The sequence below is a fragment of the Astatotilapia calliptera genome, chromosome 17 (assembly GCF_900246225.1).
Source record: "Astatotilapia calliptera chromosome 17, fAstCal1.2, whole genome shotgun sequence".
Taxonomy (NCBI): domain Eukaryota; kingdom Metazoa; phylum Chordata; class Actinopteri; order Cichliformes; family Cichlidae; genus Astatotilapia; species Astatotilapia calliptera.
The window spans coordinates 25,158,952-25,367,079 of record NC_039318.1 but is presented as its reverse complement, the minus strand read 5'-3'; the positions used below and the strand labels follow the sequence as shown (position 1 = coordinate 25,367,079).

Genomic DNA, 208,128 nt, shown 5'->3' with positions numbered 1-208,128 from the left:
CCAAAGAGCTTCACAACATGTTTATTATGCATCAATTCTTCATTACCAGAATTTATACATTTAACATAATCGAGGGTAGAAGACTGTGGCAATCAACATTATATCACATATTTAGGCAAGTGTTTTCTTTGTTTATTGTTTACATAAATAGTTTACAGTGTAGGTCATGCTTGCTTGCAGAGCTGGTAATCATATACCAGTTATGCATTATTAAATAGGGAACGTTTATCATATATTACATTAATAAGAACAATAAAAAGGAAGAAATTTGGAGATGCACCATAATGAGAAGGCTGAAAGGGTTTCATATAATTTCAGTGCATAGTAATACTAAAACATGTACAATAAAACACATTCACATTCATCTTATTGAAATACTTTCTTTATAAGGTTGCATATGTCTCACAAGTATAATGCTAAGCTAAAAATCTAAGAAGAAGAGCAAGACAAATGTTTATATAACCCAACTTTTTGCTGTTGCTTGTTGTTTCATGCCAGTAGTGTGTGTTTCTAGTCATACCTTTCAATGATGTGCTTTGGAACAACACAGTGACATCTGGAAGAAACTGATCGAAAGCAGTCATAATTGAATAAACTCTCTAACCAAAGCTCTCGACACAGTGGAAATTAGTACGCACTACTGGGTGTAAAAACAACACAAAATACCAGACAGTAATATTAATCTCTTTTTAAAGCACCAAAACCAGCACAGAGTGATCTCTGAGATGGGAAAACTAAATGAAGTAGATACAAACATCTGTGAGCACAGCCAGACTAAACGATCAAAGTGGAAAACAGCTGGTGAACATTCCTGTGCATTTAGGACTGAGGTGTGCCAGAGGTGAAACGGTCCAAGGATCAAGTATGTAACACAGAGAGGTATATTATTTCATGCCATCATTTAAATATTTCTTAATTAATTCATACAGCAAAAAGGAGAAAATGTCTCACTGTACTGCCACCGGGTGAGATCTGAAGTCTGTTACGCAAACCCAGTTGTTCCTACGCTGTTGCATGTAGCACAAAAAACATTACATGAGAAGACAACCTCCATTATTCATGCTGAGGCCAGTGAGTGTAATACAGCTGCAAAGGCAAAAGTGACGCACAAAAGTAGTAACTTGACTGAAACCGCTGAAGGATAATATAAGAACATCATTAAAGTTGCAATATGCATTTTTTCCTGTAATACTTCATTTTAAAGTAAATATTAACTACACAATGATCAGTTTGGTAATCTATAGAGTGCTCAGGCCCAAGGTATTAAATTTTTCAGGAAAATGCCCGATTTTGCAATGCAAAGAGGAAAAAGAGCATATTGACTTCCCTGGCATCTATCTGTAGCTTCCCTCATCTAGCTGTAAAGAAGGACAGTGAAGGAATTTAAGCAATGTGCTGGATTTCTGAACACAAGTTTGGACCTTTGACTGTTTTGTCAAAGAATCACGTGTCATATGTTTGAGTAACTTTTAGTGTTATATAAGTCCTACAAATTCCTGGGGGTTTTCAAACTTCCCAACTCTATTAAACCCAAATGGCCAATCCACCAGCTAGCCTTATTAATTAAGTATTAATGTGCTACTACACGTCCATGCTGTCTCGGTGCCAGTTTATTGGCTAACAGACAAGCCAGGGCAATGCCTCCAATCTGTGTGAAGGCTAACCCCAGCACAGTAGCAGCAATATGGAAGACATTGTCATTGACCAAGCTGAAGACTTTGCGGAAGCAGCCATGCGGATGGATCCCCGCGGCAGCCACACCGTCACCGTCATCTGCCAGAAGAGGCCGATTCTTGCAACCCTTTCGCCTCACGCAGCAGCTGTCGGGCAAGGACACCGAGGTGCCGTTCTCAATGGGCAGGAAGTTCATATGCTGGATAGCCCAGTCAGACACAAGCCAGTCGCGCCAACCGTCAGCTCCACAACACTTCAGAGCCCTCTGAAGGCTGTCTAGAGCATCAGCACGGCCTTCATCCTCTGTGTAGCCCGCCACTGCTCGCTGTAAACCGCTGCGAAATCCACCGGCAATTTCTTCACGGTAGAAGAGGCCCGAGAGTCCTGCTGCCAAACCGGCTACAAGTGCAGCAAGCTGAAAGAAGCCGTAAGCCCTTAGCACGCAAGGCAGGTTTGCAGCCACCCCCAGGCAACCCAGGAAGCCCCATGCTGTGATGGCCGCACCTGTGGACAGAAGGATGAGCGGGGCATTGGGGTAGCGGTTGGCGGAGAGCATCATGTAGTCTGCCAGGGAAATTTGAGCCCACACGCCCAGTGTGAAGATAGCCAGTCCAGCTGCCCAGAAGAGGCAGCTGAAGGCTAGGAGACCCAGACGCAAGAGGTGCATGACTCCCACGGAATGGCAGCAGGGTGGGCCAGCACCCACAGGTGGAGGAGCAGGGGGCGCCAGGGAGGCTTCTGAGCACACGGACAAGGAGAGACGCTGCTGTTGCTGCTGCTGCAGGCTGAGCTGCTCCTCTTGACCTTGGTATGGAGGCAGCAGGTAGCAAGGGATGGCAGAGGGTCGACGAGGAAGAGGAGGCGGAGTCAGCAAGTCAAGACTCCGTGAAGACAGTCGTCGCACAGCTAGCTGCTCATGCTCCCAGTCCAAAGCTTGTCTGCTGGGACTCGGCCGAGCCGACAGCGAGTCGTAAGGCAGTGCACTCATAATCCTGGCTTTATCTACTCACTTCTCTCTCCGTTACACTCTCCCTCTCGCCTCCTTTTTCTCCTATCAGTGCCTTCACCCTCGTCCTCCTGCAACACACACAGCTGTTCTCCCAAAGCTTTATGACTGTTTATTAATCCGCCACCAGCAAAACCATTGCCAACTGGACTGTAAATCACACTGATGGGTGCGCGTTGAGTCGTTATCTGCATCCGCAGCTGCCTTGTTTCCACCTTATTTATCTGTTTATTCTGAAGGATTTTTCCACCTGCTTGGTCACCAGTCCTCCAAAGTCCTCCGCTGACAGTCACATCCCGACATCTGCCTGCTCGCCGCTGCCCTGATCAAGAGAAGAGGTGATTGCAGGGGGAAATGACCGAGAATCAACCAATGCACACCCTCTCTCGGTGTGGAGGAGCCATCCCTTTGACTTTTACAGTTTTCCATTTGTAGAATAAATGATTCCAGGATAAGTGCAGTAAAAGGTTATTTTTAAAAGCTTAAAAGACCCTTAGATACTACATATTGTTTTTAAAAATACAAACAAGTCTATTCTGCTTCATCAGGACTGCACTGGTGTTATTATTGTAGCACAAAAACACTGATACTTATGTATTTTAATGATGTTCAGTAGAAAAAACAAACGAAAATATAAAGTGAGTAAAAGGCAAGTTAAAAATAGAAACCCACTACCTCACCCACTATTATTCTGCTTCAGTTAGTCTCCCATTAATATGACAGGGACATTTTTATTCTGGTGACTCCTGCTTGGCATGCCCTCTCCACCAATCACCTACCTGCCTAGTCAGAGCTAATGAAAACATCTCGGTTAATTAACCACATTCAACTTCCTCTTTTTATAAGGATAACCATAATACTGACATGATGACAGAGAGGGAATACCCAGAAAAAGTGGCAGGAGAAGACTGATCTCATTTTGTGGCAGTTTGGGATCTAAGCCAGTTTTGCTTTTTCTTCTTTTGTTTTTATTTTATTTTTACACATCATTTCAAACTTCCCTGTTGAGGGTGCTTTTACATAATACAGGCTTATTTTTTTAAATCAAAATTTCTGGAAGAGCCTTGGCCTTTTTAGTAATGAGCCTCTGAATTGTCCTAGAAATCTTTGCAGAGATAATGTTTCCCTAATGCTGATTTTTTTTTTTTTTTAAATTCTTTAAATCTTAGAGAAATTGTTTTGGTGTTTGAAATACTTTTACCAAAGTATAAAAAATTACAAAAGCTGTGGACTACATCCAAAAAGAAAAAAAAAAGATTTGAATATCGTTGAATGTCGTTCTACTTTTATGAAATTTTAGTGGGACTGGGATAAAGTGAGACTGACTGGTGACTTCAAACATTTTGTAATTTATAGGATGTTAAAAATGGCCAAAAATCTACACACCACTTACTTCTTATAAAATATTAATCTTTTCATGTTTTCGACCATCACGCCAAGTGGCCATCTGCACGCAGAGAGAAACATAACACAGCCAATCTCAGATCTCCTGGGATCTGTGGTGAGCGCAGGAATGTGACACATGTTTTGTCACGGCTGCCGAGGCGAGCTGTGTGGTGTTGGAGGAAAGGAGGACCCAAAATGCAGGTGATGACTCATGATTCGAGTGATGTTTATTTACAGGGTGGTGTAGTGGCAAATAGGCAGTGAGGGATGACAGGGAACTAAAGAAACCTAAACTGGAAAAACGAAATAACAAACCTGAGAACATAAGAAACGGGGAGCGAGGCAAAGAGCCGCAGACAAGGGACAGGACAACGTGGAACACAGACGAACTGGCAACAGGCAGGAGAACACACAGGGCTTAAATACACACAGCAGTAATCAGGGGATGAGAGACAGGAGGGCAACACACCTGGAAGAAGTCAGAGCTGACGGGACAGGGGAAACGTAAACTGAACACACTCACACGAGACAGGGACTTTCAGAATAAAACAGGAAACTCAGACACAGAGAACCAGACATGACACTGAACTAACTAAACAGACAGATTCACAAACAGACAGTGTGACACCATAGACCAGGGGTGTGCAATCTCAGTCCACAAGGGCCGGTGTCCCTGCAGGTTTTAGATCTCACCTTGGGTCAACACACCTGAATCACATGATTAGTTCGTTACCAGGCCTCTGGGGAACTTCAGGACATGTTGAGGAGCTAATTTAGCCATTTAAATCAGCTGTGTTGGTTCGAGGACACATCTAAAACCTGCAGGGACACCGGCCCTCGTGGACTGAGATTGCCCACCCCTGCCATAGACAGACAGAACACAGAAGTGGGACCAGGGTAAGCACAGAACAGTAACCTAACAACTGGCAAATCATAACAGAATACATACTCAGGATAAACAAAAGCATAAAGAAACACAAAACACTGAGTCGGCAGACTCAGGACCATGACATGTTTACGCTTTTACAGATACCTTTGTTTGGGAATTATCCACAGACCAAATTAAAGAGGGGCTAGGCCACACTGATTAAAAAACAAAACAAAACAAGTATTAGTGTTCATTTTCAAGTCAAAACTTGAAATTCTATTTTAAGAATAAAGTGGAAATAATGAAATTAGAAAGAAAGTCTTGTCACGGTCTGGGTGCGCAAATCATGTGGAGTAAGGATGAGGACCCAAAATTTGAGTCCCAAATGCAGATAAAGAGGCTGAAACTGAATCTTAACAAAAGGTAAGCTGAGACTAGAGTAACTAACTTCAACTGGGTGAAATTAAACACTAAGGGTGTGGTACATAAAGAACATAGAAAAACCTAAAACCTGGAACATAGAAGGAGCCAGACAGGCAAAAAATGCACTAAAGGACAAAGGAAAACTGACACTATATAACAAATTTCCCACATGTGGGACTAATAAAAGTTATCTTATCTTATATTCACATCAGGGTGATATAGGGAAGTGGAAACACAGGGGAACAAAGCTGGAATTAATAGACATAACGAGATGAGGGAAGCAAAATTGAACACACTGAACACAGGGCAAGAGACTAGCACGATAAAACAGAAAACACACTGAGAAGAAGACACGCTTGACACTGGGGCAGATATAAGAACAAAACAGACGAGAGAAAAGTAGGACCAAACGAGATAAAACATGAAGACATGAGTGTCTAAACATGAAGAGCGGAACACAGGGGAGGTATGGCAACAGAAACCTGAAGATTAGAAAATGTACATTGCTAACATTAGCTAAGCTGGCTAATCAAGTTGTTTCACAAATTCATCTACATGAGGCATTTTGTAGAGCGTATAGCAACCATGGCAGTTGTTTGACTTAGAACATCAGGTTAAATCTCCACATTTGGACTTTTTTCTCAAAAAACTTTCAACCGTATTCTCAAAATGAACACTGTTGTGATATTTTGATACCATGGTAGCATTTACAGGATATTGTTTTATTGTGATATTATACAGAAAAGAGTTACTCAATAAGGCCCATCTACTAGTTGTTTTTCTCTTTCTCTGTGACCCAAGAATTAATGTGTAGGACTCACAGGCTGGTACTCCAAGGTCGAAAACACCACAGAGATGAGACCACTTCCTTACTCCCATCCTCCCTTTTTCTTTATCTCCTGGAAAAGGCTCGTTAAAGGCTAGGTGGTTTGTTTCAGAATTCACTAATGAAAGAACTCTGTATTCTGTGATGATCATAAATTGTAGCTGAACTGATAAACTACACACAGGATACTTCTTTGCTCAGAAGGCAGGAAGACGTTTCCTTATTTAGTCTGTACCGGTTTGAACTGGGAAAGCTGACACACGAACCTTTTTTTCTCTATATAAACTGCTGTGTATCAAATAAACCTTTGAGTCGATTGGGAAGGCAACCTAAAGCAGTCTCTGTTTTCTTGTTCTCCCAAGCTGCTCCCGAGCTCGTACTAACACGCTGAATGGCATACCTGAGTGTTACTTTAAATAATTAGGAATCTTAGAAGGAAAGGACAGAACTCTGCTTATCGCTCGTGCCTTGGAGGGAAAACCGGGATGGACATTTTTTCCTTCAAACACTAAGATTTTTTTTCTTAATTCGGCTCTAATGCTCAGCTGCAGATGTCACTCATTGCTTTTACATATTTCGACTCTTTAGTGTTAGCATTTTAGCTATCACTTTGTTGTGTTTTTGAACCATGAAGTGACCATATTAGGATGAAAGAGTGGAGTGCTATAATACGCGCTAATGCTAGCAATCTTTAACTTTAGCGGTACAAAGCACAGATACACAGACAGCATCTGCTAAGTAGTGCTAGAATTTCACTCACCACTAGTGAAGCTTTTTGGATGGTCTGGACCACAAAGTAAGCATCATATATGCCATTACTAAAGGACGACAACACCACATACAAGTAAGAAAGTTCCAGGTCAGTCACTTAGAGTGTTATATAAACAATTTCTAAATTTACTTTATTTAGAATCACTTGATCAAAGTTAATTATGATCATTTTTTGACCTTATAATGTGAATCTGCTTAATCAATGGTCATGGCAATTTGCATATTAATGATAAAGGAACTGACCTCACAGACCATTGTTCATTGAGTAGACTAGGTTCAGTTGTTGTGCAAATGTCCTGTTTCTAAGATTGGGGAAACCTGCAGTCAGCTGAGACTGAAGAAGATTCTCCCACTGAAAACGCTACATCCAGATGTATAGAACAAACCTTTTGGGATTTACTTACCTGGATGATTGAGCATGCATCAAGACGCGGCTCTGCTTACCAATTCTTCTGTTTTTTTGGTGGGAAAAGAGAGAGAGAAAAAAAGAAGAAAAGAATCAAGAACAAAAAACAGTATAATTAAAAATAAATAAATAAATAAATTAGGTACAACAACATCTCAACAGAGATAAATGGTACTAATATAGCAATATATTATAATGTAATAATATACAGTTCTCCTTTTGAACATGCTTTTTCGAACATCAACAGTTTTCAAGATATCATTGTCAAATTTTATGTGACGGTAGATACAACACTGATTTAATTTTGGGAAAATTGGTCAAAGGTCAAGGTCAAAATCAATAAAAACTTTATATTACCCACACAGAACAAACAGCACACAGCTAGAGGGAGAACACAACAAAGAGCGAGGGAAGTCTGAGACAATATATACACCGAGGGTAATGAGGAAACAGGAAGTTATAAAGCTTACACTAATTACAGACTAAAGAGACAGGGAAAGCAAAATGGAACACGGTGCACATAGGCCTATCAAAATATAACAGGAAGACACTAATACTGAGACCAGCACTAACATATGGAAACTTGACACAAAGACAGAAGTTAAAACAGAAAGAGACGAGACTAAAAAAAATAGAAGAGGAATACCAAAAGGGAATTAACCAATCAATCAACTAAGCAATCAGAAAACTAACGGCACAGAAAACAGGATTCATCATAAGCCCAGGAAAATAAATATAACACTATAACCAGAAGACATAATAATACACAATATAGAGACCACAACATCAAAAATACTAAACCAGAAACCCCCAAATATTCAAGAAGCTCAAAAACAGGGACCAAGGAAATTTCATTATCCACTGTTGCATTGATATGACAGCATATATTTTTCTTGGTGCACAGGAGGGCAAATCAGATTTATGGGAGAGATCAGGCTTTTGCCACACTTAATTTGTGGCAACCCACCCATGACACCCACAAGAACAAAGAGGCTACATGTATGGAGGCGGTTCACAGTCTGAGATTGTGTTCTTAAGAGTTCTTCTGGACTGCATCGATGCAGAGAGCATCCTCACAATCTTCACAACAGCCTTGTACCATAGCAGAAAATTTACATGAAGTTATGGAAAATTTTCCAATGTTTTAAAATAGACACCGAACACCATTAGTTCTCAGTTAGTGTATGAGGAACTCTATCAGAAAATGAAGGGGACAGACTGCTTTTTACCACAGACAGCTGGAGCTGTGTGAAGGAAATTAGGTTATGTTTATCATCTTTATAACACCATAACCATCAGATCAATGAGTCATTTGGTTTTTATGTGAACTGCCGACACAAATAAAGAAGACACATCACCTGACATGCAGAATCATTTTTCAAGGTCACCTCAACAGCACCAAATGTCACCAAGCACGTTTTCGCAAGAGTTCCACATTTAAACAAATTAAGGCTTGCTTGCAGGTCCTAAATGGGCCCCTCGTGTATGTCACAAAACGAGATGGTGATCGGACAAAACTGAATCAGAGACACAAAATCAAACAAAAAAAAAGAAAGAAGAAGAGACAAACAGAACATAAAGGACCTCAAAGAGCAATGAAAAGTTGGAGAGGGTGCATTTATGATCAGTGGTGCAAAATGAGATATGAAACAAAAACCGAGACACAGAAAGATAAAGAGATTAAAAAAAACAATCAAATGATACACAAAGATCCAACATAGGATAAAACATGACTGTAATGAGACAAAATGTTGTAGAACATCAGCAAACTGTCTATTTGGTGAGACAAAACTACCAAAACTCTGCGTGGTTTTCAGCTTCTCTGTGGGATGAGTGAGGAAGATACATGTGCCCAGAGGCCCTAAACTTTCATAATCCGTCCATGCATTTTGCATGTTGTGTATGTTCAGGTCTTTTATCGTCTCAAATTATTAAGGCCTAAATGGAAGAAACTTACCGCAACAAAGCGCTAAGACTTACTAATGAGCAGAATTATCACTACAGATGTAAGGCAATGGCGGTGACAGAAAACCTGTTTCTGTACAGGTATTATAAATAGTCCTGAGGGGAGGATGTGCATGTCTGACCACATTTCACAATAATGCATTCAGTAGCCGCCGAGATATCAACCTCTGATTTCCTGTCATTGTTACTCATCACAACACTGAACTATGTAACCCTTTGAGGTTGCTTGGTTTGGCCTTAAAGTTGAATGCAATCCAACATACAACACTTTCTCAGCAAAAAAAGAAACATTACATACATCATAAAAGGATGATTTATTGCATGATGCTCATTTTAATGTTTGATGACAACAGTTCTCCAAGAAGTCTAGAAAATCATGTTTTTCCTTTCTTTACTACCTGCTGGTAGTATCTTTGGTTTCAGGTGGGCAATAGTACAATGGCAACACAAAGAAGGAAAAAGGCAGTACATGCAGTGAAAAAGTCCACTACAGGAGCAGTTTTTGTTCATCTTCCGTTTGAAAGTATTTTGAATATGATTTCCTTGTTGTGAAGTGAAAAGAGTAAAACTGCCAATATAAAGATTTATTTTTTTAAAAGAAAAAATCGATTTTGCTGACAAGCTGAGGGCCTGTTGTTTCGCTCCTGATCTGCATAAAATATATTTTCTCCAATTATATAAATCTAAACATCTAAACAAAATATTCCTTCCCCACCCTACTTATTTAACCTCTGGGAGTTTCTGTTACAAGTTTCATTCCTTGGTCTCTACAGACTGCACTGTGTCTCCTTCGTCTCTATGTGTCTCCATGTGTTTTTTCAGTTTGGCCTTAGATGCGAACGTCATCATGCACCGCTCGCAGCGCGGCTTCACCCGCTTTAAGCCAGAATGGCTGCGTTTGTGTCGTGCCAGCTCGGACGAGCTCTTGAACTTCAGCTCGCATGTGTCGCAGGGATACGGGCGTTCCCCCGTGTGGATTCTCTGATGCAACTGAGCCTCACTGAGGGTGAGGAAGGACTTCTCACAGTGTCCACAGGGGAATGGCCGCTCTCCTGTGTGGATCAGGTTGTGTCTGGTGAGGGCGTAGGGTTTGGTGAAGCCCTTCCCGCAGTAAGTGCAGGGGTAGGGGCGGGCCCCAGTGTGTGAGACGATGTGCTCTTGCTGTGTTTTCTTGCTCTTAAAGTGCTTCCCGCACTGAGGGCAGGAGTACGGCCTGTCGTCCACGTGTGACCTGTGATGTTTTGAGAGCTCGCCCTGTGACAAAAAGCCTTTCCCGCACTGAGAACAGAGGAAGGGTTTCTCCCCGGTGTGCATCCTCTCATGTCTGGCCAGCACAGACACCAAGGTGAACCTCTTTGGGCAGTGGGAGCACTGGAAAGGGCGCTCACCCGTGTGAACACGGAGGTGTTTGATGAGCATGAAGCGCAGCGAGAATCGTTTGCTGCACTGGTTGCACTGGTAGGGTCGCTCCCCAGTATGGGTGGACAGATGTCTCTTAACGTCAGACCTCCGAGTGTACGTCTTCTCACAATGTGGACATTTAAACTGACGCTTCACCTGATGCATCTGCCTGTGCTGAGAGCGTGCGAGTAGGGTGTCGAAGCCTTCGCCGCACTGCTGGCAGATGTAGCGTTTAGCGGTGACGTGGGACTTCCTGTGCTCCAGCAGCTCAGACGGAGTCGGGAAACTCTGACTGCAGATGGAGCACATTTGAGGCAGCTGGCTCTCCTGCGAGTGAGACTTTTTATGGTGGACAGTCAACGCCCTCAGGTTAGCGAAGGAGCTCCTGCATACCTGGCAGGTGAAGGAGATGGCTACGCCGTGATGTTTGCTCTCGTGCTTCGCCAGATCCCACGAGTGCTGGAAGGTTCGGTCACACTGCGAGCAGTGAAACGGTCTCTCTCCCGTGTGAGTGAGCTGGTGTCTCCTGACATCCGATGTCCGGGTGAACGTCTTACCGCATGTTTCGCATGTGAGTGATCTCTGACGGCCGTGCAACTGAGAAACACTCTCTCTGCTTTGCTCTGGCTGCTCTGCTTTTCTCTCCTCCGAGTTTCCTCTGGGAAAAAGTTTAATAGATGTAAATATTTCATCTGTGCTGGAGGGGGATGGTGTAAATTTAACTCCTGAGAGAGTCCTGTATGCTTCTTTGCGAACGCTCTGCATGTGGAAGTGTGGAGGACTGTTTTCATCCGAGTTATGGAAAGGACACTGCGAGCAGGTGAAGATGATCGACGTCATCTCGTGTGAATCTCCTGCATTAAAATAAAGGAACAGATACATGAGTGGATTTATTTAAGAAGTTCAACATTGTTTTCTTCTTGACATCACATCACCTTTGTCAGATCCTTTGATGGCTATCACAGAAGGGGCAGCTGATCCATCAGCAGTGCTCCTGGAGAAATCAAAACACTGTGTCACAATATTTAAAGGAAAATCTCTCAGACTTCTCACATTTTTGTGATATGAACAAGTAGAAGAAAGTGTAACAGGAAACCATAAATGTTTAATCAGAATGCTAAAGTACATAAAGCACATAAAAATCCTTTCAAAGTCTGTCATCTTGTCCTGGGATACAGCAGTTTATATGCACTCATCATAGGGATTAATATCATGGTAATTTCGAGCTTTTAAAGAATTGGGTGCACAAGTACAACAAATTCTTGCTTTTTAAAGTAATTAAATATGTATGCTGTACAATCATTTCACCTTGGAAAAAGAACAAATCAAGGAAATCATTAAAAGCTCAAAATTACCCCGATATTCATGTCCACAATGACTGCATGCAAACTTGATCTGCAGACGAGAAGCTGCTCATATCTGTGTACTAAATATGCTCCAGTGAGCACAAAGACGTTAAAACCAGGGAATCGTCCAGCCTATAACATGTTAATTAGTGAGGTTTTAGCAGTGCTGACGGGCAGATTTATTTATTTTTTAACATTTGCACCGATCCAGAGCAAGCGTTTAAGGATGCTGGGTGTGGCTTCACATTTACCAACCAGACATGACAGTAATGACCTATTTTCTTATATTATTTTAACCGTGACCAGGAATATTTTAACCATACTTAAATGGATGAGCATGAATTAAAAAGTGCATCTTTAGATTATAATAGCTATACCCAAGATCAACATAACCAAATTAATCAGATTTTTTTTTGTTATTCTAATAAGGTGTACATTTCTGCTAAAGATATTTGGAATGAAAATAATGTTTTTGTACATTTTTGGTTCTTCAGGATTTTCTCTTGTTGTCCTTTTTATTTTACACGTCTCGTTGCAACTCGGCGAAGTCTTTAGTTGCAGACGTGTGGATCTGCGCATGTTTCCTGACGTGTCAGACTCCTGTGCTTCCGACATTTCGGTCTGGATTTCTGCCATTTCTTGAGCAGAAAATGAATTATCTTTCAGGTCTGCGCATATATTTCTCTCTATGCCTCCAAGCTGGAACTCATCTGTCACTTCTTCTGCAATGACTTCCCGTTTCCCTTTAGTCACTTGGTCACTTATTTCAAGCCCTTCATGGCTTTTTCCTTCATCTGTTCCCTTTCCTGGTTCAAGATCGTCATTTATGGATGACTGGTTGTTCTTTTCTGTAAGTACGTCTTGCCCCCTTAATGCAAAGGTTCTCGTCAACGTCTCCAAAGCTTTCGCTACATCCACAGTCTCACTCGTTTCTTCAGCCCTCACAGCAGGAGCCTCTTCGTCGCCAGCGCTATCAGCACTTACAGCCACTATCTCCTCTTCATAGAAATCTGTCTGAACTTGAACTGCAGCCGACTCCATCATTTGCTCATCCACCTCAGCTGCTCCGACTTCCACTTCAGTGTAAACGGTGACCACGCTGTACTGGTCGGTTCCCACTAAAGTGACTGGGTTCAATACGTTAGCGTAGTTATGGATGGCGTCCAGTCCAACTGATACGTTTGTCTTTTGTGAGGGAGGGATTGATAATGCAGACATGATGGAGTTACCAGCAGTGGAAGAAGGACCGTCTGCAAAACAGAGACTCATCAGCTACTGCAGAGAGAGACATATGTGAACAAAATCTCTCAATTCATTTTATTTATATAGTGCCAATCAAAACAGACTCAGGTACTAGGAAGTAAGAGTATAAAGTGTATACTAATAATAGTACACACACACACACACGTATATAATACAAACAAATGTATTTAGGTGCGATGAACACGACATCTATTGTATCTGTTATTAAACATTTAGTTGACGTGTTACAAATATGTGGGAATCAAAGTAGGTTAAAGCCTGGTTACACTATCATTTTGTGGTATCAGTCTAAAACATAAATATATACAATAGAATATGGAATGACTGAGTTCATTTATATGCAAAGTAATATGATGTATTTGATTGTATTTCCAAGCCAATTCAACCTTTTCTCTCAAACCTTCTCTTCAAAACATTGAACCTGAGAGGACACTTAGATATATTCTCAGAAATTGTCATTTAAAGTTTGCTGATAAAAGCATTAGGAAGTCACGAGCACCTCTATATTTTGGTGTCAAAATTATGTTAACATACTGTAATACACAATTCACTCAAACATGGCAAACAAGAAGAGGATTAAATACATTTAGTTTTGTTTATACAACTTGTGTTTTTTAATTTCTTTTGGCATAAAAAAAGATTAAAAATATAATTTATTACATTAGGAAATGTCACTAAAATAGCTTTGTCACTTAACAGCCATCAGGTCACCCCTATCCCACTTTGAGCTAAGGTTGAGTTAATATTCACCTCTCTTCGTGGAATTTTCCCCGTTTAGAAAAACCAAATGGAAAATCCCATCAATGAATAACTGCAAGGCCAAAATGTATGAAGGAGACTTCATTTGAAAAATAACAACTTCTAGTTTCTGGAAATTTATTTGTTTAGCATGTGAGTGAAACATCACCTAACCCCAAATGGTTTGCTGGAGATTTGGTGGGTGTTTAGACTTTAGATAATTCAATTCAATTTTATTCATATAGCGCCAATTCAGTCGCCTCAAGGTGCTTTATATCGTGATGGAAAGACCCTCCAATTTTAGAAAGAAACTGACAATCACGCAACCACCTATGAGGACAAAAAAAAAGTATTTAACAGAATGAAACCTCACGCAGAAATAGGCTGAGGGAGGTGCTGTCAGTGCTGTCACAGTTGAGTTAAGGAAAGCAAACCAGTAGTCTAAGCCTATTGCATCACAATGAGTCCACTAGGGTCTATTTGACATAATCTGGTCATCAGATGGTGATTGTGAGGGTTACATGGAGATGTGATCCTCACATATTGAAATGCACCAACTATACATGCATACCAGGTGGACTTTAAGTGGGCTTTTAACAAGTAAAACAGGAATGAGTGCTCGGCTGTTGGTGCTTTAGCTGTTCCTCTCCATAACAGAGTAAAATCAAGGCCTAAGGGAGGATTCAGAGTCACCTGATCCAGCTCTAACTATAAGTTTTATCAAAAAGTAAAGTTTTAGGCCTAATCTTAAAGGTAGAGAGGGTGTCTGTCTTCAGAATCCAAACTGGGAGCTGGTTCCACAGAAGAGGGGCCTGATAGCCGAAGACTCTACCTCCTGTTCTACCTCTAAAAACTCTAAGAACCATAAGTAAGCCCGCAGAGAGAGGGCAAAGACCTCATTAGGTAATATGACACTAATAGGTCTTTAAACAGGGCCTGTTAAGATAAGCATTATATCTCAGAAAGTTCTGATAAAGTGCATTACTATACACTACAAACCTGTTGCTATGAATTTATCCACTGATCTTGAAATATTAAGAAGTGAGAACTAATTATGCAACTTTAAATCTGACTTTTTAACCCAGCTGTGATGATGCAACATCTTGCTTCATAGTTTTGTTGATTGTGAAAACTGCTGCAGCTCTACTTAAAGTAAAGCGCTATACAAATACAGGCCATTTTACTTACATGCCATTTTCAGTAGTCCTGAACTTTTGTAGTGCTGGTAGATAAAGCTCAGATCTTCAGTTGACAACTGAATGCATTCCCCCAAAACAGAAGGAGCTGAGTCCAGCCAGGCTACAGTCTGTAATCACAGCACAATGTTAATATAACCCGCTGAAAATCACCTGAAACAATTATGTTATCTGACTGAATACCTGCTTTAGGTCTGGTACTGGAAGCAACTTTTCCAGCTTGGAGAGCAGATTCCATAATAACATATTTAGTGCTGAGTCATACTGTGGACCGTATTCCACTGGAAACACTTCCTGTAAGATAATAAGATGTTATTTTTATTCTGAGCATTTTCAAGCAAAGATATGAAATACTAAAATATGTCATACCTGAAAAAAATATGCCCTCTCAATTGGATCTTTCAGCAGACTTTGAACCAGAGCGACAAAAGTAGACTCTGTTGTTTTCACCTCTGCATCCCTATACTGCAACAAATTGAAGTGATATCTTGAAAAAAGTACTGGGCACACTTTATTTTATCCGCTTCTCTTTAACGTACTTACATCTGTGTTTTCAGAGGTTACTGGGAGTCTGTCCAAATGGCTCTGGATTGCTTGAGAATCAACAGAACCGCGTGTCGAGCCTTTGCAAAGCTCCAGTATCAACTGAAATATCAATAAACTGAGTTTTTACAGAATCAACGCAGCAAAATAAACATACATGGATGGCATGTCAGCCAGACTACCTCCTCACCCTCGCTCTGAGTCCGAGGATGAGCTGGGCTCTCTGCCTGTGGCTGATCAGACCAGGAATCGCCTCTGTCACTGTGAACACGAACTCCTGCAGCTTCTGGTAGTTCATCACATCTTTCTGCTTCACCAGCTGCCACATGGAGGCAGACAGAAGCTGCAGAGGTGGCACCAGGAGTTGGAGGGATGAGAGAGACAGGCTTGGATCTAAAACATAAAGGTGTAATGTAACAAATGGTCTTTAGAGGGCAGCAATCAGCTTTAAACTCCAGAACTCACATTATAACAATACATATGTTATTCATTTAATTCAGTGCTGTTCATATATTACTATGGTAATAATTTTCTCAGGTAAAGCAGTGCACACATATGTATTTTTTTTTTGCCCTGCATTTAAACAGCCATAAGCTTGGGAACCCGAATAATTGCTGGGCCGCCCTTAATAAAAGGAGTTTTAAATTGCGATTCTTCAAATATATCATCACCTATGGTTTAGACAATAAATTAAGCATAATACTTGACAGAATAATAAAAAAAACTGAAAATAATTGATTTATTTTTCATGCTAAAGCTTAAATCGTGCGTATCACGATTCCTTTAAATAGACGGCCCCCGCTAACTGTGTAACCGGCATAGACGTAGCTTACTTTATATCGCAGCTGGTTCAGATTGCCACTGTACCCACCGTTTGTTTTCTCTGCAGAGTCGAGAACCTCCATGGGTGCACTGTGCCTCTTGTGGCGCCGAAAATTAGGTGTTAAGTTGTTTTGTTTTAGTTAGCAGCTAACATGCGCTGTTCGGACGCAAGCACCGTTTCCTCAACGCTTATACTCCGATTCCGCTTTTCAAAATAAAAATATCAAAGCTGACAGGCGACTTGTCTCGCTGACATTAATTTCTTACAGTTTTGTTTTTAGTTGGAAGACAAGATAGGACAGACTTTCCTAATCCTACAAATCCTAAAAAATTTGTAATTCAAATGTTACATAAATTAAAAAGTAAGTAAACAAGTAAACATTGCATCTGCATGCCTTTCCCCAGCATGAAGCTATACTGCTGCTTACTGATCGTCACCTCTCTTCTTAACCTAGCTTGTAGAATTCCTTCTCATAGCGTCACGGTTTGGCACATCAGCCTTATCCCTCTGTAGTTACTACAGCTCTGTACATCACCCTTGTTCTTGGCAGTCAGTACCACGATATTCATGTCCATGTAAAAAAACAAAAACAAAACAGTAGACCGTAATAAAGTAAAAATATCTCCTATCTAACAAAGCAAGATTTAAAGAATTAAAATTTGCAACAATATAACTCCAAGCATTCTTTTAACTGAGATTTTTTTAATTTAAAAAGCATGAACATTATCTGATAATGAAGACCTCATTGTTTGAGTTCATTGTTTTGCTTGCCTCCTATAATCTGTTCTTTATTTTTTGTTGTCAAAAACCTATAAATAAATAACTAAATAAATGCAAATTCTATACAACAATGATATTTTCATGGCTAAATTACAATTAGCTCCGAATGTAGCAAAAGTTCAACTTTTACTTTGAAGTAACACCCAACCCACCACCCCCTCTTAACTTTATTTTAACACAAACAATTTACAGAAAAATACAAACATGGCGGTTGACAGTGCATATAATTTAGGTAAAGCGGGGAACAAGAAAAAATACAGGGTTAAAAAAAAAAATACAGGCTCGAGGGTTTTTGAAGTGCGACTTCGAGGCAGACTTCTGCTACGCAGTTGGTGACGTCAGGACGTGATCACGCAACCCAGAGTCACGTGAACCGTTTCACATATGTAAATGTTTTAATAACCTGTTTTCGGTCTTTTTTGCAGTGAAATTTCTTGCTGCTGAATTTGAAAGTGCACTTTAATCTTCAGCCATCCAACATGGACGAGGACGGGCTGCCCATCGTGGGCTCTGGAGTCGACCTTACCAAGGTTGGCGTTGACTAGTTAGCTAACATAGCTATTTGAGTAGCTGGTGAGGAAATGAAAGCAGGCACAAGCAGAGCTGCTTGACATATGTTTTGTTTAAGAAGTAAGATAACACAAAGGCTGTTTATCGGTGATAGAAGCCTATAGCTTGTAAGTCATTAACAGATATGACTGTCGCAAGCGCTTGTAGTTCAATTTCCCTGATAAATGTGGGATTTTTTTTTTCTGAAGTGAATATATGTTGTTTCTACACTTGATCTTCCAGGTTAACAGATTTAACCTTTGCAAAGAGATATACTTACGCTTATCTTCTTTTAAACAGTTTTGTTTAAAATAAATCTATGAAGTGAAAATGTCTGTCTTTTGTATAAATAACTGTTTTTCGGGAAGGGATGCTTTTTATTTTATTAACCGTTCTGGGCAATATTAGCTAATCTAAAATGCTGTTTTGCTCTTGTGAAATATAAGTGGTATATTTTGCATTCAGCATTTGAAGTTGCCTGTGAATGACTGTCAGTATGTTAAACTTGTTCTACTCATTATTTTTTTTCACAAGAATAATAAAAATATTTTTGCATCACGTTTAAAAGCAAGATACTTCACAAAAAACTGATTAAAAGGTTATAAAAGACAGAAAATGAGAAAATAAAAAGAAAGCAAAACATAACAATAAAATATGAAATGGCATATATATCGTTTGGAGACAGCACTACTAAAGAAGTTGTTAAAAAGATGAAAATGTTCAGATTTTGATTGGGAGTGATCAGGGTGGACCTGGAGACAAGGCGGACATGGTTTGGATGTGTAGAGGAGGGATATATTGGACAAAGGGTGTTAAACGTGGAGCTGCCTGGCAGGAGCAAAAGGGAAAGACCACAGAGGGGGTTCATGGATGAAGTGAAGGAGGATGATTTTCAGGGCAGGGTGAAGTGGAGGTGAATGATCTGATGTGCCGACACCTAAAAGGAGCAGGGGAAAGAAGATGTGTGCAGCCTAGGGAGGAGAAGTTGCTTTAAGGGGAGATTGGACTGGGAGTTGTTTCATTTCCTTGTTATATTACACTTATGTTCCTTCTACCTTAAATTCCTTTTCCTGTGTTTCCTTCAGGTTCCTGCGATCCAGCAGAGAAAAATTGTTGCCTATCTCAATCAATTTGTTGCACACACTGTCCGCTTCCTTAACCGCTTTTCCACAGTGTGTGAAGAGGTTTGTTTATCTTTATTTCTCTTCTGTTCTCGTCATGAAACAAAAAATGTCTGTAACACTTAAATCCTGAACTGTTGTATAACATCTTCCCCCAGAAACTTGCAAACATATCTCTTCGCATACAGCAGATAGAAACCAGCCTGTGCATTTTGGAGGCCAAGGTGAGTTCTGAAGCCTCTGCAGGCTGCAGTGCAACATTATCTTAATTTCATGCCAATTTACTTGATATTTATGGAGCAATATTGTGCTCTGTGTAGTTGTCTTCCATTCCTGGACTGGAGGACGTCACAGTCGAAGGACTCAGTAAGCAGCAGCAGACTGCACAGGCCAATGGACCCATCATCCCCAATCAGAGCCAAATCGATGGTCCAGTAGCAGCGCCTCAAGAAGAGGTAGATACACAAACTCGTACACATGGAAACATAGCTCCATCCAGCTTCGCTGAACTGCAAAGTCGAGGATTTTTTTTGACAGTTTTAAAAATAAACCTGTGAGCAGACAAAGGTTTCAAAGCACCCCCAAGACCACCTAATTAGAACTTAATATCTGACCTGTTTAGTCCATTTTCAACTTGACAATCCCACATTGAGAGAGGCTCCTCTAATATATCTTTGACACGATGGGAGCCAGAGCAGCTTTTCTCTTCTGTATTTGTTGTCCAGACATTCAAGTAAAAATTTCCACTGTTTTGACTACAGTGGGATGATGTCCCACCACATGTGGTTTTTGTTTTTCTTCCTCTAGATGAAGAAAGGGAATATTTCCATGGAGCTTTATCTGGCTGAAGTTCAGTTGTTTCCAGAGTAGCTCTTTTAATGCAAGAGAGCCAGTAAAGAGAAAAAACTGAAGTAGTTGAAGACAAATTAAACTTTGGTGTTTTTTCTTTTTGGGAATATAATCAAATTGTAGTGGTTTTGATGACCTCCACCTCTGTTACTGAAGTGAAAATGAAAGAACTTCAAAGCAGGAATCTCCCACTTGTATTATTTATATCTACCAGTGGAGCAATTTTAAAAAAGAGCCACATGAAGATAGTTTAGGGTAAATGAGATGATGAAAAGAGCATAAATGTTATTTGAAAGATCCCTTGCAAAGAGGACCTCAAACAGAAAACTTTTACAGGCTTTCATTTCTCTTATTGTGAAACATTTGCAGAAACATGTTGTGGAAAAGTCAAACTTTTTTATTTAAAGACAAAACATTTATCTTTTTACTAGGGGTGCAACGATACTCGTATCGATATTGAACCGTTCGATACAGTGCTTTCGGTTCGGTACGCATATGTATCGAACAATACAAATTTTTAAATTAATTTTATCAACTTTCCTTCTGACGATGCTGTCTGTGCTGAGCGCTGAGTGGATCTGCGCTCGACAGTGCAGCCTAGGCGGAGTAGTCGAACGCAGATTCACTGAGCGCAGGGCAAGCTAGCGAGACAGAAGTTAAGCTCTCCTTGCAACATGGCAAATTGAACCTCCCCCACCCTCATTCAGATGTGGTGTTTGGAACTATTTTGGTTTTCATGTGACGTATGACCCTGAAGGTAAGCGCGTCATGGACAAAAGAAAAACAGTATGTCGGTTGTGCCACGCAATGCTCAATTACATTGGTGGGAACTAGTGTGTTAGCGCAGTTAGCTCGTTAACGTGTTGACGCCGTCCAGCCCCATGCACGGGGCGATCCGCGGTAGCTCGTTAACGGAGATTTGCCGTGTTGTGGCTTTAACGCCATTTCAACGAGATTAACGCTGACAGCACTAGTGGGAACACAACGAATATGACTGCACATTTACTCCAACAGCATCCTAGTGCAAAGACAAGTGGAAGCAGACAAAAACAACAAGCACGGATGCTACAAACAAGAAGCGTATAGTATAGCTTTTATTTTGGAAAGAGCCATTTCTCTGTAATAAACTCTCCTTTCCAAAGATGAGTGATTCCTCAATCAGATTTTTTTTTATCCCTTTGTTGTTTCAGCAACATTAAATTTAAAAACTGTACTTTTGAGTTAAAATATATATTTATAATTTTAATAAATGACAAATTAAAAAGGCATGAACATTTTTTTTTGTATCGAAAAAATATCGAACCGTGACACCAAAGTATCGAACCGAACCGTGAATTTTGTGTATTGTTGCACACTTACTTTTTACAGTTAACACTTCATGCATTATTCTACCACAAAAGAGAATAGATGAGAGGGGGGGGGGGCAACAAATCTCTGGAAAAGGGGAAAAGGGACCTGTTTAAGTAGAGAAAGGTGTGATGAATGACTGAATGCCAAAGGAGATGGTCTTACAGGGGAAGATTTATTTAAGCTAAATATCATCACTGAAATCCTGTACTATGAGATCCCACAGGGCTCCATCATAGGACCGTTGCTGTTTAGTGTATTCACCAATCATTTTTTATGATCTTGTTGCTGGGAGTGTTGCATGTACATTGTAATGTCTTTGAGCAAGTTGCTGTTAAGTTAGCATTCACCATTCAAAAAGTTATCAAATGCTCTGAGCAAATTTGCAGAGCGATCGGGTCCACCACAAGGGGGCACTGTAGCGTGCCTGAGCAAGGCACCACTTTTTTACAGTCTACTTTCCCTAACAGATAAAATAAAGCTTGGAATTTGCTTCCAAAGGATTTGCAGATTTGCACAGATTCTCTTCTCATGATTTGGATAAAAAAAGGATTTTGAGAATTAATTTCATTATAATTTTCTTTTTGTTTTTGCAAAATCTATTTGTTTTTTATTATATGTGTGTCTATGCACATATTTATTTGGTATTTCATCATGTGCATATCTGTTATTTGGTGATTTCACTGGTTTTTAACTGCCCAGGGCCTGCAGATGGACAGTAGTAGCTAGTAGCTAAATCTAATACAAAGCATCTTTTGCTTTCATGTGACTAATATATTTAGTACATGGTCCCTTAAAGAAATAAACAGGTAGCACTACGCCCCTAAACAAAGTGATGAAATGTGTATGTTTCCAGGTACTTCCAAAATTGTATCACCTGATTTAAAAACATATCTTAAACTATGAAAATGTAAAACCTGTCAGGATATCTACTGTCATCTAAACCGCTTCACTCTGCCTTCGTTTCTGTGCATGTGTCATGTTGCAGCCTGCTCAGACCACACCAGAAGCTTCAGCGACGCAAAAAGCAGAAGCGGCTGCAGAGAACGTCATGACGGTGGCCAAAGACCCGCGCTATGCCCGATACCTGAAAATGGTTCAAGTGGTGAGTTATTATTACTGCTGCTGTGGTTACCTGCGTAACGGTTTAGTTTTGTGCCTTAATGTGATGTTTAATGTGCCACAGGGGGTTCCGGTGATGGCCATACGGAATAAAATGGTCATGGAGGGTTTGGATCCCAATCTGCTTGAGTGAGCGTTTTTTAAATTACTGTTCTGGTTATTACCAGTTTTCTGATAAACTGACAAACAATATGTGACTTGTTCTCTGTTGACCATAGCACACCTGATGCCCCCGTGCCCGACGGAGGAACGAAGACCTCAGAGGACCAAGACGCTGCCGGCAGCAACTCTGATAGTGAATCATCTTTTAGTGACTGAAATTGCTCATTTGTCCTCAACACACAAAGTTTCCTCATCCATCGCTGTCTGCACAGCTTTAGGCCCGTAGCGAGGAAGTATGAGGTACCTGTTAAGGGCTTCGAAGGAAGTGGTGTGAATGTAGGTGCCTGAAACAGGAAATCCAAATTGAGTGACTGTAGTTTCAGTTTAAAAGAGCTGAACTGGTTCTCCTGTTTAGTCATTCAGTGACCTTTATTTTTGAAAAAAAAAATTTTTTCTCATAAATTACTTTTCAAGAGGAGGAGATCATTTTTTCCTCTTAATCATACAAGCAGCAGTCAGAAGATGACAGTAGCAAGTGTTTTAACAAAACCAAACCATATCACATAGAGGTCTTCTGTGGTAGTTGCACCACTGACTAATCACTAATGTCTGAAATGTTGTGTTCACACCAGCTGCAGAGAATATAGCTGGAAACCCATGAACATTCACTCTTAACAACCAGCAGGATGAGAAGGAATCAAGTTACAGTACATTAATTTAGAACTTAACATAATGTCCCAAACATTTACTCATGTTCATCTAAACCTTCTCCTTTTTCCTGTCTCTGTTTCAAAGCAAAGTTCAACTATACAGCTCGAGATTACCTCAAGTTTGTCTTTTATTTCTTATCGGCACTGAGGAGAATCTGAGGTCATGTAGCATGAAGTGAACTTTTTGGTAAAGTTGAAATATTTTAACTACTCCCCTCAGCTCACATCAGTTCTATGGAGGCTTATTACTGCCACTGAATTTTTTCCCATTGATAACTCAGACTTTCGGAACCAAATTAAATTTTTAAAAATGAAATAAAAATTGAAATTAAAATAAGTTTTTTTTTTTTTGAGTGGCAAAAACGAGCTTCCATAGATTTTGCCTCCGCATAAACTTTATTAATAGGAAGAACAAATATGTTGGTATTTTCAATGTTGGATATGTTCATGTGCATTCAGGGGTAAATTAAATCTTTGGATCTTGAAACGCTTTTCTCTCTATTTTTAAAAAAAAATTGTACTGTTGTTTAATTATTTTTAAGTTAGAAGTAAATACGTAACAGTTCTAACACAAAGACTATATATCATTTACATCCTATACTATATACAGTATAGTCTTCACCATGCCTGGTGAAATGTAATAATAAAGGAAAGTCCAGTGCAGCAACTGAACTTGGATATACATCACAGTAGTGACGTGATGTATTTTTTTTTCATTATCAAAGAGATCAGACTTGTGGCAAAAAAAAGAAAAAAACTTATCTCGGTTTTGTTATTTATCCACTCTAAATAAAAGCAGAGGTATGAACTGATCTGATCTGTGGTTTAAATGGGAAGAATTAAATGGGAAGATTCACACTTCTTACATGTGTTATACTATAAATGCTTTTTGTTTTCACTCTAAAGTGCTTAACTATCTCACCTAAGGTTTGTATTACACTCCTGAATATGACTTCCTGATTGTGCTGGCTGATGCGTTCATCAGCCAGGTGTGCTTGCATTTCGAGCTGCCCTCACGTCTGTGTTTACCCAGCCGTCACGGGCAGAGCCAGCAACGTGTCGTACTTGGACGAGGCTCAATGAGAAACCTATGACTGATCTCATTCATGGAGCCTGTCATATCTGCATCAACTCACACAAAGGAAAAGTTGCTCTGCAGCTGCTAATCAGGCTCACGTATAATAATTTCCTCACTCTGTATGATGTATGGGTATGATTTTTATTTTTATTTTTTAAAGAGATGGAGGTGAAAAAAATGATTTTACATTACATAAATTAAATGTAGTATAAGTGTCCACACCACCTTTATTCGAGCAACAAATGTAGGTATCAGAGCGCCGTCTTTCGGAGACATCACAACATAAACACTTGCTGATTATGAGCAAAAGTGGCTAATATTTGCCATGTTATTCAGAAATGGTTTATTCTCCAATAATGGTAAGACTTGTGCAGTAATCTTTTTGATTATTGTGTAACCTTGATGGAAAAAGAGGATGCTGTTCAGACTAAAATATTCTTTATCAAGACTTTAAATCCGTACCTGCAGCACTGCCTAGTGCACTTTCATCCATTTAGTTGAATCTAATAATTTATAACAATAAAACTATTTTCTTTTTGATATTTGTTTGTTGTTTGATATTCAAATTCTTTGAAAAATGTTAATTTCCCAAAGCTGCTTAAGTTTTGATGTTTGATACAGAGAAATTAATTACTGTACTATTAAGACACTGAGTACTAATACACTCTACAGCCAGTCAGTCCAATGACATGCCTCTTGATCTTCACCTGGTTTTGTAGAGTTATGCTCTAGCTTTTGTAGGTGATGTGTGAACTGCAGTCTTTCTTGTGGTGTTTGTTGTTGGTAGGAAGTACGACTCTTCATCGTCATGTGATTCAAAGCTTGTGGGTACAAGCCTGAGAAAGAGGGGCAATCATGTCATCGCTGTCAGGGATAAGATGTCTTTTAACAGATGCTAAATTGAAGTGAGATAAGTGTGGAGTTGTACTGAAAAAACACCATGCTGGATCTGTGATTCTGCCTTAAATAAACACTCGTACACTTTTTCTTTTCTTTTTTTAAATATGTGCTTTTATTATGCATCTCAGCTGTGCATTACAATCTGTGTTGTAACTCATTTTATAAGCAAAAGTACAAAAGTAGTTCAGAAAAAACAAAAATAAAATGTTTCCCTCTTATAAAAACAGTACCTGTAGTGAAATGGTTACAACCTGTATACATCACTGCGCAGGATCCTTTTATTTTCTTTAATGTACAGTACGTTTATTCCAGCTCCACATTAACAGCTCCAGTCGAGAGCAGTTCAGCAGAAGTATGTGCCTGCTGCTCCGCTAAAACTTGACCACTTTTCTCAGTTTGCATGTCTCTCTGTCTGAGAGATTAAAGGTAATGAAACTTTCAAGTAGCCTTCTAGTTTGTTAATATCTTCCGTTGTTCCTTTTATGTAACAATCTCTAAATCACACATTTTTCTCAGAGTTTTACAGCCCTCTTCTAGTCTCCCAGTGATTTTACTTTGCTGATTTTTGGCTAAAACGGTGGCTCTTAATTTTAGATGTTTTCCTCTAAACATCTAAAAGTAAATAAATAAATTACGCCAAATTACACCAGCTGCAATGCCACAAACGTCTCACCCCACCCACCTGCTAAAATCAATATTTGGAAGATGGGTGTAGTCCAACACCCTTTAAGTATGGGGTGTCAAACATAAGGCCTGGGGCCAGAATCGGCCTGGTAAAGACTCCAATTTGCCACTCGGCAGGTCTGGAAAATGTGATGGAGTGCATAGACTTTGTACTTTTAACTGTATTCTGATATGTTTTTGAGCTTGGCAGACATACTACGCCAAAGTAATTCATAGATAAACAAGAAAATGACAGCAAGTTCCTGTTTTTTCACTGTCATCTATATAAATTCAAGCTTTTGACAGCGGACTGGACAAAGACTGTCTGGGTAATAAATTACCAAAAGCTTTTCTATGATTTTACATATTTATCATGTAATTCCACTGGTCCAGCTCATTTAAGATCAAAGTTGTCTAAAGTTTGCCATCCTTACTTTAAAGTCAGCCTGCACACCTAAAATGATCCATGACTCATACCTTACACACTTAAAAAACATATCTTTTTCTTACTAGGTACAAGATCCATACTTGGTACCAGAAACTTCTGCCTAGATTAAAACCGTACGATGTAAGGTTACAAGTGAAAAACCAGCCAGAAGCCCTATTGAATGAACCTCCAGAATTCCAGCTTTACTTTCGGTTCATATTGTATAATTCCTACTAAAAAGTAGCATAATTCCTATTACCTGTATGAAAATCTACATTTGTAGCAGCACCAGAGATGATATTGGAGTGTCTGCTAGCATGACTGAGAACGTGAACAGTATACAGTAACTCATGTCAGTCAGAAACACCATGTTGGACTTTTCATGAGTCAACAATGTGGAGAGGACAGATTCAAATACCGAAACCAAAACTGTGAATCTGAGCATCCACAGCAGGAGGTTTTCCTCCTTAATTTGATGTTGCAATAATGTGGTCATCCAATAAAACTGGGAATTCATAAACCTCTGCACAAAACCAACAACTAGTACACATTTACTGTCAGTCAAAGACAGGTCAGACTGTCAAGTAGCCACAGACATACTGAGTGGTCTGAGTGGTATTGTCATTTAGCCCCGAGTGCACCGATCATGTGCTTACTGTGTGATGAACTTCTCCTATGTAAAGTCAGAGCTCTCACAGAATGTGTCGTGCTGGTGTGGCAACAGCAAAGTGCAAAGTAAGCAGGCAACATTAAGTACACTTGAAAATAGTTTGTGTAAAAACAATGTAATAATACAGTATTTGCATAGTTTTTCCATCTGTCACACGTGACAGACAGCCAGTTGTACTAAAATGCATAAATAGATATATTTTTAAGTATCTACTGTATTCTACCAAAATTTCAGCCAGGGGAAATTGGACAGGAATAAAGATACATACATAAAATGTAAATACTTATTTATCTTAATGTTTGTGGCCCAAAATGTTCCAAGACTAATCCTCAAGTTCTGCTTTCACCCGTAAGGTAAAGAACTGTAGGAGAATAAAAAAAGAAGAATTTTAGCAAATGAATAAATATATATTAAAAAACTATATACTATGTGTGACAGTGAGATACTGACCTTGAAATCATGAATGTATGTGAAGAAGAAGAAGACAAAGGTAAAGGCAACAATCCACTCGCATACTGCACTGGCTACATGGAAGGGATAGTCCTGCACGATGGAAACAGACGCTTAAATCAGAAAATTCTATGCATCTAATAATGATTATTATAATTTTTGGTCCATAAATGTTGGAACTTTCTGTCCAATGATGCCAAATATACTTCGACTAGTTTACTGTTAGAATACTTTTTTGCACAACTTCTCACATTTAGGCAGCGCAGATGAACAATGGACAATGGCAACGGTAAACAGTTCTCACATATTATCTGATATTGGCGTTTGAACATTATTTGCATCACCATTTGTTTTTCTCTGCTGCTTCTTTTCAGACTCTCTTAACTTCCACAAAAGGTTTCTAGTTCTTTTAGCTGACTCATGGCAGTGAGAAGTTTGTGTTATGCACACACTTCCATTTAATGCCAATAGTAAATTTACCAAAAATCATCACTGACATGTTGGGGAATGTTTGTTGGATCTATGTATTAGACCCCCCCCCAAAAAAACCCCCAAACATTTCCCACATTTTGACACTTTATGTCACTATTTTGACACTATACGTTTTATTCCTGATCTGTGCTGTGATCTGATGCAATGTGCTGACACACTGTGGCCTACCTTGTCATGCTTTTGTCTGTGCAGCTCCGTTTGTTTCACGTAAAATGCACAGATGACAGCTGAGTTATCCGTGAAGGAAAACACTGAGTCGATACAGGAAATGACACTAATCATAATATTCTGCAGGTCATACATTTACATATTGCCAAGAGAAAAATAAAGTCAAAAAAAAAAGTTTATATATCAGGTTGTAATAAAAAGTCTGCCGGCCCTCAGCAGGGGTTAAAATTATGTAAATACAGTCTGACTTTGCTTTTATTACTTCTTGTTTAGATTACTGAAACTCTTTATATGTTGGCTCTGATCAGTCTTTATTGCCTGCAAGCTTTTCGAAATGCAGCTGCTCGCCTTTTGACGGGAAAGAAACGACGTGAACACATTACACCTACACTGGCCTACTTAGACTGGTTTCCACTCCATTTCAGTATTCAGTTTAAAATTCTCTTACTTGGTTTTAAGTCTCAAGGGTTTGGTGCCACACTTTTGAAACCCTGCAATCCTACCAGAGCACTGAGGCCTCTAAACCAGCTGCTCTTAAATAAGTCCTAATCCAGGCTTAAAAGCACAGGGGATAGACTCTTTTCAGTGGTGGCTCTTAATCGTTATAACAACTTGCTGTTTCACATAAGAGCTGCCCAGTCTCTCAATCATTTTAAAACCCTTGGCTGTTATTTATACTGCATATTATGTACAACTAAGGTTGTTTAAAACTTTGTCTTGGCTAATTTCAGGTGAATAGAACATAACATGATACACAGTGCTATTATTTATTTTAAAAGTCGATGTGAGGGACTAGTAAAAAAAGTTTCAGTACTACACTGCTTCTGCATTTCAGCTTAGTTTTTGTTATAAATAATATAAATAAATATAAATAAGTAAATAATGACGGTATAATACGTCACATATTATTGTTCATCTAAAGTTGTATTTAAATCATTTTCAAACCTAAGAAGGACCAGATGACTTATTTTTCTAAGTCCTGATATATGAAAGCTTCATCATCGTTATCATGATCACAAAGTTAAATCACACAGACATTTGAACACTCAAAAAGGATACTGGGTACAAATGCAACAGCAGCAAGGGAGGCGATAGCGACCCGCACACAAAACACATACTTGGAGCACCCATACGGATGGGCTTGAAATGATATAAAACACTGGAGGATAATGTACACAATGCCACAGACAAAAAACAGAATTGCTCCAATATCATGGACTATTTGCACTACTGTTTCCTGCAATCAAGAAAAAAGAAAAGAAAAGGCACCACTTGTAATTACACTGAATTAGTTGTGATGTGTTAAATGTGATTTTAATGTGAGTACATACTTGGAAAGTAGCAACAATGCACATGCCAAAACATGAGATCACACCAAGCCAAAGCGCTGCTTTGTTGAGGCGTGCGCTCACATTAGTGGCGTCCTCCCTCAGCAATTCCACGTGCTTGTATCTGGCATAAATTGTGCCCACACCTGTGCAAAAAAACACAGAGAGTCACGAGAGTGTGCAAACCTACACATTTACCCTAATCCATGAGTTGTACTTTCATTTTCTTAAAAAAGGGGAAATGTGAGAAGCATCTTTGGAAAGCATGCTTCCTCCTTAGGGAAAGCCCAGAGTTGCCTAAAAAGAGTCAGTTCACAGAGATGACACTGCAGATGTCCACACTGGAATTTCAAATACCTGCACATGCAGAAATAAAAGTCATCAGACCAAAAATGCAGCTTTCTGGGGGGCTGACACCTGTGTCGCTGAAAAGAAAAAGAAAAAGAGTGAAGACCCGTGCAGATTTTCAGTTCGGGTTAAACGTACAATACGTGGGTTGTGTGACTGTGTTTTGTACAATATTAAACATTTAGTTGCCTCTTCTTAACATAAAAGTCTTCTAATGAAAGCGAAGTGAAAGAACATTTTTCCGCTAGTCTCCTACAATAAACAGATGTGCAGGCTACACGCAGCTGGTGTTTGTTATAGCGGAAGAAACCGAAACTAAGACGTTTTCTCATGAAACGTTTTCCACGGCTCCGAATCAGGTTGAGCATGAGAGAAAGGCTGCTTTGTGTGAGCTCTTCAAATAAACTTACCTTATGTACGGGAAGATTACATCGACGTCGTGCCTGTAAATCGCGATGATATAACAAATAATGAAAGTGGCGGAAGACCAGACGACCAGGAACGCTGGCAGGACGCACAGACCTTGCTCGAACCAGTACATCTCCAGTTTTTGCGCTCAGCTTCAGGCAGACTTTCTCTCACGTATATATGCGCAGAGTAAACAGAGCCATGCGATAAGAAAAGCTGGTGTAGGAACAGGAGTGTCAGCTGCCGTCTGTGGTCTGCGAACGACAGTCACATGCAGCGGTGTGTGAGCAACAATGAACTTGGCCTCTGCCAGTAAGCAGCATATACAGTGTACAGTAACCTCTAGCCCAGAGCTACTCCCCCGTAGGGCGATCAAGCGCTTCCTTCTTCCTTTTGATCTTTGTGAAAACACACACACACACACACACACACACACACACACACACACACACACACACACACACACACACACACACACACACACACACACACACACACACACACACAACAGCAAAATACCAAACTAATGAAGTGTCTTTTAACTTAACTTCAACCGGAGGTGATACTCAGAGTTTCCACAGCAGAGTGAGCAGCAGTTCTACATTTATATGAACAGATTTGAGTTTATAGAGTGAAAAATCTGCATAACTGCCTGCGTTTGTGAAGTAAAAATAACTGTCTTTGAATTATACATTATGACTTGTTATGCGTTTTTTTTTTATTTCACAGCTGTGCAAAACTCTTGAACCGACACTCATTTCTTTGTATTTTTCCTTCTAGACTATAACTTTTTTTTTCCCCTAGACTCATTTTCAGTCCAGTCTAGCTACCTGAACATTTTCAGGGGGATATTTCTTACTTTTTTGGTTTAGTTTAGTTTTTTTGTTAGGTCACTTAACACTGAGGTATGAACGATGGGCCAGTGTTTCGTCTGCTCATAACAGACAACTTAGCAAAGAACCAAATTTAACTTGTATCTTAAGGCCCTTTTTAATCAGCAGTCTGTGGCAAAAACACATGATTTATTCCCATTTCTTTAGTCGAATCTATGAAAATTGCCAAAGATAACAAATTTGGACCTGAGTGATGCATCCGGCCCTTGAGTTGATCCATCTACTGTTGACTGAAGCCTCGTCAACTACTGTCAGGTTTTGATCCACCACGCATTAACATTTTGAAACCATTTGATTGGAAACTGTTTCATTTTCAGCATGGCAGCGAGCCCCAGAAGATTGGCCTCCTCAGAGCCTGAACCTCAACGCTCAACATTATTAAAGCAGCACGGGATTATCTTGACAGAGAACAGAAGAAAAGGCAGAAACACCCAAAGAAGACCTTTGAAGGTCCTTCAAGAGGCGTGAAGAACTATTAAAGAAATTACACCAAAGCTTGTGTTGAAGAATAAAGATGGTCATACCAAACATTGACTTTCAAGTTAATTGTATTGTGCACAGTATTTTCGTGTATGTTTGGATGTTTCAATAAATCCCTGCACATATTTCTCATTTTCATAACAAAATATAAAGAAAAGAGTGGTGGCTGGGGACTTGTTGACACTTATGTAGTTTTGTGGAGGTACTTGTCGTGATCCTTATGTCCTCTCAGGTTGCGTTCTTTCTATCTCTCTGTTGTGTACATGCATGTGTGGGAATGTTCATGATGTAACTGTACTTATGTTTTACAAGTAGTAATTGTAACTGCCAGATTCCAGATTCCACACACAACTGATATGAATCTACGGTTCCAACGGTTCTCCTGCCCTTCCCTTACTGGATCATTCGGCTGCTGATCTTATCCTTGTGTGCCCACCTGCCTCTCCATTCTGGGGAAACATCCCTGTCCACTCTACACACAAAGAAATACTTACCAGCTCCCTGGCCTGTAGACAAAAAGAGTACCCTTAGATGCAGCTGTGGCTGTGAAAACTGAGAAGACGCACCTCCAGCCTCTCCTGTAAAAGCAATTACTGCTTAACTGAATCAACAACCCATGAGAACAGAACAGTTGTGAATCGCACAGTTTCAGTAAATTTCTGAACAACTGCAAATAGTGCAAAAAGCGTTCAATTAAATCTTTAAATCTACATTTGAGTCTTTTCACTTTTCTTGTCCGTGACACAAAGGAATGAAAAGCACTTAAAATGCCTCCTTCTATGTGTGCCGAAGAATTGGATTTACTTTCTAGTTCTTTCCCAGGAATACTCAGTTTCTATGGGGAACCACGTTGTCCTCATGCCAACATTTACAGCATAAATGACAGCAGTGTAAAGCAAGTTAGGTCCGGTTGGTCTGGTAATTCGTGCTTCCTCATATTTTCTTTATATTTTATACTTTCAACTCCCTACATTGAGCAGCCAAACACATCTAGATACAAATTTAATTACTGTGTTATATAACGCGGTACTTCATTTGGTTAAAAGGACTAGATGTTACAGTCCCTGATAATGCATTGCTTTAGATGGGGAGACTCTTTAGGGACGGCTGTTATGAGGAAAGGCAGCTCAGAAACTTTGCCAGCTGCACACATCGTTGTGTGCCTCAACGTTCGCTCTTTTACCCAGGCTAATCTGCCATTTTCCTTCCTTGGTTAGGTTTAGGGATTAAAGATTGATCTAGATTATCATTTTAAATTTGGGACATATCATCAGTAGTGGACCTTGGATTCATTACGTGTTTCAGCCATTATCACTAGACACCTTCATCCAAAGAGGCCCTGCCAGGGTATAAGTAATTAATATATTTTAAGGTTCCTTTGCAGTAATTCTATTTTTAATTCTTTGTGGGAATTATCCTACGAGCATGGCGCATCTTTCTTTTGTTTGTTTTCTTCTTGGAGCGTTCAGCCTTGGTGCACAGGTCTCAGATGCTCTGTTGGCCTCAGGTCTGGACCTGATTTTTTCTAGACTCTGGGTGTCTCTCACAGTAACCACCAGCTTCTTGGTTACTTGCTTGTCTAAGGTCTTTTGTCCTCTGTTACTCAGGCTGGGAGGCTAAATGTATGCATTCGCATGTTCCCAGGGAAATATGGTTTACTGGAACCCCACCCCCCATCCACGCACACTCTCCAACAAGGAAACACTCTCTGAACCAAGAACTGGAAAACATTCCTGACTGCAAACAATTACCTCTGCATTACAATTGCACACACCTGCTGCTATATATTTTTAGTATTTCTTTTAGCACTATTTATATTATTATATTACTATTACTGCTGCTATAGTCTTATGCTGCATTAAAACAAAAACCCCTACCAACCACAACCTGGGACTACCTCAAGTAGACTAGTATACTATTTTCCAGGGAACACTGTTGGAACACTTTATTTTTATTTATTTTTAGGTCTTGTCTATCCTGTTACCTATTTAACATTACCTTATTGTTAGGGTTGTTTTTGTTGTGCATCTGCACTTTATTGTTGTCAATGTCTACGCATGGGACAGTGTGAATTTCAATTCCTTTGTATGGCAAGTACATTTGAAGAAATTGACAAATAAAGTTTTCTATTCTATTTCTATTCTATTCTATTTGCAGCATCTAGCATGACACCTACAGGTGAGGTATAAAAAGGGCACCTGCGTAACCTCCATGCTAGTAGTCAGATAATTTCAAGTGTACCAATATAGTACATTTGTATCTGATACATTCCTTTAGTGCAATTTTAATAATAATATGAGGCTGACACCGAATTTAAAGGAACGCACGAGACTGTCTTGTGGGAACCACTGCTACTTTTTACGTTTCTCAGTAGCTACTCCTGCAACAACCTGTGATGTGCTGTGTCCCTGCCACGAAGACCATCATTTGACTCGCTTTGCATCGTCCTTACTCGTCACGGGACTCTGGAGAATTCTCTTGACCACATGTGGTTTCCACAATTCATTTCCTTCTAACCCGTAACTGTCAGAAAATCCCTACTTCCTGTCTCCCGTTTGTCGTGTTGTTCTCAAACTCCAGCCTCTGTCATTGTTGCATTGTTTTACATTACAGTGGAATCTTGTATTATGGTAATAATAATAATGATGATGATGATGATGATGATGTGGTTTGACTTTCATCAGACAGAATAGAGGAAAGGGAGAAATGACTGAAACGCAGCAGAGATTCCTCCAAAGAAGCTGACATTCTGGTTTCAGGAGTTGCACAATACAGTGTTATGAAGAAACTTTTATTTTCATTTTTACTGTAAGTGGTGGCATGAACAGCAATACAGTCATGAGACTTTTCAATCATATGACAGTATGACATAAAGACAATAATAAAATGACATTATTCAGTTGTTCAGTGATGATGATCAAGGACAAACTGAATTTATTTGAACAACTGAAAAACACGAAAAACTTAATTCTAGTGCATTTTAGTAAAAAAAAGATAAGCTTTCATGTATTCTGTATTTGGTGGATGTTAAGTGAAATCATTTGAGCATTTTTAAACTTTAATTTGAATAATTATGGCATAAAAAATCCATCCAGTATTTCTATTAGATTATTAGAGTATTTTATGAGGTCAAAAAATAACTAGTATTACAGAAATGTTCAACTTCTGTAAGTACTGTATGTTCATTTCACACTGTACTTGGTTTTGGGCTCCTTTACCATGAATTACAGCAGCCTAAGCTGGAGGTGATCAGGTTGTAGTACTGCTAATGTATTACTGATAACCAGGTTGGGTTTTTTTCTAATTGTCTCTTTTGGGCTTTCTAGTCTTTGTTAGACAGATTAGTGAAGAAGAGACAAGAAAGCGCACAGCAAAGACCCTCAGGTCAGAGTCCAACCTGGGCAGCTGCATATCTTCGTTGGCTCGGTCACTGAGCCAAACTGGTAACCGCCTTCAGCTCTTTTTGGTCGAGTGTTTCTTATCTTCCTCGTGATGATGTCTCATATTTGGAGATTCTCTGTGGTGTTCTGATTAGGTGAGTTGGCTGGTCCATTAAGCACAGCAATAACGTGGCCAGCAAATCATTTGGTTGTAGCTTTGGCACTGTGGGCAGCTGCTAAAGAAATCAGCCTGTCAGCAGGTGGAAGCTGACATGCTCTAAAATCTCTTGGTAGAAGCTAAGTTGACTTTGGACTAACCACCACAAACACCAGCAGATGCCATGCACCCAGAAACTTCTCACACCTTGGAGTCTGTGTCTCTCCACTCCTCCATCAGCCTCCAGGATCTTGAGTTCCAAATGAAATGCAAAATTTACCTTTATTTTAAAAGTTTCTGTTTCTCTCTTCAGTCCAGGTAAGACTCTTCTGACACCGTATCTGGTTCAGGAGTGCTTGCTACTAGGACACAACAGTTGGTAGTTATTACAGTTTTTGCCCGTTGCTTGAACACTATAAACCCATGCTCAGACTAAAGTAACACAACGTGAAGCTTTTGTTACCATACCTCAAACACATGTACCCATACCTTAAACAAAAGTGCTGCTTTGCACCCCAGTACCAATTATGCAACACTCCTACTCCTTTATGCAACACACCTACCCCTTTATGCAACACACATGGTCCTGCATGCTACACTCTATGTCATACATAAGACACTTCGCTCACAAAATGAAATGTCAGGGTGCCATTCGGAAAACACATGTATCCAAAATACAAAACACATGGGGTAATTGCAACCACGCAAATACACACCTGAAGGCACGTACTTGCAAAACCGAACACCAATTAGCCAACTACAAAAAGCCCTCAGCGTAGCCATTTCAAGAACTTCGCAAGCATGGATGGAGGGAGAGCAAGAGGTAGAGGTAGAGGTAGAGGAGGAGGAGGAGGAGGAGGAGGAGGAGGAGGCCGCCGCCGAAGAGGCCATGCACGGACCCATATTTCTGATGAAATAAGAGCAACTTTGGTGGACCATGTCATCAACCATGGCCTGACTATGAGGGAAGCTGGGCAGAGAGTCCACCCACATCTAAGCCGCTTCACAGTGGCATCTATAATACGAACATTCCGACTAGAAAACAGGTATGTCTTCACCTCCATACCTTCTGCTCTACTCAGATGGTTCCATAGCACTGTTCTGCAGTATATCACATTACCATATCAAGTGTACGGGGTGCTAATGCTCCTTTTGCAGCCAAAGTGGCTGATTCCTCATATTGAAGTACAGTGTTGTACAGTGGATGACACAGTACGTACAGTAAAGTACTGTATGAAAAATAAGCAAACCGATGACAATATGTGGTTGTATTCCTCCAGAATGACCCGAAGACCTTCTGGGGGAGGACGGCAACGCCTGTTCACACAACAGCAGGAACTTGCCGTTGTGGACCTAGTGAGGGCAGACAATGCCATCCGTCTCCACCAGCTACGACGGAAAATACTTGCAGACAGGCGAGTGTTCAGCAACATAGACCATGTGAGCATCACCACCATCAGACGCATCTTGGGTAAACACAGCATCACCATGAAGCAGCTCTACAGAGTCCCATTCGAGAGGAACAGTGACAGGGTCAAAGGACTTCGAGCTGAATATGTACGGGTACGTGTAACTGTCCCTTACATTTACAATAGAGTATTGGTGAAGTCCAGTAGCAGCTGAATATGTACCATATCAGTACCACATGGATCTATTCTGAGAGCTACACAGGTACCTGTGTGATGGGGTGAGGGTGCTGTATGTGTAGCACTGTAGTACAGTGACATGTTCCCCTTTTTTTCAGAGGATCATGGCCATGGATGGAGCTGCACAGCCTCATGAATACATTTTCATTGATGAAGCTGGATTCGACCTGAGCAAAACAAGACGACGGGGTCGTAATGTAATTGGCCAAAGGGCAGTTGTGCATGTCCCAGGGCAGCGCGGGGGAAACATCACATTATGTGCCGCCATATGCCTTCGAGGACTTCTGCACCATCATGCAATGCTAGGTCCATACAATAGCCAACACATACTCACATTTCTAGATGCTCTCCATAACATAGTTGTACAGAACAGACCAGATCAGCCCAGGTTTGTGGTGATATGGGATAATGTCAGTTTCCATCGGGCTGCTCTGGTCCAGGCCTGGTTCACCGACCACAATCAATTTGAAGTGGTATACTTGCCCCCTTACTCACCATTTTTAAACCCTATTGAGGATTTTTTTTCGGCTTGGAGATGGCGAGTATATGACCGCCAACCACATGCCCGCATGCCTCTTCTGCAGGCAATGGAACAGGCCTGCGGCGACATTGAGGTGACAGCGATCCATGGATGGTTTCGGCATGCAAGAGGGTATTTTCCCCGGTGCCTAGCGGGAGAGGACATAGCTTGCGATGTTGATGAGGTCCTGTGGCCAGACCCCAACAGACGGCGGGATCCATGAGCCCACTTATGCACACTTGTCATGGTTTTTTGTGTTTACAGTATAGTGTTTTTTCTATTGCAGTATTATTGTGTTGTGGTTTTTTTTTTTTTTGCTTCATCTGAATTCATGGTACTGCGATGTACACTATTGAGTAGGTCTATTTGCGTTTTTGGTTGTTTGGAAATGTGTCTCCTGTAAATGTGCCTTCTGAATAAACAATGGAAATCAAGGACTGCAGTGTTTTATGTAAAGAAGACTAGTGTGTTCCCCCTGATCTGTAAGTGTTTGCATATGATGCAAGTATGTGTCATTTTGTCAACATTTTGACAGAGGAATGTTAGGTTTTGACAGCAGAGTTTAGGTTTTGGGAGTGGAGTTTCATTTTGGCACAGATGTGTATGGTATATTTCCCAGTGTTGTGTCGTGTTTACTTGTGTTTAGAGTTTTGGCACAATGAGCGACGTTTTGCCAAATGTGTTCAAGCAACGGGCAAAAACTGTAATGCTCTGACACCAGCCTTAGTCCACTCCCCATGAAGTCCTGAGTAACATGAGTAATTCATTCAAATTGACTTTTGTCTCACGAAAGTTGATTTGAGCCTCTCTAGCCAGCGGATACCGCTGTTGCTTTTGCCTTCCAGTCAGCTTTCCACTAATATGCATTGTTAGAGCACTCTGTGAACAGCCAGTCTTTCCACCAACGACCTGCTGTGGCTCACTTGCCCCTCCTTGTGGAGGGTGTTGATTATCATCATCTGGACGATTGTGATTGTGGATGAATTTACTGAACAAAGGACATGCTGTATTTATGCCTTTTGAATCCCAATCCACTTACATTGAAAATGAATTGATAAAGAAAATAATGCGATTATTAATTAATGTTAATTAATAATTATAACTAAGTGAACTACTGTGTTTCTGGTTTTCATGAGTCATAATCATCTAAATTAGAAGAACAAAATTCTTATAACTTTTCACTTTATGTGTAATTAATATAGATTATATGTAAATTTACCTGTTTGAAGTACATTTAAGAAAAAAAAAATCACCAGACTACTGTCGTTTAACACTATGTCAACAGCTACATGCAGGGTAAAGTTTGATTACGCGGCACAGAGTGGACATGCTACTGATTACATCTAACTTTAAAAAAAAAGAAGCACAAAAACTATTCAGTTTAAAGGTTTGTACCACGTGTTTGGTGAGCACAATTTTGCCAGTCACCACACCCTTTTCTGATCGTGTGTTTCAGCAGATGGAGGGCTTATTTACTACTTGTATTCTTACAAATAAAATCATAAAAACACAGGACTTTTATTTAAATTGAATTTACAGGACGCTGGAGAGCTTTGCTGCATTACAGTATGTTGAATGTTGTTGACATTCCCACAGTAGAAATACACAAATTAGCACATTTTTAAAAATGACCTTAAATCAAGAATTTGGGAATTTGATCTTCCAAATTTCTTGGAGGAGAACCCTCAGACCCATTTTTATTCATATTTTTAGACTTTGGCAAAGTGGTGCCATATTGGATAACTTGTATTTACGCACAGTTATTTGAACAGATGATCTTGTACTGCAGTTGTTCAGAAATGTTCCATTAAGCTCCTGAAATGACATTTCCAAAGCCCCAAACTCAAGGGAGAAATATAATATATATAATATTATAATATACCCCTTTTGTACAATACTAGCAAAACCCCCCAGATAAAAACTACCCTGCACTTTTCATTATAGAATGAAAGTTGCACTTTCAGCATTAGCTCATTGTTTTTGAATTCCTGTCCTTTCTATACACTTATTTTAATAATTAGACTGCAATATGATACATTTTTGTCCAGCAGAAAACTGCTTCCATTTCTTGTGTCCATTTTAGGAGGAATACAAGTTACAGTCTAAGGAAGATGCATATTAAAACTACATATATTGTCATTGTTTTTGTTTACACAGACCCAGTGGTGAAGACAGCAGGTGAAAAATGTGAAGTAAATGTAAAATGAAGTTTTTGGAGTGAAAATAAAGAAACAACAGTTCTGATGCAGTTCCACTGATGAAAGACACTATTATTTAAGTCAACCTCAGTATTGATGCTTTTTATAAATGGTAAAATGGTAAATGGCCTGTATTTGTATAGCGCTTTATGTGGTCCCTATGGACCCCAAAGCACTTTATACTACATTCAGTCCTCCACCCATTCACACACACATTCACACACTAGTGATGGCAAGCTACATTGTAGCCACAGCTGCCCTGGGGCGCACTGATTCAGTAATTCATAAAAAGTTGTGAATATAATATAATATAATATAATATAATATAATATAATATAATATAATATAATATAATATAATATAATATAATATAATATAATACATTTGAAATGTATAAAATGTATTAGGGACAATTGGCATACCGCGAGTTACTCAGTGAGAGAAGGCCGTGAAGGCACCATGCATTCTGCTCCTCGCCGCCAGAGGGCAACAATGAGCTTAAGAGGTGGTGATGGCAGCCGTGCGCGTGCTGCTTCATCAGCGCTGAGGAAGAGTCACAAGCCCGGTTGTCATGTGTCTTGCTCTGTGGCAGGCAGTCAGCTGACAAATCCGGCTCCTGTGTGATGTTTACTTTCTGTTTTCAGCGCGTTTATCTGCGTTTTTTCTGAATGAATGCGGCGCTATGCTTCGCCCAGGAGGACCATGGTAGTCGTGAACTCGGTGTTGAAGCTGGTGCAGAGGCAGACGTACACCTGTCTGTCCCACCGATACGGGCTGTACCTCTGCTTCGGGGGGATCGTGCTCATGATTGTTTCCGCCTTTCAGTTTGGGGAGGTGAGGTTTCTTCTCTTGTTTCAGCTCCTGTCTCTTACAGACAGCCGCTTCTGCTGTCGAGTTAGCTAGCATTTACTTTCTCCTAACAGCTGTTTTCAGCACACCACCTTCCCACCAGAGTCCACTAAAAATTGCTTGTTTGAGCAGATCTTCCTGAAAGTAAACAGAAATGTATTGCATGTCTTTAAACGACACGTCTCCCCAGACTGCCTCTGTTCTGTGTGTATTCTCCATTAAAACCACTACTGTAGCTCTATTTTAATTAAACTGCCTGCCCCTTTTTTTCAGATGTAGTTTAGATTTAGTTACACCAACTGCTACTTGATTTACGTGGAATATCAGATACTAAATCTCCCAAAAATGATTCAGCACTGTAGTGTGCGTGTGATTTTAAAATCGTGAACTACACGGCGTGTTCTTCTGTCCATGCAGGTGGTGGTGGAGTGGAGTAGGGACCAGTATCATGTGCTGTTTGACTCCTACAGAGACAACGTGGGTGGGAAATCATTCCAAAGCAGGTAAAAGAAACCAACCTTGAGCTCATTTCATAGATACATTTTGTGTCTTAGAGGAAATCTATCTTAAGGCATTAGGAACTAGAAATCATAAAAATCTCAAAGTACATTGCACATTTTCTAATCCTAGCAGACAAGAAATGTGAAAGAACCAGACAGGGTTTAGCCATGCATGGATAAAAGTTAATTTACAAAGAAGTGTGTGCTGGGGAGGAAAACGGGGTTGTGGATTTGCAGTTTAAGCGCTGTCTGTTGAATTATGTGTGTGTTTGATTTATTATTTATTTTGGGGTTGTTGTTTTTTTTTGTTTTTTGCAGGCTTTGTCTGCCCATGCCTATTGATGTGGTGTACACATGGGTGAATGGCACAGACATGGCGCTGCTGAGGGAATTGAAGGCAGTCAAAGAGCAACTGGAGGAAGAACAAAAAGCTCAGAGGTAGCTTTATCTCCTAAAGTTCCCAAATACAGTAAAACTCAGCACGAAGGTCAGAGCATCATCAGCTGACATTGATTGGCTTGCTGATGCATGGGAAAAAAAGGGAATTGTGTGATTTTTATCCACCTCTGAAATGTCATCTGGTGTTAAAATAGACTGCAACAGCCCAATAAAATATAAATGCACTGTTCGTTTACACACAGGGAACGCCTGGGGAGAAACACAAGCGAGACAACTGAAGTGCCAAAAGACAGGTGAGTGTGATGATGGTGTACACAGTGGGTGTGTGATCTGTGAAGTTAAATAAGATGAAGTCTTATTTGTTTAGCAGTTCGTTATTTGGAGTACATATTTAGGGCGTGTGTGTAACAATTATGTGGCGACACAGTAGTGCGGGGGTTGGGACTGTTTCCTCACAGCACCTCCAGTTGTGCATGTTAGGTTAACTGTTTATTCTAAACTGACTGCTGAATGTGAGAGTGATTGCATGTTTGTGTAAAAATAATGTGCAAGTTCAGGATTTAGATAAAGTGCTTGTGCTCAGTGTTTGTTGCAACACAGTCCACAAGAGTCTAATGCAATGAGAGATATGGAGAAGAAAATCTGGGAAGCTGGTAGCTGTTCTTGTGGACTTTGCCCTGTGTCCCCCACCTCGGAGGAAAATATAAGTTTTTAGTTTGTTTTGGGAACTTCTGGTGCAGCTAATGAACATTGAAGCCTAGCCTTCCTCTTCTGTGTGTTGGTCTGTGATTACAAATAGAAAAATAAATAAAAATGCACATACACACCTTAAGACACCTGCTGTTTTATGCTGGTTCTACACTATATTGCCAAAAGTGTTCTCTTGTCTCTTGTTTACACAGATTGAGTGACAGCCCATTCTTAATCCATAGGGTTTAATATGATCTCAGCCCACACTTTGCAGCTAAAACAGCTTCAGCACTTCAGAAGGCTTTCCACAAGGTTTAGGAGTGTGTTTATGGGAATTTTGGACCATTTTTCTAGAGGTGCATCTGTGAGTCAGACACCGATGTTGGACGGGAGGCTGCCTGCACTCCAATTCATCCCAGAAGTGTTCTGTCGGGTTGAAACCAGGACTCTGTGCAGGTCTATGTCTTTATCAGCTTTGCTTTGTGCACTGGTCTGCAGTCATGTTGGAGCATGAAGGGGCCATCCCCAAACTGTTCTCACAAAGTTCGGAGCATGAAATTGTCCAAAATGTCTTGGTGTGCTGAAACATTAAGTTTGTCCTTCACTGGAACTAAGGGGTTGAGCCCAACTCCTGAAAAAAACAAAAACCACACCTTAATCCCCCTCCACCAAACTTTACTTTTAACACAGTGCTTTTGTGTTTATCTATGCAGTCTAATGCAGCTAAGTACCACAATTCTGCATCATACTGCTCGTCTGTTAACTTACAGAGAGGTTAAAAACAGGTTGCGTCAGTGTGGGTACATGGTGTGTTGAGTTTATTCTCAGACTTGTAGGTGTTGTGAAAAACCTGCTAAATGACTGTTAAAGTCGCAATGCAGTGGCATTGTGTGAACACCGAGGCTGATGTTGAAACAGGAAACACTGGTGGGTTGCACCACACAGAGGGTGTCAACTGATGGGATACCAGTTAGAGAAAAGCAGTTATTATTTTATTAACCAGAATGTTTACCATTGTTTACCATTTAAAGTTTACCATTGTTTTACTTAGCACTGTGATAATTGGCTTTGTTTGGCTTTTATTTAAGAAAAGGGGTGGTACAAAATTTTTTAAATCTTTTTTTTAATAAAAACGTAAATTCATAATGATATAGAAGTGTACATAGAGGTTTTGAAGAAACAGTATTTTATTATTTTATGTTTTCCTCTTGCTTAAATGATATCAGTTCACTGAACATCTCTTTGGATATTTCCTGTTTCTGCTCAACGCTAAAATGTTGGTAGGAAAAAAACCAGCCCCGTCTTTCTTCTTCCTCCTTATTGTTGACTTTTAACCACAGATACGCGAGGTGCTCAGTGCAACATTTTCATGTCTGCTAAATGCGTAAACTTCATCAATTTTATGCATATGTTTTAAACCACAGTGCAAAGGAAGTAGCTCTCTGAGTGAGTGCACAGGTGTAGATGTGCTTATTAAAGGATTATTTATTTATTATTACCCCTTTTTCTGGCCATTTGTTTGCAGTGTTAAGCCTGAATGCCTGCTGTCCCATTGCATCATCGCGCCCATGCTGGCCCTGGATCCCGCTCTGCCGGCCAACATTACGCTCAAAGAGCTGCCATCCCTCTCTCCCTCCTTCTCCGCTGCCAAAGAGCTGCTGCTCATGAACAAACCCTTCCACCAGCCTACCAGCTTCTCCTTGGTCGTCTTTAACTCGCAAGCTGAAGGTAAAGAAACAAAGAGGATCAGTAAAGGATGCTCTTTGAATGACTTCAGTCAGCCGACTGCGGGTGGAAGTGTAGTAGCTGAGCCTAGCGGGCAGTTCGTCACTACAAAACATGTTATTTTTAACTAATGACGTCAGTGATCAATACAGCCGCTGCAGCTGCCAGCAACAGTTTGATCTGCAAAGATGACAGCGGCCAGGATTGAATTATTCATATTCATGCAAGAGCGCTGACGTCCACCCTCTGTGGACAGTGCTAATAGTGTGACACACCGTACAGCATGAAGAGAGACAACACCAGTGGGAGAGCCTAGTTAACAAATAGTGTGTATAAGTGGACGGATTAAGAGATTTTTCTCATTCTATTTTAGTTTTTCTTCTTTATGTTTTACTTGTTCTCCCGACTCATTCAGGCTGTTTTTACCTTACATAGTTCATCGCACCCTTCTGGATCACTTTAGGCGCCTACACACACACACACACACACACACATTCATTTCAAAGAGGGCGGAGCTGTAAGTGTATACTTTTGTGTGCTTGAAGACATGAAACTATAGCAGGAGTTTAAATTTAATGATAGCGATAACATTAGTGTGGAAGCCAGATTAAATAATCAAGATCGTTGTGCACTGGCATAACACTTGTATTCAGTGCAGTTTCTAACACTAAAACCAGAATTTTGCATTCAGCTTTTGAGGAAACAACTGTGACATAATTCATCTCTAAAATGATGACATTCATCAGTTTTTGTAAAATAATTTAGGGTTTCATTTGCTGACAGGAAACTATTCAGACACAGCATTTAGCAGGCAGTTTGTTTAGTTTGTTGACATAGCCCACACTTTCCCAGAGTTTGTTCCACTTTGTTTTGCACTTCATGCACGCCTGTCAAAGATCGAACTATGGAAACCTGAAGGTGTGTGTCTGCTGCTCACCATTCGTTCATTGCTCCCTGCAGCCATTAAAGCGTATACAGATGTGTCTAAAGAAGATCAGAAATTCTCTGTGTCCAGATGTTACCTGGTAAGTTTACATCTGTTTTAGCACTTTTTAAGAATTTTGCATTTATTCTCTTTGTGCATGTAATTAATTCTGTTAGCTTTTCCATTTATAAGAGAAGGCAATAAAACACCAAAAGGCTTTTATTTTGAACCTTTGTTGTTGTGTGTCACACAGACAACGGATAAAGAGGCTCCGGGTCTGACCCGCATGCAGACTCTGGCGTATCTGAGCGGCTTCCCTGCGTCCTTCAAGGAGACGGAGAGGTTGCGAGCCAAACTTCCATCTGTCATAACCAGCAAAATCAAACAGGTACCAAAAGTCATTCCTTCTGCTCATTAAATAAAAAAATCTTCTACACCACCTTGCTAGAGCATGAAAATAAGGATGTTTTAAAGTTGGTTTTAAAACAGCAGATGGCAGAGTTGCACTTTGGTGAACGTGCAGCAGACGCTGTCACTTTATGTAATTGTATTTCCTACTTTCAAACACTGTATTATTTCCTCCCAATTCCTTGCATTAATTCTTCTTCATCTTATCCCTTATGTGAAATAGTGACATCAGAGCGATGCTAAAGGATGTTTGTATATCACCATCTCAATTACACCAGAGTAGAGAACTATAAGATACTCTCTGATCTTTTTTTTTAAAGCATAGCACCAAATTCTAAGAATAGTCTAATCGCAGAAGTCAAATCCTCCTTGAAGAGGAGATTGCACCTTCCTGCTAAACCTGCGTTTCTCTATTTTAATCGGTGACGTTGTGTTGTGGATAAAGGGCCTCTGTTTAGCTCAGTGTTGTGCTTGTGTATCTAATAATTTTCTCTAATCAGAACTCTGCTTTATATTTTGAGACAGAGGAATGCCACTAACAGGTTGGGATTACTCAGAAATAACCAAGGAAAACAAACCAGGCCAGGGCTGAGTGACCCTGTAGCTCCAGCCGACAGGCTACAGGACAGGCCTGAGTCTTCTGATAATGCCCTCATGTGGCTGATGAGCACTAATGGGTGATGCATTAGATAAGGTCTTTCATAACTGCCTTTGTTTTTAATAAGAATTCAAAACAAATGTGTTATCAGAAAGTCTTACAGTGTCAGAGGACATTAAAGCAAACCGATAACTTCCAAAAATCCTTAGTATAGAAATTAGTATTTTTAATTGAAGTAGTTAAATAAATTAAATGAACTATTTTTATATTAATATATTTCACAATTTCACAACAGGGTACCCATCTTCTGATGATCACAAAGCTCAAATCATCCCAAACTGGTTTCTTGAATGTGACAGTATGCTCACTGTACTCATATAAGCACCTTTGAGATGTGGTAGAACGGGACATGATTACAGATGTGCAGCCGATAAATCTGCTGTTTGATAGTATCGTGCCAATATGCACCAAAATCTCTGAGCAATGTTTCCAGGACTCTGTTGAATCTGTGTCATGACAGTTTGACAGTTCTTAAGGCAAAAGTTGGTCCCACCTGGTATTAGACAGGTACCTGATAAGGACTACACTAATAATGAGCTATAACATGTAGGTTAACTGCATTTAATCTAACTCATCATTATCCAACCCAGCTGTCCCGTCATTCCTTCCATTCGTCTCCAAGTCTGCCACCGTCTTGCCTGGCAGGTCATGTGATAATAACTAGTGGTATTCAGGCTGTAACCTTAGCTGTCCATGCAGGGGTTAACATTAGAGCAACTGTTTTCAGTGGCGCATTGCCAGCCAGCAGGCCAAAAGGTCACCAGGATTTTTCTGACCTCATCTGCACTCTTAAACACATCCTTGCATCTCAACCACACAGGAAAGATGATGGAAATAGTGTGTGTGTGATTGGTGTTTAGTGGTGGAGGGATTCTAGGTACACAGGCCACCACACAATGCTCAGTTTGGATTTCAGCATATTTCCGGGTGCTTCTTGGCCGGTTCTGTGAAAGAGGGATGATGTGCATAGTGTGGAGGGAGCGGCTGAGCGCTGAGGGGTGGCTGGTATTTATAGCTGGTGTTAGACCGACGACTATAGTGATGAAAGCTGGACCACAGCCCCGATCATCTGCCTGTGCTGTTGCCTGTCATGTCCTGCCCACTGTGTTTGTGTACAAGTCTGCTGATGTGATTGTATTAGCGTGCGTTTTGATCTGTAGAAGTGTGTGATTGTCCACGTGGTGTGCTGTCTGCTCCATGAAGTGAGGTTACATACAGTATGTTCACAGAAATACAGAGCAAATAAGACAGTCACAAAAATGTTGAATTTCTAAGACAAAGTAAACCGTTTGTACGTGCTTGGCCAGGACATCCTTGTAAAAGAGATTTTATGATCTTGATGGATAATTTTTTTTCCTGGTTAAATACATATGAAATTAATATACAGATGTATAATATATCAGCCAACTGTCATCTGAATGTGATAGAAAGTTTGAGCTGTGTTTGCTTTTATTACCAAGCAGTCTGACTAGGATTTAAACAACTATAAACACAGAGAAATGCCTTCGGTCACTCAGGCTAAATCAGTTTTCACAACTTCCTTGTTTCATTGACAGAAAGAATCCAGAACCCAGAACTTGAGCTATAGAAAATTTCAAAGTAAAAGTTGTGCCTCAGAACTGTAGCCAACATATTTTTGAAGGTGATCCTTTTACTTTGAAAGCAAAGGGATGTCACATTTTTCACAGGTTTCCTAAACCTTGGACAGTGTTTGTAGACTAAGTCCATCACTTCAATTCAAACTACGACAACAGAAATATGCTAGTGACCGATACAATGACAGCGTAGTTTTCCTTGACGACAGCTAGTTGCAATGTGCCCAGTCTGTAGACCTGGTGTAACCAATGTTTTTCCCAGCAACTGTTGTCAGTCTCCAACAATCACTCATAGACACTTGCAAAATACAAATTTTTCCCTAATAATCAATGGTTGCCAGATGGTTGCAGATCAGTCTCTAGGCCTGTCTGTCTTGGGTCTTATTCAGTTTGAATCACAGTTGTCACAGGTTTGTGGACTGAAATTGCGATGCCAATGTAGCGGTCATCTTTTAGAGCTAAGACTGATTGTGATATGGGTTGAATGCTAGCAACCCTTCAGCAAGGACTGTATAGATCAGGGGTCCCCAATCCCAGTCCACAGGGCTGGTGTCCCTGCAGGTCTTAGATGTGTCCTTGATCCATCACAGCTGATTTAAATGGATAAATTACCTTCTCAACATGTCTTGAAGTTCTCCAGAGGCCTGGTAATGAACTAATCATGTGATTCAGGTGTGTTGACCCAGGGTGAGATCTAAAACCTGTAGGGACACCGGCCCTCATGGACTGGGATTGGGGACCCCTGGTATAGATTCTTGACACAGCGACTGGCAGATAGATGCTAACTGGTATTTCTATAGCAAATCACAAAAACAGCTGCCTCATGGCGCTTTATCTTGTAAGATTGAGACCCTACAATAATATAGAACAAACCCCAACAATGAAACAACCTCCTTTAAGGAAGCACATGGCGAGAGTGGGAAGGGAAAAACTCCCTTTTAAAAGGAAGAAACCTCCGGCAGAAGCAGGCTCATACTTGTGTGCTTCAGTGACCCACAAAGAGAAGGACGATGCAGATCGAGCTGCATGCTGCTGCAACATCCCAGTCCATCTGCTTGAAAAGATCACTCGGCACTGGGTTAATTACTTTATCCACATTGTCAACTTATTTTTCTAGACTAATTACATTGTCCACAGTCCCTGCAGTGACACACGGCCCACAGTGATGAGGGTTTATTATGTGTTGAGAGTATAATACACATGGGACATGTTAATACTGTGGTGTGGAATAACTCGCGCAGCCGCCTGAAGCAGATGAGCTGATGAAATTAAATTTCACGACAACCATTCCCCCTCTACTTCAAAACAAGGAAACCTATCCATATATTTAGTGCCTTTTCTTTTTTCTTTTTTTTTTTTGACAGTCTGTGTTCTCCCAAAATTAAGACAGGAAGTGGTCACATGCAATGACAAGAAAATTGAGGATTTTTCCACCTCTGGGTTAGCCGTTGTTAGCTGTGGAACCAGTTTGGTTTCATGTGTCAAGCATGCTGCTGTAAGCGGACGCTGCTGAACATAGCTCGACTGTTTATGATGAGAAATGTTAAAGCAAGACGAAGCAGTTACTGTATGGGATAGCGCTTAATCCTGAAACCCAGTAACAGTAGCACAAGAAATCATTAAATCACTGAACTGATATTAAAGAAGGATTATGATGTAATATGTTTTGTGTTTGCTTACATTAGTTTTTGTTTTTCAGCTTTATTGACAGATACAATGAAATGAAAAAATATGAAGATTTCCAGCAGTCCTTAAACCAAATGTCCTTATAACCAAATATTGTTGTTCATAATTTACTTAAATTAAAAATGAATGTACAAAATGTTCTTATGACAAGTATCTATAGGTCAAATTACCAAAGTTTGGTTATTTTTTATATTGATTATGATGCATTAGATAAAAAGGTTTGTGGGTATAAATTTACACTTCTTTGGAAAGCGTGTGTCTGTGTAAAGCTGCCACACACCTCTGCTTTTTGTGTATGTGCCAGTGCATTATCATGACTATAAAGAGTGCAACCTGATCTGTGCCTTGTTGTCTCCGGGCTGCGTCCCGCTGGGTTTATAAGTCCCAGCTAATCCGCCTCACCTAAAAACAGGAGCAGAGGAAAAAAAGCGGACGAGTGGAGGCAGAACACGATCTCGTGTGAAGGGACTCAAGAAGTTTTTCCTGTAAAGTAAAATACTCGATTACTTGCTGTTAGCAATATTTTACTATTGCAGCTCATTTTGACTATTATACTTTATACTTAAAGAATTTATTAGCTCACCTTTCAGAAACACAAGAAAATACAAATATCCAAAATATTTGTATTTTGTTGTGTAAGACAAAAAAAGTGTTGTTATTTGTTAGATAAATAAGAAAACTTAATAAGTTTGACCTGGCACACTGGACTTCTCTAAAAAGTCAGAAATTAACCAAACATAACATTTAAACCCTAAAACAAATGGTTTTTGTTCAGGAATGCAAGTAAATACTCAAACAGTTTTAGAGTAAAGTACTTGTGGACACTGGTGGATTTATCAGTGCAGAACCATAAAAGAAATATTTTGGTAAATATCAGCACTGTTAATCTTAGGGAAGCTGTCGCATAAAGCTTCCACTGTATCTTGGTCTAATAAATTTATTAAGCATTGCATATTTATATCTCAAGTTTTTTGCAGTATTTTTATATGGAGTTTATTTGTATATAAACATCCTTACCCTGTAATGCCTGTGCCATGAAGAAAACTTAAAAATTCAAAGTATTTAAAAAAACAGACAAATTCAAAAAAATAAGAAATAAAGTCTTTATTTGCATAAGAAAGTTTTAATTTGTATGATTTTTGTTAAATACAGGAATATTGAGAATTTATTGCTCACAGTTTGTTTATTTTAAGCAAACATATACAGTGGTAAAAATGACTAAAAAGTGTTAAAGGATTAAGAATATTGTTCTTTAATGGCTAAAGTGGTCAGAAAATTATGCAGAGTGAAAAAGGTGCAATATTTTACTTAAAAAAAAAAAAAATGAAGCAGCTGAAAGTTTTTTGCTGTTCATGTTGTGGAGGCGTTTTTTAATGTTTGAGAGAGTAGACAAAAGGTTTTTAATATCCAAGGCTGGGGGCTCACACACTCGCACGCACGCACGCACGCACGCACACAAACACACACAGAGGGCTTTGATGCCACACATAACTCCTCTGAGATCAGACAGAGTCATATTCATGTGACCCTGCTGGAGAAGATGACATCACAGAACTTTCCGAACTCTCACCTCTTTATACGCACGCACGCACGCACGCACGCACGTGTATCTATGACTTCAGAGGACCTTTACTGTGACTAGCTTATCTCTCTATCAGCTAACTTTAACTGTAACTACTGCTTGCCTAACCTTTTGAGGAACTGCTTTTGTCTCCATGGAAAGACTTAGTCAACTGTTTTTTCCAGTCATTTTTGTCAGCCTCATTTATCGCCGTCTTTCAGAATTTTCCCTCTCCTAGTCTCTGCTATAAGCTGCTGCTTTAAATTTAAATCTTTCTCACTGTTGCATATGGAGAGTTTTGATTTTCGGCTTTATCGGGGAGCATTTTTAAGTTGGTAACTCTGTCCAACTAGAGGTTTAGTGCTTTTAGGTTTTAGAAGGAGAATTAAGCCTTATGTAAAATGCTTGTTTTTACTTTTTGTGGATTAATAAAATAATAATAAGCCTATAAACATGTCAACAGCTCTGTGAATTGCAGCTTCAGTCCACTGAGTAATATTTTATGAAAATTTACCACCATTAACAGCTGTCTTTAGTGCTCTAAATCTGTAGGTTTAGCATGCTTGGCACTAAACAGAAGCTACAGCTGAAGATGGTAAACAGGTTTTTAGTCCAAAAGTGTAATTTCAACCAACTTGATAAGTGACATTTGAATAGTCAGAAATGACAAAGTTGATAGACGATGTGTACCAAATGTGACTGCAGATTTGTATTTAAACACCAAAAAATGTAGCCCCCTGGTGGCCGTAAGACAGAACAACATTAAAAGGTATTGTGTGAATTGCAGGATCAAAAGTAGAGCCTAAACATTAGTATATCTTTATCCTTTATCCTCTGCTTCATTTATTTTTACCAGGTCAAGTAACTTATTAAAATGCTACTGCAAACCACTGGACTATTCTTCCAAGCAATTAACACTGTAATTGAAATGTGTTTATTTGTCCCTCAGTTTGAGTTGTACTCAGAAGCCAGCATCGCCCTGCTCCACCTCAACACGCAACAGGATTTCACTGACTTGACTCAGCAGGCCAAGAAGAACCTGACACTGGATGGGAAAGAGTTAACCATCAGTCCTGCATACTTGTTCTGGGACCTCACTGCTATTTCACAGGTAGAGTCTTCTTTTTTTTAATCCTTTAATAATTGGCATTTGGTTTATTTATTTATTTTTTACACAGTATTGCAAAATGTGTGCGGTAGGCACTATATATAAGTAAGATGTTAAGAAAGAAGTGTTGTGTGTTTGCCCTCCAGTCTAAACAGGATGAAGATGTATCAGCCAGTCGATTCGAGGACAACGAGGAGCTTCGTTATTCGCTGCGCTCTATTGAGAGACACGCCCCCTGGGTGCGACACATCTTCATCGTCACCAATGGGCAAATTCCCTCCTGGCTCAACTTGGATAACCCCAGAGTTTCAGTTATTACACATCAGGTAAAACTTGAGCCTCAACTTCTACAACAATAAAGGTCCGGCTGGAATACAGAAGCTATGCTTTTATTCATAGTTTATTGTGTAAATTAGCTAACTGCTCCTTTTGGATTTCCAGGATATCTTCTCGAACCACAGCCACCTTCCCACTTTCAGCTCACCTGCTATAGAGACCCACATCCATCGTATTCCTGGGCTCTCCCAGAAATTTATTTACCTCAATGATGATGTGATGTTTGGCAAAGATGTGTGGCCTGATGACTTCTACAGCCACTCAAAAGGACAGAAGGTGCGAACACAACATGAAAAGTGCTCACAGTGAAGTTTGCCCTGAAATATGAGCCACAGTTTCATTTTTTAAATACTGAAAACTGGCTTTATTTTGCTCAATTCCCTGCAGGTATACCTCACCTGGCCGGTTCCTAACTGTGCAGAAGGCTGCCCAGGATCCTGGATCAAAGATGGGTACTGTGACAAGGCCTGCAACAACTCAGCTTGTGACTGGGATGGAGGAGACTGCCTGGGTAAAGATATCAACACCGTTGCGTCTTTTTTGTAAATGGGCATGTTTGTGCTGTGTATATTAAATTTTTTAATCCTTCTCTAAAAGGTGCAGCAGGGAGCAGTCGATTCCCTGGTGGGGTCGGTCCCGGTGGGGCTGGAGGGGCCGGGGGACAGGTGTGGCAGTTTGCAGGTGGTCTAGGAGGCATAGCGGGGACATCCTACTGCAATCAAGGCTGTGCCAACTCCTGGCTGGCTGACAAGTTCTGTGACCAGGCCTGTAATGTACTTTCCTGTGGCTTTGATGTGGGAGACTGTGGCCAAGGTATGTTTAAAGCAATACATGTAATAGTGTTTGTTTTGTTTGTTTTTTTGGTGTTTCTTTTGGTTTTTACTATTTTATAATATAACCCTCAAAGGTAATCAGGTCTTTCTGTTGTATTATTTTAGGTTCAATACCTGCAAAAGGATTAATAAATTGGTAATATGTACAAATATAACTGCTAATAATATGTAATAAAATATGCTGACAAAAATCCTTTTAAAACGTAAACATTTTAAAATCATAATAGGTAAAATACCAGACTATGGTAAATTATGTTTTAAAGAATAAAAGATTTATTTTATTAATCTACTCACTTAGTTACTTTCTCATTTTATTATTTATTTAGTTACTCATATACATACTTGTTTATTTTATTGATACCAGAATTTAAATTACTCTGTTGCAGATTCAGCACAAAGAATAAAGTAAAAGCAGTAGTCTACACTAAAAACAAAAGACTTTGTTATACTTGGAACAGCCATATTGTCAAAATTGTAAAAATTGTCATATGCAACATGGATAAATGAAGATAACAAAAAAGACATAATAAAAACTATCCCCAAAATTAAAAAATTACTGCAATTAAAGCCCCAAAAATGACATGAATATACAGTAGCTTAGAAACTATGAGCACAGCTAAATAGAGAATGTAGAAAATATTTTTTTAATAAAGGTGAAGACGTTTTTCAGTTAATTACATTTTAAATGAGATGCAATCAGGAGCTGAAATGTAGAATGAACGTATGTATTGTGACATGAACTAGCAAAGACTGTGCGAATCGTTCCGTAAACAGCAAAGCTGTAAGAGATGTTATACAGTGTGTTTAACTGCATGTCCAGCAAATGGTGCAGAGGCTGGTCAGGATCCTGACAGAGGAAGCCGAGCAGTGTGGTGAATCAGTCAGGAACAGTATTGATGAATTTCCTCAGTGAGTAATATGGACGCATTCCAACAGCCGGCAGGTCGATAATCAGGTGACAGAAATGCTCCTTCACGGTAACATATCCAGGATTATGGCACTTTTCACTCACTTCTTCTTACTGCTCAGATTAGTGTCTCTGTCTTATCAGTATAGCCACACAATATATCAATATATCAATCTGTCTGCGTGTTTGTCTCTTTGTCCACCAACTCCTCCTAGACCTTTAGGAGATGAACAACCAAACTTGGCACAAAGGTGCATCGTAGGCCCCTGAATGTTCTGATCTGTATCAGACACCACAGTGTTATCATATTGCCCTCCACCCACCTAACAACAGGCTGAAATGACTTGGTTTTTGACTTTTTGCAGCTATAACATCTTATGAAAGCTAAACTATACATTATATATTGTAACGTCATTATGTTGCCTAGCAAGCACCCTTTTGCATATATGCACCCACAACTCTTTATAAAAGCTTTGCAGCACAGACGATACTGTAGCCAAACATGTATTAATAATATTACTAAGTATCCTATAAGAACTTATAAGGATTGACTTGTTTTTATGTTCTGACACCATAGTTCTTGAATACACAGTCTAAATGTGCAGTGTAATTTGCGTATGAACAATAAACAAGTTTATGTTTTTATTTAAAGTGAACCTTTTTGTTGCTACTAGCACCCTAAACATATTCTTTTGTCGTAGGGGGGAAAAAGACATTCGAAGTGTGTCCCTTGGGGAAGTGAGAACGTTTTGAAAGAACTCTTTTCTTTTTTAGAACACTTTAACGAGCTGCATCATGTGACCCTACTGAGGAACCAGAGCCACTACACGCTCCCTGTGGGTGAAGTCAGGCCGTATTTCAGCTTTGAGAAACTCGCTCACAGAGTCTCCGAAGCCCACATCAGCGAGAACCCCGTGGTGCGTCACACCTCTGTCGCAAACAAGTGGAAGACCATTCACCTGCTGCTCCACCCTGGTTACAACGCGACCCAGATCCACTACAACCTCACTTTTCAGAGAGACGACGACACAGAGTTTGCTATGAGCTTCAGTGTGGCTGTCGACACCCGTGAGGTTTCTCAAACTAACGCGTCCCCGACTTCAAGCAAAGATGCAGGAAAAGAACCGAACGCGACTCCGACCCCGGACCCAGTGTTCCCTTTCTCTGATATTCCTGAAAACAAACGAGGGCCTAAGCTCAAGAAAGGGCGGCCTGGAGATCCTCAGACTATCATAGAGGTTCCTTCTTTAAATGTGTCACTTTTACCAGCTGCTGTGCGCAAAGAGCTTCAAAAGCTGGAGGAAAAGCTTCTGATCGGTGACATTACTATGAAGGGTTACAATCTCACAAAAGCTGAACTTTTAAAGCCTTACAAGAACCTGGCGGAAAAGCATTTGATCCCTGATTCACAGCTAGGCAAAGATGATGCGAGCAGAGTCCAGAAGAAGTCCTATAAAGACTTGGACGGAGAGGATTTGAAAAGAAAAGATGAAACTGGAAATAAAGAAGAAATGTCTAAGAAAGATGTTGCCGTGAAAGACAAACCCGTTACTCCTCTCGTACCAGTCCACATTGATGATAAACTTCTGAAAGATTTGATAACTGAAAGACCTTTCTCTCTGAAAACTGCGATTGAGAGGCCCCTGACATCAAAGCTTTTAAACAGACTTTCCCTCCAAAAAAGTGCGGAGAGTCAGGCTGAGCCGGATAATGCTGCTGCAGTGGGGAGAAGGCTCCAGCACTTCATCTCCTCAGACCGAGGCTTCCTGCCGTGGGAGAGGAGAAAGTATTTCCAAGCTTTACTTGAGGTTTGTACATCCCTGTCTTCAATTTAAAGCTCCACTCAAAAAACTTGATTAAAAATAAATAAATTTGTGTTTACTCCACAGGAAGAGGAGCGTCTTGAGAGCGAAATGGCGTATGAGACCGATGGCACCGCTACCAGGCGAAAGCTTCAGGACACTTTTGCTGACTCGTTGCGCTACGTCAACAAGCTGCTCAACGGCCAGTTTGGCTTCACGTCTCGCAAAGTCCCCGCACACATGCCGCACATGATCGATCGTCTCATCATGCAGGAGCTGCAGGACACGTAAGTGATATTCTGTCTTATCAAATCAGATTTATATAAATATATTTCTATTTCTATACATGCTTAGAAACAGCTCATCTGTTTCTAAACAGTCATTATTTATATCAACCACTCTGCTTGGTCTTCTTCAGATTCCCGCAAGAGTTTGACAAAACATCGGGCCACCGTGTTCGTCACTCTGAGGACATGCAGTTTGCCTTTTCATACTTTTACTTCCTGATGAGCGCTCAGGATCAGCTCAACGTGTCCGAAGTGTTTGATGACATCGACACCGATCATTCGGGTATCTTGTCTGATCGTGAGATTCGAACTCTCGCTACAAGGATCCACGAGCTTCCACTAAGCCTCCAAGTTAGTCAAAACATCTTTCCCAGCGTACATGTCAGTAAACAGTTTCCAACAGTTCCAGTTTTGAGTTTTGTTTTTATTCTTCGTGCCGTTTTTAGGACCTGACAGGTTTGGAGCAGATGCTGATAAACTGCTCTAAGACACTCCCAACTAACCTGACCCAGCTTCACCTGGTCAACCCCACTCAAGAAGCCTACTATGATCCTAGCATGGTGAGATGTACAGCTGGCTTGACAAGGTAATATTTATTCAGTGTTGAATTATTTGGCTGATTTTCTGTTTTCCTAATCTGCAGCCTCCTGTCACAAAAGGCCTCATCCTCCACTGCAAGCCAATCGCAGAACGTATTCACAAAGCCTTCAGAGACCAGAATAAATACAAGTGAGATTTAATTTATTTCAATGTATACGAGTAGTTGTGTATACTAAGCTGACAGAGCGCTTTTGATGGACAGGTTTGAGATCATGGGGGAGGAGGAGATAGCTTTCAAGATGGTGCGGACCAATGTGTCCCACGTGGTCGGCCAGTTAGATGACATTAGGAAAAATCCCAGGTGAGGAGAACTTTATATTCCTTAGAAGCAGATGCTTTTTCATTGTTTTACCTTAATGCGGTGCAATCAAAGTTTACATCTCTGCCATCCTTGTTGTTGAACTGTGTTATTTTCTTTAATTTCACCAAAAGGAAGTTCATCTGTCTGAATGATAACATCGACCACAGTCATAAGGACGCTGCCACAGTGAAAGCTGTGCTGAGAGATTTCTACGAATCAATGTTCCCGCTGCCGTCCCAGTTTGAACTTCCCAGAGAGTACCGCAACAGGTTCCTGCATATGGAAGAACTCCAGGAATGGTATGTTTAGCATTTTTAGCAAGTTATATCCATTAACTGCCATCTAATAAGTGCTAACTTCTAAATAAAATAATATCAGAGTTTAAGTTGTTAGAGATCTGTCGATAGAGTTACACAGGAATATGCACCAATCAAGCAGAAACCGAACCAAGAGATTCAGTTTAGTGGTTTGAATGAGCAGAAATGATGTCTCACAAATAGGGATGGGTATCGTTTAGATTTTATCCGATACCGGTGCCAAATCGGTACTTTTGAAACGGTGCCGGTGCTCAAACGGTGCTCAAACCGGTGCTTAAAGAATGGAGAACACAAAATTGGTCCAAAAACCTCTCATGTTCAGCTGTTTTTTTGTAAAAAGATAACAATGTTAGCCTTTTCTGCAGCTATGGGGCATATATGGTATCACTCTTGGCTGGAAGCAGTGCTTAAACAATGGAAAAAACACAAACTTTGTCCAAAAACCTCATGTTTAACTGTTTTCCACTTTTTCTTTGGTCATTTTAGCCTTTTTGGCCAGGGTGAAGGGAGCATCTGCCATCAAACAAGAAGACAGCCGCATGTAGCTATGATGATGTTTGCTAGTTCACCTTACATGCATTAATGTAATAACGTGGTTAGCTTACTCAGCGTAAATCACACAAGAACAACATTAAGCTACTCACGCAGAGAAGAACGGCTGCTGCTGCCATCAAATACGGCGCATTTCTCGGCTTTTAAAAAAACGCTATGCTTCGCCAGGTGTTTCATGAGATTCGAGGTGTTACCTCCTTTAACAGTATCACAGTATCAGCTTAAAGCACTTGTTGCTGCTGAGTTTGCATATTTTGCTGTGAAGTACAGCCAGACTTTTAACCGCTTCGCCTTGGACATTTTTAATCTGTAGCTCTGTGCTAACAGAACGTACGTACCTGGCCCCGCCTACTATCCTCGGAAACGTAAAACGATTGGCCAAAAGTGTATCACAGCTCAGGAAAAAAAAAGCACCGAAATAAAGCACCGAAATGTGCGCTGCTTTTCGGTCTGGTTACTACCGTTTATGTCAGAACCGGTGCCATCATGGCACCGGACACCGGTACCCATCCCTACTCACAAACAGTTAGCAACTTCTAGCCACCTGTTACAGCACATATCCAGCCTCTGCCTTACCTCTGCCTTTGTCATGGATTACTTCTAAGCCTTAATTAAAAGGGCGAGTTATTTAAAAATTTGCGTCTGTAAAGTTGGTCTGAAGAGGACCAGAATAATTTTATGTATCAGGCTGTAAACAAGCTTATTTTTGCTAGTTTGGCATTTTAAGTGTGGAGGTGGACTCACTTTTGGAGTGAGCATCAAGTGGTCATGCAAGGAACTGCAGTTTTCAGCCCCAGAGGTCGCAGCTGGGCTAAACAACCTTTAGTTTAGACTCCTGAAAATATCAGAGAATTCAAAATTTTCATCTCTCTGATTCAGTGAACACAGATTTGTGGAAGCTGATCCCCCCTGTAACATTGAAATTTATGGATGAACTGCCTTTAGGTTACATTTAAATTGTCTGCTTTGTCAACTGCAGCGAGGAGTAGGTCACCAGAACAGTAGTGAATATTTTTAATCACTTTTGTTACATGGCATATTTGAAAGCTTTGTCTATTAAATATCCATAAATAACAGGAAAATGTGTAGTTTTTTGTCAAATATGGCAACACCTTTTGGCAACAAGAACTGAGATGCTTTAAACTAAGGCATGCACACAAATATAACTTTAAGCTCTGACTCCTTCCCTCACAGTCGAGCTGTTTTCTCCATTCATACTAAGGTATGAATTTGTGTCTGTCACCACGCAGGACAGCGCATTGCCATGTTGGACCAGTGGGAATCCCTCTGGAGAGTTACAGGGCTCTTTGTCAGGGATCCTGCTCCTGCATTCAGGGCGCTTCACCAAGGGAATGCAAGCCTCACATAGAGGCTTTGTAATTAGACCGAGCCGCTTCAGATGAATCACTAGTTTTAAGATGCTTGTAAGATCATTAAATGGTTGAGACTCTCAACTCCACCCCTTCCTTTCCACATCTATTTTCCATGTCTGTTTGTAAGCTTGACAGGCAGATGGTGTTGGGTGATGTCACCTTGTCATTCCATTGCTGGCTGTCCTCTGCGTACTGCATGCTTCCTCCTTGTTACATCACACCTTATCATCCACTGACCTGCCACTGCGAATGTTTACCTAATGCAGAACGATCATTTGACGCCTGCCTCTGTACCTGTTGGAGTTGGATTGAAGTTTTTTGTTAACTGATTGAAATGTGTTGTTTCCCAGGCGGGTGTATCGGGACAAGTTGAAGTTCTGGACCCACTGTGTCCTCGTGACCCTCGTCATCTTCACTGTCATATCCTTCTTCGCCGAACAGGTCAGTGTTAACCATGAACCACGCTCTGCTCATTTAGACATTCAGACAAAGATACACACAGAATTTGCTTGCACACCTCTCCGTTTCCATGATTCACGCTTGAGTTATGATAACGGCCTTCGCTACCGAAATTCCTCTCTGAGGAGCGTCCATCTCGTGTGTCGAGCTAGTATGACCAGCTATGTCGTGACCGGCCTTTATCAAGATGAAAGACCCCAGCAGCCTTTTATGGAAGGCAAGACTTAACTGTCTTTGTTAACTGGGATCAGACAATTCCTGCTATATATTGAACCTTCAGAAAAGTTGCATTTCAAGCTGTAATAATATACAGAAAGTACTTAAAATCATTTTAAAAGCAGGAAAATATTATTGGACACATTTCAAATTCTTCCTCTTTGGTGTTGGAAACGGTTTAAAACAAATGCCACGAGTTGTTTAACAAATACTAGTCGACTGTTCTGAGGTACCTTCCTAATCCAGAGGTTTCCAGTTTCTCCTCAGCGAACTAAAAGAAAGGTTAATAGTTGCAGTGACCTTAGGAGAATTTCCTTCACAGAAACCCACGGGACCGGTGTGTCACACTTGTCTTGTGTCGTTGTCACTGTACACAGACTGACTTCTGATGTCTTTCTGGCACTATCTGAATCTGGCTGCCCTTCTGTTTATGTCAGAGTTTAGATTGGAGAGATCAAATGTGTCTTCACTCCTCAGAGGGAGGTGATTTTACTCGGCTGCTCCATGTCTAAGATTATCTTTGCTTTCTTGAGTTACAAACATCTGAGGGGACTCTGGTATCAAAGCCTTGATTGGTGAAATTAATAGTTTGACATTTTGGGAAATATACTTGCAGTCTGGGCACAGTTACATGAGAACATTGATGCCACTTATAACCCTTTGCTGTTGCTAAAAAAACAAATGAAAAATGGTGCCAATGAGGAGGTCGAGACGTGGAGTCAAACTGCCGACCTTCTGATTTATAAACCTTTGCTTTACCACACACACTGTATCCTTTTGACAGTCGTGAAAAATGAAATGACAGCAATTTCCTGTGCTGTGATTTAAAAGTCGTGTTTTCCTATTTTTAATAAAGAAAAATGTTATTTTAGATACAATAGATCTGCATTTGGCAGCAATAACTTGAGCTAGATATTTTCTGTATGACTTTCCCAGTCTCACATATATTGCTGAGGAATTGGCATTAATTCATGCACAGCTCTCTTAAGGTCTCTGCACAGCATTTAAACCAGGTTGAGGTTCATTCTTCCCTTTTTCAGCCTTTGTGCTGTAGATTTACTGCTGTTCCTGACGCAGTTTGGGCCAAGCTTTAACTTTAGGCCTCACACTTGACTCTAGAATACTTTGGTATACAGAAGAGTTCATGGTTGGCTCTATGCCTCCAAGGTGCCCAGGTTCTGTGGTCACAAAACGAGCACAAATGACTACCCCTCCGCCACCGTACTGACAATTGGCATTAGGTGTTTGTGCTGTGTTTGGTTTTCTCCCGACACGGTGCTGTGCATTATAGCCAAATATCTATACTTTGTGGTTTGTTTGACTTTGCAAACCTAAGCTGTGCTGTCATGTTCTTTAAGACTGAATAACAAGCCATACTTACTCAGTGTTTTTCTAATTCTGCTGTGATGAACTTTAACATTTAACATGCTAACTGATGCCTGTAGAGTCTAAGATGTAGATTTCGGGGGTTTTGTAGTTTCTCCATGAATCACATGGTCTGATCTTGGAGTGAATTTGCTTTGACAACCACTCCTGGGAAGATTGCGGCAATATATTCACACCGGAATTTGCCAGACCTGCAAACTGCCTTGACCTTTTCTTTGCTTTTATAGAGGTGCTCACATTTGCTGATGATCATTTAATTAGGTGCATTATAGATTGGATAGATAGATCTCTATCTCCTCCATGTCTGTTCAGAAGGAAGTTAATGACCTTTATTGCCACCCCTTTCATATTCAATCAGTTGTTCTCCAGGTTTAGTAGTGACATTTCCTCTTTCCCCTGTTCCTGCAGCTCATCCTGCTGAAGCGAAAGCTGTTCCCCAGACGCAGGATGAACCGGGAAAGCAACCCGGAGCGGGTGTGAAAGCGGAAGACTTCCCTCTCTTCATTTTATTGAACAACAGCCTTGGCGCCTCCTCTCCACCTCCACAGTGAGCACAGGAGAAGGATGCAAGCCAGCTGGAAAAAGCAATCCAAGATCCTCGGCGCAGAATTGCATCACCGTGGATTTGAGGAGAGACTCGTGTGAAATGTTAATGAAACATTTTTCAGAAGATGATAGACAGGGCTGGCCGGTGAGGAGAATAGCAGCCAGACAGGAGGTGCTCATAAATCTTCTTCTCTTCCACTGGAGGCACCCGAGACTTTTTACACACCACGAACAAGCAAAACTCCTTCCACCCTGCACCACCCTCCTCACGTCCTGCCCTCAGCATGCCACTGATTAGTATTCTGTTAAAGTGGGAAACACTTGATATCAGCATGTCAGTGTCTGTCGAGACAAATTTAAAGGTTTTTTTGTTTGTTTGTTTGGTTGGTTAGTCAGTTAAATCTGGTGGTAAAAGTCTCTTTACTGTTTTTTAATCTGTTTTATATCACTGTAAGTTTTTGGAGGGTTTTGTTTGTGTTTGAGGATGCTGCCTTTGCTGCTGGGATGCTGACAGACTCATAGAGTCAAATGATAATCAACACAGTCATTACTTCTAGTTCTTTTGTGTTTATGTTATAGCTAATTTTAAAAAGATTGAGGATCAAATTTATACATATAGGACAAATAGGAATAGGTGATTAAAGTGTTGGACGCCATATCTTCGTCTGCCATATTTGAAACAAGAAAACTTCTAGTGCCTTCGTTGTTCATTCCTGCTTGTTTAAATGTTTTTGTTAATCTCCCTTTGGGATTTTAAAAGGTCTTCTTGTAAATGCTAATGATATCTTACTCTAATCTTGTGGTTTACAGTAAGAATGAATGGGATGCAGGATAATATGAATATAATTCTCTGCGTGGTACAAATGTAAGTGATTGGTGGAGCTATATTAGAAGTAATACTACAGCTTTCAAAGCTGCCTGTACGTGTGTCCCTGTGGGACTCAGCAGGCTCGCTGCTGTCTGAAATTCAGACCTCCTCAGCATGTTCTCTAACTTATTTTGATTGTATTGTTGTGACAGTGAGCCCCGTGACTGACACAGCCGATTTGAGTTCTAGAATGTAAACGATACGCAAGTGTTTTCCTCTGAACGCCAGTTTTATAGTGTTTCTTATTATAGTGACAAAAATGGAAATGAGCACTAGCAGCTGTCAGCATTTTGCCACTGTGCTCTGGGTTCATAGGATGTGTGTCAGCAGATGAGACGCTGAGAGCCATATTTGGAAGATGAATTTACTCTAATTGCACCAGTTTCGTTGGTTTAACAGAAATAAATGTGATTTGGTTCGGTCAGCTTGGTGTTTTTGTCAGTACTGTTCACATTACTCTTTCCACACTTACTACAATTTTATTCCTCAATTCCTCACCTCAGACTAATAATCAGGGCTCGTCAGATTTCAGACGTCAATAAATTTACTTTTACAGGCATGTTTAAGGGACTTTCAACATGGCATGGTTGTTGGCTGTATACCTGTGATGTGAATCTCCCGTTCCACCAAACCCCTTAGTGCGCTACTTGGTTGAGATATGATAGCCGGTGTTTTTTTTATTGTCATGTTCAAGAAACAGTTTGAAATAATCTAAACATTAAGAGATGTGTATTCCTGCTGGAAGCTGTCATCAGAAGATGGCTACAGTGAGGTCATGAAGGGTGGACATGCTGTTCTTCTCTGACATCAAGGCATACGCTTTATTTTTTGCTGACCATTCTCTGGAAACTCAAGATGGCTTTGTGAGAAAATCCTCCTTAGATCAGACCAGCTCATCTGGGAAACCAAAAACTATGCTGTGTTCAAAGCCTGAGTCACTTTGCAGTATTTTTACAAGGTAGTGTTGCAGTACTTTTTTCCACCAATGACAGGAACAATCAAAATGGATGAAAAATATTTTCTTTATTACAATCTTTTCCACTCATGTCTGTTAGTAGAAAGGTGTTTCACTGCATTACAGTGCAACAAAGTGATTTTGAACCATAGTTGTACCTTTGAAATGCATAGCTCTAAAGTCCATCCATAAATAAGCTTCTCGAGACAGGAGTATAGTGTCAGAATCTAAGGGGACGACAATGGCAATTTTCAAAATAAAATAAAAAATACACGCCCTCAAATCTTTTACCGGCTCTACAGAAATGTCCCTTTTTACCCAAATGATCCTGAATGATGTTTCATTCTGATTACAACCCTTCATTGAGATTCACTACACAATTACTAATAATCCAACAAAACTTAATTAAAAAAAGAAATCGGTCACATATACATAACAATTATGCATAAATGAACATGAGTGAATAGTTAAAAAAAAAAAAAAAACCTTCCAGGATAGTGTTCTATTATTACTGTATCTGGTGTGATACTGAGTGGGAAAAAAATGTACAAAGCTGCTTTAAATATTCACAAGTTAAACAGTAATTACAACAAAAATATTTAAGGCATCTTCAGTTCAATTCTGTACAATCACACAAAATCATTAGCCCTTCAGGGAGAAGAACAGAGAAAGCAGAACAAGCCGAGTGTTGACGCTTCATCGGTCGACGGTGCTCCAGAGGCCGGAGAAGATGTTTTTAAGGATTGTTTTCCACGACTGCAGGATGAGATGAGTCGAAACAAAAACAAAAAACAAAAAAAACAACTGCAGTGGGGTTTGTGAGATCGGCCTAACTTTAGACACGTCATCATTTTCAGCATTAACACACGATCGTTACCCTTCGATGCAGCTCGCTGACAACCTGCCGGTCCAAATTGGAAACCTTATTGGAAATTATTTTAAGGTCTATAAGTTTATTTAAAAAAAAAGTTTCTTTAAAGCCCTAATTTGTATCAAATTCAGTCTTATTTAATTTAACAACTTAAAACAAGTCATTAAGAAAACTCTTAACAGGTATTTGATTCAGATTCAGCAGATATCAAAGAAATTTTACTTAAATTGTCACTCGTGATTGTCATATTTATGTGTTTAGTTAATTGCACAACAATCCATGAGGAACATGTCTCCATATTTAAAGCTCACTTAAATGCTTTGATATTTGCCCAAGCTAAAAAATACCTATTAAAAGATTTTTTTTTTTTTTTTGGTATTTTGTGTTGAATAAGCTGGAAGTGCCAAATGATGTTCAAAAAATTAAATCTAACAACATGCATTTACCTTGAAATTAAAATCTGAAAGACTTCATCAGGCAACTGGGTTTTCAAGGGAAACTTGGGTTAATTTTTCATTCAACAGATCCATGCTTGGTTGTTTTTTTTTTTTCCTTCTTTTTTTGTATCACGGTAGTTTTATCTTTCCTCTTAGTGGGTGTGAGTTTTAATCTGAAGTGGTTACTTTGTCAAGGCTGCAGTGGCTCGAGGTCGAGGGTTTCTCCTCGTCATCGTGGTCGCTGTCTGCTTTCAGGAGCGGGAAGAGATCTGCGTCCCCTCCCGCCTCCTCCCGCCGGGCAAACCGTCAGTCGCGGTGCAGCTGGCTCGGCGTTGTGATGCTAAAGACGTGGATGCGCAGGTGGGAGGCGATCTGGAGGCACACGCCCGTGCAGTAGCGTATCAAATCCACACTGGAGAGGACCTGGAGCAAAAATAATAAAGACGTACTATGTTAGGTGATATAGTAATTTCAGATGCAATACAGGTCCCTAACAGACAGCATCATTAAATGGTACCACAAAGGATGATACAAGAACAGCCACTAGATACCGCAAGGAAGTAATTTACATGGAAATCTTTAGTTTTGTAGCAGTTTCCTTTCCTCCATTTAAAAAGTAAAGCAGTTCACTGCCATACCCCGAGACACGCACAAGCTTCTGGTTGTTGAGGGCTGAAGGACTGACACACACTTTGAAAACTAAGTAACCAACTTCCTGCTTCCTGTTTATGCAATCACATATTTTCTTGTTGTCATGGATGGCTATTATTTATAAAATGATCCTAACACGCATGTTTAGATGGACAATAAGTATTGCTATAAGGAAAACCAGTAAGCCAGAATCTGTAATACCGGGATGTGATTACTGACATTAGTAATACTTTTGCCCTCCCTAGTGTGGCATGTCAGTGTCAAATGAGGAAAACGTGTTTGCACACCTACGCTGGCTCCAAATTCAAATGGTGGTTTCCCATCAGCTATTAATATATTTGTTGACTCTGAGTGAATATCAGCGCACCATCTCGGCCGTCACACTGACAAAAGATTACCATTTATAGCAGAGAACATGGCTGTAAAGTTCTTTTGAAGTGTAAAGTTTTTAAACTGTATTTATCCTTTCAAAGCTGATCAGCTGGAAACCCTGTAGGGGTTTGCAACAGCGTGTGAGATACAACACGAGTCATGGGTGTCAAAGGAAGGTTTATCACAAGTCATCTCACTTGCATTGTAGAAACTTTGTGCTCTTTGAACCACAACTATAATGATTAGATGGCAACTAGCAGAGATAAGAATCCCACAGACAGAAATGAAAGCCGCTGTGCTTATGAGAAGTTGATTTAACTGTGTGCGTATTAGTCATCAACGCTGACAAGTCCTACAAGTATATCAAGGCACTACGCTCCAATCTTATTTCTCTATTGTTATCATTATAATGAAAAGCTCTCAACTAAATAAAGTATGCAAGGAAAATAATTTAAGGTATTAACTATATACACATATAGGTAGAAGAGCAAAGAATGTGGCTACTTAGAGGTGACAAAAAGGGTGGGGCTGCATTTTAAACAAAGACACCTGTGAGATCAGTACTAACCATGGCGATCCAGAGGACTATGTGTTCGTCAATGAAGCTGTTAAAGTACTGGTTAAGGAATAGGAGGCCAGGCCCAATAAAGGCTGGGTCTGGTAGGTATAACTCACTCTTGGTCATGTGTGCCATCTACAGAAAAGATTCAAGAAAGAAAGAAAACACAGGTTAAACACTGGGTTAAACGATGGGTTAAAACAGACAAAAGAAGATATGTGACAGTTCATTCAGGCAATTAAGAGAACACCAACGTACCACCAGCTTGTTGGAAATCTTGGCGATAACCATTCCAAAGGTGAGCAGGTACAAACAGGGGTGGTGCTCAAACAGGTGGCTGGATGACTTCTTGAAAATGATGAAGGCCAGTGTAAGGATGAGGCTGATGTGCAAACCGGGACTCAGCACGCTGGTGTCCTGAAGAGCAGAAACATTGATTAGTTTTTGCGCTTTACACATTTTTTTAAAATATTAAAATAATGCTGTATTTACAACTTACAGCCACAGTGGAGCCATTTTTGCCAACCCCTCCATTCAAAATGACATAGAAATAGTTGTAACAGGAGTACAGGGCTCCCCCGATGATGCCCATGACGGGGAAGGCATACAGCTTCAGTCCGATGATGGGCAACTATGGGAACACATTGAGGTCAAAATAAAGAGAAAACAAGAAGCGTTCTCCTTATAAAATAGAAAAGTGCTTATATGAAAGCTGCAGCATGCTGAGCATGATGGGAGGGCAAAGCAAATAAATAAATAAATATATCCAAATAAAACACAAACAAATGCGGGTGACATCATCAGCTTTTTGAGCCAGATCATGTCCAGTAGATGACCTGTTGCCATGGCTTTAGCTACCCATATTTACCTTCTCACTTCTCTCATGTGATGTTAAGTCAAGCCTCCAAAGGCAGCACAGAGTAAAAGTAAAACACAAATTCTATTTAAAGACTAGCATGACAACTAAAGCCTAAGAAGTGATTCAGTTAGTTTGTCTGGTGTAAAAACTAAGGAGAAAAAGGTTTGACTATACACTTGAGGTGAAATGGAAGTGTCCCTGTGTGTACACTATTTGTGCAGGCGAGTGTGAAGAAATGGATTCTCAGTTACCGTGTACTGCCAAAGGCTCACGCCTCCGAAAGCTGACATCACATACATGATTATGATGGCGAATTGCACCTCTGTGACATCAACCCTGTGCAGAACATATGAGGGAAGTGTAAGATAAGTGACAGTGCGAAGGTTTAACAACAGCATCGGTACTGCAGCATTTTTAAATGCCACTGTGTGACCGGATCCTACAATTAGATGTTCTCATAAAACAAGCCATTCAACATGGGCTGTGGGTCTTTTCTCCTCTTCCAGGGGAACACATACACCTCATACCAACTGTCAGGCATGGTGGTGTAAGGGTGATGGTTTGGGCTGGTTTGTAGCCACAGGACCTGTGATCACTGAGTGAGCCATGAACTCCTCTGTATACCAAAAGCATTAAATACAAGGCCATCTGTCCGACAGCTAAAGCTTAGGCCAAACTGGTTCATGCAACAGGACAAATATCCCAGGCACAGCAGCAAATCTAAAACAGAATGATTGATAAATAAGAGTATAAAATGTTCTAATGACGAAGTCCAGACCTCAACCTAATTGAAATGCTGCGGTGGGACCTAAAGAGAGATGTGCATAAACCAGTGCCCACAAATCTCAATGAACTAAAGCATCATTGTAAAGAAGAGTGGGCCATAATAATGTGAGAGACTGCTGAGGTCACACAGAATAAAAAAAGGGGGGAAAATAAGCTAAAGGTGGTTATACAAGCTACCGAATCATGGAGTATACTCAATTTTTCAAAGGACTGCTTAGAGCCCTAGAAACTCTCTTTTTTCCCCACGTGACTATGTGAGTTGGTAAATGCACTGAAGGATTATTTAGGCAACAGGAACCTGGACTGTTCACTAGCAACCAACTATCACATGCAAAGCAATGCATGACAAGTTAAACACTTTGCATGTGGACGGGGCTTGAACGGTCTTTGGGGTAACGTTGACCTGCCAGTGGAAGTGGCTTGCCAGGCAAATTAGCTTACTGTCTTCAAGTTATTTTATCATTCAGTGTTGCAAACTAATAACGATGACCATTTTCTTATATTAAAAGAAAAATACATTTAAAATAAATATTTGACTTACAGGCCAAAGCGGAGCGTCCCGGACACATAGGTTTGCCAGTGGGCGCAGAAAAACATAAACATCCCAATAAAACCACAGAAGAAAGTCCAGTTTGGATATTGTCCTATTCCACATGAAATGCACGTTCCCACAGCAACAAAGACTGAAAGAGAATCACCGGGGTAAGCACATTAAAGTCATGTTAATGAAATTAAAGCCAAAGCTTTGTTTACTAACATGCTACAATCAGTTTATTATAATCAAACGCAGCAGACTTCAGGGTTTAGGAGATTACCTGTGGAGACTGCATCACAGCCGTGGTCGAAGAGCTCACCAAGGGCTGAGCTGCTGTTTGTCCTCCTGGCCTGTTTCCCATCAATAGCATCCAGAGACTGGTAGATGAACAGCCCCAGAGCCGACAGGATGAAAGCCCATGATGGAGCCTGAAGCCAGGTAAGGGACGAGAGAGGGAGACTGACAGTTACACACCCATTCTTACAACACAGATAATCACCTAATTGGTCTATTTAAGCTACTTAAAATACAGATAGTTGTAGAGCTAAAGAAAATGTGGGTAACTGGTGAATATTTCAGTCATTCTCATGTAGTCACAAAGATCTTGAGTACTACCAATCAGTCTTAGAGTCCAAATCAATTGAGCTCTTATAAGACAGGCCAAATTTTAATCTGTGCAAAATCCCCCTGCAAAATCACAGGGACCAAGGGACCACTTTAGACCCACCCCACTTCCTTTGCAATCTGTCATTTATTTGTAACACCCTGGTCTAGAATCATATAATTCTTAAAAATTGCAGTTGTTGACCACATTACAAGATGGTCTCTACTAATCATATCTGTATTTCACAACTTTAATTCTTATTCATATGAGGGGGGAGGAGAGGGTTGTGTAACTTGTTGAGGTATTGGATTTTCAGAAGTTGTTTGTTTTGGATTTTATGGAGCTTTTGAATTCATACACGTGTGCACTGTTGGATTTAAATAATACTTATGTGCCATATGTGCTACATCTCTCTGAAGTGTGTAGTAGGAGGGACTCCAGCTGACTAGACCAGTTCAGCTCCTCTTTACTAGGGTGGAGGTTATGGACCATCTGGACAGTAATGCTGGCCAACATAGCATGTTTGCAAAACTACAATGTGTGTGTGTGAGAGAGAGAGAGCATTTGTGTAAGCCTGTGACTGAGAGAGAGAGAACCACACACAAAAAAAAGAGTGTGTTTCAACAAAGATGAAGCACATGTCCCAAAAGCCTTGTGGACTACTTGTTTAAGTTTATCACAGCAGTAACTTGAGGGAAAACTCTGACCCATTTCCATAGGCTCCGATGAATTCCTGTGAATGTGTGTTTGTTTGCACAGCGATGGGACTTAACTCTTAACTCTCCATAAATAAAAGCGTACACTGTATGCCTCAATCAATGCATAATAACAGTAGATGAAACTGGTGGAGTCAGTGGGAGTGCATGGACTTTGACTCAGGTGCAAGGTTGTCATAGTTAGAACGAGCAAAGGCGCAAGTCTGATTAACTCACCAACCTGTGCATGAGCAGCTGGACCCACTGCTGCAGGGACAGACAGGTTTACTGTGCCCTAGGTCAACTTGCTACCTGCAAGGCACATTCTCTATAGTATTCTTAGATTACAGAATAATATAGAGGCGTTTCAAAATCAGCTTACTCATTTAAATAAGTATATTTTTGTCTGGTTAAGGGCTAGACACCCTCCCGCCCCCTTTTATATTTTAATTCTTAATTACCAATAAATGGCTGCTAAATGATTCGCCTCTTCTCTGATAGATAGTGGCCTTAAGTGAAACAATGAAACAAATTGCTGTTTTGACACAAACAGCACTGCGTCACATGAGGCCTTTCAACTTTCTAAAGTCACATGACCGCCGATATATCAGTTATTCTTGTCCACGTCGTCCCTAATACGATTAAAACCCCCTTTAAAGCGTCTCGGCTTGCTTGTGGCCATGCTTGGGTTTAAAAAAAGAGCAAAAAAGGTTTTCCTGAAAAACCTGGAGACGGACTCCAAGCTTACTTCGGCTTACACTACCAAATTTAAATTTAGCTGTTTGACACTACAGAACAGTCCAAAAAATACAGCGCCTGCGGCGTTAGCTAGCACCACGGCCCCATCTATAAGGTAGATATGACGTTAAAATACAAGCAGCTGTGAAGCTCAAATGTTTGCCGAATTAGTAAGTATCCCCAATGGACTCAGTAAATATAATCAATCCTATTTGTTGAGCTATCTGGGTCTTACAGGTTGCGGTGTATCTTTAGCCTACGCATTTTCTAAATGGAGGACGGTCTTTTCATAGCAGAGATGGGTAGACATTTGAAACTTTAGCCCCAGTCGCTATACTCACCTCTTCTGTTGCCGTGGGACAATAATACACAAGCACCAACGTGGAGAGGACATTAACCAGCAGTCCAACAATAGTCAGTGTATTTGGTGCGATCCATGTCGGTATCTGCTGGACGAGCCAGTTCCAGTAGATCTGACACGGCGGCTCAAATAGGGATCTACCGGAGGCGCTGTATTTATGCTCCTCCAGCCGCTTTAGTTGAGCGGGTGACAACGGCTCTGGCCACAGGAAATGTGGCATTATTTTTCTGCCTCGTCACTCCTCTGAGTACCGCAAAAACTCCCTGATATTCCCGGGTGGTGTTTCAGACAGGGTTGGCCGACTCCAGGAGACAGCAGCAGCTCATCTGGTATGTCTAGGGTAGACGAGCAGCAAAGGCCATTTTCACAGCGGAACCAAGCGCTGTGGATGTCTATACGTTTCTGGCCGAGGTGCGTCTCGGCAGGAAGCGAATGTCCGGAAGGGATAACGTGGCTATCTACCGGGAAGTTTAAATGCACATAGCCTGCGCTAAGAGTGTATAACACTGTGATAATAACCATCTGGTTGGCTCATAAACTTGCTAAAATATAAGCAAACCTAAGCACATATTGTATGACTGGCAGATGCATTTAGGCCCATAATTACCTCATTCATGTAGGTTAAGCCTTATAACTTAGAAACGATGATTCTTAAAAGTGTAGGTGGTATCATTAACATATAGAAAGTACCACACAAACATTTAAAATATCATATCATATTTGACCTGCCTTAGTGTAGCTGTTCTCCTTGTGCTTCTTGCTCACTTTGTTAGTTCTAAACTAAAAGCTAAAGTTAGATTAAAAAAAATGTTAAATTTATTTAATTTAGTTAATAGTTAATTTTAGAAGAAAAAACACCTGGAATCATGTTGTTCTTTTAAAGATTAACTAATGTAAATTTAAAAGAAAAAATAAAGTAAACATGAGTTGTGTTTTTACTAAGCTTTGAAAAGTGTGGATTTGTAAATAGATCGCACATCAAATGATAAAAACAATCAGAAATATTAGCCTACATTCTCTAGGTCTGTTTATGGTACTTGGGCTAATAATCATAGTTTCTAAGTTATTAACTCAAGGGTTTAATTTGCTGCATTAGAGGGATTTGATTCTTTATGTTCACAGAGATTGGATTGTTTACATGACTATAACTGACTATAACAGGTGTAACAAATACCTGTGTCATACCTATACTCTTAATTTGAAGAATACCTCCTGTAGCTGTTTATGATATGTTTGGGTTCACAATAAATGAATCTCCTAATAAATTTCCCTTGCATTTGGTTGTTGGATCTAAGTTTGTTTATTAAAATTATTAACAAAAATATTGATCTCTCTCTCTCTATATATATATTTATATATCAAGTGAGCCTTTTCTTCCCAGTTAGTCACACCTTGGCATTTGTTTACATTTTCCCTGTGTCAACGTCACATGTCTTAGTCTGGGTCTTCATTACTTCCTGTTTTTAATTTACTTCGACTCCCTTGTCTCATATGCATTATGGCGAGTTTGCTTTCCCTCGTTTCATTAGTTAGATTCTAATCAGCTGTGTTCCCCAGGTGTCTCCACTGGGGAAAGGTATATACAGGTTTTAGAACAACATATGCTCCCATCTAGACAGTTTTTCTTTTCAGAAAAGGTCTTGGATTTTCAGCAAGACAATGCTAAACCACATACTGCATCTAAGACAATAGCAGAGCTTTGTAGTAGACGAGAGCAGGTGCTGAACCGGCCTACAGACATTTGGAGCATAATGAAATGAAAAATACAACAGAAAAGACCCAGGCCTGCCTTTATCAGACATGCATGGGAATAAATTCTCTCCCAAAACTCCAGCAACTGTTTTCTTCAGTGTTCAGACTGTTCTTAAAAACAGAGGGTGAAACATAGCCCTGTCCCAGCTTTTTAAGATTTGTTTTGCCATAAAAATGGGTGTTTGGTTTTTTTCGTCTTCAGATGGCACATTTTCTCAGTTTCAATATTTTATGTTTTCTATATTCTATTGTGAATAAACTATGGTTTTATGAGATTTGCCATTAAAAAAATGGGTTATTCTGTGTCAATACCTGTGTCAATACTCTGTGTCAACTTTTGAGCACCACAGTAGGTCTCCTTTAACTACCCCCCTGTTTATATGGTCAAGTCAGTATATTCAAACATAAGACCTTCCATATGTCAGAACATATTTTCCAGATCTCACATACATGACTCATTCCATAAACCCTCATGCTATTTCTGGTTTGCAAAATAAATAAATATGACTAAAATGAATTAATGAGGTCAATTACACAGTGAATCTGTCACAGACTAGAAAAGAAGATTAATTCCTACAACACAAGAGTACAGAAATCAACAACAGACATACTATTTTTTAAAGTGTCTTTTATTGTTGTCCACAGGTTGTAATTACAAAGGTAAAGGCATGCACACATGTTTTAACCCCAATCAAACCTCAGTCCAGTATGAATCCAAGAATTCAAAAGTTTAATGACATGTATGGACTTTGTGTAAATCTCTCTATTGTCTTACTAACTCAACAGAAAAAGTGAAATGTTAATGTGATTCATATCAGAAAAGTGAAAACATTCATTTGTCCAACATTACTCAAGTCTGTTCTCACTTTTCTTGCCACGTATTAGTTCACTGACACCCTTTAAACATCAAACTAAATCTTTCAGAGCCCAGAAGTAATCAGCCACCTTCAAAAAGCACTCCTGACAAAAATCCACATGAAAATACTCTAGCTGTGTGTCACTGGTTGTGCACCATGAGCTTGTTTTTTTCACACTACAATTCCTTATTAAAGCTAGAACCAAAACACTGCCAACATGCATCTGAGCTGAGTCTTTCAAACATAACAGAGTGATAAAGAAGATGAACTGGCTTTTTTTTTTTTTCTCATGGTAACTAGCTCCAAAGCTGCACACAGCATACCACACCGGACTGGTATACCCTCCCTCACACCCACCCACCTGTCCCATCTTCCCTCCATCCACCTGCAGGCTGCTGACCTCAGCAGTTGAGAGAACAGGGTAACTAGTGGCATCAGATGTTTGCAAGCCAAAAATGTCTTATTGCACTGTGCTCAGTTTTTACTTCTCTTGCTCAACAACCTTCGACTCGGTCATATACTTGTCAATCAGATGTAGGGGCACTCCACGTTGCATGAGTTCATAGAAGGTGAAGCCTCCTAAGGGACAGGGAGAAAAACTCTCTTAGAATATTGCTGTGAGGCACAGAGACATATGTTGAGAGTGAAAAATAGAGAGGGGAAGATGAAGGAGAAAAGCTGAAGAGCAATAGGGTGAGCAGAGAAAAGCAAATAAAACTCAATGGAGAGAACCACAAGCTCTAAAGAGGGAAAGAGGGTGCTCAGGATGGCTTCTGAATGCAATGCCAACCCAGTTTGTCCCAGTTCCATAGTATACACTGTCTTTGTATGTCTTTCTGCACAGTATACAAGAGTTTAAAGGCATGCTATCATTACAGTAGCAATAAAAGGATACTGCATTCTGATAATGATCACTAAACACAAAATACAGGTGATTGGAATTTCATCCATTTATTTGGTAATTTGTAGTGAAGAAAATTATTAATTAGAGCAAATGTGGACTATGCATGACTTTTAGTACATGCAGTTTTAAATGATATGATCTGTGACACAAGATGCAAAGTCACTGACTTCACCTAGGTGTACAAAATTTGATCTAAAAGTTTTCTCCCAAATGCTCAACACCACTTGTAAAATATTACATGAAAGTCTGGCTCCCTGGAAGCAAAATAAAAAGAAAATACAGGTGGCTCAAGACTTTTGCACAGCACTGTATGTGACATAAAATAGGGACAAGCACAATAGTTCTGCACACTCAAATACAGCACTGAAAATTGAGACGAGTATTTTGTCACTTTCACCATGTGAACGCAGCGTAAACCCTGCATATTTGCTCAGTATTAGCGCATAGTATGGAACTGGGCCACAGCATACAGGCACAAGCACAGCTGATTCCACAACATGTTTCAATTCAGGTCTGCAATCTTTGCAAAAAAAAAAAAAAATGAATAATGTCTCCAGTCATCTGCAACAAGCAAAAACCTACAAAATACAGTATATATAATTTCTGCTGCGTTTATGCATACACCACTCATCAGGCAGGTCCAAACATAAAATATAGTTTAGTATGTTTTCTTTGGTGTTTGATGTTGTTCAGCCACAGTCAATGCCTTCATAGCATAGAGCTTCTCAGTCCCTTCAGATGATGCACTTGATATCTCAACAAAGGTTAGAAGATTTGCAAACCTTTTACTCACCTAATTTCTGCTACAGGTTACAAAACAGAGAGTCTCACAATATCACGCCAACAATAAATTCAAATACTCAAAACGGAGCTTTTAAAGTCAGCCAGGTACAGCAATCCAGGTTTAGAAAAAACCTGGCAAAAGCCATCATGCAAATGTGACATGTTCTGTTGGTTCTCCTCTCAAGGGGAAGAACGACTGCCAGAGACCCACAAGCTGAGAAAAGCGAGGTTGCACAGGCTTGAAGACGCATAATGAATGACATAAGCTTCATATGCCAAAACCATATGAAAGCTTACCTTATATGAGAACATATATTCACAATTCTTGAGTTTGGACTAGGAGGGAGAAGAGAAGAGAAGAGGGGTTAAAATGTTTACATGGAGTTATATGCGCACCAGGGAAAACAGCTGAGTTATTACTGAACTCTTTTATATGAGGAGTTAACCGTGGAGCATAAAGAAGACACTGGAATCTGTGGAGCATATTTTAAGATGGAAACACTGAATAATACAAACACAAAAATATCATATGTTACATATGTTATTGCCTCCTGTGGTGTGACTGGTGCTGAGGTGGTGTGCTGTGATGATGAAGAGGATGGCTGGATGGACTGGACTGAATAGAGAGAGGTGTGACAACACAAGGGATAAACGTCTGCATGTTGTGGTGATGGAAAAGTGTCACCAGATATTATGTACACTGGACACACATGAAATGATTATTATTTATATATTCTCTCAAAATGGAATCCATAGACCAGTTGCACCAGGTGTTCGTAAGTTTAAGTGTAGTTAGTCAATAAGTGCAGATTTACACATCACTTTATCAAAGTGGATTGCACAAAACAAAATAAATCTTATGTAGGAAAAACGGATAAAGCTGACGTCTGACATGACACCCTTAACTTTAAAATGTTATACCAATGATGGTAAATGACCCAGCTGCTTGGCTTGCATAGTGTTGGCAATAAATTAGCAGTTATTGGCAAATAGCACATTTGCCTACAAAGGTCCTTAGTTCAGCCCCAGGCACAGAAGGAGACATAATGCACTTTGGGGTTGTATCAGGAAAAGCAATTCATGTATAATATCTGCCAAATTAAACATACTGTGGATATCCTTTGTGGATAAGGGAGCAGCTGAAAGTGTCAATTTGGAAACCTTCACCAATCTGTGACTGTTTGTAAGCAGGTGTTGGGAAACGGCCTTCAGTCCTTATAAAGTCAATGGGAAAACGGCTCTTTAACTTGACCTGTGAAAACACTTTCCCGTTTGAAATGAACCACTAAGTCTCAGTGATTCATTTTAATCATATTAAATGAATGAATGAAAAATTATTTCAAGTTTGTAAGTCTTGGTCATGCAGAGTTTATCCAGGTTATGCTCATTGGCTAAAAAACTTGTGACTGACCAGTTTTTATGTAATGCGTGTGTGGTTTCACAGTCAGATCCACCCCACCTCATCACATCTGGTTTCTAAACACCGAGATTGTGACTCTGAAAAACACAAGGCTTCACATATTACCAGTGTTGGTCAAGTTACTTGAAAAAAGTAATCAGTAACTAATTACTGATTACTTCCCCAAAACAGTAATCCCGTTACTTTACTAATTACTTATTTTCAAAAGTAATTAATTACTTAGTTACTTAGTTACTTTTTAAAAACACGATTTACAACCTGAGTAGGTGATAAAGCGATAGATCTTTCAGCCCAATTCTACTTTTCTGCATAATCCATCATACAAAATGTAATCAAATGGAAAAGTCTCTTTTTAAAACTTGTTTTATTAGTTTTAACCTTTTAACTTTATGCATCAAGCAAAACATTTAATTATATGCAACATTCTCTAACTTGAAGAAATTAGTTTAACATTTAAACCTATTTTCTACACATTCCAGCACATAAAATAAAATATTTTTTTTTGTGTTTACACTCAGTCTTTCAAATAGATGCAAGTAAAACACAGCAGGAAATAAATAACATCAAAGACTAGCGGTCCTGGTGCTCTATTTTCACCTGTAAAGCAGGAGTGGCGTAGGCGGAGGTTTACCCTGGTGCAGGTGTGCCGCAGCGGTCAGTGTAAGAATCCACGAGGTTCTTTGTGAATTTCCCATCACGTCGTAGCTACTCGGTGCTTGCTTGGAAGTTTAGGGGTTTTTTTCGCTTTAAAAAGAAGTTTTCTTCCCACGCACAACGGACACTAATGTTTTTGTCACTTTTTATGGAATCAAACTCAAAGTAAGGTCAGTACTTCCACGCTTTAAACGCTGCACGCTCATACTCTCTCCCGCACTCGATATATGATCCATTGTTGATCTGCACACAGCTGTTGTCACGAACGTTGCACTCGCTTACGTCACTGTCATGGGACATTCTCGCAAAAAATCACGGTTTTAGTAACGCAGTAACGCAGCGTTCCTACGGGAAAGTAACGGTAATCTAATTACCGTTTTTGCAATAGTAATCCCTTACTTTACTTGTTACCTGAAAAAAGTAATCAGATTACAGTAACGCGTTACTGCCCATCTCTGCATATTACTATGTGTCTTTCTACTTATAAGGTGCCTTTCTATTAAGATGAGCATTTAAAGAACTTCGAGTTTGACTGTAAGTGTCATTCATCCAATAATGATCCGCTCGACCTCCTGAGCCACATGCTGCCCTAAAACAGCAACTACCATCCAGATGGAACAGGGGAATAGGATTAACATGACACAAGGGAAGACAGGAGGACAAGACGGGTGAATATACAGTAGAAACATATAAAGCAAGACAAGACTGACACAAACTGGGAACACAAAAGGGAACTGACTAAATAAACCTGAGGTCATATGGAACTAAACCTAAGAACTGACTGTATGAATAAGAAAGCAAGAAAGATCCTAATAAAAACATTAGAAGATAAAAAAAACTGGTAAGAATCCAAAGTGTTTTCCCCTTTTCAGGCATTGCGACCATGTAGTTTGTCTTTTACATCGTTGAGCTCTCCCAGACACCATGCATGACCAACTTACACATTGCTCAAGTCTAACACATTTCATAAGTTTTAATTGTGCAATCCAACTTTGTAAATCACCAGGAACAAGTTGCTAGGAGCTTGATGAAGACTTTACCATGAATTTACGAATAGCTGGTGCAACCCAGTACAGATACTTACATGTCCACCGCCTATATCGTCCCTTTGCTGAACTGCACGCACAGTTCAAACACTAGCGTACCCAGGTCGAGTTGGTTTCCCAAAGGCTCTCTGCCTCTGTACGTTCAGTGATGATTGTGATCATAAATGCGTTAATAGCTTCTGTTTGCATTAAAGATGCACATATCTTAAAAGAACATTAAAAAATACAACAAAAACATTTGGGAAACCAGACTCAGGTGAAGACAGGCACCCAAGGAGGAGGCCGGGGGTCATATCAAGGTCTACACTGACCTTTAACTTCCAGTTTGCAGTCCACTTGAGCCTCTCCTAGTTCATTGATGGCCTTGCAGGTGTACATTCCACCATCATAGGGACTGGGCTTCCTGATCTCCAGAGTGCAGACTCCTTGGCTGCTAAACATACGGTAGCGCGGATCGTCAATGATGGTTATCTTATTCTTCATCCAGATCACTTTGGGCTGCACATAGAAATAGAAACATCAGCAAAGGACTCTGCTGATAGGACCACTTTTACTTTTAGTTCTTCCACTTACCCTTGGGTTGGCACGCACGCTGCAGTTAAGAGTAGTGTTGTAGCCGGCCACGGCGAAAGTGTTGATAAGTGGCTGTGTGAACTTCGGCGCCTCCTTGAAGTCGTGGTCATTGTACTCTTGTGTTTTCATCTGCAAGCCTGTGGGGGTAAGGGTAAAGGAATGGGGTTGTACATGATACTGGCTCTGAGCGGTATCATGTGGGATATTCCCTATGTGATGAGGGAAAGACAGTATTTTTTTTTATTTATCATCAGCTGAGACTGAGACACCATTGAAGGGCCTGTCAGTCATACACCGAACCCTTGGAGTTTCACAAGTGAGGCTGTGAATCAGGCTCACTTTAGGGTGGAAAACATCACTGACAGTACCTTTCAGATAAGAGCTGTAAAAAAACCCCCAAAAAAGTAACAACAACTTTATATCGGCATGTAAGTAAAATGTGATTTCTTCCAGAGTTTCAGCTTTGGAAGCATTTTCCTCCATCTGAAATTAGAAGATTTGGTTTTTCACAGTAAATCTTTTGATCTTACTCTCACCTACACTCTCATAAACACACAGTCAGCTGTACCTTCTTTGACGATGAGGGCACTCTTTTTGGTTTGGGTGGCGGTTTCACTCAGGCCACACATATTCTCAGAGAAGATCCTGAAGAAGTACTCGTTCCCAACTACCAGTTCTGTGATGGTAATGCAGTTGCGATGGTAGTGCTCAATGCATGTGAACCATTCCTAAAAAGAGTAATGCATGTGAGCTGAAGATATAGCGTATCTAGAATGGTTTTCATTTGCAGTATGAGACCATCTTCTACCATTGTCTTTTTGTCTGCTTTTTGAATGGTGTAGCCTGTTATTGGGGCGTTCCCATTGTCCTTTGGAGGGGTCCAGACCAGAGCTACATTTCCACCCCAAACATCTTCAATATTCACACACTGAGGAGGTCCAGGTAGATCTAAAAATAGGAGAAAAAGATATATAATCTCATAATATAGACATTCCTTATAAAGCTCCACTCTGATGTCAATGAGCACTTCTATCTTTCGTATGATCTTATAGTGATTTTGCTCACTCACCTACAATCTGTATGTCAAGTATGGCTGTGTCCACATGGTTTTCAACCTGCACTGTCATGTCATACTTCCCAGAGTGGCTGCGTTCTGCTTTGCGGATGAAGATGATGCTGTCACAGTCTGTGTTACGGATGCTAACTTGTGAAGGCTCTATAGGGTTGCCATCCTTCAGCCAGGTGACCTTCGGTCGGGGTTTGCCCTGCACACAAATTGCAACATGAGCTCAGTATTCTGTTGAAGAGATGTGCAATATCAGTATAACTGGCATATTTACCATAAATGGCACCACAAGGTTGACTGTTTCTCCAACTTTGCGAGTGTAAGTCTGCTTCAAGTGCCGTGGGACGCGGATCTTGGGTGGTTCTGTGGAGCAGTTACACCAAAATGTGTGTTATAAAGGAACGTTTTATGATTTATTTTATGTCAGTATTAATTTAATTTGTTGCAGTGTTACAGCAGAACATATATAATGAACTTTAAAGAGCTCACCAACAACCTCTTTAACCAGGATAGCATGCTGCAGGGTACGTGGAGCGCTAGCTCCAGCTGCATTGACGGCTTTGACACGAACTAAAATTTTACACCCTGGACTCAGACCGGTGATGGTGTACCTGGTTTTCTCTGTCAGCTCCTTGTTGGATATTACCCAATCATTAGCTGTAAGGAAAAAAAATACAGTCATGGTGAAAAATACTATTTAAACTGGTTTCATGTCTGACTGGTTGTGCATCTATTTTGTGGGTTAGAAGAAACAAGCTAAAAACTTGAAGTGCTTAATAAAACTGGTTTTACAGATTGGTTACATGCTACAGCTGGTCTCATTTTTTTTTACTCAGCCACACTATTGTATAGTGTCCAGTGCACTATTGTAAGTCTGGTAAATTATTATGTATTTATTGTGTACTTAAAAACACTGACTGTTATTCTTCGGCTTCAGATTTCACTTTTACAATATTAATAGTATAGTTTCTTCTAAAGCTATTATATAATGGTGTTTGGAATCCTAGAGATGATTGTGCAGGAAAATCCCAGTAGATCAGCAGTTTCTGAAAAACTCAGACCAGCCAGTCAGGTACCAACAACCATCCTACCTTCAAAGTTACTTAAATCACCTTTCTTCTCCATTTTGATGCTCAGTTTAAACTTCAGCAGGTCATATTGACCATGCCTACATGCCTAAATGCATTGCATTGCTGTCCTTATGAACAATGCTGGGCATCCTCTGCACAAGGTTGTAAACAATCAGAGGAGCCTATTCAGCGACAGGTTGCTGTCAAAAAGTCAAAAAGCAATAGATTTAAAAACTCCTCTGTCCCACACGCCATCAGACTGTTTAACTCCTCACTGGAGGGGAGGCGGAGGGGAAACAGGAGGACAAAGGAGGGCGGGAACAACTGAGCTGTAGTGCTTTGTTACACTGTGCAATATTTGCAATATTTGTTTTTTTCTTATATTCGCCTGTGCAATAATCACTGTGCAATATGCTCACTCAAATGTGCAATCCTATTTATCCATATTGTATATTCTGTATTTATATATTTGTATATGTGTATATATGGTGTATTTATGCTTATATCCTTACTCTCATTCCCCTTATTGCACCTGTAACATGCAGGAACCCACCCGAGGGATTAATAAAGATTAATCTAATCTAATCTAATCTAATCTAATCTAATCTAATCTAATCTAATTATGTGATTGGCTGATTAGATATTCTAGTGCAGGAATAATTATACCTAATGAAGTGGCCGAGTATGCATACACAGTGACTTGGGATTTATTCTTTCTTTATATTTTCTGTATGTCTATGTATGGACTCTCACAATACTGCATTCAGTATTTTTGTGCTGTTTTGCAGTCAGTCTGATCCTAAATCTCTGATTCTGTCAGAATCACAATACCAGCTGGATTTGGTTGCAGTTTAAACCCCTTTGTGTATGTATGCACATATGACATTTGCTTTTGTACAATTTGTGCAATAAATTGTAGGGCCTTACTATCATGTAGTTCGTTAGTCAAGTGAAATCTAACTCACTTCCTTCTACGCAATACTCCACTAAGTATCCGTCCAGCCCAGCAGCTCCAATGGTTTCAGGTGGACGCCACTTTACCGTCACAGTGGTGTCAGTAACGTCATCCACGACCAGCATGGTGGGTTCACTGGTAACAGCTGTGTTGAGATAAATGTTTTCGTCACTCGGGTTTAAACAGCGAATGTGAACAAGATGAGAAAACATCCATTTTGGCAAGTCATAAACACGTGACCAAGGCGCCTCTCACTTTAGCTGGTATGCCATCAGTCTCCCTGTCAGATCCCATTAGCCCCTGCTCTTGCTATCTATTCTTGTATTCTGAATCACATTTAACTCCTGCTGAACCCTCTGACAGACCTGATCTCCTAAACCTCTAATCCACAGATGATTTGGCAGCCATTATAAAGACATATTTAATATCCTCTAAAGCTCTTGCGTGTCCAGTGGAGGTCACAGCCAAAATGCTTGGGATAGTGGGTATGAGGGGGAACAGCTGTGTCACTGGGGTACCAAGGGCAGATCAGACACGTACTATCACAGGACTTTTGCCCATTATAATAAAGCCTTATGTGAGACTGTATTATTCTTCCTTAAATAGAATTTTTGCAGATCATAGGTCATAGGTTTATGGTACTAAGAAATGTTTGGGGGACTCACCGAGAGGAGTAAAGGCTTTGGAAGGTTCACTGGGTTTGGACACACCGATGGCGTTGACTGCAAAGATCCGCACTTCATACGGCACTCCTTCAATCATCTTCTTGGGTTCAAATGTAGTCTCCTTGATCAGGTCAAAGTTCAGTCTCATCCATCTGGAGCTCTGCTTCTTTTTTCTCTCAATGTAATAGCCTTTAGAGGGCAGCCAGAAAGTGTTATGTAACACCAACATATGCATGTAAAGCTTGGTAACAAGTGTGCTGCAAGGTTTACCTAAGATTGGCGAGCCTCCATCATACTTTGGAGGTTCCCATGTCATAGAACACCAATCACCACCCACCACTGGGACCAAGGGAGCTTCAGGAGGGTCGGGGATGTCTGAAGACAACACATGATTCAAAAATGATTCAAAAAGCAAGTTAAGAATTGTGTATTTTATATTTTGTTTGAAAGGTGCTGCACTGTCTTACCAACAACCTTGATTTTGACACTAGCTGTGGCTTCACCAGCCTCGTTCTGCAGAACTATCTTGTAGTTTCCTGTGTCCTCCCGCTCAGTGACCTCAATTGTCAGACTCGTGTGGTCGCTGTATGTCTCAGCGTGGACGCGGTGACCTGACTCGAGAATCACCTGAGGTAAAAGAGATTAAAGGCAAAAGACACAGAAGACCTCGTGAGTACCATATGAGGACATAAAAACAGATTTTTTGTCACAAATTAGTCTTTCTATGAAAAAAAAATATTTACATTATAACTCTAAATGTGATATTCACTGACATGGTACTAACTAGCTACCAAGCAGGTTACAACAAACGTTAAAAGTTCAATCACAAGAAGGTGAAAATAAGACGGTAACCTGCTTGCAGCTAGAAAAAATCTAGCTGCAAAATCGGTGGTTGGACTGAATTTTTTCACATTTAGTGACAGATTGCAAAGAGCTGCAGTGACTGCTTTCACAAAGGTCAATTCTGGGAGGCAACCTGTCTCCAAATAATTACAGTCCAGCAAAATCAGCAATCGTGCTTGGAGAGATTAGAGGTGTGTAAATAACCAAAATAAACCAAAATTATAAATGCGGAGAGATTGACAGCACTTTGCAATCAGTCTGACTCAGTCTGCACCAATGACTCAGAGTGTCTTTGTAATAGGGGACTTGACTCAGCTGGCTGCCTTCTGGTTGTATTTCTATATAAAAGCAATGTTATCGAGTACCTCTGTCATTTGGCAGTTACATTTCTGTCCTGCAGCAACTACGTCACTATTTGTGGAGGTATTTCTGTTTCAGATCTCTGAGGTTCTGGCTGAACTATGAATGTAAATAGTTAATGTGAATTTCTGCAGACAGCAAGAGATCTGAAGTTTTTTCATCACTGTTAATCTGTGTATGACCATAAATGGATTGCATATAATTGCCAAGCTGACCCCATTCAATCGCAACCTGATAGCAGACTGACTATCAAGATTGCAAGTTCATTGCACATGGTGACAATAATTTGTCATGCCTCAGTGTCCAGTGGCAGTTTTGCCTAGTGTTGCTCCAGGCTAACAGGCAAAGTGTCCACTAGAGTGTCAGTTCTGACCAAATAACAAAAGGGTGATATCTGAATATAATGAATGAAACAAATTAATATAGTCATGAGTAATATAGCCCATTTTTAATGATTCAAAGTGCATAAACAATACGGTTATTACAGACAGAGCAGTTTTGAGTTGGGCTAAGGCGCTGTTGTTTTTTGTGTTAGTAGTGGGGTGAGTACAGAATCAAAGGTTCTCACCCTTTCACCCTTCATCCACACCACTCTGGGTGCTGGTTCTCCACTGATTGGGATTTCTAAGCGGAGTTTATTTCCTGCCACGACAGTTACAGTGTTGTCTGGGAAGTTCAAGCTGTCCAAGAGTACCCTCGGAGGGTCTGCAGAAAATCAAACGAGGTCATTAGAAAGAGAGAAAGCATAAAGAACAATAAGGAGAAAAAAAAGCTCTTGTCCAGTGAAGCTTCGTTTTTGTACCAATGATGTGGATTTTGGCAGAAAGGCTCTGTGAATACCCCTCAGGTACAAAAGTGTAATCTCCTGCATCGTGAAGGGAGCTGGCTGCAATTTCAAGTCGGTGGACTCTGAAAAAACAGAAATGTGTGAGACAAACGTTTAATAAAAACAGCTTTGATTGAATAGAGTTCCATAGCAAGGTCATACTTATTTCTGTGTATGATGTTGAGGCGATCGCTAGGTTGGATCAGCTGTCCGTTCCTGTACCAGCGGCCTGGGACATTTCCTGGGTAAATCTCACAGTGCAACTTGATGGGCTGACCCAGCAACACCGTCATGTCCTGCAGGTCCTGGTACACCTTCAGTGGTTTCACTAAATAAAGTATAGAGGAAGGCCAGGATATAAGCTGTTTCTTTAAGAAAGCATGCAACCAGTAGTAAGAATTTAAATACAGAGAAGATGCTTCATACAGTCAACTTGTATATGAGCCTCAGAGGTGCCACCAGAGGCCATGATGGAGTATGTCCCAGTATCGTCTCGTGAGGCGTCATCAATCACCAAAAAGTGTTTAGTTCCCTCACACTTAACTCGATATCTCGATCGCACCCCTGTTGGAACCTCAACACCATTCTTCAACCTGAAAGAGCATTTGAAATGGTCACACACCGACAAATAAGCAGTGAACAATTTACAAGTGCTGAACATGATGGTGAAGATTTGATCACTTGATGTTTCCTGAAACACTGGATGAGAAAAAGAGGCAACTTCTGAAGGAGCTATTAGATTTTAGCACATCCCAAAGATTCTGAGTGGGGTTAGGGTCTGTCTTATGTCTCGTGTTCTCCGAACCACTCTTTCACAATCTGAGCCTGAGTTCTCTTTACATCGCACAAGTGGAAATGCTCTTACTTTCACAATTAAAAGGAGCTGTGAGTGCTACAGTTGATGGATTACACCGCACACTTATATAATCTCTGATCATGATCATTTAATATCTTTTTCATGACTGCATTCCTTCCACAGAGAGGATTCCTTCCGGGTTTTAATAATGGTTGGACAGTTCTTCACACAGTTTTAGTAGTTTTATTCATTTCCATAGAGGTTTTCTTTTCTTGGTGCGGGGCAATAACCCGACACTTCTGAAATGGAAATTACTCACTGGATCAGCTGCCCTTCCTGACACACTCCCAGAGGGATTTGTGTCTTCCTCCAGGACTGAAACAGGCATCTCTTGTTTGTTAGGCAAAACCACCACATTAGGGAACCACTTACTCAATGCATTAGTAAGTGTTACCGTAAATAACACGTTGCTAGCCAAGGCCGATTTATGACTGCAGTAATTATCTCTTCTAATAAAATAATAGTTATGCCAGCTAAGTTAAGTCAGGCGGTGACTTTGTTTTGGCCAGACAGTATATCGTGTCTGATTACTGAGCTCTTTCAAATGTCTATTTTTTGTAATACAAACACTTTTTTAGGTTGAAATCATATTTTACCATACACATAGTTTGAGTAACAAAGCAAACCTTAAGGAGCTTTTAGTTTGAACTTTTTAATGATTTTCTTGTTTGTTTATAGCACAAGTCGCATTCATGTGTTATTATGTTAGTCATAGCATGTTTAAATCCTTCATTTTCAGTCTTACCATTTGACTTGAGCACCTTCCTCTGAAACTTCACACTCTAGCTCAATCCTCTCGTTCACTGTGGTCTTCACAGGCTCAATACCTTTAACTATCTTAACTGGTAACTCTGTTGGACAAGAGGGAAGAAAACTAAATGATTGGCTCCTTAAGCCAACAATTCTTAGTGGCTGTTTTAAAAAGATCAATTAATCACGTTACCTTTGACAAAAAGCTCTGTGCTACATTTCTCATCTCCTGCGACAACCGAATAGGCTGCGTCATCATTGGCGGAGCAGTTGTTGATGACCATAATCCTTTGTGTGCCCTTATGCTCAAAAATATACCTAAACAGGAAGAACGTTAATTAGGTCGCTCATCATACAGTGGTCCCAAGATAGGAATGCATATGATTTCAAATTGGTGATTACAGAGAATAAACACTATTAGGAAAATCAAATGTACAGTAGCTGCAAAATTTAATTGTGATCTTTCAGTCAACATGCTTTAAAAATGCTGCACACAGCCAGAAGTGAAAATACATACAGAAAGGTGAGGCTCACAACAAAACTGTGACATGGAGAAGGGAGAGTGGATGAATGGACTTACTTCCTTTGACTTAAGGTCACCAGTGGAGCCAGAATGGGGCCGGAGCACAGGAAGTGCAGAGCAAGTGATTATGGTAGACAGGAAGGAGCACCATGATATGACAGACAAACAACAAACACAAAGAAACATCATGCCTGGAGGGGTACAGCAACAATGTTACAAGAAAGAGGAGCAAATGGGAGAAAGTCTTTAGAGAAGGGAGACCTGGAGACCAAACCCAGAAAACAGCAATATCCTCCCAGATGGCTTTAACGCTGGATGACTTTGAACAGAATTAGCTTAATACTGCTTATCTATAGAGAATCTATAATCTCAAGAGGCCTTGTCTTTTGAATAAAAATATGCATGTCTTTATCCAGTTACATGCCATTTTTAGGCTGATATCATGAAATAAAAGAAAAATTCAGCCTCTTCTTCTGTCTCTTTACTGTGCTTTGAAATCAAACAAAAATATCTAGTGTGGCAAAAACATTGCTCTGACTCTGCTGTTAATGCGCTGTTGCGAGATACGTTATATGATATAGCCTGTTAAAAGAATGAAACCAGTACAAACATATTTTTGTGCACTGGAGGAATCTGAAAAAACTCCTCTATCCTTTCAAAAACATTATAGTTGGAAAAACAAATCTATTCAGCCCTAATATGAAGAATCTTGTCGAAAAAGATGATTTTTGGTAATACTTTGTGATCCAGTATCTATTAAAACTGTTCCAAAGCCAGACTTTGTTAAAGACCTGTGAAGGAGGTACCACATTTTTCCTGTATAGAGGAGGACATATACAGCAATTAATGGCAGTTACAGACAGCATATGAAATCATACTCTACATGTACACCCAAATGTAGCTCTGAATTCTTAAAAATGCTAACATGTTTGTTTGATATTCAAGCCACATTAGAGTTGAGACTGTTACAGTGTGCTGGAGGTCAGCTGGCAATGGTTCACAGTGCAGTGGACTAAACTGGCTGCAGATATGTTGCATTGTTATATTTCAAGATGTCTTACTATGCCACTGTTGACTGTTGATTTGTTTCTTTTGGGGGTATTTGTACCAGTGTTTGTGTGGAGTAATGTGCAATGAAACATGTGAACCATTGTGCTTTAGGCTGGTGACAGAATGAAAACATTTACCAGAGGACTGGTAAAGGAAGGAATTGTCACAAATAAAGTGCATTTCTTAATACATAAAATGCACTTTATTTGCGCAGTGCTGAACCCAAGAAGACAAAGAACTGATCAATAAGGGAAAAGGTCGTTACATACTTGGGCGAGGGCCTGATTTCCTGTCCATTCTTGTACCACTTCAGTTCAATTGTCGGGTCAGCCAGGTCCACCACTAAGCGGATCTTTCCACCTTTATCCACCTGATATGCAGGGTCCAGCTTCTTTGCAAAAGCTTTGAAAAGACAAAACTAAAGTCACAGCAGGATAAAAAAAACAAAAAAACAAAAACCACCACAAAGACCTTAATGTCTGAAAAGAGATAAATATTAATATGCATCAGCTGAGCACTGATTTATCTACCTTCCAGCTTCTTCTCCTCTTTAGGCATCTTTTTCAGCCTCTTCAGCAGACCCCTCAGGTCTGTGATGCCGTACATAAAGGCAATCTTTTCATACTGATCTGGCCGGGCGTTCTTCAGGATCTCCCACACATCCACCTCTGGAGTGTCATCCTGCTGTTTGTGCTCCCTAGCGGTGCCGAATATGAAGGAACGATGTGAGGGCAGGATTTATTGGCTGGTGTTTGCAACGTGTCCTGAGGAATCACTCAATGACCTCATACTGATGTAGTCAGGAGATTTAATTAAATATAGCAGTCACTGTGAGGTTTTCCTCCTGTTTCTGGTTTAAGCATGCTACAGTATTTCTCTGCAGAGCATTCTTCAGGACATGTCACACAAAAGGATGGGCATGGTGAGCTGTCTAGTTGTGTGCTCACATTGGCTCTGAAGTTACTTGTTAACAGGGTAGCAGCGCAGTTAATACAAAACAGTGGTGCTCTTTAACTTGTGGAAGGTCTGTGTGTTTTTCATGTGTCTAACCATTTTAGAATTAATCAAGACAGAACCTTGAAACACAAATACAGATCACAGATAACTACAACTACAGATAACCATCTGGATCATAATAATAATCCTAATATCAGGGTGGCCTGCCTTAAGAGCTGGGACACAGACCAGTAGCTCCAACACTCCTGGCTTGAGCCTAGCTGGGAGCCTCTGTTGCACGTCTCTTTCTCTTGTTTTAGTTATACCCAGCTTATATATTTGTCTTCATTTTTTTCATCTATACATTGTTTTATTTGGCCAGTTTGGGGGGTAGAAGCAATGGTGATGTCTGCTTTCTTTTGAATATAGTTCTCAAACCACTAAAAGCTGTGCAACATCTGTTTATAGCAATTGTGACACAGAAAACCACAAACCTAGTTGTGAGCAATTTAATGCAGAGACTTTTTTCTTTCTACTGTCTGCATCTGCAGACAAAAGGCTAAACAGGATTGTAGCTCAGCTGGACGGAACTCCATTGTCTTTTATATTATATCATCAAAAAGCCTTTTGTCGATGGACACTTTCTCCTGCAAAGGGATTTGGTTGAATTGTTCCTGGATGAAACAGTGTTATTTGTTTCTGCGTCTCTAGTAATTTTCTGCAGTCATTAAATCATCATTAGATCACTAATTTTAATGACTGAGGGTTGTTTCATGGTGCAAAAAACAGATATTTACATATTGTAGTTGTCAGTTAATTACATTAATATTCAGGTACATTATTTTATACCTAAGCTAGCTAAGACTTGAAAAGAGCTCCTTGTTGCGAGCCAGCTTGCCCCCAAAGGTTTTAACTGTCTTGAATAAAATGCAAATAAAAAACTAATAAGGCTTTCTAACTTGCTTTCATAGTTTATAGCATGCTTTGAAGGATGAAGATGAACAATTAAATAAGGATTAAAGAGGAGGCTTCTTTAAACAGTAAGGGGAGGAGTTCTTTTTATCAGGGTTAAAACACAAGAACAGTTATAGATCAATCAGGTGGAAGGGTTTTTTTTTCTTTGAGAGATGCTAGCTTATTGAATGCTTAACAGCTTTGTGCGATTTGTCTATATGAAGGATGCATGCATTTAAGGGAAACCTGCAACAAAGATTGTCATATAGCTCTTGACATGGCCCATCCCTTTGTTTGCTGGTCGGTTGGTTTAATCACATCACAGATGCTCCGACAATGTTAGACGATGGCAGAAGGAGTGTTAGAGTTACGGGATTAAGGTTAATAAACATGTCGTCCTGGACATGAGTGTATTTATTAGTTTTAAATAGTGAACATTCAATAAGCCTTGTCTTTCATTGACATTTTTCCCAAATGTCTGAAAGCTTGGGGCTGAATTGAGTAAAATACTATCATATTCTCTACATGTGTTTCTCATTCGTTTATTTTCAAGCAATTATGAAGACGCTGAAATAAACACAGTGGTGCTTGCCTTATATTTCTAGACTGAAATAAACGACAATGTAGTGATAACACTATTTTACAGCATCATTTCTCCATGGCCCACTTGCACTTCATTAATGATCCAAAATGGCACTCTTTGCCTCATAAAGATGTGACTTGATTTCACAGCTTGATGAAGACAAGTCACCTCAGTGTCAATGCTGCAAGACGCATTTCCATCATTGCTGAGTGCTGGTGGGGCATTTAGGAATGTTGCCTTCAAATGAAGTGTTACCGTACTACAGGAGGCCAACACTCTTGCTCGTCCAATACCTAGAGCTACGTTTCATGCTGGGGACTCTACAGGATTACAGTACTCACCCGCAGTAAGGTCTAATCATTTTAATACCTATGGTTTTCGTTCTACTAACCTCTGATTTCTGAATGTATAGGGGAGAAGAAGAGACAAGCCCAAAATAAATATATAATTTTGTCAGTGAGCAGGGTCACTGACTAGGTCTTGTACTCACACGCTGCAATGTATTTCAAAAATGCATCATGGTGTTTATTTTGAACCACTGGAGTAGCTTTTGCTATTGCACAGAGGTTTTCAAGCTGTAAGGCACACCTCCCACTGGAGAAGGTGCACTTTGGCACCAGGTTACTGTGACTAAATTACTGTGTTATAGTTTCCACATATGCTTGGGTACAAGTGACCAAACTTTTGTGTATGCAGTGCTCTGTGAGAACCTCTGTAAACCATTCTCTAATGTCGACTAAACATCTACGTTGGTTTTTGATGACCAAGATAATAGATAACTAAAGTAAGATAACTAAATAATAATAATAATAATAATGAAAAAGACATTTTAATGGATTAAAAGCTCTTGTTTTGAATGGCAAATAGTTCTGTAAATCTGGAAAGTTAACTCCAATAACATGCTTTACTTTTTCAGAGAGATATAAGAAAGGTCTGATAGTAAATTTTAAAATGTCCAATGTAGGAGAAACATCTGTCATTTATTGATTTACGGTGCTTAACAAACTTATTAGGCCACCATCCAGCACAAGGTTTATGTGATGGCTGCCTTAAATTAACAGTATTGGTATTTACCATATGTATTTGTTATGGGTCTGTAATGGTCAATCCACTAATATATGCAAACTCTTAATTTGAAATATTTTTAATACTGATATATGACTATTATTTGTATCCATCATTTTCCAAATTTGCAGTTTTATATATATGGCAATAAGCAAATAAATATATATTAAAACACAATATTATTTGTCATTAAGATGCCAAAGTACAGTTAAATTTACATGCATTTCTGAACATAAAATTAATTTTGAACATTAATTTCTGAAGTCCAGCTCGAATTTGGGTAGAAAAATATAAATTCCTAGTTAAAAGTTTTTTTATTTGTCTAAAAAAATAATAACATAATTTTACATTTTAAAAGAATTTTTGAAAGAATTCTAAAATATTTGTGGTCTTTGTGGCCTTTTTAAAGGACTTTATGTAGCTATCTCATCCATTTAAATATGTTTGCATTTTAGCATTTTTAGCATTTTACTGCAATTTACTGATAAAGAAATGTTTTGCTCACTGGTTAAATCTTACTAATTGTGTTAATAAAATAAAAAGTTATGCTTCAGTTCTTTTAGTTAAATTCTTAATTAATTTGTTTGTATGTTGATTAGCTTCCATACAGTCTACAGACACACTTTGGTGAATAAACTTGCTACTGTTGGCTAAAAACTTAGCTAACTAAGCTAATCTTTCCGACCAAATATGATAATTTTTAGGTGCAAAAAGCAAGACCACAAGGTTCATGATGCTAAACGGACAGTAACGATGTCCATCTTTTATTACATGTTATACAATATTGAAAATATTGTAGTGTTTTAGTATGAAGATGAAAAGTGGGGACAGCTAAATTTGTCTAGGAGAGGGGCCCGCGGACTTTGAAAACCCCTGTTATAGCTTCTTTGATGATCTGAAGAAATGTGCTTTCCACTCATACAGTAACTGTGTACAAATTAAATTTACAAACGATGTGAAAGAAGAAGAGAAAAAAAGTAGATCCAGAAAAGGGGCCTAAAAAATACTAAAAAGAACAAAATCCACTCAGGATTAGGATGTGACTCTCACCTATGTTTTAGAAGACCACTAAAGTCAAGCTCTCCTGCATCTTCTTGTCTTTCACTGCTGTTGTTAACAAGGAGAGATTAATAGAGATTTAATCAGAACTGAAAAAGCTAGAAGCACTAAAAACAACGGTAAAAGAGCATCACAAAGCAAAAGCTCTGATCTCAATCGATACATTAGCTCCAAGCTAACTCACGATTGGTGCTTACACAGAGACCTTTTTGTGTCTTTTCCCAGATAAAAGCTTGAAACAAGGTGATTTGTGTAAAACACATCCAGAGCTGTCCCGGGCAACATTGCCACAATGTTGAAGTACAACATTGTGATTATGCAATGCAACAGGGATGCTTTGAGTTGCTTTCCAGTCACATTGTTTGGAGGAAGAATCAATGTGCAAGAGTTGGCCTTTAATTACACAGTGAGTGAACTGGTTGATTTGTAATTACCTTGCAGAAAGGTAAATGACATTATTACAACCATCTTGTCACGCTTACATCTCATACAGAGACATTACTTGATGGAGAGGTGTTCAGTGTGCCTAAATGAATGGCACTTTTTCTTATCTTCATTTTTTCAGGTGTCTTTATTAGTATGTATAGAATATTAGAGATCCTATAATAGAACAATGCTTTGTTTTGAAAAGAAAACATAGAAATTCTGTCAAATTCCATAAGGGTCCTGCTGACTCATTCATAAAGGTCTTTTTATTACCTTCTCTTGAAAGCGGATCGAATGTCAATATTCTGTGAGCCCGTTTCAGCTTCTATAAAACAGTATCAGCACATAGTATGCAATTTTTATGTTTGTGGCGGATTTTTTTTGTTCTAAAGTATTTTAACAATGTGACAAACCTTTAACTTCCAAGTCAAAGGAACAGCTATCAAACTTGTCCTTGTAGTTGACCTCGCACCTGTAGTTCCCAGCATAGTTATCTTTGGCCTTGATGATGTGCATCTCAAATGTGTGGACCTGATAAAAGTTTGTATAAGAGTAACGTTATCACAAAATTTGCTTACATACCTTCTAAAGAAGGTGAGGGTACATGGATACCTTTGTGAGTCGGTCAAAGGTCTCTTTTAGCTGTAGATGTTTTCCTGTCTTGCTGGCCAGATCCATCCATTTCCCTTTAAACCACTTGATAGTTGGTTTGCGCAGAAGATCTTTGGCCTCCACTTTGGCAACAAAGGTGATGTCACCACCTTTGGACAGAAAAATTTGATATGATTAAAGAGAAAGTGTAATTGGGTACCAGTGAAGACTAACATAAAAAAAAGCATGCATTCATATATTGTATACAAATACAGATGCAGAGACTGTTTTAACTTAGATATCAGTGTCACAGTGAAAAGTACACAGCATATTTTTGCTTCTTTTAGAAAAAAGTCTCCTTTCATCTAACTGTTGAAGTTGATGTGTTGCAGTGGTCTCTATGTGTGAGTACATTTCATTAATGGATGCATTTTTAAAGGAAAGCTTAAATGAAGGCAAGCTATTGTTAATTGGTGTATACAGTATTTTTAAACATGTACCGGTACATTGATTAAAAAATGTGTACTGGGGCTATTGGTGTAACAGTAAAATGATAAACGAAAAATCAATTAACATATTTGTTAACACTCTGTCGGGAGCTCTGGTTGCTGGGCGTGTGCGTTTTCCACGAAAATGGCAATTCACTGCTGCAATTTTCTAGCAGTCACCAAAGCAATCACAAGGACATTTTTGGTTCACCATCCTCTTTGCAGCCAGTTTCACCCAGCAACCACTCGCTGTACAGTTGGAGCATATAAATTTTTCATGTGAGACCGGAAGTTGCAACCAGTTTCAGGCCTGAGGAACTGAGGGATAAGAACATTTCCAGCTTAGTGGTGTCTCTACTTATGCTTATAAGTCAAAGTTAGCATCACCAGCAGTGATCTGAAATAAGGCTGAAATAAAGAAAGATATCTTGGCTCTTCTAAATCCTATGCCTACTGCAATCTGTCAGATGGATACAGTTTTCCTTTTTTGCAGGTTTCCCTTTGAAGTCCCTCCTCAGATCTTCTTTCTTCTTCATTCTATTACTCACCAACAGTGACAGCACCACTCAGGGGTCTCTCAATCAGCAGGGTGGAGAGCGGTGGGTTGTCAACGAGCTTGTCCAGTTCGTCTGGTGCCTGACCCTCTCCCAGAGACCACACTGGTCAGTGAGGAAAAAGATCACCTACGTGAAACACAGCTCTCCTCTGCCACAGGCTACAAATAGTACAGTAAGGAGTCGTAGCACCCACCTTTTACTTCTCATCTGAAATTTTTACTTTTACCAGTCCAGAGGTACAAAGACAGACAGAAAGACTAACAGACACACATGACTTCCAGCACTCACACCTCACACAGCAGCAGGATCTCAGCTTGCAACATGGAAAGCATGAAAGATATGCAAATAGAACAAGCAGCACCTAACTTTTTATTATTATTATTATTATTATTAAAGAAAAACTGGGTTTATAAATTCTTAATTGTCTGGATACTGCAGTCTTCTTTGGATCCTGGAGGTATGAATGAAGATAATGCTGTTGCCATATGATTGTGATTCACCTCTGTTGGGCACTGTGTTAATACTTTACGAAACTTCACCATGGACAAAATCTTGTTAGCTTTTCTGTGATAATTTTAAACCTTCTAAATGAAAATGAAAAAGATTTATTTCTCTGAAGCCCACTTTATGTCCTTTATGATTATGTGAAGACACAAAGAGTTGGGGAGACTTCAATAAAACAATCTTTTTCACGTTTCGCGCAATATTCTTGAAACAAATAAAACCGAACAAAGTTTCTCTAGAAGTGTAAGGGCTACCACTTTATTACCTGAGTCCTTTCTCCCCATGGCTGGCACAGGGACGCTATCATCTAAACAAAGACAGAGAGAAATTTACAGCATATTGTAAGAAATAGTACTGTAAAGTCCACTGAAGCAAGCACACACTCAGAAAACGATGACAAGCAGTTAAAGGTATGCAAGCAGTGAGGAATTCTGAAAGGTCAGAGTTTAAAGGTCAGAGTGCTTCTTTTTGGTTTTTTGTTTCAAACTATATTGTGAACGCTGTTTGAAATTTTCGTTAGCAAGGGAGTTTTGAATATTTTGACTTTCTTCTGCTAAAAGGCTAACTTCCAAACACACAAAATACCTAGAGATAAACATGTCTCCAACATGTTTTCCACACTCAGCCACTGAATCATTTAAAATAAGCTTCTTGGTCAAAGATCTAAAATGGTGGGATCTTACTAGGCAGCTCAACTGAGAGTTTCTTGGTTGAACTGGCATCCTCTGTGGAAAAAAAAACAGAGTTATAATCGAAATTAATCACTATAAATATAACTACTGCCGGTAGTTTGATGATTATTGTGGCTACAACAGTGTGGGTTGGACATTCAAAGGTTTAGGGAAGCTGTTTTTCTCTTTTATTTAGAAGTTAACCAAAATGTTCCAAACTAACTGACCAACACTAATACTGACACAGAAAACAAAAGCTTCAAAAAGAATACGTAGATGTAATGTTTCAAATTACATAACATGATGTAATTTGCATTAGTGTCCTTCTTCCAGCAAAAACAAACTCCAAACATACACTATATTGCCAAAAGCATTTCCTCACCTATCCAAGTCATTGAATTCAGGTGTTCCAATCAGTTTTATGGCCACGGGTCTATAAAATCAAGCACCTAGGCATGCAGACTACTTCTGCAAACATGTAAGCTCTCAGGAGCTCAGTGAATTCCAGCATGGTACCATGATAGGATGCCACCTGTGCAACAAGTCCAGTTGGGAAATTTCCTCACTACTAAATATATCACAGTCAACTGTTAGTGGTAGGTCGCCAACTTTCTGCAGAGCCAGTTGCTACAGATCTCCTAACTTAATGTGGCCTTCAGATTAGGTCATGATGAGTGCCTAGAGAGCTTAATGAGAGGGGTTTCCATGGCGAGCAGCTGCATGAAAGCCGTTCATCACAATGTAAAGCGTCAGATGCAGTGGTGCAAGCGCACAAATGCACTTCAGAAATTTCCATAAATGCACTCCTAAACCAAATGTATATATAATATATATTAAACCCTATGGATTAAAAATTGGATCTCACTCAAGTTCATATGCTTGTGAAGGAAAAAGAGCAGATACTTTTCGCAATAAAGTGAAGCAGGAGCACTGGAAGAGGCGTCGAGGGAAAAAAAAGGGAAAAGTAGCAATTTTAAAATTTTGCTCATTAGGTGTAGAACTTTTTGATTGCACCTTTTATAACTAATATGTTGTTAACAGAGATGACACACTGCCTGGGGAAATGTATCTCATTCATTTGACATAGAAATACGAAATATGCTTTTTTAGTATTGCAGAAATCGCAGGTTGAGTGTTTGCACAGCTCCTTTTAACCCGAATCGTATGTTCACATAAATAAAACTGATATCAGGATCATAACTAACTGAAAACATAATAAAGAAAAATGAAGAAAAAAAAATAAAAACAAAAAAACCCCAGTAGCCTATACACATCTGTATATGTGATATAATTATGACAGCTGAATTAACACTTGAAGACATAAGTGGCATGCACATTTGTATTGCATGTGCAGTGATTTATACAGTGATTTATTTGGTGTATATTTTGCATGATACATGCATATAAAATATCATTACCACATCCATCTTTAGTTATCTTAGAGAAATAAAGGTTGAAGTGCAGGTAGAAATTATGCAGTGCAAGTTTGCAAGTAGAAATCACACATTTTCTACATGTATGTCAACAAGCATAGACATACATCTGAAGTTTACAGATGTGACACATCAGTATTAAATATTTACATCATTTAGATTGTAAAGGGTACTTTTGTCAATGCCTAAACCAGACTTAAAAATGTGTGTACTTATAAAGCCGTAAAGCACATTAGACACCAGAGAATTACAGTTTTGGTCAAACAACCATTATAGGCAAGAACATCCTAGTAATTTAGGATATTTAATGATTTTTTTGAAAAACCTTTCCAGGGGTGGGATGATTATACAGAATACATCTATGTTGAATTAAAAAGAGAAGAACAGGGTGCACAAGTTTGAATTTATTTGTGAATTTTTCTAGTACACATGGGGTCAATTGCAGAGCCACAACTCAAATTGGGATCATAAACAATTGCAGATTGCCAGTCGAACTCGTATATTGCAAAAAGTCTGTGGAATAATGAAGAAAGACTACTTCCAAATTCTTCAACTTCACTTCACTTGATCACAATTGGCTACTGAAATGGGGCAATAATCCCAAACACACATAAAAACTGGTTTTGAAATGGATAAAGTTATCTAGCTATAAGCTTCTGGAATGGCCTTCCCAAAGCCATGACCTCAACCCTATTAAAGGTTTGTGAACTATGCTTAAAAACAATCAACTAGCAATTCTGCCAAGAAAAGTAGTCAAATATTCAAATTGAATTAAGCCAGAAAGGGACATATGTATATATTTTAGCTTGTTTTTTTTGTTTTACCCTGTGTGGATACGATTAAATCAAAATTAAATTCAACCTTTTGTAACTAATTATTGTTTTTTTTAAAGTCATTAAAACATTAAAATCCCAAAATGACCAAGATATCCATGCCCATGATGAGTGTATGTAAACTCCTGACCACCACTGTAGGAAGATTTTATTATTTCACTTTGTAGTTCTTAATTTCCTTCCTGTACAGGAGCAATAATTAAACTACCTAACACTGCTATTCCTTCAACCATCTTGCTAAAGTGCTTGAAATATTTTGGGAGCACTTACTATGATTAATTCGATTGCTTTATGGCAACCATAAGGAACTTGAAAAGGTCTGTTATTGGTACCAACCTGGTTGAGGTGTTGGGGATGAGGTAGTGGCTGCAGGTTTAGCATCATCTGGAATAAAGGTTGTCATTGACAAATAGACCCACTTATCAAAAGACTCAAGGTCAATCACTGGCAGGTCAACTTTGACATAAAAGCACGAGGCCAAGAAGGCCAATGACCACATGCGAGACAACTGTGTCATGCAATTCTTGGACATGAATGAAAAAGTTGTTTGATGGATTGGTTTGTGCACAACAAAACCCCCTAACTGCTGTACTGTAGAGTGAAACAGTGTGAGGTCATAGCTGTGTGTGTATTGCCGTATGATTCTTAGTCTGGCGTAACAAAAGCACAAGCAGACTAGCGTCAAAGTGTGTGTACACACACACACACACACACACACAAACAGGTATATCAGATAAAATTCAGCCTCAAAGCAGCACATAGTGGTAAAAAAAAGCTCATGGCTAAGCCAAGTAGCTCCATCTTTCCTCTACATAAAGAAAAATAATCCAAGGAAAGCGGCCTGTTTGTCAGTACTTTGATGTTCGCATGTTTTTGCCTTGTTGTTTCTGGATTATAAAGAACTAAGTTTGATGATTCACCTTGCAAATAAACTGCATCACTTTCATTTTGCCATTTCTCAACCTAATCAGTACTTTATCTTTTTATATAACTCTTTGGATCTGAAAACTCATAAATTTTGTTGTTGTTTTTTCTTTGAAGTCTGCATGCAATCAAAGTTAGGGTTGCACTGTTTAGTAAACAAGTGAGAAGTCAGTGCATGATGCCAATCAGTGAAGTTCAATGTTGACTTAGCAAAGTAATCTATTATCTTTTTGTTGATAGTAAAAATATTTTTGAAGTTATGTAAAAAGAAAAAGAAACTTGTCTTAAAGGTTGCTTTTGCCATGCTGCAGTGCAGTTGTAATGTGCAACTGAAAAGACTATTTCAATGCTCAGTGTGTTTGCTTTGATCAGCAAGAGGGGTAAAACATGCACTTTCACTGAGAGACATGGGATTGTTTCATATTAAAGAAGCATACTTACCAGGTGGTGGGGGAGAGCAAGTGCCCTCTTCCTTTAAAGTAGAGTTAGCAGACTCTGCTTGCTCTTTTACCCCAACCCCACCAGGCTGTGGTTGGATTGAGCCATTCACGGCAGGACACGGCTCCTGAGCCACCACAGCCTGTACTGGCACAGGCTCTGTGGATTCTGGTTTCTTCCCATCAGTCTCTACTGGTTCTTTCCCCTCTGCTACTGCCTCTGTACAGCAGACAAAGCGCCAGGCTGGAGCAGCAAGCATTGAGCACAAACACACGAAGCCTCACAAGACAATGCTTGCTCAAATGAGATGAGTATAAATAGCTAATGACCAGATAGACTGAAATTGACGATATTTGAGGCAGGAAGATGAGTCTAAAGCTTAAGTAATATGTATGATATGTATCTTATACACCTACTGGGATTGTGTATTCGCTGGTCCTTAATAAAGAAAACTACACTATAACAATACTGTATCTAAGTCTGTGACAATATGATAATATTCTTAATATAAGACCTCAGCAAACACTTTCACTTATAAATATGGGTTAGCATAGCAAGATGTTTATTTTGTAAACTGTGGCTCAATTTAGAAGAAAAAGATGACAAAGCAGGGTATGCTTTAGGGTTAGCAGGCCCTTCTCAATCATCCCTCACTTACTTGTTCAGTGTTTAGTTTTTCCTGGTGAGTAGATTTTGTTTTATGCCACTTTTCCCTCAATTAATACAGGATGCTCTATGGCCTGGTATTGTTAGCTCTGTTAATTTAGTTTTATTGTGTAGTCTGGGTAAAATCCCAAACTGCATTAGGTGGTGCTTCATTTTTATAGTATTTGAAGATGAGAAGACAACCAAATGACAGCAAAGATCAACAAAGCAGTTGCATTTTTCTTGAGTATCACTGAAATACTTGCATCTAATATCCATCCATCTACTAGTGTTTGGGTCATATTATTACAAAGGACAAGTGTCAGCCTCATAGTAGTGCTTTAACAGAAATCCCAGGATCACCAGAATCAATAGGATTGTCCTTTTAGCAGAATGAATGTGGCAAGTAATTCAATGCATCACTGAAATATTTCATCTGGAGCTAAAGAAGTGACCTGACAGACTGAAAGAAAACCAGCAGGAATAGAGCAGTGCTTTAAAGTCCACAAATTAATCTCCATTAAAGGAATCTAGTGGTATTCTGGCGTTTTATCAGAAATGTCAGTGAAGAAGCTATCTGGTCATTGCATATCTATACTGTAAAGTGATCAAGGAGGCAGGGATTTACTAACTCAGTAAATCGGGACAGTTGGCCGTTGACTGGAGCCAACAGAGTCAGTAAAGCCCGGGATCTGTAATCCCTCATCGACCTCCTGTTTGATAACATATACAGCTGAGTACAAAAACAGCCACAGCATGACTTAGTAACAGCTCCATGAATCAAGGCACGTGCATCTAGAGCAGTGCAGGCATGTGGATGTGTGCACAGTGAGTGGGGTGGTTTGCTGCAGCTAAACTAATTTCTTGTGTGAACATTGTGTGCTGAGTGATCATACCTCCACAAGAACAGTGCAGTTTCAGGCCTCGCACGGTGAATTAAAAAAAATGAAATTGTGATGGCACACACCAAACGAACACGTGATGTGAGTGTGACCAGCAAAAAGTGCGAAACATTCTGGGGCAAGTGAAGAGGGAGGCATCAGGGTTATACCCACCTGGGGGTGGAGATACCTCCAGGGAAATCTCAGGTGGGGGTGGGGCACCGCTACTTTCTGGGGCAACACTTTCTGAGCATGTGACAAATATAGTTGTGGATGGAACAGCTGCTTTTGATAAGCAATAAAGCTTCAGCATCTGCAGTGCCTCTCTCACTTTCACACACACACACCCAAACAAACAGACACACACTCACACGGACAGAGACACACAGCTATATCCACCCACCTGCCTGCAAGTATGCATACTTTATCACAAAACATCATCATTTTCCAGAACATCCTCCTAGACTCATCAGTAAGCTCTCTGACTGAAAATGTGCTGTTAATATGTCAACACTTGAGGCTGTGCAAAGGTCGTTCATGTTGAAATGCACATTAATACGCATTAATAAACACACCGGTTGGAAGTGTCGTGCTTCGTCAGGCAATGTCGTGCATTCATTATATTCCTCAGTAACTGTTAGATCCTCTCATTTTAGAGAATGCGTGCTCGAAGGGATTACACAGTAAACTGATAGGAATGCACGTTACTGTTACAGCTGTAAAACTGCCGGAACTCTAGCTTTGCCCTGTGCAGCTTCCGCATCTGAACACTAGGATGAGTGTTGGGCTCTGAGACACTATTTTATATTGTGCTACAGTAATGGGATTATATTGACTTAATGATTTTCCTAATTAACAAGCACTATATAAAAGTATTAATTTATTAATGTCTGTTTTTCTTTTTTGCTGTCTTGCGTCTTAGTCAGAGTTCTCATACCAGAGCGTGAAATACTGCCACATTGTAAGAAGCCACTGGTGTCTGGGCTTTGAATTTGGACAGCAGCTGAATGAAGGTTCACAGTGGCAGAAAGCACAAGTTAGTCAACCACTTAAGGGCTCTCATGTTCGCCTCATTTGATGTGACACAAACACTGGTTGCTAGAGAAATGTGTGTTTTCCCTGACTGGTTGGTAAGTGGTTTCTGTAGGTTGCTGGCTGTCACTGGGTATAATCAGTTGCAAAAACTGAGAGAATTGTGACGCCAACTGAAAATGGAGAAGGTTCATAGTAAACTTTGTGGCTCAGCACCACAGCCAACATGTTTCATAAGGCGCAACTTTTACTCTGAAAGGGAACCTTCTTCATTTCCAGTTACCATCACACATACAGCTCAGAGTGTTTGTAGACAAGGCCGTCCTTTCCATTCAAATTACGACCACAATAATATGTTAGCAACCATGGAAAGTGTTACCATGGCAGCAAGCAATAGCAAAATCATACAAATGGAAAACTATGACATGTATGACTCAAATTTAAGTGTTTCACTTCAAATTCAAGTCAACTTCTGTAAATACCAAATACCATTTTTGATGTCCTTTCAGAAGGCACTAGATAAGACAGATGAAAAGTGGTGTTTAGGGACACTAAATAATGCTGGGAAATTTGTGTTGTGAGACAGGATTGTATGACTCAGTCTTTTTATGGATTTTTTTTTACTTAGACCCCACCTGTTTTATAGCTACATGATGACAGTGATCATAACCCTTGCTTTTTTTTGGAGTAAGGTCTGACTATTCTGGGGAGGCCTAGAGGGGTCAGGCCATGTGGATTCTGTTGTAGCGGGATGACCTGGATCTTCTGTTTTTTTATTGATTCTTTTGTGTTGCCTCTATAGAGGACTTCAAGGACAGCCTGACACAAAGTTGGTAGTGAAGAAACTCAATGTGTATTCTTATTAGTAGTATAAGTGGCTGCAAATAAAAGAGTACAGGATGACCAATGTCACACCTGTGACCCGTTTTGCCAATAATCATTATTGAAACAACACCTTGTGCATTTTACTTCTGTGAAAGCGGGCAGTATTTGACATCCTGGTAATCAGAACACGCCAAATGACTAAAAGAGCAGACTCCTTATATTTTCATCTTATTTACATAACTCTCCCTATTTCATATGAAGTGCTGCTATACGTTTTCAATAATGCTGACCTTAGCCTGGTTGTGATGTAGTCTTTTTATTTCTACATGTGTTAAATACAGAAAATTTCCGGGAATAATATTTTACTTGGACCCTAAAAAGCTGAGCTCTCCCGCCACCCGACTGAGCTGGAGCATTAAGATGCTGAAGCTCCAAGGTCGCCGGCAAAAAGCCAATAACACGCCAGCAGCTTGCTCACATGGGATGGCAGAGGCGTCAGCTGAATCAACAGTGAGGGATCAGCTGGCTGACGAGAGGAATGTCAGAGATGCTGACAGCTTGGTCATTGCTACAGAGCTCTGTGAAGCACGGCAGCATATCCATACTGCCGACTATTGGCTCCACATTTACACTCCTATGCGGCAGTGTTTGCACATTCACGCCAGGTTCATTATATTACATGTGTAGACCTGTTCTGCTTTGTGCCTGTACAACAAGTGAAAACAAGGGTTGCTGTTTGATGTCAGCAGTGGTATTTTCTACTGAAATTGCATACCTGTGTAAATTTTGAGCGACTTTTTATAAAAAATTGTGTATTGTGCAACTCTACGCTGCTGGACTGTGAGGTGATAGGATGATAAGATGTGCACTCACCCTCTGGCTGACCATTTGGCTCATCTACAGGAAGAAAAAGAAAATACAACTATGAAACATGACAGCAGAATTACTTGCATTATGACTCTCTTTTTTTCTTAGTTTGAGCACACTGATTTTACGTATTACGTACTTACATATTTCAGATCATTCAAGCAAATTTTAATATTATGCAAAAAGATATCATGATATCATGATTAAATACAAAATTTATGTTTTTAAATGATGGTTTCATTTATTAAGTCAAAAAAAACCTTTCATAACCACACAGGTTCCCCTCTCATTAAATCATAAATTAACTTTGAGCAACCGCATTTTTTGGAAAGCTTAGTTCAATTTTTTAGCTACACCCAAACCTGATAGCTATTAAGTCAAGAAATTACTTAAATAAAAACCTGTCTGACAAAGAGAGGTAGTTTTTTTTTGTTTTGTTTTTTTTAAAAAGCAGCACATCATGCTGGGATCTAAAGAACCTCAAGAGCATATGCAACAGAAGTCATTGACATCTATGAGTCTGGAAAGGGATACAAAGCCATTTCTAAGGCTTTAGGACTATAGTGAACCATAGTGACAGCTGTTACCCACAAACTGAAAACAGCAGGGAACCTTCCCAGAAGTGGCCAGCTGACCAAAATTACTCTAAGAGTGCATCAATGGCTCATTCAGGAAGTCACAAAAGACCCCAGAACAACATCCAAAGAACTGCTGACCTCCCTTGCCTCAGCTAAGGTCAGAGTTCACAATCCAGCACTAAGACAAAGACTGGGCAAAAATTGCATAGCAGAGTTTCAAGGAGATAACCACTGGTGAACAAAAAAATCATAAAGACTCATCTCATATTTGCCAAAAAACATCTCAATGATCCCAAAGACTTTGGGAAAAGTGCGGTTATACCTTTAATAAAACGAATGTCATACCATTGTCAAACACACCTGCCACTTCTCAGTAACTCAAACAAAAAGAAGGTTTTGAAGTGGACTAGTCAAAGTCCTGCATTAAATCATATTGTGATCCTTTGATATTACTTTAAATAGGCTGTTCATGGTGGAAAACCCTCAGGTGTGGCTGAATTAAAACAAATCTGGAAGACGAGTGGGCCAAAATTCTTCCAGTGATGTGAAAGACACTTCAAGTGATCACGAATACAAATGCCCGTTTGGTTTGAATATCCTTTAAAAGAAGAATTTAAAATTTTTTATTTTGTAATTGCAATAATAATACATAATATTGTAATTTGTTTGATTATCTGCAACGTAAGTGTGAGAAAAAAACAGTGTCCAAAAATCTTAGAAATCACAAAAGAGACAAATACTTTTTCACAGCACTGTAGCCAAATTGCACCTCCACAAAACTGTTTCCACAAATAGAGGCTATTGTGAGGAAAAAAAGATATAATGTAGACATTTGAACAAAGACTTGGTAATCCTCTCTCTTCCAATTACACACACCTTTTGTCTCAACTGCCTTCTGCTCACATCGATCATCACTATTTATGAAAACATAAACAGAGCAGTAGCATGGCGACTTCTTACTCTGTAGGCTAACCCCTGCTGCCCTCTTCTGCAGGTACTTTCAGGGTCACAGGCTATCATTTATATCATTTATCATTTTTGACAGGTGGTCTTATCACCGGGGACTGAGGGCTGCTGTCTGCAAATAGCAGCAAGGGCAACTCCAAAGCTTAAACACAAAACCAGTGCAAAGTAAGTAGTCCCAATACACTCCTATGTCAAAATGTTCAACTTTACAGCATTAAAATGCATTTTAAAGACTGGTACTAAAATATTTTTGGCTTTTGTGGATAAAGTCCTCCTTTAAAACAGGTCTGAGAGGGGTGAATTTAATTTTATAACACAACCACATTGAAAATTGAGTAATGGGTGTGGTCATAGTCTGCAAGGCCTCATGCACTACTTCCAGCATTTAAATGGACCTAATCAGTGCTTGTGTGATGTTGGAGCCTCTTGGAGCATTTACCTGGATTATCTGATTGAGATTGTGGTAGGCTGTGAACAACAGACCATCTATGAAGTTTGAGCTTCAGTTTTGGTGAGTATTTTATTAGTCTGTTTCTGAGCACTAATTAGCTAATATCACTCCAAGCGTTGCACCCACATAGTTTATAGGTACCTAATAAATTAGCACTCCGCACTTTCATCCAAGAACATGGCTACTGCCAAAATGCTAACCTCAAAAATGTAAAATGCTAAGTCCAAAACATATGAGTGATGCCATCCTGGTTAAAGCTATCTTTTATACAGTCTAATGCTAGCCAGTAGCATCTGAATGAAGGCAATGCATGCTAAAAACAGACAGAAGTTAGCAAAACAAAGCACATTTAAGTGCAGCATATTGTCATATCTGTAGCTCGAAATGTCATGTCATCAGTTATGCTGTAGAGTTAAAAATATCGTCGGCGCTTGGATGAAGTTGACAGTTAGGGTACATAATGCCCAACATTTCATAGTCTTGTATAGGACCTGGTCCACTACTGTTATGTATTCATAAATTTGTGTATGCTTTTTAACATTATAGGTTTACAAAATTTACATTTTTGCAGCAAAGTACATTGAAATTTACTCCTGCAGAAATCTTTGTCAGATACTTAATGCCCCAAATAATTAATAATAATTATTAAAGTTTATTAGAGGGGTTTTTGGCACTAAAACACCTTGGATTCAAGAAAAATGTGAGATGTGGAGTGTTTAAACCTCTTATTACAGCCATAAAAATGTATATTTAAAAAAAGTGAATTTAGTACTTCATATTCATGACATTAAATGTCAGTGGGTGAACACATGGGAATCCCAAGGGTGGAATATTGTTGAAATGTCTGTATCCCTGTAGAAAAAACTTTCCTTCCTCCGTGTATTGTCCATCTTGTCACTGCCACCTGTTTGAAGCCCATCAGTGAAAACTGTAACCCTAATTCCTTGTGCAGTATGTCTACTGACATATATACATTTTCTTCCGTTGCCACTTAGCTTCTGATATCTCTCCATTTGTAATGATTCCCTCTTAGCGTTCCTTGTCAAAATTAGCCACAGTTCTGTCTCACTCAAAAACAATGTGTTGCTGGCCCGTGTGCCAGAATCCTGCAGGGTCACATCATGTACCCAAGAGCGAGCCTTGCTCTGTCTCATCACCGTAGAGATAATGAGAGTGGAGAAAGGTTTTGTTTTACCTCTGAGGACTCTCAGCGCAGCTGACGGAGCTGCAGGTATTTTCAGCTGTCGCCGCTGCTGGCGTGCAGACAGAAGGGCTCATATGTGTATGTAAGCTAAATGGCCAGAGGCTTCATTTTTCCTAATATAGACCCCTATTGCTCTGATAAGACATTCAAGCTAAAGCTAATACAACCAGACCCTTTCTGGTGATTTAGTTTTTCCATTTACTGCTTTGATAACAACTACACTGAAGGACCCTTTAGGAATCAGCACTTGAGTGGCAGTTAGTTGCTGACAGGTTTCCCCTGTGTATTTCATCATGGGCTTGATTTGCTAGGTGGTATTCAGTAACACAAAGTGTTTGAGGATAAAGCCCAGGGGAGTGTTGGACCTTAGTGACAATAAATATTACGAGGTAAAGACATGGCCTTTACTACCTCTGAAATTTTGTCACAGTTCATGAGGATCGCTGGGCACAGATTTGGAGATTTAATAGGGAGCTGCCTGACCTCTGAGTGATCCATCCTGAGCACAGGGTGGCAGGGAGGTGTCTGTTTTGGCGTGGAGGAGGGGCAGTGAAAGGAGATGGCAGTGAACAAGGGATGGGGATTAAAAGTGTGCTCATTCTGAACTATTCCAGGGACAAGAATCCTGCTCCCCAGAGATCCAGGGACAACTCAACCACTCCGTCATCTCTGGTTGGGACATTTTAAAGGCTTGAGAGCCGGGTGTCTAAAACAACAGCCCCTACCCTCCTCCTCTTCAGCTGTTCAGACTCATTTAAAGAACAATACTTTTCCGCCCTTATTTATCTGCTGCTTGGGGCTGTGCAGCTATTTATGGGTAGTGTTTGTAGCAGACAGGAATCTGCTGCCTTTAATTCACCACAGCCTTGATTCCCGAGGGATCATGGATGGTCATGGCACCAGATGAACTCTGTAAGAACAGGTATTGATTGTCACATCACTTCGCACATCACTCTCTCTTAACTGCAAACGACGCAAATAGAAAGGGAGCTAAATTGGTACTGTAAGGTACTGTTAGGGTTTTGTAGCTTGCAGATTGTCAAGTTAATGCTTTAATCCAGTATTTATAATGCTTTACGATCTAAAAGGCAAAGCTTGCTTGATGTGCGGCAACCCTCAGTCCTTTCAAACACCTAAAACATATTTTAATGGAAGGTAAATCAAATACAGAGATGTATTTGTGTACAAAGAGATGTGCAAACAATGCACAGCAGTCCAAGAGCTGGTATGGACACACCAATCCTCTTCTAGAGAATCATAGATTTTGAAAGTTCTATTATGTGTAATTCGGAAGCCATCCAAAAGCTGAACAAAGCGTTTGATTTTCTCTACATGGGCATGTCTGGGTCAACAACAGATGCTGCCCGGAGAGCTGAGCTAATCGGTAGAGTGGGAGTAATACCATAAGGTAATGACAGACACAAGTGGATTAAAAGGGAATGTTGATGGACATGATGGTAGAGATGAGTGACACTCCAGTGTGAAAGAAAGATCCAACATGAGGGCGCGACAGGGGATGGTGAAGCTGCAGTTGAACAAAAACTCAATTAGAAGATATCTACAATCAAGATGTTATTTATCCTTACACGGTTCAACCCTCACACTTTCCATCCAGCTTGCATCATCCCTCAGGGGTAGTTTTTTTCCTGAGCACTCATCAACATTCCTCTCCTGTGCTTTACCATCTTGTCTTTCTCCAGTCAAATCAATCTAAACCGATCCAGTATGCCAAGCTTTGCAATAATACTATCTGTTTGTACGCCTCAAATCTTCTCTTGTACCAAGGATGGTAGAAACACGCACGCATCAGTAATACAATACCACTTTCAAAGTCACTTTGAGGATTCCTATGAACAAGCTGGCAGGCAAGCCATAGAGTGATGGAGCTCCTCACAGCCAGTAACAACAAACTGTGCTGCCCTCAATCAAAAAAAAAAAAAAAAAAAAAAGCAGAACCACATTGTAAACCTTAAACTGTTGCAAATTCTCAGCATTTGTACCTTTTAAAACAATTAAAACATAAACTGTAACAGGTGGTTGGACCCCAGCTGCATGCTGGCAACATACTGTTAAAACTCCTACCTTTCTTTGTGGGCTCTGGCATCTTGAGCTGCGTCCCAAAGAAGCTACCAAGGAGTCAAAAGATGCAGGTAGGATTCTTGTATGAGGCGTGGGAGCCTCCTCAGTCCAGGAGGGACAGATAGGTGCTGATGGTGAGTAGGACAATAGCGAATAAAAACCCTCAGAGACCCCTTTGCAGCAGAGTGATGGGAGATGAAGAGGGCACAGGGATACGGTTTGGAAAAGTCAGTGGGGAGAAGAGGGGGACCGATAACAGATCAAGGAGGGACAGGCTTTTAGGCCTTATATAGAGATGTGGCATGCTCCTCCTCTCTGTAGTTGACAATGCAGCTCCATCCTACACCTACTGTAACATTATTGTCCCATACCCAGTGCGAGGCCATGAATTACAAGTGCATCAGGATGTTAAATTCACAACACTTTTAACTTGACTCATTCTCAAAGTTTGCATCAGTGTTTACAGCATATTTTGGGTGATGTTTTAGAGTCGTAATATTATAATGAATCATTGTTTGAGCATTTAAACACACAGATGGATTGTTTAAGTTTTGTTTTTTTAGTAAGCTGTGCTTACAAAGGCTTAAACTTTGTATATAGTGGAGACTATTTTCAGTGTCAGATATTGTTTACTAACTTGTATTTAAAGCTGCAGCATGATGTATGTGGGATTGACCTAAAAATAGACCACACACATACATTGTGATCAAATAAATATGTTGCTGTGGTGCTGTACAGTACATTCAGCTACACATGGAATTATGGAAATTCCAGATTTTGGACAAATTTTCCAAAATACCAACCTTATATTGACTAGTTAGTCTTTTTGAAATTATTTGCTGTAGCCTTTATCTTACTTTGTAATATCATTACTACTAAGATTGCTTCCACGGTAGATCACTGGCAAAACAGGAGGTGGGATATAAAAGGAAAAGGTGTCGTCATTGTTAACAGGCCCGAGGCTGATGTAATACTCTCCGACAATCCTGGGTTATGCTCACATGATATACGACATATTCAGAGAATGTATGGATTCATTATTCAAAAAAAAGAACAAACTTAGAGTTGACAAGCAGGGGCTCAATGCCAGGTGCCAGATATCAGCTTAATCCAAGGGGAATGCTGTCCAAGAACAGCAGGCTTTCCGACCTGGCAAATAAATAGTGGGGAGATGCCTGGGCACTGGTTATACGGCCTATACTTAGAAAGCTGTCATAAACCTTGACATTTGACATGTGTATCTGACATGAAAAGAGGGTTTCATTGAGATTTATGTAACTGAAAGGGTTGCTTTGGTCCTAATTAATCTTTTTAGCACGTCAAACTCAAGTGATAAATCAAACGTAGTCTTTAATAAGGTCGTGAAGACTAAACAACAAGGCTGAAAGCTGATGGATTTACGAGCGCCAACACACTGAAGCGTCTTCACTTGTACAGTGTCACTCTCCTGCTACTGACAAATATCATGAGCATGTTGGGGACCTCTCTCATATGGAAGTGGATGGCCCAGCTGCACAGTCAAATGGCCTGTAAATGGTAAATGGCCTGTATTTATATAGCGCCTTGTCAAGGCAAGGCTGAGCTCTATTTTGGGGCTGTGGAGCAGGAATGCAGCTTAAAGCATTATGAAGAAACAGAGACAGTCACAGCTTATAGCAAAGCTCTTTTTAAATGAGCAGCAACAAAATTAGACCCATTCTGCAAACCAAAGGAAATCATCATCCTGTGATTAGGAAGCATTCAATTTATCATACACTCCTGCCTTAAACGCCTGTTTTCATAGTTCAGTTTGTGGCCTTTCTTGGTAACAGACAACCATAGTTCAGTTAGCCCATTTATAACTGCAAGTGGGCTCCAGCAGTAAATACTGGGCTTAGGGAAGTATCATGTGGGCTACAAAGAGAACAAAACCATTTGGAGTTGCCTGTGAGGGGCGAGACTTCACATCACAGAGGAGGCTAAGCCGTGAGGTCACGTCACACAAATGAAGTTTAATGGAAGCTGGAGGCGTTGAAAAGGACTACACTGACACCCTCTGGCTTCTAGCAGCCATCAAATCCATCACATGAGGAAAAAAACAAGTGCAAATTCACATTTCTGTCCATTGAGAGAGACAAAAGCAACTCTGTTTCCAAGAGAACGTGTGACTGAAAACTACAGTTTTTCCTGTAAAATACTCACAACCAAAAGTGTATTTTGGAGAGATGCATTTTTAGGACATATGCAAACATGCTTGCAGAAGAAATTATATTTAGTAAGGAATAATTACAAACTATCGGCCCGTGTAAAGACCTTACCCATGTGGATTTGAAATTTCAGGACTTCAGTGGTCAACGAACGGAACTTAATTCACATTTCTCTCCCTCTGTTGGTTATTTTGTATTCTAGATCGTATACAGATATTGAGGACTGGGGATTCACATGAAACCTAAGCAGAGTTAATTAACTGCACCTGTATGCATATGCTCCGGGCTTGAAACTGTGATGCTCAATTGCATCGTTAGATTACAGACAGTTAGGATAACAGTGTGTTTTCCATGCTAAATCAATGCTGTAGCTGGGCATCAAGTATAATGTCGAGTTATGAAATATATAGCTGTCTTGCAAAGCGGGCCATTAACATGCTGAATAAATAACATAAAAAATAAACATCAAATAGCCCACCTCTGTGTGGCTTTTTCACCACATCGCATAGTTTAAAATCTCAAGTGTGAAAACTTATAAAAGGTTTTCACCGCATTTTTATTAAATACCGTACTCTGCAAAAGTTTCAAGACACCCCTCCTTTCTTTGTATTTTGCTTCCAAGCAGCCAGACTTTCTTGTGTTTTTTTTAAGTGGTCTTAAGTATCATTTCTCCAGGCTTTCTGAACGTTTTTCACTCATTTTTAGTCCAGTCCTTGTACCTGAGGAACAAAAATTACTCTGCAAGTGGCTACTTAATGTGTGTGAATGTGTGTGTGAATGGGTGAATGACTGAATGTAGTGTAAAGCGCTTTGGGGTCCTATGGACTAGAAAAGCGCTATACAAATGCAGGCCATTTACCATTTACCATTTAAGCTACTTAAGGCTACTAAAAAAGGCCATAAAAGCCACCTAACTCAAGGGATGAACCAGTATTGGGTGTACACATAACAGAAAATTAACAATGGGTCAATTTTAAGTTCTGTCTTTATGAACTTTGTGACTCACAGTTGCACGTGCATTGCAAAAACACATAATTTGTGTCCATTTCTTTAGTTCAACCTACAAAAAATGCTTAAGATGACACAGTTTGACAAGCAAAAAAGGTGATTCCCAAAGAGCTTTCAGCCAAAAACTTGGCATGTCTCAGCATGCTATGTAGCAGGTGAAAATTATCTCAAAGTTATTTCTTTAAGAAATAGGAAAAAAATCCAGAAAAACCCTGATACAGGACCTGAAAGAGATATCTAGTCTTTCAGCTGATTCATTTAATATTTCCTGAAGCCGCATCAGAAACATGCAAATATTATGTGGACCTGTTCTTTATAAAATGTAAGCTTCAAATGTGTAATTAGGTGAATGGTGAGTGATTTCAGCTCTGTATGTGGCACATGGATCGTAAAACTTCCATGTTTATGTAAAAGTTTTCAAAAAAAATTTAAAAATGGAGGTGGTCCGGCAGAAAGTAAAAAGCCAAAACTTCATATGTATGTATACATTTTGTCTCAGCCCTGATAAAGTCTCTGGAAATTTGAATTAAAAACATTAATAAGCACATCTTTGTTTCAACACTCGCACCGTTCTTACCTCCATAAACCAGAATAATTGGGACATGATTGGGACATTTACTAATAAAAAAGTTTAAAAGTCAAACTCCATAATGATAGAAACAGTAAAATATTTCTTTATTCTTTTGATATTTACACCACAAGCCATCAATAGTCTGAGTAAAAATGGAAAAATGTAGGAAATGCAAGTTGAGATAAACAGAAAAAAAAGCACAGTTCACTTGACATGATGTGAGCTACAGAAAACCGAGCCTACATTACAAATCTCGATGACATTTCTGCAGCAACATCAGGGTGTCTCGGCTAAACTGATAGGTGAGCTTCTTCTTCACCTTGAAGATCTCTCCAGACCGGGCGTAGTTTCTAAGCGCCCTGGACATCTTCTGGTAGGTCATGAGTCTCTTGTTGCCTTTTCTCTGTCCCCACAGTGCAGCCACCTGATCCTTATTCCTGGAGGAAAAGCGGAAAACACCGGCGGCAGCTGGCACCCAGGACAAACAGTGGGCCATGTTTGGATTCTCCAGCATCTCAAAAAGGAAGTGAAAGAGTCGCACCCTTTTACCTGCAGCCATTATGCAAACAGTAAGTAGCCTGTATGATGAAGGTGGATTTAAAGAAAGACTTATCGAAAATCATGGCAGCTGTGCCAAAACAGTTACTACAGATTACAGTTAATCGTTTCCTCAATTGTCACATATTCCCAGAAAATCTCTTCAGTGATGGGATGCCATTTAGTGGAGAGGCTAAAGCTGTAAACAGTGTGATTATCTGATAGATATGTAAAAACAGCTATTGTGGTAAGCGATGCACGGCTCCATTGTTTTTTTACGGTAAAGGGAAGGTCTCTTATTTGCTCTCTTGGTATTATTTCCCTCATACTGATAGCAACAGAGACAATAACAGTATCCAGTGACCAAAAAAAGCAGAACTCACCACTCCCCCTTGCTGCGGCTGGGTGTTTGGTTGATTTTCTTGTTGTCGTGAAGCTTGGCATTGGCCCACGCTCAGACAGTGTTGCTGTTGTGTTTTGGCTGAGTCCTGCTGGAGCATCTTGTGCAAGGAAAGGCTGGAGTGTAGGTTTGATGTTCTTCAATTAGGGAAAAAAGATAAAGAGAATCAACAGAATTTCCAATTGCAGAGTGCTTACCAGCCTTCAAATATGTGAGAGAAAACTAGTGCTAAAATACAAATTATTGATGCATACAGGTGGCTCATAGTATGCCCAGCAATGCTTGCATGTTTCGTCTGCAGGTACATTTCTTTCCTCCATAGCCGTCCAATGCACCTTGTCTGTCAGAAAAAGCAGAAAATTACTTAGAAGCTGTAGTCAAATAAAATCAGTGAATAATTAATAGATTTCCAGTTTCCACTTACCATTTTCTGCATTGTTTTGTCTGTGATACTCCTCGAGGAACTCTAATATAACCTCCAAATCAGACTGAGTCTCCTGGAAAAAACTCTGATAGATGTAAATAATATAAAACCAGCCTTGAATATGTCAGAATTGAAAAGATGTTGGAAGTTCTCTTTACCATCACTGATAAGGTTGAGTCGAATGCTGTACCGTCCTTGCAGAATGGGAGAATTACACACAACTGACACTGAGACACTCAAGTTCGGGGACTCTTATTATACCCCCCACGGGAGCGGGCTTTCTGCATACATAAAACCAAACGTTTTCTACCCTGGGCTCGCAGGAACAATGACCACCATCCCACAAAGCCCCCGACACAAGCACCAGTCAACCCATCAACAAAGCCTCCCAGCACTGACCACATCCTCCCCGCTGAACCAGATAAGACCTGGCCTGGAGGCAGCTTCTACACAATGCTCTCGATTCAGGAAAACACACACTTGCTGACACATTTTTCCTCACAGGATGTGTCTTAATTTCATATTTTGTGTGCCTGTTGTAATATTTCACTGCATTGGAGACGGTGCCAAATCTTTCAACATGTTTTTAAAAAATATATTTTTGTACGATAATAGCAGCGTGTAGCTTTATTTTGAGTTTTTATTTTTTTTGGGAGAGATGTTGAATCATTGAAAGATGATATTTTCATATCAGCAAAACTGAACAATACTGAGAAAATGATTTAATTCTTACATTTTAAATTATTATATCTTAGTATTTATGGATAAAGATTAGTGCAACCATGAAATATATTTTCCACTTACTATTTACATGTACATAAAAATGATCATTAGAATTTTAAACATTATTACCTTTTTTTAAATTAGTATATCAAACATGTTTGGTGGTAAATCTTGAATAATATAGTGGTGATATGATGGTAATTATGAAGGCTGTAAACTAATCAAATTAAAATATAGTTTGAAAAAATGTAACTAAATTCCAGGTTTTCATTTTTTGCTATATTAGAATAAAAAAAAAAAAAGATTTTATATTTTCATGTTTTATTCTGTGACTTTGTCTGTAAAAAAAAAAAAAAAAAAAAATTTAAAGTTTTACTTATTTACTTCAGGCTCTATACAGACCTTCAGTCAATCTTTCTTTTTAAAGAAACATTAACCAGCTACTGGTTCCTGTCAACATTAATTGAACTGAATTTGATTTCATTTACTCTGATTTATTTGGACATGTAAAAATGTTTACAACAGTGTTGTTGAATGCTTACAGTGACATAAAAACAATCCAAAAGGCAAAAGGAAAACTGGAGCATATTAAAGTAAAACAATATGCTAAATGCACGAGATCCACATAGGTTTTAAAAAAAGAAAAGAAAGGAAGAGTAAAAGAGGCACTACAGACGCTAACAGATTTGTAATCATGAATTTCAGTTCACTAATTGCTAAAAAAATTTTTTAATATTAGCAATAAAAGAAATACAAGTATACAAATTAAAATTTTAGTGACATCCTTGATTTTAACTGATGGCTTTGGATCATCCGTCATTTTAACTTTACCCCTTCTTTAAAAGTATGTGCCTGTATCATCCAACTAAAGTGTTGCTAAAGCAATACAGTTTAAATTTATTTTGTTATAAATTACAAAATGAGAATATTAAAGTCTTATTTACAAGTAATATACAGTGAAATCTCTTTCATATACTACTAAAAGCAACTTAAATAATGTACACAAACACTTCTAAATCACAGCATACAGAATCAATTTACAAAGTCTGTTACTTTTTCTGTCCCAAATTCTCAAATAATGACATGCTTTGAATAAATAGGGATCCAGAAAGAAAACCTCTAAGGAAAACCACTTTGATTTGGTTCTGTGAGGTTAATTTTACTCTTAACTTTTGTTGCTGCTGCCTTGAAGTCAATCTGGTAAGCAAACAGTATGCTAAATAATCCACACAGTACTGGTTGCAACTGCCAGAAAATGTGTATGTTGTTCAGTAAAGGTATTGAAATAAAAAAAACAAAAGAAAACAAAACAAAAAAACATTTTTAAAGGTTTTTTGTAAATTAATACATTTTACAACCAGGATCCAGCATGTAACGAAAATATTTGAGTCTTTGAAAACTTTGACATCCTGAGAGCTCTCCGCCACCTCAGAGTTTGGTGTGTGAGGTGAAGCTTGCGGCCAGGTCGTAATCTTCGTGCGGCTGATAGTGAGCGTACCAGCTGTGCCAGTCTGCTGCCGCAGAGCCGCAGTAGCTCTGCTCGGACGGATTGTGCTGCTGGGTGTGGACCTCCTCCTGTGGAGGGTGACGGGGCAGGTGCATGGGCACATGTGCAGAGCCGAGCCTGTGCAGGATGTCTGGGTTAAACTGGTAGGTGAGTTTGCGGCGTACTTTGATGATCTCCCCAGTACGGCTGTAGTTTCTCAGAGCTCTTGCCATTTTCTGATAGGTCATAGTCTTGCGGTTGCCCTTACGCTGGCCCCAGCACTCAGCCAGCTTCTCCTTGTTTTTGGAGATGAAGTGGAAGGTGCCGCTGCCGCTGTCCGTCCACTGGATTGAGTCGCCCATGTTGGGGTCATTCAGAGCCTCGTGCAGGTATTCATAAAGTCTGAGCTTCTTCCGACCTGAGGAGACGGACAACACCGTCGTTTCAGTTTTGATTGCACAAAAAAGTGTAACAACAACTAATTTTCAGGTGTTTTTAAAACACTGATCACCTTTGCCATTCCTTTGTGGTGGTAAGATGGAGTAAAAATGTGGGGATTCATTTTGCACTGAGTGACTCAACGCAACATCGGGTATGACCTGAGGCCAAGACTGCTGCTGTAAAAAACACATTTCATATAAATATCCAGATTTCTATAATCTCTGTTCTCAAACTTATCAATGCTTTACACTTACAGCCATGTCATTCCAGTCATAAACAGGAGTTGGGACTTCAGACTGGTGTGTGACGAGGCAACAGGAGATCTGACACTGCAGTGATTGGTGGTGACTTCCCAGATTCTCGTAATATGAATAATCTGAAAAGACAATTTCAACTTTAGTACATCAAAAATCATGTAAAACTTTAAGAATAAAGACTCAAATTGTGTTTTTTACCTCAGCACAAAGAACCCCTCCCCAAATAAAAACAATTCAATCAATCTAACAGATCCGTAAAGTTCACCTGAATCGTAGTATGAATTGTTCGAATGCTGCTGAATCACATCGATTGCATCCTGAAAGTGCTGATTGATGTCACTGTCCAAAGATGTCTGAAATACAAATCCGCCTCATTTTATACAAAATAATATAAAGAGGTAAAATAATAATAAAGCATGAAATGCATTTAATATTTATTTAAAAATCGAAACATTTGTAATTAGCATTTATTCTAACTCACCAATTTGTATGTGTTTCCCTCACTTGAGGCCATTTCTGTCCCTACCGGTGAGCGCTGCTACACTAGTGCAGGTGCACACTTTGGACAGGTATATATATGTAGGAGACCTCCAATACCCGTTTGCCGTTCAGCCACATAATAGAAAGAGAGGCCGGTCAATTTAAATGTTTTAATGTACCGCACTTCTTCTTTTTTGGAAGCACAGACCAGATAGACTTCTAAGCATCACTTTCTCTCTCTCTCTCTAATCACGCAGATTACAATCTACCAAGAACAAAAACCTCTTTTATTGCGTGCTCCAACCAGGGATAACACCAATTCTCAGCCTTACCTAAGAATTTGCATACTGGGCGAGATGTCACTAACATATCTATAATCTGGGCTGTCCAGTTATTCGCTTTTTGGAAGAATGAAATATGAGTCAGTGGAGCTGCAGGAAATTTTCCATTGTGGCTTTCGTCTTCTGCAGATAAATAAATTAGAATCTTCCTAAAAAGTTAGAAGATATTACAATAAATTCACAGAACACTAAAAGAACCAAAAAGTGGATTTTAACTTATCTTCCACTGTAACTTTTACATCCACTGTAGCGTCATTTTTCGATCATTTATTTAGCCAATTCAAAGTTTACTAATGCAACTTTAATCTGAAATTCTATCGCTACGCCGCACAAAAAGTGCAATCCTAGAATTTCCGATGCATTAAACAAAAAAAAATTAAGTTAAAATCAGAAAGAAAAGCACTAAAAACAGTCATTATTTTTTCTGTACAATAAACATGATCATTAAAGAGAAACAGCTGGCACGGTTTACAGTTATGTACTTATTAATAGAAGAAAACAAGCTTCATATTCAGGTGTACAAGGACTCTGTGTGGAGTTGAAGCCAAATAAAAAAGCCACAAGCATATAAATTTTCAATCGAGCAGAATGCTTTTAATGCAGCTTCAGATAAACGGGATTATAAAGGTTAATGGTTAATAATGCGATCACTGTCGAAGTAAGCCTGAGTCTTTTTCTTTCTTCTTTTTTCCGCACCACAGAGCTAACCCCCCTTTTCAAATAAACATTGGCTTTTTGAGAAGTTCTTTTTCACAGGCGTGGAGTTTTAAATATCAACTGACTAGTTCCTGAAGTTCCCCTTTCAGCTCAGTTAAAGTTTGCAGGCAGTCAGGCCTGAGTGCACAGCTGGAAACGTCATGGAAACAAAGATGTGGACCTGCAGAGATTATAACTTATGTTAGGGTTATGTTAGCTTCACTCAGATGATGTGATTTGCATTTTAATTCTAAGATGTTTTTACTCTTTAACACAGTTTTCCCCCCAATAAAAAAACACTACCTTATTACAGTTAATTGTGTGTGTGTGTGTGTGTGTGTGTGTGTGTGTGTGTGTGTGTGTGTGTGTGTGTGTGTGTGTGTGTGTGTGTGTGTGTGTGTGTGTGAACAAGCATGCAAATGTCAGTGTGAGTGCGTGGCACATGTGTGTTTCCTGCCTGTGCAGCAGGCTGATAAAAACAAAGAACCACAAACCTTGTCCCCGCTCCCACTTTGTCTTTCCCTGCTTCCATTCAGGGTGAAACTCCATAAATTAAAGACCACAACCTGTCGGGGTGCAGCCAAGGCCTGACAGCTGTGTGCTGGTTGTGGCACTGTGTGGGACTGTGTGGGATGAGGAGCTTGCTCCATTAAGTTGCTCGTCTGGCTTTTTCATTAGTGGTATAGCCTGTATTATTATATCAACACTGGTATTTGGTCTTTCTTTATCACTAAAGAGGTCAGTTACTGCACTCACTAACAACAGGGAAGTAGCATGGGCTGCTTTTTGAAACCATGGTGGCTATTGTGTTACTCTCATTTTACCCTAGTCTGATTCGTCCACTATTTCCGTGATTGCCCTCTCCAGGGTTGCTAATAACTGCAGTAGTAGATGGTCTGGACTAAAATTGCTGAACACATCCCCCAGAGAACAATGTGGAACACTTTTGTTGGTCTCTTGATGTTTTTTTAAATCGTCTGATCATAAGATCAAAACTGTCTATTGTTATGCTTAAATACATGCAAATGATGCTGGCATGTTATCATGCTGAACCATAAACAGTTTAAACAATAGATGTACCTACAGCACTGTGCGAATCTCTTCAGCTAACTCTCATTTCTCTGCATATTTTTTCCAAGGAGTCAGACTTTCTTTTAAGGTTTTTACACCTAACTGAAAAAACCTTAGCAAAGAACCAATTTTAAAATGTATCTTTAGGCACTTTGTTACCAGCAGTTTGCTGTGAATCTGCGAGGAATTCTAGATGCAACACAGGTTGACAGGCTTAAAATATTTTCTGTGTGTCAATAAGGTGATTCTCAAAGAGCCATTAGCTAAACACTTGCCATATCTCATCATCATGTGTCCTTAAAAAATGTGAAAAAACAAAACTTGTGTCCGCGCTGTAACATTTGGTTTTGCATTTGAAGAAAAGCGCTGACACGGGGCCTGAGAGATGGATCTGACCTTTCAGCTGATCCATCTACAAAATAAGGTCTGTAAAACAAGGTGGAAGCTCTGTCATGGTTTGGGAATGCAACATAATCTGGAAAGCCTCTGTTTAGCAACAGCTTCATATTTCAAAATGACAATGATCCCAAATACGCTGCCATTGCAGTAAAGTCTCATTCACGGATTGGCCTCCTCAGAGTCCAGATCCCAATATTATTAATGCAGTGTGGGATCATCCTGACAGAGAATAGAACAAAAGGCAGCCAACATCCAAAGAAGAGCTTTGAATATCCTTCAAGAAGCCTGGAGAACAGTTCCTGAAGGCTACTTAAAGAAATCAGAAGAAAGCTCACTAAGAGAGTTCAAGCTGCGTTGAACTCTGTTAGGCAAAGGCGGTCACACCTTGTGTTAATTTTCCAGCTGGTTAGAATTGTAAAAATTCTGTTATTCCACATATGACTGCACACTTCATTAACTTCCTAAAACCCAAACTCTTCCACGGCATGCATTTTTAATTTCTCTTTGATATTTGGGCTGATTGGGACCCGATGAACGTAAAAACAAAGAATTACCAGATTTTTTTTCTTTTTACCTGATTTTTTGTTTCTAAGAAAAATGAGAGCCACATATTCGTTTAAAATTTCGATAGACCAGTAGCAGTGTAATGTACTCATAAGTGGATATCAGGCCCTTGTAGAGCAAAATGGAGTATTTTGGTCTAAATAACCCAAAATGTGATGTCTACAAATGTGGACGCCAGGTCCTAGGAGGTTAAATCACTGCAGAGTACTGCAAACGCCAGTGTTAGAAGTAAGTTCTCCAGACTGTCCATTAAGCCAAAACACAGCACCTTCTCTATATAGTCATCTGCCAGGTATCATCATTATCATCATTATTATTATCAATATTTCTTAGTCTATATTCTGCCTGTAGTCTTTTACATTGTTTTCTTGCGTTCTTTATCAACTAGTCAGTTATATCCATATATAGCATTTGTTCTTGTTTTATACTTGTGCATATATGCTGTTATGCTTTGTTCCATACATTTGTATATTTAGATTGTTATTCATGAGAATTGTGAGATACTAATATGGTGCTAATGACACAATAATACTTAAATAATTGTTCTTCTTTTACTCGTTACAGATTAATCTGTGTGCATTTTTAATGTTCCCTTTATATTGTGAATTCTTGTAGCTTCAGTAATCCTGAAAATTTGCAACAATTTAAATATTTATTCCACTACTCTCTGTTCTTTCTCAAATAGCTAAAAGCGCTCCACCACAATCTTTTCTGTTCTGTTCTACAGAACAAAATCACTCCACAGTGACAGTGTAAGCAACAGCTTACCTGTGTAAATGAAAGAAAGAAAAAATATTTATTATATACTAAACTGAACAAAGTGTTTCAGTTTTATGATGCAAACCTTTTTCTTAATGTGATACCAGTTTTGTAGATATTTTGCTCCCATTTTAGGATGTTCAGAAATCTTCTATCAGATCAAAATGTTTTATCATGTATTTATCGTTGTGCAATTGTAGTTAACGGTGGATGTTATTGTTGTGTTGCCTGTGTTTTTGGATGGAAGAGTGTGAAAGACATACAAAGGCAGGGAGAAGGAGATGGAGATTCGATTGTGAAGGTGTTGCAGTATGTTTTTAGGCAGAGCAGAGCTAGGCTGCAGCGGTATCTCTCCAAACAAAGAAGCACTTTCCTTCCCCTTCTCAATTCAATAGCTGCGTGCATGTCTGCACCAGTGTGGGAACGGCAGGTTAACCACAACACAGTCAGTACCATTGTTCTTCTTTATTTACTGGCACTCCATGAAAATCAAGAAGTGGTAAAGCCAGGCATGCATAATTATACTATTAGACTGAAAGCTGCTGTGACCGCAGAGTTGTAATTATTATCTATGCACTGCGATCATGTTTGTATAATGGGTGACACATTAGCAGAGAGACAAAGCTCGTTGTGATACTTTTAGTGTTTTAGTGTTAAAGTTTAAACAGGGTTCATGTTTTTTTTCTTTTTGTTTGTTTTTTGACAGGCACCTTTACCTTTTCGCTCATTATGGTTTAGATAAAACTCTTTAAGACTTAATATCATGTGGATTCTACATGGGTAAGCACAAAACATCACACTTCTATACTGACAGTCTGTCCTTTGAATTAATGTGGAATAAAATGTCATAAATAAACGTAAATATCTACTCCTCAAATGAAGCTGGTATTTGTGTCGTGGCTTATTTTCTAAAGGTCTGCATCGGTGCGAACAGGCCAGCAGATGGCAGAATAGAGCAGTAAATTAAATACATAAGGAGAACTGGAAAACTTCTAACTCTCTTTTTGTTTGTTGATCCAGCACTCAAGAGGTTTAATGTTTTAAACGTGATAGATATGCTCTTTGAGGGTCAAAAGATCAAAACTGGGATAAAATTATAAATATTATATTTTATTGCTGTACATACATACATACACTCTTTTCTGAGGTTTCTAGTATTTCTCAACCTTCTCGTGTTCCTCCTTCTTGTCATTCAGAACCGCTACATCTATCACTATCACAGACTGCAAAAGTCTTGAGGAGCCCCGCTTTTCTTTATAGTTCATTTCCATCTAACTTGTATTTTTTAAGTGGCCTTGAGTTCTTCAGGTTTTCTGAAAATCTTTGGACACTGGTTGTTTTCTCATTCATTCATTTTCCATTCAGTCCTTGTACGTGACTATTTTCAGACATTGTTTTTTGTTTGTTAAGCAACTTAACACTAACATATAACTCTAACTAAAGGGATGAACCAGCGGTATGTCTACACATAACAGACCACTTTGCAAAGAACAAATTTTAAATTGTACCTTTTAGACATTTTGTTAGAAACAGTTTGCCACAGAAACACAGAGACTATTTACATTTTTTTTTAGTTGAATCTATGAAAAAATTCCAATTATATCACTAACAAGGTGATTCTCAAGATATACTTGGTATATCTCAGCACGGTGTGCAGTTTCTCCTTAAAGCATTTGAGGTAACTGGACAAATGTAGGACAAAAAAAACCAAGTGGCAGGTATGTATATATATGTGTGTGTGTGTGTGTACGTGTGTGTGTGTGTGTGTGTGTGTGTGTACGTGTGTGTGTGTGTGTGTGTGTGTGTGTACACGTGTGTACGTGTGTACGTGTGTATACGTGTATACGTGTGTATACGTGTATGTATATACGTATGTATACGTGTATACGTGTATGTATACGTGTATACGTGTATGTATATACGTATGTATGTGTATATACATACAACTCGCATATAACTCTAAATCTACAGTAAACAAACTTTATGACTAAATTGTCACAATTCAAGAAGCCCGGGGAACTATTCCTGTGGACAACTTACAGAAATTACAAAAAAAATAGCACTCAAGATGTACTGAAGAATAAAAGTGGTCATGCCAAATATAGACTTTGAAGCTGGTTAACATTGTGCAAACTGTTAGAATTGCTGTATATCCTGTATTTCTATGTGTGCCTGCACATGTTTCAGTTAATTGTAAGCATCATATAAAGTAAATGTGTGGTGGCAAACTTTTCCCAGTGCTTTAGAGAATCAAAAACTGTTTAAAATACCTGAAGTGAACATGATGAAGTCTGTGAAGGTCCTCAGTCATCCAGGTTATGGTAGTATAAGGCCCTCGGAAAGAAAAGCGGCTGGACCAGAAGAGTCCAGACGCTTTTCAATACGGTGCATTACAGTGCATTACCTACACATTACTAGTTAGCATATTAGTAGGTAAAGCTTTAAAATAAATAATACGGAGTACAAAATGCAATATTTTCACACAAAATTATCAGAGTAACAGCTTGAAATTGTGATATTTAGATACAACGAATCTCTTTTCAAGTTCAAGTTCAACTTTATTGTCACTTCAACCATATACAGTTTAAAAATACACAGTGAGGTCGTATCCATGCTCTCATTCAGTGGTGTTGGGGATTGAAATATTAACAGTACTGTCATGGTCCTGGGTCGTGCGACCCAGTGTTTTGTGTTTAGTCTATTTTGATGTTTATTGTTTGTTTAGGTTCATTAAGTTATTCCAGCTCATTTGTAATTATATTACCCTTGTATTAAGCCTCCCTTGCCCTTCATGTGTTTATGTCTGTGTGTCTTGTGTTGTCAAGTTCATGCTGTCGCTTCTGTCATCTTCCCCTGTACTCCGTCTCCCTGGTTTGTGCGTCTACCTGTCATGAGTCATGTCTGCATGGTTATGTTTAGTTCATGTCATGTCTAATCTCCATGTTTCCTGTTTTACTTTGAAAGTCTGTATTCAATGTCAGTGTATTTAGTTTCACCTCTTCTGTCCTGTCGTCAGGTTCATGTGTGTCAGCTGTGCTCCCATGTGTGGCCACGTCCCCTGATCATCCCTCATGTGTATTTAGTCTCTGTGTTTCATTTAGTCTGTGTCGCGTCGTCTGTGTTCTCACCTCCATGTTTTCACGGTCAGTCCTTTCAGTGATCATCTTAGTCTCTGAGTTTTCTTAGTTTGTCACAGTATTAGTTTTCCCAGTTTAGTTATAGTCTAGTCACGCTATCCCTGCGTTGTTTATACACTTTGTCTTCAGCCATAATAAAGGCTCGCTTTCTGTTAAGTTCACTCCCGTCTACTCACTTGTGTACGCACCTGGGTCAATTACACACACCACTGCATGGTCTGTCTCTGCAGACCGTGACAAGTACTCTACATGGACTGTTCTGGTGGGGAGTACTGGTGGTGTGGGTGTGATCATAACCTGCCTTCAATATAGACATATGCCTGGACAGAGCGATACATGGCATGCAGGAACATGCAGAAACATAAGTAAAAGGGCTTTGACTGCAGGCTTTATAGATGTTGTGCAGAAAAACTTTTATGGCAAAAACGTTTGTGAGATGCTGATGCAGTTTTTGGGCTTTCAGTCCAATCGCTGCTGCCCTGTACTCTGAAACTTTCCATTTAGTGTGTAATGTTTATGATAATGTGCTTTTCAGTGTTGCTAAAACAATGACAGTACTATTTACAGAGGAAGTGGCATTTTGTCTAATATGGTGAAGTAATGACACACACGCACAAAGAAACCCTTCAAGTATGGGGAAGTTTAAAATTGCACTTAAAGTGATTTGTGTATTTCAGGTTACATTTTATTGGATACATTTCCTCAGAGATCAAACAGAAAAACAAAGGCCACAAGCTCTGCTGTGAGCTGAGGTAGCACAAAACGAATTAAAAAACATCAGATCAGTGTGTCTAATTAGCAAACAGCGTTAGAGAGTAAAATCCATTAATTGGATAGTGATGTGGTGGAATATTTAGTTTGGAATAGATTTAAAAACAAGAGAAAAAATGTGCTGAAAGGTGGTTTGGGGGATTCAGAGAGAGGTTTTCTACTTTCTGCAGTACATCACTGCACTATATGCCACCACTCCCACAACTGCTACTAATGCAGCGCCTCCATAAAGCAGCTCGGTGGAGCTCAGAGGTTTGGTCTTGGGAGCAGTTGGCCGTGGCTGCAGCTTCTCTGCAGGCTCCTTAACTGAATGTTTATCCACGTCTGTGAGGGGGATCTGTGAAAACTGTTGTTGCCCGACACTTGCTGCTGGAGGCTCCGGTGCAATTGGTGCTAGAATAGAAGGAGGGTGGAGGCCCTGAATGGAATACAGCTCCTCTACTTCAGATGTTGTGGTTGAAGGGACTGGGGTGGATGTTGTGGAGGGGGGGTCGAGCTTAACAATAGGCAGAGGAGGCAAGGCCATCGGGGGAACCACGTGCCTGAACTCTCCTGGCTCACGCTCCATATAAGGCTCCTCTGCTGACACCAGGAGCTCCTGAGTTTCTGGGGCCTGGAGGTCCTGCTCCTCTTCCCTGAGTGCCACCAGCTCCCTCTCCCCACCCAACACACTTAACATACTTGTTTGCATCTCCTCATCTTCTTCCTCCTCTTCCTCTGCTCGCTTCCCTTTCTTCTCTGCCTCCTCAAGCATCTCAGCCTCGTCCCGCTCCAGGTGGACCATGTCAGAGTTGGAGGAGTGGTTCTCCTCCCCTGTCAGAAGTGTCCCGTCACTGCTGTCGAGGCTCTTGGTGTCCTCGGGGTCTACATCGCCCATTGTGGACCAGGACTCTGCCAGCAGGCTCTCACTCTGCCAGCGTGCAGGAGTTTCTGCCTGAGTCAGCAGTGCAGCAGAAGCAGGGATGAGGGTCTCTCTGCCTCCTCCATCCCCCCTGGTGGGCTCGAGTGGGGCCTTTCCCTCCAGAATGAAGGCTGGCTGCAGAAGGGACAGAGAAGATCGCAGGTGGGACAAAGATTCAGGTAGACTCACCAAACTATCACACCAGGGTCAAAATTTTGTATAAACATGGAAAGAGGGATATTCTATATCTTTTATATTATTTATGGTATAACTTTGGGCCCCAAAGTACCAACTGAGAATCATTTAAACATAAAAGCCTGAGTATTGATGGTGACCATGTTCAACCCATTACACCCGCAGCGTACCCATCTTCTGATGGGTGCTTCCAGCAGGCTTAGATACCATGTTACAAGGTTCAAATGATCTCAAGCAGGTTTCTTGATGATTCAATCATAAGATCTCAATCCAATCGAGCACTGTTGGGAATGCGGTGGAACAGGAGATCCACATCATGGAGGTGTAGCCAACAAATCTGCAGCAACTGTGTGATGCTATCATGTTAATATGGAGCAGAATTGGTGAGGAGTGTTTACAGCACTTAGCTTGATCCGCACCACAAAGAATTAAGTTAGCTCTGAAAACAGGCTCCCACAAGGTGTACCTGATAAAGTGGATGGTGAGTATATGACGCATTGAAAATAAAACAGGACTTAAAATAAGTGCATTGAAATCCCATGTTAATCACTGATAGGGTCTCTTCTTCAGAAGTGTATTTACCTTAAAGTACATTTTGCTTAGGAAACCTTTGTGTTTTAATAAAACCGTAAATCCAGCACAACCCTTGTGTCTACAATATTTGTCTTAAGTGGTGGTAATTCCTACGTTTATTCAGCTTTACTTGTTCTGAATATGCCAAAAGTCATACTCAAGATCAAGACAGTAGTTTTTTCTTTTTGAGTTGTAAACAAGTCATGAAGGTGCTAATGTTAGACATAACTTTATTTTCTTTACTTCAAAGGACAAAAATACCTCCACTTCCAGGCCTGTGATGCAAAATGTTACCAAGAGGACTGTGCTGATTACATATTACCTCAGTTATTTTCAGATTAGCACCTCGTGTCTCAGCTTAAATCACAAAATTTGTGCTCACTGTTCTGGATGCCTTTATTTAGAATTTAGAATCACAATTCTTCCACTGTGTGCACCCTTAAAAGTCTGTGTGGTGGTGGTAGTACGATAAAGGACACCTACAGAGAGACTACAGTGCATGCTGCTACAGGCCAGAAAAGCACACACTGCTCCAAGTGGGTCCCACTTTTTGGAAAACACAGCCTCATGTCTTCACAAAGACATGTAGTTACTGATACTCTGCAGCACAGCCACAGAATCCCCTCATGGCTGCTACTGTTACAGATTTTACATGTCTGTGCTCTCATTGACATGAGTGAGGGTTGTGATTGGAAAAAGTTGCTCACTAGCTTGTCGTTATTGCAGCAGTCTGTGGCTATCTATAGCCTCGACCTGCATATCTTACTATGTTTAGACACTGTATACATCTCCATCTGTCACCCGAGAGTGGCAGCTCTTTTAGTGATTTCACATGGCATGAGAATAGGGCGAGAGTAGTGACACGAAATGGAAACGATTATGTCGCAGTCTACCTCTAAATTTAAAGGAAATGTTAATATATAATCATATGAAATCAGAATTTTGGAGAAAATATACATTTTTGATAATGGTTAGCACTGTTGTGTACGCATGCATTCAGCCCGAATGTGCCACATAGACTGAAGGTGACCCCCCTGTTCCCAGCTCAGCTTCGCCTGCACAGATTTGTCACCCTCATGCCAGTCCCAGAATAGATATTTTTAGCACGTCTGTGTGATGTTGTATCACATTTACAACATGTGGCCTGTCTGCGTGTCTCGCTGATTTCAGAACATACCTCTTAATGAGCCTCTAACAGTCGCTCTACACCTTGAATTTGTTATATTAGTTCTTAACACAGTATTACATGTTGCGGATCGCTGTAGAGAAAAACAAATAGAGGTAATTAGCGATGCAGAAGTTAAAATTTGATTCAGTTTTAGTAGAAAAGCTGAGGAATTTCCTTCAGTTGATATCTTTACAAAGGAGGCCTATCAAATGTCATGTTTATTATACCGTAATATGACTTCAATAAGGAAATTGTGTAGTGGTTCAGCTGAGTGTTGTTGTCTCATTGTGTTTCTCAGCCATTAGCTGGTAAAACGTATCTCCCACAGTACAAGAAATAAAATTATAAGATAAGATAAGTATCAATCCTGAGGGAAATTCTTACAGTCAATAACAATAGAACCAAGAGCAGAAACACGAACAGTGTGGAGTCACAGAGAGTAAAAACAACAACAAAAAAAACCCCTCAACTGCTAAAAAACAAGGTGCTGAAAAGAATAACATTATGAAAAATAAACATAAATACAAATATGATCATTAGTAATAAGGTTAACACAACTTGCAAATGCAAATAGTATTATTGTAGTAATAATCCTCCTATCTGGTAAAGAACATGTGTTTTATTTAAAGATTGCTTCACTGTTGCTGCTTTAAACGCACATACCTGCAGTTCAAAAACAAGACAGTTTCTTTTGTGTTGCCTCACAGAGGAAAGGCCTTTCCTGTCTGTTATGCAACAGCTTGTAACTTTTTTGTGCAATAAAACCTCTGACTGGGTAAAAACAATAGGAGCCTTTTAGGCAATGGACAAACTTTTTCATTTTAGAGGAGTACCCTCACTGCTGATGTATTTCTTGAGGCATTTATTAGGTTTTGGGGACTAAAATCCTTTATGTTGGGCTGGATTGTCTTTTTTGTTCTTGTGGACAGTCTGCTTTGTAGTAATAAACACCATAAAATGAATAAAATTGTAAGTTCATATATTACACACATTAGTTTTTATCATAACAAAAGCTACAGTGAGCTTTAAAAACATTAGAAGCCAACCAGTTTATTGTTAATAAAGTGTATTGGTATTGATATTGATATACCTTTATTAGTCCCACAAGGGGAAATTTCATAGCAAATATCTATTTGACTTGGCTCTCCTCTGGAAACAACACCTCTTCTTCGTTAGATGGGGTCAGAAGGAAGGTTGTGAAGGGCTCGTCGGAATGGCCTTTGTTCCTTCTTTTGGTCCAACTTGATAATCATTCAAGCTGGTGCCAGTGGCAAAGCTCACCATTCTTTTTTTATTAACCTTGCTGAGGCTGCCTAAACCAACAAAACACTGCAAAAGTTAGAGTCAGAACTAAAGAACAAAAAAGAATAATAAAAAGTTCAAAGAGTGAGCTTTCAACCCTTCAACTCCACCCCTTCCTTAGAGAGCAAACGCCATCCAGACGTCCTAGTTGCCATATTTCCTCACACAGACACTGTGGCTCTGCGGGCCTGTGCAGCCTTAAAGTTGACCACACAAAAATGTTAAGCCCTGCATGCACACAAACAGACAGCAAAGCTCATTTGTGTCCTTACTTGCTGCTGTGTGCTCCACCTTTCCTTACTGTCCTACCTGAGTAATTGGATTCCCATTGATCCTATCCTAGCTCTAACAGACTTGTGATAAAGCAAATGCTCAGGGAGATTTAAAGCACTCTTTCTGTACAATGCACAATGGGGGCAGAGTGATATTGCATATTCACAAAAGGTCAGCTTTCAATGTCAAAGTTGAAGAGTGAGCTGATAAGACACACCTCCTGTCCATTTCGCTGTCTTGTATTTGTCCTTCCTGCAATCATCCTTCTAACGCTCACAGCATTAAAAGACGCACTCGGCCCCCAAAATCAAATCACAGTCTTAATTCAGAGCACAGTACTCCTTCACGTTTGATCCTGTAGAGGAGTCCAAAATTTATTTTCTGCAAGTTTAAAAAAACAAGAGAGAGAGAGAGAGAGAGAGAAAGATCCAAGCATACCTGTGTCCTCTCGATGAGCTGCTAGATGAGAGATCAAAGTGTGATGTGCATTCAGACACAAATTCACAAATCAACAGATAGGCAGACATGCATGCTGGAGCTGGCACAGGAGTAACAAGGTAGGCAAGCTGTGCAAAAGTCTCTCTCTCCCCCTCCCTCCTTGTCTAGCTCTCTCTCTCTTTTTTCTCTCTCTCTCTGAGCCACCCTACTTCCCAAATCCATCACATAAGAGCTGGCTGGAGAGGAGTCAGCAGTGACTTCACTGTGAAGCAGGATAAATGTTGTAAGTCAGCTGACTCTGACTCTGAATTAATCAAGGTGTGAATCTTCGTGTTTGCGGTCTCTAAAGGTTGGCAGATGTTAGCGTGAGTAGCATTCGCTTAGGTCAACAGTCTGTGGACTTTTTATGTTCACTGTCCAAACAGCAGATTATCAGTCAGCTCACAGTGTGCACAGCAGGAGCACAGAATGGAAAATGCACGTCAGATGGGGAGAAGAGCCATTTTTAAACCAGAACTTTCCAACTTCTAGTTCCCCCTGCTGGCAAGACACTTCATAAAAGAAGGAGCAACTCCACCAACATGTTTTATTTATTTATCTGCCTTGCACTTATTCTTTTTAACTGTATATATGCCACTCTGCACTCTCAACTACCCTGTGGGGATAAATACAGTTATCTAAATCTGAAAACTATAGCTTTACATTTTAAAACGGAACTCAAGCTCTGTATTTATAATTATCTTGTTTCATCCTCTCATTTCTTCTGCTTTCTCTCTGCTGTTAAACATTTATACAAAGAAAGCAAAATACCACAATAAAGTCTTAATTTTATTCTACAGAGGTATGTTTGAGTTGGTTTGGAAATAGGATGTTAAAGTTGGAACTGCCAGGCAAGAAGAAAAGAGAATGCAGTGAAAGAGGAAACAAAGCGGGTTAGTATGGCACAGGAGAATGCCAACAAAGAAGACCACAATTAAAACCTGAGATGGTTTTCCAACAGTCTTGAAGGAGTTCCCAGAGATGCTGAGCACTTGGTAGCACTTTTGCCTTCCCTCTGAGGTCCATCTCACCCCAAACCATCTCAATTGGATTTAAGTCAGTTGACTGAGGAGACCAGGTCATCTGGTGCAGCACTCCATCACTCTCCTTCTTGGTCCAATAGCCCTTATGTCACAGAGTAGGAATTTGTATTTGCCTTTTATAATTGGTTTTATTCTGATTTTAGTGTTTATTTATGAGTGTAGTTTTTATTTGCATGATTTATTCTGTTTGTATTCCATGTTTTTATATGACATTGTTTTAATCCACTGTGGACTGGCTAGGCAAATTGGCTGATAGCGATCACTTGCTGAGGCATGGGTGTGTCCCGAGGTGGCCTATCAGCTGTTTAAAGGACCTATTAAAAGTGAGCTGGCTGACCACTAATGGAGAGAGGCCCCACATATGAAGAGGAATGCGTGAAGGCGAGTGTGGAAAAGAGGGACCAGCTGCCTGATCGTAGCGTGCGACGGCTCATTTGGAGATGGACCGGTTCCGACAGCAGGGCAGAGGTGTACCTCTGCCTGCATTTGTCAATAGTGTCTCCACTGCTGTTCACCAGGTGCAGTCGTGTTGGGAGAGGGTCGCCATGGCCATTAGCCAGGTCAGCTTCCGGGACGATGGTTCTGGCCAGTAAATGTTTACTTAAAGGGCGAATCCACGAGGGGAGCCGCGGTGGCATCGAGCGACAGTGTGTGAGCTGGGCTGGTATGTGACAAGCTAAGTGGAGGGACGAGACGGGGATAGGAGGCTTCTCCTTGTCTGCCTGGGACAAGGCTGGCGTGGTCCCCGCTTTGGAAGAGGAATTTTTGTCCTGCTCATGAACACATAAGGAACATTCATCCTGGGTTGTGGGTCAGTTGCATCGTGGGACTGGGTGGGATTTTAGATGCATGAAGAAAATTGTTGTCATATTAGGCAATTAGGCAGTTTCGTTGTAGCACTTGATGGTCTTTGGGACTGCACTTGGGGACAGATTCAGAGTTTTAGCAATTTTCCAAACTGACTGACCTTCAGTTCTTAAAGTAACAATGGACTGTCATTTTTCTTCCTTTTTTTTTTTTTTTTTTTTTTAAAGCTTAGAGTTCATATTATAGCAAGAATCAAATTTCAAATAATGCTGCCAGCTGTGTACCAACCTGACTTCTGTCCCAACCCCATTAAAAAGGTCAAGAAATTCCACAAATCAACCCTGACAAGGCACACCTGTGAAGTAAAAACTGTGACTACATCATGAATTCATTCAATTCATTCAATTCATTGAGAAAAGGCCAAGGGTTTGCAGCACTGGCAACAAAGCAAATGGTGGCTACTTAGAGGATTCTCAAATATAAAACATATTTAGAGTTACTTATCAATTTTTTTTTCTTTGCTACATTGTTCCATATATCTTGTTTTATATATTTGATGTCTTTGGTATGTGTCTACAGTTTAGAAAGTAGTAAAAATAAAGAAATGAGAAGGTTTGTCCAAACGTTTGACTGGTAGTGTATATTCGAAAACATAACTCCTATTTTGGAATATTGAAGATGCCATAGTGTGATATAGATACGAATAAAGCTAATATAAAGAATATATCATTATATGATTTGTGTTTTCTTACTTCCCCCAGGGAATATAAAGGTATTTACTTTCCTCATTTCAGCATAGACAAATACAGTTATAGTAATATTCAGTAATATTGTAGAAATAAACAACTCTAAATAACCTTTTCATATAATTTAAAACAGCTGTAGTAGCAGGCTAATAAAATAAAAAACAAAAACAACCAGAATACAGATAAGAACTTTATCCTGAGAAAATCCTAAGGGAAACTACTATTAACACAGTAAATGTAGTAAAACAACTACAAACAATATTATTATGAAATACATAAACATTATTATATGAATAAAATATAACAAATATAACATTTTAATTGTTACATCAACTCAACCTTAAACCTTTTTTTAAACTGTAGCAATAAAGATTTTTGTTAAGAGATAATGTACAGAAATAAATATATTTATATTTTCTAACTTAAAAACTGATAAGTTATAGTTACGTTTATACTTCACTGTGTCCGTGACACGTTGAAAACTGAGTAAACAGCCACTTTTTTCTTTATTCACTCGTCTCGCTCCTTCCTCGCACTTAACGACCTCTTCCGCCGGAAGTAAACATCACGTGACTCTGAAAATCAGCTGATCCTCCGTAGACATCTTTACGAGTCACGACTGCGGCGATTAATTCAAACCGTCTTCTCTGTTGTTCTCGGGTACATAAATGCCGCTTTAAAGCTTAAATGTTGGGATTAATTTCATTTTCTGAGTAATCGCGGTCTCTGTTTCCATTTAGCGGTTTTTATTATTCGTGATTTTTTAATTCTTACTTTCTCCGGCAGGCCCAGGCGGATCTTTGACAACTGCAGCCATGGCGCTGAGCGATGCCGACGTACAGAAGCAGGTAATGAACCGTTTTCACCTATATAAAGACACCATTTTAACGCTTGTTTTCGCTCGTTAACGAAGCAACTCGTTAGCCTGTTACAAACCTGAGAAATGCTTTCAGCCGCTGTAGGATTTACAGGAAGTCGGTGTGTCAAAGGAGAATGACATTGAGAGAGCTGCATAAGGGTTAGCACTGAATTAAACACAAACGGCACCTAGAGGACAATATTTGTTCTTTAAAGGGGTGCTTTTTTTTTTTTTTTTTTTTTTTTACATAAAATTGACACTTGGACCCAAAAACGCCGCTATTTCTGCAGCTGAGACTTAAGGATGTGATACTGAGGGTCATGCATCTCTGCATGATCACATGATGAACACATGCCAAGAAGGAGGAACTTGGAGTGAGTGAGCCACCGTGTTCTCACTGGAAATCTCCTCAAATATGGAAAATAAGTCTAATAAAAAGTTCCCACTGTACACTGCCATGACCAGGGATTTCTATATCAGTTGGCTGTTTGACACACATTAATAATATATTTAATTTTCAACAAATCTTAATATTAGCTACTTTTGCTGTTATTTAAATAGTTTTGAAACAGCAATTAAAGTGGCAATAAAGGGTTATGGGTTAATAAGTTTTTATATGTTATACTTTTATTTGGTGTCAGAAAATATGATAACACATTCTCAAAGGCCAATGTTTTCCCGTGTATCATGGGGTACCAAGTCATGAAGCAAAAGTGATAATTATGTGGCTCAGCGGTCATCATAGTACCATTTTGGATCTTATGGCAGGGAAACTCCCCTGTTCTTAATCCCATCGAGGATTGATTCCTAAAAGGCAGGAGGACGAGCGGAACTTTGAGCTCTGATAAGTCAAGAATGGCTCATTGTCAATCAGAGGAGGGTCAACACTGTAAATACTGACACCGTCCAATATGAAATGCTCATGAGTGTCCCTCGCTATATCTTAGAAATGTGTAAAACCATAAGTATAAAAGTTTAAGCACTAGATTGTATGAAACACAGAATTTGTGTGAAGCCATTGTGGAATTTCTAGTAGTGGGCCATCAGAGGGCGACTCTCCTGGCTGCCAAAACCCCCCAAAAAGATTCATGGTTGTATAGAAATCTGTGGGGAAACAGCTCCTATGTGACCTCAGTGGACACTTTCCTGATGACTTCGTGGGCTCAATTCCTAGTTTCGGGTTACATCGAATAATACATGAAGTTCATTATCTGAATTAATAGAGTTGCTGAACAGTGAGCCCGTGGTTTAAAATTATAGTTTTAATTTCCTCAGTGAGATCCATCCCTCGCTCATCACCTGTTTCTTTGCACAGTTGGTAAAATGACGATGTGCAACAAAATTCACAAACATTTTCACTGAAGCGATGGAAACCGCCCTGGCTTAATCTCATCTTTACCACCCCAGTAAAGATTTTAAGATGCCCTCTCTACCCTTAATGATGAATTTTTGATACCTCAGTACATATCTGTAAGGATGTGATTGGAAAACCATTAGAATAGTTTCTGGGTTTATCTAAGAGTAGCTGCATCACTAACTGCTGATGTACACCCAGTCATTTTGTTTGTAAGCAGGCCTGAAATAAGACAGAAACCGCTCAGGTCAGGAAAGGGAAACAAGAGGTATCCCTAATAGGATTCAAAGGAGGAAAGATATAAGAAATTGCTGACATTTTGCTTCATGTACACTGAAAAATAACAAAACTCACTGATATCCTGAAGTATTTGTTAGACGTTTTTTTTTTTTTGTTTTTTTTGTTTTTTTTTGAAGGTGTCTTTTTCCTATCTCAAACCAGAGATGACACACCTCACACAGTAAAATGTACTAATCTTTATGGGATATCTTGATGTTTACCAGACTAATGCTTTGCTATCGTTTTACCAAAAGTTTAATGATGAGTTTCATTTCCAGTGTATTGCATTAGAAAGGAAAGTCACAAGTTGCATTAGGTGCAAATCTTTTTTTTAATGTGAAATAAGCTAAGTATATTTGTCATGAGGGTCTTTGAAGGCTCTGAAAATATCTTCAGATCAACAAAGATCAGATCTAATGTTGTTTAAAGATTAACGTGTATTAGATTTTCCAAAAATCGGATTTGGAGCGAAGTGAAAATAAAAATCAAAGAAGCTGTTTCTATGGGATCTAAATTTTATGGGTTTTTTTATACAACACATGCTTGTTTTTAGTTATATTTTGTTCCCATCCACAGATTAAGCACATGATGGCCTTCATCGAGCAGGAGGCAAACGAGAAGGCGGAGGAAATTGATGCAAAGGTATGAAAACACATCACCACACAGTGCTGTGCACAGATATCAGGCTGGATAGATTTTATGTCTTTATTCGTGAGTCAAAGCTGAGGAAAGACAGGGAATTGGACTATGTGGACAGACATTAAAGGTCACCTGTAACTTTGTCTTCATGTAATTAATGAACTTAATGTTTAGAAGCATCAGGCCTCCTGGCCCCCATCAGACTGTGTGTCATTACATAGATTTATTTAATTGTTTTGTCTTAAGAGGAGAACAAAAAAGCAACAAACCAGCTAATATATGCAATCAATTATTTTTTAAAATTGCAACGTCCATCAGCGGACAGTGCACGTAGTGAAGGAGGACATGTAGAGGGTTGATGTGACAGAGGGTGGTGGAGAAGGGGGCGGATGATGGGAGAAGTCCAAAGTAGAAGAATATCCATCCATGTTCTGCTGCTTTCCAGATGCTCTCCTCAGCCACACTGTCTTCCAGCCCCCATTACTTGTGGTGTTGGTGTTGCCCCCCCCCCCCCCCCCCCAACCCTATCTGTAAGGGAGAACTGAGAGACCCATTGGAGGAAGCTCATTCCACAGTTTGTAACTACAAACTTCTATTTTCAGTCGCTACCAGAGCTCGTGACCATACAAGTCACCTGCATCATGTAGCTGAGGGTAGAAACGTGAACAGAAGGGGAAATCGGCATTGTCACAACAGTCATCTTTACTGTGACATTCTTCCAACTCCTCCAACGACCCAGAGTGGGTTCTCCAACTTTTTCCGGATGAGAGCTATGGCCCAGGCTAGGAGGTTCCTGCTGTAAACCACTTCAGGGCAAGCTGGAGGTCACCTCAGGGGTGATCAGTGCAGCCCTTGTAGACTCCAACACCAGTCAATCACCATTAGGTGGTGCTGATGCTGCATGCTTGCATTACAAGATGATATGGATTGCTCTCATTGTGTCACATATGATGGTCCACAAGTTCCAGCAGCCTCAGGCACTATTTTACAGCAAGGAAAGCTGATTATGAGAAGAGTTGTGTGTGTGTACATATAGTAACCTTCGTTGTTTAGTGAGGTTCCCAAAATATTTTCATGTTTCTCTTACATTATTAGAGAAAAATATTCTTTTTAAATGTCATTCTTTATGTGAAAAAGATTTCTGTTTGCCATGAATTCCTCTGAGCTACCTGTGTCTCTTCCTGCAGGCAGAAGAAGAGTTCAACATTGAGAAGGGCCGCCTGGTCCAGACCCAGAGGCTGAAGATAATGGAGTACTATGAGAAGAAAGAGAAGCAGATTGAGCAACAGAAGAAAATGTGAGTCGTGGCGAGACATCACAGGACACATCGTGCCTATCCCTTCTTTCCTTCCTCCTTTCAATCTGGCCTTTTTAAGAACAAAGAAACGGCTGTAATGTGACAGAGTTTCTGTAATTTTATTTAGCCACTTCACCCAACAGTACCTCCTCTGTGACCTGCCTCGAACAGTGCCAGGGTTAAGAAAAGAGCAAACACAGTCTCACTTTGGGATATAAGCAGGACCAATGTGTGTGTTATTTGTCTGCTTAACAGTCAGATGTCTAACCTGATGAACCAGGCTCGACTGAAGGTGCTGAAGGCCCGTGATGATATGATCTCGGTAAGTCTCTGTCATCAGTTTATATACATACGAAAGATGGGCTGGTTAAATATCACAGCTGAGAGTGCAAACAGAAGAGATCAGGTGTGTTTTTTGTACCCTCAGGAAATGCTGAATGAAGCTCGCCAGCGGCTCGCTAACATTGCAAAAGACCCGGCCAGGTATTCAACTCTTATGGATGGACTGATCTTACAGGTTGGTTTATACTCCGAGGCCTGCCCGCTAACATCCCTCTGACCAATGAAATTTACTCTGTAAAACAAGTTCCATCTGTACTAAAAGATTTCAGCTATTTTAGAGCAGCAGGATCCTCATTTGTGTCCCCAGAATGTGAGAGGGGGGCTGTGACCCTGCCATAATAACATCACTGCACTGTAAACACAAGGATACACACACTCTCAGCATAAAGTCCAAATATGTTTTACCTCTGGCGTGAAAAATAAAACTTTTAATGACATATTAAGTTGATTTCACCGAGTTTTCAGCTTTTTTTTTTTTTGTTTGTTGTTGTTGTTGTTGTTGTTGTTTTCGTTTGCTTAAATTCAATAATATCAGCAGTTATTAAATAAAAACGGGCCTAACACAGCTACTTAGTTACTGTATATCTCGTAGTTGCATCAGTTATTTTTGGACAGATTGCCTGCCACTGCAATGCATGTGGATCCTTTTAATTATTGTCCTTGTGACTTCAAATTTATGTAATGAGTCACTTCAGCTAATTTATCATAAAATAAATAGATAAATAAAAGACAATGATTTAGCATCTCCTCCTTCTGATTCCAGCAGTGCAGAAAGCTGGGATGATACCTGAAGAGGTGATCTTGTAGAGAAGACCAGCCAGACTTTATGATCATATTAATCTTGTCTGGCCAATCAGATAAGCTAATTATATTCTGTTTAGTAAATATGCGGTGGTATTTCACTAATACAATGGATGTGGATGCAATTAGGTTGTGTTCCTCTGGATAATCCCCTAAGAACACCGTCTCCAGTTTAATTTGTTCTGTAAAAACAGCCCAAACTTCTATAACCCTCCTGGAAATGCCCCTGCTCTTGTTAAATCCCATCTTTTAATTGTGAGGTACCACAAGACACAGGACTATTTATAAAGCATTCAGGTAGCCTCTAGGTATTAATAAACCAGTGTGGAAGCGCCTTAAATATACTTTCTGGAGGGCTTACATTGTGCTGATCCTAAACTTTATTGTATGATACAGAAAGGTTTTCATGATATAAAAATATTTGTCATTCTATGCAGATATTTAAAAACTAAAATAACATAATAACCGTCTCTCATCAGGGGTTTTACCAGCTGCTGGAGCCCAAAGTCACCATTCGCTGTCGTAAACAGGACATACCGCTGGTGCAGGTGAGTAAAACAGAAGGTGTCTCTTTACCCTTTTTACCCTGCAGTGCAGTATCACCTGCCCTGCTGTGGGCAGTGTGGGGAAAACCCAGTTTCAAAGTTATCATGTTTAATGATACGTGTTCAGTTACTGAAGGGAAATTTTGTGCTGATCCAGTTGTTTGTATCAGATGAAATCTCATCCCAAACTTCCTTGTACCCTTCAGGCATCCATCCAGAAGAACATTTCCATATATAAAGCAGCCGTGAAGAACAACATTGAGGTCCGCATTGACCAGGATAACTTCCTCTCCCCTGACGTGTAAGCAGAATCACATTTGAATGACAAACCAGTGATCACTAAGGGGAAGTTCTCTTGAAAACTTAGCCACCTCTTAATTTGAGATCAAAATGTCAAACTTTTTCTGCATGCAGGTCTGGAGGTATTGAGATCTATAATGGAGACGGGAAGATCAAGGTGTCCAACACTCTGGAGAGCAGACTGGACCTCATGGCTCAGCAGGTAGGAAATGCATATCTTATCATTTTATCTTTCTTGTTTCACACATTGTAAATGCACTAGTTTACTCTAACTGCACATTATTCTGTTTATATATAACAAACTTGCATTTTAAATCATCGTCACACTGGTGGCATGGTGTTAAATTCTTAAAATGTACGCAACAGAGAAAAAGTAAAACAGTATTCTTAACATGCATTTGAAAAAATGACTTTGTTTTAATACCAAACTTCATTTTTCAGTGCAATATTTTTTCTGTTTCTGTTTTAAACTTTAAAAAGATACACAATGCTTATGTTCGACGAAATTTGAGGCTTTTAATAAATAAACATTACCTACTTTGAGACATGTCACTATATTTACCAATATAAAGAGTATGAAGATAGTTACCATCTCGCTGTAGGCTAGTTTTTCATTTTGAAGTTAATATCAGTGTGTTTAAAAGAGGTGAGCAATATTTTGTTTTTTTTCTAAAAATTCAGTAAAACTACACTGTAGTCACAGAAAATGGTCTTGCACTTCATCCAGTAACATACTTCTTTTTACTCTGTTTTTATTTAGTGACTTTATGCTATTAACTGTAAATAAAACAGGAAAACAAGTTTTGTAGTGTTTCTTTTTCATTAGTATTGCACATTTACAGAGGTGGCAGAGAGCAGAGTTATGACAGATGGAATATTAAGTCAGTACAGTAGTGGGTGTTCAAGAATATTCCATATATTCTAACTTCGATTTTAGTAATTTGCTGAATCAGCTTGTTAGGTGACAGAAAAGTTGAGGATTGTGCAAAAGTCTTGAGCCACCCATTTTTCTTTATGTTTTGCTTTTAAGGAGCCACAGTTCTCCAGGCTTTCTGAAGTTCTGTCAAAGCTTTGCTTTGGACATTGGAAGCTTTTTCACTCATTTTCAGTCCTGCACCTGACAACGTTTTGTTTTTTTGTTAAGCCACTTAACAAGAATCTGTGAATCACACATAAGAAGGACACCTAACCCAAGGGAAGAACCAGTGTTGTCTGCATATAACAGATAAACTATATAGTCCCAAATAACAGTCTCAAGGTGCTTAATATTAAGAAAGAGAAACTGAGAAAAGGTTGAGTTATGCCAAATTACTCAAGAGCTGGACTGAAAATCCAGTGGCAACAGGTCTTATGGAGGTGAAGCCACATTTAAAATTTTTGGTTTAAATTGTATCGAATATGTCCGGAGGAGGTCGGGAGAGAAGTACAACAGAGTGTCTACTGCCGTCTGTAAAGCACAATGAAGGTTCTGTCAGTGGTGTTGGAGTTCTATTTAAAATTGATGCAATTATGAATGCAGAAAAGTAGAATCAGATTTTGATCCACCATCCAGTACCATCTGAAAGCATCTGACCGGCAACAGCTTCATTTTTCTACATGACAATGATCATAAACACACAGCAAAAACAAACCTGGATAGAGAAGCACACAGTGGAACATTTTCAGTCATGGATCAGACTCCAGAGTCCAGACCTCAACGTTATTAAAGCAGTGTGGGATCATCTTAACAGCCAACATCCAGAAAAGAGCTTTAAGTGTCCTTCAAGAGGCCTGGAGAACTGTTCCTGAAGACTTCTTTAAAGAGAGTTGAGGCTGTGAAGAAGAATAAAGCTTGTCACACTAAATACTGACTTTCAAGTTTGTTGTACAAACTCAGTTTTTACCTTATTTACTGTATTTCCACCTTTTTTTTTTTTTTTTTTTCTGGATCAATATAAAGAAATTAGGAGGGGCTCAAGATTTTTGCACAGTACTGTAGTTAGTTCTAGCTGTACTTTCTCAAATGTACGAGGAGTAAATTGAACGTCTTCTCATTTTAGATGTTTGGTCATTCAATAAAAATGTAAATGTCTCCTCTCGGGGTTTCGGTTTTATAAAGAAAGTTACTCTGAGATGATGGTTGTTGGCTTATCCTGTCACTCTGTTTGCAGATGATGCCTGAAATCCGAGTGGCTCTCTTTGGTGCCAACCCAAACCGCAAGTTTATGGACTGAGAACCTCTGCTGTACGAGAGAGAGAGAAACACTCCTTTTAATTTTTTATTTTGTCATATAAAAGACGTCATTCCTTTGTCTGTGAAATTTCTGACGCAAAAAAGATGTTGTTGTGTGATGTATTGCTGTATTTTTTTTTCTGTGCATTAAGGGACATGATAGATGCTGCAACTCAACATTACAGATGTGTACAGCTGTAAGCACTGGTTTGCTCTGCTGCTCCCATTCATGGGCCTCAGTTTACACTGATCAGTCAGGGAAGACGGGATCGAGTGACTGGCTGGATGTTAAACAAGTTGTCCTCTAACTGGATTAGTTTCATGACAAACATAGCATCTGTGTCACGGTTTTCCCAGTTTCATTACCCTCTGCACCACATTTTTGGTTGCATGGAGCATTGTGTTGATAATAGGTGTCTGCTCCAGCCAATCGCACATATATATACATATATAGGCTCGCGCACACACGCAAAAATGGAATCCGTAGAAACAAAACTGAAGGTTGGATATGATCTTAGAGTTAATTTATTCCTGTTACATCAACTGTACCTTCTCCTCCTGTCATGAATTAAAGGAGTGGCTGATATCATTCCAGAGGGTGCCCTGTATGTATATGAGGTTTCCAGATTAAATTATATGTATGTGTGTGGTGGTTGTTTGTTTTGATTTCTCATCTTTTTTCTTTTTGTTGTTTTTTGATTGTCTCAAATTCAAAATGTTTTATTGTGGGAATGTGTATAAAGTATAAAATCTGAACCATTAGTATTTCCTCTCTTCTTTTTGACTCGCACATTGTTCTCGCAGCTGAATGATCTCCAGTCTTTCCCATTTATTTTGCAACACTGGCCATTCATGCTTCATTCATTAGTTTATCACATGGTATTAGTCAGACAAAAATGTCCCAATTATCCGGTCGCTCCGAGTATTTTTCCTGACATTCAAGAGTTTCTTGTGGAAAACAAGCCGAGCATTTAAGGAGACTGTGGAGAGAGACACAAGACGCTGCTTCTTGCTGTTCTTGTAAGTATGGTCTTGTTTTTAAAGGAGTTAGATTTGCCTTTTAAGATTTGTCTTCATTTGTCACTGTTACCGAGAGCTGTGTGCTACTTTCGTTACCTCTTATGCATAATAAATGTGGTCCAGAAAGTAAAACGGTTATGCTAGAAAGTTGAATTTGTTCATCTGGATACAGCGTTCTCAGCATCAGGATTAACAGAATCAATTTTCTGGGATTTGCTTACCTGGATTATTGAGCATGTCTCAAAATAAATCAGTTGAGTGCGGCTTCACCCTAGAATCTGTCAGCACTGTGTGAGCATGTTATAATCCTAAAGAACTTGTAACAAGCTTGAAATTTATTCAGTTACTATCAAAGCTACAAAAACTTCTCCTTTAACGACAGTATTCATGTCTTTCATGGAGTATCTTCTCATTTCCAGCACCAAATACAGCCTGCTCCTTTCAAAAGTGAGAACATGTTGTTCTAGTAGGGATACAGCACCCTCCGGTGGCACACAAGGACATGGTGATCTCATTCCTCTGGGCTGTGGTCACTTATGTGCCCCTTCTGTGGTTTGTGAGGGTGACTGAAGGGATGCCTGACCCCGCTCAGAGGGACCTGCTGATGCGTCAGGAGGCATCCAGGCAAACGGGAGGACAAGTGGTGCTGACAGCGGCCGAGCAGAAGCTGGATGCTTACCTCCATCGATTGAAGGAGCAAGAGATGTCTGCCACACCTTTTCCTCCTGCTTTGCATTTCTTCAAAGCAAAACCTCTCATTGAAAAGAGCCCAGTCTTCAAACTGCTGCAAAAGATGCCTAAAGGTGATGTTAAAGCTTTGTCTGGCCTACTGCATCAGTCCACCAGAAACAGATGCAGGAGCTTAGAAGGTCAAGGGGACCCAACCAAACCTAATGCTGTTATTGTTTATTTTGGCATTCAAAGGTCATGGTCATTGTGACCTCAGGTTAATCCTAAATGTGGACTCAAGGATAAAGTGATTAGATTTTGGCAGAGAAAGAACAAAAAGGTAAAGCACTGCAGCAATTCTCAAAAGTCATATTTCTGGTCCCCTTTACGTCACAGCTGCGCAGCACGCCCAGGCTGCTTTCTCTGATATTTCATATACTGTAGTGTGCTGTAAAAGCTGTATGTATTAGCAATGGAGAGAAAAAAATATGATTTGGGGAAAAAATTAAGAGGAATGCAGATGTGGTGCTTGATGTCTAATCCACTAGATGTTTTCAGAAAAGCAAAGATGAGCAGACAGAGACTGAAAAATATTCAACAAAATCCCTAGAAACTGTGAGGTTGTTTAGTTTTTCTTAGATTTATCAGGTGTGGGAGGCCTTTAATATTCTTGAACCCTAGGGCCTGTCTTACAAGTCATCAATGATTACTTTCAGTATTTGCCTAAGTTTGAGGTTACATCTTGCTGTTTGGGTGACAGGCGCAGCCCTCCACATCCACAGCTCCTCTCTGGTCAGTGTTGAGTGGCTGGTGAAAAACGTCACCTACAGACCTAACTGCTACATCTGCTTCACTTGGGACAACTCTGTCCGCTTCCAGTTCTCAGCTCGCCAGCCCTTCCCACGCTGGGACTGCTTCTACTGGCAACTGCTCGAGACCTTGAGAGCCAAAATAGGAGATCCTACTGGCTTTGATAACAGGTTAGTTAACCTCTAACCCTCTCCTGAACATGTAAAGTCAAGCTGTAGTGGGAGAACTTAACACTGAAAGGTCGTTTTTGGGTGGTTTACAGTTTAATGCAGCACCTCACTCTGGTCACCGAGGATCCAGATGGTCAATACCCAAGCCAAGACATTGTGTGGGGGAAGTTTGAGAAAGCCTTCATCGCATCTGCGGGCTTAGTCACCCATGCTCCAGTCCTGAAGGATTATTTTTATAAAGGCCTAGAGGAGCTTCACCGCGACAACATCCTGTATCTGGAACTGAGGAGCGGTCTCTCAAGGGTTTGTTTGTTTGTTTACACCTGATCCTTGCAGCGTCAGCCTGTGCTAAACAGCTACAGCAGCAGTATATCCGACATTTCTGCTTTTCTAACTGAAACCTTTCTGTGTTGCAGACATACGAGCTCGATGGAACTATTCACGATAAGTTCTGGACTCTGAAAACATTTCAAGAGGTTACAAAGAAATTTATTGGAGACCATCCAGACTTTCTCGGGGCTCGTATCATAATTTCTGTCCACAGGTAAAATATATCGTAGAGAGGGCTTCTCTCAAATTACACTCCATTTCAAGTGACAACCAAGGCTGTCTAAGCACTCCACAAATTATTAGCTTCATTGTGGAAAAGTTCACAGAGCCTATGTATGCCTTTTCTGTGTCTTGTTTTCCTCCCTTGACCCCCAATCTGGGCTGCCTGTCCCTGAGCCTGGTCCTGCCAGGGGTATCTTCCTGTTAAAGAGTTTTTCCTTCCTATTGTCACCCAGTGATTGCTACGGAAGAGGATTAGGGCCACTGGGAGAAAAAAAAGTGGGCATGACTTTTTTTTTCCTTCTTAAAGTCAGAATTCTGACTTTTTTCTCAGAGTTCTGGAAAAGAAGAAAAAAAAAAAGACGTGCCCACCTTTTTTTCCCAGTGGCCCTAATCCTCTTCCGTATATAACTCATAGAGGCTCAATTGATTGTTGGGGGTGTCTCTATATTATTTCAGGGTCTTCATCTTACAAAATAAAGAACCTTGAGGCAGGCTGTTGTCATTTGGTGCTAGATAAAGAAAAGTGAATTGAACTAAATACAGGGATAAATGTTTGGTATTGTAAAAGCTTTATCCCGCTAGAACTGTTGAAGCTGGGTTAAGAAAAGACGATCAGTGAGCAGCAGTATGGCTTCACCCTGAGAAAGAGCACTACGGACGCTTGGAGTGTTGATGCAGAAGTGCAGGCTGAAGGTCAGCTTCACTGTTTCTTTGTGGGTGTAAAGAAAGCAGATGATGAGTGCCAAGAGAGGACCTGTGACACTGTATGTGGAACTCAGGAGTGACAGATATTCAAGGTTGGAGAGAGATTGCATCGGCGGTCTGCTCTGAACCCCTTCTTGTTTGCAGTGGTGAAGGACAGGTTAACGTAAGGTCAGGCATGTTTCCAGATGACATTGTGCTCTGTTTTGACAGTAGGGAACAGTTTGAAGAGACCCTGGAGAGGTGCAGGTATGCACTGCAAAGAAGAGGAATGAAAGTCAGTGAGACAGGTGGAAGGCGGACAAGGCATAGATGTAGTGAAGGTGGATTAGTTCATATACCTGAAGTCAGCTATGCTATTAGAGGTTTAAAAGAGTGTGAGAAGAATAGAAGCAATAGTGAAAGAGAAGCAGGAGACAGGAAACCAAGCTGAAGGAGGCAATTTTCATTGGGAGTGACGAGGATGGCAAAGATTAAAGTACATTAGAGGGACAGCTCAGTGGTTTAGAGACAAAGTTAGGTTAGGCCGAGATGACTTGGACGTGTGCAGAGGAGTGGATATATTAGACAAAGGATGTTGAACTTGGAGCTCCCAGGCCATAGCTGGTGTGACAAAAGAAGATGCTAAGGCAGATTTACAAACCTGGACTTGGTGGCATGCTGTTGGATTACACGTAAAAAAAAAAAAAAAGTATCAAAAGTGCAGGCTTTTTAGGTCCACAGTGATCTGTAGTTACATGGTTCATTTCCTCTTCAGCCCAGAGGATGGCACATTTGTGATTTCCAAAAAAAGCTCAGATTATCCAGACTGCAGCACAGTTTTTACACCCCTTTAGCCCATCTAAAATTAGCATGGGCTCAAAGAAGGCAGCTGTGTTTATGGATGTTGTTCATAAATGTTTTCTTTTTCTTGTATCATAGACTTTTGGATCAGTGGAAGCAGTGATGAGTGTTGTTGATGCACTACCCCCAGAGAGACAAGGATAGGCTTTCGGCCTTATCCGTTGTATACAGAGATTTCTCTGGATTCTCTGAATCTTTTAATAATATTTACACATTTTTTATTTTTTTTTCAACTGGAATATTTGATCATTTAGTCTTTCACTAGTCTTTTTTTCAAGTGGTGAACCCCTCCCCTTTCCTTTTTAACTAGTGAGATAAGGAGCTATGAGTCTTTTTAGAGACAGTTATGCTACTAATTACCCTCATGAGTTGTGAGACAGCACACTAGCTCTTTTATGCATATGTTTTACCATTATGTAACTTGTCCAGGGTTTTTTTTGGACCCTGTCTCGTGGAAGGAAGTTGAAAATTAGCTTTTATTTTGCAACATAATGTTTTCTTTGAAATATTGTGTGTGTGTGTGTGTTTTTTTTAACCGTCTTCAGTTAAATGTAAAGAATTCAGTGGTTTTCAAGTAACTCCACTGGAAATGTAGTTTTACTTAACCCTTTCATGCATGAATTATGACAACCTCAATCAGGATTTTTTTTAAAGTATTTTTATTCATCTTTAGGCATGAAAAGATGAATAACTTATTAGATAATAGCCTTGTAACCAATGTATGTACCTCCAAATTACTTCCCACCACTTACTTCCAACCGCTGGCAGCACATTTCTCATGTTAAATAAAATGGGGGCAAGATGTTGTGATCTCCAAGCTCTACTTTAAGTCGAACTGTGTTTCAGTTTGGAAAATAATTAAATGATAATTCAATATATTATCTCGAATCATTCGGCTTCCTGTTTTCTTGCAAAGGAAGCAGCGACAAAGTCCAGTTATGAACAGGACAGTCCATTCATTTGATAAATCCAAACACATGAAAAAGGGACGTATAATGATTTCTGCAGCTGTGATGGAGTCCTGTTAAATCCTGATGTTGTGTTAATCCGACAGAAAGCACGTTACAATTTAGGGATGAAAAGTTTGGGAGCAATCTGAAGTCACTGAGACAAGTTTGATAGCATGACTGATATCCTAACATCTGTGAAGTTGATTTTGAATTTATTTTTTTTTAGCTCTGCTGGCAGCAGACTGAAATATACATATTAAACTTTGAACAGATACTCAGGGGCTCCAAAAGGATTAAACCTGATTCCTGATTTGGTGATACGCTGACTTTGTTTTTTCAATATAGCACCAACTGCCACAAAATTTTATTAAGACATTCATTTTTAGGTCAAATTTTACTTTAAAGTAACCATTTAATTTAATCTTAAAATGTGCATGTGTCTTAATTTTACTGGTTTAGATTCAGCATGTGCCTCAAAGTACCACTAGAGTAAGCGGCTATGACCATCTACTTGTAAGTTCCCCGTTTATTTTCCTGGACAGTTCTGTTAGGAAAACCTGCGCTTAAATGCTGATAAGGTTTATCACCTGTTTTCAACATTGGAAACCGATTTTTCTCAGGCAGGCATCTTAACTTCTATATCTTGATGTAAAATTAAACATTTTGTTGTTTGTGAGTCTTAGAAAGTACTGTCATCTATGTGTGTTGTTCCTTTCTTCAGAGCTTTGAGTATATCTGAGGTCAAAGCTGCTGTAAAAGAGGCCATTCAGCTGCAAAAGGACTTCCCAGATGTCGTTGCAGGATTTGACATGGTAAGAAGTGACCCGTGTACTTTAGCCTCAACTTCTTATAAGCTCTGAGTCCAGAGATCATTTATCTGCTTATTGGGGACCATGTGGTGTGGAATTTACATGTCTGTCTGACTTTTCTGCTCTTCTTGTATTGTGCCTACAATCCTAAGAAATTCAAGTTAACTCCTAATTCACCTTAGATATGAGCATGAATGGCTTTCTGTCTCTCTTCATACGACTGACTGTCAGCTCTTGCAGGGTGTACCCTAGCGTAGCATTACTAGTTAACCTTATGGTTTGCAGGTTGGACGGGAGGACAGCGGGAAGAGTCTTTGGTTCTTCAGAGAGGCCCTCTCTCTGCCAGCTGAACTTGGTGTCAGATTGCCGTACTTCTTTCATGCAGGGGAGACAGGTGGGGGGATCAAAAAGCATAAAGCTCATTATACCATGAGTAAGATTTGAAAAATTATTTTGAAATGTACTGTACGCTGTATTTGTATCTATGTGTACAGATGACGAAGGCACAGACACAGATCAAAATATTCTTGATGCCCTTCTATTCAACACCATGCGCATTGGCCACGGCTACGCTTTAGCGCACCATCCGCTTGCCAAAGAACTTTCTAGGAAAAGAAATGTGGCTGTGGAGCTTTGTCCCATCTCAAACCAGGTAAGCTCATTACATGACAGTCTAAGGAGCTTGGAAAGAAAAGCGTCTGGACTTCTTTAAGTTGTTTGAAGACGTTTCACCTCTCATCCGAGAAGCTTCTTCAGTTCTAAGGGTCAAATGGTGGAGAGTCCCAGATTTAAAACCAGTGGGAGTTTCCCCCCAAAGAGGGAACAAAGGACCCCCTGATGATCCTCGACCTAATTCCTGAGCCAAGGTGTGAAAACGGGTGTGGGTCACAATCAGCCAGGGTTTCAGGTGAGCTCATTGTGAAACCTGGCCCCACCCTATCATGTGGTTTCCTGAGGCGGTGGTTTATGACACCAACTGTCTGCCATATATAATCCAGTTTTGAGATCCCTTCCCAGGCGCCTGGGCCATCTGACCTCAGCAAACCACATGATAGGGTGGGGCCAGGTTTCACAATGAGCTCATCCGAAACCCTGGCTCTTGGGACCCACACCCGTTTTCACATCTTGACTCATGTGATTAGGTCGAGGATCATCAGGGGGTCCTTTGTTCCCTCTTTGGGGGGAAACTCCCACAGGGTTTAAATCTGGGACTCTCCACCATTTGACCCTTAGAACTGAAGAAGCTTCTCGGATGAGAGGTGAAACGTCTTCAAGCAACTTAAAGAAGTCCAGACGCTTTTCTTTCCAAGCTCCTTAGACTACGATGACCTGGATGACTGAGAACCTTCACAGAAATATTTGGATGACACAACCTCCGACCCACAGCTTGACTGTGTTGCGCTGAATACCTTTAAAGCTACCAGAGCAGAAGACACTGCTGTGATTTGTAGCTTCTTCGTGATGTAGGATTAACACTATAAAACAATCTAACTTTAAGAAGAGACCACCTTTAATGTTATGGGCAATGCAAAGTGATATACCTGTAGAAGGCTGTGAAAAAGCATTTGCCCCCTTTTTGCATATTTGTCACACTTTTAAATATTAGACAAAAATAACCTAAGTAAATTCTAAATATCTTTTCAATGATGATTTCATTTATTAAGAGAAAAGTTATCCAATTGCCCCAAAACCTAATAACTTGTGTCTCCTTTGGCACCAAGAACTGCAATCAAGTGTTTGCGATAACTGACAAGAGTGTTTTTACATGGCTGTGGAGGAATGTTGGCTCACTCTTCTTTGCAGAATTGCTTTAACTCAGCCACACTGGAGGGTTTATGATCATGCCAAAGCCCCTCAATCGTATTAAGTCCGGACTTTGACTAGGCCACTCCAAATCCTTCACATTGGGGTTTTTTTTTTTTTGTTGACATTTAGACGTGGACTTGCTCGTTTTCTCTTTGGAAGTCTCCCATGGATGCACAGTCTCTTTCTTAGCGTGACCTGACCTTAACTGAGGAGAGTGAGGTCTGCAGTTCTTTAGATGTTGTTCTGGGTTCTTTTGTGGCCTCCAGGATGAGTCATCAGTATGGTCTTTGGTAGTAGTTTTGTAGCACTTTCTGAAATATGGTTAAAAACAACTCATCTCATACGTAGGTTGATAAACTTTCCAAGTCAAGAACAAATGTAAAACTAAGAAAAATTTTAACTTGTCATAAAAATCTTTAATTTATAAATGATATCTTGCTACCAAAGACAAAAGGTAATACCGGTGTCAAACATTAAGCCTGATTAAATTGAAATTTAAACTGCAACCACTAAAAGTCAGCTGGTACAATGGCAAGAAATGTCGATTAAATTAACATGATTTAAAATTGTAAGATTATCTAAATCTATCAGGTGTTTTTGAAGAAGCTTAAATGCCTAAAAGTCAGGAATTGAGGACATTATTTTAAATAAAAGTGAACAGAAATATACACGTCACATTAATGACCTGTTAGCACTGCCATCGTAAAATACACACAGTATGTACATGTGTTTATACATAACTTACCTGAGTTTGTTTCACCTCTGACCTGCAGGTGCTGAAGCTGGTTTCAGACCTGAGGAACCACCCTGCTACTGTGCTGATGTCAGAGGGTCACCCGATGGTCATCAGTGCCGATGACCCGTCCCTGTTTGGCACCACAGGCCTCTCCTATGACTTCTATCAAGCATTCGTGGGCATCGGAGGGTTGAAAGCAAACCTGGGCACGCTCAAAGAACTGGCTGCAAACTCCATCACGTCAGAATAATTTCACTTTATTTCTTTCATTCATGTTTTAACGTTAAGCCTTCAAAGAAAACAAGATGGGCTCAAAATGTGGTGGCCAACAGCTGATGCCAGTTTTCATCATACTATCTTTGAATGAGCATGAATTAAATTATACAAGTGAATGAATTTCAGTCCAACATACACTCAATGATTCTCACCTCTCAATAAACATGAAGAACAATTCTCAGGAATGCACTGGAAATATATCAAATCAAAGGTTTATTTATTTAAATAAAGTACATTTCATCTGACCAGATTCCATTAAATTTAACATTTTCCTTAGAAAATGTAGATATAATTAGTTAAAGTCAGCATTACGAGCATACCAGTTTTTAAGTGCACGAGGATGACTAAACTCATGCTATCAGTAACAGTATCCTCCAATATGATGTTCAGCACTATGCTAACACAGAGTTACTCATGTTTAGTAAAATTTAAAAGTAAAAAATTGAGCCAAGCGTTCAGATAATGTCCTTATTTATTTGTCAGGACAACAATAATATTCATGTTGGAATTGCATTTTTGAAGCAACTTATAAATCTCTCCAAGATGATTTTCACATTAAAAAAACATGAATGTTTATATTATTTTAAGAAAACCTTTGGTTTTAAGCCCTGTTGCAGTATGTTTCTTCTCATTAAATATTTCTTCTTCTGCCTGCAGGTATAGCTCACTCCCAGCTCATCTGAAGGATTCAGGTCGTGCCATGTGGCAGAAAAAGTGGGACGCCTTCATTTCTGCCAACTCATAACAGCCGAGTGATATTAGATCCTGACTGACTTGAATGAATGACTGAATGTTTGTAATATCACTAAAGGTAAATATTCATAGGCCTTTAGCAGACTTTATTTAAAAAAAAAAAAAGATTAAGGCTATTGGAGTCTCTGTTAACAGTAAGACTAACAGTTTGACGGGATTGGCAGGTTGGTACTGTAAGTGTCTTAGTAGCTTTTTCACCCCTTGAGCGATCACGAAGAAGCTTTACAAGAGACCAGCTGACAGTGGGGGGGAGGTTTGGTCAAGTTTGTCATGCACAGCTAGTCTTTTGTCTTCATAATACCAAACATGTACAGGGGAACTGTTCACAAGGAAATTTCTCTATTCAAAACAAACAAGAAAAATAAAATGTTTCTTTGTAGTTGATGCACATACATCTAATTTAAATACAAAAAGTAGAAGAAAAAAAGTTTCACTTTTTCAGTGACTCACTTCAGAAACCTTGTTTCTTTTTTAAATAATGATGTAACGAAAGACAACTAACGATCTTTCTTTGACACGAGGCTCACTTTTTGTGCAATAAACAGCTCATTATCTTCTGAGACCTGCCCAGCAGTCTCTTAGTGGTCTTTGATGAGATTTTGTATATTCCAGCTCTGACCGGTGCACTGCTGGACGACGAGTTGGTAAAAGCCAACGTCATCCTTCGCAATTTCTAGACATCGCTTTGTTTTTCTGTTCTGGATCGGTCCTCCCTGCAAATAAACACATTTTATTGTCTCCTTTTCTTCTCCAGACATTTGTGACTGGCTTCTATGTGACCTCAGATTAGGCTGATTTTTTTTTTTTAATTTATACAATAACGTCACCATATTTGCAAGGCTCAGCAGGGTGGTGGTTCGAGCCCTGGCTGCTCCAGTCTGCATGCCAAAGTATCCTTAGGGAAGGTACAGAACCAACCCCAAATGGTTCTCGAATACATCCATCAGTGTGAATGTTAGATAGAAAGCACTTAAGCATAGAAAAAGTGCTGTGTGACTGGGTGAATGAGGCATGTTGTGTAAAGTACTTTGAGTGCTCAGGCAGAGTAGAAAAGTGCTACATAAACACAAGGTTATTTGCCTTGTAAATTTACCTTCATGCTTTGAAAATTGTCTGCAGTACAGGCCCTCAAAGTCTAATACTTGGTTGAAATTAGGGGTTTTTCCCCCAATGTTTATATTTCGTAAGAATATCCAATAACCAACTAAGATTTTCAGGACTGAAAAACATATTTAAGCTAAGTTAACAGACTACCATCAAATTAATTTTACATCAACTGCAAAAACTTCTCTATTGATCATCAGTATCATTGAATATGATGATCCATACATCCACTGGACTGGATGTATGGATGTGTCTGCTCCGAGACACCCAGACCTCTCTGCCCTGAGGCCTCCTCCATTTACCAGTAATCTGCTATAATCTCGTGATATTTAGTTGACTCCAACAAATGCGTCTCATCAAATTTAGATGCCTCACAGCACTGTAGGCATTCTTAATCAATATTATACAGACTTGTTTTATTTCTCAGAGGGTGAAGTTTTTTTTTTTTGGTTTTTTTTTTTTTTATGTGTTTGGGAGCAACTGAGGACCACAATGAACATGTTAAAAAAACTGCAAAACATCACCTACTAGGTGATCAAGTTTCATTAGTTGAGCTTATGCCTAGTGTAGCATAAGCTCAACAGTCCTTTGGCTGGACAAGCTTAAAAGCTTTTTAAAAAAAAAAAATCAGCTGATTCAGAGTGGGTCGGGTGGCAACTTCCCTCAGGTTTGACTGAGTCTATATTTAAAAACTGAAATATTTACCTGTTTAAAATCCCACAGCATGTGAAAGTCTTTCTGTTTGGCTATTTTGCAGTCATACAGCCCCGGGTAGAGACCACTGAAAGGGTCCACTAGACAGCGGTTGCTGTTGTACTTATGAGATTTGATCCCGCCAATGTAGAGTTGTCCATCAGAGCGATAAAAACAGTGCTAAATCAAAGAACAACAATTACCTACAAAAACAAAATCACCACCTGTTTGTAAGCATTGAATATCTAAACATACTTGAGTCGAATAGAAGTGGCATCCATACAAGATGGGTGTGTTTCCTGGCATCGGGCCTTGGTCAACACAGAGTTCTGGCTTCAGATCATTTATCATCTGCCAACAAAAGCACAAATAAACTGGAGCAGCTTTCATTAGAAAGAGCACAATGTGTATCCAGCAGACAAATCCAGACGCTATTATGGTGCAGAAACACATTTTAGTTAACTGATATAAAAATAAAAAAGATGCAAACTGAAACGACATTATGAGTTTGCAAAACTAACAAAAAGTATTTGTCAGTGAGGCCAAATTCACAAACCAAACAAGGATTAAGAGGCAAATTATAACATGAAGTATTGTGTTTGTATTGTAATATCTTTTCTAAACTACAATAAAAATACTCCCAACACTGTATTTCCTTTAAGTAAATGAGTAAATTGACTCTGGAACAAAAACAAAACTCTAACTTTAAATTAATTCTCAATTAGAAAAGATGGGAAAGGGGAGTTTGCTAATACTGCAATGTCACTGTACCAAGATTCAGTGCAATTAAATATTAGCAGAAGCACCACCAAGAGGGAGTTCCTTGAGAGCATTCATGGAAAGTTTGCTTTACAGATGCTCTCACTATGAAACACACCCTGCATAAAAACGAAGTAAGAGTACATAATATTCTCCAGTGAATGAATCTATTGTAACCGTAAGACACCTTGATGTATCCCCAGGAAAGTCTTCAAATAAAAAAATAATATGATAAGCGTAAAAAAAACAAAAGCTGCTTAAAGGTTCTTTGCTGCTGGTGACGTCTGCCCATGTTGTGTGCTGATCTTCATTGTGTAATAGGGACTAACATGTGTGTGAATTTGAACTTGCTGCTGCATCTTGTAAGCATTTTATGTCACATATGACTCCTTAGAGGCCAGCGCATAAGCCTGAGTCCTTTTATAAAGCCAACAAAGCTGACTTGACAAGGCAGAGAAGCTTGCCTTGCATCATCCTCAATTAAATATTAACTAAAAATTTACTTTGTAATGTTAAATAATTTATTTATGGCTAAAACTACCACCACAGATCATGATTAATAGTGTGCTGGAACCATTTTAGACTATCTATGTAGCATTTTCATTGCTATGAAGTTAGTATTATTAGCAAGCGACCTCAATCACAGACTGTATAAAAAAGATGGATTTTGCTTCTGAGTCTGAAAACTGGCTCCTTCACTCTGTGACCTCAGTAAACACGTTTATGGTCTCAGTCACAAGTTTCAAGCCCTGTTTACTTTACTGTTACCACCCTAACACAAAGATGGCGATAACAAAACTGCTCATGTCGAGGTTTTTTAACAGAACCTCGCAACCATCACAATAACTACATCCATCTTTTATATACAGTCTAGGGAAGGTATGACAAAAGAGTTTGTATCTAAACTACTTTTGGCTTCTGTTGTCAAATTTGGCCACATATTTGATGGACTCCCTAATACAACCCTGGAGACGACGTGTCTCTCCAGCTGAGACAAACCAGCGAAAACAAATGTGTTAACCACTACGCCACTGGAGGCCCAGCTAACCTCAACCACTCACGACAATATGTTGCACAGTCTATCACTAGCAAAATAGCTAAAAGAAGACAGTCCTGGTCAGTTCTTTTGCTACAATCCAACATAGCAAGTAAGTGGCTAAATTTGACTCACAGATATTGTTATCTGTTTTTTTTTTTTTTTGGGGTGATGTTATGGGGCAGCAGAAAAGAGGCCTTTAAGCCTGTGATTTAGGATAATAAACATCACATAAATCACACCAATTTGTTTTTGCAGAGAATCCATCATACAACCGTTACATTTAAAAAAAGAAAAAAAAAAGAAAAAGTCCACATGTAGGACATTGGAGGCAACCTCAGAACTTGGGGAAGGTCTCATTTTGAAATTTTTAAAGCTGTAATACATTTATAGGGGGGGAAACCCCTTGAAAAGCATTAAAAACATTCCACAGAGAGGCCCTTTAAATTAATTAATTAATTATTAATGAGAATTAAAGAGTTAAAAAGACTTTATGGTCACACTTTAATATCCAACCTCTCATATGTATTCCGACAAAACAGTTATTTTTGACTTACAGCTCCATAACTGAGCAGGTCATGCAGGGGGTCCAGCTTGGGGTAAACATTGTCTAAATACCACTTAAAGGGCTTACAATTAAGCCTCTCTCTGAGCTTCTTTCTCTCCGACACATCTCCGATGTCTATCCCATGGTTCTGTAGGAAAAACAATAGGACCACAGAGACATGTTTGAGTGCGCACACCATTACTCAACCTGCAGAGCACACAACTGTGCAATTTAGATCTTAAATGCAACTCGGAAAGTGCCCTCTCTTCTAACCTCAAGGGGAAGATTCCAAGCAATGTTGACATTGTATTTGTATTCATCTAGCCACACCTCTGCTACCCTCAGTGCATTACGCTTCATCATGACACTCAAGTCTGGGAGGTAAGGCTTTACTGCTCGTTCAATGTGGGCAATTTTAGAGCAAGGCACAACTTCAATGCTTCCTCCACACAGCCACACCTGTGAAAACATATAAAAGTAGGTTTAGAGGCTTTTAATGCAACTAATATAAAAAGGATTACCCATTAAAACTGATCACAAATATAACCAAATAAAGTTACATTGGAGTCAGTATTTGTATAAGACTTTAAATCCAAGTGGTATTATTACAAAGTGGAAGCATTTAGGAACCATAACGTTGCAAACCACCTAAAGCCACAGAGCCTGGTTGCAAAAAGAAGTGTGTAAAGGCACATATGGTGGGGCTAAATAAAAGGTAGGTAGACTAACATATTTCAAATCTCCAAGTCTCCAGTAGGACTTGATCCAGTCAGTACTTACCCGGATGCCCAGCTCCACATTTTCCCCACCGTATATTTTCATTCCACCATCAAGGCTTCCAATCTCTCCGAAGAACTTGTGATCAGCCACAAGTATCCCCATGACTGAGGGGCTCCTGGTGACACCGTTTAACAAAGGAAAAACTGAATAAGCAAAAAATCTTACCATACAGCACTCAAACTAAGAGAGCAAAGCAAACCTAATTATAAAGAATTATGACCGCAAAGCCTGAAACACCAAAGCAACCAAGGATTGAAAAAAAAACAAAAGATGTGTGATCAAGGGTGTTCTGCTTTCATTCTAGCAGCAAAAACCTTAAATCTGCTCTTTGTGCAACCTATAGACACCCACATGGGTGCTGTGTTACACTCTGCAGATTGCTTAATGCGAAAGATTTTGTCAGCAACTATCCTTGAATATTTGTTTTGGCAACACTGGCTCCATGTATACAGTCTTCATAGCTTTCTAAGCTGTGGTTCAGCGGAGAGTCTGAAACGTCCACACTGTGTTGTCCTGACATGCTGGGAGTTCATGCGTAAAATGTGATGTCTTTAAATGTGACTCTTACTTGCCAGGCTGCGTCTCATCATCCAAGGCATACCACTCAGGTCTGAAGGACTCGTACATGCACCACATTGCCCAGTCAAAGCCATGAGATGCAGTATTGTAGGAACTCAGTGTCAGGTCATCGTAGTTGACCTTGTCAAAAACAGGCGTCAGTATAACGGTCCGGTCCTCCTTAATCCGAGCCAGTAAAGGCTCTGCCCTAGACACGCACAAACAGTTTTAAAAGAAACATGAGGGCCAATTACAGGATTATCACCACAGCTCTGAAAAGAGTCACTCAGATCTTAAACCAACCATTGGACGTGGACTTCTATGTGAGCGTCTAAGATTGCAATCACCTCTCCCTCAGCTGCCTTCCAGCCCGACAGTCTGGCCTGGGTGAGGCCCAGCTGCTCAGAGTGCCGCACTTTCTTCACCAGGCCTGGACGCTCCTCATGGATAAAGCTGATGTAATCATCCAGCTTCTCCATTAAGTCCTCTGCAGAAAATAAAGAACTGTTTCAGCAATATGAGCTGCAGATTAAATCTACTCATGCCTCTAACAATCACTTTTTTTCTGATCGTTAATAAAAACAATTCAAAGACTGTTTCACAAATCAGCTGATAGATTTGGCACTTCTTTGAATATAAAACAAGATTTTTTTTTATTTGCCATACTCATAGTAATTAAAAATAACATACAGAGTACTATCCCTGTAAAAGCCACTCTGCTACTCCGAGTACTCTACACACGTGGTCGTGTTTATTTAGGATTATCAGTTCTTTTGTCAGTGGACAGCAACATCGCAATTACACATTACACTCCCTGATATATGTTTTCAGTTCCAACCCACAAACGCAAGCAACCGTGTCCAATTTCAGTGCAGCCTTTGCTACTCAAACTACATCTCATATTTTACACTGATGTCTTTTATTGCCTGTAATAAAAGGATGTAGTTTCTGCCATCATTTGCATTATAAACTAAAGCTGCGGTGAGCGCCTTCCTTTCTCGCTTGGTTTCAGATTTGTCAGATATCTGAGTACCGTCCCTGTGTACATAGGATATCCACCACAGTCTGAAAATGATATGAAAATTATTTTGGAAGCATGCTGACTCACCGTTGCTGCTGTGATCGTCCACCAGGATGATTTCTTGCAGCAGCCGAGCTGGTGTCTTGTCCACGATGCTGCGTATGGCTCTTTTAATGATTGAAAGAGCTTCATCCAAATAGATTAACACAACACTGATGGTCGGCAGATCCTTCGGATAATTTTTCACAGCACACCTGTGAGCAGAAAAATAGCAGGCAGCCTGAAGAAGTAATAAATTAAATGTTTTTAAGTTGAAATTGTATCCTTTAGAGTTCACTCCACATTACAAAGTTGTCTACTGGATTGACATCTGGCGACTGTGGAGGCCATTTCAACTTATTTTCATGTTAAAGAAACCAGCATACAGGATCTGATGGTGTGTTATGCTGCTGGAAGCATCCATCAGAAGACGGGTACGCTGTGATCATGAAGAGATGGACACGGTCAGCATCAATAGTGAAGTTGCCTCTGTTGTTTAAATTTTAATAATGTTGATGAAAGGCATGCTTTCTTGTTCTTGATGCAAAATTCATTCAAATATTGTCTTCTGGTGTTGTAGCCCATCTGCCTCAAGGTTTAACATGCTCTGCTTTCAAAGATGCTCTTCTGCATACTTTGGTTGTAGCAAGTGGTTATTTGAGTTACCGTTTCCTTGCTTTCCACTCAAAATAGCCTCACCTTTTACCCAAACAAAGGATTTTCTCCCAGATAACTGGCGCTCACTGGGTATTTTCTCTTTTTCTGACCATTCTCTGAAAACCCAAGAGATGGTCATTTAAGGAAATCACAGAAGATCAGCAGTTTCTGAGATACTTAGACCAACAAACATGCCACAGCCAACATCAGTTAAATCACCTTTTTTCCTCAGGGTCAAGATTAATTGCAGAAGATAATCTTGACCGTGTATACATGCCTTAATGACTGACCGATTACATATCTGCATTAGCAATCATGTACCTAATAATGTGGCCATTGAGTGTGTATATGTACTAAATTCATATGCATTCATGCTAAGACAACAAAGACAATAAAATGTCATTGTTGCTGATCGATCTCAAAAACACGCACAAAGCAGCTCGGTGTGTGTTTTTAGATTTCCTTTCGGATTCGTGTGTTGCACTCACCTCGGAGGCCTGGTGTCGGGAATCTCTCTGTTGAGGGGCAGCCTGTCACTGAGGAAGGCGTTGTATCCATATCTCTGAAACAACTGCTCGGCTTCCTTCTGCTCCTCCTCCGACAGATCGTCACCCCACTTCTTGAATAGATCAGAGTTGGGGTACAGCTTCTTCACCATCTTCCTCTTGTCCTTCACCTCTTCCTTCCTCTCAGCTGCTGGTGCCCTCTTTTCAAGCTTTTTCATTAAACTGACTGCGGACAGAAATGACCACATGGTGTTTGCATTGTCCATCTAATTTGTTTTTTGTCTGTGAAAACCAAGTCAGTAACAGTCAGGTAAGAGCAGTTTGGTACTTTTTAGCAATGTCGACTTAAAAAGCGAAAATAAGTGAGTAGTAAAGCAGGCGGGTATAATAATTGTTACTTTAATTGTTTCGCTTCAGAAATTCTCATGTGTAGCAGATGAGAAACACCTCAGATGAACAGATCTAGCCTTCATTGTTTCTTCACTGAACTCTAAGTACAGACTTTACACATAAGCAGCTGCCAAACTGAGACTTTAACTCACGCAGCCTGTTGATGTCTGTTTCCATCTTTTCCATCCTCTTGACGATTCCCTGACCCCTGATGGAGTCATTGTAATGGACCCTCTGCAGTCTCTCAGAATGAATGTGGACCTCCTTCTTAATAGAGCTGAGGTATAGCAATGCGAAGGCCACAATGAGGACTGTAAGCAAAGCTTTCATCCAGCTTGCTCTCATGCTGGTGCTCCTGTGTATGCTAGGTACACTCCTCTACTTCACAGTGAAAAGAGGTGGAGAAAACATTTCCTCTGCCTTTTACTTCAGGTGTGCTCTCCCTTCCTTTACTCCCCACCCCTTGCTCGAGAGCTGTAATCTGATATCCTGAAATTTACATCATATTCAAAGAAGTGTGTGCTGGAGACATGCATTATTCTCCACTCTGCTGTCTACATTACACCTGAGGTGCAGGTGTGTACTATTAACTGCACTTACCTGGGAGGGTAGAAAAAGAGGAGGACTCTGCAGGTAAGGGGAACAGGGCTGAAAGAGTAGTACTGAATTGCTTGTGGCACTGCAACATTATAGTCCAGCCTGTTTAGTAAAAACACATCGAAAAGGTCAGTATTTAGGGTTTGGTCTGTTTGGCAGCCCATTTTCACCACTGAAAGGAAAAAAACAAAAAAAAAATTGTCATTAATAATTAGAAATTTCAGGTTATTATAGCAAAAAAATTCAACTTACTAATTAAAATTTGGACACATAAATGGCAAAAAAGATCCCATGTCTTTCCTTTTTCTCCAGTGGTGAAAACAAGCTTCCACAGGTCTGGGTCAGATTTTGGAGAGGGGGTAGGATTTGAGTAATCCGTGTCGTGTTTCACCCGTATCCTGTTATGCCTCTGGCTTGCTGCTGCAAGTTATAAGGAAAAAAATACCAAAAAGCCAGCTAATAAGTGAGTTAAAAAAAATCAAGCAGGAGCAAGTTAGGAATCTAAGGAGTTACAATTTCTTTATGTGTGACCATGATTTATCCAACAATGTCAAAAAATATCACATCCAATAAGAAAAAAAGGATATTTTTATTTCATTATCATTGGCTGCTTTTTCATTCATTTTAACTGCACTGCAGATTTTGTCCATACACTTGTGCACGTGACTAGCTTCATCGACACACTGCTTCTTTTTATTTTTGGTTTAGTTTTCATCGTTAAAACTGCCACACACAAGAGAATACAAATGATTGTTGTCATAGCAGTATTACAACTGTGCCTTTGAATTCCTGGTATTCAAACTTAAGCCAATACTGCTTCTGTTTGGTTGGTATACTGGATGTTAAAGACTTCTTAATATATTTGGCAAACATTGAACAGGGAAGGTTAGGAAAGGCATCCTGTGTGTAGATTATGGAGGTGTTAAGTTTATCCACCTTTGTGTATTCACTTTTCAGCCATAATTCTCAGAGTCCCAGAGGCACTGACACGTGACTGTTTGTTATGGCCCTAGCAGGCCTGCACATTGTATGAGTGTGTGTTGCCTCGCTGTTGAGCTCAGCTGCCACTCATTTTCCCCAAGGAGCCAGGCTCCACTCAGCCACCAAAGTTTAATGGCCTGGGTCAATTAGTAGAGCTATAGTGCTGTGCTTTGTTTCAGGGTTAAACCTTGAGATAAGTGTTGCTTTTTATGCTACTAGTAAGTAGTTTGCTGGCAGCAGAAGAGTTATGCTCTTTCTGTGGTGACCTTTGTAACAATGATGCATGTGCACAGACAATTATCAACAAGCACATTTGTGAGTGGATGGCAGAGGATGAGGATAAAATACACCGTTTGGGAACAACAGTCATGTGAAACCATACAGTAGTACACTCTTATTTATTCAAAGTAAGTAAGAGGGAAAGTAGAAGCTGCACTTAATTAATGTAAGCACCTCTATAAAAGAGATTTTGGAAGTTTGCTGATCCAGCAGCCTGTAAAGCAATAAAGTGCTTTCTTTTTATGCATCTAGTGAAACAAAATAACTACAAATGGAATTAAGGAATTACAAACAACATTTTTATCACAATGCAGGCAGTGTTTATCGTAAATATATGACATTGATTTTCAAAAGATATTCCAGCTTGCTGTAGCCATAAATAATACAGTGGTACTAACTTGTAATGATGCACGACTGACGCACAGGCATTTCTAGAGGATTATGTAAAAGGTTATGAGGCGCTCTGTCAGTCATTTTTGGCTAAATGTGTGCAGTTTTAGAAAAAAAGTTAACAAGTGTGGAAAGATAGCACACGCATGTAACCTGTTTTTATATGTTTATTTAAATGTATGTACAAGATTTACAAAAAATGTGCTTTGAGTGGAGGTAACATGTCAGGTAACAATTCAGGACCAAAAAATGAAAAAAAAAAAGAAAAGAAAAGAAAAGTGACACTTCAGACATGAACTCACACTTTCAGAATTTAACCTCAAACAGCATCCAGGGGTAAGAGGACACCCTTAAGCTCCATCAGCTTCAAGGTGAAGACCCTCTCAGTATTGTGCATTTTGTATCACACTAAGAGAAATTAATATTTAGAAGTCTCTGCGTAAAAATAACTGAAAACTTTAAAAACCACAACATGACCTGACCTCTGAGGTCAGTTCAGTCAGTGGCTTGCAACACTAGGGTGCAAAGGTTTGACTCGAACGAGGCGGGAGAGCCCGAGCCGCAGACCCTGACCGGGAGACTTCACTGCTGGACTCTGGGACGTGGAGGGACTTTTTCCAATTTGAGCTGGGAGGAAAAAACAGAAATAAATTGATAAATATGTTCAATTGAGTTAATTTTACAGGAACATGTTCCAGCTGTGCTGCTGTTTAGTCATTCAGCACCTGGTGGGTTCCACTTGGGCATTCTTCCCGCTGCTGGGCTCAGGGAGGCTGCTGGGCTCAGAGAGGCTGCATGCTTCGATGTGCAGCCTGTGGAGGATGACGCAGGTCTTTTAGAGGCAGGTTTGGCCGTTGGAGGTGTTGTCACTGGGGTAGAAGCTGCTGTGAGAAGGAACAGCACTCATTCAAATGTGAAATTATGATTCGCAGACAAAAGCTGATGATCCTCATGGGCTTACCTGCTGCTTGCGATTTAGGCTTTGATGGTTTTGATGGTTGCTTTTCTTTTTTAGAAGCAAGAATCTGTTTGTTTTTTTCACTCTTTGTTGCTTTTTCTTTCTTTTTAGTCTTGCTTGCTTTCTTTACTTTGAACTCGTCATCTTCGCTCTCAGATGGTTCACTGAAATCTTCATCGCTTTCTGAATCTGCAAAAGCATTATTGTTACTTTAAAGACACAAAAAGAAAGACGAAAAATGGATACAACTACTTAAAAAGTTATGGCAAAGTAACCTGGTGTCAGTTTGGGTTGATAGTCATCATCATCATCACCATCCTTGTTTTTCAGCTCCTCAGTAGCTTTGTAGGCAGCCTTTCTCTGCCTGGCAGGGGCAGGCGACCCTTTCTCTGATGTGATTTTGTCCAAACCTGAAGAAAACCCATAATGATATTAAACAGAGGGAAGGAAATCAAATCTTCAACTACATAAATAAATAAAGCTGCTAGACTTTACCCATAACTGCACCATCCACACTGCAGTTGGACAGGAGCAGAGAAGCTGGATCTGTGTTTTCATCTACTGGAAATTTGACATCTCCTGGATAAATTTATCAAGAAATTAAGCCAACATCCTTTTGATCACATGAAATGTATTGATCATTTTAAAGAACAAATCATACCTCTACTGACATGAGACTGGTCCTTCACTTCACCTGCATTATTGAGCATGGAGAGCGTGATGGCTGCTTCGAGATCCCTCTCATACAGCTTTTCGTCCAGTGGCTTTCTGCACAAATGAATCAAGATTCAAGCCATGTTAGAGATTTTCACCTCTGAGCATTTCTAATGAATACAACTGATAAAAATGTAAAAGAAAAGACTACTTTTTGGTGACATTTTTTTATTTAACTCAGCATAATCAACATTTTGTTTTAATTTAGCGATTATCCCCACTGATAAGCCAGTCATCATTTTATCAGTGACTTTGAATGGCTTTACTATTCAACCACCTTAATGAGTTAAAGCATCACAGCGAGGCTTCAACCCAAACATTTATACGCAGTCTGCAGTATATTCTTTAAAAGTGACTGCTTACTTTCAAGCTGACTGCACACCCAGTGCACCTCTCAATTAGGGCTGGGCGATATGGCCTAAAATCCATATCACGGTATAATTTGAAGCATGTGCGGTAACGATATATATCGCGATATATTCTTTTCTTCTGTGTAACGTATTTTACACACTATAAGGCACACTTAAAATCCTTTAATTTTCTCAAAGATCGACAGTGTGCCTTATGTATGAATTCTGACCTCGAACCGATTTTATGTAGTACACGGCACATAGAAATCTGTCAAAAAATGTTTTAGTACGACTTTGGTAAGGTATGAAGGCACATGGCTTGATGGATTGCTGGAGCATTACGGCTGCCGTAGTCAGGAGCCTCACGCAGTTTTGCCAACTCCTCAGTAAGGAAAATCACTATTGGCTGACCGAAAAGTCGCTAGAAGTCGCTAAATGACGTCATCGCCTAATTTGCATAATAGGTCATGCTAATGTAATTGCAACCTACGCTGTTGGAGAGAGAAATAACATTGTGGAAGAGAAAGTGAGTAAAAAATGTCCTAAATGCATTTAGAATTTATTAACTACAAATTAAATTTCTTTTAGGAATTATTGTTTTTTAATGTCACAATTCCAACCCTGCTCCTTTATCCGGGCTTGGACCAGCAAAAGTGACCCGAAATTGGCGCTCTGGTGGAGTTACTTTGTGTGTGTGGGTGTGTGTTTATTAGTAGTTTTAAACCTTGTGATCCACAAAACTGCATAACAGTAAAAGAAGAACTGACTGCGTTACAGTCAGTGCGGGAGCAGCGGCTTCGCTCATGCGCGATTCATTTGCAGTTTGGACGCATAGGTGTGAACATCTCCTGCCCTGATAGCAGCGGGGGGAGGACTATCCTCCGCCTGTGAGCGCTTTGGCACGGGTGAGGTGCCCACGGCAATCTTCAGTCAGGAGAACAACTGAGATAATCCATCCACAATACGAAGTTAGTCATTCATATACTGCAACAACATGGGAACAGAGCAGCTGCGAGAGAATTCAGCATTAATGAATCAATGGTACGGAAGTGGAGGAAGCGCAGTTTTTGGCTATCCCCATATTCCAAAAGTGCTTTGTCTCTTTGCTATTACTGTCGCTCAGTAAAAATTGCAGATGATGTTGTTTTTAGTCGCTGCAATGCTTTCAACCAAAACAGGCGCAGCTTGATGACACCATCAACATACGCTATCGCGGTAGAGCGGTATAGTCAAAATCTCTACTGTTGGCCAAATTTATATCGTTTCTACCGTATACCATTTATACCGCCCACCCCTACTCAATCTAAACTAACAGTGATGAACTCAACATGAACACATAATTTTGAACAAAGTTATAATTTCCACTGCTTATCTCCAGCGCTTAGCTACTCATCTCAACAAAATATGAACCCATTTTGAAAATCTATTAATGCATTGGCGCTAGACCCGAGTAGCTTTACTTTTGGACTGGTATTTCTTTACATATCATATCTACACCTACAACAAAAGACCAAAAATCTGTGAGTTTAATCCTTTTAATCATCATGTGGTGCAATATTGTCATTGCTAGGGCCACAATGACTGAGATTAAAATAAGCAAATGTGGACATTAGCTTGTTAGTATTTTACCTTACAATATAAATCGCCTTGAGGTGACTGTTGTTGTGATTTGGCGCTATATAAATAAAACTGAATTGAATTGAATTTCAAACCATAAGACCAGTGTTTCTCAAAGTGTGTCCTGCAGCCCCCTGGTGGGCCTTGAAGGTAGTGCAGGTAAGCCAAGAATCTGACCTAAATACTACGTTATTCTTAAATGTTGGGCCCATTTTGGATCTTGAATGCATCTTATAGTTCATTGTTAGTGAGCAAAAACTATACTAGTGTTACCAGCTGTAATTTCAGAGGATCAGCTAAAAGGAAACACTGCACAGGGCCATGTGATGACCATAGGCTTGGGTGGGCCGCTTAACATTTTTGGGCTTCAAAATGGACCGCGGCCATCGTAAGCTTGGGAATGGCTGCATTAGACAATGACGCACAAAATGAATTATGTTAAACTATGAATTTGGTCGGTGTGCAGGTTAGTTTGAAACAGGCTGTTTGCAGCACAGAAGCACTCTCAGATTACGATGAAAACGTTACATAAACCTATCCTCTTTAAATGCTGTTCTCAACATTGCTGCCTGTAACTCTATCTTTAAACTCTCTCCGGTATGAAAAAAAAAGTTCTTATACGCGAATACATTAATACAGACTCTCCCTGTGCAGCCATTATCATACATTTACGGTACTGTGCTTGTGTCTGTTTGTAAAGATATTTGCCTACTGACAGTAACCAATGCAAACGCACTCCTATACATGCCCACTTCATGCTTCTCAAGGTGTGTATCAACCAAATGCTGACGAGCTGAGAAGTGGGCCAAAACAGGGAAAGGAGCGACAAAGGAACGCAAAAAAAGAAAAGCAAAGGTACAAGATGAAAAGCAAAGACAGTGGCTGCAGTGGACACTTGATTATTTTTAATGCTCAGCTTCACTTCAGCTCTTTTGTGCTTTAGAACTTCATTCTTAGCAGATAGCGGATTAACCAAGGGCAGCACAAGCAAGAGTAACCCACAGAGTGGTGGCACCACCGCCCCCTGCAGGTAGATAGGTAACCTGTAGCTGCCTAACGGACTGAAGCAAAACTTCCCAATATTGCAGGATATACACAAGTGGCGCGCCCTCTGCTGGAAACAAACTAAACAGCAGTAAAACTGGTAACATTTATTCACAGCAGGTTTCATGAGCCCTCTTACCTGATTGTCACAGCCAGTGTCAGATTAACTCGCCACCTACCTGTTCTTCTGGCTTAATTGTGAGGTGGCCTCTTGACTGGAGGACTTGCTTAATGATTTCTTCTGTTCTTGTTTCACATCCTCCCTGACCTTTTTGCTGGGTGGGGCCTTCACACAGGCAAAATCCTCATCTATCACAAAATGAGGACAAAGATACCATTTTTAAGACTGGAAAGGGAGTCCTTTGGATTACACATGTGCACCCTACTGTACTACAGGTTTCCTGGAATTTAAGAGTCTTCTGCAAAGCAACAGTATCTAATAACACGTTTTTTGTTGCAATGTCTTTTTCCTGATCACACCACTGCAGTGACTGCGATTTATCAAGTTAACACGAGACATCTAGGCAAGGCAAGGCAAGTTTATTTATATAGCACAATTCAACAGCAAGGTGATTCAAAGTGCTTTACAGAGACATTAAAAAACAAATAAAAAGGATGATTTAAAATGGAAAAGAAGAAGAAGAAGGGAACAGTAGATAAAATCAGTAGTTAAAATGTAAGTTTTGAAATTTAAGCTTAAAAGTAAAATAGTGCGGATTTGGTGCTTTATTCAAATGCAGCTGAGAACAGGTGAGTCTTCAACCTGGATTTAGGTTCATACTGGGTCAGGAGGTCACTGATGTATTTTGGTGATAAACCATTCAGAGCTTTATAGACCAGCATCAGAACTTTAAAGTCTATCCTCTGACGGACAGGCAGCCAGTGTAAAGACCTCAGAGCTGGACTGATGTGGTCCACTTTTTTGGTCAGAGTTCTGAATGAGCTGTAGTTGTCTGACTGATTTTTTAGGTAGACCTGTAAAGATGCTGTTACAGTAATCAAGCCTACTAAAGATGAATGCATGGACTAGTTTTTCCAGGTCCTGTTGAGACATCAGATCTTTTATCCTTGATATATTCTTGAGGTGATAGTAAGCTGACTTTGTTATTGTCTTAATGTGTTTTTCTAAGTTTAGGTCTGCATCCATCACTACACCCAAATTTCTTGCCTGGTTTGTGGTTTTTAGATGTATAGATTGAAGTTCTCTGGTGACCTGTAATCGTTTTTCTTTGGCGCCAAAGACTATTACTTCAGTTTTGTTTTTGTTTAGCTGGAGAAAATTGTGGCACAACCAGTCATTAATTTCCTCAATGCATTTCCAAGAGCCTGTACAGGGCCTCGGTCTCCTGGTGACATTGTGATATATATTTGTGTGTCATCTGCATAGCTGTTATAGTTTATACAATGTATAGTAAACAAAATGTAAAGATCACAGTAAAACGTCCAACAGATCCGTCATAAAGATGTTAATATTTCTGTGCTTATCAATAATATATATCATAAAGCAAGTCATTAAAACTTGCATAAAGTTTTAATTTATTTATCTAAATTTGTATGCAGTTCTACTTTCAGTCGCTCCCTTTAAGGGTCTCCACAGCAGATCCGACCCATCTCACACTATTCCCAGCATCCTCCTCTGTCACACCAACCCTCTTGCATGTCTGCCTTCACTACATCCACGAATCGTCTCTGTGGCCCCCACCCCCTCCCTTCACATTTCTAAACCATCTCAATCTTGTCTCCATACCCTCAACCTGAGCTGTCCCTCCAATGTACTCATTTCTAATTGTATCCATCCTTGTAACTCCAACAAAAATCTGAGCATCATCAACTCCAACTCCTGTCAAAACCATACTTGCATCTCGCAAACCTTCCCTTTCACTCTTGCTGCTACCCTTCAGCCACTCGTCTCCACCCACTCCACCCTACCTGCACTCTCTTCTTCACCTCTCTTTGCTTTAGAAAACTGACCCCAGGTATTTAAACTCGTCTACCCTCACATTCAGTTTCTCTGTTTCTATCCTCTGTAAAGCACTTTAAATTGTCTTGTGTAAATTTGCCTCGATTTTTCTGTTGATATAGAATAGCAGTCATATCTTTAGTATATTACACACATTTTGATACTAAAGACTAATTTCAAAGCGGTGTAATTTCGTTTTTGAACGAACCTACACGTCCTTGTGTAAATGCTTTATGTAAGATTATAAAATGATGACATGATATGCTATGCTTTGCTATTTCTTTATCACACTGTGGATCAAATGGGCCAGGATAACAGATTTTCAATTTTACTCACCATCATCGAAGTCCTTGGTCTCACAGTAATTCACAGTCTTTGTCTTCCTGTGTGTCAACAATTAAAAAACAACAACAAACAAACAGTTTTTAGCATCACCAGATCTAGGTTACCCAGGCATCGACAAAAGCAGTAGCTTACCTAGATGGTCGGTCCATAGCTCGCTTTTTAGTCAGCTAACAATAACCGCATTGATACGGCTAATCAACACTACTACTCCCTCCAGCTGCGTGAAGGCTTTCGATCTCCACACAATAACAAAGTTAAAGTGTCACTTTTCGTGAACTATCTGTAAACTGGACTATCCGTAAACTATAAAACTTTAGTTACACAAGCTTAACGTGAGGTACGTCGGTCCCCCGAGCTCTCAAACAGCCCGCCTGAACGGACCAGAAGTGACGTCAATTGTTTACCAATCTACCGGAAACCGGAAGCAGATTCGTTTATTTCTAAACAAAACAAAAGAATACAGAAGAAGAGTCAGTTTGCGGCAACCTGTTTTAATCTTTAAAATCAGAAATAATCAGAAAGCAATAGACAATTTTCTGTTTTTCTTTTTAACTCGTTTTTTTTAAGGTGTCGAATCTGCTTCACTCAAATAGCTTGGCGCAGCTTTGCTAAGTTCGCCCGTCTAACGCTTATAAATGGCTTGGTACTGTGCAAAAATCTTGTGCCACCTCATTTTTCCCTATAGTTTGATGTGAAATGTGAATAGATACATCAGTTTATTAAAACATGTGCAAACACACGTGCAAATGCCGTATATAAGGCAAAACAGAGTTTGAAGGCCATTCAAACCTCTTCTTTGGATGTTGGCTATCTTTCGTTGGTCCCACTCTGTTTCAGTAATGTTTTAGCCCGGGCTCTGGGAATCCATGACCTTTCTATCTAGGTAAGATTGGGATTATTGCCATACTGAAACATTAAGCTGTTGCCAATCAGATGCTTTCCAGATGATATTGCAAAATCTGACAGTATTTTTCTGCAATTATAAGTCCATCAATTTTGACAAGATCCCCAACAGGTTGAAATGCAGCCCTAAACCATTACAGCCTCCACTGTTTTACAGATGGCTGTAGACTCACTGTTGAACCTCAGTCTTAACCTCCTGACAACAGTTCCAAAAATTTGAGACAAAAATTTCACATTTGCATTCATCACTCAATCAGGCCTGTTGTCACTGATTTTTAGTGCAGTTTATTTGTAATTTGGCATACCTCAGCCTTTTCTCCATCTTTCCTTAAAATAGCCTTATACAGCTGCCCTTTCACTGAGACCATTTCTGATGAGGCTTCGGTGAACAGTAGGTGGATCAAATGAGGGGCCAGATGCGTATCTCATCTTTGCTGGATTTTTTTCTTGTTTTGTAAGTACGAGACTTTCAGATACAGGTTGAAATGCAACCAGTTTGTCTCCAGTTAAATGAATTGGAAGAATCATGTCAAATTCAAATTCAAATTTTATTTGTCACGTACACAGTCATACACAGTACGATATGCAGTGAAATGCTTAGACAACTGCTCGTGATCTAAAGAAAAAAAAGGAAAAGGCTATGAATAAGATAGGAAATAAATATGAAAAATTAAAAAGGGTATATTTAACTAGGAAGGAATAAAATATAAAAATTAAAGTTAAAAATGAAATAACTGTGCAACACAAATTAGAATGAAGGGTAAATTTATCTGGGAAAGAATAAGATAAAATATATAAATTAAAGTTGAGAATAAAATAACTGTACAACAAAATACACAATACACAGTATAGAACTATATAAGAATGTATGAAAGAAATATAAATGATAAAAGAAGGATTTTTTGTATTTCCTTCTTTTTACAAGGTGGATCTTTGCTCTTGCATGTACATGACAGCTGATACTGGGGTGTAACTCAAACTACAGCAAGTAAGTAATATAACAAATTACTTTCTACACAGAGTAAATAAGGAATCTAGTTATGTCTTTAGGAATGATTAATAGAAAGGAACTCAGAGACTGCAGTTGTGGTTCTATTGTGTAGTTAAGCCAAAATTCAATATGCGAGAACTAATCAAAGATTGCAGTTAATAATGGATTGCATTTATATAGCGCTTTTTGGGACCCCTCAAAGCGCTTTACAATACCACTATTCATTCACTGGTGAAGGCAAGCTACAGTTGTAGCCACAGCTGCCCTGGGGCAGACTGACAGAGGCGAGGTTGCCATATCGTGCCATCGGCCCCTCTGGCCATCACCAGTAGGCGAAGTGTCTTGCCCAAGGACACAATGACCGAGACTGTCTGAGCCGGGGCTCGAACCGGCAACCTTCCAATTACAAGACAAACACCCAACTCTTGAGCCACGATCGCCCCTCTAAGCCCAAGACTAAATGACCCAGGTTTACAGTAAATATAGTGACCTGGACTTTTCCATCAGTTTGTGTGAATTTTATAATCCAGTAGACAGACAGGCAAACAAAAGCCATATTTTTACCCTGAAAAGGAAGTCTTAGGTTAACGTTTTTCTTTTTCAGTGCACTTGCAACAATTTGAAGAATTCTGCTACAGAGAGCTGACAAACGTCTTTTTTTTAAAATAAATCATTTAGACAAGAAACTGGTTCAGTCTAGTCCGGGATTAATGCAGAAGATCAGCGCTTAATTAAGCAAAAACTTTAGGATCTGAAACTTTAGCTTTTGAGACTTTGGTGTAACATATGCTACCTGCCACCTTGTGTCTTGCTTCCCTTAATATGCCAAATTAGTCTAAAGTAGTTATTCATTCCACACCTACAGTACCAGGCTGCCAAGCCTAAGTTTGCACAAGTGCAGATGTAGGTGTGTGTGGGGGACTAGAATGAAGAAATAAACATCACTTACTTAAAAATATATGTGACTAATATCTTTTAAATGGTCTAAAAAAGTGTTTTTAAACTGTCATCTGTGCTAAATATATTTCAGATCAAATACATCTCTCTGGAAACTTGTGGTTTCTGGATTGCATCTTAGCCATCATCTTGTATGAAAGTTAACTTTGAGGAGTCATTTCTGCTTCTTCATTTGCAAGCAGTGACAGTATCAGTCGTGTCAGACAAGTTACCAGCAGATGGCAGCATAATGCCTTCTGGTCTTGGTTCACAGAGGTACAGACTCTGACTGGCTGATTGACATGAACCTGACATGTCCTCTGCTACTCAGTCGCCCACACTTAGGGCGGAAGCAATCACGGCTCCCTCTAAAGTGCAATGAAAGTAAAATCCCTCCATTTTTACTGCACATTCAAGAGAAGGGCAGCTGTCCCGAGGGTTGTCATTTTCTAGTTTGTGAGTGGGTGGCTGTCGGCTGCGGTTTGTCACACAGTGGACCTTGAGGAACAACCAGGGATGTGATGGTCCACTCCTTTGGACCCAGACAAGGGAGGAGAACATGCATCCACGGGGCCAAAAGGCCCTGTGGTCACGCATTCCTAAACTCCTCCAGCACTGCCTACAGCCACGACTAAAATATCAGATCCAGTCATGCAAACACTGCGGTCACAACATAACGCTTCCATTCACACATATATACATGCTTATATTATATTTATTCCGGTGCTACTAATGACAGGTTGAGCACACCCCTGCATTCTCTTAAAATGCCGAAGTTAATCCTGAAACGACAGTCACGTTTCTCTGGCACATCTACACGTATACATCCGTTTATAACTGTAGGAAATGTTTAGAATATATGCTGCTACAGTTAAAATTACCACGTCTAAATCCTATATGTTCCCAAACAAAGTCACATGACCGCTAAAGAGGGAAAGACTGTTACATAAACTAAAGTAAAAGTAGAAATATCCTGTTAGTGAGTTTAGTGGCAGTTATATGGGTTTATATTGTTAAGCTATGTGATGATAATTTGTCTTTAAAAAAGGTAATACTGCACATCTGTGCATGTTTTAGTGGTGTACAGTCTGTGAATTAATCTCAAGGTTAAAATGTCAAAAATGTAAAACATAAAGATAATTATTTTGCATTTTAGACTGCAGTTATAGTCGCTCTAATTCATAACAAACCCTGTAACAAAGCCCAAACTGAGTAACTATTTTACAGCAGTTGGCTCTATGCATGAAAGACATGAGTAACGAGGTCCAGAGGGACAAGGGAAATTTGGGGTAACTGTTTCTCTAATTTACTTATGCAAATTAATCCTTGTTAGATTTAATTTGTGGATTATGTAACATATTTAAAAATTCATAAAGATTGTTTTTTTTCTTTCTCTGGCAACACTAGGCAGCATTACTAGGCTATTTTGGACCAAGGCATCCAGTTGGGTTTACTAGCCTAGTTGGCATCCGTGAGGTCATCAGTGGTCTTAATTTCAGCTTGTTTGTTGGAAGTGGTCAGGAGGCAGTCCCCCCCCCCCCCCCCCCCCCCCAACCACTGATGTGAATGCCATCATTATGCGCTCTATAGCATCTCAGAGTGGTAGTTTGTGTGGGGCTCTCTGAGCCCTGCACCCATGCCCCTGTATGGTTGTTCCGCAGGTGGAGACTGCAGTGTTGTTATTTACATTCCTCACAGGGCAACGAGAAACTAGACTGCTTCTGCACTATTAAGATATTTTAGGAACGTTGAAAAAATATAGTGTTGCGCATGAATATGATTGAGTACTGCTGTTAATGTAACAGAAGTACTCCATAGGAGGTTATTTGTCCTTCCAAGCTGTGTTATTATGCTGCAAACCAGGCATATTTTTAGCTGCTCGTGGGGACAAAATGCTCTGTCTGAGAGAACATTCATAGGTCGGGGGCACCAATTAGTTACAAGCCTCAAACTAAATTTGTCTTGATGGGCTCTTAGTGTTTCGGATATCCGGCGTTGCAGTTGTGTCAGAGTGCTGTTTGTTATTGTAACCTAGAAATGGCCTTGCATCTTCAGACGTGGAGCGGCGGCGACCACAGCACTGCCACAGCAGCCACAGCTTTAGCCAGGGAATCAGAGTGGGCAGACAGATCTGTCAATCAGTGGCTTCCGGAGTTTGTTGTCTTAGACCTCGTCTTCTGAACTGCATGCTTTCACGGGAATTTTCACTTTTTTTGGTGTACACATGCGGCGGCCACAAAGCTAATTGCAAGGGAGATGAGAGGCCGCCGAGGTACAATCGTGAAGAGATTTTAGGACATGTAGGCTGCGCACACTGACACGGCAAACTGACATGTCAGTGTGTCCAGTTAAAAGTTATGATTGTTTAAAGCATTGCAGGATTAAAGGATCAGGCAGTGTTGGTTAGAGGATGTTAAAGGCTTGCAAACCTTTAAAGAAATAAAGCCAACATAAATCCTTTGTAATCTACACAAAGGTTATGGCTTTTATGAAGCTTTATTTTCATACTATCCGGTCACAAATTGACACCATATCTTTTATATTTCAGTGCATCTATGCTTGTGAGACTATTTCTCATTACTCTGGAATGGTCACTAGTCCAGCACAGGCCAAGAAAGAAACTGGTCACACTCACATCCACACCTATATGTCCAGTTTGGAATCACCAATTAACCTAACATGCATGTGAGTCTGTTCTTTGGGCTCTTCTTGGAAAACTACTTATAGTGGTAATTATGACTTGGATATTGACGGGAACACTTATTATAAGTTGGACAGTTTAGAAACTGGTAATTACGCTGAGATGACATAATCGCAGACAGTGTGGCTTTTGTTTTTTTAGATTTGTCTACTTGAGGGTTAGAAAATGGTGAAATATTTTTGAAAGATCGGTGACTTGACGGATGTAGCTGACTGTAGCAGAAAGAAATGAGCTTAGAGAAAGAAAAGCAAACCGGGCTTTTTCTTATTTCTGCTCATTAGCCATTACTACTACTGCTCAAATCTCCAACCCATGGGTAGTCATGGTTTATTCAGATTCCAGGTTATTGCAAGGAAGTTGAACTTATGAAATGCGTAAGATAAATTGACTTCCACGGGCGTTTTCCTTAGGGTGGTACCGGGTCAGTGTATAATGCTGTCATGTCAATATGGAACAAAATCTCTGAGGAATGGTTCCAGCTTCTTCCCGTTCCAGCTACCACCAATGTGTACCTAATAAAGTGTCCAGTGAGTAATATAATGTTAAATAATCTCATAACATGAACTGAAAATTCTTGTAATCATTGCAGATGTAAAGCAATTTTTAAGTTTTGAAAAACAAACTCCTTTTCACATGCCTCCAACTAATTTACTTTGGAAAGGTTAACTTAAAAGATGTGTGAGACATTGTTCTTTACTTCCACCACTTAAGACAATAAATCATTTTAATGACTATAAATCGACTACATTTTCTTAGCTACATTATCTCGCTTTAACCTATTTACAAGTGTTTTGGTATTTATTTGTGCCCCCCTCCCCCTTTCTCCTGGTCCCACCCCATTTAAAAACTCCTAGAAACATCCCTGTCCAGCCCGCTTTATTTTTCACCTTTTAAAAAGCTCATGTCATGAGTCCAGCTCTGTTAATACATGAGAGAAGAGCAAAAGCGGATAACTTTTTCTTTTTTTTTAAAAAAAAAAAAAGTTTTTTACAAGTTCTTATGTGCTGAATCATTGTGACAAGACGTTTTCACTTGTGTTTTTGGGGCAGTGTTACTGACGATATCAGGCCCCAGAGGAGGAATCTGCAGTATGATTACATGTGCTGACAAGATGGTGGGGATAAAAACAGCATCAAAGGGCCGGCAATAATTCAACGCTGCCAGTTTTACACCGTGACAGCATTCAAAATAGCATCTGTAACACAGCATTGTTTCCTGCACTTGAAGGGCACCCGGGGAGCAGTCTCATTAGGGCGACCTTTCAGCAGGTGGGTCACAGGCAAAAGGAGACAAGCACACGAGATCTCAGTGACTTATGTGTCGTCGTGCCTGGGATGCAGCGCTCTCACTCCCGTCTCATTGTTGAAAGACTGATAGATCGACTATCTCAGATTCGCTGTTATGCATTTCCTACAAAGTGCACTGCTCCTTGTGTGCCAACCAAAACACACGGCTATCTTTAAGAGCCAGCAAGTGTCCACAAACTTCTGGAAGCAGCCGGCTGCCTCTGGAAAGGAACACTGGCTTGCTCACAAGGAATTTTTAAAAACTTTTTAGTGATCAATTATGACCTGAAACACAGTGGAAAAAACTTCACTGGACTCTGTAGTTTATAGCCTGACTCTATTTTGATTATCCCACTGAGGTACACAACCTGCAATGCAGGGGATGGCACAGTTTCCTTTTTACTATGTTTAGCTGAGCACCTGAAGTGCACATTATGCATTTTGAGATACTCATTTTCTTTTTGTGAACACCCACTCTGTCGATCTGTGCTTACATGAAATGCAGAGAATTAATATTGCAAACGGTTAAGCTCACAGAAGTTTATTCAAGTGTCAGTGATCCCAGTCAGACCTCTTGCCAGCGACCCAATGCTGCAATGCAGAGAGTTATCATGCCTGACAGGGGGAGGAGGTTCTTCCACCCCCCACCCCCGTGCATTCAGAGATCTGTCGGACACCAGAGGGCGATGTCCACATGTGCACACGTGGAGGGTGCAGCCGGAGCATTTTTTCCACACAGAAAGGAAATTGTTAAGAGGTTGTACCTCTATTCATTAGCACACAATGTTTTATTAACTATATATCATTCTTTAATGTGTCTTTGTTGGGCTTTACTCTGAGGCGGTGTCATCTATGGAGGACCAAAAAAGCCAAAATAAAAAAATAAAAATTAATGACTCTGATTAATAGGGTATTAAATAGCCATAATATAATAAAATGAAATATGATTGTTGGCATTGATAAATGCCACATAAAGTAATAGTTTTATATTTATTGGCTTCTGTGTTAATTATCCTCAGGTTTTATTTATTTATTTATTTTGCTTTTCCATTTATTTCCATATTTAAATTTGTCCCTGTTGTTTATTTCTGCATCTTTGCATCTGCATATTTTTATGCCTTACTAAGCAAATGAAGAAGCTGTTATTATAAATGTGTCACGGGATAAATCTTTTTTTTTTCTCATTACAAATTTTACATTTATTATTTTTATTAGAAATAGTATTGTATTTGTATGTGTTTTAAAATGTATGTATTTATTTGTCTTTGGGCAGTTTTGGTTCCCCATAATTCAGGTTTTATTGTATACTTTTTTTTTTTTTAACTTATGCTGGGGATTCAAATCCAGGTTTGGACCTTTCTGTGTGGAGGGTGCATGTTCTCTCTGGTACTCCTGCTTCCTTCCACAGTCCAAAGACTTGCATGAGGTTGGGTTAATTGGTCATCCTAAACACATAAGTGATTCATAAGTGGAATTTGTGGGAGACACAAATTCCTTGGGTTTTGCATCAGGAAGGGTATCTGGTGTAAGATTGAATATGCAGCACTACCTGCTGTGGCAGCTCTGTCAGAAATGTCTTTATTTACATTAATCTACAGTTAAAATAGTTAAAGTATTTACTTAATAAACATTTACAGGAGAGAAATAAATCATTCTAAAGATACGCTATGAAATTTTACACCCATTTTTTCCTCTCAGGACTTCCTTGTTGTGCTTATTATTCCACACCTGCCCACCAGACATCACCATTACCACCTGACCTCCTCACCTGCTTATACAGTTGCTCCTTTTCCCTCTGCGTGAGGTCATCTGTGGTGTTTTACCTCCTCATTCTTTTCTGATCGCTGCTTTTAATTGCCAGCAACTCATCTTTGGAACTAGAAAAGACTAGTAATCAGTGGTCTGCTACTTTGCTTCCAAGTTTTACTCAATGACTTAAATTTGTTTGTGATTTGGTTTTGTTTTAAAAAGAAATAAAAACTGGTTGGCTACTTATTTTTCTGGATCTTTCTCAAGTGCCATTTGTTATTAGCTGCTCTCCAGGACTGGCAGCATGCCAGAAGCTTTGATCCATTCCTTATGGGTTTAGATTTCATCCAGCGGGGGCCGTGACAAAAATAAATGATCTGATCTTTGTTGTGCTGGCAGGATGACAGCAGCTCCATCCAGGATGACTCACTCTCTCAGCAGTGTGCCATTCCTGACGCTCTCCTCTACCCATCAGCAAAATTGCCTTGATCCTCCGCTCGTTGCCGCCCTGTTGCCCACCCTCGAGTTCGCTCACAAAGGGGCAAGGCGGTCGCATCCACGGGGCTGGCGGCATGGTTTTCATCCCGCAAGGGTGAGAACGTGCAAAGCAGTGAGCAAATGTGCTGAGAGAATTCCTCGCATTCTCCTGCTCGGTCCCGGTGGCCTGGTTTGGTGTTGGGTTCCTGGGAGAGAGGGAAGAGGAGCCAGGGGAATCGGCAGCCGACTCAGCAGCTGACACCTCCTCTGATCTCTATCTCTTCCTACAGCCATAAACCAAACTGTCTGACTTTTCAGCATGGTAGCCACGTAAACATAGCCTTCCTCGTGGTCTTCTTTAAGACTGCCAGCTTTTGCATCGAAGGATCAGTTGATTACGCCGAAGATTTGGCAGTGACCAAATTTCAACCTCAGGTATTTTGTACAGAGCTGAGAAGAGACAAGATTAATGTTGAGGTTAAAAGAAACCACCACAGATAGATTGATCCTTTAATGGATCAGGTACTCAGTCATGCCAGTAAAAATTACACTTTTTGCTCAACTTATCCTTGCACTTTTATTTGATATATTGTCTTTTTCAGCAGGTGTTATCATATTTAAAATGTAGTCAGTAGGTATTGAATGACAGAAATTGAGATACATGCCATATTAACTGCTCTGTAAAACATTCTTAGTGCTACATGCTAAAGGCTTTATGAGTCGACAGCCCTGCTGAGCTTGCACTTTTCAGGTTAACACTACTCCAGTGTAATGCTTGCAAAACTGTCTGAACATAGCACGCTTGTTGGGCGGATTTTTACACATCTTTGAGCTCCGTGGGATAAGATCGCAATTACTGAGCTTAAAGGGAGATCAATGATCATGATGTGAGCCAATCACTCTTCCCAGTGCACAAGCAGTTCTACGGTATCCTGGGGCCTTTGTCGATAAGATGCAGTTCTCACAGTTTTTGCTTGATGAAATACTCCAATTAAAATTCACCTGTCCCACAATGGATGTGTAACACAGTGAAAAATCCTACTATATTAAATTTATCCTTACATGTAACAAAGGACAACAACAAATCCTCACCTTTATGAAGTTGGAGGCAGTAAAAAGTTAGATTTTTGCTTTGAACGTTTACAGAAATAACTGTTAAACAGTGCAAAGTTTTAATGTTACAAAGGGTGTGAAAACTGTACTCACCAGCCACTGCAATGGGTACATCATATTAGTGCCAGATTGGGCCACCCTTTTCTTTAGAATTGCCGTAGTTCTTCATGTCATACATTCAACAAGGTGCTGGAAACATTCCCCAGAGGTTTTGGTCCACATTGACATGGTAGCATCACACATTTGGTGGAGATAAATCTTCTGTTCGTTCCGTGCTTTCATGCTGTTTACGCCAAATTCTGCTCTTACTATCTAAATCTCAAAGTAGAAATTGAGACTCATCAGCCCAGGCAACATTTTTCCAATCATGTTCTCCAGTTTTGGTGACACTGTGTCAATTGCGGTCTCAATTTCCTATTCTTATCTGAAAGGAATGGCATCTGGCGTGGTCTTCTCCTGCTGTAGCCCATCTCCTTCAAGGATTGATGCACTGTGTTACTCTTCTACATACCTGTAACAAGTGACTGTTGCTTCACCATCACTTGGAAGCCATATTCCACTGACCTCTGACATCAGCAAGGCATTTTCTACCCGGGAACTGCTGCTTACTGGGAATTTTATCTTTTTCTGACGATTCTCTGCAAACCCAAGAGATGGTTGTGTGGGAAAACCTCAGCTGATCAGCAGTTTCTGAAATACTCAGAACAGCAACCATGTCACATTCAAAGTCACTGAAATCATCTTTCCTCATCATTCTGATGCTGAGTTTAAACTTGAGCAGGTCGTCTTGACCCTGTCTACACCCAGTCGCTGTGGATGGCTAATTAGATATTTGTATTAATAAGCATAGTTGAACACATGTACTTAACAACTGTGTGCAGTGTATGTCTTCCTGGCATGAAAATAAAAATTGCTGTGTCATTTCTTTGGGATTTAAACCGCCTGAAAAGTCACCACTGCCTGGCTTCTTTTTCCCTTAGTCACTGTACGCCTAATTTAGCAGCAGGCACATCTTTCTCTGCAAGGTGCACAAGCTGTACCCTTGAAAAGATATTTTTACTGGGAACCCTCCATCCTGGCAGGCTGCTCTTTGTGTCCCCTGTGGAGCTTTAAGCTTGACAAAGTAATAGTGAAAGAACCAGATTTATTCCATAGTTTAAAGCCACTGCATACGTTTTATGTCAGTTAGCAAGGTTTTCACAGTATTTCCACTTTCTCTCTGTGTCATAAATAGGCAAAGCTGCAAAAGACAAAAGCGTGACCCAGCTACTGAATTATACATTAGCTGGTTCAGCAAAAAGCTGAACCCGTTTGCTCCTTTAGGGTGCTACCATTGTAGCCAGTAGTTTTAGATTGATCACCAGTTTGCTTTTCTTCCCCGAGCAAAGTAAATTATAACTTTTAAGTGTAGAGTTGGAGACTTATGGATTTCAATGACAGTTTACCCGTAACTCGTTTATATAGTCCCACCAACAGTTTAAGGCTCATATTTAACCAGACAAAATACTGCAACATGCACTGGCACAAAGGTTTTCGCCAGCATTCAGGATCCTAATGACTTTGTTTTTTCCTCAGTGACTTTCCACCATGCGCTATCATCCACTCACTGTTTTAATATGTCCTTGGTTTATGAGTAAATACCTGTAAATCTAGTGACATTAACTGCTGCAATTGTGACGTTTTACTCCTGTGAAGGCCTCTTCAGCTTTGTCAGTCCTCACACAGTTGGACTGAGTATTATTTCCCATCCCTGCCAGTGACTCTGATGTCATGCTAGAGAAATCCCCTCTCCGTCTCAGGGTCTCCCAGCTGTTGTTTCAATATCATCATTTAAACCCCCTGTTAATAAAAAAGTGATTGAAAGAGCTTTGCGTCCTCCTGTATCCAGTTACTTACACTTTGGTAATATGAACAAAACCTGTTTGGAAAGCTCTTTCCTATGCTCCTTTCTGGTTTTCCGACTAAGCTCTGTGTATCCATGTGTGTGTGTGTGGGTGTGAGCACTAAATAGATCCTATAATTGCAGAAAAGACAGCTGACATGACGACGGTAAAATGCAGATACTTTTGTTTGTGTGAGTCTCCAGTTTCTTTGTCATCTACTTCAGCTCTAATTTATTCAGTCAAGCCGAGTCTACAGGAGAAATCAATTTGCTCCAATATGTGTGCAAGTTTCTGCCTTCCTGTTGCCCCACAGTTTGGTGAGTATTATTCAACTCTCTCACTAGCCAGCCAACATAGTAGACAACATGCTTGTAACAACAAAGGCATCTTCATGTCTCTTATGGCCCTGGAGGTAGTTTCCAAACTTAAGAATAATAATCTTAAAGACAGCGTGAACTAAACGAAAGTAATCAGTGTGTATGCGTTAGAGGAAATTAAGGCTGCTGCACGTGTCACTTGTCTTACACGGCTTGATGTCATTTTTTCGTTTTAGCGGCCCAAAACTCCAATAACAAATCACAGCAGCATGACTTTACATTATTGATGAATAAGTGCTTTTTAAAGATGATAATCAGCTACTTTTCTTGATAAAAATATCATTTTTTTTCTCTTTTCCTGCATTTACACTCTTAATGTTAAGTGACTGTGAAGTAGGTAGGATTAAAACATGTTTACTACCCTTACCCACTCTGTCTGCTGTAATCTTCCGCTGTGCAAAAACGTGGTATAAAGCATAATTTGCTCAAAACTGCATCTGTTTGTAAGTTTTCAGGATTTCAGAGAGGTGCCTTTACTAAAGAGCAGGCTCAGCGTCACACCAGTTTAACAGCATTAGCTGAATTAATCTCAGGAGCTCAGCACCGTCTCATTAAAGGTGGCCACTCTCCATTGATTAAAGTTCCACCCTGTCAATAGTTTTGTCTATTCAGGGTATTGGTTGCCTTGGTTTGCATAGTCGTGTGCTTACAAAGCAAATCAAGAGCCTGTGTCATTAATTTGTTATTCAGCCTGATCCAGTATTTCTGTCCCACTGGGACTAAAAAAAATCCTAATTCTCTGCTTTACTTCAATTCATCAAGGGGGTTTTCATGGAAGGTTATCCTGGTTCCAAATTTTCTGCCCACAGCGTTAATTTACTCAGCGAATTAAGTATATCCAAAAACCCTCTGGGATATTTTCAAGTGCAGTTTCTTGTTATTTTATTCTGATAATATGATTGTGTTTTTATTGCTCCCTAGAATTACCATGATCATGATAAGTTTGGGGCTTTTAAAGATTTCTTTGAAGTGTTCTTATTCTGTGATGAAACAATTCACACATGCATGCATCTTTAAACGCTTTAAAAATAAGAATTAGGTGCGCAAATTTCAATGTATGTTTTTTTCTAATCCACACAAGGTCAAAAGTTTAAATATAACGTCAAATATACACATATGTGCTCTTAAATCTTTTAATAAGCGTTTTTTGACTTGACAAGGCCCACTCACTTCTAGTTATTGATCATGAGTGACCTAAATAAATATTAAATACATTTAATTTAATTCATTAAATAAACATTTCTAAATATCTGTAGATTCCAAGATCATCAGTTCAAACAAATGCGTCTGAATACTGTTATTCAGATGTATCACCACTTTGGGTCTTCTTTGGAAGACGACCCAAACTGTCACCGTCTGATTAGAGAAGATTTTTTAGGATGTTCAGGAACAACCCAGGAACCACAAAGGCTCAAGCCTGCCATGAATTAGAAACTGCTGGAACATTCTTGTTCACAGTAAAGACATCTTTACGTCTCTATGGACTGAGAAAGAAGAAAGAAGCCCCTGGTCTAAAAGCATCACCTTCAATCCTGATAGACATTTGCAGCTGTCCAAAGCCAAAAGCTTGACCAAGGTTTTATGGCCAGATGAGACAGAGATTGAGCAATTTGACCACAATGACAAAGGGAATATTTGGAGGAGTAAAACTGAGGCTTTCAAGCCTAAGAACACTGTACTATACACATACAACACCATCCAATAAGATAAAAGACCAAATAGACAGAATAAAAAAAGATATCAAAGAGATCCGAAAACCTTGGAAAATAAGTAGGTCTTGAGATTCGATTTAAAGACTTCCAAGGATGAAGAGAATTTTATGAAGGGGGGAAGACTATTCCAGAGTCTCAGGGCGGCAATGGAGAAAGCCCTGTCACCTCTAGATTTGAGCTGGGAGCGTGGAACTGATAAAACCATCTGACTGGAGGAGCGCAGAGATCAAGTGGGTAAGTGCAGGCTAAGAAGATCTGAAATGTAACCTGGAGCCAAACCATGGAGAGCTTTAAAAACAAATAATAAAACCTTAAAATCGATTCTATGTTTAACTGGCAGCCAATGTAGAGTAATATTCTCTCTCTTTCTAGTACCCGTCAGGAGCCTTGCGGCTGCATTTTGAACAAGTTGCAGGCGTGACAGGCTTGAGTGACAAATGCCTAAAGTTTTTAAATGTTTTCTTTCTATTTTAATTATTTTATTATATTATCCCTCTGTTCAGCACTTTGGCCGACACTTGATGTCTTTTAAATGTGCTATATAAATAAAGATGACTTGACTAAGAACACTGTACTAGCTGTCAAGCATGGTGGTGGTGGTATCATGCTCTGGGGCTGTTTTGTTGCCAGTGGTACTGGTACATTGCAAGTGAATGGAATAATGGCAGAGGAGGACTACCTCGAAATTCTTCAACTTCAGCTCAAATAGACTGCTAGATGATTGAAACCTGGACAAAGTCGTGTGTTCCAACAAGGCAATGATCCCAAACATCACCATCAAAACTGGTTTTGAAATGGATGAAGCAGGATAACAGCTTCTGGAATGGCCTTCCCAAATCTTTCAGTTCAAACCAACTAGAAATTTCAGGACTATGCTTAAATGAACTCTATCAGTTCTGCCAAGAGTGTTTAAATATCCAGAATTATCCCAGAAGCATGTTGATGGCTGCCAGAAGCATCTGGTCAAGGTGCAACTTGCTAAGGCACAGTTGACCAAATATTACTTGGGGTTCATGTATATATGCCTGTATGTTTACTTTTGCCCCCTTGTGGATTAGAGACAATCCTAAATAAAGTCAAACTTGTGCACCCAGTTCTTGTCTTTTAGAGTCTATAAAGATTCACACTATGCAACCAATGCAACAATTGAAGAAGAAGAGATGCAGATAGAGACAGAAGTTCTTTTCACTGTCTCCCAGGTGACCAATAAGCTGGTTTAACTAGTACCAAAAGTAAATGTATCTCTAGAGCTCCACAGAAAATGTCTCCCAGCATCTGCTTTGACTATTTATGATATCGCATGTTTGGATCTTAAACTATGAAAATGTAGACTATTTTTGTGCAGTTGTGTTCATAACATACAAGCATTTCCTGCTTAGCTTTGATTGTTTTTTTTTAAGTGTGTTGGTGTGTCTAAATGCAGCTTGGCTGTGGGCCATTTTCAAACGTATCCTCCCAGTTTAGAATCTAAATTAAAACGGTTTGTTTATTTGTTGTCTTTTTTTCCATCGTGGAGTCTCTTGGTAGTGCTGTTTATCTGCACTGAGGCCTCCACAGTTGCTAAGGTGGGTCTGAGGCTCCCTGGCAGCAGATACCACCTCGGGGCCTCAGAGGTCTGTGGCAATCTGGGAATTCCCCTGAGCCTTCATCTCCTACCAGCACCCTGCAGAGCAGGATGCAAACATGGATGTAAAGCGAGGCGGAGGGGGTGAACCCAGTGCACTCAGAATTATTTTTATTTTCACAATGTTATAACCAAACCTTTTTATTGATTGTGAATAATTCAGGGACAGTGTTTGCTTTTTTATTACATACATTCACCCACAAGGGAAATTGTAGTAAATGTTGTAAATGCTTAGAATGGCGTTATAGTATGCTCTAAATCATTCACTAGAATGATTTTATGTACTGCTAAGAAGCAGTAAATAAGAATTATTTCATTGTGAAAATAGTTTCCGTTGAACAAACCATGTCAATTTGTTGAAATGAAGTCTTTTAAATGATGATAGAACAAAATGTGGATATTTATCCAAAGTAAAATGATTATTTTTGCCTAATTATTTCCATCAGCAGTACAACTTTCTGGGTCTGAATTTAATGGGTTACCCAAAACAATGCCAAGTATTTGATATATGCCAGTTATATTTTTATGTTAGTTGCAGGGTGTGTTACTTACAATAATAACGCGCAATCTGACCAGGCAGAATATTTGGTTGTGTAAACTTCCTGGACAAACAGCTAAGGAAGTGTCAGACATGATTGCCATTTGCTCTGCTGTGACTGGCTGCGACTGTTTTTACACCTTCCTTCTAAATAAGGCAGCAGGCTGCCAGGACATATGACCACTGTCCCGATTTGGGCCCTGGACACAGTATCCATCCATCCATCCCATGGTTGCTTAAAGCCAATGAAAGTCAAACACACACACACACACACACACACACACACACACACACACACACACACACACACACACACACACACACACACCCCTCCCACATGTCTCCCATGTGAGCAAGAGCGGGGTTAAGTCAGCTCCATTATTTAGAGGAAGGCTGAAAAATAGGTTAGCTTGCCTTCAAAATAAAATCAGACAATGTCGCTGCTTGGAAACTATCAAAAAGTACTTAAATGATTTTGCCAGCATTTAACTATTAACTGTTTAAATTTTATACTGTAATGTAGAACAGTTATTTGCTGTAAAAACAAATAGTAATGTCCTGCATTTACACTGTAATATGGCCACATGTATGTTTCCCATTATACCATTATAACTCCTCATGTAAAGTATAACAGTAGTATTCGACTGTAAAAAGTATTACATTTCCCTGCTATATGACATGTACATTTTTAAGTATAATACTGTCATTTATGCTGTTATACATTTGAAGATCCTACTGTAATTTTCTATATAAACCTTTTCTTTTAATTTTATTTTATTTATGTATTTTTTTGGGGGGGGGGGGTTGTACTGTAAGCACTGTCATCTAGATTTACAACTATTAAATTGTTATTTTACAGTGTACAGTAAAGTATAATACTGTCAGCTGTTTGGTTGCCATTGTTCTTCAATTTTAGTATTCATACTTTAAGTACTATAAGTAGTTTATTACTATAAAAGTATGTCTTCAATACAATAGCCAGAATCACTCAGCATTACTATTGCAACAATGCCCATAACCGTTGCATTGCACAGTAAAGGGCCACACAAACAGTAAACTACATTAAAGATCCACATCAAGCAAAAAATCTAAACACAAAATAACTGCTAATAACATTTACACTATCATAAGTGTTTGTGCTTGCTGCAGTTAAAGCATGTTTTTGTTTTTTTTTTAATTTCAAAACATTTTCACTTGTATTTACTGAGAATGTCATTATAAGTATTTCATGTACACAAATTATGTGACATAATAAAATAAGAAAAGAATGTATGAACATCCCACTGCATGTTGTTTGTACCACAATAAACGACCAAAATAAGTTCTAGGAAATGTTTATTTATTTATTTACCATTTTCTGGTGATCCTTAATGTAGGGGAGACCGGGGATAGTTGTAACGTGGGTCAGTTGTAACACTTCCAATTTCTCCAATCAGGGCTAAGTTTCAAATGATGTGACTCATCCTGTGCATGCCCAACTCAGTTCTGCTATCACATGTGAAAAATCAGCACATTTTGTCAAACACAGACAATTTAACACGAAAAAAAGTAATTTGTATGCCAAAAAGTAAGTTTTTCTACTTTATTTCAATTTCTAATAGCATTATCTGCTTTGCAGTTAAACTCATCAAACTTGAATTATGTTATTTGTATGTCTATGGGGATATATTCTGTGTAGGTCTTTAGTGCTAATGTTTTAGCCGTTGGCTGTAATGTTAGCTAGTTCATGGCTATAGGAGTCTGGGTCAGTTGTAACAGCAACAGTCTGGGTTAGTTGTAACAATAATGCAGATGTTACAACTTACCACACTATTACTTTAACTTATATTAAACAAGTTGGGGCAACGACATCAGCAGAGAGAGGTTCACTGGTCGCATTTGTATATGCGGTTAAGGCCATTGGCAACACAATTCCTCCACTGTTTGTGTTCCCACACATACATTATGCAGACCTCTGTGTCAGAGATGGACCAGTAGGAAGTACTGGTAATGGAAATAAATCAGGATGGGTGCAAGAAACAGATTTCCTCACCTTTCTGAAGCACTCTGCAAACCACACCAAGGTAAGCCATGATAAAAAGTAATGGAATTGCGATGCTGGTGAACAACTACATTTTTCAGCTTCATTGTTATGTTCAAAATTGGTGCAAGAGTTGTAGGTTATAATGCCCACTGAGCCAATGAGGCCAAACTCAAGGAAGACCAACCAAAATTAATGAAATATTCAGTTGCAGAAAATTCCATAATTTGTCTTTTTTTTTTGGGGGGGGGGGGGGGGGGGGGGGTTGGAATATGTTCAAAAGTTAGATTTCTGCATTCTGTCACACACACACACACACACACATAGCTACATAAATGGATGTAAGTGCGTTCATGTGTTGAATAAACAAAGATTACATGTTAATATTTTGTTAGTACCCTTATTTCATTGTGTTACATTTTACCCCAGGATATGTTACAACTAACCCAGACTATGGGGTTAATTGTAACATTTCACTCTTTGTGTTTGAGACCATATCATGCAATGGGTAATTGTGCTGCAGAGAAAATAGCTGCACTATTTAATAGCCGAGACATGTAAATACTTTGCATTACATTTTGAATCCACTACCTTAAAAGAGCTCCAGTTTACAGACAGAAATGTCAAAAATGTTACAACTATCCCCGGTCTCCCCTAAACAAGTATTCAGTTAGTTGAAAAATGATCAACTTATAAATCAAAGCTGTCTTCATACGTTTAAAAACTCAATCACTGAACTTTTAAGTACAATTCTGTGTTTGAAATCATATCCAGAGTCATCCAAAAACAGAAGTAAACCTGAGTACCTCTGTTCACATATTTCTTTCAACTCCATTTTTTACGGGTGACAATTTAAAGAAAAACACCAAGAGGAAAAATGTCTTTTTCATTCATAATGCCTAAATGCATGAACTCAAGATTAATGCATTGATTGTGGGGGGGTTTTTTTTGCTGTCACTGCCTTTTATCAAGCGTCTGTCACCTTAAACACAATAAAGACGAGATGATGACAAACATGGCGAATCCACCCCTGTTTTTGTGACCTTGTATTTTCGCTGCGATGCATTATAAAACTTATTTTAGTGATAATTAGAAATAATTTTAGCTTCTCAAAGTTTGACTTTAGTAATAAAAAATATCCTGTGTATTCAGCTAGACTGCGTTTTTGTAAAGGCCACAGCATATAACTGTGCAGCTTTTTTTTTTAACCAGGGAGAGAAGCTGATGCAGGGAAGTTTTTTTAATTATTATTTTGAAATGCACCACAGGATGCTCTTCTTCTCAATCTGTCTCGCTTATTTGACGCTGATTTGAAGGTGCAGCACCCCCATTACTCCTATCAGAGCTGCCGCTCCTGCCAGGGTCCTGTAACTCTTCTCCTCCTCCTCCCATCTCCTACTTTTTGATGGGGGGTGCAGCGGTGAAGTCACAGTGATGTCATTTTAGGATGTGAGAGTCGGGGGCAAGGTGAGCTGGTTTTGCGGTGAGTGGTGTCCCCCTCCACGGCCAGCGTTGCCTGATCAGAGGCGCGGAGCGGCGAAAGATGATCATCGCCACCGGCACCAATTCAAGCTCCGACGCGCTCTGTCCCAATCCTCCTGCTCAGATCTCGGGCTATGGGGCCTTGATCTATCTTGATCCCAAAATAAACCTTTACCACCACCATGCCAAAGGACAGAAATCAAGAAGAGTTGCATTTTTAGGGCAGGTAACTTTGACCACGTGCCCCAAAGGTAAACTGGATGGCCATTGCGCAAAGGTGCCACTACAGTATGTCCAGCGGGGCCCGGACGCACTGGACGCTACTGGCAGTTATTGTACTGTGGACTTCTCTCTGGGGAATCGTTTCATCTTATCCGATTCCGAGCAGGACTAATGCGACTTTACTGGAAAAGAAGTGGGAGACCCTCTTCTCCCGCTCCTACTTGGGTATAACTGGGGGGAAATCGGAGCTGAACTGGGAGAGTGACTATTTGCAGGGCATCAAAAGAGTGCGACGACTGTACTGCAACGTGGGCATTGGGTTTCACCTGCAGGTGCTCCCGGATGGCAGGATAAGCGGTGAACACAATGAGAACCAATACAGTGAGTTGCATCCGGCAAAGCACTGGACCCAGAAAAAGAGTGTAACCCTATGCGCAGGGCTGTGCAAAAGTTAGAACCGCTCACTTATCTTGCATGATGTTTAATAAGAGGTGTCGGCATGGTTGAAAGTTCCCGAAAGCAAAACCAGTGTACTGAGCTTTGCATCCGTGCAGTGCGAAATATCCTCCCAAACCAAAAACATGACATGAATGCTTGAGCCAGTTTAGACGCTAACTTATTTTTACCCTCCGTCCCCTACAGCAGGGCACCCTCCCGTCCCTCTCAGCACGCTCTCGACTACACTCGCATCGAACATGCAAATAGCTGATAACTGCAAAGGGGCTAATTGAGCAGGGAGAGCATCATCCAGTCGCAATGCACCTGCAAGGTTACACCCATCCCTGCTGCATAGGCCAGTTACTCGACTTTACCCCCAGTCGCAGTGTGACTTGTGTCTTTGCTTCCCTAACAGTATGTTTCGTTCAGGTCTGATAGAGATCTCCACCGTGGACCGAGGAGTGATCAGCCTGTTCGGAGTGAGGAGTGGGCTGTTTGTCGCAATGAACAGCAGGGGAAGGTTATACGGAACGGTACGTTTGTGCGCAACTTCAGAGGCTCCCCCACCCCCTTTTTTCTCTCTCTCTCTCCTTGTCACACACACATACACACATATCTTGTTCAGTGTAAGACGAGTTCATATAGCTGCTGCATCCACGACTTTATGAGCGCTGTTGTGTTATTAATATGCCGCGATGATAGGGGGGCTTCCCAGCAGGGTCCAAGAAAGCTTCAATGTTCAAATCTTTTGCTGTGTCAGAATCTGTCAGTGGTTTAAGTATCCTGTTCTCAAGTAAAAGAAGCAGTGGTGCCACGTAGAGTACTCCATTACAAGTAAAAATGCCACACTCACAGTTGTATTTCAGCAAAAGTAACTGTTATCGGAAACAGTGATTTATGAAGTTGCTGTGCAGCAGAACGGCCCACTCAGTGATAATATTTCAGCTTAACCTGCAAAGCAGCTAGAGCTAAAGGTGCATTATTTCCATTTAAAGTGCCCCAGTACTTGAGTAAATGTACTTAGTTACATTCCTGGTGTAAGAGTCTCTTTCTCATTTTTCCTGAAGCTGCTATGCACAATCAAACGATCTTCAGTGAAATCATGACAGGGAAATTATAGCCAGTCTGTAAAAGTAGGTCAGTTATGACATGCTGTTTAATGCCTTAGATGCCAAATAAAAGGCAAGTGTGTGTGTGTGTGTGTGTGTGTGTGTGTGTGTGTGTGTGTGTGTGTGTGTGTGTGTGTGTGTGTGTAATTTCTGTATTTTTAGCTACAGTTGATGTCAAATATCACAGCAGGTCTCTCTTCTTACACTAAAATTTGATTCTACAATATTGTTCTGAGCTGTTTATGTCTCATAAAAATCCTTGAAGCATGGACATTTTATAAATCTGAGTCCCATCCAACCTTACAACTTAGTGCTGATGCCTAATAGTGTGTATCTGCAATGACTCTGCAAGCTCAGACTGGCGTGTATCTCACAGGGAAAATGGAAACGATAGTTCGATTTTTAATTTACAGTTTGCTGTGTTGGGCTTTGGGCTGAATATGAAAATCAAACTTATCACTTGTGGTCATAATTTTGCCCTGTTTAGATTGTTAAGTCCGTATTCAAGGTTTTTGACAAGTTTGGTTTCTTTTGTTAATTTAAAAGAAGTTAATAATATATAAAAATATGTCTGTAATTGCCAAAGCCAGTAAAAATATTGTATTAGCCTTTTTTGCTCCATGGTATGACAGCTTCTAACTACTAGTTGATGAAAATTACAATATTAAAGTCAGAATTAGCACCACTGCTTCTACTTGCCGTACTTTGACTGTGCTTTAATGTTAATTCTTTAACCAAGCAGGATATCTACATGTAACAGAGTTTTCTACACATATATATGTACAACAGATCTGCACTTGTAGCAAAAGAGGGTTTTTTTATGCTAATACAATGTGTCCTAGTAAACACTGTAATGTGTTCCTGTGTTATTCAGCCTTTGATTGCAGCTCGTTCACTTCTCCTTTTGATTAGTGTTAGGATGTGAACCCAGTCGGGAGACTTTTTTTATGAGTTTAGCAGTAAAAGCAGGAGGCCGGTGTCTGCACTTGAAAAGGGCATTTCTTTTGCAACAGCATGCCTGCTCCTCCTGTTTCCCTCAAAGCATGCTGTCTAAGGCAGGCTGTTTTCCAAAGCAGAGGTCATGTGGAAACCATGCATATGTTGTGATGTTCGTACTGCGTCTGTCATGAGATTTACTGACACCCCTCACCCCCTCCCTGCTCCCACCCCTCTGTCCTTCTCTCTTTTTCTAGAGAGTCTTCAAGGACGAGTGCAAGTTCAAGGAGACTTTGCTGCCCAACAACTACAACGCCTATGAGTCTTTTGTTTACAAGGGCTTCTACATCGCCCTCAGCAAGCATGGCCGTGTAAAGAGAGGCAACAAGGCCACCACCGCCATGACTGTCACACATTTCCTCCCACGACTATGAGACAAACTGGCAATAACTTAACAATTTGCACATGTGGATGTTCCTCCAGGTAATATAGAAATGCATAGTAATGATATACACACCCATGGACTGCAAAAGAAAAGACAAATATTTATTCTGATATATAGATATATATATATATAGATATATATATATATATATGTATATTTGGATAGTTATCTTTGTATATGTATGCCATACTGTGCTGCTTATTGTTTTTATGGACAGGGGAAAGTTGAAGACTTTGCCTGTCCCACTTTACCTTGGTGCTTGCTGCAACTAAACTAAATGTCACTTCCTTTTGTTTTTTGTTGAGATGGAGGATGAGCTGTATTCTGTGCTTTTGGAGAGTGAAATGAATACTTTTTGTTACCTCAAAGAACCACTTTACTCGATTAAGGGATGCATGGAGTTCTGCTCAAATATCTGCTAAGTTTGTTATTTATTTTTTCCGCAAACCTTTAAGCGCTTGATTATCGATAGCTGGCAGTGGTTAAATTCACTACCTTTGCTGCACGATTTAAAGGTGCCTTGGTGTTCCCACTTGTGGCCCCCTTAAAGTTGCATGTAAGAGACACCCGCTGGAGTCAGAAATAGGGCTGACACACCGAACAGGGCCTCAGAAGGGGGAGGGGGAGGGGGTTGACTATCTCTGGTTTATTTTATTTTCTGTAATTAGATCGATTAAGTAATAAACAATCTGTGGTTGAGACCAGAGAGCCGTCAGCCATGTAGACTGGCACAAGGCCACGAGCTTGACTTTGTGGGATTGCCGAAATATAAACAGGGTGGAATATGTATTTATCCCAGCATGGAGAAAATTTTTATTTGAGCAGATAGAGCGCACAGTAGAAATGTTACAGCACATAGTCTTGGACAGGGCTCCCACAGTAAACTGGGATGCGGTTTTTATTTATTTATTTTCATTTTTTTTCTGAATGGCAAAGATATAGCTGCTATTGAAAACGATGTCTACTGTCCATGAAACCAATGAAAAAAAACTTTGTAAATAGTTGGCAAATGTAAAAGAAGAAGAATTCAGGAGCTTTTTTTTCTTTCTTCTTTTTTTAAAAACAAAAAAAACCATACAATGCTGCTTTGTTACAGTTGCCTGGATGAGGCGTTAAGAGTTCAGGCTGCACAGTCGACCATCGATGATGGTGCCTCAATGTTCTCTTTGCTTCCACATTTGTTTTTTTTTCTCACATCAGTGAGTTTGGTAGAGGATGTGCATGCCCTGGGGCAATTCCCCTGCTTGAATCTGCTTTCTGCAGCAGCAGCACTGCAGTGGCAGTGAGGTGTTGGAGGTAAATGTTTTGAAATGCAATTCTAGATGACTTTAAGGACTAAAGCGCGGTTCAGCTCGAGGACTGGATCCACATTCTTAGATTTCTTAACTCTGCATCTGTATTTCTGTTGATTTTGATCTTAGTTTGCTATAGCTGAATGGCTGAGCTAGTCAAAAACTGATTATTTAATAAGAAAAGTGTATTAAGCTTTGCAGACCCGCTGTTAGTGTGCACAAATATCTTGTTATATATTCCAAAGATGTTTCTCTTGCCTCATTCTGAGAATTCCTGAGAGTCTTCCCAAGTACATTCACCCCTGTACTTTCTGCAGCTGTTTACTTTAAAAAAACAAAAAAACAAACAAAAAACAAACAAAACAGAACTGACGAACGCTTGATCATCTGCCTCTGTCTGTGCCTGTGACAGAGGAAACAGGACTATTTAAATCCAGGAAAGACGTATGTGACAGAGCTGGCCTGCTGTCTTTGTTGTTCTTCAAACCTGCTGCAGGAATGCAGATCTGCCAGGATGACAGGCAGCTTTCCACATACCTGAGCTCTATCCCACCCTCCCACCTCTGCCTGTCCCTCACCCCACAGCTTACTTGCTATAGCAAGAGACCTTGGGATTCCAGCTGTAACCCAGGAGCTTCCTCCTCTCCTTTCAGCCTTTTTTAGTTCAAGGTCAGAGTTACGGACCCCGACCCCAATGACCAGGGTGGTCTTCTATATGGGTCGGACTGTCTTAAGCCCTCAAAAACATATTTCTAATAGTTCCTTTTACCTGCAGTATTTTCTGAAACAGCACTACATCCTATGAAACTAGAGCACCACCTCTTTAAAATACAGCCCTGCAACTTGCTGTCAACTCCCCTTTCTAAATAGTCATGTAGGGATATTTCTGTGGAGGGGACATCTGCAGAGTTAATGCAGTATGTGGGGAGCAGAGTCACGCAAAGCCTCACCTCACCTCTCCTGCTGCACTCCAGTCCTTTAGGACAGCTCCCCAGCCATCCTCAGGGCGTGCCCTCTGCTGCTGTTGCTGCTGCTGCTGCTGAGCTCCATCTGCACCCCAAGATTTGAACACGCCACGCTGCTCATTTAATCATAACAGTGTTCTTCCCCAATCTTAAATGGCTTGTTTCTGCTCTGAGGGCATTTTTTGCAAATGCCAAGGCTATATACAGCAAAGCAAATGTAGCTCAAAATGTCAGCAAAACAAACAAAGGGGAAAAAAAGGCTCATTGTTGTCATTGATGAGGCTGCGTGTCATATCACTGATCTCCTCGGGAGTAAACCGTTGTGAATCTGTATTTTCAGCTGAGCAAGACATGAAAGCAAAGAGCACTTCTCTCAGCCAGCACCCTAATCAAGATGTCCAAAGTCTCTGGCAGCCCCTTATCAAGGACATCTTGATTAGAAACAAGTGTAAGGAAGCAACTTTTCAAACAATATCGGTCATGAAAAACAATCTCTAAAAGAGGGAAAGTTTGTGTCTAAAGCAAAACACTCACCTATCAGCTTTGACCAAAAAAAGAAAGAAAGAAATGTATCCAGATTTATCTGTTTTCTTTTCTTCCATTTTCTTATCATAGGTCAAATTTAATTAAGTCAAGGTGAGGAATTTCTTTAAAAAAAAAAAATGATTAACATACTTTAGCATGCCTGAGCTCTGAATCTGATTAAGGGTGTGTGTTTTTTCTCTGTTTTTTTTTGTTTTGTTTTTAAATCCTTCTCTATTCCTCTCCTCTGTTCTCATATACCTCACCTTCTGCCTTAGTTTTGGTTTGCTGATGACTGTAAATGAAAAGAAACAAACTTCAGTTATTTGTTTCTGAAAACAGACAATGCTAAGTAAGGATATTAAAGTTTTTTCCTTTTATTTTTGTACGTATGTGCTGTGCACAGCAGTCTACTGTATTCCTGAGATACCAATAAAAGTTTGTTTTGGTTTTTTTAAAACTGCTTGAAAAGGTGTGATTCTTTGTGTAGCACTGGTTAAACTCTTTATCTCTTTAAACTCTTTTACCTGACAAACTGGAGGTGAATCTGACTAAGAAAATCAACTGCCACTGCTCACTTTTCACAAGGTAGAGCAAACTCTCCCTAATCCTCCTTTGTTACTCTAAGTTGAACCATAAAAAAATCATAGTGAATTCAGCAAAACAAAACTTGAAAGTGAAGTGAACAGAAGTGAAATATATATATATATAGCATGCCTGTTGGTTGTGAGGGAAACAATATTTTCGCATAGACCTTTTTCCTCAGTATTCTGATTTAATCAGAATTCAGACGTTATTGTTGCCAGAATTAGTTGTAAAAATTTCTTCCAGAATTCTTACTTTTCTATAATAATCACAAAAAGTTCATTAAAAATACTACTATAAAAATGCGCTAATCCTCTTCCCTGCAAGTGAGCAGTATTTTCTAGATGACTTCCACACCTTTTTGCAGTCTAAAGAGTCGCCCCCTGCTGGCCATTGGAAACAATGCACAATTGAGGCAATTCAACTATAATACACTTTTCAACCCCAGACAAACATCTGCCTTAGAGTGTAGTAATTCATACAGCAGGTCCAAGTGTAGGAGTCAGGCCTCCTCTGAAGGCCACATGTTAAATCTAAAGGCTTGTTGGCTGTACAGAATGAATAAGCTTACTTTCCACCACTGGTATTTAACATTTCTGTTAATTTTTTTTTAACTATTTGGCTGCACTTAATGGTCCTGATTTTCACAAAACTGAAGCGTGAGTTTACTTTAGAGTGATGTTCTGGGGAAACTATTCTGTCACAGTCTTGCTATCAGACTTTCGTTTCTCTGCTCTATATAAGGAAGTGTCTCCCTCTGCTGGTCAAACACAGGGACTGTTGAGCTCTGCAGGTGCGCAAAGGCAAACTGAACCAGCACACAAGTCTAGTCCACCGTGGTTAACCGGTTCTGTTAAATATATATAATAAGCTATTTAATTTAAAATGTACGTCTTAATTATAATCAGTTAAATTATACTATGACCCGTGTCTGGTTTGATTAAAAATAAAATGTAAGTTCCGGGGTTTTTTTCCTTTTAATTTACCCTGTACATCGTTTTACACCAAACTAAAGCAGGAATTATTTGGTAACAGGTCTAATTTAAGGTGGATGAGTCAAGACTAACCAAAAATAAGAGTTCTGTTGTTTGACCAGCAGCATCGGTGTAAACAGACAGAGGTGGAAGTGGCCCTTCCGCTGCAGCAAACCCGCACATCTGCTTTGGGGGCGAGTTTCGTTTTTTTTTTTTTTCCTTTTTTTTACCCAAAGGATGTGAGCAGGAGTGGCGCTCGGGGGGCTTTAAATAGGAACTGTCTCCAAACTTTGCGACAACAGAGCATCTGAAAACTTCCAGGAGCTCGAAGTTTGAACCAGAATGGAGGTCAACAGGCGAATGGGGATGAGAGACACCGTGCTGGCGCTCTTTCTCGCTGTCTTGCAGGGATTTCCTCTCGGGGATACGGTCCCGAACCCATCACCTCTGGTTGGATCCACCTGGGGGAACCCAAGGAGATACGTCCACCTGCAGACATCCACAGACCTCAATAACTTCTACTTGGAGATCAGATTAGATGGGAGTGTGCGCAAAACTACGTCCAGGAGCACCTATAGTAAGATAACTCTAATATTTATGCTGTAGTATAATGAAAGTCTGTATTCTCGTATGATTATTATTCCTTTCTCCTCCTGCAGGTGTGATTCTACTGAAATCTGAAGCAAGAGATCGTATCGCCATCCTCGGCGTCAAAAGCAGCCGTTACCTGTGCATGGACCTGGAGGGCAACCCGTTCAGCTCTGTAAGCAAATAATTAATTTGAATTCACTCAGTGTTTATTTGTGATTTAATCGACCCCACGCATTTCGTCGGAACCTTGTGCTACTTAGTTTTTACGCACAGTGTGTCTAAAATAAATATTCATTCATCGATAAAGGTCACTGTCAATAAACTCAGACCTCAAACCTTCAGTTACTTTTATTACATTTATGGTTTTTATGACGTTTTTCTGCACAAAATAATGCAAACAATAGTCCACATTTGTTTTTCACCGTTTCTTTGACTAAACAGCGAGTTATTTGTATTTCTCTGAGCTATGAAGTAATTAATGTGAGAGGTTTTTTTGTGTGTGTGGTTTGTTTTTCGTGTATTTTATATTTAATAATCCCGCAAAACACTTTTGTTTTCCATGCGATCCGATTTATTTCTAAACGGGGATTTTTATTTATTTATTTATTTATTTATTTATTTATTTATTTATTTATTTATTTTATTTTATTTTTTTTATTTAAACAGTTTTTTAAAAACAAAAAAATATTTATTTCATGGCATGCATCAAAGAAAGATTTGGTTGGTTATTTCCGTTTGTTTCATTTTGCCCCTCTCACCTCTCTCTTTTCCAGCCTGTCTGCCTTCGGGATGACTGTCTGTTCAACCACAAGCTCCTGGAGAACAACCGGGACGTGTACTACTCCAGCCGGACCGGCATCTTGTTCAACCTGGAGGGCTCCCGACAGGTGTATTCGGCGGGTCAGAACCTGCCGCAGACCTCCCTCTTCTTGCCCAGGAAAAACACCGTACCACTGGAGCGCCTCCTGCTGCACAGGGAGAAGAGAAACCGAGGGCAGACAGAAGAGGGTTCGGACTCCCAGGCCGTGCCCGAGGAGCTGGAGGAAAGGGAGGTGGAAATTGAGACGGAAATAGAAACAGAGGTCGGGGATGACGGACGCAACGTGTCCCGGGAGAAACTCGCGGCTCCATCCAGCCAAGACCCCTGGAACGTGCACTTCTCCAACCCGGCCAGCCCCCGGAGCGCCGGGACAGTTGGCTGAGAAAGACCACGGTAGCCTTCAGTTAGTCTATGTGAGTCTATAGTTTAACATTTTAGTTTAGATCATACAAGAGAAAAAATATTAACATGAGACTTCATGGAAAAATGAAAGCAGAACAATAAGGTCGTTCCCTCTTTTTCACACTGACTTAAAAACTTTTTTAGTCACGAATCATTCAGCAATGCAGTGTGTTTATACATTGAATGTACAAACTTGACTTGCAACTCTTTTTGCACAATTTATATTGTCTTTAAATTCACCTGCGCCTGCAGCCTTCTCTTTCCTTTTAATTTAGTTTTCACGCAGTTGTAAATATAGATTTTAAGTCGAGGGACGTGTGTTTTAACCTGTATTCACTTTTAAAATAATATCTTAGGTGTCCAGATGTTCCAGCTGGCATGCTCTCACGCTGAGCATTGATCAGGATTTCTTTCGGAATATTATTTGGTTTCTCTCACAAAATCACCAGAGCCCTTCAAATTAATTACCCCCAAATCAGTGTACATGTGTGCGCAATCTTTGATTTTGTGGTTTCTTCTCAATGAGGTTTTTACAGCTGATCTGAGAAACCCACATTTCAAAAGTGACACTGATGTTTTTTCCCATGATAGAAGCTCAACTTAGCCTGCATCTAGAATACTGAAGGCACCATTTAATGGTTTAAAACAAAAAGAAAGCGATATATATATGACGAACATACTATAAAGTTTTTATTTGGTAGGTTAAGATTAAATATTTGAAAGTCCTGTGCGGTTTTTAACTTCTTAAATTGGAATTAAACAGGGAAATCCCACAACTTTTCACTGCCATCACTCATTTGTGTATCCTCCACCAGTCTTTAATACATGACTTGAAGGAATATATGTACAGGGTAAATAACCTTTACAGATGTCAACTCCTAACTCCAGTTATGTGACTTTTACAGGTGCTGGGCGCCACCAGCAAACACAAAAAACAGTCCCAAAGAGTATTTATTTATTTAAATCCATTCCTTCGTTTTATTTATTTGTGAGACAGTTCAAATGTACATAAAGGGAAACTTGGTTTGTCTTTGAATGTATGAGCTGGGGTCTTGGATGGAGTGTTGCTTGAATTTGGGACAAAATAAAGTAATAAAAGAAAATACGTTCTGTGTTTGTGAGTTGTTTTTGTGCGCTCTCTTTTTGGTAAATCTGTTAATGTTTTACTTTAAAGGTATTTTTCATACCATATGTGTTGATTAAGTTCAGTTACTTTAGATAACAGCAAACAACAGTTTAACTCTTTTATAATCTTTGAAGCAAAGCTGCAAATGTAATATGCAAGACTGATGATCTAATCAAGAAGAAATTATCCAAATATGTTAGCTTATTTATAAAACTAGCCATTTTCTTTCATGTGAAGCACTACTGACCATCGACCAGTCTTTGTTTGTACCTCACTTAAGGTAAAGCAATGTTAGATGGTGCAATGCTTATCCCACATATCTTGAGAGATTATAGATCTTCTTTTCAGGCTTCTGAAGTTAACTGAATGTGACATTTTTCATGATGCTTGTACATTTAGAGTCAACATAAGACTTTGTGAGCTCTACCAAGAAAAAAAAACTTCTCAGGGGAAAGAAAACTTAAATGTAGATGTGTTAGTGTGACCTCAAGAGGTCCAGAATTTTGGGGGGGAGCTTCAAAGCACTTTAAACATGTCTTTTTCTTCCTTCACACAGACTCTAATCCAACAGTTGCTACTAAATTATGCTTGATTTTGAATGCTGAGTGGCAATGAGCTTTTAAAAACTGTAATAGCTCTCTATATGAGGTTCATACTGTAGATGTATTGGATGTAATTTATATGTTAGGATCCCTGTAGTGATTTAGGTTAGTATGATCACGTATGTTAAGAATTTCCATGTTGTATTTGGTGTGTATAATGTGACATTTGGACTTCTTTTTAAAAGCCGTAAACAGTTTTGGGGGAGTTCCATTTCACAAATACCTATTTTATATATCATTATGCTGGAATTTGTATTTTAATATATTTGTGAATAAACTGAAACTGCATGAGAGTGGTATCCATGACGCCCTGTCAGAGTTTGCAAGTTGTTTTTTTTAAGGATATCTGTTACTTTGACCTACCGAGAGACTCACAACAGGATATTAAAAATAGGTGGAAGCAGCAAAACTGATCTCCCATCAGCACTTAAAGACATCCAACATGGATTCAAAAGAAATTGAAAATGCTGACTTAGCACCGTAACCGTAGCAGAGGATGTAGCACCAGTAATGCCAACAAATCCTTCAATGCAAACAACAACAGCAGCCGTTTGTGTCTGCCCTCAAATACGACAAGTTTCCCAAAAACATAACACTCCCCCTATTCATTATTCTAACATTATAAAATCCAGTGCACTAACTTTTGGCATTAGCATTAGATTGAATGATATCTCTAAACATGCTTTGTTTTCCTGCTGGAAGCAGCCATCAGTAGATGCCGTGTTCATAAACGGATGATCAGCAAAAATACTTATGTAGGGTGACTATTAACCCTACACCAGCCTGAATGTTGATAGAAGCCAAGATGGATCAATACTTTCATGCCGTTCTCATCAAATTCTGATCCCACCATCTGAATGTGGCAGCAGAAATGGACTCATCAGACCAGATGACTCCAATCTTGTCTGGTCTCATTTTGGTGAACTGTGAAAATTGTAGCCTCAGTATCCTGTTCTGAACTGGAGTGTGGTCTTCTACTGCTGTAGCCCATTAAGAGATGCTCTTCTGCTCTATTCATAACACATGCCTTTGTGTTAAATTGGTTTTCATCAGTTTTTCAGTTATACACAGCTATTGGGAATAAATCAGACCATGGTTTATTGATTGAGGTCATCATGAGCTGCATCAGCCATTTATTGGAGATAAAATGATGTCAGACAACATAAAAAGATCTTATGAATATGTAGCACCCAGAAAAAAAGACAATACATCCACAAATGTCTTGCAAGTAATTTCACAGCATTCTGTGATTTGTGCAACTTGTTTTTTCCCTCATTACTTGTGATTGTATGAAATGTTAAACACAAACTCAAAGTATCAGTGCTCTCACGAAATATTGCACACAATAAAATGAGCAGCAGCACAACTGCCACACAGGAAATGCCACAATACATTAAATACTTCAAACTTTGGTGTAACACAATAAAAGAGGCAATTTAATGATCAGTTTTTAAACAATTTAAATATGAAAGGTCACCTTACTGGCCTACAGCTGGACAGACATGGTTTCATGATGAAACAGAACTGTACACCGAATCTGAGCGTTGATCCACAGTGAAACACAGCGACTGAGAAAACATGAATTACCCTGTGCAACGTAGCCTTCAGTTACCTGTGCTAGATTAGTGCTTATAATAGTTCCATCATCCATCAGATAGTGTGTACATATACACACACAAGCAGAGAACATCTACCTCTTTATTTTCTTTTGTGCTATTCACCATCTGCGAGGTTCTCCAGGTGGTCCTTCCTGTTGGTAAAAACACAGCGAGCAGCGGAGAGGACCGGCCCAGACTCAGACTCACTCAGAGTGAGAATGAAGCGGCTGATGCCCGTGTTCGGACAGGGTGAAAACACTTGCTGCATTTTCGCCCCTGCAGGTAGAGCGCAATTTAAGTCCTCCACAAGGTGCCAGATGGCCACACGAATGTAAGCGCCGTGGCTCACCACCAGAGTGTGGACAAGCACGCCCTGAAGGCCGTCATCAGCTGAGCAGCAGGGGGGGGTGTTGGAGGCAACGGCCGCGGTCCCCTGGGCGACATCTCCAGATGCTGAAGCTCCTGAAGAGGCAGCCGGTCCTGATGAGAGGTGCTCATCCAGCATTTGCTTGAAAAGAGCTTTGAGGAATTTTTTGAATCGAAGCTTCACCTGAAAGCAACATGACAGGGAAGCTCAGAGAGCCATTCGTTTTTCCATGTAATTTTCAGTCCTCGTACCTACTGTATATTAAAACATCAGAGCTGCTGTGAATACTAGATTTAAAAAAAAAACAAAAAAAAACAAAAAACAAAAAAACAACCTTCAACCAAAAGGCCAAAAAAAAATCTGATCACTGCAGCATTTCCACTGGAGAGATTTGCTTTTTTCATCTTTGGTTTAAAAAGTCAGACTTTGATTTATCCAACTCAAACTGAGTTTATGCAGAAAATATAATATATTTATCTACTGATTTATCAATCAATCTAGTCCAACTTTGTCTGTGGAAGTTCTTAAATTCAACTCAGTATAAAGCATGAACTCACATTTTTTTTATGGATTCATTCATTCATCCTTTCTAGTTTGCCCTCAAACATATTTATTTCTTGTTCAGCCATTCTCTATAAACCCAGCCACGCTTAAACAGAAGTCATTACAGACTTTAAATGATGCCTCCCTCATTTTCATGCTGAAGCAGAAAAAGCATAAGAATAGAAAAAAGTGAGAATGAAGAAACAGAAATAAATGCATCCACCACATTCACAGGTTACTGCCCATAAAACAACAAATGTGACCTCAACCTTAAGGACAGTTATGCTGAAGACCAATTAGGTGATCATGTTCATTTCACCAAAATCTGACCAAATACTATAGTAAGAGAGCAGGACAGTTGTGGGATAAGCTCATCAGTTCTACAATTGGATGAGCTAAAAATAACTGAAGGGGATGAATAATTAAATCAAAAGTAAATAAATTAGAAAATTAAGACAAAGGTAGATAAATAGAACAGAAAAAAATAGTAACTCCGTTATCATTAACTCAATTTCTTTACTATTACCACTGATGTTGCCATTTCGGTCCTCTATAAATTTTAGGTTAATGTATGAAAATGGCCCCTGAAAAGCTCTAGACTGCTGGTCAGAGAAAATACAGGGTGGGCCTTTTATATGGATGCACCGTAATAACGTGGGAATGGTTGGCGATATTAGAGCACCAAGCACACCATTGTTTTCCTTGTGACATCACCAATAAGTTTGATGTGTCACATGGCCCTCTTCCTATTGGAAAAACAAAAGTTGTATCCAAGATGGCAGACTTCTAAATAGCCACCATGGTCACCACCCATCTTGAGGAGTTTGCCCCCTCACATATACTAATACGCCACAAACAGGACTTTAATATCACCAACCATTCCCATGTTATTACAGTGTATACATATAAATGGCCCACCCTGTACAAGCATTTCACTTATTTCATTCATTTCAATATGAATAACAACTGATTGATCAAGAAATTATTTAAACCTCCAAAAAGAGGACAACTTTGAGAGAAATTAGAGGATAAATTTGTGTGTTGATAAGTTTACCTTTAAAGTGTAGGAGAAAATTTAAGTGTCTACTATTTTAAGTTGAGTTAGGGATGGTCATTAAACTCTCTACCCTCCCATCCTGTGAGCACTTAAACTAACAAAGGGGTAAAATAACCACCCAAAAAAGTGAATTAGGGTAGTGTGTGAATTTGAGTGGAGGAAGACGCAGCAATAGAAAAACCACAGATGTTGCTTAACACTGGTCTCTTTTATACCCCAGTAAGAGTCCCAGTATAGGCTCTGACCCAACACCCACAACACTGAGGCTTATACAAAGGGAGTTAAATGGAAATTCTGAATGTAAAATGTCAAAACAGTCTTTCTACATTCTTTTCTACATTACCCTGGGGCCTGTTCTTCGTACCTCGCTAAGTAGGTTAGCCGGATTAGATTGTTGACGATTTCGCGTGATCCTGGATCAGTCGGTTCCCCGAAGCTCATCCGGGACTTGCTGTCATAGCAACAGAGCCGTAAGCGTAAACCTGCTCGGGAGCAGGTTTACTTTATGTAAACAGGATTAGATCGCGGCCACGCAGGTATGTCCGCTTCATTTATACGAAAGCAACAGCGATATTTTTCCACTGTTTCACCATAAATAAATATTATCAATGTAACTAAAGGTAATGCAGCACTTGATCCTTTTATTGATTTCACACAGATACATACAGGTCATTTCCTAAAAAAGGGAAATGAACTATTAACATTCTATTACATGTATGTGATTATTACAGATGTAATTCATATTTCAGAGTAGTAATTGTAAATTACTTCGTGTAATCAAGATGAGAGACCACGGCTATAAAAGCGAAGGTGGATTTGGGAAGTCTGTCGCAGCCATGTCCTGTCCGTATACGCGAGCCACCCATTGCGGAAGGTGCAAGATTGATAAGGAGAGTCCTCAGAATTCAGCGTATATTGCGGGACAGACAGGATCCTTTAGCTCAGCGCGACAGTGTGCTCATTGAGAGATATCGATATTCCCGTGAGGGTATTATTTACTTAACCAACTTGTTGACGAGGGGGTGCAGGACCACCACCTGTCTTTTTTTGCTCTGCCCTTTTCTTGGTTGCTGTTATGAACAAACTAACAGAGTATTACAGGCCAGTATTACCTTGCCAAGAGACGCAAAGCAATCTAAGAGATAAATATTACCATTCTGTAGAATACTCCTGTATTCCACTTTTACTTGTTCCCATTTTCTTGTGGGTCCTGTTGTGGCTCTAATGTGAAAGGGGATATAATATAACATATTATAATATAATATAATGCCATATGATATTGGACAATATAGTGTCATATGATAGATCTACCCTACCGCCTACTGGTGTTGGCCAGAGGGGCCGATGGCGCGATATGGCAGCCTGGCTACAACCGTAGCTGCCTCCACCAGTGTGTGAATGTGGGAGTGAATGAATAGTGGTATCGTAAAGCGCTTTGGGTGCCTTGGAAAGCGCTATATAAATCCAATCCATTATTATTATTATTATTATTAAATTACCTACGAGTTTGATTTGTCAGCAACTTTCTGCCAGCCCTCTCTCCTTGCTTTTGCAGCCTTTGCAGTGTTCTCTTGCGTTTTAATTAAACTCTGAAACTCCTGAAATCCCTCACTCAGGAGTTCTTGCTCTGCTGCCGGAAAATACCGAGCACGCCCCTTCGACATTTTCGCCGACCAATCAGCGGGTTGCCGATCAATGTTTCTACTATCGATGCGTAGCCCCTTTTACGACACCCAGTGATGTCACATTCCTGCGTCCAGCTGTAGTAATCGTCAACAGCAGGTGTGTTCGGGGAACCGGATTAGCGAGCTCACGGTTAGCGCGATGATTTGATCTTGGATGTGTCATTTGATCTTGGATGTAGTAAGCGACGTACGAAGAACGGGCCCCTGGTCTGAAGAAGAAGCTTTATAAAAGATCAGTTTGGAAACAGAAGGGATTACTTAACCTGCAATGTCCTAAAATGACCACTGCATGGCACTGTTGTACAAGTAATGGTCTTTAGGCCAGCTGTTTGGACTAACCTGATCTAAAGTCTCTCCTCCCGGTGGTGTGTAGTCACGGCACGACTGGCCTGCAGCATTCGCCATGTTCTTCAAATACTCTTTGTGACGCCCTTCAGCGACACCAAAACCCTGTGCCAACACAAAGAGCCCCAGTTTAGGGCTCCCGTACAGCTATGTGTAACACTTTAACATGTGGAAGCAGCAGAACGTAAACAGATCTTACTCGCTCTCTGAGTAGCGGCTCCAAAACCATTTCCATGCCAGAGCAATGACTGTTGTTCCTCAGAATTATCTCTGCTGTCTGAAGAAGGAAACACAATCAGTCACTCATACACTGTTAATGAAAAAGACATGAATCTCAGCATAGCCATTTCTACAGATCCTGTGTTGTATTTCTCCATAACCAGATGACATTTCATTAGTTAAACATTTGATGCTGATGGGAAATACGTGTGGCATCACTTAGTCATGTAACTGTTCACATCAGTTATTACAGCTTTGTAGTTACCTTAACTGTGAGGAAAACCGCTGAAGTGGCAGTTGGCCAGATGATAACCTATGACAGCCTCCACATGGAGGTCACTGCTGTCTGATCAGAGTGCTGTACTGAAGCATGTTTATGTCAAGTTGAGTGGAGGAGAAAAGCATGGTAGGAAAAGGTACAAAAGCAACAAACTACAAGACTACATTCATGAGTGGATTGTCAAGAAAACATCCATTTATGGACTTCACGAGAAGTGGACTGAGGCTAGTGTCAGAGCATTGAGAGCGAGCACGCACAGATGTTTTCAGGATAGGAGCTGCAACTGTCGCAGTCCTAGTATCAAGCACTCCTGAACCAGATATGACATCAGTGGAGTCTTACCTGAGCTAAGGAGAAAGATAACTGGAACCTTTATGAACGTTAAGTAAATGTATAAATTTCATTTGGAAATCAGGATCCTGGAGTCTAGAGGAAGCAGAGCAGAGGCTCAGAATCAAAGGTTTTTGAAGTCCAGTGTGAAGTTTCTGAACTTTGTGATGATTTGGGTTTACATGGCGTCTGCTTTTCTTTGTGGTGGTTGGTCCGCTGCGTTTTATCAAATCCAAAGTCAATGCAGCGTCTACCAGGAGATTTCAGAGCACTCCGTGCTTGTGTCTGCTGATAAGCATTATGGAGACAATGGTTCATTTTCACAGCAGGACTTAGAATCTGCAAAAGATCCCAGTTATTTGGAACGTGAATAGCTGCCTGTGTCAAGAAATCAATCCATTGGTGTCCCCTGAATCTTGAGCAGTGCCAGTTACAGTCTTAAGAAAGACAATACACCCTAAAAACAACCTTACTGGTCCCAAATGAATTAACATGGTAAGTAGAAGCCAGGTGCTTCTATGCTTCTCCTGTACAAAAGCACAAGTTTTGGCAGGTTGCTGGTTCAGCGTTAATCTTCCCAGGAGTGGACGTCCCAGCAAAGTCACCCCAAAATCAGACCATGCAATGCTCAGAGAAACCGCAAACCCCCCCCCCCCCCCAAAAAAAAAACCAGGAGCTACATCTCAGACTCTACGGGCCTCACTTAGCATGTTAAAGGTTAAAGTTCATGGCGGTAAATTGAAAAAAGACTGAACAAGTGAGGGGAAAAGGCGCCTCTCTATAAAAAGTTACATCGGAACAAACCAAAGATGACACCAATGTGGAGATTTTTGGCCATAATGCAACAGCACAACAAACACAGCATATCACTATGCTGTGGGACTGTTTGCTTTGCAATAATTCTAGCAGCAATATTTTAAAGTACAGTGCAAGTGGCAGGAAAGCAGGTGCTGTAGTGGAATAGTAAAATTTGCCTAATAAGGTTTGTAAGTGTGTGAACTGACCTGGATATATCTGTTTGGCAACCTTAATAAAAGCTAAGCAAAGGTGCTTCAGTGCTTCCTTTAGCCGTTACAAAAGGAAAGATGATAACTCCATCGAAAAATTCACACCATCCAAACATCTTAAAAAAAAATTCAACATACCTGTCACAGATTGATGTCAATGAACAGTTTCTATTTCATACCATAACCTGCTGATGGATTAAACTATAAACATTATGCTGCTGTAATAAAATCTGCTTCTTATCCATTTGATTCTTTGCATAAAGAATATAGGCTTATATTTTAAAAAGTGCTATAAATAAATACTGTGAGCCATGTTAAAATGATCAAAGTGGATTAAAAGTTAATGGTAAATAGATCAGTAAAAGGAGCTAAAGTGTTGGACTATTTTTCATTGATGTCATCTCTACAGCAAGATATGTGCCACCTCTGTCACAGTCATTTTCCTCCCATGGTGCCCCAAAAAGTGCACCTGAGTGCCTCACCTGTACAGCTCGTTGCAGGTTACTGACAAACACTTTGGTAAACGCGATGTCTTTTAGGTATTGTCCTGCTGCCTCAGCCTGCTGCACACCTGTCTCTGACAGCAGCGTGTCCACACCTTGACCTGAGATCACAAATTACAGACCGTCCAAACACACAGGTGCAGTTAGATGTGAAAGGTAAACACGTGATTACATCTGTTGTTATAACGTGAATCACCTTGCAGCAGCTTTTCCCTGTTGTACTGCGTTTCCCCACTGTGTAGATACAAAACAACAAATCCGAGTTAGACGACTCATATAAACATCTCCTCAAAAAAAAACTAAAACAGAGCACAAACGTTAAAGGTGCCTAAGTCTCCTATTGCTCAAAGTCAGCCGCACAGGCACACATGTAGCCACACAGCATGCTGCAACACCTGACAGGACACGCAGGCTCTATAGGAGACACCAACATCAGCAAATCACTCATCTTCAAGTCAGGTGAAAGTATGAAACAACAATTAAGCCGCTAAATTACTACTTACTGTCGTACGAACGTTAAACTGAACGTAAACATTTTCAGCAGCCGCTCTCGCACTACTTCCTGTTTGGTTCGGCTGCAGTTGTGCGTAACGTTTGACGTCATGACGCATTGCAGTGCTGCGTAACTGTAAATAATTTTTTTAAAATCTCAGCGAGGGCATGGGTGTCCCCGTTTCATTTCCCCTCTAAAAAGCGCGACACAAATAAAATAAAATAAAATAAAATAAAATAAAATAAACCCTATCCAGTCGGAATTTTCCCCCACAGCACATAATTTAGCAAGACATTAAGGATGAGCTCTATGGAGGGCCACGAGTGACAAAATGGATTAAATATATTATTAAATAGTTAATGCGTCATTAATTAAATAAAATTTGAAATAAAAATAAACAATCTCTTAAATGTTTTAAATG

General features: G+C 39.8%; 17 protein-coding genes across 43 annotated transcripts; 7 read left to right on the top strand and 10 right to left on the bottom strand.

The window, feature by feature from the left end:
- Nucleotides 1-1,256: 1,256 nt before the first annotated feature.
- LOC113009513 (tetraspanin-7-like) lies at nucleotides 1,257-3,026 on the bottom strand. The gene has a single exon (XM_026147828.1). The coding sequence runs from the start codon at nucleotides 2,660-2,662 to the stop codon at nucleotides 1,571-1,573; it is 1,092 nt and encodes a 363-aa protein (XP_026003613.1). The 5' UTR covers nucleotides 2,663-3,026; the 3' UTR covers nucleotides 1,257-1,570.
- A 6,596-nt stretch (nucleotides 3,027-9,622) lies between these two features.
- LOC113009546 (zinc finger protein 665) lies at nucleotides 9,623-16,948 on the bottom strand. The gene is made up of 9 exons (XM_026147914.1): nucleotides 16,684-16,948; nucleotides 16,003-16,205; nucleotides 15,813-15,914; nucleotides 15,639-15,734; nucleotides 15,453-15,563; nucleotides 15,262-15,379; nucleotides 12,551-13,322; nucleotides 11,662-11,720; nucleotides 9,623-11,580 (listed from the first exon to the last, which is right to left on the bottom strand). The coding sequence occupies exons 1-9, from the start codon at nucleotides 16,715-16,717 to the stop codon at nucleotides 10,079-10,081; spliced, it is 2,997 nt and encodes a 998-aa protein (XP_026003699.1). The 5' UTR covers nucleotides 16,718-16,948; the 3' UTR covers nucleotides 9,623-10,078.
- A 777-nt stretch (nucleotides 16,949-17,725) lies between these two features.
- Nucleotides 17,726-25,277, top strand: washc3 (WASH complex subunit 3). 2 transcript variants are annotated; one of them, XM_026147549.1, is made up of 8 exons: nucleotides 17,726-17,801; nucleotides 17,886-17,945; nucleotides 19,050-19,148; nucleotides 19,244-19,309; nucleotides 19,406-19,540; nucleotides 22,270-22,386; nucleotides 22,468-22,532; nucleotides 22,622-25,277. In XM_026147549.1, the coding sequence occupies exons 2-8, from the start codon at nucleotides 17,895-17,897 to the stop codon at nucleotides 22,719-22,721; spliced, it is 633 nt and encodes a 210-aa protein (XP_026003334.1). In that variant the 5' UTR covers nucleotides 17,726-17,801; nucleotides 17,886-17,894; the 3' UTR covers nucleotides 22,722-25,277. The 2 variants fall into 2 exon arrangements, with proteins under 2 accessions (XP_026003334.1, XP_026003333.1); XM_026147548.1 differs by having other exon boundaries at nucleotides 17,736-17,945.
- A 428-nt stretch (nucleotides 25,278-25,705) lies between these two features.
- Nucleotides 25,706-30,476, bottom strand: dram1 (DNA-damage regulated autophagy modulator 1). The gene is made up of 7 exons (XM_026147547.1): nucleotides 30,150-30,476; nucleotides 29,749-29,816; nucleotides 29,395-29,537; nucleotides 29,123-29,300; nucleotides 28,064-28,122; nucleotides 27,404-27,496; nucleotides 25,706-27,314 (listed from the first exon to the last, which is right to left on the bottom strand). The coding sequence occupies exons 1-7, from the start codon at nucleotides 30,278-30,280 to the stop codon at nucleotides 27,276-27,278; spliced, it is 711 nt and encodes a 236-aa protein (XP_026003332.1). The 5' UTR covers nucleotides 30,281-30,476; the 3' UTR covers nucleotides 25,706-27,275.
- A 5,423-nt stretch (nucleotides 30,477-35,899) lies between these two features.
- On the top strand, nucleotides 35,900-37,446 carry LOC113009312 (uncharacterized). Of its 2 annotated transcripts, XM_026147539.1 has the most exons (3): nucleotides 35,901-36,103; nucleotides 36,338-36,620; nucleotides 36,802-37,446. In XM_026147539.1, exons 1-3 carry the CDS (start codon nucleotides 36,018-36,020, stop codon nucleotides 37,444-37,446), a joined length of 1,014 nt encoding a protein of 337 aa, XP_026003324.1. In that variant the 5' UTR covers nucleotides 35,901-36,017. The 2 variants fall into 2 exon arrangements, with proteins under 2 accessions (XP_026003323.1, XP_026003324.1); XM_026147538.1 differs by having other exon boundaries at nucleotides 35,900-36,620.
- A 2,519-nt stretch (nucleotides 37,447-39,965) lies between these two features.
- Nucleotides 39,966-62,732, top strand: gnptab (N-acetylglucosamine-1-phosphate transferase subunits alpha and beta). The gene is made up of 21 exons (XM_026146609.1): nucleotides 39,966-40,255; nucleotides 40,688-40,773; nucleotides 41,089-41,208; nucleotides 41,412-41,462; nucleotides 43,385-43,587; nucleotides 44,545-44,609; nucleotides 44,763-44,897; nucleotides 51,367-51,528; nucleotides 51,672-51,851; nucleotides 51,967-52,137; nucleotides 52,249-52,372; nucleotides 52,459-52,674; nucleotides 54,376-55,409; nucleotides 55,491-55,690; nucleotides 55,822-56,041; nucleotides 56,137-56,250; nucleotides 56,334-56,419; nucleotides 56,493-56,591; nucleotides 56,723-56,890; nucleotides 59,184-59,274; nucleotides 61,303-62,732. The coding sequence occupies exons 1-21, from the start codon at nucleotides 40,094-40,096 to the stop codon at nucleotides 61,372-61,374; spliced, it is 3,759 nt and encodes a 1,252-aa protein (XP_026002394.1). The 5' UTR covers nucleotides 39,966-40,093; the 3' UTR covers nucleotides 61,375-62,732.
- Nucleotides 62,733-63,312: 580 nt separating this feature from the next.
- Nucleotides 63,313-71,177, bottom strand: chpt1 (choline phosphotransferase 1). Its single transcript, XM_026146610.1, has 8 exons — nucleotides 70,712-71,177; nucleotides 68,614-68,761; nucleotides 68,340-68,481; nucleotides 67,264-67,348; nucleotides 66,653-66,784; nucleotides 66,412-66,570; nucleotides 66,163-66,288; nucleotides 63,313-64,994 (listed from the first exon to the last, which is right to left on the bottom strand). Exons 1-8 carry the CDS (start codon nucleotides 70,949-70,951, stop codon nucleotides 64,878-64,880), a joined length of 1,149 nt encoding a protein of 382 aa, XP_026002395.1. The 5' UTR covers nucleotides 70,952-71,177; the 3' UTR covers nucleotides 63,313-64,877.
- A 1,917-nt stretch (nucleotides 71,178-73,094) lies between these two features.
- Nucleotides 73,095-108,956, bottom strand: mybpc1 (myosin binding protein C1). 16 transcript variants are annotated; one of them, XM_026147576.1, is made up of 35 exons: nucleotides 108,678-108,956; nucleotides 103,403-103,426; nucleotides 100,847-100,918; nucleotides 99,150-99,365; nucleotides 98,121-98,168; nucleotides 95,531-95,572; nucleotides 95,113-95,154; nucleotides 94,335-94,445; nucleotides 93,320-93,468; nucleotides 93,121-93,238; nucleotides 92,981-93,032; nucleotides 92,273-92,329; nucleotides 90,549-90,557; nucleotides 88,215-88,381; nucleotides 87,954-88,086; nucleotides 86,692-86,700; nucleotides 86,305-86,429; nucleotides 86,107-86,212; nucleotides 84,932-85,098; nucleotides 84,668-84,833; nucleotides 84,482-84,588; nucleotides 84,248-84,384; nucleotides 82,944-83,103; nucleotides 82,747-82,851; nucleotides 82,477-82,665; nucleotides 81,822-81,956; nucleotides 80,276-80,443; nucleotides 80,061-80,149; nucleotides 79,790-79,985; nucleotides 79,529-79,668; nucleotides 79,289-79,448; nucleotides 78,721-78,857; nucleotides 78,459-78,645; nucleotides 75,325-75,363; nucleotides 73,857-73,919 (listed from the first exon to the last, which is right to left on the bottom strand). In XM_026147576.1, the coding sequence occupies exons 1-34, from the start codon at nucleotides 108,697-108,699 to the stop codon at nucleotides 75,344-75,346; spliced, it is 3,765 nt and encodes a 1,254-aa protein (XP_026003361.1). In that variant the 5' UTR covers nucleotides 108,700-108,956; the 3' UTR covers nucleotides 73,857-73,919; nucleotides 75,325-75,343. The 16 variants fall into 16 exon arrangements, with proteins under 16 accessions (XP_026003355.1, XP_026003356.1, XP_026003358.1 ...); XM_026147570.1 differs by lacking the exon at nucleotides 75,325-75,363 and having other exon boundaries at nucleotides 73,095-73,919; XM_026147571.1 differs by lacking the exons at nucleotides 75,325-75,363; nucleotides 90,549-90,557 and having other exon boundaries at nucleotides 73,095-73,919.
- atp6v1e1b (ATPase H+ transporting V1 subunit E1b) lies at nucleotides 105,350-141,690 on the top strand. Of its 2 annotated transcripts, XM_026147595.1 has the most exons (11): nucleotides 105,350-105,451; nucleotides 112,855-113,008; nucleotides 133,197-133,258; nucleotides 135,479-135,544; nucleotides 136,729-136,838; nucleotides 137,094-137,160; nucleotides 137,266-137,355; nucleotides 138,461-138,529; nucleotides 138,733-138,827; nucleotides 138,941-139,028; nucleotides 140,977-141,039. In XM_026147595.1, exons 3-11 carry the CDS (start codon nucleotides 133,226-133,228, stop codon nucleotides 141,037-141,039), a joined length of 681 nt encoding a protein of 226 aa, XP_026003380.1. In that variant the 5' UTR covers nucleotides 105,350-105,451; nucleotides 112,855-113,008; nucleotides 133,197-133,225. The 2 variants fall into 2 exon arrangements, with proteins under 2 accessions (XP_026003380.1, XP_026003381.1); XM_026147596.1 differs by lacking the exons at nucleotides 105,350-105,451; nucleotides 112,855-113,008 and adding an exon at nucleotides 132,959-133,070 and having other exon boundaries at nucleotides 140,977-141,690.
- LOC113009345 (transcription factor Spi-C) lies at nucleotides 115,874-117,287 on the bottom strand. 2 transcript variants are annotated; one of them, XM_026147593.1, is made up of 5 exons: nucleotides 117,189-117,287; nucleotides 116,973-117,060; nucleotides 116,705-116,826; nucleotides 116,521-116,626; nucleotides 115,874-116,427 (listed from the first exon to the last, which is right to left on the bottom strand). In XM_026147593.1, the coding sequence occupies exons 1-5, from the start codon at nucleotides 117,219-117,221 to the stop codon at nucleotides 115,952-115,954; spliced, it is 825 nt and encodes a 274-aa protein (XP_026003378.1). In that variant the 5' UTR covers nucleotides 117,222-117,287; the 3' UTR covers nucleotides 115,874-115,951. The 2 variants fall into 2 exon arrangements, with proteins under 2 accessions (XP_026003378.1, XP_026003379.1); XM_026147594.1 differs by having other exon boundaries at nucleotides 116,521-116,623.
- LOC113009344 (bcl-2-like protein 13) lies at nucleotides 124,780-131,006 on the bottom strand. Of its 5 annotated transcripts, none has more exons than XR_003270158.1 (4): nucleotides 129,776-131,006; nucleotides 129,555-129,692; nucleotides 127,772-127,853; nucleotides 125,900-125,961 (listed from the first exon to the last, which is right to left on the bottom strand). XR_003270158.1 is itself a non-coding variant. In XM_026147592.1 (3 exons), the coding sequence occupies exons 2-3, from the start codon at nucleotides 129,597-129,599 to the stop codon at nucleotides 125,083-125,085; spliced, it is 924 nt and encodes a 307-aa protein (XP_026003377.1). In that variant the 5' UTR covers nucleotides 129,600-129,692; nucleotides 129,776-129,928; the 3' UTR covers nucleotides 124,780-125,082. The 5 variants fall into 5 exon arrangements, 1 of the variants encoding a protein (XP_026003377.1); XR_003270160.1 differs by lacking the exon at nucleotides 129,776-131,006 and adding an exon at nucleotides 128,853-129,075 and having other exon boundaries at nucleotides 129,555-129,601; XM_026147592.1 differs by lacking the exon at nucleotides 127,772-127,853 and having other exon boundaries at nucleotides 124,780-125,961; nucleotides 129,776-129,928.
- Nucleotides 141,691-141,715: 25 nt separating the features above from the next.
- ada2b (adenosine deaminase 2b) lies at nucleotides 141,716-151,146 on the top strand. Its single transcript, XM_026147589.1, has 10 exons — nucleotides 141,716-142,058; nucleotides 142,478-142,861; nucleotides 143,488-143,707; nucleotides 143,800-144,010; nucleotides 144,124-144,251; nucleotides 147,476-147,566; nucleotides 147,849-147,957; nucleotides 148,058-148,215; nucleotides 150,143-150,345; nucleotides 151,039-151,146. Exons 2-10 carry the CDS (start codon nucleotides 142,561-142,563, stop codon nucleotides 151,124-151,126), a joined length of 1,509 nt encoding a protein of 502 aa, XP_026003374.1. The 5' UTR covers nucleotides 141,716-142,058; nucleotides 142,478-142,560; the 3' UTR covers nucleotides 151,127-151,146.
- On the bottom strand, nucleotides 151,131-159,817 carry LOC113009341 (probable polypeptide N-acetylgalactosaminyltransferase 8). Its single transcript, XM_026147587.1, has 11 exons — nucleotides 159,377-159,817; nucleotides 158,817-159,060; nucleotides 157,720-157,886; nucleotides 156,915-157,098; nucleotides 156,622-156,819; nucleotides 156,054-156,168; nucleotides 155,547-155,732; nucleotides 155,284-155,421; nucleotides 153,187-153,282; nucleotides 152,944-153,111; nucleotides 151,131-151,847 (listed from the first exon to the last, which is right to left on the bottom strand). Exons 1-11 carry the CDS (start codon nucleotides 159,567-159,569, stop codon nucleotides 151,713-151,715), a joined length of 1,824 nt encoding a protein of 607 aa, XP_026003372.1. The 5' UTR covers nucleotides 159,570-159,817; the 3' UTR covers nucleotides 151,131-151,712.
- Nucleotides 159,818-161,460: 1,643 nt separating this feature from the next.
- Nucleotides 161,461-168,851, bottom strand: rad51ap1 (RAD51 associated protein 1). Of its 2 annotated transcripts, none has more exons than XM_026147591.1 (9): nucleotides 168,592-168,851; nucleotides 168,451-168,497; nucleotides 166,334-166,463; nucleotides 163,091-163,197; nucleotides 162,925-163,008; nucleotides 162,705-162,839; nucleotides 162,433-162,618; nucleotides 162,197-162,352; nucleotides 161,461-162,098 (listed from the first exon to the last, which is right to left on the bottom strand). In XM_026147591.1, exons 1-9 carry the CDS (start codon nucleotides 168,606-168,608, stop codon nucleotides 161,971-161,973), a joined length of 990 nt encoding a protein of 329 aa, XP_026003376.1. In that variant the 5' UTR covers nucleotides 168,609-168,851; the 3' UTR covers nucleotides 161,461-161,970. The 2 variants fall into 2 exon arrangements, with proteins under 2 accessions (XP_026003376.1, XP_026003375.1); XM_026147590.1 differs by having other exon boundaries at nucleotides 161,482-162,098; nucleotides 162,197-162,355.
- A 19,238-nt stretch (nucleotides 168,852-188,089) lies between these two features.
- On the top strand, nucleotides 188,090-192,015 carry LOC113009671 (fibroblast growth factor 6-like). Of its 2 annotated transcripts, XM_026148132.1 has the most exons (4): nucleotides 188,788-188,854; nucleotides 189,116-189,242; nucleotides 189,341-189,444; nucleotides 191,214-192,015. In XM_026148132.1, the coding sequence occupies exons 2-4, from the start codon at nucleotides 189,230-189,232 to the stop codon at nucleotides 191,388-191,390; spliced, it is 294 nt and encodes a 97-aa protein (XP_026003917.1). In that variant the 5' UTR covers nucleotides 188,788-188,854; nucleotides 189,116-189,229; the 3' UTR covers nucleotides 191,391-192,015. The 2 variants fall into 2 exon arrangements, with proteins under 2 accessions (XP_026003916.1, XP_026003917.1); XM_026148131.1 differs by lacking the exon at nucleotides 189,116-189,242 and having other exon boundaries at nucleotides 188,090-188,854.
- Nucleotides 192,016-196,081: 4,066 nt separating this feature from the next.
- fgf23 (fibroblast growth factor 23) lies at nucleotides 196,082-197,597 on the top strand. The gene is made up of 3 exons (XM_026148205.1): nucleotides 196,082-196,316; nucleotides 196,399-196,502; nucleotides 197,104-197,597. The coding sequence occupies exons 1-3, from the start codon at nucleotides 196,082-196,084 to the stop codon at nucleotides 197,530-197,532; spliced, it is 768 nt and encodes a 255-aa protein (XP_026003990.1). The 3' UTR covers nucleotides 197,533-197,597.
- A 2,787-nt stretch (nucleotides 197,598-200,384) lies between these two features.
- tigarb (TP53 induced glycolysis regulatory phosphatase b) lies at nucleotides 200,385-207,818 on the bottom strand. Of its 2 annotated transcripts, XM_026148038.1 has the most exons (7): nucleotides 207,718-207,818; nucleotides 207,575-207,628; nucleotides 207,411-207,448; nucleotides 207,194-207,315; nucleotides 205,075-205,152; nucleotides 204,870-204,980; nucleotides 200,385-201,428 (listed from the first exon to the last, which is right to left on the bottom strand). In XM_026148038.1, exons 1-7 carry the CDS (start codon nucleotides 207,816-207,818, stop codon nucleotides 200,994-200,996), a joined length of 939 nt encoding a protein of 312 aa, XP_026003823.1. In that variant the 3' UTR covers nucleotides 200,385-200,993. The 2 variants fall into 2 exon arrangements, with proteins under 2 accessions (XP_026003823.1, XP_026003824.1); XM_026148039.1 differs by lacking the exon at nucleotides 207,575-207,628.
- Between the last annotated feature and the right edge of the window lie 310 nt (nucleotides 207,819-208,128).

Excerpts from the sequence above, each read along its gene's own strand:
- atp6v1e1b (XM_026147596.1), top strand. The coding sequence starts at position 133,226 with ATGGCGCTGAGCGATGCCGACGTACAGAAGCAG. Across the intron at positions 137,356-138,460 it reads TGGATGGACTGATCTTACAG|GGGTTTTACCAGCTGCTGGA; the intron begins GTTGGTTTATAC and ends GTCTCTCATCAG. Across the intron at positions 138,828-138,940 it reads AACTTCCTCTCCCCTGACGT|GTCTGGAGGTATTGAGATCT; the intron begins GTAAGCAGAATC and ends TTCTGCATGCAG.
- fgf23 (XM_026148205.1), top strand. The coding sequence starts at position 196,082 with ATGGAGGTCAACAGGCGAATGGGGATGAGAGACACCGTGCTGGCGCTC. Across the intron at positions 196,317-196,398 it reads TACGTCCAGGAGCACCTATA|GTGTGATTCTACTGAAATCT; the intron begins GTAAGATAACTC and ends CTCCTCCTGCAG. Across the intron at positions 196,503-197,103 it reads AGGGCAACCCGTTCAGCTCT|CCTGTCTGCCTTCGGGATGA; the intron begins GTAAGCAAATAA and ends TCTCTTTTCCAG.
- dram1 (XM_026147547.1), bottom strand. The coding sequence starts at position 30,280 with ATGTACTGGTTCGAGCAAGGTCTGTGCGTCCTGCCAGCGTTCCTGGTC. Across the intron at positions 29,538-29,748 it reads TTTTATTTCTGCATGTGCAG|GTGTGGGCACAATTTATGCC; the intron begins GTATTTGAAATT and ends TTTTTTGCACAG. Across the intron at positions 27,315-27,403 it reads CATACATTCATGATTTCAAG|TTCTTTACCTTACGGGTGAA; the intron begins GTCAGTATCTCA and ends ATTCTCCTACAG.
- LOC113009344 (XM_026147592.1), bottom strand. The coding sequence starts at position 129,599 with ATGATTGCAGGAAGGACAAATACAAGACAGCGAAATGGACAGGAG. Across the intron at positions 125,962-129,554 it reads GACAGCGAAATGGACAGGAG|CCAGCCTTCATTCTGGAGGG; the intron begins GTGTGTCTTATC and ends TCCCTTCTGCAG.
- LOC113009671 (XM_026148131.1), top strand. The coding sequence starts at position 188,512 with ATGGCCATTGCGCAAAGGTGCCACTACAGTATGTCCAGCGGGGCCCGG. Across the intron at positions 188,855-189,340 it reads ACACAATGAGAACCAATACA|GTCTGATAGAGATCTCCACC; the intron begins GTGAGTTGCATC and ends TGTTTCGTTCAG. Across the intron at positions 189,445-191,213 it reads GGGGAAGGTTATACGGAACG|AGAGTCTTCAAGGACGAGTG; the intron begins GTACGTTTGTGC and ends CTCTTTTTCTAG.
- tigarb (XM_026148038.1), bottom strand. The coding sequence starts at position 207,818 with ATGACGTCAAACGTTACGCACAACTGCAGCCGAACCAAACAGGAAGTA. Across the intron at positions 207,316-207,410 it reads CAGGGAAAAGCTGCTGCAAG|GTCAAGGTGTGGACACGCTG; the intron begins GTGATTCACGTT and ends TTGTGATCTCAG. Across the intron at positions 201,429-204,869 it reads GAGGAGAGACTTTAGATCAG|GTGAAGCTTCGATTCAAAAA; the intron begins GTTAGTCCAAAC and ends TGTTGCTTTCAG.
- gnptab (XM_026146609.1), top strand. The coding sequence starts at position 40,094 with ATGCGGCGCTATGCTTCGCCCAGGAGGACCATGGTAGTCGTGAACTCG. Across the intron at positions 52,675-54,375 it reads TGTGGGAGACTGTGGCCAAG|AACACTTTAACGAGCTGCAT; the intron begins GTATGTTTAAAG and ends TTTCTTTTTTAG. Across the intron at positions 55,691-55,821 it reads ATGCAGGAGCTGCAGGACAC|ATTCCCGCAAGAGTTTGACA; the intron begins GTAAGTGATATT and ends GGTCTTCTTCAG.
- LOC113009546 (XM_026147914.1), bottom strand. The coding sequence starts at position 16,717 with ATGGAGGTTCTCGACTCTGCAGAGAAAACAAACG. Across the intron at positions 15,915-16,002 it reads TCCTCGGACTCAGAGCGAGG|TTGATACTGGAGCTTTGCAA; the intron begins GTGAGGAGGTAG and ends TTGATATTTCAG. Across the intron at positions 13,323-15,261 it reads AGGACTACTGAAAATGGCAT|ACGGTCCTTCTTCCACTGCT; the intron begins GTAAGTAAAATG and ends TCTGTTTTGCAG.
- LOC113009341 (XM_026147587.1), bottom strand. The coding sequence starts at position 159,569 with ATGAGAGCAAGCTGGATGAAAGCTTTGCTTACAGTCCTCATTGTGGCC. Across the intron at positions 159,061-159,376 it reads AACAGACATCAACAGGCTGC|TCAGTTTAATGAAAAAGCTT; the intron begins GTGAGTTAAAGT and ends TTCTGTCCGCAG. Across the intron at positions 155,733-156,053 it reads ATGTGGAGCTGGGCATCCGG|GTGTGGCTGTGTGGAGGAAG; the intron begins GTAAGTACTGAC and ends ATGTTTTCACAG.
- ada2b (XM_026147589.1), top strand. The coding sequence starts at position 142,561 with ATGGTGATCTCATTCCTCTGGGCTGTGGTCACTTATGTGCCCCTTCTG. Across the intron at positions 144,011-144,123 it reads TGAGGAGCGGTCTCTCAAGG|ACATACGAGCTCGATGGAAC; the intron begins GTTTGTTTGTTT and ends TCTGTGTTGCAG. Across the intron at positions 144,252-147,475 it reads ATCATAATTTCTGTCCACAG|AGCTTTGAGTATATCTGAGG; the intron begins GTAAAATATATC and ends TCCTTTCTTCAG.
- mybpc1 (XM_026147570.1), bottom strand. The coding sequence starts at position 108,699 with ATGCCAGAGCCCACAAAGAAAG. Across the intron at positions 88,087-88,214 it reads AGAGGAGAAGAAGCTGGAAG|CTTTTGCAAAGAAGCTGGAC; the intron begins GTAGATAAATCA and ends GTCTTTTCAAAG. Across the intron at positions 79,669-79,789 it reads ACTTGACATACAGATTGTAG|ATCTACCTGGACCTCCTCAG; the intron begins GTGAGTGAGCAA and ends TCCTATTTTTAG.
- washc3 (XM_026147549.1), top strand. The coding sequence starts at position 17,895 with ATGGACGAGGACGGGCTGCCCATCGTGGGCTCTGGAGTCGACCTTACC. Across the intron at positions 19,149-19,243 it reads TTTCCACAGTGTGTGAAGAG|AAACTTGCAAACATATCTCT; the intron begins GTTTGTTTATCT and ends ATCTTCCCCCAG. Across the intron at positions 22,387-22,467 it reads ACCTGAAAATGGTTCAAGTG|GGGGTTCCGGTGATGGCCAT; the intron begins GTGAGTTATTAT and ends AATGTGCCACAG.
- LOC113009312 (XM_026147538.1), top strand. The coding sequence starts at position 36,018 with ATGAGGGAAGCTGGGCAGAGAGTCCACCCACATCTAAGCCGCTTCACA. Across the intron at positions 36,621-36,801 it reads TTCGAGCTGAATATGTACGG|AGGATCATGGCCATGGATGG; the intron begins GTACGTGTAACT and ends CCTTTTTTTCAG.
- LOC113009345 (XM_026147593.1), bottom strand. The coding sequence starts at position 117,221 with ATGGCCTCAAGTGAGGGAAACACATACAAATTG. Across the intron at positions 117,061-117,188 it reads AGGGAAACACATACAAATTG|ACATCTTTGGACAGTGACAT; the intron begins GTGAGTTAGAAT and ends TTTGTATTTCAG. Across the intron at positions 116,428-116,520 it reads ACCACAAAGGAATGGCAAAG|GTCGGAAGAAGCTCAGACTT; the intron begins GTGATCAGTGTT and ends CCGTCTCCTCAG.
- rad51ap1 (XM_026147590.1), bottom strand. Across the intron at positions 162,840-162,924 it reads TGTGGATGGTGCAGTTATGG|GTTTGGACAAAATCACATCA; the intron begins GTAAAGTCTAGC and ends GGTTTTCTTCAG. Across the intron at positions 162,099-162,196 it reads GCCCAAGTGGAACCCACCAG|CTCAAATTGGAAAAAGTCCC; the intron begins GTGCTGAATGAC and ends TTTTCCTCCCAG.
- LOC113009513 (XM_026147828.1), bottom strand. The coding sequence starts at position 2,662 with ATGAGTGCACTGCCTTACGACTCGCTGTCGGCTCGGCCGAGTCCCAGC.
- chpt1 (XM_026146610.1), bottom strand. The coding sequence starts at position 70,951 with ATGCCACATTTCCTGTGGCCAGAGCCGTTGTCACCCGCTCAACTAAAG. Across the intron at positions 66,785-67,263 it reads TGAGCCTTTGGCAGTACACG|TTGCCCATCATCGGACTGAA; the intron begins GTAACTGAGAAT and ends GTGTTCCCATAG. Across the intron at positions 66,289-66,411 it reads AGATTTCCAACAAGCTGGTG|ATGGCACACATGACCAAGAG; the intron begins GTACGTTGGTGT and ends TCTTTTCTGTAG.